Here is a 288,358-nt window from a genome sequence, read left to right as displayed (position 1 = left end):
AGATTAGATTCTAATTATTTCCGTCCTCTTGCTCTCATGTCATACAACAAAAAGTACATTAATTGCAAACGGTCTCTGAGTCAGGCTTCCTGCAACAGGGTTGGAGAATTAATGGAAGTTTCCGCATCATTTAGAAAATGAAGAACTCTAGTACAAATGCTTATTGTTTCTACAGCAGGGATTTTGTGGGTAATTATTATCTGCCTGAATCCAAAGACAGAGAGATAATTACGTTCTGCTCTGGGGAATGGTCTGTTGAGAACAACACTCGGTTTTGTTGCTGGGAAGCAGCGTCAGGGCGGAAAGGAAAGGAGACCGCTTCTCACGTGTTCTGGGAAGGGAGGGACTGGGGGTTTGAGGCAGGAACCATTTGCACTGCAGAGTTTTGAGTAGAGATGTTTCCTTCAGGTTCTGAGCCTTTTCCGTGGGGACTGTACACTCCAACAGGCCAGTTTCTCGGAGTGCTGGGGCCACAGCGTCCCAGCTCTCTATCATAGGGCCCTGGCAGTGCACTGTCCACGACAGGACTCGGGACTTCGTTCCTACACCAGTCACACATGACTACTGAGCACTCAAAATGTGGCTACTTTGAATTGAGATGTGTTGCAAATGTAACAACATTGGATTTGTAAGACACAGTACGAGAAAAGGAAATCATCTTGCTAATTTTTACATTGATTACATGTTGAAATCATAATATTTTGGATATATTGGGTTAAATAAAATACACTATTAAAATTAATGTTACCTATTTCCTTTTACTTTTAAAAATGTGGCTACTAGAAAATTTGAAGTTCAATATATGTCTCTTTGGAAAGCAGTGCTCTAGAAACTCAGAACAACAGAATAATTGTGTGTCAAAGAAAAGGGAAACAGGGGACAAAATTAAGTGTGTTTGACTTTTTTTCCTCCTTTAGGAACTCAAGGATTTAGGGAAGGAAAAAAAAAGATCTTATATGTTATAATTTTAGAGTTAGCAAGGTCATTAGGAATGACTGAATCTGGTATTTCTCAAACCAGAGAACCCAGTGGCCTCTGAAAATAACTCCTGGGTATGGAGGGGTCCTTAGATCCCAACTCGGGAAGCAATGACAGAATCCAACAGACTCATTTTGTAGATTAGGAAACCAAGGCTCAGGGAGTCTAAGTGACTTAAGAGCACCAGCTGGTTTGTGGAGGTCTAGGACTAGGAACCAGGTTCCCCTTGCCCAGTCTAGTCTCTCCTACCCCCTGGAAATGTTGTTTATACCAAGAAAAGGTAAATTTCACTCTTTTGTTTCTAAAAACATTTCAGTACTGGATATATGGAAAAGTGATATTATCCAAATTAATGTCAGGTTCAGTTCACCTCCTTTCCCTCTCCTGCTATGACATTTCCATATTTCCTTCTTTACCTCAAATATCCCTAAGATCCTCCTTTGGGTTTTATACTTTAATTTCTGCCACCCTGATGAACATTTTTTAAAACACTTTTTTTGACATCTGCCTCTGATCCAAACAGAGGGATCAGATTTGAAGGGATGAGGATGCTATTTCCTTCCAAATCCTTCTCTTTTTCAAATTAATGTTTCCTCTTAAAAATACATACCAGCCAGGAGTGGTGGCACGAGCCTATAGTCCCAGCTACTTGGGAGGCTGAGGCAGGAGGATCGCTTGAACCCAGGAGTTTGAGGTTATAGTGAGCTATGATGACACCACTGCACTCTAGCCTAGGAGACAGAATGAGACCCTGTCTCAAGAAAAAAAAAAAAAAAATATATATATATATATATGCATATATACACACACATACACACACACACCCTCTACCTACTTACTCAGTCTTTTCTTTAGGATCATTGTTAATAAAGCATGTCACGTAGCGACAATGTCTATGGCCTCCCCACAGCTAACTCAGCTCATTGAAAGGCTGTCCCCAAATGGTACACTCTGGTAAACTTCTTTAGTTTCCTTCTGTAGTCGTATCATATTTCCTTTAAAAAAAAAAATAGAACATTCCTGGAATGTTCCTATTCCCTGTCCAGGCTTCCTGAAGGGCTGAGTCTTTACTGCACTTTCCTGCTCAGTGTAGACGGTGCAGTGCTGCCTGGCGCCTCTGCCACAGCATTTCCTTGGTCTGAGGCGTCCACTCGAGTTCTTAGTCCCTGGGGCAGTTGTGAAATTGACTTTAATGATTAAACATAAAGATTCACCACTTCTATCTTTGTCTACTCGCAATGCTAGAGGGTCATTAAATGTGAATATTAGGACTCCCAGGTCTTTAAGAAAATCTCCCGAACCCACCAGCACTTTCTTTCTGTGTGTACTATTGAAAGAAAAATGAGATTTTGGAGTCTTTGTGATTACTTTCCAGAGGAAAGATATTATGAAGAAATAGTCTAAAGAACTGACTCATGCCAGGGCAGTCAGTGTTTTTGTTCATTTGGTGATGACTAACCGCACTCATCTGGCTGTTAAACGTAATGACTTAAAATTATTATATTGTGTAACCAAAAGATGGCAGTGCTCTCTCTTCCTGTTTTCTGTTTTAGGACAAAATGGAAAGGTCATCTTGTTCTTATTACATTTTTCCTTTACTCACCAGGAAATGAAAATAGTGAGTAAAAGTTACATAAGCAAATACATGAAATAAATCCCTCACCTCCTTAGTACAATGCTAACAATCTGATATAGATTCATCTATGGCAGAGAGAGGAATGCAAGACATTTTCTTTTCTTTACTTGGTTTACTTTTCTAACGGTAGATGGTTGCTTCTATTTCTGAACATTTAAAACAGTGACACCAAAAACCTCTAGTATACTTCTCAAATGAGAGAGAACATGTAAGTTCCACTGAACGGTATCTTACATCTATACATGTCAAGAGAATACTGGACAAAAATAAAATTCAGAATAGTGATAGTTTATTTCTTGGTCATTACATTTCCCCAAAATTATTACCCCACTCACCCCATCCCATCTTTTCTGAGGCATCTATGTTATTTTATCCTTCATGTCTAAGCTATCTTTTTTCTTTTATAACTTTCCCTTCTTGTAAGATAGGCCACTTAGTGATTAAAGCAAAGATCCAGTTATCTAGAGTATTTTACTTGGACCAAAAAGCCCTTTTAAATAGAAAACCATAGTCTGGCATAAGCCAATAAATAATTTGGCTCCTAGGAGCACTGAACTCCTTCAAAAACATTGATTCTAATTCATCTCTTATAGGTGGCTGTATGAAATCCGGTGGGCCATACACGGCAAACTTGCAGCCATCTGTATGTCACAGTCAGGCCTGAATTCGCATCAGATTGTGATAGGCACTGTGATTTGGAGCAAGTTACTCATCTTTGGGCAAGTTTCTTCCTAAGGAAAAATGGGAATAAAATACTCAATTTGCTGTTTTGCTGGAAGAATAAAGTGAGATGATAGCTACCCTGGGCATAGCAAATAACGGGCACTCAACCAACCTAAGCCTTCTTCCTTCCTATTCAGACGACATACACGTATATCCACTATTATTGCTGGTTGGCCAGTAGAAGAAAATATATGGTAGGATTATATGTCTACAAATATTATTTTTCTTTAGGAGCAAATATTTAACTGGTTTGCATGTTCCACATGGGCTGTTTAATCATTCATTCAGCAACTCATATAGTAGTAACTACCATTCATCAAGTGCCAGGGCCTAAGTGTCTTCACATGGATTCACTGCTTTAATCCTCGCAGTATCACTATGAAAAAATACTAATATCCCCATTTTACAGATGGGGAAATGCAGTCACAGGCTGTTAAGTAATTGTCCAAAGTCACGTGGCTAACAACATAGAAACCCCAGGATTCAAACCAAGCCGTCTGCCTCAGGAGGCCAGGTTCATGGCCATTATGCCACTCTGCAACTGCATTTCCCTGATAAATGAAGGGGGTAAGTGTATTGGAAGGAAGTTTCCCCTCCTGCTCTTTGGAGAGTCTAAGGGAATGGGTTAGGTTAGGGCTTAAAAAGAAAGCATAGAAACTTTCAGGCTCAAAGAGAAAGTCTAGAAAGGTTTCCAAAAAATATATTTAGTCGGTCAGGCTCAGTGGCTCAGGCCTGTAATCCTAGCACTCTGGGAGGCCGAGGCAGGCGGATTGCTCAAGGTCAGGAGTTTGAAACCAGCCTTAGCAAGAGTGAGACCCCATCTCTACTAAAAATAGAAATTAATTGGCCAACTAATATATTATAAAGAAAAATTAAAAATATATATATATTTAGGAACAGCCAGGAGTGACCTTGATTGTTGAGACAATAACTCAGTAGAGAAAAAGGGGGAGTGGGCTAGCAGGAATATGTTTAAAAATGGCAAGGGCAGCAAAGAATTCTTTCAGAAATGCTGGCAATCCTGCCCATCCTGAGGCTGTACCTCTGATACTTCTCTTTGTCCGCAGAGGAAACTGTGGGGGCGTTTAGTATGCTTCAGAAGCCTGACTCCCCATTTCTCTGTGGGCTATTATTAGTTCCATGAAAAGGTGAACCTTCAGGGCAAACATATTCCTCCTCTCTTACAACTTTTGAGGTAGGAGATCGTAAGACATTGTTCAGGATTCTATTTCCTGCCCTGAGTGACAGCTAGTGAAGGTCGCGGACTTCTAGGATCCTTCAGACTTAGAACATTTGTTGGGCCCCCCATTTGTGTGGTCACAGGTCGTCACTCTACCAGTTTCATCACTGAGCTGACGAAATGGAGCCGGCTGTGTTTGAGCAGTCAGCCGCCCACAGCGCCACGCCGCCTGGGCTTTCTCTCCCGCTTCCTCCACTGCTGCCTGTGGTCCTCTCCTTCCCAGCACTTCCCACCGGGTTGGCAGGAGTCCCCATCCCACTGTAAACCCCTCCCACTCTGTCATTTCACTTTTAGCATTTTTTAAAAAAGAAACAAAAAATTCATTTAGTCAAACGTATTGACTCTTCTCAGTTCCCCCTGCCCCATTGTTTTTATGCTTAGGAAGTTGGTAGACCATTTTGAAAATCTCCTTACCCTTGTTCTAGAATGGTTTTTCCCACGGTGGGTACTCTGAGTGGTTTTAAGAGGCAATAGTGACCAGAGCTGTGAAATTCACAATATGTACTTAAAGTTGACTCTTAAGCAATTGTTACTATTTATGTAGTAGGTCTAAATGTTCATATGAGGCGGGGCATGGTGGCTCATGCCTGTAATCCCAGTACTTTGGGAGGCCAAGGCAGGAGGATTGCTTGAGGCCAAGAGTTGGAGACCAGCCTGAGCAACATAGTGAGAACTTGTTTCTACACACACACACACACACACACACACACACACAAATAGAAAAAATTAGCCAAATATAGTACATGCCTATAGTTCCAGCTACTTGGGAGGCTGAGGCAGGAGGATCACTTGAACCCAGGAGTTTGAGGTTATAGTGAGCTATGATGACGCCACTGCCCTCTGGCCCAGGAGACAGAACGAGGCCCTGCCTCAAAATAATAATAATAATAAGTGTTCGTATGGTAAACCAGGCTATATGAAGATATAGACCTACTTTTAAATAGTATCTTTACTGTTTAAACATGCCTTTACATACATCAACCCAATTGACCTTCACTGCGGTCTCTTAGGGTAAATATGGGTGGCTTCATCTCCATTTTAAGGACAAAGAAACTGAAGTTTAGGGAAGTAAAGCAAATAGGCCAAGGTCACTCACAATCTGTGAGTTTAGAACACAAAGCTATGTGTTTTGATTCTTATATGTTATGCTGTATACACTTCTAAAACTAGGCCAACTGTATGCAAGGTTTTAAAAAGCAGTAAAAAAAAAGACTAGTTCTGCATTCTTAAATGCTATTGGTAGGAATGTAGACTACAACATTTTAGAGGGACAACTTGGCATTACCTGATGAAAAATTGAATGAATATATGTCCTATTATCCAATAATGTCACTTCATAAAATCTATCCTTTAGAAATATTAAGGTGAGCTGGGTGCAGTGCTACAAGCCTGTAGTCCCAGCTTCTCAGGAGGCTGAGGAAGCAGGAGGATCGCTTGGGCCAGGTGTTCTGGGGTGTGCTATGCTGAAAGGCTGTCCACACCAATCTAACATCAATATGGTGACCTCTGGGGGGGGGGGCACCACATTGCTATGGAGGGATGAACCAGCCCAGGTCAGGCACGGAGCTGGTCCAGACTCTGATGCTGCTCAGTGGTAAGATCGTGCCTGTGAGTGGCCACTGCACTCCAGCCTGGGCAACATAGTGAGACCCTGTGTCTTTAAAAAAAAGAAAAAGAAAAAAATGCTAAGGTGAATGTATGAGCTATGTGTAATAATCTTAGGAACGGTTGTATTTACATAATCCTTACTATATGCTATACACTATTCAAAACCTTTATGTGCATTAAATCTGCGGTCCCCAACCCCCCGGGCTGCGAACTGGTCCTGGTCCACGGCCTGTTAGGAACTGGGCGGCACAGTAGAGGTGAGCGTCAGGCGACAAGGAAGCTTCATCTGTGTTTACAGCCGCTCCCTGTCGCTCGCATCGTCGCCTGAGTCCTGCCTCCTGTCAGATCAGTCGCTGTCTCCCCCACCCCCAGGTGGGAGTGTCTAGTTGCAGGAACACAAGCTCAGTGCGCCCACTGATTCTGCATTATGGTGAGTTGTATCAATATTTCATTATATATTACAATGTAATAATAATAGAAATAAAATGCACAATAAATGTAATGCACTTGAATCATCCCAAAACCATCCCCACCCCTCAAGTCCGTGGAAAAATGTCTTCCGTGAAACCGTCCTTGGTGCCAAAAAGGCTGGGGACTGCTGCATTAAAGAATCTTTCTTCCCAACTACCCTAAGAGGGAAATATTATTGAATCTCCATTTTTAAGGATAGGGAAATGAAGGCACTGAAAGATTCATTGTAAAAGGTCATCATAGCAGATAGTATTTTCCAGAAATGGTTGCAACAATATTTCCCATCACATGTGTCATACATGCTCTTCTGGAAACTTACCATTTCCTGGTCAAGAGGTGGAATGTATCACTACTGGGAGACAGTTCTCCATGGGTCTCTCACATTCCTGAACATCTTGTGACATAAGTGCCGATGCTTTCCTTCTGACTCTCTTTTCAATGATCTTTGTAGATAGAGCAGGGGCAGATTTGCTTGTTGTCCAGTATAATAAAGACAATGTCTTACTCTGGGGCCAAGGTCAGATATGTTTGCTTGCAGCTCCGGGCTCCTTAGCTGTGAGGTGAACTCACTGTGTATGTAATGTCCACTTGGGTCCCTCCGTGTTTCCCCTGTGGACCTTGGTGAGTGAGACAAACTAATGCAAACCTGAGGCTCCAGCTGCCTGCTGTGCTGTGAGTAAGAGAGTCCTTAGTCACTGGCTCAGGGGTCTTATGTCTCTGTCAGCATCCACTTGTTAGCTTGCAATCAGAGTGAAATCTCACACTCTTCCCAGTTCTTTCTCTTTTTCTAAAATTTTTTTTCTTTCTTTTTTAGAAATGACATCTTGCTATGTTGCCCAGCCTAGACTTGAACTCCTGGTCTCAAGGCGATCCTCCTACCTCAGCCTCCCAAGTAGCTGGGACTACAGGTGCATGCTATTGTGCCTAGCTTCTTCCCAGTTCTTGAGAGTTCTGGCGATGAAGACAGGATTCTAATGGAATCATGACTTTCTGGAAGAGGAATGAGAAAGGTCCATGGGTTAGATTAGATGGTATGAGAATTCTTCTGGGATTTGATAGTCAGTGCTCTTGCCCAAGTGGTAGTGGCTGTGGCATAAGGGTTTCCCATTTCTTAGCTCTTAATGAATGTTTAGAGGCTGAGTGGCAAGACTTGAAACAAGCCTTCCAAGTGGTAATTTGGTTGTTGCTCACTCTCCAGGGAAGAGGAAGGGATGGGTCACACACACCTAAGTATGCTGGGGAACCAGGTGGTGGGCTAGGTGTCGCTATCTCCCCCAACCCCCAGATGGGAATGACTAGTTGCAGGAAAAGCAGTTCAGGGCTCCCACTGATTCTGCATTATGGTGAGTTGTATAATTATTTCATTTTGTATTATAATGTAATAATAATTGAAATAAAATGCACAATAAATGTAATGTGCTTGAATCATGCCCAAACCATTCCCAACCCTCAAGTCCAGGGGTAACTCAGACTTTTATGGCTTTGTTGAATACAGGCACCAAAGCGACAATCATACCTTGTCCTGTAAGGGGAAAGGCACAAGGATTCCACTGATGGGGTTTGGACAGGGTTCCTACTGGAAAAAAAAAACTGGCAGGAACTTGTGGATGGGGCCCTTTGTCGTTGGACCTGGTTTGAGTTGGATTGCTCTCAGTGTCTCTGCAGACTCAGACAAGCCAGTACTGTGTGTGCATCCACCAAGGCGGAAGTACTAGGAAACCTGTGGGACTTTTGGGGTCCTACAGTCCTAATGATCTCTTTGAGCTGCAAGTCTCTGTGACTGACTAATTTTGTCAATTCAAATTTCTGGTAAGGGAAGGTAACCCTGAAGGTCCTAAGAGCTCCATAATTCCCAGTGGGGTCAGCTGAGGCCTCTATTGCAAATGAATTGTCATCAAACTTCTCCCTCTGCCCACCTGCTCCCCCTTGCTCCTTACAGATGGTGTTTCCCTGTAAATTCCTGCATGAAAGTCTCTGCCTCAGAGTCTTTCATCAGCGGGGGAGGGTGGCAGGGAGTGGGAAGTCAGGATGCAGGGTGGAGAGTGAGAGATCAGGGGGAACTTGACCTTTGGCACCAGCGGTATAACTGCAGTGTCTGCACCCCTAACCACTATTCTTTACTATTTCCATTTTCCAAGTGCCAGGCCTTAGTTTCAGTAACTGGGGAGAAATACCTTAAAATCACAAACTTGAAGGAGTCTCTGCCAGGGATTATGTTTTAAAGGGCTGGGCATTGGCAGTCATTGGTTCAGCACATGAGAAGCCACTGTCTTCTGCATGGCAGAATGGGGGTGGAGAGAACTGAGCTAATTTTTCAATTCTGTTAAGTAAGGAGTTGCTTGTGGGATAGAGAGGAACAGAGAGGAGGTCATAACTGAGGTTTCATGAAATTGAAATCAATGTTCTAGAAATATTTGGAAGCAATTGTAACAAGATGAGGGCGATCCAGCCACCATCCCTCATCTGCGGAGAGCTCCCTCTGCAAGCCAGCTAGTGACCTGGTTGCCATGACAGCAGTAGTAGCCCTTTACTGCAGACTCCAAATAAAAATACACTCCTCTGAGTCTCATTCATTTTTTTCCCTTCGTGTTTTGAAATAAGCTTTTGAAGTAAAATATTCAGTCTGGTCGCCTTCCTTTGGTATGTAGTAAAGCAAAGCCCTTTCTTGTATCCTTTTTATTAATACATACATCAAACCAATACTTTAATACTTGCAATTTGTATAAAATTTTTAAAAGAGGGTTTTAGGTAGCTGTGGCAAAATAATTAGGTGAACATTACTATGTCACAAATATTGAAAAGCTCCTTAACTGTCTACTCTAGATAATTGTAAAAGTGGATTTCCTTTGGCATTTCAATCCAAAGACATTTATTTGTTTATTAAAGTGTCATGTGTCTTATTTCTCCTGGCACCATTAACAAATTTTTAATAAATAATTTTTTGTAAACTACTTTGTTTAAGTAAATCATTTGAAGTGAGAAAGTGAAAGGAATTAAAATTATATAAATCAATACAACTTGCTATCTGGCTCTTATTTGGATAGGAGAGCCATAAATAAAGGTGTTTTTAAGAAATTTTCTTATAGAGAAGAATAATAGTGACACAGTAATTACCATTTATTGAGGACTTACTCTGTTCCAGGTACTTTGCTAAACACCTTCATACAACATTTTAATTTAATCCTCAAGTTAAACTTATTAGATAGATGTTAAATCTCCATTTTACAGAGGTGTGTTTGGCAGATATAGTATCTTTGCTAGGGTGGTGTGAAATTTTTTTCTATGAGAAGGCCTATGAGCGTAGGAAATGTCTGTGTAACACAGTGTCTGCCTAGTTTACTATTGGTGCTGTGTGTTTGTTTTCATTTTCTCCATGAGGAAGCAACCTATGGAGATTTAACATTTTTCAGCAACAGATCTTTGAAGAGGGAAGATGTGTTTAGGTCTCATGTTGAGACCTATTTTTCTTTAAATATAGGTATGTTAGATGCTTATTTCTTTGAACTGGAACTTGATGCTAATACAAGTCAGCAGACACTCATTCAGCACCCTCTGTGCCAGGCATGGTCACACGGACCAGGTCATACAACAAAATCTCAAGGTGGTGCTTCGAGTGTCCTGATCTCGTCTCCAAAGGCCTATTTATTCTTTTTTTTTTTTAAACCAGCCTTATTGACATACCATACAATTCATCCATTTAAAGTGTACAATTAAATGAATTTTAGTATATTCACAGATATGTGGAACCATCACCACAATTGATTTTACAACATTTTTATGACCTCAAAAAGAAATCCCGTACCTCTGAGCTATCGCCCTTCTAATGGACGGTCCATCTCTAGCCAGAAGTAACTGCTAATCTACTTTCTATCTCTATATATTTGCCTAATCTGGACTTTCATGTACATGGAATTAAGTAATATGTGGTCTTTTGTGTCAGGCTTTCTTCACTTAACATAATGCAGTTTGCAGTCCCACCAGCAGTGTAGGAGTGTTCCTCTCTCTCCACATCCACGCCAGCATTTGTTGTTTGGGGACTTTTTGATAAAGGACATTATCACTGGAATCAAGTGATATCTCATTGTGGTTCTGATTTGCATTTCCCTGATGATTAGAGATGTTGAACATCTCGGAATTTCACAGGCACATCCTGCCTGATGTTCAGGATGCCTAGTCTGATGCTACAGCTATGTCGATGAGTAGTGGGATTACTGGATCATATGGTAGTTCTATTTGTAATTTTTTAAGGAATCTCCGTACTGTATCCATAGTGGCTGCTCCATTTTGCATTCCCACCAACAGTGTACAAGGGTTCCAATTTCGGACTATAGGCTCATGCCACCATGCCTGGTTAATTTTTTTCTATTTTTTAAGTAGAGACACGATCTTGCACTTGTTCAGGCTGGTCTTGAACTCCTGACCTCAAGTGATCCTCCTTCCTTGGCCTCCCAGAGTGCTAGCACTACAAGAATGAGGTACTGTGCCCAGCCTGTAACTTTATAATGTATTTTGAAATCAAGAAGTGTGTTGCTTCAAGGTTTTTTCAATTTCAAAATTGTTTTGGCTCTTTGTGGGGTTTTTCGTGATTCCATTTGAATATTAGAATCGTTTTTCTATTTCTGTAAAAAAATGCTCTGGGATTTTGATAGAGATTGTATTACATCTGCAGATCGCCTTGGGTAGTATGGACATTTTAACAATATTAAGACTTGTAATCTATGAACACCAGTGCCTTTCTATTTATTTATGTGTTCTTTAATTTCTTGTTAATATTTTATAGTTTTCAGTGTACAAATCTTTCGCTTCCTTAGTTAAGTTTATTCCTAAGCATTTTATCCTTTTTGATGCTTTTGTAAATGGAATGTTTTCTGATTTCCTTTTCAGATAGTTTGTTATTAGTGTATAGAAATGCAACTGATTTTTGAGTGTTGATTTTATATCCTGAAATTTTACTGAATTTGTTTATTAGTGCTAACAGTCTTTTGTGGAGTCTTTAGGGTTTCTATATATAAGATCATATCATCTGCAAACAGGGACAATTTTACCTCTTCCTTTCCAATTCGAATGCCTTTTATTTCTTTTTCTTGCCTAATTGCTCTGGTGAAGTCTTCCAGCACTATGTCAAATAGAGGTAGCAAAAATGGGTTTCCTTGTCTTGTTTCTGATCATAGTGGAAAAGCTTTCAGTTTTTCATCACTGAGTATGATTTTAACTGTGGGCTTTTCATACATGGCCTTTATTATTTTGAGTTATTTTTCCTCTATTCCTAGTTTGTTGAGGGTTTTTACCATGAAAAGGTGTTGAATTTTGTCAAATGCTTTTTCTGCATCAGCTGTTCACCTGTTTTTCTTCTTTATTCTATTGATGTGGTATATGGTATTAATTGTTTTTTGTTTGCTGAACCATCCTTGCATCCCAGGGATATTGGTGATGGTGTATGATCCTTTTAATGCCTATTGAATTTGGTTTGTTAGTATTTGTTGAGGACTTTTGTAGCTATGTTCATCAGGGATAGTGACCTGTGGTTTTCTTTCCTTGTGGTCCTTGTCTCACTTTAATATCAGGATAATGCTGGCCTCATACAGTAAATTTGGAAGTGTTTCCTATTGTCTCTGTCATTTCATCATTAACCTTTCTAATTTGATGTAAACAAGAAGAACAACAATGAAAAAATTGTATTGATGCTGAAAGTTACTAAGTAAAACCTGTCAAAATGGCACTTGGTACTGTTGCCATGGGGACAGGCTGTGAGAAAGGAATGAATGTAGCTTGAAATCCTAGAAAGATAATATGTGACTTGCTCTTCAAGTAAACTTGTGATAAAAATATCTTACATTTATACTTTTGGTTGCTATTTTTTAACAAAACAAACAAACATAGCAGTGGCGATGACAAAGAACATCACCAAATTTCTAAATCAAATAACTTCAGCTCAGTTGACCTTTGATTTGTGTGTGGTCTTTGCTTATGATAATTACTGAGGCTCTTCTGCAAAGCAGTGAGCCTGGGAGCTGGGACATCTGACATGATTGCAAATTAAACCCCCACTCCCACCCCAGCCTCCCCAGCCTCCCCAGCCTCTATTCCTGAAGAAAATATGGGATTTTCCTCATGTTTATTCAAATATTACATATTAAACCAGAAGACAGAAATGAGATTTTGCATGCTAGGCTTCAGCTGCCAAAAGAAACACATTTATTCTATCAGGAAATGTTTCTATACTTTACATGATGCTCTGTTCCCTAGCATTTCTTGCCTGTGGGGCCATGCTATTTGTTGATATCTTTATTGAAACAGTTGCAGGACACTAAGCTGGGTAAATCGGGCAATTTGGGTTATGGTCATGGCTTTGCCACTGCCATTGGCATGGCAATTCATTTGAGCATGAGGGGGCACACATAGATTCATAAATATCTGTAGTTCTCAGCCCCCACCTTCCTAGGAGGAGGGGTCCTTTGCTCTGCAGAACACGCTGGAGTGTGTGTCATGCAGTTGGGCAGGAGGGCTCAGTCCAGGGAATTGGATGGAGCTGAGGACAGTCAAAGCAATCTACATCTTGAATGTATGCCCCCCATGTACTGATTTATGACTTTACCTGTAACCCCTGCCTCCCTGAAATGTATAAAAACCAAACTGTAACCCAGCCACAGCGAGTCCACTTGCCCAAGGCCTCTTGGGAGTGGCTCCGGGCCGTGGTCCTCAAATTTGGCTCAGAATAAATCTCTTTAAAATTAAAAAAAAAAAGCAATCTAAATTTGAAGGGAACAAATTGTAATGGATTGAACAGATGGAAGGAGTAAGAGAAGAAAGCAAAAGGAAGCTGACTTGGAAAAAGGAAAAGTAGGGAAGAGAGAATTTCTTCAAGCCTACTTTACTGTAGTACCCTTCACATACTAGAACACACCCAATATAATTGCACTATCCCAGGAGTTTTGACAATCGTATTGTTAAAGTTTTGGGAGGTCATTGTTTTAGACTGAGCTCCTACTCTAGACCCCAACAGACCAGACCAGACCAGACCAAAAACAATACTGCTACGAACATTTGTGTACAAGTTTTGGTGCCACCATGCCCGGCTAATTTTTTCTATATATATATTAGTTGGCCAATTAATTTCTTTCTATTTATAGTAGAGACGGGGTCTCGCTCTTGCTCAGGCTGGTTTTGAACTCCTGACCTTGAGCAATCCGCCTGCCTCGGCCTCCCAGAGTGTTAGGATTACAAGCGTGAGCCACCACGCCAGCCTGGAATTGTTTTCTTTTTCTTTTTTTTTTTTGAATTGTTTTGTTAATTGCCTTTCAGATTGTTCATTGCTAGTGTATGGAAATACAACTGACTTTTGTATGTTGATCTTGTATCCTGCAATTTTGCTGAATTTATTACTTATAATACTTTTTTTAAATAATTCTTTAGGATTTTCTATATATTAGATCATGTCATTCACAAATAAAGATAATTTACTTCTTCCTTTCCAATCTAAATGCCTTTTATTTCTTTTTCTCACCTAATTGCACTGGCTACGATTTTTAGTATAATGTTGAATAGATGTAGCAAAATTAGAATTCTTGTCTTGTTCCCAATCTTAGGGGGAAACTTTCAGTTTTTCACCATTATTCTTCACATTTTGAGTGAGGACTTTCTAAGTTCTGTGAGCCTTTCTAGGAGATTATTGACCCTGTGGAGGGATTATGGGAACCCCTGGTTTATAGCTGGTGGTAAGAAGTACAGGTGGAACCTACCATTTGCAACTTGTCTCTGAAGTTGGGGCATTCTTGTGGGACTGGGCCTTTTAACTTGCAGATATGAGGCTAACTCTAGGTAGATATTGTCAGAATTTAATTAAATTATGGAACCTCCCATGAGTATGCACAGAGTATTGCAGAATTCCTTAGTGTGGAAAAAATCCCCACACATTTGGTATTAATAGAGAAACAGTTTTTCTTACGAGCCTGTACCTACTCTTGCTTTGCCATATGTTTCAAAGATTGATGACTCTCTCTTGTTATCCTGAAGATAGGTGACAAATAATAGGCCTATTGCTCCAAAAGTTCCCATTTTTTTGAAGTATTTCAATGTACTTATAGCACTTTGGACTTATGCAGTTGAATGATTAATAGACAAGCATTTTAAAATCTAGTGTCGGTAACCAGGTATTATAACGATTTTCATTTATGCAAGACAATTTAATTCTCCAACCATATCTAATATAGCCGTCACAACTTTGTGCCAACACGAGAAATAATTTCATTAAGATTTTAATCACTTCATTGAAAATTAATATGTTTTGAAGAAACAGAGGGTACTAATTTTTACAGAATAGAAAATGGCCATGGTCTAGTACAACTATCCTTTAGCAGAGCTCTAGGTACTCAAGAAACAGTTCTTAATCCCTGAAGAATTAGAAAATATGTATATAAAGTTCACAGAAATTCCCAAGTTTGCCCTATAAAAATAGCAATCCACTGCTGGTTGGGAAGCCATTTCTCTCTTTAGAGCCTCAGTTTTAACCCAAGACATCCAAAGATGGAAATGTACCATCTTTTCCATCCATGATACATTTCCATTTCCATTCCATGATACATTTCCATCATGGAAATGTATCATGTATCACTACCTGATAGACCATGCTGTGTACAAATAAAGAAATATGCTTAAAACATGGTCCCTTTCAAGAAGGGAAAACATTCAAGGAGAGTAAAGTAGTGAGGTCCAGTGCTCCATGTCTGGACCATGCTCAGTAGATATGGGAAGGGGTATCACTGGTGCTCTTTGCAAGCATAGTTTTAGGGCCACGGTGGGAGCACGAGCCACATCATGGAGGGGTGAATACGGGGCTGCTGATAAAGGGTGGAAAATCTAGATGTAAATGTCAAGAGAGATGGGGTGATGATACGGCTCCAGATCAAGGGCTGTGTCTGGAATAGGAGAGCTTGTTTATAGCTGAGGAGATAAGTCATGGTTAGGGAGAGTTGACAATCTGGGAGCAAGGGGAATAACTGATGGGCAGTATCTTGGCGTGGTTGGGATAAATGCATTGGCACCTATGTTTAGGCAATTGCCTTCATTGAGGAAGGGCACCTTATCCTCTGAGACTTGAGGGAACTTCAGGGAGACATATTACAGCTGTGCTATGAACAGGTGACAGGAGAGCTATCAAATAATTGTATCTTTCTTAAGGGACCTCTTCTACTCCTTTTTCTTTGTTCTCTTCTTCCTCTATTCTAGTTTTTATTTTGTCTACTGTTTCATTTAATTTTTTTTTGCACAGTGTACTGGTAACTGAAGATCATCACATGACAAGCCCCCCCCCCCCCCCCCCCGCCTATATATCTAATAATTCAGAATGTCTGTGACAAAGTTGTTTTCTCTATTTTCCTCTGAGAAACGTTCATAGAGGGGAAAGAGGGAGTTGAGCCATTCACTTGCAGATTCACCTTTCTCTTTGAGGGTGGAGGGGACAAGGCTGTGTGCTGGCCGTACAGAGGTCAGGTAGGGGCTTGATGATTGGGGAAAGTTTGGAATAACCACTGAGCAGTGTGGAAAGGAGATGGGCCAAAGCCAGGGAAAAGGACGGAGGAGCAGCTGTAGGGGTCAGAGTCAAATATGGAGTTTCACAAATCTGCATAGTTGTGCAGCTTTCTTTAGCCAGTTGGGTATAGAAGTCTATGTTGTTAGCATTTGAAGGGGCCTAATGTGTAACATCCTCTAAGACAGGAAAAAAAAAGGGAAGGGAATGCCAAAATACTACCTTCATTATAGGTAAAACTGATATTAGAGATGAGGCTTATACAGTCATCGAGTAGACTTCCAAATACTGATCCCAGAATTAGACACACCTATCAGCCACAGGCATTGGGGGAGGACTTCAGCCCTCCCCACTCCCTGCAACAGGGGGGTGTAGGGAGCAGAGGCCACACCATCCAAGAATAGCCCCCAAGTCATGAGGGTCTCTCTCCCCAGGACCATGAGGGTAGAATGGAATAACTAGTGTGCAGTTGCTACTGAAAGCTCGGTACTTGTGCCAGAGGCCAAATCAGAACGAAAAATGAGGACAAGTGGTTTGAGGAAAAGGGAAGAGAAATTTACTGATTTGCCAGCAAATGAGGAGGGCAGCAGACTAGCATCTCAAAAGACCACCATCCTGCCTTTAAGCAGAGAAACAGGGCTTTTAAAAGTGGGGTGGTAGCAGGTGGGCTCAGGTCTATGTGACCAGTGTCTGTCATGGCTTCACATGATTTTGGTCTTGGGTTATCACAACTTTATTTCTGGTGACAATGATCTTGTGACCTTGTCTAGACAATTCTGTTAAGCCACCTCTTGTGGTTTAAGATAATAGGAAACAAACGGCAAAGAACATTTTTATGCCTCTTTGATCACTGGTCTTGGGAAGGAATGCAGGTTTTAATTCTCAAAAAGGGTGGGGGTTTAAAGAGACAGCTTGTAAAGCATTTTATTACCCTTTTTCACACCTTTACCTCTGTTACACAGTCACTCATTCTTTGTTCACGATACCCAAAGAAATGTCTCCTCTCCTGTCTTAGATGTGCCTAGTATTAAGCACTCAGTTCTGTTATAACATGGAAAATTAAAGTGCCTTCTTTTAAACTAATACACATACCCCATGAAGGATGCCTTTGAAATGTAGGTAATGAATATGTTCCAGGTACCTGTTTGACCAAGGCTTAGCTGATCAAAGCTGCCCTTACAGGCTCCAGGGTGAGTCACCACCCAATTCTGCCAGAAACTACTCTTACATACTTTTCTAGCTCCACAATGAATTAAGGTGCCTTATTGTCATCAGAAATATCCAGACACAAGACAAACAACCTACTGTTTCAGATGTTGTAGAGAAGATTCCTATGAACATAAGAGATTTAGCACTATAACCACCAAGGAATTTTAAAATTCAAACACCCTGTGATTTAAGAGAACTGTAGTTTTTCTGAATTGAAGCATAAAGCTCATGTCCTAATCTCTCATCATGATGTATGCTAATGCTGTCATGAACAGTCCATGGAGCAAGATGATGTCTATCCATGAGTTTATTGGTTAATCTAGCACATAAAATCTACTCGCCAGGAGCAGTCAGATGGAGAAAAATAATTATGGTGAAGAGAAGACCCCAGGGAAAGGATTTTTCTGCTTGAATAAATGAAAGTCAGAATTAAATTACTTCCATTGGCGAAAGCATATCAAATTCAGGAAGGAAGGAGCCACACAATAAGACATGGAGACTAGCCCCAGCACAATGATTCTTCAATTTTTTAAGGAATCACAATCCAAAATACATTTTACAGCATAATATAGTGTGCACACCACACATACAAACTTACTTCTAACTATAGCAAAAGCTTCACAAAACAACTTACCCTTATTATGGGCAATGTACTCTGACATCTATTCTGGTCTTTGTTATTTTATTTAAAAATAATTTGTAAAGATGTTTATTCGGAGCCAAATACGTGTGAGGCTCTCCACGTTGTAGCATGTGTCAGAATTTCCTTCCTTTTTAAAGCTGAATAATATTCCATTGTTATGTACACACCACGATTTGTTAATCCATTCATTCATTGATGGACATTAGGTTGCTTCCACCTTTTGGCTATTGTGAATAATGCTGCCTTGAATATAGGTGTCCAAATAACATTAAAAAAATGCTAGTTGCAACACATTAAATTGATTTTCTTGAACTTGAAAACACTGGTGTGCTAGTTTGTAAATTGAAATCAAATATATTCTTTCCTTTGAGCCAGATTCAGCTAACCAGGCCACTTTCAGACTCTCCATTTTCCAGATTTCTTGAACTGTTAATATGTGCCAGGAGGGATAATGAAGGAGTGGAGTTTTCCCCTCTAACCATGGATTTGCCCAGCAGTAAATGTGATGCCTCATGAAGAAGAATCCCTTACCTTGTCACCCTTCCTGTACACACCGAGCCTTCTGCTGTCTCTGGGAAAGTGAGGCAGGCCGGTGAGCCAGCCAGTTTCTTGGCACACTCAGGGTCAAGGTGTGGATCAATAGTTAGGACACCTACCGCAAAACGCAAGACTGGCTGAACTGGACTTGCTTGGAAAACTTCTTCGAGTCCACAAACTACTCTAAAGTCAGTTATTTGCTTGTGATGACTAACATAGTGTACATCCTCTCAAAATAAATCTCGCAGAGAAACTACTCCCTTGAGGTATCAGTTGTCTCTTGTTGCATGATAAATCACCCCAAAGCTTAGCAGCTTTAAACCACAGCAGGTGTGTGGGTTGAAGACCAGGGTTAGCCTGGCGTTCCTGCTCACTCTCCTGGGTCACGCTCGTGGCTGCAGTCGTTGACCAGCTCCACTGGGGCGGGTGGCGCACAATGTCCTTCCTCACCCTGCTGGCTGTTGGCTGTGCCTTTCTCTCCAGTTCTGCGGGTCCTCAAGGAGGCTTGGCCCAGGCTTCTCGTAGGGGGAGCTGCATGGCCTTTGGAGGCTCAGGTCTGCGAGTCCTACAATATCACATTTGCCACATTCTACCAGCCAAAGCCAGTCACGAGCCAGTCCAGATTCCAGGGATGGGGAAGTAAACTTGACCTTTCATTAATGGGCACAAAAATACCTTAGATAGAAGAAACGAGACCTGATGTTTGATAGATCAGTAGGGTGACCGTAGGTAACATTAATCAATGGTACATTTCAAAATAGCTAGAAGAGAATAATTCAAATGTTCTTAACTGTAAAGAAAAGATAAAGTGTTGGACATCCAAATTACCCCGGTTAGATTACATGAATGTATCAAATTATCACATGTAACCCAAAATACATACATCTAATATGTATCAGTAAAAATAAGCAAATAAACTCATCCTCTTGCTAATAGAAGCAGCAAAATTACACTGTAAAAGGGTGTACCCAGAGATGGGAGGAATTATTGTAGCTATCTTTGCCAACAATCTACCACTCCCCACTATAATCTACCAGCAATCTATGATATTATTCTTGTTTCTAAAAAATGAGATTTTGATCCTACATGCCCATTTCCAATAATGTACTTACAGATCTACCTACACACATACGAAATGATATATGTACTAGGTGAATCACTGTAGCACTCTTCATAATTAGAAACAACCCAAGTATCCATTAATAGGGGACTGGTTAAATAAATCATGGTGCACCAATATGAGAGGAGACTGTACAGCAGTGAAAGAGACCAGAAAGCTTTCATGTATTGACACAGAAACTCTAGGATAAATTTTTTTCTAACAAAAATCAAAGTGCTGAACAGTGCACACTGTATTTCCAAAGTCTTAGAGTAATTTTAAACTTTTGCAATGTTAGAAGTACAAATGCTATAAGCATACAAAAAACATGATTCGAAAACTGAATTGTGTACATTTCTTATTCACTTATTTAGTCTTGTGAATTTAGAATAAATTTTAATTTTAATGTTTTTGTTTCATCACTATTTGCTACCTTCAGAGATACTAAAACAAAAATTAAAATGTATTATTTAAACTCACAAAACTAAATAAGTATAAAAGATATTTAAATAATAAAACTTCCAAGTTATGTTGTTTGTAAATTCGTAGCATTTATAATTCCGAAGTTATCAATGCCTAAAACTGCACTAATGCTTTTAGGACACCCCATACAGGGTATGCTAACTTTTGTTTAAGAAAAATGTGAAAATAGTTGTGTTACTTTCCTACTATTTCTGTAACAGATTACTATGAACGTAATAGTTGAAAACAACACAAATTTATTCTCTGCTAGTTCTGGAGGTCTGAAGTCTAAGGAGCTCGTGTTCCTGGAGGCTGTAGGAGGGGCTCCGTCTCCTCGCCTTTCCCTGCTTCTAGAGGCCACCTGTGTTCCTTGGCCCACGGCGCCTCTCTCCGCCTTCAAAGCCGGCAGTGCAGCATCTTCTAGTCTCTCTGTCTTCTCTCTGACTCTGGCCTTCCTGCCTCCCCATTAGAAGGACCCCTGCGTTTCCACTGGGCTCGCCCGGAAAGTCCAGAATAATCTCCCCATCTCATGATCTTCAATTTAATTGTATCTGCTAAGTCCCTGTTGCCATGGACAGTAACAAATTCACAGGTTCTAGGGACTGGACGTGGATGTCTTTGGGGGGCCGTTATTCTGACTCCCACATAAGTGCCTTCATTTTGGTTAGGATTTGCACAATGGTACACTGCAAGGATATGTAAGAAAGTAATATAGTGCTTACTTATGGGGGCAGAGGGGAATGGGGCTGGGGAGGAAGTGAGAATTCTTAACGTATATCATTTTTACGGATCTGATATCTGAACATACGAATGAATTTTCTCTGCAAAAATAAAATTAACAATAATTATTTAAAAGGTAGGGCTTAGTTTCAGGTTTCCCTAGCCAGGGAGACCTAGATTTTTAGAAACTCAGACATCATGGTGATAAGATAATTTTTCTAAAATGGCTGAATGGATCCTGCAGAATGAGAATCACACGTGTTGACTCGCATGCAGTGAGCTGTAAATCGTATACACAGCGAGTTCTGGACTCCGTCTTCCGCTCATTCCGCTAAGGAGACGTGAGACTCCGCGCGACCGACCCACAGCTCCGGCTCCCCGGGCCTCCGAATGCGAGTCGGCCGCGGGCCTGTCCGCGTGGCGCGGTGTCCTGCGGGGCCGAGGGGCGGCGGCGGCGTCTCTGCTCGCGCCCGCGGCGCAGTCTGCGTTCGCAGCCTGTTCCCAGACCGCGCGCCGCGCCCGGGTGCGGGATCGCGCCCCAGCCCGCGGGGACGGGCAGGTGGGGCCTCGTATGCTCACGGCACGAGTGCGGGGCCAGCGCGGTTCGCAGGGAGCCAGCCCGAGTCGCCGACCAGCGGGGGCTGCCACCGCGGACGGGCGAGGCCCGCGCCTCGAGGGCCCGCGGGGATCTGGGCAGGTGCGGGGCCAGCCTGCGCGCGGCGTGCCGGGCGGGCGCCTGCCGCGGGAAGGTCCCGCGCTGTCGCGGCTGCTCCCTGTGGGGCTCGGGCGTGGCAGGTGGCCCGCGGCGACCTCTCAAGTGTCAGTCCTCCCCGCTCCTCCTCCCGGAGTGTCTGTCTTTGGTCGCGTCAGAGGGAAGCTGCCCTTTCTGGAAGAACAACGACCGCTGCTTGTTGAAGGGGAAGGAGGCCCAGACTGCTTTCCGCAGAAAGCAAGCCGGCGTTCGGACTCCGCGCGGCGCCCGCGTCTCGCCAGGACTGCGCCACGCCCGCCACGCGCGCCACGCCCGCCACGCCCGCCACGCCCGCCACGCCCGCCACGCCCGCCATGCCCGCCACTCCCTCCACTCCGGCCACGCCCGCCACTCCGGCCACGCCCGCCATGCCCGCCACTCCCTCCACTCCGGCCACGCCCGCCACGCCCGCCACTCCCTCCACTCCGGCCACGCCCGCCACGCCCGCCACTCCCTCCACTCCGGCCACGCCCGCCACGCCCGCCACTCCGGCCACGCCCGCCACTCCCTCCACTCCGGCCACGCCCGCCACTCCCTCCACTCCGGCCACGCCCGCCACTCCCTCCACTCCGGCCACGCCCGCCACTCCGGCCACGCCCGCCACTCCCTCCACTCCGGCCACGCCCGCCACTCCCTCCACTCCGGCCACGCCCGCCACTCCCTCCACTCCGGCCACGCCCGCCACTCCCTCCACTCCGGCCACTCCCTCCACTCCGGCCACGCCCGCCACTCCGGCCACGCCCGCCACTCCCTCCACTCCGGCCACGCCCGCCACTCCCTCCACTCCGGCCACGCCCGCCACTCCGGCCACGCCCGCCACTCCGGCCACGCCCGCCACTCCCTCCACTCCGGCCACGCCCGCCACTCCGGTCACGCCCGCCACGCCCGCCACGCCCGCCACTCCCGCCATTCCCGCCAGGCCGCCTCTTGGGCGCCCGGCTGCAGCAGCACCGCAGCAGTGTCCCCAGGCCTTGCCTTGCGGCCTCCCCACACCCCGCTGGCCCCAAGGCCAGGTCAGCCAGAGGATGTGGGTGGTGACAGTAGAAGCGCAGACGAAGTAGCCAACGTAAGGAGGTATGTTTGCCCGTTTCTGCCGCCAGAAATGCTTTCACGCAGCCCCGACTGTGTGCGGTCTGAGGGAAGCTCTGCAGACAAAACAGGATAGAGCACACGTCTCTGGCCTGAGTCGCTGTGCCCCTTAACAGACACAGTCCTTGCCTTTCCCTACCCCTGGGCTAACTCCTGCCGGGGCTAGTGACTGCGCCTCTGCCACCTGCTCCCAGAGGTGCCCGCACACCCAGGCCTCGGCAGATGCTGCCGAACGGGACTCCGAGCACGAGTGATGTGACTCTGCAGGCACCTAGCAGCCCGCCGCCCACGTGAGCTGTGGCCGAGGCACCGCGCCGGAGCGGTGCGACGGGGCCTCCCTGAAAGATTCCTCCCCGGCTGGAGGCCTTGGTCTCTGGTCCTCAGTACGACTCTGAGCAAAACTAGCTCGGATTCTCAACGTCTGCATGCCTGAAAGAATCACGTTAAACGGTATTTCTTACCAGCCACAGCTCTCTGTCCCCTCCTAAGGAGGAGTGACCCCTGGCTTGGCTATCCCCCAGTGCTCTCTTGGAGGGGGAGGGAAGGAGGTCATGCACATGAGAAAGGTTATAATAAAGGGAGAGCTGGAGTCGGGCAAGGAGGGTTAAGAGGAGGTTTGCTCTAGTTTAGTGGGAGAAGGCTGAGAAGGAAGGATTTTGAGGGACTGCAGGCACGAGAGGGAAATTCTAGCAGCCACAGCGAGGGATGGGGCTTTGGGGAAGACAGATGTCAAATGGGAGATTTAGGGACGTTTTCCCATATGGTCCCCAGGGCAAATTCCCCTCTCTTTAGTATCCAGTTCTGTGAAGGCCCAATTCCAGTGTGTTGGCACCTGGCTTGTGCTTACACGCGCAGCTGTAACATGCAGGCTGGCCCCGAGGCCTGCAGCCCAGTGGCACGTGTGGGCCCAGGCTCCCACACCGGGCGCTGGCATGCTGGGCGGTGGGAGGTGGGCCATCCCACCTTGTGGAGGGAAGTGGGGAGGGCCCGGAGGTGGGGAAGCAGGGAAAACAGATAACGGGTGGTGTGGAGCAAAGCTGGGGCAGCCTCACAAGGAAGAGAGCAGCCATCACGGGACATTTTGGAGAGGCTGTTGCTCTTGGAATTGCCTGGTGGTGGGGAATGAGTGAGCAATTGCCCTGTGGGCTCCTTCCCATCTCTTAACTCTCACTAGTCTGTGTTCCCTCCTAGGGGCATTATCTCCTCCAAGTTTCTGAGCGTGTTACTTCCCTGGGCCGCCCGCAGGGCAGACAAAGCCTGGGGGTCTGTTTGGGTCACACGTGGGTGCTGGGGCCGGGCTGTCATTTTGAAGCCCAGCCCTCCTCTGCCGGGAGGCTGAGGCAGGTGGCACTGTCGGGCAGTGGTGTGAACAAGCAAATCTCGCAGGTGCACCAACTGGTGTGGCACAGGAATTTCATGCTAATGGGAAAAGGCACATCTTCCTCAAGAAATAGTATTTCTATTTGTGGGGAAATTACCATAATATACTGATTTTTGGTAGTAGAAGATATGTTGCTTCCATCTGCCAGAAAAGTGTCATGATAAATACACACATTATGTCTATGTGAAAAGTGCCTCCTCAGGTGTGATGTCCTTGTGCAGTAGACAGCACGTCTGACGGTTCATGACCTTGAACTGGCCTCGTGGGCACAGAACAAGAATAGGCTGGCACAGGAAGGCTGCCACAAAGTTCATTCACATTCTACTGGAACCGTTGACTTGTTAAAACTGAACACAAGCCTCTTCAGGTGTGACCCAAGTATTATGGAAGATGAATCTCCAAGTGGGGATAAATAAATAAATAATGAGTGAATGAATGAAATAGTCCAGTCGCAGAGATGCCTTCTCTGTCCCACTTCTCCCTGTCACCCGGGAACAAGGTAAAGCATTATTTCCTTAAGTTCCACTGTCACGTTTAACTTGGTGGCAGTTCTGCGAGGTGGTAGGTCTTCTTTTTCCTGATTTACAGATGAGGAAGTTGAGGCCCTGAGAGGATAGTTTGATTTCCTCAGGTCACGCCGCACGTGTGTGAGCACAGCTGCGGTCGGAGGCAGGTCTTCTGGCTAAGTCCAAGCAGCGTGAGTTACGTTAAATCAGCCTTTTTCTTGAAAAAATTGCTCAAAACTCAGTCACTTACCCCGGGTCAGTTATGTTATCTCTTTCTGTAGTGTGGTCTTCCTACTTAAGGTTGTCTTAGCTGGCGGCATGAGTCTGTAGTCCCAGCTACTCGTCAGGGCTGAAGCAGGAAGATCCCTTGAGCTCAGGAGTTCGAGACAGGCCTGGGCATCATAGCAAGACACTGTTTCCCCCAGGCCACCCCCAAAAAGGTTTATCTCAACAATCATGATGTCACATTTGAAGGTATGCCACAGTCCTCTAGTTTCCACCCGTTAATTCCTTCATTCATTTACTTGCTTCACATGTGCTATGGTTTGTTTGGTCCTGCCAGATCTCATATTGAAATTTGGTCCCCAAGGTTAGAGGTGGGGACTGGTAAGAGGTGTTTGGGTCATGGGGAGTGGATTCCTCATGAGTGGCTTGGTGCCATTCTCCTGGAATGAGTGAGATCTCACTCTTCCTTCCTATGATAACTAGTTGCTGAAAAGAGCCTGAGACCTCCTCCTCTCTCTCCCCTGCTTCCTCTCATCATGTGGTCTCTGTGTAAGTGCACTCCCCTTCGCCTTCCCGCCATGAGTTTCAGAAGCAGAAGATGGCGCCATGCTCCCTGTGCGGCTGGCAGGGCCCTGGGCCAAATAAACCTCTTTTCTTTGTAAATTACCTTGCCTCAGGTATTTCTTTATAGCAATGCAAACAGACTAAGACACTAAGTATTTATTAAATTTCTACTACTATGTTCCAGGCTCTGTTCTCTAAATAAGAAAATAAATAGATAAATAAGGGTATCACTGTTTTTATGACAGAAATAATATGGAAATCATCTTCTTATGGAAATCATAAGAAAAATATGGCTATTCTTCTTAGCCAATGAGGGACAGAATAGACTAAAAATATTACAGTGAAAGAACTTCATTGGTATTTCCTATTTTTATTAGTTTTCTGGGTTGAGGAGATGGAAGAAGAATTTCTCATTTCTTTCTTTTCTTTCTTTTTTTTTTTTTTTAGAGACAGGATCTCTGTCTCTAAAAAATGAGAATGCCATCTCCCAGGCCAGAGTACAGTGGTGTGATCATAGCTCACTGTGGCCTGGAACTCCTGGGCTCAAGCAATCTTCCTATCTGAGCTTCCCAAGTAGCTGGGACTACAGGTGCACACTACAGCACCGGACTAATTTTTTAATTTTTGTAGAGACAGGGTCTTGCTATGTTGCCCAGGCTGGTCTCAAACTCCTGGCCTCAAGTGACTCTCCTGCCTTGGCCTCCAAAAGTGCTGGGATTACAGGTGTGAACCACCATGCCCAGCTGAGAAATGAATTTCTTGGAAGTATTATGGAGATGGAGGCAAGAGACAGAGACAGGATGGATGCTTAACGGGGTCTGAAAAAGACCAGGACAGAATAACACAGTGGGTCCAAGAAGGCATGACATGACAACTCCAGATCTGGTCCTCCTTTGGGAAGAATAACTCATCTTTTCATCTCCCCACCTCACCCTCCCCACCCCCACTCCCGAATCCTTTAATCTGTGAACCTGGCCGTGCCCCTCCTCTTGTTTGAGCCCTGATGCCCTATCTAGCCTTCAGGATAGGTTTGGATAAACTCCTTAGAGTTGCACACAAGGTCTTCCCCATCTGACCCCTCCCGGCTTCCCGTCCCCCCTCACTCTCCCCCGCGGGCCCTCTTCCTCCCCTCCCTCCCCCAACATGCAACGTTTCTTGCCCCCGTGTCTTCACGTATGTCATGGCTCAGGGGACCCTGTCTAGAAGCTCCCGCACCCACTGCCCCCATGGCCCTGCCCGCCGGGCTTGTGCTTAGGTGTCCGTGAGTCTGTCCCACTCGGGGAGGAGCACCTCGCAGGGGCTGGCTCACCTGGCCCCCAGCACAGTGGTTTTCAGTCCGCTCCAGCAGCTGAAGGAGCAGCTTCCTCTCCCTCAGTCTTCCTCTCCTCTCTCTGACCGGCTCCCCTTTGCCACTAGTATATTGAAATTCAGTGTAATACTTCATTTTTACAAAAGAGTCCCCTGCTTAGAAAATGTAAATTTAAAAATTACCTTTCTAGCACCAGCAGGCACTCAGTAAACATCCGTCATGCCTTAGATTGGCCGGGGAGGTCTGTGTGGCAGAGCCACGGCCGTGGGCGGTTTGTGGGGAGGATGCATCCACAGGAGGCTTCTCACGGGGGACCATGTTGAGTCTGCAATTAGTGCTGAGGAATTTCACTTCTGGGGACTCTTCTTTTGTAAATGTGCTGTAAATTTCCTTCCTCCTCTAATAAACATTCTTTTGCTCAAACCTAAGTACAGAGATCAAGGAGATGATAATAGAGAAAGAATAGACATAGAAATACTAGGAGGGAGGAATCTCACTGGTGTTCCCAGGATTTTTGAAAGTACACTGTAAAAAAAAAGCCAAATAAGCCCCCTCCCCCGCTCCTCCACCCCTGAGAATGAGGCTGTTTGGGAAATCAATCTGTGAGTGTAGTTCTCAGATTGGGAGTGTCCATTCAATTCTTGGACCTGTAATTGTTCCTGGGTCCAGAAGAAAAAAAGATACAAAGTTGTCAAAATGCAATGGGCTCCTAATGGGTCCATGGCTGGTAATAGCCAGGGTGACTTAGGGATCTTCTGCGGGGAGAGTAATATTTGAGGCAGGCCCGTGAGATCAGCTGCTTCTCTCCATGGAGCCAAGTCCCTAAGATAGGGGTCGCCACAGAGGATAAGGAAATTGACAGGCAACAGAGAGAAATAAAAGAATACACAGAGACTGGCCGGGCGCTGTGGCTCACGCCTGTAATCCTAGCTCTTGGGAGGCCGAGGCGGGCGGATTGCTCAAGGTCAGGAGTTCAAAACCAGCCTGAGCAAGAGCGAGACCCCGTCTCTACTATAAATAGAAAGAAATCAATTGGCCAACTGATATATATATAAAAAATTAGCCGGGCATGGTGGCACATGCCTGTAGTCCCAGCTACCAGGGAGGCTGAGGCAGAAGGATCGCTCGAGCCCAGGAGTTTGAGGTTGCTGTGAGCTAGGCTGACGCCACGGCACTCACTCTAGCCTGGGCAACAAAGCGAGACTCTGTCTCAAAAAAAAAAAAAAAAAAAAAAGAATACACAGAGACTAAGTTATAGTTTATAGTTTTATACATATAAAAAGATCAGATATAACACAGCGGGAAGTTCCTAGGGGACTGGCGTATCTCCATAAACGCCAGCAATATGGTTACATTCATACAGGTTTTTACAATCACAGTCATCAATTAGCAGTTGTCAGGGTAACATATTTGCATATCAGGGAATGCAGTTGCTAGGGGATACAGGTAGTGGGTTAGGGTCAAAAGTCCTCTCAAGGGGCTTCTAATCTATCTAGGTGAACAAACAGGTACAAAGTCTTTCAGGGGCTAATTTCTAAAGAGGTAGTTGTCAATTAACAAAAGTAAAACAAAAGAGGTATAGTTTGACTCAATATTTCTTTCATTAATTATGGTGGACTTAAAGGTAGACAGACGGAAGAGAGCAGGAAGCCCATCTCTAATAAAACAGGTTGTTTATAACCACCAGGGCGCTTCTCTGGGCAAAGTGCACTCATTGTCTCCGGCTCCCATCCTGTGGGCCATGTTTGCCTTGCCTTGTCTTTCAAGACACAGGGAAGCTCACAGATTTTGAGATACTGGGAAACCTTCCTGGAAAACCTCCCTACCGGAGATTTCAGAGCTCTCCCACGATAGCAGCCTCTAATAAGTGAACCATTGAGTCCACACATTCCTTCAGGGCAAAACCATGCAAACTTCTGTTTCTGTCTTTAATATAACAATATTGGGATATACAATAAAATAATGGTCTTATGAACCACATTTCATTAATTCTTCAATTATATTTTCTCAACAATCTTCCATGTCAGGGACGGGTTCTGTCGAGCCTATGGTAAACACAGGAAGATAGACAGTGTTGACTTCCAAAACCTGGGACGCTAAAGTACCTCTGTTTATAAGTTTTAAAAATATTTATTTTTAAATAAATTTTTAATATTTATTAAATATTTAATAAATAAGAGGGAGAGAAATGTTCATTTCTCTCCCTCTTATTCCAAAAAGAATTTAAGATGGCTTACTGAAATGCAAGACTATAGCAAGGAGAAATAAAATTGAAGTGGAAGAGAAAAGGAATAGAAAAACAAGAAGAAGGAAATGCAATGAAGGCTGCTGTTAATACAAAAATGTGCACAGATAGGCAATAAATGTGACACTCAGATTTTCGTATCTGTGAAAAGAGAGACACGCCTGATAAACTGACAAGGGGCAGGTGCTCAGGGAGAAGGGGCAGAGCTCTGCTCTGTGCAGGGAGACGCGGCAGCAGAGAGAAGGCCAATGGGCCTTCTCAGCACCAGGACAGGAAGAGGCAGATGGTGACAGAACGTGGGTGCCAGCAGCATGGAAATTTCCAGAAAGAGGCCACCACCGGGCACCATTGTGCCAATCCTAATTGGCCTGTTGTAGTAGTAGGATGACTTATGGATCTTAGGGATCTAAGAAAAGACACCAAAACGGTCTTGTCTGACCTCAGCGCCACCTTATGTCTTTATTTTACTCTGTGGTTTATAGGATATTTCACATGTCCTCTTATTACAGACTTGATTTTTCACATGAATTAGCCAACATTACAAAATATTCTCAAACCTGTTCTTTGTTTCTTTGGCTGGGTAGACTTAACACAGGCACATATATTTTTAATAAGTCCTTATGAATTATTGAAGGGTGAGGTATGCTGTGTTCTATAGGAAAAGACATTGTTTTAGAATCAGAAGAACCTAGATTTAAAATTTATCTCTTCAACTTAATAGGTGAGTATGAGAGACCTTAATTTATTCAGAAAATGGAGATATATCTCTTGTCCAAGGTCTGCTTACTACCTGGTAGTTATTACTAAAACTAGTTTGTAATGTTGCCATTACTTCTTTTAAGGACCCAAGGTTGGGGATCCTTAGCCTACAGACAGTTGTCCCCCTCAATACCCTCAGGGGATTGGTTATAGGAATGCCCCCCAGAAAGGGGATACCGAAATTCGAGATGCTCAAGTCCCTGACGTTAAATGGCGCAGTGTTTGCCTGTAACCCATGCACACTGCCAGTGCGTTTTCCATCACCTCTAGCTGACTCAATACAGTGTAAATGCTATGTAAATAGTTGTGATACTGCATTGTTTAGGGAATAATGACAAAAAAGTCTGTACACGTTCAGTATAGCCACAACCATTCATTTTTTAAAAAATATTTTTGATCTGTGGTTGTAATGTGTCTTTTTTCTCTGCTTATAAGATTTAAAAATTATTACCAGTTTTAAGCAATTTGATTATGAAATTAAGGTGGCACTTATCCCCCAGTGGATCTATAGATTCAACACAAAATCTTTTTATAATGACATCAATAGAGATATAACAAGGAGCCTTAGGCACTGAGGGTCCGCTGTATTTCCTACAGTAGAAATAAGCAGCTCCCAGCTGGTGAAAAGGAAATTATTCACTCATAGTGAGGGTCTAATTCAGTGTTTCTCAAACGTTTTGACCATGACCCAGAATATGAAATACATTTACATCGCTACCTGTACACACATACCCACCTATATCTAAGAAAAAAAATTCTGAAGCAGCACTTGGATAGTTTCATTTCTTTTCCATTCTATTTAATGAAAAATGGCTGGTCAAGACTCATTAAATTGATTTTGTGACCTACTAATGTGTCTCATTCTACACTTGAAAGCCACTGGTCTGGGCAGGGTGCAGCGGTGCTTACCTGTAGTCCTAGCTACTCCAAAGGCTGAGGCGAGAGTCGCTTTGTCGCAGGAGTTTGAGGCTGCAGTGTGCCATGATCACGCCTATGAATAGCCACTGCACTCCAGCCTGGGCAACATAGCAAGACCCTGTCCCTGAAAAAAGAAAATAATAAATGAAATTTAAAAACAACAAAAAACCCCACTGGTCTAAATATTCTTCTTCTATAAATATGTGTCATGCATATGTATTTAGTTCCACCATAACCTTCACACCAAGACATACAGATTATTTAATTTTTAAAAATCAAAGTAAAGTAACCACCAAGTTCCCACTCTCCAGAGATTATTGAAAATTTAAGCTTGGTCATCATTGTTGTTCTTTTCACCTTCACCCTCTCAGGGTCCTGCAATGGTTACAGGGTCTCATGCAGCCTGGACTTTCAGGGAGGGTCATCTGTTCTTGGATCTGATTTCTTGTGGTCCTTAAAAGATAGAGGACTCTACTCCATGCATAACATGCTGGCCAGGATGGACCTGCTGGCGTGAGACCCTGGCGCCAGGACACAGCGCTATAAGTGCACCATGCAGCCATGCCCTGAGGTTCTGCCCCCCGGAGGGGTTCTGCAATGCGGTAGGTCCCTCCCCTCCTGGAACTCACCCTTTACGCCCTCCCAGAGCTAAGAGAATCTCCTAGCGACAGACACTTTGTTCTCTCGTGTTCCATGCAAGTGTGGGAGCCTCTGCCTCTCAGGGACTGTGACTCGCTGCTTCTTATCTCTGCCCTGCAGTCCTGGAAGCCCCAGGTCTCCTGGGATCAAATCCTCCCATGGCTTGATGCCCACGGATAAAGAGTAGGTGGTTCCTGGGCCCACTGTCCTGCCGGATGTGCCATGGAAAACAGTCAGCACCCCTGGCTGCTCTCCACAGTCAGAGTGGAGGAAAAGGAATAACGGAATCAGGTCACATTTGGCCTCGCTGAATTTTCCTCCATCCATTTGTCGGAATTAATTACATTTAGTTCTGATCTCATGTACTGAAAAAGCAATGCTGCTTTCCCAGGTGTTAGCTTAGGAATAAGTAGATTTAGTGATTTTTTCCCAATCTCTATATTTTTCTTTTTAATGAAGTTTAGAATTAAAGACCTTCTGGCCAGGGGCGGCGGCTCACGCCTGTAATCCTAGCACTCTGGGAGGCCGAGGCGGGCGGATTGCTCAAGGTCAGGGGTTCAAAACCAGTCTGAGCAAGAGCGAGACTCCCGTCTCTACTAAAAATAGAAAGAAATTACTTGGACAACTAAAAATATATACAAAAAAATTTAGCTGGGCATGGTGGCACATGCCTGTAGTCCCAGCTACTTGGGAGGCTGAGGCAGGAGGATCACTTGAGCCCAAGAGTTTGAGGTTGCTGTGAGCTAGGCTGACGCCATGGCACTCTAGCCCTGGCAACAAAGTGAGACTCTGTCTCAGAAAAAAAAAAGAAAAGAAAAAAGGCCTTTCATTCAGCCCTTTCCTCTGCTCCCAGCTCTCTCTTGCCTGCTTCCTACCTGGCTAACAGGCCGTTCTGCAGGGGAGCACAGCAGCGCCGTGGCAGCACCACCTGCGTCAGAATCCACAAAGGGCTATGGAATGCACGGACCAACTTATAAAAAACGTCCTTGTGTGAGGACCAGGAGCTTGCTAATGGCCCCCGGTTTCAAAATCAAGCTAGACTTAGATAGTGAGGATGGTGACAACGCAGTGTGCTCAGCTTTCCATGCTTTCTATACTTTATGCAGGTAAGTTTATAAAGTGGGTATTTCCTGCCTGAAGTCTTCTCTTTTCTCTATATGAATTCTATGATTTCAATCATTTATGCCTCTGTCTAAATTAATATACCTGGAAAATTCTATTAAAGTTGTGTTCCTTATTGTCCTTATGATATCCTGTGTAAATATCTATTGACATAATTATAAAAAGATTATGTTAAATTTATAGATCAGTTATATAGAGACACTAAGTGCCACCTTAATTTCAAGATCAAGTTGCTTAAAACCAATAAGAATTTTAAAAATCTTATAAGCAGAGAAAAAAGACACATTACATACAGAGTAACAAAGGCAAGTAATGACAGCCAACCAAGTTCTCATCAGTAAAAATGTAGGCCAGAAAAAGTTGGAAATAACATCTAGCTGGATTTATAAATGGGGTCTGGGAGTCTCTGTATTTCAATAGACAAATGCAGTCCATTTACATTTATGTTGCTTACTGATACGCTGGATTTTTTCTGTCTTACTCTGTGGTTTCCCATTTACCCTGGTTCCCCTGGCCCCTTCCTAACTTCCACTGACTTGATTGAGTTTTTCATTATTTTCCTTTGCCTACCCACACCGTTAACTTAAAAATTACCTATCTGTTATTCTCAATTTTCAATACCAATATTTACTTAGATTTTAAAGTCAATTAATATTTTTGTTCTTTACCTTAACAATATAAAGACCTTAGAATTCTTCAAAATTAACCTTCTATCTTCTGTGTTGTCATTGTCTGGTACTGTAATTCCATCCTGACCCCCACCTCCTTCCTCAGTATTATTATCTTCTACAGTAAATGCTCGTTTAGATTTAGCAATACATATATATGTAACACATGCTTCTCCAGGACCACTCAAATTCATCCTTCCTGGAGGAGATTTTTAACAGGCTGTTTCAAGGAATTCTGCTAATAGTAAACTTGCTTGCCTGAAAACATCTTTATTTTACTCTCACTGTTGAATAATAGCATAATTGGGTCTAGAATTCTAGGGAGACAGTTATTTTTTTTCTCAGAACTTTGAAATATCATTCCATTGTCATTTCAGTTGTTGAGAAGTCTTCTCCAGTATCATTGACATTCTTTGACAAATAACCTGGTAGATTTTAAGACATTTTTGTTTTTGTTTTTGATGATTTGCTATTTCATTACAGTATGTTTAGATGTAATTTTTTTTCCTACTTAGGAAAAAAATAGACCCCTCTAATCTGAAGATAGTTTCCTTCTTCCATTCAGGAAAGTTTTCAGCCTTTAACTTTCCAAATGCTGCCTTACTTACCTCTTCTGGTGTTTTTTTTTTTTTTTTTTTTTCTGTTGTTTCCTTTTGTAATTGTTCCTACACATATTTCAGGATTTTTTACATTCTATCTTTCATGTGTCTTAGCCTCTCTTTGCTCTTTTCATCTCTATGCTCAGTTTCTGGGTTTTTTTTTTTTTGTTGTTGTAGATTTATATTCACTAATTTTCTGATCAGCTGGGTCTAATAGGTTGTTTTCTTATCCACTGTATTTTTAATTTCAATAACTATATTTTTTATTTCCACAATTTATATATGGTTCCCTTTCAAAAACATGTATTCTTTTCTCATATTTGTACTTGACTTATGTTTCCATGCTTTCTTTCATGTCTTTAAATATTTTGTTTTATTGTTTTAGAGACAGGGTTTCTCTTTGTTGCCAAGACTGGAGTACAGTATAGCTCACTGCAGCCTGAAACTCCTGGGCTCAAGCAATCCTTCTGCCTCAGCCTCCCCAGCAGGTAGTACTAAGGCGTGTACCACCACACCAGCCAATTTTTAAATTTTTTGTAGAGAAGAGCCTTGCTATGTTGCCTAGGTTAGTTTTGAACTTCTGGCCCCAAGCAATCCTCTTGCCTTGGCTTCCCAAAGAGCTGGGCTTACAGGTGTGAGCCACCATGCCCAGACATGCCTTTAAATGTTTTAGACAAATATTTTGTGTTACATTTCACTGTATTCCATTACCTTTAGTTTTGGGAGTGCAAATTCTCCTGTTTGTTTTTCTTGGTGACTCTCCCTTTCTTCATGAAGTCTAGAAATTTTTCTTGTGACTTTATCTTCAATGAGGGTCCCCAGCCTGTGATGTACCCCAGCGTATCTTAGTTTGCTAAGGCTGTCATAATGATATACCATGGAGTGGGTGGCTTAAATAAAAGACATTTATTTTCTCACAGTTTTGGGGTTTGGAAGTGGAAGATCAAGGTGTTGTCAGGGTTGGCTTCTCCTGGGGCCTCTCTCCTTGGCCTGCAGATGGCTGTCTTCTTGCAGTGTCCTCACATGGCCTTTTCCCTGTGTGCACACGGCCCTGGTGCCTCTTCCTCTTCTTATAAAAACACCAGCCACTATGACCTCATTTAACCTGAATTACCTCCATCAAGGCCCTATTTCTAAATAGTCATATTGGGGGCTAGGGTTTCAACATAAGAATTTTGAGGTGATATAAGTCAGTTCTTAACAAGGGGGTAAAGAAATGTCTCTGTAGAACATATACCTCTGCTGTGTTTCTAGTGGTTTCACCCATTCCAGAAAAATTTTTATATTAATTTCTGAGCTTGGAGATTTTCTCCTCATACCACCTTGTAAACTCAGATCTCACACCTCCGTTTTGATTTATTGTTTGTGGCTCTTTTTTCCAGGGACCAGAGTAGACAGCAGTCTTCTTCTTTCTTCTCCACCTAGATAGGAAGAGTTTTTCAACTTACATGTTTTTGAAAGGGATGGAATTTAAGACCCCTGACATTATGCAAGAATCTCCTTTCTGATGGCCCTGAGACCAGCTCTCCTGTCGCAGTTGGTGTGTTACAATCCAACTCCCAGCCAGTAAGACCTTCATGTGGGAATGACACCCCCTAGGGCAGCCCATTTCGTCTCTTAATTGACACTCTGGTTTTTTTTTCTTTTTATTTTGGACCCCTTTCCTAGAATTTGTAAGCTGGGCTATACATTTAAATCCATTCTTAGGGGCTTATATTTGATCTCAAATGTTTATGTGTTTAGAGAAGGATGGTGGGAGGAGGGCAATGAGTCCTGTCCATGTCCACGCAGCCCACTATATTGACAAAAATCGTTCTGGAAAACAATCCTTCAGTGCTAAGTCTCATATTCTCTATTGGACATTCCACTATTTTCCTGTGTCCTAACTGAGAGGCACCTTTAAGTCTTAGTTAGCTTACATGGTAGAGATTATGGATGGATGAATGGCCAACTTCTTCATGACCATAATTCTACATCCCATCCCAGTCTCCTCTTTGGGGAGATTTATCAGGTTCTTCCTCTACTTCCCTTCCTTGGAGAAAATTTTCCCCCCACATCAATTACCTTAAAATAACAAACCCAGTGAAAATAACTGCCATCAAGGGAAGGGATTTTATTCCCTTTAGGGCCATTAAAATGTGGCTGGTCATGTTTGTGAAAAAAAAAATGAAAAAGACACCAAAATGTGGGTGTTATGTCTGAGATTTTTTTTAGGTCAAAAGAGTTGTGAAATCTCTAGGTCTAGCAGAGCTAGAATGGGCTGGCAATAGCACTGCTCATCAAACTCTTCACGCTCATGCCTCCTTTCTTTTCTGAGCAGATTCTCAGTGAGGTCTCCAGGGAGCTCCAACTGACAGCACCAATGAGCCGATCGATGGTGATGGAAAGGCGGCCCTCGATGGGATTCACAAATTACTTAACCTGGAAAATGTTCATTTAGAAGCTAAGGAATATTCTACTGCCTAATTGCTTACCATAACAAACATCCTAGATGGAAAACTACTGGACCATAACAGCCTTAAAGGCATTCTGGTTGTAGCTAAAAGTGATGAAAATGCCATCACAGGTGAACTTCAATATGGACATGGACTGTGCTTTTATGACATTCTGAGCACTTAAGTTTTATTCTTAGGTCAGCTCTTTCCACAAAAGAATCATGCTAGATCTCTGACAATACTGACCCGTGCTGTTCTACTCCCCTGTCACAGGACAACAATAAGTGTAATGACTGCTTTGATGGCTAGGATGGACAGCAAAAGTCATAGCTCTATCTCAGATCTCCTGTGTCACCTTTATTTATGCTCTCTAAGTTTGAAAAATATGAGGCAACTGCATTCTGACCCACAGAGCTAATGTTGGGAAAAAATCCACCCCAAACAAGGTACAAAGAAGCAGAATTCATGAAAGTCTGACAGCACCCAACAGCGACAGATGCAGGGGAGCCATTGCAGCAGATTAGTGGCTATGCGGGTTGGGGCACTGGGCACTAATCTGGGATTGTAGAAACTGGGGCTGCAACTAAAAGATAATACATGTTTCGCCCTGTAGTAGTTAAAATGCTTTTAAGCAGCACAGATGTAGAGGCATCTGCAAAATGAGGGCATTCAGCCATCTGCTACCGTCCCTGGTCACCTGCACACACCCCTTGTCAGCTGTGCAGACCTGCAGCCTGCGGAGGGGAGCCGGGCTGAAGGAAAGGAGGGCAAAGGAGAGGTGGTTTCCAGAGCAGGCGGGACACCTCTGTGCACGTACAATAAATATTGCTGGTGACTTCTGGATGAAACGAGTTAATACTATGCTTCATTTTCCTGAAGACTGAGGCCAAATGTGGCATTGGTCAGGAAATGCTTTATTTACCTTTGGCCAAAAGTCACTTATCCAATCAACTAATATTTATTGAACACCTGTTTTATGTCACGCTGGGGAGGCAGATCTAAAAGATATCCAAGTAAAATGCTATGAAGAAAAATAGAGCAAGAAAAAGGGGTAGCAAGTGGCAAGAGATCTATCCCATGGTAGAGAGATGGATTTTATTTGGAGAAACAGAATGTAGACAGTGAATTTGCATAATAGTGGTTAGGGAAAAACTATGATTTTTAAAAATGGTATTCAACTTTTTGTATCTTTATTCTAATAATCATTCTATAAAAGAATCAGTTTCTCCTATGAAAAAACATAACATACTATTTTCAAGGATAGCGTATTTATGCATAAAGGTATATATGTGCTATATCAATTATTAATTAAGCAATTAAGTTCCAAGATGTCACAGGTTGAGTACTGCAGAAACATGCTGAGTGGGAGCTTGGTGGGCAGGGAATTTATCAGAGATCAACACCTGTGGAAAGGAGATGAAGGAAGCAGGGTTTCCTTCCTTAGGAATCAACATGCAAAAAAATTTAACATTGCAATACACACACACACACACACACACACACACACACACTAAGGAAAGACCTGCTCAAGAAATTCACAAAATAGCCAGGTGTATACAAAAATTTCAATTTCATTGATCTTGAAATTATATATAAATCAAAGTAATAAAACAATAAGATACCGTTTTCTATCATCACATCAGACAAGGATAAAGAAAAATTATAGAACTTAACAAGAGTAAAGATTGGGAAAATGAGCACTCTTATGCAACTACTGGTGGGAGTGTGAATTGGCATAATATTTCAGGAAAGCAATTTTGCAATCTATGTGTAAAGCCTTAAAATATATGTGCCTGACAAGCCAGCTGCATTGCTGTGTAACAAATTACCCAAAACTTAGTTGCTCAAAAATAATAGACATGCATTATTCCATGGTTTCTATGGAATTTGAGAATAGCTTAGCTGAGTTGTTCTAGCTCAGGGTCTCTCGTGGCTTGCAATGGAGATGTCAGCTGAGGATGCCGTCATCTGAAGGCTGGACGGGGGCTGGAGAGCTGCTTCCAAGATGGCACACTCTCACGGCTATTGGCAAGGGGCCTCAGTTTCTCCATGGCTACTGGCAGGAGGCCTCAGTTTTACTATGTGGGCCTCTCCACAGGCTGCTCGAGTGTCACTGACATGGCAGCTAACTTCCCTCGGATGAGTGATCCAACAGCAAGATGGAAATCACAATGTCTTTTATGACCTACAGCCGGAAGTCATGCTCCGTCATTTACACACATTCTATTCATTAGAAATGAGTCACCAGGTTCACCCCACACTCAAGAGGGAGGAAACCAGCTGCACAGAGAGAGGCTAATCAAAGATTCTGTGGACTGTTATAAAAACTACCAGTTTGCCTACTGACCACAAATTATTTACATTCCCTTACATGCAAAATATGTTCACCCTCTGCTAAGATCTCCCAAAATTCTCATGCCTAAATAGCATCCAGTCAAAATCCATCTAAATATCTAATATCTGATATCTAAATCAGCTCCAGGGGACAAGGCTCCTCAGGTATGGTTGAGGAAGCACAGCTTCTCTGGCACAGTGGCTCTTGGTCTGAAGACACATGGAGCAACTTTAAAAGCATCTCTGGTATGCCTCTAAAAACCCAAAACTCTTCTTTACCAGATTTTTTTTTCCTAAATAGGGCAGGTCTGCAAAGATGGAAAGAAGAGGAAATACTAAAAATAACTTTCCCCAATTAGTGAGAACCGAACACATATGGTAAGATGGAAATAGTTTTAGATGGCCCAAAGTAACACTGTGATGCAGAATGAACTCCCCAAGCACAGGGAATAATTAGAAACAGCCACAAAAACTTACTCAAGACGTTGTGGGAACAACTGCTGACTAGGATATTTAGGGCAGGCAGAAGACCCTGAAGAGGTGATTATGGTCTTGCAACTTTTAGAACCTGTAGAAGTTGAGGAACCGGCTCTGAAAGTGTTCCTATCCAATCCTTTTCATGAAGGTACAGGTGCTGGGTTCCTTCTTGGAAAGTCGGGCATTTTGGCTCTCTTACTAGAAATTCTAGGGAGGGTAGAGGATCAGAGTCCCACCTTTCATGAAACCCAGAGGCAAATGGCTCAGCCACTCCTTTTCCACTCCTTTTCCTGGTAGCTTTGTTTTTTCTATGGCATGCAGGGAAGAGCCACCTGCGGGCTGTGGCCTGCTGCAGGGGCACCGGGGCCGCTGAGACCAGGCTGCAAGCCTCATCCCTCTGGGCTCTGGGCCAACTGACCAGCTGGCCGCCCTGCCCTGGACATTTGGGCAGCCATCAGCCAGCTGGACAGGTGCTCGGTGCCAGGGCCGCCTTCCCCTGAAGTTGGGTCAACACTGAAGACCAGAAGGGACACGAGCCCTGCCACGATGGGGGCCTGATGTCACCTGGAGCGCAGCTCCTCAACGCTGCGTCCCTTTTGTTATTGACTGGCTTCCATGTCCTCGTATGATCTCACATATCCGAGTTCCTCTGCCATCTTTCCTATGTCCAGTGCAGCCGTCCAGCCGCCTGTGCCCTGCGGGAGCAGTGCTGGTTGCGACACTGAGCTGCTCTGAACTGGTCAGGAGCCAGTGCCCTGAGCCCCGCGTGCCCACTGCTGCCGGACACCTCCCCAGGGCCCGTCCGGCTGCTGGCCTGCCCGTCCCCCACAGCTGTTCAATATTGTGAACTTATCTTCTGGTATTTCTTTCTTTTCCTTCCATCCACTGATCCTTAATTTCTACCTACTCACCCCAAACTCTGCTTTGGGTCACCCCGCTCATCCCACACTCTCCTTAAACAACCTCAGCGCCGGGACTTCCTTCCCCCTTGGCCTTTCCCACAGTGAAGCTGAGGGCTCTGCCTTCCCCGCACGTCCTGGCAGCGTCCTGTGGCCAGAGGGTGCTCACCTCCCCACTGAGGAGTCCGACGCAGGATGGAGCAGACAGCCCAACGCTCGGGGCCCAGGACAGCCTGTCACTCGGGCCACAGCCAGACTCCCAAAGGTTTTTGAGAATCAGTAAACCAGTGATGTTGTTTTCTGTGGTGCCTCTCCTCAGCCTGCTCCAGGATGGAGGAGAATAACCTCTTGCTCCCTGCTTTGCTAATCAGTTTACCAAAAAACTGGAAACCGAGACTCCCTGTTCCCAGGTGGTCCTGCTCGTGGACTCTGCCCTCCGCCCCTCCCACGTTTGCCTTTGCTCCCCAGTGATATTAACTGGATGATCTTTCCTCCCAGGAGAGCATGTTTGTATGCAAATAAGTTCCCTGGCTTATTCTCTGACACCAGGGATCCTTAGATCCCGCCTGGGCAACCACAAACTCAGAACCAACAGTGGAAATTGAACCACCAATCAAAGCAGCTGCAATTTTACAACTTCAGTGAATGAATGAATGAACACACCTTTGTCCAGTGACCACCACAAGTGAGAATCTGTGTGTGCAAAGACAACACAGTAGAGGACAGTGTCTGTCATGGAGTTGGAGTTTCTGGTTTAGAGAAATAGATAATGTAGTCTAAAGGAGGGAGTAGAAAATAGCATTAGGAGGCAGAAACAAAATGCTGGCAGAGGATGGAGATAATGCTTTGGCTGAGGACACCAGGGACGTGTGATGAGAAGAGGGCTGTGGGCCTGGGGAGGCGGACAACTGGGTTTGAAACCCAGCCTTGCCAAGGACTGGCTGTGTGACAGCACCATGCCTTGGTTCCCTTAAGTATAAAATGGAAATAATCGTGCCTACCTCATGAGATTGTCATGAGAATTACACAAGACCATGCTCCTAACGCTGCTGGTGCGTGGGCCATGTGGAATGACGTTAGCTACTGTTTTTGTAAGTTGCATGGAGGAGACCGCATTTGACCCGGGCCCTGACGCCAGGGTGCAATTTGGGCATGTGCACATGGAGGGTACTTGGCAGAGTCAGGGACTCAGACAGGACAGGGCTTCTAAAGCAGTAACAGATCCCCTTCTTTGGGGCTGAGAAGACTTAATGCTGTCAATCCTTAGTGATAACAATTTTTCAGAATTTCTCTTTAAACGTAATAGGCCTTGCAAACAACTGGTAAAGAAAACTGCTAATGAAAAAAAGACAAAGCACGTAGGCACTTTGCAGGAAAGGTCCAACGTGTCCACGTGTAGGTGGGCAAACAACCTTCAGGGGGACGTCTGGACAGACTTGTTGGAGAGGGCCATTTCTCCCCGAGGTGGCTAGGTGGCGACAGAAGCACGTGAAAGCCCCAGGAATGTGTCTGTCCCATCTTCTCTGCAGCTCACAGGCTGCTCTGGGGCCTGCCCTTCCTCCTCCCCACCCCACACCCCACCCAGCAGCCCACACCCCACCCCACACCCACATCCCACCCCACCCCACACCCCACTCCACACCCCACACCCCACCCCACCCCCAACCCCACCCCACACCCCACTCCACACCCCACACCCCACCCCAACCCCACACCACACCCCACACCACACCCCACACAGCCATCCTTTTGCCCCTCTTTGCTTTTCTTTCTTCTGATTTTTCCTGAAAGACAAATCAGTCTCAGGCCAGTACATGCACTGAGGAGCACAAGTGTATGGAAATACCAGGTCATAGCTAATGTGAATAGGTTGGCACGTTTGAGAAATGTGTATCTGCTAAGAAGTCCATTAGGACTCTAGAAGTTCCCCTTAAAACTTACATATTTAGCCGGGCGTGGTGGCGCGTGCCTGTCGTCCCAGCTGCTGGGGAGGCTGAGGCAGGAGGATGGCTTGAGCCCAGGAGTTCCACGCTGCAGTGAGCTGGGATCCTGCCACTCTACTCCAGCCTGGGTGACAGAGCAAGGTCCTGTCTCTTAAAAAAAAAAACCAAACAACAACAACAACAACAACAAAAACCTTCATATCTAACTAAACACAGTTCAAAGTTTTCAAAGTTTCTGGGACTGTACTTGATTTGAGGGAAAAACATTCGACAGTGTGGCACGGAAAGAGCATGGCTTTGCATCCCTCAGTCCTGGGTCCAACTCCTGCCACAACACTCACGTGGCAGCGTCCGGCCAGGCGCAGCGACACATGCTCCGCGCCCGCCGGGGCAGGGGCCGGGCACCAAGGGTACACGCGGCTGTCGCACAGGGCACCTTGGTCAACTCGGGCACCTTGGGACACGAAGCTTTGGAGGAGGAAACGATAGTCTAAGACCTGCTATGGCCAGCCGAGGAAAGAGTCCCATCCAGCAGACGCTGGCCGAGCATTTCATCCGTGCGAGGCACAGGGCTGGGAGAGGAGGGTGGTCACCACCGAGCGGGAAACGTCCTGGTGGCACAGCTTCCTGCGCAACGGCGCAGCCCCTGGGCGAGGACAGTGGAGCGGGAGGAAGGGGCGGGCAGAGAGACGATGGCGCAGGACGCCTGTTCCCTTGGGTCACATGTCTTGGTAGTTTGTGCGCAGGTTTCTGGGGACTCGGGTTTGGCGGCCCAGGTCCGGGGCGGATTGAGAGGTGCTGAGCCGGGTGCCCGGAGTCTCGATCCGGCCTGAACCGCGGTGAGCTTGCCATGTGGTCAAGTATGTTATGGACCCGTTTGCTCCAGACGATGTCCACAAAGGGTTCGTTGTGAGATTGTGAAGTTTGCTTTTTGAACAGGGTGTCATACGGAAGAAGGAGCTCGGGGCTCCCAGCTTGACTGAAAGTCCAGTGTCACCGTCTGCTCCTCATGGGGCTTTAGACAGGTGCTTGTGACTCCTAAAACAGGGCTGGTGCCAGGCAGAGTGGTAGGCTGTGGTTCCCGCCCCTGGCGTGCCAGCCCTGGGTAACCCTCCCCGCGTGTGGGACCTGTGAGTAGGGCGGGACGTCACACCCAGGATTATCTTGGATTATCTTACGCTGCGAGACAGAGGTGAAAGGGTTCTGCAGAAGTAATCAAGGTACCTGAGCTGTGGTTTGAGTTAATGAGGGCAATTTCCCTGGGTGGGCCTGACCCAATCAGGCGAGTCCTTGAAGAGAGGGTCCAGGGGTGGAGACTGGAGTCAGGGCCGCTCCCCTGGTGGCCTTGCAAGAGTGCACTGCCTTGGTGTGGAGAAGACCACGTGTCAGAGAGCGGCAGGTGGGAGCTGAGGACAGCCCCACTTGACAGCCAGCGGGAAGGCAGGAGCCTCGGCGCCACCACCTCAGGCCGTCTCGTGGCGACGTGAGCTTGGAAGAAGACTTCAGTGCGATGAGACGCGAGGAGACCACGGCCCACCTGACACCTTGCTGTAGCCTTGTCGCACCTGAGCAGAGGACCCAGCTAAGCTGCGCTGGGCTCCTGACCCATGGAAATTACAAGATGATAAGCGGGTGTTATTTTAAGCCCCAAATTTGTAGAATTTGTTACACAGCAACAGAAGACTAGTGTCAGACTGTGTTACCTCCTCTGCAGAGTGGCGAGGATTAGCAGAAAAACATGTGAAGCACCTGGCTCGTGGGGCTATACTAATAAATGGTAGCTTTAAGTCACATAGTCCATAACGATCCCATTTTTTTGTTAGGGAATGTAAATCTCCTCTTTTGTGGATGAATCTTGTGAAATGCTGAGAGTTGTTGAGGGGATTGAATGAAGCCATGGGTGCAACGTGCTCTAGTGCAGACTGTAGCGCACAGTAAACAGTAGGCAATAGCAACGGTGATGGTGATGGTGGTGGTGTTTTTCATCCTGGTGAAAACAGGTATACATTGAAAAAGACATAGATCTGTTTTTTTTTTCCTTAAAACCACTTTTGACTTGCCTTACAAGTAGCTTTTCTTGCAGAAGTACCAGAGACCATTATAGAATTACTCCTGTTCGAATAGAAATGAACCTTAGATATAATCTGGCCCAATTTGTTCAGTTTGCAAATGAAAAAACAGTGAGTCTGAAGTCAGCTTGTTCAATGCCACAAAGCAAATTAATAGCAGAAACAGGAGTAGAATGCAGGCATCTTGATGCCAAGGCCACTTCTGCAGAACCAAATACAGTCATCCCTCGGTGTCCCTGGGGGATTGGTTCCAGGGCCGCCTTGGATACCAAAACCCACAGATGCTCAAGTCCTTGGTGTAAAATGGCATTATATTTGCACATAACCTACACAATCCTCCCATACACTTTACATCACCTGTAGATTGCTTATAATACCGAATTTGTCTTATGGTATTGTTTAGGGAATAATGACAAGAGGGAAAAGTCTGTACATGTTCAGTACAGATGCAACCATCCACTTTTTTCTAGTATTTTTGATGCACAGTTGATTGAATCTATAGATGTCGAACCCATAGATATGGAGGGCTGACAGTATTTATTGCTCTTCTGAAATGTTTTCTCTGTTTAAGACTCAGTGCCATCTCAGCTCACAAGGTATCGTATTCCCTTGTAAAACTCACCCTGCACACAATTTGCCAGTCATAAACATTTTTTCCAGTGCCTCTCCTGAAGAATTTATTATTGATAGTAATTCACTGAATTAATATTTATTGGGGGCCTACTTTTACTACATTTGGAATCAAGCTTGTTCAACTGCAGTGCCGAATCACTATAAAATTATACCCCAAGTTCATTGTCAGCCCACTGGCCACCGTGGCTGTAGCGGAGGGGCTGCTGTGAGCACCATTTCACAGCGGAGGAGACTGAGATGCACCATAAGGGACTGGGCTGGGGTTTGTACACTGAGCCGGCTGACTGCCATTTTTAACTTCTTTCTGTTTTTAACTAGGCTGCTTCCCAGAAGCTAGTTACCCCAAAATTTATAATAATAAGTAGGCCAGGTCAAGAATCCCCTCCCTCAGCCACCTGGATCTGGGCTCAGGCTGCATCCTCAATCCTCAGGAATGCAGAAAGACACATTCTGCGTTAAAGACCCGTGAATGAGGAACCAATTCTTGGGAGACACTTCAGTACCTTCCTCTTTCCCTTCTCCTTGCAGCTCTGCAGACGTCATCTGAAACTCCTCTTAGCTGTTGCTTTGGCTGGAGCTCCTTAGATCACCCAGGATGGGATGGTCTGGCTGTGGTCTCAACTTCTCTCTCAGTTAGGTACAGAAATAGTTCCCTGGAGTTTTTAGCTCTTTCTAATCAGAATTCTCCTTTTTCCTTAGCAGACACCTCAGAAACTTGGTCAGACACTGGCAGTAGCTCGAGTCTCTCCTCTCCATGACAACCCTGTGTCTCCGTGGGTCACCGCCCAGATCTGCCCTCACAGCAAGAGGCCTGCAGTGACCCAGGCCCTGGCTCCAAGCTGGCGTTAAGCTCATAAGCAGGGACTGGTGTGTCTTCAGTGCTCAGATGTTTGTAGTCAGAGCAGGAAACACGCCCCAAGGGACGCGCCTCTGAAGAATGGAGGAAAATCCAGGCAGCATGAAGTCGGCTGCCATGAGGTTTATAAACTACTGCCTCCTGCCATGAGGACCGTCCTCAGAAGGCAGGCTCTGAACAGGGCTCCAGGGCAGGGGCACGCCTGCAAGTCCTGGGTTCATGGCCCCAACCAGTAGGAGCAGGGAGGGAGCAAGTCCGAGAACAATCGAGATGTGGTTGCTCTGTTCAGCCTGTGCTTTGAGAACTGAGCTTTAAGAAATGCAAAGCGACTGAGTGTTCTCTGAGATGAGCACATTGGAATTTATGTCCACTCTTGCCTGTCAATGGGAGGAAGCAGGTGACAGTTCAGGTTGGAGGCAGCTGCAGAGCCCAACAAAGACAGGAGGACCAAGGTCAGCACCAGCCAGAGGGGAGCCGGAACCTAACCGCAGTGGACACCCATTTCCACTTTCCATGTTTATTTGTGCTTAAGGTAGCTGCTGGCAAGCGGCAGTCTGTTCGTTCCAGTACTGGTAGTTCTTTTAAAACACTCCACATGTTGCCCTTAACAAATTCTGTCTGAGGACCCGCGAGGCTCATCACACTGGCGTGCTTGGCGAGCGCTGTCCGGAGGCTGAGCTGCACGTAGCGCCTGCGGATGCCGTTGCCATCTATGCAACCCAACATTCACTTTAAAACGGCTCTGAATTTGTCATACTGTGTTTCCCTGAAAATAAGACCAATCCATAAAAGAAGCCCTAGCAGGATTTCTAAGCATTTGTGCAATATAAGCCCTACCCCGAAAATAAGCCCTAGTGACGGGCGTGGCTCCGCAGTGCATCTGCACAACCCATGCATTTCCTCGCAGAGCGGTAAAGAAGACAGCAGCCCTTCTCATCTGCTCATGAGAGCTCTAGTGCTCGACAGGAGAGATTGGGGCCAATGGTTCTAAAGGAAATAGAGTCGCAAGAAATTCAGGATGGAATTTGGGGTTTGGAGAGTTATGATGATGTTCCAGAAGAAAACGACTTACCTATATTTGCATAGATGTAGATTGTTGTACCGTACTTAAAAAGAAATAACACATCCCCTGAAAATAAGCCCTAGGGTGTCTTCTTGAGGAAAAATAAATATAAGACTCTGTCTTATTTTTGGGGAAACACAGTAGCTTGTTGTCAATGAGGATTTTTAAAATAAGTGACACAAGTACTATTAATGGGACGTAGGCATTTTCTGATTTTACAATGGTGTCTCATACTTGAAAAGGTGGGGAACTACTGCCCACAGGGTCTAGTTGAGGCTCCCAGATCCAGGTGGAGCTGCCACTCAGCCACCATCACCAGAAGCTATTGTTAGGACGAGATAAGCCACCTGTTGGGTTTGCATCTGCATCACATAGCTCCTTGGCACCTGGCACAACATAGGAGAGGTTTGCATGTGGCATCTGATATATCTGATGTCCCCTCCCAGGCTGAGGAGTTACCAAGGCAAACTATAGAAGACAGATAGTTTTAAAGACTGGATTTATAAGATTTATTATACAAACAAATAGAAGTATATATCTATGCCAGTGTTTGACTGATTAGTTCCCTATGGTACTATGAGAAGCAAACAGCCAGCAAAAAGCAACAAAAACCACATTAACATTGAGCCTAAATAGCTATTGGACCCAAAATTAGTGCTAGCCCTAAGCGGGTGGGTTTATAAAGCATACACTGGCCTGGACAAGAGACAGCCAGGGCCACTGATAAATTGTTTTCTACCACCGGGGACCAAGCATAAATGATTAATTCCTTATTGTTAGAATATTTCTGCTCCCAGGCTGTAGCTCCTACCTCCAGTGCAAGCTGTTCCTTCTACTTCATGTACAGTCCGTGAGACTAAGCAGGCCTTCGACCTTAACTGAGGTTCCCTCAGTTCTGTCCTGTCACTTGAAGTCTAAGTTTATTGAGTAGACTTGGCCTGTGGGAGGCATTTTGTTCAAACAAGCTGTTACTGAGCACGTCTGGACAGGGCATTTGGAAATCAAGTCAGGACGCAGCTAAAACTGTGGCCTTTTCTTCCCATCTTTCTGTCCCCTGTTGGGAATTGTTTCCTCCTTTTGCCCTCGGGCCTCCCATGCTCTTTCTCCTTCTTCTCAGCCAAGCCTTACCCTCCTCCACCAACTCCTGCTGCTGCAAGTGAAAGAACTGAGAGTGAAATCTTTGTTTTCTATCTCAAGAGGATTTGCTTTGAAAATCTTTTCTATTACTGTGGATCAAAATGTCCTTTGCTCCTTGTTGAAGTCAGTTTAGGCTTGGTGGCGCTAGTGGAAGAGATAGTTGTAAACTCCATCAACTACACAGTTACTAGCTTTCTCTTTCTGTGTGTGCGGGTGGTCTAGGGGACGCACTCATGTAACTGACAGCGATAGTGATAACTGTGTGGGCGTTAGTCTGGATCAGGCGTGTCCCTGCTCTGAACAGCACTACCTCCTTCCACCATGGCTGTGCCTCTGTGCGGCAGGGATCAGTTCCATTTCATGAAAAAGGAAGTATGGCCTAGTAAAGTTAAGTGACACTCTCAAGATGACCTTAGCATGAAAAATTGCAACTGCCCCACCTTGCACTTCTAATTCCCTTCATTTTCCTTTTTTTAAATTTTTATTTATATTTTTTATATCTTTTTTATTGCAGCATATTTTGGGTGTACAACTGTTAAGGTTACGTATATTGTCCATGCACCCCATCCACCCTTCAGTCAGAGCTTCAAGCGTGTCCATCCCCCAGATGGTGCGCATCACACTCATTGTGTATGTATATAACTATCCCCTCTCACCCCATACCTGCCCGACACCCAATAAATGTATTTTCTGTATGTCCACTTAGGTGTTGATCAATGAAACCAATTTGCTGGTGAGTACATGTGGTGCTTGTTTTTCCATTCTTGGAATACTTCACTTAGTAGAATGGGTTCCAGCTCTAGCCAGGAAAATACAAGAGGTGCTATATCACCATTGTTTCTTAAAGCTGAATAGTACTCCATGGTATACATATATCACATTTTATTAATCCACTCATGTATTGATGGGCACTTTGGTTGTTTCCACATCTTCGCAATTGTGAATTGTGTTGCTATAAACATTCAAGTGCAGGTGTCTTTTTATAGAGTGTCTTTAGTTCTTTTGGGTAGATGCCCAGTAATAGGATTGCTAAATCAAATGGCAGATTCTCTTGTATTGCTTTAAGGTATCTCCATATTGCTTTCCACAGAGGTTGAACTGGTTTGCAGTCCTACCTGCAGTGTAGGAGTGTTCCTATCTCTCCCCGTAGACACCAGCAATTGTTGTTTGGGGACTCTTTGATAAAGGCCATTCTCACTGGAGTTAAGTGATATCTCATTGTGGTTTTGATTTGCATTTCCCTGATGATTAGAGATGTTGAGCATTTTTTCATATGTTTGTTGGCCATTCTTCTGTCTTCTTTAGAAAAGTTTCTGTTCAAGTCCTTTGCCCACTTTTTAATGGGGTTATTTGATTTTTTCTTCCTGATTTTCCTTAGTTCTAAATAGATTCTAGTTATCAGCCCTGTAACAGATGTGTAGCTTGCAAAAATTTTCTCCCATTATGTGAGTTGTCTGTTTGCTCTCTTGACAGTTTCTTTGGCTGTGCAGAAGCTTTTTAATTTCATTAGGTCCCATTTGTTTATTTTTGCTGCTATTGTGATTGCCTTTGGGGTCTTCTTCATAAATTCTTTGCCTAGGCCAATGTCTAGAAGGGTATTTCCAACGTTTCCCTCTAGAATTCTAATAGTTTCACACCTTAAGTTTAAGTCTGTTACCAAATGTGAGTTGATTTTTGTGAGAGGTGAAAGGTGTGGGTCTTGTTTCAGTCTTCTACATGTGGCTATCCAGTTTTCCCAGCACCATTTATATTGCATAAGGATTCTTTTCCCCAGTGTATGTTTTTCTCTGCTTTGTCAAAGATTAATTGGCTATATGAGGATGGTTTTATATCTGGGTTCTCTGTTCTATTCCACTGGTCAATGTCCCTGTTCTTGTGCCAATTACAAGCTGTTTTAATTACTATAGCCTTGTAATATAGTTTGAAGTCTGGTAAATTGATACCTCACATTTTGTTTTTATTGCCTAGGATTGCTTTTGCTATACAGGGTCTTCTCTGGTTCCATATGACATGTAAAATTATTTTTCTATATCTGTGAAAAATGATGATGGTATTTTAATAGGGATTGTATTGACTCTGTAGATCACTTTGGGTAGTATAGACATTTTAACAATGTTGATTTTGCCAACCCATGAGCATGGTATGGTCTTCCACCTGTTTACATCCTCTGCTACTTCCTTCTTCAGTGTTTCATAGTTCCCCATGTAGAGGTCTTTTACCTCCTTAGTTAAATATATTCCTAGGTACTTTATTTTTTTGTTGTTGTTGCTATTTTGAAGGGAACTGAGTCTTTGATTTGGTTCTCACTTTGACTGTTATAGGCGTAAATGAATGCCTTTGATTTGTGTGTATAAATTTTGTATCCAGAGACTTTACTGAATTCATTTATTAATTCAAGGAGTATCATGGTGGGATCCTTGTGGTTTTCTGGATATAGTATCATATCATCAACAAAGAGTGAGAGTTTGATCTCTTCTGCTCCCATTTGGATGCCCTTAATTCCGCTCTCTTGTCTGATTGCTATAGTAAGGACTTCCAGCACTATGATGAATAGAAGTGGAGATATTGGGCAACCTTGCCTTGTTCCAGTTCTAAGTGAGAATGCTTTCAATTTTTCTCTGTTTAGTATGATTATTGGCTGTGGGTTTGTCATATATGGCTTGTATCATTTTTAGGTAAGCCCCATCTATGCCTATTTTGTTAAGTGTTCTTATCATAAAAGGGTGTTGAATTTTGTCAAATGCTTTTTCTGCATCTATTGAGAGGATCATATAGTCTTTATTTTTGCTTCTGTTTATATAGTGAGTTACATTTATAGATTTGCATATGTTGAACCATCTCTGCATCTCTGGGATGAAGCTCACTTGGTTGTGATGGATTATTTTTTTGATAAGCACCTGGATTCGGTTAGCTAGGATTTTTGTTGAGAATTTTTGCATCTATATTCATAAGGGATATTGGTCTGTAGTTTTCTTTTTTTGTTGCATCCTTTCCTGGTTTTGGTATAGTTTTCTTTTTTTGTTGCATCCTTTCCTGGTTTTGGTATGTTGGCTTCATGAAATGTGTTGGGGAGGCTTCCATCCTTCTCAATGTTGTGGAATAATTTCTGCAGGATAGGCACCAGATCTTCTTTGTAGGTGTGGTAAAATTCGAATATGAAACCATATGGTCAAGGACTTTTCTTTTTAGGAAGGTTTTTTTTATTGCTGTTTCAATTTCAGTACTTGATATTGGTCTGTTCAGGAATTCTGTTTCTTCTTGGTTGAGCCTAGGGAGGCTGTGTGTTTCTAAGAAATTGCCCATTTCCTCCACATTTTCCAGTTTGTGTGCATAGAGGTTTTTGTAGTATTTGTAAATTATATCTTGTATCTCCATGGCATCAGTTGTAATTTCTCCTTTATTGTTCCTGATGGAGCTTATTAGAGATTTTTCTTTTCTGCTTTTTGTTAGTCTAGCCAAAGGTGTGTCAATTTTATTTATTTTTTCAAAGAACCAACTTTTTGTTTTGTTAATCTTCCGTATAGCTTCCCTGTTGTCAATTTCATTTAGTTCTGATTTGATTTTAATGATTTCACTTCTTCTGATGGGTTTGGAGTCAGTCTGTTCTTGTTTTTACAGCTCTTTGTGTCGATTCATTAGGTTGTCTATTTTTGATCTTTTTGACTTTTGGATATAGGTATTTATGGAAATAAACTTTCCTCTCGGGACTGCTTTAGCTGTGTCCCACAGATTTTGATAACCTGTGTCGCCTTTGTCATTTAGTTCAAAGAGTCTTTTGATTTCCATCTTGATTTCTTTGTTTATGAAGTGATCATTCAGCAGAAGATTGTTTAGTTTCCATGACTTTGTGTAGAAATGAAAGTTCCTGTAAGGGTTTGATTTCTACGTTTATTCCACTGTGATCTGAAAAGATACATGGTATAATTTCTATTTTAAAAAATTGTTTGAGACATGCTTTGTGTCCTAGGTTATGGTCGATCTTACAGAATGTCCCATGAGCTGATGAGAACTAATTCCCTTTGTCTTTTTCTTTTCTGTATAGCAGTGATCCCTGTCTCATTTCTTTGATAACTTATTGATTAGGTTTATTGCATACAGTCTGTCTCCCTGCCTCTTCCCATCCCTCAGTGACAACCCACCTGCCTTCAGAGGCAGGATGTTCATCAGCTCACTGGGGTATCCCAAGGGCATAGAACAGACACACAGTAGATGCTGAAAAAACAAATGTAGCCAAGTTTAGATTTTAAACTTTAGTACCAACTTGAATATGTCAACCACAAATAATCAAAAGGGTCAGAATTTAGCTTAAAGAGAGTTTATTCACACAAGTGCCACCTGGGGAATCATACTGTTTAGTTTTCAAGACACACTTATGGGAACTTCTCCTTTTTGTAATTGGATTTTCTCATACAGCCACTGGCCTCACGTGCGTCCCTGTCGAATCTGTCAGCAGAGGACACATCTCTCACCTCTTCTCTCGCCCTTCCTGTCAGCTGCCTTCTAAGATGAGCCCAAATCTGTGATTTCAACATGCTTATTTGTGTGCCTGTCTTGTGCCATTTTTCCTTATCCTTCTATGGTGTTCTTCTAGAACTTTTCTAGATCTCTGTATGTGGGAATCCGCGTCTCCTTCAGTGCTGTCTTGTGTAATGGTTCCTTCTATTCATATTATATAGTTCTTTATTCATGTTGTTGGCTTCAAAAATCTCTTCTCTCAGACAACATTTCTCTCAGACAACTCTCCTACTCCCCCCCTGAGATTGGTAGGCCAGGTATATAATTATCGTGATAGTTTACAAATGAGTCGTCTGAGATGTAGGCAGGTCAAGTGCCTTTTCTAAGGTAACAAAGTGAATAAAAGGCAGAACTGGGACCAGAACTCAGTTCTAGGGAGATTGGCCTCCAGGCCTCTCCTGCTGGGCAGCCTGGTCCTCCCTCTAAGGCTGGACTCCCCGAGCTGTGAATCCCACGCAGTGGCGCACACAGCTGGGTGCTTCGTAAATGCTTTGAAGGTGGGTATCTCCTAAAGCTGAAGTAATGGTCCATGAAAATGGGATAAAAATAATTGAACTAAGGGAATAAAAATATAATCCAAGGCAATCAGAGTCTGAAGGTATCGTGTGGCACTCGAGAAAAAAGTAGTAGATCAAGTGGAGAAAAGATAAATTCTGAGCATGAAAGACCAGGGACAGACTGAGCAGGGAAAAGAAAGCCTCGTGCTGGCAAAGTGTGTTTCACTTTCAAATAAATTATCTCCTTTATTCCTCAGACCAAACTTGTGAGGTGGGTGTTAGTGGAGTCTCTGTTTAATTGAAGAAGATTTTGCATGTCAGAGTTTAGTGCTTTTCCCCCTCCGACACTCGACTAGTCATTGGCAGAGCCAGGATGGAAAGCAGCTCTTACTCTAAAGACTGAATTCTCTTAAGGGCAGAATCCAGATCGTTTTTTGCCCCCCAAAATGCTAAGCAAGCTTGGATCCTTGAGATATAGCTATATTGTTCTTCTATAGTAGAAATGGACACCTTCTTGGTTTCTCCTTTTTTAGAGTTGGTTCTAGAAGGACTTATAGTACACTTCATGGACAGGAGTTCAAATCCTGCTCTGCCACTTACCAGCTGTGTGAATTCAAGCAAGTTCCTTCCCCTTTCTGTGCCTCAGTTTTGCCATCTGTAAAATGGAGATAATAATGTATCTAGCACATAGGATTGTTGTGAGGATGAAATGAGATGTATACAAAGTGCTCAGCACAGAGCTTAACACCTAGAACATCCTTAATAAATATCAGTTGTTGTCATTGTGTTGAATAATAAAGAATGTCTGTGGTTTTTGTTCCATGTTCCTGAGACAGAGTTTCTAAACCCTTAGAAATTCCTGAGTAATGGGAGTATCTTTGTTATTTGTGGTGGGTCCTTGGACCACACCTGAGTTCATGCCAGTGAGGTGACTCAGGATGGGGGCCAGCCTGTGGAAAAGCCAACAATGTGATTAGAGGGTTGGGGCTTTGAGTCATGTAATTTTAGCCCAAACTGCTGACCTCTGGGGAGGGACATGGGGGTTGAGTTCAATCACACAGTCAATGATTCAATCAATCATGCCCACCTAATGAGACCCCAATACAAACTCTGGACACCTGACATCCTCGTGCCGGGAGGGTGATGTGTGCTGATCCCACAGGGCGAGGGCGTGGAAGCTCTGCATTTGGGACCCTCCCAGCCTTCCTCCTGTGTATCTCTTCATTTGTCTGGTCCCCACTGTATCCTTTATAATAAAACTGTAAGCCTAATTATAGCACTTTGCTGAGGTCTATGAGTCATTCTAGCGAATTATGGAAACTGAAGGAGTCATGCGAACCCTGAATTTATAGCCCGTTGGTCAGAAGTGCCGGTGTTCAGGGACCTGCAGACTTGCAGCTGGGGTGTGCTGTGAGGGCTGCCTTGATGGGGACAGTGCCTTGGGCCTGTGGCATCTGTGGTTAGTGTCAGATTTGAACTGTAGTGTTACATGTTGTCATTGGATGAGACATTGAATGACTGGCAAGAGAAACTAGACTGTTACAGAGAAAGAAATACCCTTGGAGCGCCAGGTTCTAGATTATGGGGGCAGGAAAAATAGGCCACATTTCAGTCAGAAATTCAAATGCCATGGAATCAAGTCCCCAGCCTTCTTTGGACGAAGAAAGAGGGTCTCTTGTTGGATGTCTCTCTGAGTGGCGGTGTGAGGCTGGGGCACAGAGGGGATAAGGAGCAATAAACTTAGAGCTGTATCCCAGCTTCATCTCCCATTTCGTTTGGATATAACATAACATTCTGTACTATTGTGAAGACACATCAGTTTTCTTCTGGGATTAAAGTAAGAATTATAATGACATTAGTATTACTAACAAAATATTCCAGATCATTCCCAAACTGGCTTATTGAAAATTGACTGTATTTTGAACAATCTTTATTTCACCAGGGTATTGGGGACCCTCTGGGCTCTCTCATCTCAAAAGCGGATTCTGTTACCGAGTGGTGAGCTCCGCTTCCTGGCGCCTTCCGGACGCGCCAGCCGTGCTGTTTCCAGTGGGGCTTCCCTGGTGGGCCGGCGGCTGTGCAGGAGCGCAGACACCCGCCTGCCTTCCAGGCCTGCCCTCACCAGGCCTGCCCTCAGCTCCCTGCCGCCCTCGGACTGGCCCTGTGGAAAGAGCCGCCTGCAGCTCCAGTGCCCAGGTTTCCGCCATTCCTCCAAGTTCTGCCTCGAGGCATAAATCTTTTCTGAAGTCTTTGATGGAGATGTTCTCGCCAGAGTCTTCCCATGATTTGTAGCAACTGAACAGTTGTTTTCTCTCTCAGATCCATGTTGGGGGACAAGCGGCAGCATGCGCCTGTGTAGACAGAGAAGGAAGCGCTGCCAAAGGTGGCATTTATTCCTCCAGTTCTCTCACAACAATGAGGTTTTCCTTGAAGACAATGATATGATTAAAAGTGGACAAAATGTGCATTGTCATTCTCAGGCCAATCCCTGTTCCCTGACTACCTGGCGTCATTCCACCCTGCAGGGCAGACTTGCGGCTGCTGGAAGACAGTTGCCACTGAGCAAAGGAGGTAGGAAAACGGGGTGCCCGGCCTCCAGCCCAGGACACAGACGCCTCCGTTCTGCTGCAGGAGAATGTCCCAGGCCTTGGGTGCACCCACACTTGCTTTCAGTGTGACCCAAGCCTCTTAGCTTTAATTGTGTAACCCATTTGGACCTGGTTGACAACAGCACTTTTGTGGCAAAACCAGAGCAAGGACCAGTTCCAAAGGAGACTTTACAATCCTGTCCTCAAATGACCAAATGACACCCTTCTGAGTCCCACCTTATTGGAGCAAAAACCCTTTTCCTTTTATTCTGAGTCTTGCCTTTCTCTTTTGACTTAGGGAGCCTTGCTAAATACAACCTTGAGTGAGCGAAGCAGCTTTTCCTTGCTCAGGAGGCGACCGACTTGGCTCTGCTTGCCGAGCCCTGGCTGTGCCCGTGCAGTTTAACAGCTGTCTGTGCTGTTGAGCTCTGTGACCTTAAGTGACCTTCCCAAGCCTCAGGCCTCTCAAATGGGGATGATGGTAGATAGTACTTTCCTCAGAGAATTATTTGAGGATTAAATGAGAGAAAGCACTAGACACAGTACCTGGCATGTAGCATTTAAGCGTCAGTGGAAAAAGGGAAATAGCCATTAAATAGACAGGAACCCCTAGAGTGGCTGCGTGCTTGGCTTCCACACCTGTCATCCCTAATAATCCACAAGTGCATGATGCTCAGTTATCTACTGGGGCATTGGATCCTCTTGGCACCTGTCAGGAAATTCAGAGTAGGCATGACCACCGCTGACAATGGGCAGTCGGCACAGGAACCCTTTTGCCTGGTGTTGCCACTTGAGACCTTGGGATTTCACTCTCAGAGTCTGCATCAGCAACTAGAGACTGAAAAATCAAGTGTCTTAGTCCATTTTGTGTTGCTATGAAGAGTACCTGAGGCTGGGTAACTCATAAAGGAAAGAGGCTCATCTGGCCCGCGGTGCTGCAGGCTGTATGAGAAGCGTGGCGCCAGTGTCTGCTTCTGGGGAGGGCGTCTGGCTGCCCCCACACTTGGTGGCAGGCCAAGGGGAGCTGCACGTGCAGAGATCACGTGGTAGGGGGGAGACAGAGAGAGAGAGAGACAGAGAGAGACAGAGAGAGGGAGAGAGAGAGAGAGGTGGGTCCAGTCTCTTTTTAACAACCAGCTCCTGGGACTGCAAACTAGTTCAGCCTCTGTTGAAAGCAATATGGAGATACCTTAAAGTGACACAAGTAGATCTACCATTTGATCCAGCAAGGCCATTACTGGGCATCTACCCAAAAGAACAAAAGTCACTTTATGAAAAAGACACCTGCACTCAAATGTTTATAGCAGCACAATTCACAATTGCAAAGATGTGGAAACAACCAAAGTGCCCATCAATACATGAGTGGATTAATAAAATGTGGTGTATGTATACCATGGAGTACTATGCAGCTTTAAGAAACAATGGTGATATAGCACCTCTTGTATTTTCCTGGCTAGAGCTGGAACCCATTCTATTAAGTGAAGTATCCCAAGAATGGAAAAACAAGCACCACATGTACTCACCAGCAAATTGGTATTAACTGGTCAACACCTAAGCGGACATATAGGAATAACATTTATTGGGTGTCGAGTAATATGGGGGGGGAGGAGGGGATAGGTACATACGTACATAATGAATGCGGTGCACTCCAACTGGGGTATGGACACGCTTGAAGCTCTGACTTGATGGGGGAGGGGAGCATGGGCAATATACTTAACCTTAACATTTGTACCCCCACAATATGGTGGGAAAAATCAATCAATCAATCAATCAATCAATCAATAAGACAACCAGCTCCACAGGAGCCAATACAGCAAGAACTCACTACCACAAGGAGGCACCAAGCCCTTCGTGAGGGATCTACTGCCTCCATGACCCAAACACCTGCCATCAGGCCCCACCTCCAACACTGGAGATCAAATTTCAATACGAGGTTTGGAGGGGACAAACATCCAAACTCTTATCACTGAGGAACAGAAAAGTGTGGGTGATCAGAAAGGAGCTGGCTCAGCCGGCTTGGACTGTTCAACCCCTGCACATTCCAAGGAAAAGTCTGGCCTGTGACTGGTTCCTGGGAGATAACCTCTAAGCCCTTGGAATATCCTGCCTGACAGGAGTGTCTCTGTTAACCTCAGCCTTGGGCCATGCTAGATGGTCTATGCTAACAGCATCATTTATGGCGGGGGCCTTGGGCCACACCATGTCAGTCTGACTTCTGTAGGGTCTGAAGCCCTGGTAGCCAAGGTCAGGAATGAGGGCACACAGGCCCACATGATGGACCCCATGAAATTCCTGGACACCAAGGCTCATGTGAGCTTTCCTGGCTGCCAATACTTTGTACATATTGTCACACTCAGTTCCTGGGAAAATTGAGCACTGTCGGCGCAACTCCCCTGGGAGCTGACAGCAGGAAGCTCACTGCTGAGACTGTCTTGGCCCTGCCCTATGCTCCTGTTTCCTTTGCCGATGTCAGTCAGTAACTTTGTGCCATAACAAACCGTAACCACGAGTGCAATGGCTTTTCTTCTTTCTGGGAGTCCTCCTAGTCAATCACTGAATCTGAGGTGGGTCTTGGGACCCTGACACAGAGGGGGCCCGGGTATCTGCTGCCTCATGCTGGGAGGAAAGACCTGGCACCTGGGCACTGCTTGGCACCACTTTCCTCCTCCTTCAGCAGAGGCCTCCTCCCTTGTCCCCTCCCTGCCATGCCTAAGCCACCACCATTGTCCCAGTGTCAGGCCAGAAGCAGCAAGTCTGAGACACAGCCCTGCCAGGGTGGCTTTCCTAAACGCGGCCACCTGTGAAAGGTGCTGTGCTGGGCTGTGCCTTTCTTCCAGTTTATGTGGTTTCACTCCAGGAAGTGGACCAAATCGGAGCTGGAGGACATGTTGTATTTGATTATTGAGTCAAGCCCCGAGGCAGGCTTGCAAACATGGTGTTCATTAATATTTCCCTGCTCAGGGTGGGCGCCTGGCTCTGACTGCACAGGTGTGGCGCGGGGAGTGGGAGGCTCTCGCCCCATGGCCTGGCGACCCTCATTGCCCAGACGAGGGAAGAGCTCTGCAACCCCCGGCTGTGGGGCTTTATCCCATGACCGACTTTACTCCTGGGTAGGGCCCAAAGAAACAAGCTGAGGAACCCGTGATTAGAATCTCACTTGGCACCTTCCTTGGCCAGAGCAAGGACGGGACTGGGGACTGGGAAGGGGCTGGAAGGGAGGAAGGGAGCAAGGGGAGGACGGCGTGCCATCGGGCAAGTTTGGAGAGTGGCTTCTCAACCAGCTTATTGACTTCAATTCACTTAGATGCTAAATATAACTGTTACATTCTTGGTTTTGAGCAAGTTCATTCTTTAGAGACACATCTTTCCCTTTTTAAATTCCCATTTCCTTTTTAAGACACAAGGCTTTCCCGGGCAGTATCTGTTTTTTAACATGATCCTGACACTCTGGGAAGATCCTCCTGCACCTCATCCCGCTGGCTTCCGCCACCAGCCTGCGGGCCTCAGTTTAAATGTCACTTTCTCCTAGAGACCCCCTCTGACTCCAAGTCCAGGTTAGGTCCCCATCTACAGTGGCTTTAAAGTGCGTGAGTGAGGCTAGGCAAACCTGCATCTTCCCTGTGTTGCCAGTCACGGGGAACCACCAAAGGGATTCTTGTAGGAGAGGTGGTGGGCATGGAGCGGCGCCCCCCTGGGGCTACACCCAAGGCTCTCCCCTGTGGCTGTCCCCACTGGCACGAGGCTGGGCTGGGCCTGCGCCACTCGGCCCTCCCAGGATGCTCCTGCCTCGTCTCGGACTCCGGGGCCAGGTACGTGTGTTTCAATTCACGATGAACGACACTGGCCTGTGCCCGACACCCACACCAAGGACAGAGGCAGTAAGATGGACGTGGGTGTCAGTCCATCCTGGTGGGCTCCAGCTGTGTTGTGGCTTCCAGCCTGTTCTTTCTCCCCACCTGGCACCGTCTTTGCTCCCCGCTGCCTGCCCTGTGCACGTCGGGATGCAGCCTCGGACTGGAGTGACAGCTTAGCCAGCTCCTGCTGCATGAGGCCCATCCCTGAGATTTAGAAATCTATCGAAATCTGTCTGTCTGCCCATCCATCCACCTGTCCACCTGTCTCTCTGTCTACTATTGGTCCTCCTCTGATTGGCGCCTGATACGCCACCCTAATCGCCCTCTCAGTGACCCAACCCCTCGCAGTGACAGCCTCTGCAACGCTGGGCTGCCGCGGCCTGCCGTTCCCATGCCCACTGCGCTCTTCAGCTGCCGCCCGGCGCAGCGTCCTGCTTCCCCGTCTGGGGCAGCGCGCACGCAGGCAGGAACGATACTTGGCTTGCTCTCTGCCGTGGTCCCCTGGGCCAACACATACAGTAGATGCTCAGTCCCTGGCATAGAATAGATGCTCAATAAATATTTGATGCACAAAAAATTGAAGTTTTGTTTCCATTGAATCTTTTTTTCACTTGTTCGGTAGGAATTTGTTTTGACAGTTAGGAGCTGGAAAACAAGCTCATTTCTTGTGCACACATGGTGAAAATGTCGAAGTGTGGCAATTGTGGGAAGAAGTAAGCATTTGGTTCTGGAAGCTTTTGGCAAGCTAAAATGGCTTAAATCATTCTATTGTACTAGAATCTCATGCAGAAATTATTCCCATGCTTCTACCTTTGGGCAAGTGAATGCACACATGTACACACTGCCCCTCTCTGCTCTCCTCTCTGCTGCTTCGCTCTCTGCTCCTGCAGCACATTGTAGAGGATGTAGCTTGGGTGGGAAGCAGAGTTTAGGGGTTACAGGCCGCTTGAGCCTGATTTCCTTTGTCGTGTGGCATCACTCAGGCTACTTGAGCTCTCAGTTTCCCCTTTTGCAAAACTATCAGGTAGAACCAGTAGATTTCCGATATGGCTTAGGACTTCCTGCTTCTGCCACCAGAGAGTCTATGCTTATTTCTTCAGGCCGGACTCTTCTACCCGCCCACTGTGCCCACTCAGCAGAATAACATAGGAGAAAAATAGCATGTGAGAAAAATGCTTGGTGCTCACAAACAAAAGAGGATATTTGAGGGCAAAGTCTAAATTCCTGCCCTTGTGAGTTTTCTCCTTTTTATTATGGTAAAATATTCACAGCATAAAATCTACCACTTTAATCATTGTTAAGTGCACAGTTCAGTGGCATTAAGTCCATCCACAGTTATGCAATCATCGTCACCATTCATCTCCAGAAATTTCTCATCATCCCAAGTGGAATCTCTGTACCCATTGAACACTGACTCCCTATTCCCTCCCCCCACCCCTGGAAACCCCCATTCTGCTTTCTGTCCCTGTGCATTTGACCACTCTAGGTACCTTGTATAAGTGGACTCATACAGCATTTGTCTTTTTGTGATTGGTTTAGTTCACTTAGCACAATGCCTTCAAGGCCACGCTGTAACGTGGGTCAGATTTCCTTCCTTTTCGGGGCTAAATAATGTTCCACTGTGTGTATACACCATATTTTGTTTTTCCATTCATCTATCAACGGTCAGGAGAGCTGCTTCGCCCTTTTGGATCCTGTGAATAACGCAGCTGTGGACATGGCGTGCAAATATGCTTGAGTCTTTGCTTTCAATTCTCTTGGGTATGTACTCAGAAGCAGATTGCTGAATCATATAGCAATTCTAGGTTTATAGTTCATATAGTAATTCTAGGTTTTTTTGTGTGTGGGGGGGACAGAGTCTGGCTCTGTCCCTCTGGCTAGAGTGCAGTGGTGTCATCATAATTCACTGCAGCCTCCAACTCCTGGGTTCAAGTGGGCCTCCTGCCTGGGCCTCCTAGAATGCTGGAATTACAGGCATGAGCCACCATGCTCAGCCTCTGTGTTTAATTTCTTTTTTTTTTTTTTCAGACAGAGTCTCGCTTTGTTGTTCAGGCTAGAGTGAGTGCCATGGTGTCAGCCTAGCTCACAGAAACCTCAACCTCCTGGGCTCAAGCAATCCTGCTGCCTCAGCCTCCTGAGTGGCTGGGACTACAGGCATGCACCACCATGCCCGGCTAATTGTTTTCTATATATATTAGTTGGCCAATTAATTTCTTTCTATTTATAGTAGAAAAACGGGGTCTTGCTCTTGCTCAGGCTGGTTTTGAACTCCTGATCTCGAGCAATCTGCCCACCTGGCCCTCCCAGAGTGCTAGGATTACAGGCGTGAGCCACCGAGCCTGGCCTATGTTTAATTTCTTTAAGGAACTGCCATACTGTTTTCCACAGTGGCTGGACCATTTTGCATTCCCATCAGCAATGTATGGGAGTACCAATTTTTTAGTATTCTCATGAACACTTGTTATTTTCTGGTTTTTGATCATACCTATTGCAGTGGGTGTGAAGTGAGTTTTTTTCTTTTTAAATTCTGTGATACTCTTAAGTTTCCAGAGATACGAGCAAAGCTGAGCAGTCAAGGTCAAGCAAACTCCGGCTCTCCGAAGCCCGACTGACTGCCTGCTAGAGGGGCTCTCGCACACCCCTCTCGGACTGGCCACAGCTTCTGATTTTCATCTTTGCTAGAACCACCTTCTTAGTCACACGCTCATCTTTTCCTGGCTTGTTAGTCATTGTGTGAGCCATGACAACTTGCAGCTGCTCACCCAGCGGATCTCAGATAAAAGATAGTTGCTCTATTCTCAGACATGCATTTGGAAGTCAAATTCATTTATATTTATATTTCAGTAGAGGCAGTAGAATCAGCCGCTCTACTTTAGTGGCTCATTGTTGGTCTTAATCCTCCTGACAAGGGGACATGGTTTGCACAACACTATTTCCTCTACATTTCATTTCAAATTTAAACAAATATGCCGAATGCCTACTTTGGCCAAAATCTGTGCTAGATGCTGTCGTATATATTATCTCAAGGAATTCTCTTATTAAAGAATGGTTAGTCTCATTTCTAAAAGAGAAGAATGAAATTCAAATGTGTTGTTTCTCAAAATACCTACATCAGAATCCCTCGGGAAGTGTGCTGTGCGAATGCGGGGACCAGGAGCCCCCGCGCCCCAGTCTCTCGTGCGCTCGCAAGTGTGAGAACCACGCCTGCGGTGGTGAGTGGGGCCGGACCGAAGCCCGAAGTGAAGGGCGGGTATCAGAGTCAGGCAGTTGTGGGGCAGTGGGGACATGGTAACTGCTGCTGTGGTCACGAGCTTGAGTGGAAGGGCATGGCAGGGTGGAGCTGTGGAGAGTCTTGGGTTGAGAGGTCAAGTACGAAGTCTGGACACGCTGGTCTTGGAGAATGATTGGCAGGGGACAGTGGTGTCTCAGCCCACGCAGGTCCCTGCAGAGGGAGCTTGTCTTCCACAGGTCGTAACTGACCATTCATGGGTGAACGTTTGCATGTTTTTTTCTTTTCTTAATTTAATGCCTCTGTAATGCACAACGCTCAGGGTACCTGCAAGTGTGTGCATGCCCTGCTGTTCAGTCAGGTGTATTTTTCTAGGCTTCTGGTAAGGGTTTGACCCAAATAGGCTAAGGCAACCCTCTGCCGAGTGGCCCCCATGCCTGTGCTAGAGGGAGCCTCTAAGAGCTGCATCTGGTTCCATGATTTTGTCTAAAACTCTGGGCCTGGAATTCCTGATGTCAAGAGGATATGTAACATCAGCCACATTCTTTAACAGAAGGTTGGGATCCTAATCTGAAAATTTTTTTATTGTGGTAAAATATACATAACATAAAATTTACCATTTTAATATATATATCTTTTTCAGAGACAAGGTCTCGCTCTGTTGCCCTGGGTAGAGTGCAGTGGCATCATTCTAGCTCGCTGCAACCTCCAGTTCTGGGATCCTGCCTCAGTTTCCTGAGTAGCTGGGACTATAGGTGCGTGCCACTACACCCGGCTAATTTTTCTCTTTTTAGTAGAGACAGAGTCTCACTCTTGCTCAGTCTGGTCTTGAACTGCTGAGCTCAAGTGATCCTCCCTCCTCGGCCTCCCAGAATGCTAGGATTACAGGCGTGAGCCACTGCACCCAGCCCCCATTCTAATAATTTTTAAGTGCACAGTTCAGCAGCATTAAGTGTGTTCACCTTGTTGGGCAACCATCACCGCCATCCACCTCTAGAACTCTTTTCGTCTTGGGAAACTGAAACTCTGTGCCTGTTAAACACTAAATCCCCAGTCCCTCCCCCTGCCCACTGGCAACCACCATTCTCTTTTCTGTCTCTGTGAATTTGACTACTCTAGGTACCTTATATAAGTGGAATCATCCAATATTTGTCCTTTGGTGTCTGGCTTATTTCATTTAGTATAATGTCCTCAAAGTTAATCTGTACTGTAGCATGTGTCACTCATTTTAAGGCTGAACAATATTCCATTGTATGGACAGACCACATTTTGTTTACCTATTTATCTGCCAGTGGACATTTGGGTGGTTTCTATTTTTTGGTTATTGTAAATAATGCTGCTATGAACACTGGTGTTGAAGTATCTTTCTGAGTCCCTGCTTTGAATTCTTTTAGGTAGATACCTAGAAGTGGAATTGCTAGTTCACGCTGGAATCTCATGTTCAATTTTTTGAGGAAGGGAGAAACTGTTTTTCTGGATCCTAACTTTTTTTTTTTTTTTTTTTGAGACAGAGTCTCGCTTTCTTGCCTAGGCTAGAGTGAGTGCCATAGCGTCAGCCTAGCTCACAGCAACCTCAAACTCCTGGGCTCAAGCAATCCTCCTGCCTCAGCCTCCCGAGTAGCTGGGACTACAGGCACGAGCCACCATGCCCGGCTGATTTTTATATTATATATATTAGTTGGCCAATTAATTTCTTTCTATTTTTATGGTAGAGACGAGGTCTCGCTCAGGCTGGTTTTGAACTCCTGACCTTGAGCAATCCGCCCGCCTCGGCCTCCCAGAGTGCTAGGATTACAGGCGTGAGCCACCGCGCCCGGCCTGGATCCTAACTTTTTAAAGTCTACTGTCTCAGAGTCTGATCATAGGGGTAGTCAGGCTACTGTTGGAATTGACTTACAGACCCAGGCCAGCTTAGAGAGTGGGGCGGTCAGTGTTTTAGAACAGACTTGGGTTCAGACCAGGGCTCCATGACATCTCAGCGGGATGATCCTGGGGAAGCCACTTGGCCACCTGACCAGTGCTCTCCTCACCTGTAAAGTAGCAGAATATTTCATTTCCCAGGTTTCTGAGGGAATTAATGCAGATAAACATACACAGAAGGCATTTCGTGCAGGGCCTGGCATACAAGAAGGGCTCCACAAAGGCCCTCCCCTTAACCTCTTGCATTTCACAGTCACAGAGTCCACCCCTCCCCCACCCGCGGCCCCACCTCCATGCACCTGTCCCCTACTCCTCTCTAGAAAACCCATCTGCCTGGGCCCGTCTCCTTTCTCTCCAGGGCTCCTTCTCAGGAGACGGCCTTTGGGCAGGAGCTCCTCAGTGCACGCCCGTGGGGTTAACGGCGCATATTTCATATGCGGGGCTCCCTGGGGCATTTGGCTGTTCTCTGGACTCCAGCTTGCAGCCTGAGGCTGGATCTGTAATGACAGTGCTTCAGACCCCAGACAGACCCTGGGGGTAGTGATGGAGCAGCTGACCTTCACTGTGCAGTTTCTGCCTGCCCAGCCCACCGCCTACCTTCCCGGGCTGGGGATAGTGCGGGGGAGGGGGGACAAGACAGCAAACCTGAGACACTTAACGCGCCCCTACCACGGGTGGAAACTGAGAGGCAACACACATTTCTGACCGAACTGCTCAGAGGCAAAGTGATATTTCCAGGCCTGAAATGTTCATCTCAAACCCTCAAAATATGCTAATTACTGGTAAGCTGCACCAAAACCTTTCTGCCGAAGAACAATGACACCACTAAGTGACCCGGGGAGATCACATTCTGAAATGGATACTCCAGACTAAGGTGACTCTACACGCTGCCCTTTTGGCCAGAATTTGCTGGGGCAGAAATAAACCGTATCATTGTATAGTTTGTGGGCACGTGAATTCGTTTCAACCAAACGTTGAGGCACAGGTTCTCAAAATGAGTCTTTGTGTTGCTTCCTCATGTGAAAATTTGTCTGATGGGTACAGTTTGTATACTAAAATATTGGAATTTCTGAGGCATTTTGATGTATTCCAGAGGCAAGTAAAATAATAGAAACTAGGACGGTTTCAGAAATGCTAGAACATATGTTATCTGTCCTTGTGAAATTCATTGCCAACACCGCAACAAAAACAGTTGGAATTTTTGGTGAGGTAAATTTGGAGACACTGCCAGAAAATGGACTCTTCCTGTCTCCGCCCCTGCCACCTGCAGTCCCTAGCCAAATGCTGCCATAGATGAAAAACAAGGTCTCCCAGGAGGGTGCTAAGTAGATGGCACCATGCAGCGGGGCGGGTCTGCCTGCTGAGCAGACATGACAAGACACATATGGTGCTCATTCCCACAAATGTCAAATCCTCATGTCAAAACCTAAAAATGAAATAAGTGCATTTTAAACATTTATGCACAGATCAGTCAAGAATATGGCTCCAAGTATGAGTTTGGTGCTGTGAAGCTGTGGTTAGGGTGTGTTTTGCATTTCACCTTGACAATCAGCCTTAGTCTAGCGGGCAGTGCAGCTGGAGAACTGAATCATGGTCCTTGCAGGGCACCATGCCTTTCGGGTCACATCAGTGAGAGGCTGCAGATTGGGTAGTCTTCTTCAAGGGCTTTAAAATTTTAGATCCTGCTTCAGTTATATATTGAAGCCACACACTAACCAAAGTTTGGACAAGAAAATATTCTCAAGAGCATTTATAAACTTTATAAAATATGCAGCCTCATTCAATGATCATTGGCTGTGTTAGTCAGGACACGCTAAGTTATGCTGCAAAACAAAGAGACCCTGGAATCTTTCGACAAAGGTACATTTCTCTTTCATGGTATTTATTGAACACAGTCAGCAGGTTTGGGGGAGTAATCTACTCCATGTAGTCACTCAGGAGCCCAGGCTAGCAGAGGTTTTGCCATCTGTAGTGTGGCAGGTGGCCCAGGCAAGAGAAGAACCTGCATGGACAGCTCACATCTATGGTTCAGATCAAAAGTGCCACATATCATTTATTGCAGTCCATTGGTCAGGATGAGTCACATGGCCCCATTTAATGGCAGGGAGGTTTGACGTGTCATCTTTCATGTGCTTGCAGGAGAGGAGGCCTGGATGTGAATGCTAGGAATGTCTACCAGCTTTTAATATTTCATTCATTCATTCACATCATGAGCCTGTATGAAATGCAATTCTAGACCTATGGTGGATGTAGATGCATATAAAGTACATTCATTGCCCTCAAAATCAGAAGATAGCATATCTCAGGCTGGGAATGGTGAGGTTTTGAGGATTTGACCACTCATATTCAATGACATCATTTGGAATATCTTTCTGCTAAAAGACAGAGAATGGTTGCCTAGAGGAAGGGCAGATGAGACAGTCCCTGACATGCAAATCCAAGAATTACAAATGATCCCCACGTCAAAGGACTTCACCACCCTCTCCCTATATTGGCTAGAGCCCCTCTCCTATGCCCTGGCAACCAAAATATGTGTGGGTGCAGTGTTCAGAGAAGAGTTGGAAGAGAAGAAGAGGAGGATGTGAAAAGCAAAGATACCCGGGTTGATGATTTATCATGCAGCTCTGAGGTAGGCTGGATCTGCCATCACGATGCCTTCTCTGAACAATGCCTTTTGATTCTGTTATCATGCCTGAAATGCAAGTGATTTGAGATCTATCTTGGTTATTGAGCAGCTTCTTTCAGAAACATGCACATTGCCCAGAGGATGCTGAAGATAATAGCCCTTGAGTGTGGACCTTTCAATCAGATATTTTCCCCTCTAACACCTAGCTGAACTTGGGGATAAGGGTCTTATTGAGGGCCAGAGGATGGCAGGACTCGTTCAAGTACTCCAGTGAAGCATGTAGGGCACAAATAGTGGATTGGGGACCTGAGAAAGAACACTATAATCCAGGGATGACCAGGAAGTGGCCATCACCAGGAACTAGGTCTGCCAGCATCTTGATCTTGGAATTCCCAGGCCACTTTCTGATTTGCAGATGGCTCCTCCTTGTTGTATTGTCACATGGCGAAGAACAGGAGAGTGAGCAAGCCCTTGTGTCTCTTCCTATAGGAGCATCAATCTCATTCATGAGGGCTCTACCTTCATGATCTAGTTACCTCCCAAAGGCCCTGCCTTCTAAGACCAGCAGTCACATTGGGGGTTATCTTTTCTGGATGCCACCTTCCTTCCACTCACTGACCTCTTCACCCCTGGCGTCGTGGTCTCCTGGTGTCCAGAGATGACTCAAGGCAGGCATCTAAGACCAGAGTTCTCTGACCTTGTAGTCAAATAGCCCTTGATGGGCCAGCTCAGAAATCTCTCTTCTACAGTTGATACGCTTCCTACGGCAAAAGGCTCACTGAGCTGCAAGTGGCTTGCTCACAAATGCATTTGGGGGAAAATCCACCTACTCATGAAAGCCTGCTCATGTGATTAACTGCTTAAAGATAGCCAAGTAGTCTTTAGGTGTTATCATAATAGACAGTTCTGGGATACGCGACTGTAAAACATGTCACTCTTTATTCTCAACTAACTTCTTGGGGTGAAAAATTTGGAGTCTGACTTAATGAGTATTCAAATCTTCTCCTTTTTTTATGTTTGACAAATACCATGTATTTTTCTACAATAGATTTAGCTGGTTCAAGTCTTATGCATGTTATCTATTGAAATTGGCTGGGAGGGTCATTGTTTCTGAAATAAAATGTCTTCATTCTGTGCTCTGAAGTAGCACAAAGTATTATAATAAGTAGAGATCATTGTTTTGTTACAGTCTGCAGGTAGAACAGCTGGAGTCCTCTGAGTTCCTTCTAAACTGGATCTGCCACCAGTCAGCTTGTAATTGATGGGGGCATCATTTAACCTGTCTGGGCCCCAGAACAGTCTGACTCTTGGTCTGAGAAATGAGTGCAGTGAGCTGCAGGGTTCTGTTTGCTCAGTACTCTGGGATTCTGTGAGCTGGGAACAGTGGGTGTGAGAAGACTGCTCAGGAAGAACATGAGGTTTTGGGTCTTTAAATTAGAAGATGTGGTGTTCTGGCCAACTTTCTGTTGCGGGGTGGACATCTGGCATATTACTTTCCATTTGGCACCCGTTCCGGTGTGTGATCAAATATTCTAGACAGAATAATTTCTCAGAGCAGCAGAAAGGCTGCCCTTGGTTCTCCAGGGCCTTGGAAGGCAACAGACACAGGTGCAGGAAGCTAATAAACCATTTAATGCTGTCCTGGCTTGTTCTTTGGGAGGACCTGATCTCCGTGACGTGGCCTACTGAAGTACCCTTTTGAGGGCAAAGCAATCACAAGAAGGCAACCTGCTAGCAACTGCCTGCGCAAAGAAGAGACTCAACAAAGGGCTCCTTTCATGAGGATCCAAGAGCTTAAGGGTTACAATGAGGATAAAAATTTGATGCTGCTGATGTTTTTACACCTACACTTCAGTGCTTCTGCCTTGTAATCTTGGAAGCCTTCTTGTTCAAAGATAAAACCTCACATGCTACCTGAAATTCCTTTGTTTTTCTATGTCTTTCTCTTTGGTCAGATTCAAGCTGTTTTGAGATACCCAAACTAGTACTTGCTGAAGTTAATTCGACAATTAAGAAAAACAAGTCATACCAATTATTTGGTACCATACAGAAAAAAGACAACCTACTTATAGAGCACTCCTACCACTTCATAGATGAAATGGGCCCAAACTGGACACTTGCCTTCTTCCAACCTTAGGTAAAACTGAGAGTGGGAGTGAACAAACAAGGAGAAATTTGCACATGCATCGTGTGGCTCAGCTCAACAGTGTTCAACACATACCACAGGGAAGTACAAATGTATCCTTCAGGTTGCAAAAATATTTTGCTCTTTTGTTCCTTTTTTTTTTTTTTTTGAGACAGAGTCTCACTTGTTGCCCAGGCTAGAGTGAGTGCCGTGGCGTCAGCCTAGCTCACAGCAACCTCAATCTCCTGGGCTCAAGCAATCCTCCTGCCTCAGCCTCCCGAGTAGCTGGGACTACAGGCATGCGCCACCATTCCCAGCTAATTTTATATATTATATATTAGTTGGCCAATTAATTTCTTTCTATTTATAGTAGAGACGGGGTCTCACTCTTGCTCAGGCTGGTTTCGAACTCCTGACCCCGAGCAATCCGCCCGCCTCAGCCTCCCAGAGTGCTAGGATTACAGGTGTGAGCCACCGCGCCCGGCTCTTTCTTTTTTTTTGAGACAGGGTCTCACTCTGTTGCCCGGGCTATAGTGTAGTAGCCTCATCATAATCACAGCTCACTGCAAGCTCAAACTTCTGGCCTCTAGCCATCCTTCTGCCTCAGCCTCCCAGAGTAGCTGGGACTACAGGGATGTGCTTCCCTGTCTGGCTGATTTTTCTATTTTTTGTAGAGATGGGGTCTTGCTCTTGCTAAAGCTGATCTGTTGCTTTTTTCTTTCTTTCTTTCTTTTTGATTGATTCAATGCTATGTACCATAGGCAAAGCCTTCTACAGGAGATGTGGGGTAGAGATAATCAAAGAACAGATGAGAGTGGAACCCAAATACCTATGGGATATTTGTATGTATGAAGGACCCTATTACCAAAGGAAGCCCACAGGGATCCAGTGGGGACAGGAGCTGGGATTGAGGAGGGGTGATATCAATCAGAGATAGAGCAGGCTGAACCCCCCAGGTGCTGCTGGAGGGAGGAAAGTAAGAGCAGTGTGATCCTCCCTAACCACATATGCAGTGTCTGGAAGGTATGCTCATGGGACCATTGTGAAAATCACTGTGCAAAGATGTTAATTGTGAGGGTAAGAAAGCAGGAGGGTGAGGCGAACAGAGACAAGTCTTTAAGAGAGATGCACTTTTTTGTTTGGTTTTGAGACAGGGTCTCACCCTGTTGCCCAGGTGACAGTGCCATGGCGTTAGCCTAGCTCACAGCAACCTCAAACTCCTGGGCTCCAGAGATCCTCTTGCCTTAGCCTAACAGGCATGCGCCACCATGCTCAGCTAATTTTTCTATATGTTTTTAGTTGTCCAGCTAATTTGTTTCTATTTTTAGTAGAGACGGAGTCTCACTCTTGCTCAGGCTGGTCTCGAACTCCTGAGCTCAAACAATCCACCGGCCTCGGCCTCCCAGAGTGCTAGGATTATAGGCATGAGCCACCGCACCTGGCGGAGAGATACAGTTTCATGTTCATTTTCCCACCCCAGCTGAAGTGCGGACACCCCCTTCCTTGTGCTCACCTCACCTCAGGTTGGTTTTTCTGAAATGTTTCACCCGATGAGCCTCCCAGTGCAGCGAAGATGGTGCTGAAATATGGAAAGAGATAAGCAATGGCTGGGGGCAGAAAAACACCTGCAAAAGGTCAAGTGCAGAGGAGAAGAGTAGAAGATAAGGCTGGAAGGATAAATAGGGATCTGAGTTTAGAAAATTTGAAATTTCGCATAAGGATTTTGGACTTTTCTCAGTAGTCAATGGAAAGTTTTGATCAGGGGAGTAAAAAAAAAAATCAAATTATTGCTTTAAAAAGAGGAACACCTTGAGTATATTTAAGCATTTATTTATAGATTAACTCCTGGGCAGAAAGTCTTGGGTCAGCAGGAAAGAGACAAACAGTCAAAGCTACAGGGTTAGCAGCTATGACAAGGCCCCTTGTTGACAGGCTGCACATTTGACATCGATCGCCTATGCTTTGGGATTATAATTACTTTCCCAAGTGCACTGAGAGCTGGGCCGGACAACCAGGCCATTAACTCTCTGGGGTGGAGTCGGTGGATAATGAATGGTAAATGCTCAGGACCTATTTCTCATTAGAAATGATGACAAGAACAGAAATTATAATGGAAACTAACAGAAAAAAACCCAGATTTGTGAACCCTTGATTTGTACTCAATTTAAGGGAGTGTCTATAGAGGAGGGAGTAGAATTTGTGCATAATTTGCACATATTTGTGCAGAATTTGCATTTGAGACAGAAGCTGTATATATGAAAAGGTGTGCCTGTTTATATTATGAGCATATTTTTAAGCCCATAAAAATACATTTTAAAATCTGATCACAAATAGCAACAACTACATAAATATTTTGGTAGGTTTATCTCCTTCATTTGCCAGAGTAAATATAATGATTCCTAAATGACCAACTTGAACAATGAAGCCTCTTTTTAATGAGGCCAAAGTCTGCATCCATTAGTGGGGACATTCCTATTAAAATCTGATCTTTCCTCTAAGCGTTCGAACAGCCCAGGCATAGCAGATATTGTCCTCATATCTCCAAAGCAGGCATTCCAGATTTGGCAACTATTTTAGAACCTGAAAAGGCCAGCCAGAAGTTAGCCATTAACTAAGCAAGATAAACCTTAGTCAACTGAATAAATACAGGATATATATTAACAACATCTGAAGTAAAATAAGCAAGGTAGAGTGAACCAGGAATTCTTATAGGAATAAAAAATCATTAATATTAATAATAATCATTATTTCCCCTCCCAGGTGAGACAACAACTATTTCCTTAAACCTGAAATGTGAAGAGCATGCATTTCTGTATTTCCTGATTGGGTTTCATTCTCTGATAGTTGTTTCTTAAATGTTGCTTACATTTTGTCTGTTGAGAAAGGGGACAGATTGGAACTGATTCAGGTCAGACACATCGCAGGTGAATACAGTAAAAGAATAGTCAGCGCCACAGTGAGAAATGTCTGATATGTTACATTTATTCTATGTTGCTATTATCCTTGTCTATTTTGTGTTGATTGTTGTCGTTCCAAAGAGACCACTAGAAAACCTGTTGATGAAACAGAGCTGACTATATTAAATCCACAGCAGTAAGAGAGAACGGCACATTGCCAGCGTCTTAGAAATGTCTCGAAACAGAGAGGTCAGGAAAGAGCGTATGGAGGGTGCTATGGCCTGGACTGGGTGATGTTAAGGTATGTGTCTTGCAAGTCAAGAAATGGGATGAGACTGGGCAAAATCAAGACGCGATAGGTGTGAAGTGCTGAGCACAAGGAGGTGAGCATGCTGTTGCTTTTGATACACGACTTTAATTGGTTCACATTCTTATCTGCCAGGAGCAAGAATTTGATGGTGCAGGTGGCTCGGTGTCACCTCAGTACTGTCTAGTACAGAGCCGCTCTCACTTCCAGACTCCATTCCTCCATTTCCTCTTCTAACGCTGAAAGTCTTTGCAGCACACATGCCTGCAGCTAGGAGAGGACAAGGGACAGCTCCTCGGGGAGCACCTGCGCCTTGGGAGGTGGGACACCCGCAGCACCCGCCAGGGTGGCAGAAGTGCTGGGTTGTACCAGGGAGGGGTGGGCCACCTCCACCAGCCCAGGGGGTCTGGGGTGACTGTGGAGCCAATATCCCCAGGGCGAACGTCTGCATGTCCCTGTCCCATATTTAGGATCCCAGGTTACGCCCACAAGGGCCCTGACCTTTGCCTACCACTCCTGCCTTTGCTGAGCATTCACACCTCTGGAGCTCTGTGACTCTAAGACTCAGCTCTGCAGCCTGCGACTCGGGCTGTGTATCTGTTTGTCCTCTGCAGGACGCGAAGCCCCTTTGTCAGCTGTCGCAGAGCCCACGCGAACAGGCCAGCATCTCTCATTCTTCCTCTGCTGCGCATCCAGGCAGTGTAGTGGCTTCTGTAGGCATCTTTCTGCCCGTTCTTAAAATGCCTGCTCATGGCACTGCCACTTCATTCCTCTCCGCTGGAACGTTTTCCGGGTCACTACTGGTAAAGTCTTGAGCAGCTGAGCTGCTGCCTTGTGCCAGGGACTCTCGGTGCTCCAGCTACCAGCTGGACAGCAGCCGCTTCCACTGCTGGGAGGTGGGGGGACCAGCTTCAAGCCCCCACTTAGCGCCTGTTTTCTCAAACCGTTCTTTCCCCTACTGTGTTGTTCTGGGTCCTCCCAGAAGCAGCCGTGGAGGCAGGATTAACAGAGCCAGGAATGTATTAGGGGCGGCCCGTGAGAGACAGTGAGTAGGAAGCTGGGGAGCAAGGAAGAGGCAAGGCCTGGCCCCGCGTGAAGGAGGGAGGAGGAGGGGAGTGGAGGCAGATGCTTCCACCTGATCTGCGGCACTCAGGGAAGCTCCGCGAGGCTGTGCTCCAGTCTTTGCGCCCAAGGTGCCCGTCGGACCGCCGGCAAGGGCTGCCTTGTGCCCTGCGGCGCTGGATCACAGGCCGGCAGCGGGTCTTGACAAGTAGGGTCTGGGCGCAAACACAGGGACGGATTTCAGAGCGCGCAGGGAGTGATTGCTCAGTCACTCTCCCTGCAGCTGGAGAGGGGACAGGCACCTTCCCACAGCTGCCGTGCACACACACACACGTGCACACACATGCGCACACGCACAGATAAATACACACAGACACACACACATACACACCATACGCACAAACACACACAAACACACACCCCCCCACACAGCATAACACACACAGACACCACACACAGACACACACACACACACACATGACACATCCCACAGGCACAGACACACATACCACACCAAGCACTCAGACACACAGACACGCATGCACACACACAGACTCACAATGGTAGATGGATATATAAGAAAGTTTTCTTGTGATTTCTTGCTGTCATTTAAATAACATTTTTACCTGAGTAAAAAGCATCAGATTTAAGCTTTTTGACAATGTACCCTACAGTTGCTAAATTGGTGTTGAAATAGAAGTAAATCCTCCTAGTTTCAAATTCAATTTGGAAACAAAATGTGCAGATTATTAATTTAAAATATTATAATTTCCTTAGCTTAATGTTCAGTGTTCTCCGTAACCTGGTCCCAAACCACCTTGTCAGTTTCCTGACGACACTGGCCTGTGACACCCACACTGTGAAGCCGCACAGTCTGACTGTGGTCCCCCAGCGTGGCATTCACCTCATGGCGTGTACCTCCGCCCTGCTCTTTCCTCTATGTGGAGCCCTCCCCTCACTCTCCCCCATCCACATCTGCTCCAGGTCTGGAGGAAGTGCTGCTCTCTCGCTCCTGTGGCCCCTGCGTCTGAACGAGTCGCTTCCCGCTGGGAATGGCGCGCCCCTGGGGGGCAGACGGAGGCTCTCCCGGGATTGCTCTGGCCGCCGTCTTGGTCTGTTCCTGCTGCTATCACAAAATCCTGACACCAGGTAATTTAAAAAGGACAGAAATTTATTTCTCCCTGCTCTGGAGGCTGGAAGTCCAAGGTCACGGTGCCGGTGGGTTCGGCGTGTGGTGAGGGTGGCTCTCTGCTCGCAGATGGTGCCTTCTTGCTGCTTCCTCTCATGGTGGAAGGGCAAAAAGGACAAAGGGGAGCTCTTTCCATCTCCTTTGTGAGAACACTAATCCACTCGTGAGGGCGGAACCCTCGGGACTGAATCATTTCCCCAAAGGCCCCACCTGGTAACACTGTCACCCTGGGGAGTAGCTTCAGCATCCGCATTTTGGAGGGACACAGACATTCAGACCACAGCAGCCACTTTCACATATCTGGTGTCGTCCTCACATCAACCCAGCGCAGCAAACGCTATTTTCCTTATGTTTACATATTGTATTAGCTTTTTATGCTGCATAACAAATGACCACAGACGTAGTGGCTTAGAACAACACGCATGTATCATCTCCGTTTCTGTGGGGCAGGTGTCTGGGCACAGCCGAGCGGAGTCCTCAGCAGAACTGCAGCCAAGGGCTCGGCGGGGGCTGAGTTCTCATCTGGAGGCTCCAGGGGCAGGGTCCGCTTCCACACTCACTCGGGCCGTGCTGGCTGTGGAGCTCACGGGGGCTGGCTCCGACCTCCCAAGGACAGCAAGACTCCAGATCAGGTCTGCCAGCAAGACTGAGTCTTGTATAACAATGCTAGGAGTGACAGCCCTCACCTTTGTCGTCACTGTCGGTTAGGAGAAAGTCACAGGAACCATGGGCCACCTTGAAGTCTATGCCACACATATGTAGAAACTCACACTCAGCCATTTCTTTCTCTACAGTTAGATGTCATGAAGGGATGGGGACACTAGGAAGCTTCAGTTTTGATGTTCCTCATTTGCATGTCCTCTTCCAAACCTTGGTATGTGGGGCGGGGCATGGGTGGATCCAAGTTTTGTGGGCCCTGAAGCTTGTACCTAAATGCAAAATAAATACAAAAATTTCCAGGCCCCCCTCCCAGGGCCTGCAGGTGAGGCCCTGCAGCTCAGGTTGTATGTCTTTACTGTCACTAGGCTTTCACTGGGCTTGTTTATCTTTGAGTCTATTACAGGGGCCAGGAAATAGCAGTGATTCAAAATCATTGCACGTCCCTAGATCAGCAGAGGCTCTCTATGAGCAGGGCCTAGTCTCTGCCGTTGGCCCGTTCACCTGCCCTGCGTCCCCACCATGAGGGCCCTTGGCCCACCTGGCTCCCAGTAGCCTCTGCTGCTCCCACTCCACCTGCTCTCGCCTTCACTCCTTCCCCTCCTTCCTCTCAACCCAGTGAGGTGTCACACAGCCACCTCCCAGCTCATTTGTGTGTGTGTGTGTGGTGCTCATCTAGCAAAACCCCAATCATAGGTGACACAAGAAATATTATGTATATATGTGCGTGCGCAAACACACACACACGCTTTCTCTCTGCTCTAGAGGAATCAGAGCAGACTGCTGGGGTCCCACCGTGCTCAGGTGATATCGGGCCTGAAGCCCAGCGCTGCCTCTCGCTCCTCTCTGCCTCTCAGGCCGCGGCACCCTCTGCTTTCCAGATGAACGTGCCAACGCTGCCTCTGCCTGGTCCCAGCCGCCCACTGCCCCGCCTCCCTTTCAGCAGATGCCTGAGCATCCCACTTTCCAGAGAAAATAGCAGCCGCCAGATGGCTGTGCCCTGAAGTTCTCCCTGTGCCCGGGAGCCCGCTGCACCCTCGCGGCCCAGCTTCCTCCAGGGCCCTGCCTGCCCCACCCAGGCTGTGCCCTCCGCCTGGCCCTGCGCGCCAGCCCGGACACGGCACGCCGGGGAGCACCCTTTTTTCCTTTGAATGATCTATTTTATCCTTTATATTCAAGCCCTCTGTCTCCAAGAGCTTTCTCATCAGTTTTTAAATATCTGGAAACCAAACCAGTCCAAGTGCAAAGAAAGGAAGGGAAAGGACGCTAAGTCGCCCCTCTACACCTGCCCCGGTCCCTCGCAGCTGCTGCCTCTTTCCTTCTCCCCCAGCCACGTTCTCAAAGTGCTCCCTTACACTGGACTTTGCATTCACCCTCCACCTGCTGCGGTCCTGTGAGTGCGCCGGTGGGCTTTGTTAGGCGCTCTGTGGCCACTGCATTCCAGAAGCGAGTCTCGGCGGTCAGCATCCCTGTTCTCTCAGGGCGCCTGCACTGCTGGCCTAGCCCCTCCCTTGCAGCGTGGCCCTCCGTGCCTTCTGAGGAAGACACCGCGGGCTGGCGCACTCAGCAGTCATTCCACTCCCCTGGCACATGCCTTCCCGGCAGAGGGAGAAAGCTAAAACGACATTTTCCGTATTCTCTTGCCACCGTTTCCAGATGAGATTTCAGTTTCATGCATCAGACGTCTTCTCTAGGACTGTCATTTGAAACTGAGACCAGGGGCAGGGGCAGGGGCAGGGGCAGGGGCAGGGCTGGAGGCATCCTTTTGGCTGGGTGCATTGCAGATGGGGCAGGAAGGATCTGGAGCCAGCACCCGGTGGTAGCTTCCAGACGGCTGACTCCCCGGTGAAGGCAGAGGCAGCAGCTCCTTTGAGAGTTATTCCTGGCACCATCGTGCCCTTGCCTCTCCTAACAATTCTGTAAGTTGTCGATGACTTTTAATCACTGTCTTTTATTTAAATTTGCTAGAGTGGATTCTGCCATCTGAGAAGATCACCGGTCACGCAGGGATTGTCACACAGCACTGTCTTCGGCTTCCTTGAGCCTCCAGCCTCCTACTGTCCTCCTGGTGGCTCCAGCAGGCTGTGCGGTGAGACGGTCCCCACCGCTGGTCCCAGCCTCCTTCCTCTCTGGTGCCCTCCCTCCCTGCACGCTCTTACCCTGTCCATGGCTGCAGTCCGCACCTACGAAAAATAAAGCACAGGTATGTCCAGCCAGACCACGTTTCTGGATGTAACCAATATATTTGTTTCCTATTGCTGCCCTAACAAATTACCACCAATTTAGTAGCTTGAAACCCTGTACATGTGTTATCTCACAGTTCCGTAGGTGGGAAGTGTGGGCACAGTGTGGCCCAGTGGGGCTTCAGCTTGGAGTGTCAGGAAGCAGCATCGAGGTGTCGGGGGCAGCATTCCATCTGGGGGCTCCGGGGAGAGTCCACTTCCAAGCAGTCAGCTTGTCGGCAGCATGCAGCTTCTGTGGTGGCAGGACTGGGGTCCCCGCGCCCTTGCTGGCCGCCAGCTGGAGCCTCGCGGTCCGTAAGGCCACGCCTCACCACCTTGCCCTCCCCTTCCCAGACGGCAGTGTTGCGTCGAGTCTTTCCCACGCCAGGAATCTCTCTTGTTTCTTAAGCTTCATTTGTTTTCTGATTGCAGTTGCAGAAAGTTCTCTGCCTTTTTCTTTGCTTTTAAAAATGCTTTTAATTTGAAAAATTCAGATAAAATTCACATAACATAAAATTCACCATGTTGAAGTATACACTCCAGTGGTTTCTAGCGTTCACAATGCTGCACAGCTGTCACCGCTAATTCCAGAACATTCCCATCACCCTAGCGGGAACCAGGTGCCCATTAGCAGTCACTCCCCTTTCACCCCTCTCTCTCTTTTCCCTGACAACTGCTCATTTATTTTTGGTCTCTATGTATTTGCCTATTGTGGACATGCCATATAAATAGACTCATATAATATGATGTCTTCTGTGCCTGACTTTCACTCAGCCTGGTTTCAGCGTTCACCCGTGTTGTAGCATCTATCAACACGTCTTTCCATTTATGGCTGAATAATATTCCTTTGTGTAGATGTACCACATTTTGTTTATCTACTCATCAGTTGATGGATATCTGGGTTGTTTATGCTTTTGGCTATTGTGAATAATGCTGCCACAGATATTTGTGTACAAATTGTTGTGTAAACTCATGTTTTCAATTCTTTTGAGTACATACTTAGGAATGCACGTGCTATGTTTAACTTTGCAAGGAACTGCCAAACTGTGTTCCCAGCAGTTGCATCATTTTATACTCTTACCAGAAATGTATGAGGATTTCAATTTTTCCACATCTTTGCCAACACTTGTTAATTTCCTTTTAAAAAAAGCTGATAGTCATCCTAGTGGTATATCATTGTGGTTTTAATTTGCATTTCTCTAATGACTAATAATGTAAACATCTTTTGATGCACTTAACTATTTATATATCTTCTTTGGAGAAATGTCTTTTCAAGTCTTTTGCCCCATTTTAAATTGTGTTTTTGTCTTCTTACTACTGAGCTGTAAGAGTTCTTTATATATTCAGGATATTAGACCCTTGTCAAATATGTAATCTGCAAATATTTTTTCCCACTCTGTGGATTGTCTTTACATTTTCATGATAGGGTCTAATGATACACAAAAGCTTCAGTTAGATTAAATCCATTTAATCTGTTTTTTCTTTGGTTGCTTGTGTTTTAGTGTCATATTCAAGAAAAATTCTCTGCTTTTAAGGGCTCATGTGATGACTTTGGGCCCACTCAGATAACCAGAAACATCCCTTAAGGCTCCTAACCTTAATCATGGCTGCAAAGTCCCTTTTGCCATGTAAGGTAACATTCACGGCATCCAGGGATTAGGACCTGGACATCTGTGGGGCTGTTCTGCCTACCACACCCAGCTTACTCTTTGACATCTCCTTTCAGAGTCGCAAGCTCTTCTGATTCAACACATTGACAATATGTCCTCTTTGGGTGTTTATTATCCCACAGAAGAATATCGTATATCCTTTCAAAAGCCAAAATTTTCTTTCTTTCTTTTTTTTTTTTTTTTTGAGAAAGTGTCTCACTTTGTTGCCCAGGCTAGAGTGAGTGCCGTGGCGTCAGCCTAGCTCACAGCAACCTCAAACTCCTGGGCTCAAGCAATCCTGCTGCCTCAGCCTCCTGAGTAGCTGGGACTACAGGCATGTGCCACCATGCCCGGCTAATATTTTCTATATATATTAGTTGGCCAATTAATTTCTTTCTATTTATAGTAGAGACAGGGTCTTGCTCTTGCTCAGGCTGGTTTCGAACTCCTGACCTCAAGCAATCCACCCACCTCGGCCTCCCAGAGTGCTAGGATTACAGGCGTGAGCCACCGCGCCTGGCCCAAAATTTTCAAAGTCATCCTTGAAATCTTCATTCTCACTTTCTATATCCTATTCATTCTGGTCCTCTGATTTTTGCCTCCTAAATTTCACACGTATTTGTCCACTTTCTTCTACTTCCACCACTCTTATCCAGCCTTTACTAGCTTTTCTGACTTAATAATTAACAGATATTACTGAAACTATAACGTATCTCTAAAGCCTTCATTAGCATGCCTGATACACAGTTAGCTTTCAGTAAGAGTTAGTTGTTATGCTGCTGTTGTTAGTTTCTGGACAGAGACAGAATTCCTTATCAGTGCCTGGGAGACACCATGTGGTCTGGCCTCTTGCTCTCTGTGAAACTTCATTTGTCATTGCCCAGGCTCACCCTCCTCCTGACCCTGTATACCCTGTGACCTTGGCCTGAGCCTTCTTCCTCTTTCCTCTTCTCCACCTGGTAAACTCTCAATGCTCTTCACTTCCTCTGAGAAATCCTCCCTGGCCTCCTTGACCAGACCGACTATTTTCATAGCATGGTAGGCAGCTCCTTGTCAGAGCTGTAATCTTATATTTGTTTGTCTAATTATTGATTTATGACCTTCTTCTTCACTAGACTAAAAACTTACCAAATATCTCAAGTATTTAGCACAGCGATTGACATTTAACTAGCTGCTCAGTAAATACTTGTTGAATAAATGTAAATTGTTGTTGAATCTGTCAACCTGAAATAATCAAAAGGGTCAGAATCCAGTTTGGAAGAGTTTATTCAAGCAAAAAGCTGAGAATGACCATTCCAGGACACACAGACTCCAGAGAAATGGGGTCAGTGTTCCAAAGTTAAAGGTCAAGTTCTTGCCTCTATAGAAAAAGAGAAAGAAATTTAACAGGATTAACAACATTTTCTATACAAGGCTGGTTTAAGAGTTACAAATTAATTCCTTTAAGTTTGTTTTCCTTTCTCTATATCTTGTTTTCTTTTCTTTATAGCTGGTTTTCCTTTTCTTTATAATTAAAAAGAGTGTATTTAATATTCCATCTTAAGATGATGCAATAGCCATGTAGTCTTTGTGTGAGAAAGATAAGAAGGAGGTTAATCTATAATGAAAATCAACAGTGGAGTGGGAAGGGTCTTCCCTGGTCCCCTTCAGTCATTTACAACATTTTATGAAACAATGCATGTGAGGGAACAGCCCTAATTCAGACAAACAAAAGCTTAGAGCTGCTTATCAAGTGACTCAGGCCCCATGGTCATATTTCTTTAAGGCTCAAAATGATGTAGAGTTCCAACAGCTTAGATTTTGAATTATCTATTTTTACAAATCCAAAAATCTTAGGATGATAGATCGATCATCTGGTCTATGCGTTTCTCATGTGGAAATAAAGACAGACCCCCAAAAGGGAGTAAGCAAAGGCCACCTAGAACCTGCGAGGGAGTCAGACACCGTCACTCGCCTTTTGGCAGAGACTCAAAGGCAGGCAGAGGGGTGCAAAAACTTTCTAGTAGGAAAGAAGAAGGCTTTGGGTGTGCCCTGCTTGGAGCCTGTTGCCATGGAAGCTGTAGGTGGCTGACTGGGAGGAGGGCAACCCATGTGATTGGTTGCAGGTGCAGATATGGCTTTATCTGACTGGTCCTAAGTTGGAAGCGGGGACAAAAACTAGGGAAGCTGTCAGTTATTGATCAAGTCCTGGACATTTGGGGCCAATTGTTACAGGATTATTGTTTGGCTTCCTAGATTGTCTGCTAGAGGCATTGATCTGACTTCCTTTAAGTCTGACTTACAGGAAGTATCTTGGCTTCCTGGGCTGCTTATTGTAGATAATGGGTTGTTTTCCTGGGCTGCTTGCTGCAGATTGTGGGACAGAGTTCTAGTTTCATATATGGCTTGGCAATTGTCCATTTTTATATTCAGTCTCTCACTTATATGTACAGGAAAAGGGCTTCAGGAATGTTAACAAACTTCTCTGAGTTTATACAGCTTGTTAAGGATCAGCCTGGGATTTCTATCTACTAATGGACAGCTTAGCCTTCCGCCCCTCCCACTCACCTAGAAGGCAGTTTGTGCATGTGACGCAAATGACAAAGTTCCGTCCTGTAATACATGAACCAGGGGCTGAGGTCGTCTGCAGTACTCTTAAGACTGAGAAAGACTATGCAATGAGACTATAAAACTTGTGAGCTGAGGTTGACAATATGGTCCTACTGTTATGAAAAGCTCCACATCGTCCCTGGACAAGTGAGTTAGCTTTCCCCTTCCCCTGGCGTGGCGGGAGGGTGCAGACCAGTTCATTTCAGTGCACTGTTTTCCTTAAAGTAAGTAAGACTTGAGCTGGCTGATGCGCAGGGCACGTTGGCACACGTGCCTCTTTGGAAGGTAACTGTGTTGGATGTGGGAATAGAGAACTATAATTTGTGGACATAAAAAGGATCGTTTTTCAGCTTCAAGAAATTCCTCTGGGATGCTCTTGTCTGGAATCAGGCCAACTGAAAGGTGAGTCCATTGAAAATCTGCGTTCCTGCAATTATCATCAGAGTACGAGTGGCTCCTCAGTAGAGCCCGTGGAGCGAGTCCCCTGTGGGATCCACAGCAGTGACGTGTCCTTGGTCTGTGCCATGGATGGGGCTCTGTGAGGGGCAGGGACGGTGCCAGGGAAGAGGCTCTGCAGGACCTTCAGGGGCCTGCCCAGGCCACAGTCAGGTCCCTGCTGACATACTGGCCTGGCCTGGCTGGCACCAAGGCCCAATGGTGATAAAACACCTCCAGAATTGTCAATAGTCTCATTTTAAATTAAATATCCTTTTAAATTATAACTTAATTTATTATATATGCAAATATAAATGAACATGTAATATATAAATATAAAATTTTAAAATAAGTATTTTAAACACAAAATAGTATCAGTGAATCTGTTAATGTATTTAAATTAATTGTGCTATCTAAAGAAAGTTTTCCAGCATAAAGGAAGAAGTTAGTAACATTGCAAAGGGTTGATCTGTCGTGGTTTTGAGGGGTAAGGAAGAGAACAAAAGGAAAGGGAAACCAAATGTTACTTTGCATAATAATGGGCCGGACACTTAGACAGGTGGGCAGATGGGGGATACACTGGTGTTTTTAAACCATTTATGAAAAAGTTTCAAAACTGTACATTCTTCAGAATATTTTAGAGCAAGTCCCAGAAGTCATGTCTTCTCCTGTATATGTGCATGGGAGTCTTACAAAGATTTCAAAGAAATGGCCAGATAGTTGATGCTTTTATACTCTCTTGAGATTACAAACAGAATAAGGGTTTAGACCACCCCACAGGTTATGGGCGGGAGAGAAGAGGAGGCCGGGCTAGCAAAGGTGGTCTTGTCATGCAGATGGAACCTCACAGGTGGCTACCCTCAGAGAGAATAGATGGTAAATGTTTCTCACAGACCTTTACAGCTGTCAGGCTCTCAGTTAACCTTTCCTGGATCTGACAAGCAAGGCCTCTGAGAAGCCTGGCGGAGTTCTCCACAGATGCAAATCTCCCCCACAAAGAAATGCAATTTTTCAGCTATTCTTGTATTTCTAGCCCCTCAGAATAGCCATCTTGAAATATGTCAAGGAGATATATTTTGGGGTGAAGTATTTGGGTTTCCTTCCCCAGGTAATTGCTCCAAAGCCACACCTGGCTCCGGTGGGACTCCAGAGTCCAGTGCTCCACAGAAAGAGCCAGACCTCCCAGGCTAAGCCTGCAGCCTGCGCCTCTCCCCAGAACACTTCATCTTCCCCTCCCTGCTTTCTGAAGTCCTTTTCTTTTGTAAAATTAAATAATTCAAACTCAAAGCTGTTGGAACTTTGAGTTATTCTGAGCCCTGAGAAGAGTGTGACTGTGTGGCCTGAGTCACGTGGTGTGCAGCTGCAACGTCTGCCTTTTTTCCCTGTAAATAGTGAGGAAAAACAAGCAGTGCCCAAGATAAGACCCCCGCAGATCTTTACCCCTCCTCCCGGAGTAATGCAGTGATGTTCCTGGGACTGCAGCAAGCTGTGACCAGTCACAGGGCTGCGACATCTGCACCGGTCTCCAGTGAGCGTTGAATCCTGCTGTCTCTGTGTAAGTGAAACCTTAACTTCTCCACTTTGGGACGCCGACCCCACTTTTTTGGAGTCAGTGTCTCCTGGGTGGCTGTCCTTAAGCTTTGCGCTCTGTTAAAAGGAAAATTATAGACAAATTAAATTTAAAAGAGTTTAATAGAACAAAGGACAACTTTCAAATTGGGCAGCCCCTCAAAGGAGAAGAGGTTTAGAGCAACTCTGGGGCTGCCACATGGTCAGAGAGGATTTATGGACAGAAAAAGGAACGTGACGTACAGAAAATGGAAGACAGGTACAGAAACACTGGGTTGGTTGACAGCCTGGCCTTTGCCTTATTTTGAGTCGGTTTGAACAGTTGGCTGCCTGAGACTTGCTGGAACTGGTGACTGGAGCAGGAGTAGGTTACAGTCTGTTTCCACACCCAGTTAGGTTACAGTTCACTAAGTACAGAGAAATCTTTTGTGAAGTAAAATAAAATTTTAAGGCTCATGCCCCCACCAGCTGACTGCATGGACCCCCTTGTGGCCAAAGGAATATTCTAAAATTAAATTGTCTGCCAGGAGGAGGGAGGTCAGACAAGCCTTATCATGTCCCCTCTCCCTTCTTGGGGACTTCCTTTGTAACCCATTAACAGGCCTAAGGGTATGCAAAACAAACCTGCAGGTCCTCAATTTACACAACAAATCTATGTCGGTGGTGGTGGTGGTGGTGATGGTGGTGATGGTGGTGGTGGTGGTGGTGGTGGTGGAGGTTTATCTCTGATAACAGCTCCTTATGTTAAAACATTCCTAGCCTTTAGACAAAGCTTCATGTCTTTAACCAATTACAATCCAAAGAATCTTTAAACCCACCTATAACCTGTAAGTCCCCCCTCTTCGACATGTCCCACCTTTTTGGGCCAAACCAACGTATGCCTCTCACTTTTTGGTTGATGGCTTTTCCTGTAACCCCTGTCTCTCTGAAATGTATAAAACCAAACTGTAACCCAGCCACAGCGAGTCCACTTGCCCAAGGCCACTTGGCAGTGGCTCCGGGTCATGGTCTTCAAATTTGGCTCAGAATAAATCTCTTTAAAATTATTTTACAGAATTTGGCTTTTTTTTCCGTTGACACTTTGTTACCTGAAAAGTAGGGGTTTGTTCACCTGGTGAGTAACAGACGACTCTCCACGAGTGTGGGTTTTGATCAGTAGGAGTTTTATAACTTGTAACAAGTGAGGAGAGCACCCCGATATTCTCCAAGGCAATGTCTCCCAGAGGGGAAGCGGCGGTAGAGTTTTTATGGGACAATAGAGAAAGAAGATGTGTCTTCACAGGCAGGGGAGGGGTTCCAGCTGCGCAGGCGCAGTGGGTGGCCGTGCCAGCCCGTGGGCCAGGTTTGGTGGGAGCTATGGCTCCTCCAGGGGTGGAGACTCATGGGAAGAGGCTCATCCATAAGCTGCCAGGGTCTGCCAGCTGGGTGGCCACAGGCCTTACAGGGTTCTGAAAAACAAGAAACTGCAAAACAGGCTGATTGCTCCAGCTGGTTGAATTCCTGTGGTCCCTGTAGACCCTCCCTTTATACTCACACTTACAGACCAAACTTAAAATATGTAAGGAGGCAGCATTCTGCTAAACTTAATTTAACAGCTTGAGTAGACTCTATGCTCTTATCATATTTCCAATACTTTTAAGACTTATCCTCTATCCAACATCCTCTATCCTCACTCCCCTCTTCCCTGGCTATACTATTAGGTTATTAAATATGAAATATCTGATTTCCGTAAGTACTAAGTTTGACAGTTGATATTTCTGACATTTCACTTTGGCATTTCTTTTTTTTTTTATTGTGAGGGTACATCCTCATTCTTTCAAACACATGTTTTGGCTTGTAATTATCTTTCTTTTTTTTTTTTTTTTAGAGCAATTTTTGTGAAACCATGGGTAAGTCAAAAAATTGTGTTGTTTTGGAATATGAGTTCCATCGTGGAACCAAGGCAACACAGACTAAGTGTTTGGGAAGGATGTGGCTAATGAACACACCGTACATGTTTGACAAGTTTCATTCTGGTGATTTTCATCTTGAAAATGAGCCACGTGGCTGACCTGAGACCAAGGTGGATAATGGTGAGCTGAAAGCTGTAGTGGATGGCCGGGCGTGGTGGCTCACGCCTGTAATCCTAGCACTCTGGGAGGCCGAGGCGGGAGGATCGCTTGAGGTCAGGTGTTCGAAACCAGCCTGAGCAGAGCAAGACCCCATCTCTACTAAAAATAGAAAGAAATTAATTGGTCAACTAAAAATATATATAGAAAAAATTAGCCAAGCATGGTGGCACATGCCTGTAGACCCAGCTCCTTGGGAGGCTGAGGCAGGAGGATTGCTTGAGCCCAGGAGTTTGAGGTTTCTGTGAGCTAGGATGATGCCACGGCACTCAAGCCTGGGCAACAGAGTGAGACTCAGTCTCAAAAAAAAAAAAAAGAAAGCTATAGTGGAAGCAAATCCGTCTCAACCTACATGCAAGGTTTGATGTTACTATTCCAACAATATTGGACCATTGGAAACATATCGGTAAGCTAAAGAAGCTGGATAGATGGGTTCTGCATGAATTAAATGAGTGTCAGAAGAGAAATCATCTTGAAACTTGCCTTTCTTTGCTGTCGTGACATAGAGGCCAACTGTTTCTACACCATATTGTTACATGTGATGGAAAATGAATTCTTTTTGACAATCACAAGTGTTCATTTGATACAATGGTTGGATAAAGATCAAGTGGTGAAACAACAGTCCAAAACTGAATATTCATCAAAAAAAGCTATTGGTGTCTATTTGGTGTCTTCCACTACAGCTTCATAAAACATGGTCAATAGATTACAGCAGATGTCCACTGCAACCAGTTGAAAGAAATGATGAGGATGCTTGCAATTAAGAAGCAAGATTAGTCAATAGAGACAGGCCAATTCTCTTGCAAGACCACATGTTGCAAAAAACAATGCTGCTCAAACTACAGAAGCTGGACTTGGAAACTCTCTGTCTCCACCAGACCTTGCACCAACTGACTACCACTTCTTCCAGGCTTTGGACCACTTCTTGCAGGGAAAAATACTCAATTCTCAACGAGCTGTGGAAAAGGCCTTTCGAGATTTCATCACCACTTACTCTCCAGGCTTCTTCACTGCTGACATAAACAAGCTACTGTGAAGATGGCAAAACTGTGTCGATAAATTAGATTCATACTTTAATTATTTGCACTGCTTCTTGTTTGAGATATAATAAACTAAACTTTTGATTCAAAATTGGACATTTCATATTTAATGACCTAATAATATTCCACGCAGAAAGAACGTCCCAGTACCCTGGTCTGCTCCATGTCCTGCAAATTCTGATGCTTCAGGTGTTTGCAGAATTTCAAAGTCTTATTTCTCAACTCAAGAGATGGGTGAGATCTATAACCACACCTATTTGTAGCATTTGTGTCTTTGGTTTCTTCACCTTGTAATAAAGACCTTTCCTCTGTCTAACCCTTGCAACGCGAAGTGTGTCCACACACTAGCAGCACTGTCTGGCCTCCCTGGGAGCTTGTTCAAATGCCATGGCTCAAACTCCTCCCCTACCTACAGAATCAGAATTTGCATTTTAACAGGATCTCAGGAGATCATATGCACCCCAAAGCTTGAGAAAGCCTCCTAACAACCAGATGAGGCACAGAGAAGCAAGGCTGGAAAGAAATTAATACAGAACTCTCCAGCCTGCAGCCTTTAAATAAACTGCCCCAACCCACCCATCCTGAATTGCTCCAGCCCTTGCAAGTGTAGTCTCCGTAGGCTGTAAACTTGAAAGTCTCACACGTCTAGCCCGGCTTTGGGGGTGCGGGCTTGTTGGATGGGACAAGAACAGATTCAATACTCTCATGTTGAAATTTCTCTGCCAGTTAGCCCTTAGTCCCCAAACGCCTCTACACCGACCTCGAGGGAGCAAACCTCTCATTCTGACAAGCATCAGTGTTTCAACTTGACATAGTTCATAGTTCACGCTTCCATGGGATTCTGGCTCCCTGGGGGCTATTTTTTTACAATCTGTGTAGTGCAGGTAACTGACAGAGACGCACATTATGTCCTGACTGCGGGAGGTTCAGTCTACTTCCCTGCCTGGCTACGGGAACCCTGCTCGCCTCAATTTGCATGCTAATTTCGATACACCTGATCTATAACTTTGTTCTTGGGATTCTCTTTTGAACAGGCTATAGTACCTATCTGCTCCCCCACGAGTTATAGAAAATTTTTATCCTGGGTCCATTTTTACTTCTATATGAGAGTTGTGGTTTTATCTGTTTCTGAAAATTATCTTTTAATGATGACAGCCTTTCTTCTCCGAAGTTACAGCAGGGCTGCTGGACCTCGGCACTGTTGCCGTTCAGAGCCGGAACACTTTGCGGCGGGCCCGTCAGGTGCCTTGTAGGGTGCTTAGCAGCCTCCCTGCTCCTACCCACCAGCGGCTCTTGGCACTCCCCTCCCCCAGACGTCTCTTGGACATTGTTAAATGTCCTGCAAGGGGGAGGGCAAAATCACCCGCCCACTCCCCAGATGAGAAACACAAGTTGACAGTTAATAAACAAGAGAACACATGTCTCAGCGCTATTGAACCGGCACAGAAAGCAGTTACAGAAGTAGCACATTATTCTTTTGATATTTTCCTAAAAGTAGAGGGATGAGCGAATCTGCTGGGAATACCATGTTTCAGACGTTATGAAAGGTCATGAGCACATTGGGAAAATCACACATCACTGAAATTCAAAACAGAAGCCCAGACATGTCTTTTTCTGGCAGAAGCCTTTGGCTTAAGGGCGACTTGGGAGGTTTCAGCACCCTGAGGTCCTGAGGTCCAGGCTGTGGAGGCCATCGGCTGCCAAGAGAAGGTGAGTGTTTGTTTTGGGGCTTACTTGGAATTCAAGAGACTGAATGCCTGAGGCTGGCGCTGTGGGTGATTTACCTGAGCCGCTGTGTCCAGGCATTCCCACCCCGGACGGCCTCTGGACAGCAGGCTGGTTTAGCACGCACGCATTCATTCACTCGTTTGCTCACTCATTCGTTCGCTGACCCTCCACCATGGGCCAGGAGTTGGGTGTCCTGGGAGAGGGGACAAAGGGTAGAGAGGCCGGAGATACGTCCCCTTCAGGGAGGATTCGGTCTGCGTCAGTAGAAAGGAGAGGTCATCATAGCCATTGTACACGTCCTTTCATACGATGCTCATAATGCTTCTGTGAGGCAGGAAAGACATTTTTCTGCTTTCTAAACAAGGACACTTGGGAAAGCTAAGTCATTTGCCCAGAGTCTCACAGCTTATGACAGAGAAGGGACAGAACCCAGCTGTCCCTATATTGACGTGCCACCTCCCTGGCACCCTCTGCTAAATGCTGTAACAGACACACAGTCACACACACCACCAGGCACAGAGCAGGCAGGCAAGAGAGGACAGCTTCGTGAAGGAGGGGACATTTGAGCAGGGCCTTGAAGCATGAGTAGTTGCGTGCTTGTGGTCGTTCATCAAACATTTACAGGGCATCTCCATGGGCTCAAGACCCCTGTTCTGTGCATTTAAAACTAGGCTTCAGCTCTTACAGGTTTTTGCCATTTAAAAAAATCGATTTCCTGTCCTTCATTTTATGTTTCAGTTGCGTAACTCAAAGTTTCTGGTGGCAGGTGGGGTCTGTGGTGATGATGCTGCAATAGACGACGTGCAAGTCTCTGTCTGAGTCCCTGCTTTCATGCTTTTGGGTATACGCCCCAAATGGCATTGGTGGACCACATGCTTAGTAACCGCCAAACTGCTTTCCGCAGCTGCTGCACAAATTTATATCCCCACCAGTAGTGAACTTGGGTTCCAATTTCTCTATATCCCAGCCCACATTTATTTTCCATTTTTTTGATAATAGCCGCCTAATGGATGTGAACTGGTTCTAATTGTGGTTTCCATTTGCATTTCCCTAATGACTAGTGCTGTTGAACATTTCATGTGCTTATCAACCATCTGCATAACTTTGGTGAAAAGTCTGTTCAAGTCTTTTGCCTATTTTTTAATTGGGTTGTTTATTTGTTGATGTTGTTGGATCGTAGAAGTACTTTACATAGTCTGAATATTAATCCCTTATCAGATAGATGATTTGCAAATGTTTTCCCTTATTCTATGGGTTGTTTCACTCTTTTGATAGTGTCCTTTGATGCACAGAGGTTTTTAATTTCAATGTAGTCCAATTTATTTATTTATTTTCTGTTGCCTGTGCTTTTGATGTCATATCCATGATGTCGTTGCCAAGTTCAATGTCATGAAGCTTTTCCTGAATATTTTTTTAAGGAGTTTTATAGTTTTAGCTCTTACATGTAGATCTTTAATCTACTTTTAGTTAATTTTTGTTTATGGTGTAAGGTAAGAGTCCAACTTCACTCTTTTGCCTGTGGATATTGTAAGGGGGGAAAAACCTTTTCCTCTACCCATCTGTGTTCTCCAGCTGGAGTCCTGCAAATTAGACTGGCCAATGACTGATTAACAAGAGAAAACCCAACAGAAGTTTATTAACATGTGTTTTGTGCATGTACACATGGGAGCACCCAGAGATGACTGACCCAAAGGCGTGGTTATGACATGGGTTTAGATATCTTCTCAGGCTAAAACAAAAAAAGGATTTGGGGATTCTTGGTGGGGGAGGCAAGTTGTGGAAAGGTGACTTGTAAAACAATGGTTGCTCAGTAAGCTTTATTATGCAGATTTAAGTTGGTGTCTTCTCCATTAATAGGAGTCCTCCTATTCCTGGTATGAGAGAGGATGTCATATCCACAAATGGAAATTTCCTTTATAAAAGGAAAACTTGTACCCTGTTTTTAGAGATTTTCCTTTGTTTACTTGTTTTCAATGGACTTAACTCAAAAGAAGCACATTGAAAGGCATATTTTACACCGGTGCATTCTAGTACCCTTCAGCATCCAGCCTTTCTAGCACCATTTGTTGAAAGACTGTGCTCCCATTTAATGACCTTGACACCCTTGTCAAAAAATCAATCGACCATGTATGCGTGGATTTACGTCTGGGCTCTCTTCTCTTCCACTGGTTTATGTGTCTGTCCTTATCCAATACCATACCGTTTTTTTTTTTTTTTTTTTTTTTTTAAGACAAGGTCTTGCTCTGTCACCCTGAGTAGAGTGCAGTGGCGTTATCCTGGGTCACTGCAACCTCAAACTCCTGGGCTCAAGCAATCCTCCTGCCTCACCCTTCCGAGTAATTGGGACTACAGGCTCATGCCACCATGCCTGGCTAATTTTTTCTATTTTTAGTAGAGACAGGGTCTTGCTCTTGCTCATGCTGGTTTTGAACTCTTGGCCTCAAGTGATCCTCCCACCTTAGCCTTCCAAAGTGCTAGGATTACAGGCATGAGCTGCTGCACCTGGCCCTCCAATATTGCTTGGATTACTATAGCTTTGTAGTAAATTTTGAAATTAGGAAGTGTGAGTCCTCCAACTTTGTTCTGTTTTTTCAAGATGACTTTGGCTATTCTGAGTCTCTTGTATTTCCTCAGGAATCTTAGAATGGGTACCACTACTGGTTTTAATGGCGTAATTCCTAGAGTACTTTCTGGTATTCAAAAGTTTAGCTTCCATTTGATGCTTTGAATTCTCTCTACTAAGTCATTGTCAGGACTCAGAAAATGCTACCCCCAAGTACTTCGAACTGAAGAAGACGGGGAAGGCCTCAGAAGCAGAAGGTCCCTCTGACCGGTCCTGCCTTTCTGCACGAGAGATGGCCATAGAGGAATAAAATGTCACCCTGCAAGATATTTATTTCTCCTAGAAGCGACAGCAAGACAGATGTTCACAAGGAGCACCAACGTCCCTGACGCTGGGACCCGAGGAAAGGCCTCAAGGCAGCCTTCCGGCTGGGGCAGTGTCTGGCCAGCCTGGTCGGGGCTACCGTCCCTCCAAGTGGGCCACCAGACGCTCGCGTGCAGTGGGCTGCCCGCACCTGGAGGGAAGGCGAGCTGCACAGAGGCGAGGAGCGGCTGAGCCCGCAGGCCTGGCCGAGTCCCCCGGTTTATTCCTGTTTGGTCGCACCCTCCTTTGATCCGACCCCATTTCTACGCCACCCTCCATTCCTCACTGAACCTCAGCACGAATACACACAGCTTTCCCCTGGTCTTTGGGTCTTCATTTCTGAAGGCTCCGGTGTCACATAAAACATTGTTAAATAAATCTGTTATGCTTTTCTCTTGTCAATCTGTCTTTGTTATAGGTCTTTGGCTGTGACCCTTGCCAGGAGTGAGAACAGATGTTACCAGTTCTCCCATACGTGGTCTGTTTCACTGCTTTCGCTTCCTGCGCCTTTTGATGAACAGAGAAATTTCACACCCCCAAAGGGGAAGCCGAACCCTTCCGACGGGGAATCGCTGTCGCCTGCCTACCTCCAGAGCCTGGAAGGTTTGGGGTCTATTTTTATTATTCCTATTTTGAAAATATTTTTCTGTTTTTTAAATAGAAAACTATATTATAATAATGAATAGGCTTTTAAAATGACTCCCTTTTGGTTCCGACTCAGTGACACTGTGGTCCTGTCCAGAGACTGCCCCAGCCAGACAGCCTCCCCGAGGCCTTTGCTCGGGTCCCAGCGTCAGGGACGTCTGTGCTCCTTATGAATCTCTATCCTGCTTTCACTTCTAGGAGAAATAAATATCTTGCAGGGTGGCATTTTCTTCCTGTAACAAGCGTGCAGAACTACATGGCACGCATTTCTTTATTTTCACTGTAGTTTTATTCTTTTCTGGCCTATTGTTTTTCTGACATCAATCACCTCAAATATTTATCTTTAAATAATATATATATAATAAACTGCCTCAAACCTTTACGGAACATAGTGTTGGGACTCAGAAAACGATACCCTCAAATATGGTGCTTTGACATGCCGAGCGCTTCAAGCTAGAGGAAATTGAAAGCCTTCAGAAATGAGCCTCAAAACTAAGGTCTCCTTCTGACCTTCCCCTGCTCCCCTGTCCCTCTGATCCTCTTTCCTTCCCAATGCACCGGGAGGGGCTTTCTCTGAAGTTCCCTTACCTGATCGAGGGAGCTTCCTCCAGAAGAATGCAATTACTCCTTCCCTAGAAATCTCATCAGATATCCAGGAAAGGTTAGCCATCAGAGAAGAGAAAGGACCAAAAGTTGTCACCACACCTAGACAGGCTTTTCATCTGTTCTTCTGAGAGCAGCTTTGCAAGATCACCTGGGAGGCTTCATCTGAGTAGCAGAACAACCTTTGTTCACTGTGAAGTTCTGCCCCTCACCACCTCCACTCCATGAGCTCAGGGCCGCTTCTCCCAGGCCAATTGTCTATTCTTTGGGCTCATTCATTTCCCCTAAAAATCATTTACTGCTCTTCTAAATTGCTTGCACATCCTCAAACTCTCCCCCATGGGTGCTGTTTAAGCTCCAGCCGTCCAGCCCTACTTGAGTCTGGGATTTTGTATGGCTCTGTGTTTACCCACGTTGATAAACTTGCATGCTTTTTCTCCTGCTAATCTGTCTACTGTCAGTTCATTTCCGCGTAGAGCCTTCAGAGAGTAGGGGGGAGGATCACCCTCCACCTTACGATGGTTAATAGACATAGATCTTTGAAAATAGTTTGAGCCGTTGTCATCCTCACTGAAACTTGGTCTCACCTCTGCCTCTAGAGCCACAGCAAATCCGTTCAGTTATGTGTGGGTTTGAAAGCGGGCTACACGTCAGTGCTAAGCTTGTCAGGGAGAATCTTGGTGGGTAAAACTTTTAACGTATGAAAAGGGAAAACTGACCTTCCAAAAATAACCTCATATTGATCAACTTCTATCTATTAAGTATTTCTCATCTTTAGTGGCTTTTTTCTCCCTCATACATATAAACACTAAATTAGTTAGTGCTACTGGGTCTGCCTTTTATTTCCCAGAATAGTGTTTGTTTGCATAAAATGTAGAGGCATCTGAGCTCTTACAACAAAATGTAAAAACAAAGTATTCCTAAGCCTGTCAGTGTTTTAAAAAAGAATGAAACAACCAAACACAACTGTGGTCTTTGGCTAACTTTCTAGAGCAAAGAAAACAAGCCATCTGCCGGTGACAGGCTGCTAACAGGGCCGAACACAGCAGTCACAGTAATTAGTGGTCACACCAAAATAGAAACTTAAGCAGTGCCTTTCCCGTCGTTATGGTGACACCGCGCAGCAGCCCACCTCCCCTGCAAAGGGCCCTCTCGGCTCTTTCTGTGGGCTCCGTCTGGTGTGCCCGCCCGGTGGTGCAGGGAACTAAACTGACTGCTCATTTGTTGCCTTGGGGTTGCATGTATGTAGGGGTGCGAGGTGGAGAAGGGCGTCGGTTGGAAAATTCCATGGGGGCTGTGCTCGGCCAGAGGGACAGGAGGGCAGCTGACACATCGGCTCAGGCCACCAGACAGGTGCTGTCAAGGGCTGAAAATGTGCTGATGTTGGGAGGTGGCCCTGGGTGATGACAAATGAGAGCTGGCCTGAGATAAGTAGGCTCTGAGCCTGAAAGAAGGAAAGGTGTGTCCCAGGCCCTCGGTTTACCCGTGTGTCCTCCACATTCACCCTCTTGTTGCTGAGTAATTCCTGTGGGTTCTTTAGAAGTTATTGAGTGTCGAAATCCTTGCTGCTCTGCTAAAAATCTAAGAATTTGGCCGGAAGGTCTGGTTTGTTTCTGTTCAAAGACTGAAGATGTAGAAATTGAGCTGCTTATTTTCCTTAGGTTCTTGTTCATTTGGGGGCTAGAAATTAAAAACACTGATTTGAGCACCAACATCATGCGCTGTTGTCACCGACACCATCTCTCCAGGGGACCTGAAGGCTGCACATTGAGGAAACTGCTTAGGGTGTAGCTTCTCCATCAGGGCACCAGGAATGATGGAGATGGCACCGGGAAGTATGGACATGCTTTGGAAGAAACCTGAGCTGTGTTCGGGAAAAGGATTCGGTTTGCCTGTGGCATAAGGTCTATAGTTTTTGGATGCTTTATTCTCTTATCCCTTAATACATCTTCCCTATCTTTTGCTGCTCATGGACTGTCCTGGATTTTGTGGAACGGATAAAGCTGTTATCATTCGCTGCTTAGTGAGATCTGAGGTTCCTGGAGAGAGGCTGCTAACAGGGACCCACACTTTGAAGCCACACCAGTGCCTGTTTATATGAATCACAGCCTCAGGGGCTGCCAGTTCCACAGCTGACGTCTTCCTTTCTGAGCTTTTGTGACGTCAGTAGCCAACTCTGCGCTTCCTGGCCTTGATATAGCCACGCTCATTTTAATACTTCCATATCTGAGAGCCCGATTCTGCCGTTCGTCACACACACTTACTGCTAAGGACACCGTTCTCGTGTGATATTTTTAAACAGGGCCTAGTTGGGAGTCAGTCGTCTCTCTCTTAGGCTGGATACAGTCCTGTGAAATAGAATCATTGGGGCACAATTCACTGAGTCACAGACTGCTAGAGGTGGGAGCTCGCAGGGGTCGTTGTGTCACTCTTGGTAGAGAAGCACAGTCCTGGTGGCTCAGAGTCCTGGCAGTCTAATTTTATTAGAGATGTTTGCAGATGGACCGGGCATGTATGGGGCTGGGGGCTAAAAAGAGAGTAGATGTGGCAACTTCTGGTCTAGTGGGAAAGTAAGACAACTGTCTCGGCTGAGGCATGCTGAGGCTGCTGAGAAGCCCCTCAGGCACCGTGTGGCCCCTCCCCGGTGAGCCCCTGCATGGCGCAGGAGGGGGACGGTGGTAAGCCCCACAGGTTAAAGGAAAAACCAAGCATGTTAACATACAGGTTTCGTGCGTACACGGGAGACACCCAGAGCATGAGTAGCTCTCAGAGAGTTGGCTTTGAACTCCAGGTTTTCTACATTTTTAACAAAGATCAGTGAACTTCTAGAGAAATGACAAGTCAAAAGAGAAGGACTTTGAGGCTCTCCGGCTGGCAGATAAGGCTCGCTGGCAAAGCTCGTTAACGTAGATCCCTCTGTGCCATCTCCAGGGCCAGAGGGTCCAGCTGTCCTCAGGAGCTAACCGTGCCCTCCCTGGTGGAAGTGGGGTGGGGGGCAGGGTCCTTTTGTCTTTGTAAATCGACGACCTGCTTTAGGCAAGTGGAAGGCAGAGAGCTGCCCTGCTCCTGTCCTGCTGCTTCTCACTTGCCTTCGCTCCACGGCCCTCCCACCTTGGGCGGCCGCTCTGGTCCCTTGGTGCACAGTCAGACGGCCAGGCCCAAGTCCCCTGCTCTCTTGCCAGCTCTGTGTTCCTGGGAAAAGCACTTGAACCCTGCGACTTTCATTTCTCAATCATAAATTGGATTAATAATACTGTATCCTCCTTGGAGGGCTGTTCTGGGGTTCGATGGGATAACACCTAGGAAGCTGGGCGGACTGCCCGGCACAGAGCGAGGGCGCAGTGCCGTTAGTTACTCTCATTAATCAAGCAAATGCCCATCGCTCCTTCCGACGCTTTACTCATCATTTCTTAGACCCGGAGCTTCCCCTTCAGGCTCTTGGTAGATGGATGTCATGCCTCTCCCTGCCAGGCAGCTGTTCAGGTTCCAGTGGCAGATGGCCAGCGTCCTCATGTCATCAGCCTTTGTGAACAGCCTCGGCTCAGGCCAGCGTGACCCACCGCGTTACCGGTTTCTATTGGCAGCTCGTGCACCGGGCCGGGCCCAGGCGAGGGCGAAGGCTCCTGACGGTCCTGAGAATTTTGGTCTCCAGGCGGCAGGGCCCTGAGCCTGTCGTGTCTTTATCTCTCAGGGTAATGCATTCAACAAACATATTTGAGCATCTACCAGGACATGGCCAGCACTGTGCTTCATACCAAAGACAGGAAACTGAGGGAGATAGAGTCCCTGCCCTTGAGTTGCTCGTCGTCTAGGGAGCCGATGTCTAGACGGCAGGACAGGGAAGACAGTGCTGGGAGGGGAGCGATGTGGTCAGAGAAGCAATGGGGACGCCTGCAAGGCTGACTCCGCCTCCAGCTCTGGGCCTGGCAGAGCGCATGCCACTGAGCCCTCTCCACGTGGCCCTGATGGAGTTCCAGCACCTCACTGTGCGGATGGAAGCTGCCATGCGGAGGGGTAACTGTCTGAGGGCAGCGGGAGTTGAGATTTGCACACTACACTCAGATGTGCAGAACCAACACACTTTTTATCTGAGACTGAGCTCATCAGATACTGGATGAGATTCTTGCTGATAGAAGGACAAACTTAAAGGTGTCCCTTGACTATCTCTGCTACTTTCAACCCTTTTGAGTTTAAAATAGTCAATTTGAAGTGCAACTCTCCACCTAGCCTCTTTTCTTCACCCTTGCCCTCCTTCCTAAGATGCCTCTGAGTTCAAGGAAGAGCTCACGTTTCCTCCTGGCTCGCTCCTTACTGTTGGCTCCAGCTGACCCCAGTATTGGGGTGATGGGCAATGTGGTCCCTGCCGGGCACGGGTGGCCTCATTTGATTCTTTTGGTAGCTGCACAAGCCTTGGGTGCTGACATGTCTAAAGCTGATCTAGTTTCAAGTCCACTTTCTCCGGACCAAGTCAGGGACTTCTACAGCTCCCCCTCCCCTGCCTTACTCTAACCCACCTCTGGGAGCTGCAGGGGTTCCAGGCCTTGGCTTGACCTCCATTTACCCTAGGGGTAGGGACTGTACTGTCCTGCTCCCCGGCTCCTGGTCAGCCCACGCTTACGTGTGAGCTCCATCCAGGCCGACAGCTCCAGCTCCCCACCAGACTCCCTGAAAAGTCACTGGGACAATCTGGACCCCACGCTGTCTAGTTCAGGTCAGCCAAGGCTGTCTACTTTTACTTTTTTTTTTTTTTTTTTTGATACAGGATCTCACTCTGTCACCTAGGCAGGAGTGCAATGGGGTGATCATAGCTCACTGCAGCCTCCAACTCCTGGGCCCATTGCGCAATCCTCCTGCCTCAGCCTCCTGAGTAGCTGGGACTGCAGGTGTGTGCCACTACACCCAGCTAATTTTTGTATTTTTTTGTAGAGATGAGGTCTCACATTGTTGTTTAGGCTGGTCTTAAACTCTCAAGCAATCCTCTGGTCTTGGCCGCCAAAGTGCTGAGGTGACAAGCATGAGCCACTGCACCCAGCCCAAGCCTGGCTATGGAGTTTTTGGAATTTAGGAAACTCTTTCTCTCACCACAGGTCTGAATTGTCTGACTGTTATGCCATGACATGCTCCATAAAGTCAGCCTTGAGGCTCAAGGCAGAACAGGGACTTCTCTGTTTTGGGAAGTACCTCCTTGTCCATTTTCCATGGGTGAGAGCACTCCCACTGGGTGCCAGTGGTGGGATGCAAACTAGTGTGGGGATGTGAGAGAGAAACACCAGGAGGTACAACGGAGACAAGCAACCCCATGACATGCAGCAGAGGCCAGTTTGCAGCCTGTGTGTCTGTGCTGTTTGGTTGTGCTGTAGCCCTCTCTGTGTGCATGACTGTTCTGGGAACGCAGAGGAGAAGGTGGGGGCAGGGGAGCAGGGATCACCAGAAAAAGGGGGCTTCTAGCTCTTCTACCTCTTCAAGGTAAAGAGCCAAGCTGATCAATTATGTGTGGGATAGCATTGGGGGTAAAAGAGAAAGCATGGGAGATGGAGATGTGAGAACAAAGAACAATTTGTGGAACCACATCTATTCATTCATTCATTCAACAAGTGGTTTTTGAGCAGGTCCTATCATCAGGCCTGGGCTGAGTGCTGGCCGTAGAATATCCCTATCACCACAGCTTGTAACCTCATGAGTTTCCCCCTTGCCATTCAGGGGGCCCCTGGGCAACATTGCTGTGAGGAGTGCAGGAGCAGGGAGGGCTTGGGGAAAATGATTAGTTCCATTGGAGACAAGCTGAATTTATGATGCTAGTGGGCAATTAGGTGGACATGCCTAGTACCTTTCTGATGGAATTGGTCTAGGTCAGTTTCTTAGTTACCTATTTCTGGGTTACAAACCACCTCACAACTCAGTGGTTTAAAACAACCACCGTTTTGTTATCTCCCATGATTCTGACTGAGCTCAGCTGGGTGGTTCTTCTGCTCCTGAAGTCTGCTCAGGGGGTTTTCCAGGGGCTTTCTTGGGCTAAAGAGGTCCAAGATGGTTCACTCACATGCAGCCTTGGAGGAGACAGCAGGAAGTCTGAGCTCAGCTGGGCCTTTTCTCCCTGTCTCTCTTTCTCTCCCTCCAGTATTAGAGCTTTTCTCTTTACACATGGTATTGCTACAAAGTCACTCCATGTAGTCTCTCTCACATGATAGTTAAAGGCTCCTAAAGGAATGTGATCCAAGAAATTAGAAGCAGATGCTGCCAAGCCTCATAAGGCTAGGGCTGGAATTGACATGGTGTCATTTCTACCACATTCTCCTGGTCATTTTTATGTTTTTGTACATTCACTAATTAATACACAATATTTTGTACATTCACTAAACAGTATGTTATTGTTTAGTGTATTTAAATAGGTTATATAAATGAAGTCATGCTATACATATTTTTTCACCTTTTTTTCACTCAGCATTATGCTTTGAGATTTATTCATGTTGATAAATGTTGATCCAGTTCAGGAGACAGTGAATTTTTTCTGTAAAGGATCAGATGGTAAATATTTTATGCTTTGGTGCCCATTCAATGTATATTGTAACTATTCAGCTCTGTTGTAGCAAGAAGTAGCCATAGACAATACAATAACAAATGGTGTGATCATGTTCCAATAAAACTTTATTTACAAAACCAAACAGGGGGCCAAGCTCTGGCTCATGGGCCATTGTTTGCCTGACCTGTTTTCCAGTTGATTCATATTAACTATTGAATACATTGTATAAATAAACCAGTTGATTATTTTTTCTTACTAAGGAAAGGTTATGTTTTCAGCCTTTTGCTACTTCAAAGAAAGCTGGAATCAACATTCTACTATGTGTCTCTGTGTACATGTGAAGCAATGTCTTTAAGACAGACACTTAGAAATAGAATTGGTTTTCTCTCTCTCTCCCCAAATAGAAATAATTTTTATTTGCTGTAAGTGAGCCACAAGGCAAGGATATGTGCCTCTCTTTCAGAGAGAGTCTTGTATTCATGTAGCTCTCATCTCTATTTAGTGACATAGATAGGTGCAATTGGTGTGAGGGTGAGAAAAGATTCAGCCATTCCAGAATCCTTAATAAATTCCATTAATGTCTACCCTTAATGAATCCCTGTGACTGCTAAACACTGTAAAGAGGTATTAGGTCAGGGGTCCTGAATCCTTCTTGAGTAATACTCTAATAATCCTCTACATTTGTCTAGCACACAGGGAACTGTCATGTGTATTATCCCATTTTGAACTTACACCAACTTTGCAAGGAACACAGGAAAGCTTTCACAGGTGAAGAAACTCAGTCTCAGTGAAATTAGACAAACTGTAGAAGATAATGTAAATGTCAAATGTGTCAAAATATTCTTATTCCTGGTCCACCCCATGGCTTTTTTGGGGGACAGAATCTCACTTTGTCACCCTGAGTAGAGTGCCATGGTGACAGCCTAGCTCACTGCAACCTCAAACTTCTGGGCTCAAGAGATCCTCCTGCCTCAGCCTCCTGAGTATCTGGGTCTATAGGCAGGCACCACCACACCTGGCTAATTTTCTCTATTTTTAGTAGAGATGGGGTCTCTAACTCCTGACCTCAAATGATCCTTTCACCTTAGCCTCCCAGAATGCCAGAACCCTAGGCATGAGCCACAGCACCTGGACCCTATTGCTTCTTTTGTGTTGACCATAGTAACACATACACACACACACACTCATACACATGCTCATGTACAGAAAGGGAGGTGGGATGGGGGAGAGAGAGAGAGAGAGACTACTTAGCAAGAGCTTTATGTACATGATCACATTGAGCACTGTAACAACTCTATTGGAATAGATGACATATCACCATTTCACCAGTGAGGAAACTGAGGCACAGGGAGGTGACATAATTTTCTCAAGATCACACAGGTCAAATGTGGCAAGTCAATCTGACTCCCATGGAGTTCTCCCTATCCTCCTACTATTCTTCTATGTAATGATTTTCTCTGATTGTCAATATTCATCCTCGTTCAGAAGGATGCTAGTGTTCAGGTAGTATCCTAAATACAAGTTGAAGACTTAAATGAATGAATGTTATTAAATCCTTTAGATACTTTCATCGACAAGTAAGTTCATCAATATCATTTCCAAAATAAATTACCATAGTGCTATATTTGTCACTGACAGGCAAAATGTGGCATGGTTTTAGGATCAAAAACGGAACACACACATAATATTTTTAAAACTCCATTTTGCTGGTATTAAGAAAAGTGACATGATGTCTAGGTATTAATCATGACTTTCTAGTGTGGAAAAATAAGAGAATACACATAGATGTGCTCTAGGGTCCCATCTGCTGGCTCTAAGAGACCTGGGGGCTACAGAGATTTGGTTCTTAGAGAAAAGATCCAAACTACCTACTATGTCAGAGCTTGTGTCTGGGCTAAGCCTGGAAGCAGAGTTGCTTTGGTGTGTTTAATTATTTCCTGAGCAGACTCCTCGTCTCGTTCCTGTCCAAGGAAACTCAGGTGAATTTCTGCTGGTACAATCACAGTCAGATCTTCCACCTGGACCCAACGTGAGGGAATGAATATTCTCAGTCTGCAAACCCATTGTGCTGTGCTGGGGGGCTGGACGGGCCCCTGTCATGTCCTCAAACCTTGGAGAGAGGTCGTCCTGACTTCCAACATGCTGCACAGCTGATCACTGAAGAGTTAATTTTGGAGGGAAAAGATCTTTTTCATGTTCAGTTACCATCTGCCATTGGAATTCTCACATACTTTGGTTTCCTGCTTTGCAGGGTTTAGGGTCACGTGTAGATATGTATTGAAGTATTCAGTGGCACAGGCAGAAAGTAACACGGGCTTTATATTATTGAAGACGTTATGTTATTAACACAGTGCTTCTTTGAGAGTTTGAGATAATAAGAATTGTTCTGCATATTTGCCATGGTAAGGATCAATGAGCTGAGGTATGCAATTGCTCTGCATATGGCAATTATCACTAATAATCACTCAATAAATAAGTGGCCATGTACTATGTAGCAGGTCTTGTCTTCTCTTGTATGTTTTTCAACTTTAGTTTTGGTCCCTGGATCACATTTCCTTGGTAAGTGGACAGACCTATCAACTAATCTGAAGATGGTCTGATTTCTGCAAATTGGCAATATTTCTAGATACAAATATGACACAAACAGCTTTTGAATTGTACAAGGACTCAGAATTGAGACTGGCTACACAGCATTTTCCTGCTACACCACCTCTCATTTTTTTCATCTATAAAATATGAGTCAAAATTTATGCTTCAGAGTAGTTGGAATAACTGAGCTATGTGTAAGAGCACTTTGCAAATGCATAACACACAACAATTGCACCACTAGTTATTATTATTGTCCCTGAAAATATCCTGTGGTGTAGTATTTCCAATCCTCTTGTCTATACACATCTTTCAACTCTTCAAGAAGTAGTGTGAAAATCATTCTTAACACATTAAGGCACAACTATTATTTCCCCATCTTGTGGCAATAAAAGGATGTATTATTTCAGCTACAGATAACTTATAAAAATGCTCAATTACATTATCTTAGCCCAGGTGAACATTTGTCATTATGCTACGTTCTTTACTGTTTGTAAAGGTTGTCGGCTGCAAACGCATCATCCTATACATTCAGGGTGGTGATAGGAAAGTGCTGTTGTCACAGAAAATTGGATTCTGAAAACAGATAAATGTCCAAGTGCTTATTTTTAAAACAGGAAACATTCATCTTGTGGTAGCGTTGTCTTCCAGTAGCTTTATTTCCATTACGGAAGTGCCAGGCAGGCGGTTACTGTCCTGGGAGAACGTAAGGACTCGCTACTTCGTCAGCAGATAAGCAGTCTCGCCGTTCCATGCCAGATACGGCCTAGTCTTAGACTCACACTCAACCTCTTGGTTTAGAAAAATTTTTAATTCATATATTTTAAATACATAATATACAAAATGATACAAAAATTCAGAAGATTCAAAAGGGTATATGATGAAATGTCCCTCTCTCCTCCCCATTCTCCAGCCGCCCGGGTCCCCTCCTTGGAGGCTAATGTTGCTAGTGGCTTCCTGTGCACATCCCACAGATATTTTATGCTACACAGGCATGCATCTATATTTATAGCTAGCTTCCTTTTTGCCCCGGTTACGGGCTAAACCTGTGTCCCCCAAATTCGTATGCTGCAGCCCTCACCCCCAGTCCATCAGGATGTGACTGTATTTGGAGACAGGGACTTTAAGGAGGTAACTAAGGTAACACAGGTCATATGGGCAGAGCCCAGTCCAACCGTATAAGGACTAGTGTGCTCACAGCAAGAGGAGGTCAGGACACCGACGCCGCAGAGGGAGGACCACGTGAGGACACCGGGAGAAGACGGCCACCTGCAAGCCAAGGGGAGAGGCCTCAGGGGAAACCAGACCTGCTGATACCATTGGTCTGGGATTTCTAGCCTTCAGAATTGTGAGCACATAAATTTCTGTTAAGCCACCCAGTGTATGGTATCTGCTGTGGCAGCCGTGGCAAGCTAGCCCGCCCCTCTCCTTGTACACACGGAGCTCACAGTGCCCACCTGCTTCACTTCCTGCGTGTCCAAGAAGTCCATAAAAGCTCCTGCTTCATTTTACTGTTTTATAGATATAGATTATTTTTGCTGTATAGCTGTTGCATAATTATTTGACTACTCTCCTATTGATGAACATTTGGATTGTTTCCAATATTTTACTAATAAAAATAACTGTAATAAATAAGTAATTTTGTACATAAATAATTCTACACATGGATAAGTATATCTATAGGATCAATTTCTAAAAGTGGTATCACTAGGTATAAGGACATGTGCAGTAAAATTTTGATTGTCTTTGCAAAATTGTCCCTTCTGGAAGACATACAGATTTACACTTCTGCTGGACAGAATGAGAGTGCTTCATTCCCACTTCTCCCACAGAGAATTAGTTATCAAACCTTTTGATTTTTACCAGTCTGGTGGGTACAACATTGTGCCTTCAGAAATATTATTTTGCATTTCTCTCATTATGAGTGATGTTAAATATCTTTTCATAAATTTAAAAGATATTTGTATTTCATTTTTTTGTTAAGCTTAGTTTTCTACTGGGTTTTTCATCTTTTGCTTATTGTAGATATTCTTTATTTGTTGGGAAAATTAGTCATTTTCAGTGATAACGAGTTCTAAACATTTGTATTGTTCTCTTTACATTGCTTCTGAGGAAGCCACAGAGACAATTTTGTTTAGTGTTATCAAATTTATCAGTCCCTTTTTAAACAGTACAATGACTTTGACACTAGCTACTCAGAGATGGGTCACACTCCACAGGTCAAACTTCAAAGCTGAAGTGAGAGCCACCAGCTGCAAAGTCACTGGTCCCCTGGCCACCCTTACTTCTGACTAACTGGGTACAAGTTGGGGGTTCCCACAACACTCTCAAGTTCAATAATTCAGTAGGATGACTAAGAGGGCTCAGGAAAGACCTACACGGTTTTTTTTTTAAATTTCATTTTTATTATAGCAAAACAGTCACAATCAGAACCAACGAAAAGAAGAGATGCACAGGGTGAGGTCTGGGAGGATCCGAAATGTGAAGTTCTGGTGTCCCCTCCTGCAGGGTCAGGGCCCAGCACGGTCTCAGCACATCCACCTGTAAGGATATGCAGAGTACTGCAATTAGTGATTGGCACATGGCCTTCGATGTCCAGAGTTTTTATTGGGTTTCATTAGTTGGGCATGATTGATGAAAACATTGGTCATGTGTTAAACTCCATCTCCAGGTCCCTGGAGGTCAGGCTGACATCACTTGACCCAAAGCTCCAACCTTCCAATCGCATACTTGGTCTCTCTGTCATGGCCAGCCCTGTCCTGAGCCATCTCCTCAGTATAAACTGCCAGGGCCCGCCATGAATAACAAAGACTCTCCTACCACCCAGGAAACCTGAGTGATTTAGAAGTTACCTCCCAAGAACCAGAAGCAAAGGCCAGCAAATTCCTTATTACACAGGATGCAGACTCTGGATTTTGTGTTTTATGTGGAAAGTTCTTCCTTTTTCTAAGATTATTACAAAAATGAATTTCCCATGATTTCCTAGTACCTGAATGATTCCCTTTTTTTCCAACATAAAAATATGATTATGGATTCAACTTTTTTCCTTGATAATTGTCCCCTAACCAATTATTGAATAAACTATTTTTCTCCTACCAATTGAAATGCCAACCTTATCACATATTGTATTCCTATATGTATATGGATCTATTTCTAAACTTTATAATGTTTACTATTTATCTGCTTTTATGTTTATACTGCATTGTTTTAATTGTTATAATTTATTATTTCAAGTGAGCCATAATAGTAAACTTTTTAAACTTTAAAAAACATTATTTTGGAACTAGATTTAAAATCAAATACCAGTTAGAAGCAAGACACAAATAAAGCTGTCAGATGAGTAGACAGCATCCTACTGATCTGGCTTGTGCGCTGGTTAGCAGCTTGGAGGAGGAATTGCTTCCAGTGAATTCCCTTACTTTATACGCCAGAACTGAAGGGAACACACAGATCTGTGCTCCATTCATTTATCTTTTCTAAGAGTTACTCAGAATCAAATGGAAATTTTTCACTGCACTGGAAATAGCCCAGCCAACTCCTCAAACTCAACAAGAACATTTTAGGTGTTTGTCCTTCTCCGTGGTCAGCTGTTGACTGAGTTGGGCACATGCTCTCCTCAGTGACCACCTCCTGTCCATCCTGACCCACAGGGAAGTCACTCACTTTCTCTCAGCCGAATCAAATGGGCCTCCCTCTGCCCTTGACCAAGAAGAATCTAAGTCTGCCAGTTTAACCCGCGTCCAGTGTCAGCAGAATCTAGTTCTTTGGTTGCCGACTCTGGGAGGAATTATTATCTTCATACTGGACTATTCCTTCAGATTGAGCAAAGAACACTTGTGGAATAGACCACATATTTGTGGCTCTCGCAGCTTAAAATGTAGCCTTGTAAGTTTGTCTGTGAACAGAGTGTGAATTTCAGACCCTGCCTCAGCAGTACTTGGTGGGGGGGAGCTTTAGGAGTTATACATGAGGCCCCATTTCCCCCAATACCAGTGTCAAATGCTTGCTTTATCTTATATTTCCATCTTATTGAATTTTTTATATTCATTAATATTTAAAGGCCATGAAATTTGTTCTTCAACAGAAAAGTATGGTAGTTTTATTTATGTGTGCATGTATTTATTTATATCAGACGAGGGTCAGGTTCATTCACTGCCGAGTGCCTGCTGAAAGTCACGTGCTGGAGACAGAGGAACAGTAAGACAGACGGGACTGCAGGCTTCACAAAGCTTGGGATCGACTGGGGTAGGCTGATGGGGACTCGGCATGCAGAATACAATCTCTATAGTGTTTTACGGGAAGAACTGAGTTGGCAGAACTCAGATTGTAAGTGAACCCATGAGAACATATAAACGTTTGATGTTTTTATTTCTCACTCGGTTCCAGAAAGGATTTGAGGTGGCTTGGAATTTTAATTGACATAAAAAACACCCAGGAAGACAGTATATTCACAGCTAAAAATAGCAAAAAAATGCTGTCTTACATTAAATTAGCAATAGTGGCTATTGTACATTTGAACACCCATTTTACTGTGACAGAATATGTAAATATGGAGGGTTTTTGCTAGCTCAGGGATTGAGAAGCTAGAGAACAAATACGCCAATGTCCTTGGCTTATAAATTCAAAAGGAAAGGCCCAGGTGAGCTGTAGAAAGAGTGGAAAGGAGAAAAGTTGAGTGGCGTGGACATTGTTGTTGCACTTGCTGGTGTGCCCTCCTCTGGGCCGAGGTACCCATCTCCTGGCAGCTGTGAGCAGCAGGTGTTTTCAGCCGGGTCCCTCACTGGAAACTTCCCTTAGCCACGGGGAGCTGCCTCCCTCAAGATTAGCCACCAACTCCTGCCCCCAAGAAGAGGCTTGTGGCCAACGACTGGCTGATATGAGGAGACAAAAGCCCAGCCTTCTTGTCTCAGTTCGGCTAACTCTGAAGGGCCACCCAGCTGCCCTCGGGACAGGCTGGAGCTGCAGTTTCCAACACATGGAGGCTCAGCTTCTCTTTCAGTCCCTAGACTTGTCTTTCTCATTTCTGGGGGTTAGTGCTAGGGTGACAGGGGGAGAGAGAGATATCTGTGCCAAGGCCAAGGACCTGCCCAGGGCTCAAGGCAGGATGAGACCCATCATCAGAAACCATGGCGTGGGCAGTTGAGGACACAGCTGCACCTCACGGAGGGTGTCACAGGCAGAATGCTGAGAATCCCTCTCCCCTCCAATTCCTGGTCCCTGGGGTACATGCACCCCAGAGAAATCCCAGTTACTGGAGAAGTAACTCTAGTCCCAGTAACTGGAGAAGTCCCAGTTACTCAATCAAATACCCATCTCTATTGCTTGATCTTATTTTATACCTATCTGCTGTGATTGCATTCGGCAGATGCAATTAAGTTTCCACATCAGTTGGTACAAAAATAGGGAGATTATCTAGGGATGGGGAGCTAACCTAGTCACGTGAGCCCTTTAAAAGCAGAGTTTTCTCCATCTGGCTACAGATAAGGGAGTTAGAATTTGAAGCCCAGGAGGATTTGACTTGCCTTTGGCTTGAAGATGGATGGGGCCACGTGGGAGGATGCCGGTGCTCTCTAGATGCTGCGAGCAGCTCCCAGCTAACAGCCAGCCAGGACACCAGGACCTCAGCCCCACAACCAAAGGGGATTTAATTCTACCAACAACAAGAATGAGCTTGGAAGTGGATGTTTTCCTAGAGCCTCCAGAGGAGAAATTTGCCTCCTAAGCAGGGAACCCAGCCGTGCCATGCAGGATTTCTGACATATAGTATAGAACTGGGTGCTAATAAATGAGTGTTCTTTCAGGCTGCTAAGTTTATGGTAGTTTGCTACACAATGGAAAATTACCGTGGAGGGGAAAATGAAATAAACAGGGCTCTGATAAGCTCCTCCCCACTGACAGGAACTGCATTTTAGTGGATCCATTTGATCATGTCAGCTTCAGGGAGAAAGGGGGAGATGTGTTCTGAATGTGACTAAAATTAAAGGCTCACTGCATTTGATTAAATTTAACTGAGACTAGATTGAGTTTTCAACAAGAGACAGAATGAGGGACTCAAGGTAAAAATTAATAAAATACAGTTACATTTTTACACTGTGACTCTGTGATGTATGAACTTTATACTTACTGTTATTTTCACTTAGTTGCTGAAAGTGTTTAAAATTATCCTTATTCTACAACTTCCACAGGACAATGACACATTTATTTTGTTTTGTTGCAGATGATTCACATGCATTTTCCCCTGCACCTGGACCTTCACTGGGACATGGATTGAAAGACTCTTAGGGAAACATCTACCAACTGCAACACATAACACTTAGGTGGATCCTAATTCAATCTGTCAAGGAAAAAATTATGAGATAATGGGAAAATTTGAACCTGGTTAAATATTTTATAATGTTAAGGAATTGTTAATTGTCAAAGGTACGATTTTATATATTAATAAAAATATATATGTTTATATTATAATATATAGTATATTTTATATATTTATATTATAATATGTATTTTATTTGTAAACCAAACTCCTGGACTCCAGTGATCCTCCTGCCTCAGCCTCCAGGATAGCTGGGACAGACAGGCACACACTGTCTGCCTGGCTAATTTTTATACTTTTTCTAGAGACCAGGTCTCACTATGTTGCCCAGGCTGGCCTCAAATTCCTGGCCTCAAGAATTCCTCCCACCTCAGCCTCCCAAAGTGCTGGTTGTGAGCCACCGCACCCACATGTACTCTTTTTAAATTTTATATATTTTTAAATTTTCATTAAAAAATAAAAAAGCCCACTTTGGTTCCTTTCTGGTTCTGAGACTGAAGCCTCAGCCAGGCCGTGCTCTGCTGGGCACCAGAGCACCCGCAGGCCCAACTCGCCAGGCAGGTGCCTTCCCAGCTCCTTCACCCCCTCAGGGTTTCTTGGCAAAATCCCCACTGCCCATCTTTTATATCATCCCTCGCTTCTATTTCTGAGCTCCGTTTCATGCTTTTTCTAATTATTCCCAAGAAAGAAGAAACTTGAAATTCACATATGTTGCAACTGAAAAATCTTGTTGCCGAAAGGGCGTACAGAAATAGCCGAGGAGTATAATTCTTCCCGAGGAAAGCAGCTGGGGAAGGACTTCCGCCTTATTTTTCTTTAAAATATGGTTTGCGCTCCATAGGTCTGAGTAAAGCACAGTGAGCCACATTTAGTTTTCCTGTTAATTGCACTTGAGCTGAGAAACAGAAGTAAAAAGCACTTTCTGAAATAAAAAGTACGTGGTGGCTAATGCCTGTAGTCCTAGCACAGTGGGAGGCCAAGGCTGGAGAATCACTTGAGGCCAGGCATTCAAGATGAGCCTTGAGCAAGAGCAAGACCCTGTCTGCACTAAAAGTAGAAAAATTAGCCAGGCATCATGGCACGTGCCTGTGGTCCCAGCTACTCAGGAAGCTGAGGAAGGAGGATCACTTGAGCCCAGGAGTTTGAGGTTGCTGTGAGCTAGGCTGACGCCACTGCACTCTACTCAGGGCAACAGAGTGAGACTCTGTCTGAAAATAAATACATAAATAAATAAAATAAAAAATAAGCCCCTTGAAAGTCTAAATTTAAATTATTAGATCCAATTAGACTGTGACAAAGGAAGACGATCATTATGGGGTTTATTCCAGTTGATTAATTGTGAAAATAGCTAGGATTTACCTAGAGAAGTCTAGATACTGAAATACCTGTGTGAAACAGAGTTCTTAGCAAGGAAGGGCTTCTCAGTGCAGCAAAAGTGCAAGAACTGTCTACTACAACAGCATCAAAAAGAATAAAATACTTGGGTATATATTTAACAAAAAAGTGCAAAATTTATGCTCTGAAAACTATAAAACATTGTTGAAAGAAATTAAATAAGACCTAAATAAATGGAAAGGCATCTCATGCTCAACAATCAGAGCACTTAATATTATTAAGATGGTAAAGTGATCTAGACCCGTGCGGTACAGTCTCCATCAGAATTCCAGCTGAGCTCTTTGCAGACATTGACAAGATTGTCCTAAAATTCATATGGAATACAAGGGACTCAGAATAGCCAAACACATCTTGAAAAAGAAGAACAAAGTTGGAGGACTCAATTTCTTGATAATCAAAACTTACTATAAAGTTACAGTAATCAAGAGAGTGTGTTATTGTCATAAGGATAGACATAAAGACCAATGGATAGAATTGAGAGTCCAGAAATAAACATTCAAATTAAGAGTCAATTGATATTCAACAAGGTGCCTAGACCATTCAAAGGGGAAAAAATAGTCTTTTCAACAAATGGTTCTGGGCCAACATGATATCCACATGTAAAAGAATGAAATTGGGTGCCTTACCTCACACCAATATATAAAAATTAACCCCAAATGGACCAAAGACCCAATTATAAAATGTAGAACTATAACACTGAGAGAAAAAAAATACAAATCTTCAAGACCTTGAATTAGTCAATAGTTTCTTATATACAAAGAACACCTGAGGGGGATTATAAGCAAGATGGCGGATGAAAAACACCACCCGATAGAGTATCTCTGCAGAAAGGACAGATTCTAGCAGAAGTTAGAAGAAAGAAGCAAGAAGACAAGCATACATCGGATGACGGTCAGAAGGAGGGGTACCTGAGACCACGGGAGATTCCACGGGAGGAGGTTGCAGAGGAGAACTGGAAGCAGAGACCTCCAGAGCAGCCTGGACACCAGCGGCAAGGGTAGGTAGGGCAGTTAACTTTCCCCTCCCTTGCATCTCAGGCTCCGGGTGGGCTCCCCAGCAGGTGGAGAGACCTGTGGACACCAGCCAAGAGATGGCCACCACCAGTGAGCGGTAAGCCTCTAGCGCATGTGGCACCAGGCTCCCAACTCCTGCCGGGCATTTCCCTATGCACAGACCTGAGCTGCACAGCAGGCGCCATATTGCCTCACTCTCCGCTCCCCTGACCCTATCCGTGGCTGCTGAAAGAGACAATATAGCCACCAACTGGAGGCACCTCCAGGGAACAGGGCCTTCCCTTTTGGGGCCCTACAGCTGACTGAGGGGAACTCAGATGGTGAGCTCCTACCCGCCAGCCCTCCCAGGTGCTGCTGGCACAGTGATCCCAGTAGAACAGGGCAGACCCTGAGGCTGAGAAACATAGACCCAGCTTGGGCTCCCCATGGGTGAATTGGGACTGGCATTCCTCTCCCTGGTGGGTATAGGAATTGAACCCTGGGGCCCAGAGATCAGACCTGCAGACCAGATCCCGTGCACCCAGGTCTCTCGTTGTCCGGGGCACAGAAGGGATATACGTGAATAGCCTACTGAGGTGTGTGTGCCTTCAGGGGCAGATCAGCATCCTAGAGGGCAACCCTCCTCCCAAAGGGAGGCCGGGCACCCAGCCCAGGTGGTGTTCCTGCACAGGGAACCTCCCAGCTGGAATCACAGCCAGGGGAGACCCAGTGGCATGGGGTCTGGCCTGCTGGCAGAGACCCAGGAGTAGCTGTGGGAGTTGGGGAGGGTGGAAAGAAGCAAGGCCCACTTCAGACTGCAGGTCTCAGATAGCCCCACCCCACACACAAACGTTCTGACTGAGCGGGACCATTCCAGCCCCTCCATGACAGCTTTTACTGGAAGCAGAGAACAGAACATTGACCCATGCTAACGGCATTGGTGGTGCCTGAGGGCAGGCTTACCCAACCCAGCTCCGCCCAGACTCACTCCCAGACCAGCCCTCACTGACAGGGAGAAAAAGACACACCTGGAAGTCCTAGGGCCCTACACACCACCTGAGGCACTAGAGTGCCACTCTAGTGGAACAAGAGCTGGTTACAGGACACAAAAACAACAGTGTAGCCTGTTCCTCCAAACAAGCACCACCTACTGACAGGGACAACATTCTGCACACCCTTTTCATGGCACCTACTGACTCATCATACAGGGAGTGGTTGAATCTCACCCACAGACACCACCTACTGGCTCAGAAACTAAACAAGGCATGTGAATACCCAAACGAAAACCTAAAGGAAAGAAGCAACAACTGATCGACATGGGAAGAAATCAGCGAAGGAACTCTGGAAATATGAAGAACCAAAAGGATGCCATACCCCAAAAGAGGAGCACCAGCCCCTTAGAAATGAACACCAACAAAAGTCAGGCAACCAAAATGACAGAAGAGGAATTTCGAATGTGGATAAGAAAATTCAACGACCTGCAAGAACAACTTGACAACCAACACAAAGAAACCACAAAAGCCTCCAGGACCTGGAACAACAGTTCACTAAAGAAATTGATACAATGAAGAAAAGTTTAACCGAATTCCTGGAAATGGAATCAATTCAGGGAACTACAAAATACAGTGGAAAGCCTCAAGAACAGGGTAGATCAAACAGAAGAGAGAATCTCAGAGATTGAAGATAACACCTTCCAATTAAATAAATCAGTCACAGAGATAGAGCAGAGAAACAAGAGAAAAGAGCAAAGCCTACAAGAGATGTGGGATTATGTGAAGAAACCTAATGTGAGGGTCATAGGGTTACCAGAAGGGGAAGAAGAAAACACTCAAGGGTTCCATAAGCTATTTGAAAATATAATAGAGGAAAATTTCCCAGGCCTTGCTAAAAATCTTGATGTACAAGTTGAAGAAGCTCAGAGGACCCCTGGGAGATTCAATGCAAACAGGAAGACATCACGACATGCCATCATCAGACTGACCAAAATATCAGCTAAAGAGGCCCTTCTAAGAGCTGTAAGACAAAAGAAGCAAGTAACATACAAGGAAAAGCCAATTCAAATAACACCAGACTTCTCCACTGAGACTTTACAAGCAAGGAGAGACTGGGGCCCCATTCTCATTCTTCTGAAAAAGAACAATGCCCAGCCTAGAATCTTATTCCCTGCAAAACTAAGTTTTGTATATGAAGGAGAAATCAAGACATTCTCAGATAAGCAAAGACTGAGGGAATTCACCAAGACAAGACCAGCCCGTCAAGAAGTACTCAAAACAGTGTTACCCACAGATCAGCACAATAAACACTCACGAATGTAAATCTACTCAAAGCTAAAGATCAAAGCCCAGATACCACAATGGCTCAAGAGAGAAAACAAAGTAACAGAGTTCAACCCAACATAATGAACAGAAATCTGCCTCACCTATCAGTTATCTCAATAAATGTGAATGGCTTGAACTCCCCACTCAGGAGACATAGGCTGGCCAAATGGATGAAAAAACACAAGCCAAGTATCTGCTGCCTTCAGGAAACACATCTATCCTGCAAGGATGCAATTAGACTAAAGATAAAGGGGTGCAGAACAATATTTCAAGCAAACGGAAGCCAAAAGAAAGCTGGCATGGCAGTGCTGATTACAGATAACTTAGTTTTTAAATCAATAAAAGTAATAAAAGACAAAGAAAGTCACTATATAATGGTTAAGGGTACAGCTCAACAAGAAGTCATAACAATTCTAAATATATATGCACCCAACCTTGGTGCACCCAGATTCATAAATCAAACTCTACTGGATCTAAATAAATGGATAAACAACAACACCATGATAGTCGGACACTTTAACACCCCATGACAGCACAGGACAGATCCTCCAAACAGAAAATCAACAAAGAAATAGTGGACTTAAACAGAACCCTAGAACAAATGGGCCTCACTGACATTTACAGGACATTCTACAAAACCACTGAATATACATTCTTCTCATCAGCTCATGGGTCTTTCTCTAAGATTGACCATATGCTAGGACACAAAGCACATCTCAAACAATTTAAAAAAATAGAAATTATACCATGTATCTTTTCAGACCACAATGGAATAAATGTAGAAATTGATCCCAACAGGAGTCCTAATTTCCACACAAAGTCATGGAAACTAAACAACCTTCTGCTGAATGATCACTTCATAAACAAAGAAATCAAGTTGGAAATCAAAAGATTCTTTGAACTAAATGACAAAGGAGACACAAGTTATCAAAATCTGTGGGACATAGCTAAAGCAGTCCTGAGAGGAAAGTTTATTTCCATAAATGCCTATATCCAAAAGTCAAAAAGATCACAAATAGACAACCTAACAAATTGCCACAAAGAGCTGTAAAAAGAATAGACTGACTCCAAACCCAGCAGCAGAAGTGAAATCATTAAGATCAAATCAGAACTAAATGAAATTGACAACAGGGAAACTATACGGAAGATTAATAAAAAATATGGAATTAATAAAAAAATATGGAAGATTAATTAAAAAAGATTAATAAAACATAAAAAAAGATTAATAAAAAATTTATTTTTTCTTTGAAAAAATAAATAAAATTGACACACCTTTGTCTAGACTAACAAAAAGCAGAAAAGAAAAATCTCTAATAAACTCCATCCAGGAAAAATAAAGGAGAAATTACAACTGATGCCACAGAGATACAAGGTATAATTCATAAATACTACAAAAACCTTATGCACACAAACTGGAAAATGTGAAGGAAATGGGCAATTTCTTAGAAACACACAGCCTCCCTAGGCTCAACCAGGAAGAAACAGGATTCCTGAACAGACCAATATCAAGTAATGAAATTTAAACAGCAATAAAAAACCTTCCTAAAAAGAAAAGTCCTATACCAGATGGTTTCACACCCAAATTTTATCACATCTACAAAGAAGAACTGGTGCCTATCCTGCAGAAATGGGAGCAGAAGAGATCAAACTCTCATTCTTTGCTGATGACATGATATTATACCTAGAAAACCCCAAAGATTCAACCATGAGATTCCTTGATCTGATAGATGAATTTGGTAAAGTCTCAGGATACAAAATCAATACACAGAAATCAGAGGCATTCATATACGCCAACAACAGTAAAACTGAGAACCAAATCAAAGACTCAATTCCCTTCAAAATAGCAACAAAGAAAATAAAGTACCTTGGAATATATTTAACTAAGGAGGTAAAAGACCTCTACAGGGAGAACTATGAAACACTGAAGAAGGAAATAGCAGAGGAGATAAACAGATGGAAGAATATACCATGCTCATGGGTTGGCAGAATCAACATTGTTAAAATATCTATACTACCCAAAGTGACCTACAGAATCAACACAATCCCTATCAAAATACCATCATCATTTTTCACAGATATAGAAAAAATAATTTTACGCTTCATATGGAACCAGAGAAAACCCCATATAGCAAAATCAATCCTAGGCAATAAAAAGTAAATAGGAGGTATCAGTTTCCCAGACTTCAAAGTATACTACAAGGCTATAGTCATTAAACAGCTTTTTACTGGCACAAGAACAGGGACATTGACCAATGGAACAGAACAGAGAACCCAGATATAAAATCATCCTCCTATAGCCAACTAATCTTCGACAAAGCAGACAAAAACATACACTGGGGAAAAGAATCCTTATTCAATAAATGGTGCTGGGAAAACTGGATAGTCATATGTAGAAGACTGAAACAAGACCCACACCTTTTACCTCTTACAAAAATCAACTCATGCTGGGTAACAGACTTGAACCTAAGGTGTGAAACTATTAGAATTCTAGAGGAAAATGTTGGAAATACCCTTCTAGACATTGGCCTAGGCAAGGAATTTATGAAGACGACCCCAAAGGCAATCGCAACAGCAGCAAAAATAAACAAATGGGACCTAATGAAATTAAAAAGCTTCTGCACAGCCAAAGAAACTGTCAAGAGAGCAAACAGACAACCTACAGAATGGGAGAAAATTTTTGCAAGCTACACATCTGATAAAGGACTGATAACTAGAATCTATTTAGAACTCAGGAAAATCAGCAAGAAAAAAATCAAACAACCCTGTCAAAAAATGGGCAAAGAACATGAACAGAAACTTCTCAAAAGAAGACAGAAGAATGGCCAACAAACATATGAAAAAATGTTCAACATCTCTAATCATCAGGGAAATGCAAATCAAAAGCACAATGAGATATCACTTAACTCCAGTGAGAATGGCCTTTATCAAAAAGTCCCCAAACAACAAATGGTGGCATGGATGCGGAGAGAGAGGAACACTCCTACACTGCTGGTGGGACTGCAAACTAGTTCAACCTCTGTGGAAAGCAATATGGAGATACCTCAAAGCGATACAAGTAGATCTACCATTTGATCCAGCAATTCCACTACTGGGCATCTACCCAAAAGATCAAAAGTCACTTTATGAAAAAGACACCTGCACTCGAATGTTTATAGCAGCACAATTCACAATTGCAAAGCTGTGGAAACAACCCAAGTGCCCATCAATTCATGAGTGGATTAATAAAATGTGGTATATGTATACCATGGAGTACTACTCAGCTTTAAGAAACAATGGTGATATAGTACCTCTTGTATATTCCTGGATACAGCTGGAACCCATTCTACTAAGTGAAGTATCTCAAGAATGGAAAAACCAGCACCACATGTACTCGCCAGCAAATTGGTATTAACGGATCAACACCTAAGTCAATATATAGGAGTAACATTTATCGGGTGTCAGGCAGGTGGGAGGGGGGAGCAGGGGATGGGTATATACAACCACAATGAGTGAGATGTGCAACGTTTGGGGGATGGTCACACTTGAAGCTCTGACTCAAAGGGGGGGGTGGCATGGGCAATATACGCATCCTTAACAGTTGTAACTCCATAATACGCTAAATAAAAGAAAAGAAAAAAGAAAAAACCTCAGAATAGGAGAAAATATTTATCAATCATATATCTGATAAAGGGATTGATATCTAGAATATGTAAGGAACTGTTACAATGCAACAGTAAAAAGACATATTACCCAATTTAAAAAATGAGCAAAGAAAAATTAGCTAGCATCATGACACACACCTGAAGTCCAAGCTACTTGGGAGGCTGAGGCAGGAGGATCACTTGACCCAGGAGTTGGAGGTTGCAGTGAGCTACGATGCTGCTGCTGCACTCTATTTAGGGTGACAGAGCAAGACACTGTCTCAACCAAAGGGAAAAATAGAGCAAAGGATCTGAATAGACATTCTCCAAAGAAAATATGCAATGGTCAATGAGCACACAAAAACATGCTCAACATCATTAGCTATCAGAGAGATGCAGATCAAGACCACAATGAAATGCTACTTCACGCACACGAGGGTAGCTAAAGTCACAAAAACAGATGATAAAATGTATTGGCTAGGATAAAGAGAATTGGAACCCTCATACATTCTTAGTGGGAATGTAAAATGGTGCAGCTGCTGTGGAAAACAGGTTGGTGGTCCCTCAAATGGTTAAACATAGAGTTGCCATATGGTGCAGCAATGTGCCCACTCCTAGAAATATATCCAAGAGAAATGAAAACACATGTCTACACAAAAACTTGTACATGAATGTTCATAGCAGCATTATTCGTCATAGCCTGGGGGCTGGATGACCACTTCTGAGATGGCTCACTTGCAGGGCTGGTGTGTCGGTGCTGGCTGTTGGCTGGGAGATCAGCTGGGGCTGTGGGCCTGAGAACTTGGGTCCCCTCTCCCAGGCCTCTCCATGAGCTATTGAGCTTCCTCACAGCATGGTGACTGGTTCTAAGAAGAAGCATCCTGAGAGACAGGAAGTAGAGGCTGCTAGTTTCTTAAGGTCTGGGTCTGGAAACTAACTTGTACGTTACTTCTGTTGTATTTCATTGGTCAAGCAGTCACAGAGTCCAGATTCAAGGATAGAGAACAACTCTTGATGGGAGGAGCATTAAAATTTTGATGAAATGTTTTATAACTGCCACACCCCATAGTAATTTTCAGAGGTGAGATTGCATCTGGGTATGTCTGACTCTAGAGTTCAAAGTCTTAAGAATCCTGTTTTTCATTTCAAGTAGGAAGGGGTGAGAGCCCTGGAATGAAATAGTGGAAAAGCTATTTCAAATATAATTAGCGGGTATTGTAAGGGGTGGTCGTTGCTGCTATATTACCCTACTCATAATCTGCATCATTTAAAAAAAATATTTGCAGTATTTATGGCACATTTCAATGATGTCCCTTTAATGCTGAGTTTCTAGAGGTGGGAAGGCCACTTACAGCAGACATGAGGCCGTTAAAGAACAAACAGGAGAAGGGCTTGTTCCCCTTTTAGCAGCAGATCTGCAGGTAGGAGCCACCATTAGCAGAAAGGACTCCATCTATGCTTCCGTTTAGGCGGAGAAGAACAGTCTCTTCATCGTGGGCATGCCTTAACACCAAGTTACTCAGCTGGGCTTTCATCCTTGAGCTACCATCAAACCACTCAAAGCCCCATTTTCCTACCTGACACATGTGGCATGGGTCAACATGATTCAAACTTGGCAGCACATCAAAATGGGGAGTAAAGTCTGCATTCAGCTGTTGGTTTTAAGATGCAAACAATCCAGCCTCTTTCTCATTCTATTCTGCCATTGTTCCCAAAAGTTGCTGCCCACAGGATGATGAAATTCTGGCCATCGCCCACATTTGATTGAGGGATCTTGGATTTTGATAGCACTGAAGATGCAGATTTACATAAATCACAGCTGCCAAAAGACGGGCTTAAGGAAATATAACCTGACACATAGGATCTTGCTTCCTGGATAATATGTGACGCTCCCGAGTGACACTGTGCAAGGGGCTGTAGGCTGTCTGTGGAAATGACCAGTAAGTAGGTCCAGCGAGAACACAGTCATCTTTGCTGACTGTAGAGCTATGTTGCGGAACGAGACACTCTGACTGGGATTCCCAAGAGCCATGATCCTGGAACGACACTGGGACAAGCCCAAGCCAGGCAGCGCACCACGGTTTGTATCCACCTACATGCTTCCTCCAGGTCCTGAGTGGTCGGGCTCAAAGTGCTTTGTGAGGAGAATTCACAGAGTAGCCTGCAGTCTTCGAGAGATGATTGTCTACACAAACGGTTCTACAGGAACGGCCAAGAAGGCCGTGCCAAGGGGAGACTGTGTGGGGGGTTGTGCCCTCAGGGCCAGGAAGGACGAGGAATTTGGCATAGGACAGAGCTGGCCTTCAGAGGGCCCAGGGACAAGTTTTTTCTTTCCATTGCGCCCTGTCTTGGGTGCTTAGGGAATGACCAAGCAACATTTCCAAAGCTCTGCCTGGCAGGGCTGATGCACATTGGCTGCGAGCTCGCGCAGGCTGGAACCCTGCCTCCTCTGACGGCCTGGAGCCAGGATGCAGACGGAGCCCCTCCCTGGCTGATTTACGAGAAGGGGCCGAGCAGCAGCAGCACAGACTGGCTTCAGGGCGGGCCCAGGCTGCGGCTGGAACCCTTTCAACAGGAGCCTTTCATCAGGAGCGGAGCCCTCAGAAGTGAAAATGAAAAAAAAGCAGAGAAGTTGAGGCTGGCAATTTGGCACCAGCTGATGGTCCGAGGCAGCACACGAGGAAAAGTGGCCTAGCGGTTTAGGAGAGAGCAAGGCTGGTGGGACGGGGGCTGGCACAGGGGCAAACGTTTAGTCGAGCAGCTCGTGTCTGGGTAAGTCAGGGCCGGGGTACAAGCTTAAAGGCTCCTGGTGGCCTCTGCCTGCCCCTCCTTCCAGACGAGGGCTCGCCGCCAGCCAGAGCTAGCCCCCGCAGCTCCTACGCCGGTCCTCACGGAACAGACCCATTTCAGCAGCCATCTCAGCCCCCAGCAGGGGGTTTAGAGTCAAGTCACTGACCAGAGATGCAGAGGCCTTGTCACACGGGGGGCCCGGGGGCCCTGGCCTGCCCTCTCCTCTTCCTGGCTGTGGCTCCCTCTGCTGTGGTCCCAGTAGAAGTGTGGTCTGTGCTGCTGAGCTGGCCTGACCCGGACGCTGCGGCTGCCTTCTGATCTTCTGCCTCACTGTGCCGCCCAAGGCCTCCGCGTCCCCCCTGCTGGGGGCTTGTGCCTGCTCCCTCCCGCCAGCCTTCCTTCCCCAGGTGGCATTCCCACCCTGTGGACCCTGGGCGGGCAGACGTGGGGCGGTGGCGGTGTGTGCAGCCTGCATGGCTGGCAGCCCGCGACGCCCCGAGCTGGGAACCCAGCTGAGTCCCCAGAATCCTGACCCATGGAAGCTGTGAGATAATAAACGGAGGTTATTTTCAGCTGCTAAATTTGTGATGATTTGTTATCCAGCAGTGGAAAACTAACCACCGCCTTTGAACTTTCCGCTGCTTGCCCCTGGCCAGGCTGCGCTGTTCCCGCGTCACATTCCGTCTTCCAGGGTGGAAGCCCCTCCAGCGGCTGCTGGGCTGGCCCACAGCACTTGCACAGCTCCGCGGGCGACAGCTGCAGGCTGAGAGCTCTGCTTCCCTCCCGAGCTGCCGCTCCCTCCCTCTGTGGAGGCTGAGAGTCCCAGAGCGCGGCAGTTTCCGCGGGGAGCGGAGCAAGGCGCTTTCAGGAGCGCAGCGGCTGCTCTGGGACGGATCTCTGGGCATCCCGCGGGTGGCATCCCCTCGGGTAACCCAAGCTCTAAACTGATTGAGAACGTCAAAGGAGTTGGCAGGCAGCGCCCAGCCTGGTCCCCTCGTGACTGTCGAGGATGGTGCTAGAGGAAGAGGGGTAGAAGTGCAGGCACCCTACAGCCCAGCCCCTCGCACGCCCGCCCGCCCGGGCAGCCCTTCCCGCGGGAGCAGAGCGCGGGAGCAGAGCGGCCGCCAGAGCCAGCGGCTGTGTGCACGAGGGGCCCCCATGGCAGAGGCCACCCCATCCCCACCCAGCAGAAGCGAGGGGAAGAGCAGAGACCGGAACAGTCTGCTGGTAAAGCTTGTTCTGCTTGGGAAGCGCCAGGAGCAAAGAGGCGCCTCCCCTGGCACCGTTTCCATTGATTCGGTGGAAACCCTGCCATCCCCGGCCAGCCTCGGACGCGAGGTCCCCCCCAGCTGCCCCCAGAGGGGCCACAAGCCATCCCACCGCAGCTCCGCGGAGGCCGGCCGCAGTGGAGGGAGAGCCAAACCGGGAGCCCACGCTCACAAGTGGACAAACTTACCGAGGCGCGTTGCTCTTGCGCTAAGTTTGGTCAGGGATTTCCCGCCGGGGGAGCCTATTGGTTACACAGGGCCAATTCGTTTTTTTTTAAGTATATATTGAGGTAAAAAACACATATCACATAAAGTTTATCGTTTTAGCCACTTTTAAGTGTATAGTTAGTTCAGTGGCAATAAATACATTCACATTCTTGTGCAACCATCACCACCATCCTTCTCCAGACCTTTTTCATCTTCACAAACTAAAACCCTGCCCCCATTAAACCCCATCTCCCCATCCCCCACCCCAGCTACTGCTAACCACCATTCCACTTTCAGTCTCTATGAATTTGACTGCTCATATATCTCAGTCAGTTTGGGCTGGTATAACAAAAATACTACAGACTGGGTAGCAGAACACATGAACTGCCGTGTGAGGTGTATTTAACTCACGTCAGTTTTGAGCCTGCAGCACCATGAAGCACATGTAACTCACACATCTCTTCACCTTGGGAGCCACGAGAGCTATTTTTCAAGTTGTGTATAACTCATGCACAGAAAACAATAAAAAATAACATATTTTTCATTAAATTAGAAAGGATTATTTTGTTTTCAAAGTTGTTATTGTATTTCCATAATAAAACATTGTGGTTCCAAGGAAAAAATTTTTTTTTCTTGTGTGGCAGTCAATGTGTTAAACAATAAACATTTTTTTCTCACAGTTCTGGGGGCTGGAAACTCCAAGATCAAGTTGCTGGCAGATTTGGTGCCTGGGGAGAGCCCTTCCATGGTTTGCAAGCATCCTGTTGTATCCTCATACGGCAGGGAGAGGGAGAGTACTAGCCTCCTTCCTTTCTTTTAAGAACATTAATCCCATCATGGGGGCTCCACCCTCAGGCCCTCGTCTAACCCTAATAACCTCCCAAAGACCCCACCTCCAAATACCATCACATTGTGGTTTAGGATTTCAACATATATATTTTGGGGGGTACAAATGTGCAGGCCATAGCATCACATAACCGTAATCATACAATATTTGTGCTTTTGTGTCCGGCTCATTTCACTTAGCATAATGTCCTCAAGGTTCATTCTTGTTGTAGCAGGCGTCAGAATTTCATTCGTTTGTAAAGCTTGATGATACCCCCTTGTGTGTATATATCACATTTTGTTTATCCCCTCATTCACTGATGAACATTTAGGTTGTTTCCACCGTTTGGCTATTATAAATAATGCTGCTGTGAACATGAGTGTACAAATATCTCCCTGAGACCCTGCTTTCAATTCTTTTGGCTATATACTCAGGAGTGGGGTTGCTGGATTGTATGACAATTTTTTGTTTAACTTTTGAGGACCTGCAATTCTGTTTTCTCCAGTACTTATACCATTTTACATTCTCACCAAGAGTGCACAAGGGTTTCAATTTCTCCACATACTTGCCAGCACTTTTATTTTTCTTTCTTTTACTTTTTCTTTTCTTAACAAAAGCCATCCAAATGGGTACAAAGTGGTATCTCATTGTGGTTTGAGTTGCATTTCCCTAATGATGTACAATGTTGTGCACCTTTTGATGTGCCATCTGTATATCTTTAGAGAAAATGTGTATTTAAATCTTTTGTTCATTTTTTAACAAGTTATTTTGTTGTTGAATTGTAGGGGTTCTTTACATATTCTGGATATTAATCTATTAGCAGATTGACAATTTGCAAATATTTTTCCCATCCTGTGAGTTGCTTTTTCACTCTGGTGATAGTGTCCTTTGATATACAAAAGTTTTTAATTTTGATGAAGTCTAATTTATCTATTTTTTCTTATGTCACTTGTGGTTTTGGTGTCACATGCAAGAAAGCATTGCCAAATCTAATATAACAAAGCTTTTCACTATGTTTTCTTCTAAAGGTTTTACAGTTTTAGCTCTTGTGATTAGGTCTTTGATCCATTTTGAGCTAATTCTCATATGTGATGCATGGTAAGAGTTTAAGTTCATTCTTTTGCATGTGGATATCCAGTTTTCCTAACACTATTTGTTGAAAAGACTATCCTTTCCTCAATGAATGGTAGTATTCATTTTGTTTTGACTTTGGGAGATTTTACTCCCCCAAACCCTCAAATCCCATGTAACTCATGGTAGATTTAAATGTTCCCTGCCACCGATCTGACTGTACTTTTAACCTTTGGGATCTTCTCCAACCCCATATTCATAGCAACCAAATATAGAGTGTACTCATATAGGATTTAGATTGTCTGATCAGAACATATGGTAAAAATTGCATACAGTCAAAATACCCTTGGCTGGGTACGGTGGCTCACGTCTGTCATCCTAGCACTCTGGGAGGCCGAGGCAGGCGGATTGCTCAAGGTCAAGAGTTCGAAACCAGCCTGAGCAAGACTCCGTCTCTACTATATATTTATAGTAGAGAAATTAATTGGCCAATTAATATATATAAAAATATTAGCCGGGCATGGTGCCGCATGCCTGTAGTCCCAGCTACTCGGGAGGCTGAGGCAGCAGGATTGCTTGAGCCCAGGAGTATGAGGTTGCTGTGAGTTAGGCTGACGCCACGGCACTCACTCTAACCTGGGCAACAAAGCGAGACTCTGTCTCAAGAAAAAAAAAACAAAAAAAAACATACCCTTAAAAATCCTTAAATCACCCTAAAATTACATTGAGTGATACCTCTCAGTGAGTCAATCACCACCAGTTTCCCCACCTATGTTGCAACTCACTGGTTTATGTTTTTTTCCCCTGAGTTGAGCATCAGATACAGTGGTTGGCTTGCATTAAAGGGCTATTTTATATAAAAAATATGAGCCTGTATTAACAGGTGATGAGCATCTTATCACCTTCAGGGTGGTAAGATGCTCACCAGGCGAGCCATCCCAGATGCTGAGATTGTCCTTGGGAGCAGCAGCGCCACAGCCCCACCCCTGCTTGCTCCAGGACACCAGCCCTTGGGTGCGGGAGGTGGGCAGCTGGCCCTATGACGTGGTGTTTTCTTACTCTCTGTAGATGGGACTGGGTTTAATTAGCATGTTGACTGTTAAGGGGCGTATACTGCAGCTCCACTGTAAGCCACAGGCTGCCGGGCAGCTGGTTTTCTTGCTGGTTCCAGGATCACTTCTGGTCTACCTCTGCCTAATTCCTCTTTGGACCCTGCTGGCTGGGAGTGCCTTGGCTTTCTGACCTCAGTGTGACTTTGTCCTTAGCTTCACTCCTGGATCAACTACTCCCAGTGATTTGGCTTCTGAATTGTTGAAAGTCCTTAGTTTTACATTGTTGTCTTCTGAGGCTTGGTCTGCTTTTGGATTAACTTCTTAGTTTGGATTGCTGGACTTTGGGGCTCACATTCAGAATTGCAGTGCCTGCCCTGGCCCCCGTGCCTGTGTGTGCCAGGCCACCTCCCAGCAGGGGCCTTTATTACCCACCCCACCCTTGACGTTGGGCTCTCGTTCTTCTGGAATCTGCTTCCTGGTTTTGCCCTGAATATTGCTTGGAATCTCGGGTCTGGAGCTGGGCTGCTCTTTTTCTGGAATACCTGGTCCCTCCTAAGCAAGGAAGGAAATTTTCCATATCACTTCTGAAACATTTGGGACCTGTTAATAGATTGTCACTCGTGGACCCTGAAGCTACCCCCTTCACCCTTCTCTGGATGCTCTATCACTCTGAGTATCTGAAAAATGTATTCTCAGTTCTAATTTCCCTTTGTTCTTCATCTATCTCAAATGTGCTTACTAGCTAAAGGCTGCTGTTGGCTCCTCAGGGAAGACTCTTTGGTCCTGTGTCCCATCAGTGACTTGCCGTTGCCAGTGGTGCCATTGCCTTGAGGTTCTCTAGGGTGGCTGGTGCCTTGCTCGGATAACTCCTGGGAAGAGATTTTCCATGGTTCTATCGCCACCAGTTTGCAGCAGGAAACTAAACCAAACCAAACCACACCAGACAGCAACAAAAATAAACCATAACAATGTTTTCCACACTGAGAGGTCAGAATTATTTCTCCCAATACCGCGACTGGACCTTCTATTACACATACCGTCTGCCTCCAGAGCTGGTGGGGCAGCTACAACAAGACACGGCTGACAGGAACAGAGACCCACTGGGCTTCGGAGAGAGTTGGGACATCTGTTGTCCCACCCCATCTGCAGTGTCCACAAACCTCCTGCCGGAGCTTTTGAACAGCACACAAGGCACTGTTCTGGGAACATCTCTGCGTGCCATCGCCGTCCTTGGTACTTCACCGACACGATGGAAGTCAGCTCATCTGCACAGCCGCTGGAGGAGAGCATTAAATATTCACTGCAGTCGGGTCAGTGGAAACAGACCCAGAGAGCTTGAGCAGCTTAGCCAGGGGCTCCCAGCTGGCGACCCGCAAACTCTGTTCTGCTTGATTCCAAAATTCACATTCTTAACACTCCGAAACAGGAGTGCCCAGCAAAATTCTGAAGCAGGTAAACTTCATCTTTGTTGCTTTCAGTGTCTCTCCTCCCTCTCTCCACCCCACCCGAGAAGCCACAGTTCAGTACAATGCTGCGTTTCGTCCTGGGCTTTCGGGCAGAATCCTACGTTATGGTTTATTCTGTCACTTTCCTCCTCATTCTCAAGTAATTTGCGCTGGGGCCATCCCAGCAGGCTTAGCACTGGGCTGGGTAATTCTTAAGATAAAACAACTGCAATGTTAATAAGAGACAATGACTCCATATGTATTTCCTTTTATTAAAATATTTGTACTTTAACAAAACTCTAGCTCAGAGGACCAATGGTAGGAATGTGAAACATGTAGCAACCTTGGAATGGAAAATATTTTTGGTTAGGTGTTATGGGCTATATCGTGTCCCCCCAAATTCATATGTTGAGTTCCTAATCCCCAATAACTCAGAATGTGGCAATATTTGTATTTATGGAGGTAATTAATTTAAAATGAGAGTCATTAGGGTGGGCCCTGGTCCAATATGACTGGGGTCCTCATGAAGAGAGGACAGGACACAGATGGCACAGGGGGAAGGCAATACGAAGACGCAGGGGACAGACGGGCCATCTGCAAGGCAGAGAGGCCGCAGGAGAAACCAACCCACTGACACCTTCGTCTTGGACTTTCCAGCCTCCAGAACTGTGGGAAAACAAACTCCTGTTGTTTAAGCCACCCGGTCCGTGGCACTCTGTTATGACAGCCCCTGGCAAACTAATGCAACAGGCCCGTCAACATGCCGCAAACCTCACCTCGCTCAGCAGAGGCCAGTGTATCTGGGTGGGGACGGGGGGGGGGGGTGCCCAGCCCCCGTGGGACAGGGAAAGGCACCCACCCTTCCCGGCCCCCCGTCAGTAAGCGCTTTGCGGTCAGCACTCTAAGCACTTTGACGGGATACATGAGCCCAGAGACATTGAAATCACCTTCAGGAGCCAGACAGAACGGCAGAGTGACGGAGCGGCAGGAACAGCATGAAGCCAAACGTGTGCGAAGCCCAAGGTCTGCCACTGTGCAGGGCAATGTCGCCGTCTCCGGGCTGTGGTTTCCCGAGGCAGGAACGCCGCTGCCTGCCTCGCACGGCCGCGAGGACGAGGGAGCACTCCACACCTCGGTAATAGTAACGTGCGGCCTTGAGAAGCAATCAGAAAATGACACCCCAAAAGAGCAAAATGACAGGACACTGACCCTCTGGCCATCTTTCCTTGCCCGTCTCAGATTTGGGTCATTCGCCGGGGGTGGCCCAGCGCCCTCCCTCACGTCTTAGCCCATGACCCGCGCAGGCCAGGGCAGTGATTTAGGGCTGTCCAGTCTAGGGCTTGTTCTCCCCCATCACGTCAAGGCCCAGAGAGCTGACTCTGACCCAGAGGATGGCAGAGTTAGTAACAGGCATGAGAACAAGCCCTCTGCGGCTACTGTGACGGGGCTCGGGGAGGGGCAGCTGCTCCCGTCAACCCAGTGCGCGCAGAGAGCCAGGGCGGATCTGTTAGCGGAGTGGGCTGCCGCCGTCACAGCCACTGCTGGGCCATGTGGCCTGGCAGGGGGAGCAGGCTGGCTTCTGGTGAGAGTTTCCAGGATGCAGCCAGCAGGCGGGCACTCCCAGCCTGCAGCCCTCCCTGATGGTGGCTTCTTGGGCATGGAGGCCCCTGGACAGGTCACTCTGGTTGACCTTCAAAGGATGACCCACCGCCATCCTCAAGGCAGAAAAGCTGAGTTGCAAAGAAAGAGAGGAGATCCTGTCTTCCCCGACAGAGACCCTCCCTGGGATCACGGAGCCTGGCGCCCAGCCACAGGGCCTGAGGGAGGCGGTGGGGAAGGCAGTCAGGAGACAGCTCCTTGTGACGGCGGCCCGAAGGTACAGGGGCTCCGTGGAGAAGGCAGAAAAGCCAGCAGAGAAAGAGCGACGGGGCTTCAAGTGACTTCACTCATTTTGTGAACAACTGGACAGCAGGCAGGAAGGCAGCATGAAAGCCCCAAATGCCCTTAAATGCAGGAAAGCCCCCAGGCTGGTCTGATCTCAGCAGAGTAGACCGTCAGTGAGCTATTTCAGAAGCGGTCTCCAGCATGTGGCAACATGGACGTGACAATGAGAGAAGGAAGCCAGACAGAGTACATTCTGCATAATTCCACTCACATAAAGTTCAAGAAGAGACACACCAGGCTGTGGTAGAAAGCAGAACGGTTATTTTCTAGCTAGGGACGGGAGCTGCTGCGGGGCTGGGGGGGATAGAGGTGATGGCAATGTTTCTATCTTGACTGTGTGCAAAACTCAACAAACAGTATGCTTGAAATTTATACATTTTACTGATTTAAATTATACCTCAGTAGAATTAACTGGTACACAACTTCCAAGCATCTGCTATGTACAAAGCATTGTGATAGGTGTCTATAAGCTACAAGCATAAATCAAACCAGAATCTGCCCTAAGGAAGTATAGAAAGGATAATAGTATAGACAAGATAAAAGACGTGGTCCCCAAGTCATAGGTCAATATAGATAGCAATCATGTCCCCAGGAGAGGTAGGGATAAAGGATATCAGAGGTCAGAGGAAGGAAGATGACTTTTGGCTAGAAGAACTAGTTAGGCTTCATAGAGTGGGTAGTGCTTGAGCTGAGCTTTGAAAGAGTTCGGCAAGAACATTCCAGGTAGGAGAAACAACAAAAATAAAGGTAGAGTGGCAGAATGGATGGAAAGCAGCAAATAGTTCAATTTGGTTGAGATGCAGTTCATGAGAAGAGAGCTGTGAAAAAAAAAAAAAGATTAGAAAGTAGGTAGGATCAGTTTGTATAGAGCCTTGAATATCAGGTGAAAGAGTCTGGATTTTATTAGAAGGCGACCGAGGGGATTTGAGCAGGGATTTGCTGCTGGTATGACGTACAGGTTAGACTCAGAAAGGGAGGGTCTGGAGGTGGAGGCTGGTTTTTATAGCCATGTAGTGTCTTGTTATCCAAACAGTGATCCATGGGCCAAGAACATCGACATCACCTGGGAACTTCTTAGAAAGGCAGAATATCTAATGAGCCAGACTTATCTGCATTTTGACAAGATCCCTGGGTAATTTTTGTGCACATCAAAGTTTAAAAAGAACTGATCTAGAAGTTAGAAAATGGATAGTGGCCTTATGTATGGGCAGGGGATTCTGAATTTGTCCTTCACTACCTGAAACACCCTGAGCACACCAGGGAACATGTGTAGGCAACGGATCTTCATGTTGCCATTGGACCTCACTGGAAGAACAACTCCTTCCTGGAGGACTGCTGAGGAGAAAATGAAATCTTGGGTAGGAAGGGGTAAAAAATCCAAAGCAGAAATGCCCTCAGACCTCCATTTCACATTGGCGTCTATCATGAAGGCCTCTGTGGGTTAGTAAGGGTAGGATCAATACTCCTGTGAGACAGTAAGTGGAAGCTAAGACTGTATTGTTTGAATAATTTATCAGCCCCCAGCATTAGCGATTGAAGACGTGGCCAGCTATTATTGAATTCTTGCAACGGTTATGGGCCTTTCGTATCCTGTCTGGGCTGCCACTTTAGACTAGGTGTCCACATGCCATACTTTGTCAAGATAATTCCAGGTTAGAAAAAAAGACAAAAGCTACATTTGTCTGAAGTGTCTGTGAATTCTCCTGCTTTGGCTCTCCACTTCACCAGCACCATACTCCTGACTCGTCAGTGCTGAACAGCAAGAGGCAAGGAAATCACGGGCCTGCCCCACCCAAAGCCTGACTCCCTTCCACCCCTTCCCACTTCATTGGTGACCTTGTATCACCTTCCCAAAGAGTGATGGAGGAATGGTTGAAAGAATGTAAGCACGCGGGCCCTTCCAAATGCTCTAAGAACTTAGTGAAGACGCAGGGATCTATCACTTCTGTCCTACTCAGACTCACAGGGAAGTGCAGGAGATAGGTCATGGTTCTCCTTAACCACAAATCTGGCATGAGATCTCAGGGAATGACTGATAGTTCCAAAGTAAGTCATGAATCTAAATCGCAACAACCTAAAATGCTGAGTTCAGACTCCCAGGCTACCTAGGATGAAACAGAAACTCAAGTTCTGTTGTCGAAAGACCAACTTGACAATCTGGACACTACACCTGGGCATAAGGATGAGTCCTGCCTCCTCCTGTAAGTGAGGCACTCTTTTCCATGACCTGGCCTTCCACACTGCACTGTCTTTAGAGCACTAAGAAAATCACACTGCACTGGGTACTCCAGAGGCTAAGGTGGGAGGATTGCTTGAGGTCAGTAGTTCAAGACCCACTTGGGCCCCATCTCTAAAAAAAGTAAAAACAAAAACCAAACAAACAAAAAATGTAGAGTTGGCTCAGGCAGACCTGTCTTCACTAAAATGCCCAGAAACTGGACCCTCCGCTCCTGCCCCCTGGCTTCTCATAAAGCTCCCCTTAGCAGCTCTTGCCCCACGAATCTTTCAAGAGCAGGTTTTTGTGGCCCTCATTTGTGTGACAGCTGACAGGTTAGAATCTTTGCTCTTTCTCCAGCAGAGAAACAGAAATGTGATGACATGACTTTTTTTTTCCTATCCTATATATGGTAAGTTGATAGCCTGAACAACCTCTAAAGATCTTCCAAAAGTCAAAAAGTCAAGATTCTGAGAGTGTTTCAGAACTCTTACAGATTTCCTGGCATACATTAGAACGTGCAAAGAATACTCCAGGGTCAGCAAAAAAACCTGAAAATCTTTCTAAGAATAAGTCACTCAAAACAAGTTAAATTATTTTGGGATACTCATCTAGACATTGGCCCAGGCAAAGAACAAGACCCCAAAGGCAATCACAACAGCAACAAAAATAAACAAATGGGACCTAATCAAATTAAAAAGCTTCTGCACAGCCAAAGAAACTGTTAAGAGAGCAAACAGACAACCCACAGAATGGGAGAAAATTTTTGCAAGCTACACATCTGATAAAGGGCTGATAACTAGAATCTATTTAGAACTCAGGAAAATCAGCAAGAAAAAATCAAACAACCCTATCAAAAAATGGGCAAAGAACATGAACAGAAACTTCTCAAAAGAAGACAGAATATGGCCAACAAACATATGAAAAAATGTTCAACATCTCTAATCATCAGGGAAATGCAAATCAAAAGCACAATGAGATATCACTTAACTCCAGTGAGAATAGCCTTTATCAAAAAGTCCCCAAACAACAAATGCTGGCGTGGATGCAGAGAGAGAGGAACACTCCTACACTGCTGGTGGGACTGCAAACTAGTTCACCCTCTGTGGAAAGCAATATGGAGATACCTCAAAGCGATACAAGTAGATCTACCATTTGATCCAGCAATTCCACTACTGGGCATCTACCCAAAAGATCAAAAGACACTTTATAAAAAAGACACCTGCACTTGAATGTTTATAGCAGCACAATTCACAATTGCAAAGCTGTGGAAACAACCCAAGTGCCCATCAATTCATGAGTGGATTAATAAAATGTGGTATATGTATACCATGGAGTACTACTCAGCTTTAAGAAATAATCGTGATATAGCACCTCTTGTATTTTCCTGGATAGAGCTGGAACCCATTCTACTAAGTGAAGTATCTCAATAATGGAAAAAGCAGCACCACATGTACTCACCAGCAAATTGGTTTTAACGGATCAATACCTCAGTGGACATATAGGAGTAACATTTATCGGGTGTGGGATGGTGGGAGGGGGGAGGAGGGGATGGGTGTATACAACCACGAGTAAGATGTGCAATGTTTGGGGGATGGACATGCTTAAAGCTCTTACTCGAGGGGGGAGGGGGGCATGAGCAATATAAGTAACCTTAACACTTGTTATAATACGCTAAAATAAAAAATAAAATAAAATAAAATAAATTCTTTTGGGGAATCTCAGAGGTACACTTTGAGGGAAATAAAATCGATCCAAATGTGAGAGGAATGTGGTCTCTGCCTCATAGAGCTTCTCCTTCAGATCCTGGGCTCTAACAGCCCTCTCCCAAACTCTAGCATCCATCCATTCTCTGCCCAGTCAAAAGGAATTTAAAATATCAATGCTTTGGTCAATGACAGACCACATATACATGACAGCGTTCCCACAAGATTACAACGGAGCTGAAAAATTCCTATCACCTAGAGACATCGTAAGCATAATAAAGTCATAGAGCACTTACTTTATTTAAAAAATATATTCAGTGTAGTCTAAGCGTACAGTGTTTATAAAGTCTACAGTAGTGTACAGTTACGTCCTAGGCCTTCACACCCACTCACTACTCACTCACTTACTCAACCAGAGCAACTTCCAGTCCTGCAAGCTCTATTTACATTAAGTAGCCTACACAGGTGTACCATTTTTATCTTTTACATGGTATTTTTACTGTACCTTTTCTATGTTTAGATAGTTACCATTGTGATACAATTGCCTACAGTATTCACTACGGTAACATGCTGCACAGCCTTTGTAGCCGAGGAGCAATAGGCCATATCAAATAGCCTAGGTGTGTAGTAGACCATTCCATCTAGGTATGTGTAAATATCCTCCTTGATGCTTGTATAATGACAAAATCATCTAACGATGCAATTCTCAGAACGAATTCCCTTCATTAGGCAACACCTGACACTACTCTAATATATCGATGACTCACCAAATCAACCTTGCTCTAATCTTGAATGCCGGTTTGAGCAAGCAGGCTCCAGTGTTTCCTTTGGAGTGCAGCAAAGGGGGAGCAGCACGATGGATAAGTCCCCTGCGATCTGACAGGCCAGGGCCTGAACCTTGGCTCACCACCTTACAAACTGTGGAGTAGGCTTAGGATGAGTTATTAATATACGAGTTCTCTTAAGCTTTAGTGTCTTATCTGTAAAATGGGTTTGTTGGAGGCTTAAGCAAGCTGAATTTGGGAAGTGTCCCATTCAGGCCTAGCACAGTGAGTATCCAATAAATAATGGCCATTATTGCTATGATTCCCCTGTGTTTGTTTAACTGGTCTTGTCCTATAACCCAGGTGCTTGAGGCTCTGCCCTAGTACCCTGGTTTATCTGAGACTAGCATCTTGCCCTATGCAGTTATCAAAAATTTTCTCATCAGTTTATATTATGAAATTTTCAGACATATAGAAAGAAATATTGAAGAAATTTTATGCTCCCATACCAAACACCTAGATTTTGCTATTAATATTTTACTATCTTTGTTTTATCACATATTTATCCATCCATCAATCCATTTACATTTTTTAATGTCTTTCTTTTTCTTTTCTTTTGAGGGAAATTTTATAGTCAATGCAATGCTCAAGGATTTCTTTATTCATCCTAGATATTGGTCTTTAGTTTTGTGAATGTTTTATCTCAGTCGGTGGCTCCTCTATTTGTTTTCTTTCTTTCTTTGTCTTTTTTTAAAGACAGGGTCTCATTCTGTTGCCCAGGCTGGAGTGCAGCAGTACTATCATAGCTCGCTACAACCTTGGACTCTTGAACTTCTGGTCTCAAGTCATCCTCCCTTCTCATCCTTCTGAGTAGCTGGGACTACAGGCATGGGCCACTGTACCTAGCCTCTACCTGTTTTCTTAATAGTCACTTGAAGAGCAAAAGTTTTTAATTTTGATGGAATCTAATTTATCCATTTTTCATTTAATGGTTACTATTTTCTGTTTCCTGTCTAAGAATTGTTTTCCTACTCTCAAGTCATAAAGATATATGTTTTCCTTTAAAAGCTTTCTTATGTTTATGTTAACTGTTTTGTTTAGGTTTATGCCTCTTCTCAAGTAACATTTTCTGTTGGATGGGAGGTAAATATTGAGGTTTATTTTTTCCATGTGAGAATCCAGTTGTTTCTACATCATTTGTTGAAACAGCTTTCATTTCTTTATTACACTGCTTTGGCACCTTTGTTGAAAATCAAATGAACTTTTGCTTCTGGCCAAGATGGTATAACAAGTTTCAGATTCACCACTGAGCCTTAGAAAACTAAAAACCTGGACAAAAACGTATGAAACAATGGCTTCGCCACTGGACAGCGCGCAATGACGGGATGACAGGAAAGTCGTCCTGTGAGAGAAGGGACAAGTGAAGAGGGCTGTGAGGGCTCCAGCCGACCGCCTGGAGAGTCGCCCAGCGGCAGCACAGGGAGGGAGACCCAGCGGAGCCCGGGGGACCCCCAAGTGGAGGAGCACAGACGCAGGGGCAGTCCGGCCCGCCACGGCGGGATGCCAAGTGAAGAGCCGCGGAGGTATCCGGAAGTGACCCAGAGTGACCCGGTAGTCACTTCCGTCAGGCTGGGACTGGGGAACCGAGTCCCTGTGGGCAGGGTCTGGTGCTTGGTGTGGACCTCCGCCGTCCAGGGCTCTCTCGGTGTCCCTTCCCCGCGCCGGCCGTCATGCGGCCTCTCCATCCGCTCTGCGTCTCCGTCCGTCGCACAGGCGGGCAGGATCCTGCCCGGCCCAGGCTTCTCGCACCCCGGATGGGGGCCTCGGGACAGAGCTGGCACGTGAGTTCACATGCCGCTGCGTTTGTGTCTGGGGCTTCCAAGTTGTCGTGCTTAGGCACACTTAAGCATTTGTTAAATTTTTAGCTGTTTCCTCTTCCCACCAGCTTTTTTGTGCAGCCACGTCTTCCTCCACTTCTGACCAAGGCAAAACAACCGTGGTCCCGCCTTTCCTTGGAGGGGCTTGTCACTCTTTGGAATTATTTTGACTTCATTGTTTTGTGGCCTCACTGATGGGCTCAAGAAAATCTAATGATCTTTTTTATTTGAAGCGTCAGGCTTTTTCTTGTTAGGGTGGAAGCCACGTTCTCTTGCTAAGCGAAGCGGAAGTCTGCCTCATTCATTTTAACAGACATTTGCTGAGTGCCTTGCTTGTCAGGCTCTGTACGAGCAGACAAGATGACATACGGTCTTTGCTGTCTGCTAGCGGAGTGTCTACGGAATCAGACCAGGAGCAATCACTGTAGGATGTGATCATTGCTGTTGTGTGTGACAGTCGGGCACCCCGGTCTGTCTGGGGCGGCCAAAGGAGACTTCACCTGGATTCGAAGCTCATGCTGATGTCTCTCAGAGGAGAAATATTTCTCGTGGACAAAGAAGGTGAGACCATCCAAGGCAGAGAAAACCCCACGTCTGTACTCACTGTGGGGTGAAAGGGCAAAGCTGTCCTCATGAGGTACAGGCCCTGAACCTCAAGTTTACGGCAGGCCGGTGGAGCTCCTTGACAGTCCAGATTTTTCTGCCAGCTGACTCTCCACCACAAACACAAGCCTACACGAGTGGGCCTCCCAGGCTTCCATTGTCCTTGCCGTAGTCTATTACACACTTCCATAAGGCGTGACCCTCGAGCCTTTCTCATCAACCACACCAGCCCATGAGCTCCTCAAGGGTGGTGGTGGTTTTACACATATCTGCATTCCCTGCACCCAGCCCAGTGCGTGGCTCAATATGTGTTGGATGAACTGAAATCAGATAATGTTCCTTTATGCCCCATCTGGGTGGTTGGACCAGTGTCTGGCTACTGTCCCTTAGATGTGAATGTACTCCTGCAAAGTAAGTGGGGTGTCTGGGAGGACAACATATAGATTCTGTGGTTGGTTGGTTGGTTTGTAATTGAAGAAGGGAGACCATCTTATTCTAGGCTGTCACTGCTTCCTGGAATTTGCAAGTCTGGTCTTTTCTAAATGTTAACTTTTAGTGAGCTAAATTATTCATTCATTCCTCTACCCCAGTGACATTTTGATTGCTGCATTCACTGTTTAAATTTTGAATGATCTCAGATTCTATTTGAGCCTGCCTCAGACACAGTAATAACTGGAATAGGAGGATAAAGAATCGCTTGCTCTGCAACAATGGTTTCAACTGTAATTTTACAAAGCAAGTAGCTTCCGCTTAAACTGAGGAAACAACGGAGGAATCTGTTTTCAAATGTGACATTTTTTTTTTCCCATGGGAAGTGCTTTCAAATGTGTTTTGGTTCTGCCTTTTGTTTTTGCCTGCTCCTTGCCTCTCACCAGCAGAACAATGTCATATTTTATTCCAGAACATAGCTCAATCTTGGATACATGGGATAAAAGGATGCTTGAAATATAGAAGACTAAAATCTTCTCTCTAGTAGTTAATTTGGGGAAAGTTATGGTTATCAGATGGAAATATGAAGAATAGTTTACATAAGCATAGTTCAGTAATTACTCAGATGTTTAAAATAAGCAAAACAACACACACTTGTAGTTGTATTTATGGTTTTGGTTGCAGAGCTGAGGGTGACATGAAATCTGGAACATCTGGGGAGGGCGGGTCAGGAATGGCTTCAGAGAATTCACAGGGAAGCTGGTTCTTGAAGGATGAGTGAGAGCTGTCAGGAGAAAGCTTCCAGCAGGAAAAACAGCAAGTGCTAGGATGCAGGATTAGCTGGCATCTCAAATTTAATCCACCCAATTATAACTAAATACCTATTTTCTTTATAACTCTTTTCTACGTACCCTGAATTTTCTCCTTTCTTTTCTTTTTTTTTTTTTTTATTGCTGATATTTCTGTGGATCTCCTTTCTTTTTAAATGAAACTATCCCACTGCCTAAAGCATGAACTCTTTCCAGGTTATAGGTCCAGGTTATTGTCTTCTTTCTTATTTAAATACTCAGCCTTGTTTCTATTTTATTCCTATTCCTTTTGTGATTTTGCTTCACATCCCTTCCCACAACCCTCCTGAGATCCTCTTTACCCTCTGGCTGGCGTCTGCTCCGTCTTCCCACTCCCTGCCTGCTGGCGTGCAGTGAGCAGCGGTTGGAAGGCTCATTCTGAAGACAGAAGGTGGCAGGGCCTAAAAATGGTGGAACAGTTAGCAAATTCAGGCACAAACCTCTGTTTACATTTCGTCACTAATACACATTTAACAAGTGTTTGTTGAATATCTAATATTGAGACAGACATGTGAACAGAAAGTCTCTAATATCTTGTCACATCACATGTGAGCTGATTAAGTCATACCACCGCATGTAAAGTATCAAACATAAGAACAAAGTGCTCTGGGACCTCAGGGGGCTTCCTTTCCAGGAGGTCATGGAAAGCTACAAAGAGAGGTGATCAGGGCAGAGTCAGGTTTAGAGAGGTTGTGGGAGTTGTCACAATCAAAATGGAGTCACTTGTGTTAAAACCCTGACAAATGGAGCCGGGGAAGGGAGGGTTCTCACACACACGCACATGTGCTTGATGACAAGAACAATCACAGAATACTGCAAAACTCACAACCCTGCACAAAGTCCACTGTAACCTTACATAGAAAATACTTCTGCAAGGATATTTGTCCACAACTTGTTATTGATTCTTATAGCTAAGGGTAATTGATTCAAAATCATTGATGTGTGCCTCCTCATTTTGCCCTTAAAAACTTAAAAACTTCCTCTTGCCCCCAAACTCCTCGAATACACACATAATTTACCATAGCATGCATATTCCCACTGTAGTGCTACTCCAGAATCAATATTATGTGTTTTAGAGAGTCTTTCTTTCTCTGTTATTTAGTTTGACAAGATTATATAATTTGAATGGCCCTTTAACAAAAATGATCTTAATCCTACAATTTTACAAAAACAAATGTCCATGTGATTGCTAACCCTCCCATGCTCGTAGTAGAGGCCTGTGCACGTGGAAGTCCTGATGCTTAAGCTTCATTGGCTTCAAAGTAAATCTGCCTCTGGAAATGACTTGAATTGGGTTTTGTTTTTCTTTCTTTTTTTTTTTTTTTTTTGGAGATATGATCTCGCTCTGTCACCCAGGCTAGAGTGCAGTGGCATCATAGCTCACTACAACCTCGAAGGCCTGGGCTTAAGTGATCCTCCTGCCTCAGCCTCTGAGTAGCTGGGACTACAGGCATGTGCTGTCATGTCTGGCTAATTTTTCTGCTTGTAGAGACAGGGTCTCACCATGTTGCTCAGGCTGGTCTTCACCTCCTGGCCTCAAGCAATCCTCCCTTCTCGGCCTCCCGAAGTGCTAGGATTACAGGTGTGAACCACCATGCCCAGCCTTGAGTTGGGTTTTGAAGGTTGTCTGGGAGTTTTCCAGACACAGAAGGGAATAATCCACTTGGCAAAGCTCATAATATTTGCAATGGCCAAAGACATGATAAGTATATCATAGCATTCATTGCATGGGTTGAACAATGGGAGATGATGTCAGAGAAATGGTCCTGGGGTCAGATAGAATGAAGATGACATTGGTGTGCTGAGGGGCTCTGATTATATTCTATATTATATTCCATTTAACAAATGAATACCAGGACAGATTTGTTTAAGACAGCTATTCTGACGTAGGATGAAGAATAGCTTTTCATTGGAAGTGCCTGAAATCCTTGATGACTGATATCTGATTGTTGAGTCTGGAATTACTAAAGTTATAATGAATGAAATAGATCTTTATGTTTCAATATAAATCTTGAAAACATACAATTAAGTGGTTGAAGCAAGGTGCAGAACATTGGAACAGTATGATATTGTTTATGTAAAACATTTATATTCTCAAAAAAAAAAAAAAAAAAAATTTGTAAACCCTACAGAACTGGACCACACCGTGTATGGACACACACCAGAGGCTCCAGGAAGCTAACCCTGTGTTTCCCCTAGGAGCAATGATTTGGTACTTGCTAATTCAGTGTTTGCGGCAACTCGATAAAACATAAATATCACAAGTAATGAGAATCAGTTGTGATTTATATAACATAAGTGTTAACAGATCTTAACTATTCATTTTGAATGGTGACTACATGGGTGGTGTTATAATATTCTTTGTTACTATCTATATTTGGTTGTTGAAACGAAAAGAAAGTTTGTTTTGGAATGTAAGCTTAAGATAACTTAATAATTTTTTCTGTCCTGCTATCACTATTAACTTGATATATACATTTATAATTCTCACCAAAAAGGGGGGCAGGCAGGGGCTTCCTAATCACGGGTTTCAAGGGAGAAGATTGCTAAGGGGGTTATCTTCAGCACCATGTGAACATTGAAAGGCCCTTTTTCAATCGCTGTGTTAGGTTCAGTAGGCCTGGACCTCACTTGCTTACAATCTGTGTTTATATTCGCACGAGGCCCTTCCAGGCCTCTGGCTCTGCCTTAGCCGGGCCAGACTTCACTGGCTTGATCTTTCACCCTAACACCGAGCAGGGAAAGCTGCTTGGAAGCAGCGTCTGGAGGGAGGAAGAGATCTCAGTCAGAATGAGCCCCTACTTAATGTGCCCCCAAGATGCAGGACTCTCAGTCCCTCTGAGCTGCTTAGGTGGTTGCCTTTTAAGTGCGGGGTTCATATGGAACTAACAGGCTTGCGTTTCATCTTCGCAGGAAGGAGAAAGAAGTTGCCCTGTCCCTCTCTCCCCAGTCAGTGATCCTCTCTAGTTTTCAGTAGTGAATATTGGAGAGCGTCCGTGTGGCTGTTTTGGAAACATGCTGCACTCTAACTCTTGGGCTTACTCTCAGTCTCCTGTGGTAACACAGTGCACATAAAACTTCCTTAGCTTTTCTTGTTTTATGTATTTATTTTCCCTAGACTATTTTCAATCTTCAAAGAACAGGCAGTGAATTTCAAACAGACTGTCTGTAAAGCAGGGCAATTTACCAAAATGCTGCAGGACAACAGAAAGAATATTTGTTATTTTCCTAATGCTGAGTCAGCAAGAGCTTTTGGGGACGAGAACATATTTGGTTATCTCCTGGGGTGTAGGGAGTGTTTGACTCATTCACTCGCTGTGTATTTAGTAAGTGTGTTCACTGTCTCTGTACTGTGGGAAATCAAAGGGGTGAGAGCAGAGGAGGTTCCTGGTTCCTTACGTTTAGATAATTGTAGAATAAAGTTAAGTCAGTTGTGCATGTGGCTGCAAGGTCTACCACGTAGATACGATTTCGTCAGTGGCCTCAGAATCCTCCTCTCCACCCTAACTCCTCAGTTAAGCTGTGTGGCTTCATCTTCTGTGTTTTTAGTGGTTCATCTGATAAATAAGCTTCACTAAATAAGCCAAGTCCCTTGGCTTCAATATGTCAATGAACTTCACTTTGACTGCCTTTCAACTACCTATTCCAGGGATCATATTATTCATTGTGTCATCACTTGGAAGTGCTCCATTTCTGAGATTTTAAATGTCAGTGTTTTACTCAGGCCATTTTCAGAGACTGCTAGAAAGCCATCAATTGCCATTGAAGGTCACAAGTTTGTTCAGAAGAAAGCCTGTATTTTCCAGCCTCCCTATCAGGTGTATTTGGTGATGCCACTAAGTTCTAGCTCAATGGGATGCGAGCAGAAGTGGTATATGCAACTTTGAGAACTATCTCCATAGGAAGGAGACCAATTTATTTTTTATTCCTTCCTTCTTGCTAGGTGGAATAAGGATGTGATGACTGTGAGTGGATTAATAAAATGTGGTATATGTATACCATGGAGGACTATTCAGCTTTAAGAAACAATGGTGATATAGCACCTCTTGTATTTTCCTGGAACCCATTCTACTAAGTGAAGTATCTTAAGAATGGAAAAACCAGCACCACATGTACTCACCAGCAAATTGGTATTAACGGATCAATACCTCAGTGGACATATAGGAGTAACATTTATTGGATGTCGGGTAGGAGGGAGGGGGGAGGAGGGGATGGGTATATACAAACACAACGAGTGAGATGTGCAACATTTGTGGGATGGTCACGTGTGAGGCTCTGATTCGAAGGGGGGAGGGTGGGCATGGGCAATGTACGTAACCTTAACACTTGTACCCCCATAATAAAAAAATGCTAAAATAAAAAAAGAAGACACAACTGCAGAGGGAGGCCCTTCTCCTCTTGCTTCAGGCTGTTAAGAGAGGAAAAGCAAGGAAAAGCTACCACTGTCCCTGTAGCTTTTCACCCATCAAGAACCATAAGGACCTTTACTGCATAAAATGCCAAGTGTGGTGGTAACTGACATCAAACGATCCATGTCTACCAACAAATAAAAGGCTAAAGTAATAATAATAATAAAAAAGAATGTGATGACTGGAGCTTGAGCAGCTATTTTGGACCACGAGTTAGAAGCTATCATGTTGATGGTGATAGAGCTATAATATTGAAGGAACCTGAGTTCCTTTATGATCATGGCCTTCCATAACAGCCCTGTTTTTCTAACAGCCTGTGTTTCTATGAGAGAGAAGTAAGCCTCAATCTTGTTTAAGTCACTGTTCTTTTTAGTTTTCTGTCTTGTATAGCTATTCTCAATCCTAATGTTTATAGCTACAACCTCCTCTCAAACTCTTTTTCTCACTTTGTTTGCATTTCAGTCTCATCGAGCCCTCAGTCCTGTTTCTTTCAGATTCTCTCTTGGTATTATTTCCTTCTTTATGCATACTTCTTTCCAGCCTCTGTAGCCCATGCAATATGCCTCATAAAGTGATTCAGAGTTACATGGTGGCCCGTTATTCCACAGAGGACACAGAAATTTTTCCTGTCTTTGTGTCTGTGCAATAGGGGAGCTATTTGCATATCAGATTTCAAACATATCAAATTTCCTTCTCTCACCACTGCAGCTGCAGCCCACCAGACACCAGTTTTACTAAGACCATGGACTCTGCAGAAGGAACAGTGACACCAAGCTGAGCACTTGGGTTTGAGAGGTGGGGACTGCCTGCAGCTCAGCTTTCTAGACAGTGCCATAGAGCTCACTGAAGGGACTCATGCCCATTCAAAGAGGCCAGTGGGTGAAGACGGTTCTTTTAGCAGTTGTGCCAGCAGAAGGCTCTGATGAGTCAGCCCTGGCAGCCCAGGCAGGCAGCTCTGCAGAGAATGAGCTGGGCCTCCCTGCTGCCCCCGGCCCTGCTGGTCAGGAGGCGTCACCGCCTCCTCCGGAGCAGGAAGCTTCCGCCCCGACCAGAGTTTGTGATTCACTCGGTGACTCTAATACGGATGCTACATTATAACACTTCTTCAGTCATTTTGTCACCCTCATAAAGTTCTGAATTAAATAACCTAGGTAGGTATCTTTCATATATAAAAAATGAATGAGAAGGGTGGGCCCTATCTGAGTCCAGAGTCTCATCCCCGAAGGAGACCAAACTAGTTAACACCCCTGAGAATATGATGTCTTCATGGGGCTCCCTTTTGTTTGCATTTGCTACCCCCAAGGTAGAATTAGGCCTACACTCTCCATGCACCCCGGTACCCTGTGCTACAGTGAGCGGATTTATGCTTTTTCTCCCACAGACTCTGAGCAGTCCCTTGGCCCCTTGAGACAGTGCTCTGCTTAACTTGTTTCTGTATCCCTGGAACCACGACTGAGACTTGGTGGATAGCTAACAAATCTTCGTTGATTGAGTGAAAGAATCCTGGCTACCGGGTGGATCTGTAATGAGACTTTCAGCTGAAGACACAGTCACATAATGGTAGAGTGCACCGGACTGACTGAAAAGGGAGGCCGAGCACGTACGAGGTGGGGGCACGATGCAACATCCGCTTCCGAGAGCAGTTTAGCAGCAGCGTGTGCAAAGACGTGGGAAGGAATGTAGGAACACTGTGAGATTTGGGTTCCACGTAGGATTATATCATGACAAATAGGGTGGCACGATAGGCCCGTGTGGGCTGTGCTCATGGCTCTCGCTCCTGTACTTTATGCATGTGAGAAATAGCAAGTGGCACAAAATAGCAGCACTCCTTGTTCTGGAAATCTTGGTGTACAGCCCAGGAGCAAGAGCTGCCTTAGAGACAGGAGGAAGGTTTCCCCTAGCCTCTTAGTGTAGGGTAGCCACCTGGGCCAGAGCTGTGACTCCTTCAGAGATGGGGCTGGCTCGGTCAGGAAGGAAGTATGGCTTTAGGGGGGACAGGATCCCTGGGGAACATCTTAAGTGGGGGATAATTGTTAACACCCAAGTGGAGGCTTACCAAGCCGCTCTTCCCTTGTGGGAGCCATAGATCTATTATCAGACAGGGCTTTCCAGAAAACATCTTCTTATATAAGCCACATCACCATTCTTTGATCACTTATACAAGCTTCCTCACCACAACCTTCTTTCTTTCCCTGTAAGATCATCTCTTATTCTGAGCTGGGAGGATATATTGGGGATCTCTTAATAACCAGTGCCTGGTATGAAGAATAGAGTGAAATGAATGGAGGATAGACAGATGGATGGATATAGGAGTCAGGAGTGAACAGAGAGATGACTGGGCAAACAGGAAGAAATGAACAGTAATGATAATAATAATAATGAAAGTTAAACTAGGAATTGAGGCAGAAACATTGAACATCTTTTATCATCTGGCTTGGTTGGCAGGACACACCCTAGTCCAGGCACTGTTCATTACCCACTCATTGTAAGCTCTTCATGATGGCTTAACCTGCACAGTTAATCGAGGTGCGATATTGGAGGGCAGTGATGAGGACAGCAATGAAAATGAAATATGTATATATTATAAGATTTTGAGAAATGAGCTTATTCACATGGTCACCTATTTTTAACAAAATATCATTTCACTGAAGCGCACCACTTGGCAGATGTCAGCACATTAATGCCCCAAGCAGACTCTGGCCGTGTCTCTGTCCTCACACCGCCCGCGGTGTCTGGTGCGAGGGCTCTGACTTAAACCAGCTTTGTTGGCAACTGTGCACATACCAGCATTTCAAACTGCACCACAAAAAATCCCAATGAGAGACAAAGCAAAGGTCTGGGCAGTTGTCTGTGACAGGTCTGGTGACAAAGCTGTCGGCTCCATGAGAGCAAGAACCTGGTTTCTTCTGGTTTCTGCAGTATGTCCAGGCCTAGCAGAGCACCAAACACAGGGTGGGGCTGTGTTTGTGTCATCTGATCGAATGAAAAGCGCCACTGTGTGAAGACTAGGCTAGGATTTGTTTCTCCAGGACTAAGAGAGGTGTCTATTTATAAGACCTCTGGGTATAAAGCCCTGAGCTACCACCTGTGGGGCTTAATCAGTCTTACTTAAAGATGATGACAGGGTTTGAATGTCTCATCTCCTCTGTGATATCATTGCTTAGCCACCAGTAGAGTGGCCACACCTCTGCCTGAGCCCCATGGCTCTCGGATTTATCCCTGTCTTAACTAGCACGCTATTCCGAAGGTATTTGCCTGTGTATGTGTCTCCTTCTCCCGAGGACAGGAGCCAGGTTTCGTTTGACTCCCTGCCCACGGTGTGTGAGAGTGGCCAGTAGGGGTGTGTGCTCATGATGTGTTTGCTGAATGAATGCACAAATGGGCACAAAACCTCACTGCTACCTTTCTCAGATGGCCCTGAGTTGGGGCCTGGGTAGGGAACAGTAGTGGTAATGGTGTATTTTTGGAGCTACTCAGAACTGCTACTGGGAAATTTCTGCATGGAGTTAAGGCAGAGAGGCTGAGCCATGCAGGAGTGTGTGTTGGCTGCTGGCTGTGACCATGGGCTTTGGGTCTCATGATCCAGGATCTGAACCACCGGTTCCTCTCTTACTGCCTACAAATGACCTCACTTCCCCGAGCACCATTTCCTCATCTATGACATGCCTAGGACTGTTGTATTAAATAACACCTGGCATGTGATCAGGGGCTTAATAAATGATTGTTATGTTTATAATCAATTAAAATACTTGGACATAATAGTGTCAACCTAAAATAATCAAAAGGGTCAGAATCTATAGCTTATTCAAGGGGAAAATTTAAGGATGATCACCCAAGAAGCACAGATTCCAAAGAATGGAAGTCAGCATTCCAAAGTATAGAAGTTTGGGATTGTGTACATAGACAAAGTTTAGGGAAGCGTAACAGAACTTCAACATCTTTCTGCATAAGGATTAATGCAGTTAGAATGATCTTATTAGTCAAGGTGGTCTTTTTCTTTCAGGAAAGGTATATTTAACATTCTACACTGAAGATGTAACAATCATGAGGTCTTTTGTAGCATCTGGTCTGCATTAGGAACAGGACAATAGAAGAGGGTCCTGAAATTTTATTTACTCTTACATTGGGCCCACCAGTAATCCTCGCACTTGGTGGAGACAGCTCACTGGAGTCAGAGAGGAGAGGTGTGTTTCTCACCTCCCTCTGACTGTGAGCCCTCTTTCCCTCAGTCTGAAGCAGCTCAGGACATGCTTCAGTGTCTCTTAGGAGCCTCCCAAGGGGAATTTCCCAGGGAGGGCAGTTAATGGCCTGGGGGGTCTCCAAGTGACCAGAAGACCTGAGCGAGGCAGACTTGTGGACAGGGTTGAGAAAGTGGCTAACGGGGAAAAGCCACTTCATTCGAGTCCCTAAGTCCTAAATATAGTAAAGGAATGATGTGTGTAAAAGCGCTTTTTCAAACTATCAATTAGTATACAAACTGTAGATATTAGCATTACAATGTGCATATTATGTGTGTTTTTATGCTAGGTGAGGAGTCTTTCAGGTTGCATGACTTAGGCTATACTCCTTTCATTTTATTTACTTTTTATTTTTTAAACTGACAAAAATTATATATATTTATGTTGTGCAACATGTTTTGATTTATGTATTATTGTGGGATGATTAAATGAAGCTAATTAACATATCCATTACCTCACATACTTATCTTCTGTGCATGTGCGTGTGCGTGTGTGTAGAGAACATTTAAAATCTATACGCTTAGCAATTTTTAATTATACAATACACTTTTATTAACTATAATCACCATGTTGTACAGTAGATCTCCTGAACTCATCCCTCCTGTCTAACTGAAATTATCCTTTGACCAACATCTCCCCAGGGCCCCGTCTGCTCCCACCCCAGCCCCTGGGAACTGCCATTCTGCTCTCTGCTTCTGTGAGTTTAACTTTTTTAGATTCCACATAGAGTGAGACCATGTGGTATTTGTCTTTCTATGTCTGGCTTATTTCGCTTAACATAATGTCCACCAGGTTCATCCATGCTGTCTCAGCAATAGGAGTTCCTTCTTTTTTACATGTTCCTTACATTTTACTGTATGTCCCCACCCCCATCAAAATTAGAAATGAAAGTGTTAGATCCAACAAGCATTTATTGAGGGCCTACTAAATTTGTGCAGAGCACTGGAGCATTGGTCCCCAACTTTTTTGGCACCAGGGACTGGTTTCATGGAAGACAATTTTTCCGCAGACCGGGGATGGGGAGGGGAGGATGGTTTGGGGATAATTCAAGCACACTACATTTATTGTTCAGTCAAACCTCTCTGCCAATGACAGTGTGTACTTGCGTCTGCTCCCCGGCTAGTGTCACCGCCTCTGCTCCACCTCAGATCATCAGGCATTCGATTCTCGTAGGGAGCGTGTTGCCTAGATCCCTCGCGTGCCCAGCTTGCAGCAGGGTTGAGGGCCTATGAGAGTCTAATGCCACCGCTGACCTGACAGGAGGCGGAGCTTATGTGGCCATGTGAGTGATGGAGAGCGGCTACAAATGCAGATGAAGCTTCACTCGCTCACCCGCCACTCACCTCCTGCTGTGTGGCCCAGTTCCTAACAGGCCCTGGGCCGTACTGGTCTGCAGCCTGGGGGTTGGAGATCGCATCACTATAGGGTTACAAGGAAGAGACCCACTGCTTCCATGGGCCTACAATCCCATGCGCCTGTGAAGCCATAAAAAGCCTTTAGTTCATGGTTCTAAGGCTGTACATCGTCTTAGCGTTCCTCGTGCTGCACGTGGCAGGGCAGAGTTAGGCTGGTGGAAGCTGGAAATAGAAACCAGTCTTCTCCTGCTGGGCTGCACCACCTGCCCACACACACCCAAGACGCGCTTCTGCCTGGGGAAAGGAGATTGTGTCATTTTAAACGCAGAGGCAGAGGTAGGGGTTCTGTCCTCTGACACGCAGGCCTGTCCACTGCTTTTTCTCTCCCTCCTGGAGCAGTGATTAGAAACCAGTTTTACACTTTGTTGAAATGCCGAGTAATATGCTAACCAGTTGTGGCTGCTGATGCCCCTAACAGTGGCATCTGCATGGTGTCTCTAGGCAACAAGGTGGCCTCACTGCGCTGCTCTTCGTGCCACCACCATGCTCACAGCCCCCTGGCGCTGGTGCTGCACTAAGGTGCCATCAGCAGCCCTTGCCTTGACCGCCACGCATGTGCTCTGCTGCCTGTCTGATCTCCCAGACGGCCAGCTAACAATTGGATTTAACCTGGAAACTTCCAGTTTCCAGCCTGCTTTGTGGGGCATCTGTGCCTTGGGTATGGTGTCCCAAATTTCGTTTTTTAAAAATTGGCTTGGTTCTGGCTCCTCCCCTAAGTGGGTCAGAGTAAACTTCGATAAGATCTTTAGTGGCTCTGAGGAGTCAATTCAATTTGGACTTGACTGTTAGGGTCACAGTGTTCTCACGGGGAAGATGCTCCTCCTTGTTATTTTGAGCTTTTGCTTTAACCACTATGGTCTGGGAATGACCTTGTTCAAGTTTGAGGTAGAACCAACAAGGCAAAAATCTCTTCTATAGCTAGAAGACTGGTGGCTTTTCACATGCAGAAATTCCTTCTGCACTCTCGTGACATTGAAATTGCCAGCACAGGTGGCAGATCCTGCAACCCTGCCGCCCATCACTTCTGCAGGAGGAATTTAGCTTTAGCACGGTTGTAGCTGATCCAAAATTCCTATATAGGAGCAGCTTTGGGGCTTCATTCTATTTTTTTTTTTTTTTTTTTTTACTTAAACCTAAGGTATAAAATGGGGCTTCATTCTAATTGGTGACTTGGAAACATCCAGAAATGGTCATGTCACTTTTATAAAGCAGTGAAAAGTCAATTGTTCATATCTAAGTACAGGAGTGAGAGGATGATGCCGATGAGAGAGGTGGGCAAAATCCTGTCTCCTCTCTCCAGCCCACTCCAGCCGGCCCTGGTGCTGCTGCCTTCGCCAGTGTGGAGGTTTTGTCCTCACCCAGGGTGGGGCCGGGGCACCTGGGGCAGTGCACTGATGAGCCCTCCCTAGTGATGAACACATTTTTTAAGTAAACAAAATAAACCTATGGTCCTATACTAGGGTGCTGGGTGGCCTGCCTAGGCCTATGGTTCTTTTTTTTTTTTTTTTTCACATATTGGGTCAAAGTATTACAATTAAAGGTGTAGAAGTGCCTTAGGTGAATTGCTGCCTTCTCCATAATCCATTCAGCAAATATAAATAATGTGTCACCAGTTCTCGAGTTCATCCTTCTGTGTCATAAGTTATGTGAAGATTTAACAGGCCATGGTCCCTTTAGAAATGATACCACATTAATGAAAGGAACAGTTGTCAGTAGCTATTGCTTTTCTAGAACACTTTGAGAGAAGGATTCTGGTCAAATAGGTCATTTGAGGCTATTTTACAATTTCAAAAAGAGATGAAATAGAATCAGTGAAATTCAAAGCATGATTTAGTCTAGTGAGCTCCAGGGCAGAAGCAGGTAAGCAGAGATGGGCCAGGGCCCCCCATGGCAGCATAAACGTGGGGCCACGTCAACAATGTGGGGCTTGGCTCAATACGTTCCCCCAGGCTGGGGTGGTTCATGGAGTGGGTCTGGGACAGCTGCAAGTGCCTGGCCAGGCTAGCCTTGGCGTGAAGCTGCTTTGCTAGTTATCACTGTGTAATCTTGAGACGCCCAACAACCTTTCTGATCTCCAGTTCCTACAGCTGTGAAATTAGGACAGTTGCCTTGATTGGCAGAACGATCGGGAGAATTCAATGAGCCGACCATAAGTGGGGCTTGCGAGCAGTTCTCCTGTGACAGGCCCTGCGTGATTCATGGCCTCATTGGGCCCTCACAGCCGCCCTGGAAAGTAGGTGCTGTCATTCCCCCACTTGACATAATGAGAACACGGAACCCCAGAGAGGGCAAGGAACATTCCCAAGACCACACAGTGTGGTGGGCAGGATTTGTAGCCTCCAGCTCTTCAATCCACCGTGGCTCCCAAACACGGCTGCAAAACAGAAGCACCTGTGAACTTTAAAAAATTCTGATGCCCAGGGCTCACCCCAGACAAGGACATGAGGAAGCCAGGCATCAAGTTATTTGAAGCTCCCCGGGTGATTGCAGTGTGCACTACAGTTTGGGAACTGCTAACTTAAAAAGTTCTGCTCTGTTGGTGGTTCTCAATCCTGGTGCCCATTAGCATCACCAGGGCAAGTGTTTAAAAGAGACCAGTGGCCAAACCCAAGGGATTCTGATTTATTCAATTCAGGCTGGGGCAGGGCCTTGCGTCACTCTGGCTGAGTCTGAGATGCAGTCAGGTGCGACGGCTGTGCTGTCGTGGAAGCACCTCACACTAGCACGCACTCAGTGGGTGCGGTGTTGGAATCGTGTATAACGTGAAGGCTTGGCGAGGTTATTCTTGAGGTCCCTTCCAACTCGCATTTGTAATTCCATAGGAAAGCTACCACCTTTGTCTCGGTTCACTGGCTCAAGGGAGGACCTCAATCCTCCCACAAGCGTGCCGAGGAGGGAACCAGGGTAGGAACAGCATCCTTGGGATATTTGCCTGCTCACTTGTGCTTCATATATGTGGTACTTAGTTCACTACTTCTACTTTCAGCTACTCTTAGCTAAAGGAAATGGAAGTTTTATTATGAAGTCAAAGGACTGAATAAGGAAAAAAAGAACAGTTTGCATAGATTTAAATTCTATTACCTCTTTGTTAACACGAAGCAGCATTTTTTTTTATTTTAGCGTATTATGGGGGTACAAGTGTTAAGGTTACTTATATTGCCCATGCCCCCCTCCCCCCTCGAGTAAGAGCTTCAAGAGTGTCCATCCCCCAAACATTGTACATCTTACTCGTTGTGGTTGTATACACCCATCCCCTCCTCCCCCCCCTCCCGACACCCGATAAATGTTACTCCTATATGTCTACTTAGGTGTTGATCTGTTAATATCAATTTGATGGTGAGTACATGTGGTGCTGGTTTTTCCGTTCTTGAGATACTTCACTTAGTAGAATGGTTTTCAGCTTTTTCCAGGAATATACAAGAGGTGCTATATCACCATTGTTTCTTTCTTTTTTTTTTTTTTTATTTCGGCATATTATGGGGGTACAGATTTTAAGGTTTCAATAAATGCCCATTTCCCCCCCTCCCCCCACAAGTCTGAGTCTCCATCATGACCATCCCCCAGATGGTGCACATCTCACTCATTATGTATGTATATACCTGCCCCCCTCCCCCCTCCCCCCTGCCCAGTACCCTATTACTGTAGTACCTATGTGTCCACTTAGGTGCTACTCAGTTAATACCAGTTTGCTGGAGAATATATCTGGTGCTTGTTTCTCCATTCTTGGGATACTTCACTTAGTAGTACGGGTTCCAGCTCTAACCAGGAAAATATAAGATGTGCTATATCACCATTGTTTCTTAGAGCTGAATAGTACTCCATGGTATACATATACCACATTTTATTAATCCACTCATGAATTAATGGGCACTTGGGTTGTTTCCATAGCTTTGCAATTGTGAATTGTGCAATGCAGCATTTTTATATGTGGTGAAAATTCTATCTTCTGTTTTGAGTCCTTTCCTTGATATTATTTATGTATGCATTTCCATTTTGTAGACAGTTATTCCAGTCGGAATTGGCCAAGCTAAGCTGCACTAATGAACAATTCCCACATCTCAGTGGCTTAACACAAGGGCTCATTTTGCACTCATGCCACATATCCAAAGTGGATCTGTGTATCCCTGTCACTCAAGGCCCACTGATGTGAGGCTTCCAGAGTTGCCGAGGCAGAAAAGGTAAGTGGGCACTGGCTCTTAAAACTTCCTGCAGGAGCCGGGCGTGGTGGCTCACGCCTGTAATCCTAGCACTTTGGGAGGCCGAGGCGGGCGGATTGCTCAAGGTCAGGAGTTCGAAACTAGCCTGAGCGAGACCCCGCCTCTACCAAAAATAGAAATAAATTAATTGACCAACTAAAAATATATATACAAAAAATTAGCCGGGCATGGTGGCGCATGCCTGTAGTCCCAGCTACTCAGGAGGCTGAGGCAGGAGGATCGCTTAGCCCCGGAGACTGAGGTTGCTGTGAGCCAGGCTGACGCCACGGCACTCACTCTAGCCTGGGCAACAAAGTGAGACTCTGTCTCAAAAAAAAAAAAAAACTTCCTGCAGGAAGTGACATACCTGGCTGTGGTTCACATTTTATTGGCCAAAGAGCTGCACTCGACTTCAAAGGGAGGCAGAGAAGTGTGATTCTACTAAGTGCTCCGAGGGAGTAAATAGAAGATTCATGAACAGCTTTAATGGCCAACACAACAAAATTCATATATATTTGTTTCATTAGCACTACCCTGGGAACTTGGCACCTGTCTAGACTGTAATTCACAAGTAACCAGGCACAAACTCACAATAGGACAGTGTAGAAGTGGCTGCCGGTGTCACTAGGATACACTGGGGGAAGTGAGCGTGTATTGATGGGGTGGGGGAGCGTTTTTGTAGGAACAAGATAAAAAGCGACTGTTCTTACAAAGTGCCACTGAAGATGGTATGCCCAGGAAAGAATAACCAGTGTCCCATAGGACGTCCACTGCACACCATCACTTACACTTACATTGTGTTATAATTTGCCATTTATATAATCATTTTATTTAACAAACTTAGATAATAGTAGGCACTATTCTTAGTGCTTAGCCAGTATTATTTTGTTGAATCGTCATAAACTATTACGTGATTACTGCTACTATATCTACGTTGCCTAAGAGAAACTCGGACCGAGGGCGTAGGTGCTCGCCCCAGGGTTGCCCAGCAGGGAAGCACTAGCAGCAGCAGGGGAGCCGGGTCGGACTCCCGACTTGGTCAGGAGCCTCTGGGGAGCAGGCGAGTTTAGCTTTGCGTCCCACGGGTCCAGCTCAATGTCCAGGCACTGGAATGTCTATTAGGTGAAGGAGCCCAGTAGTCAAACCTGGTGAGGGACCATAATTCAATTAGCCTGTTTTCAAATTTCACTGTATGATCTGTGCAGCTACAAATTACTTTGATTTCACTGGGGTTATTTTGGGTGAATTCCCCTAAATGAAATGATTCACAAAACATAAACAGTTTTATAGATAATTACTTATTGTTTAATCACTCTCCAGAAATTTGGAATTTAGAATTTATAATTCCAAAATCTACTTTTAGGTGCACTTATTTCATCATTGTATCCTTAGAGCTTTATTTTTCTTTTATTTTTTTATTTTTTTTTTTTTACAATGCTATGACTGTGCTATATTTTTCTTTTAATCAATTTAAAATGGTATTTATAGGGAACCAGTGTGGGTCACGGTTGGCCTGCAGACCTAGGGCCATGGATGAAGGATGAAGTAATTCCAGGATTACCATGGGAATTATGAGCTTTTATTTGGATTCCTGGAGCCCTGCTGAAGTTTATTAGCTCACTGGGAAGTTATAGAAGCCTCTATCTTTGAAATGGGGTGCGTTCTTTCAAGCTAATAGACAGACCTGGGCCTAGGAAAAATAAGCAGGGAGCACCGTCTGTGTTTGTTTCATGCTCTCAGAATAGGTTGTGCAGCATCGAGAACTGGGCCTCCCTACCCCCAGCCCGACACCCAGAGATCTCGGTTCTCCCTGATAAAAAAAAAAATTTAAAGAGCAGGAATTCACTTTTACTAAATTACCAATGACTGATAATAGCTTAGAAGTACCAACTTCTTTTGGCAACGGATTGAACCTTAAAAAAACAAACCAAAAACCTGAGAGCCTTGCTGTGTAATCTTGCGCCCTGAAGGGAACGGGTTACAAGGGAGCCGGTTCTTCCTGGCCCAAAGCCGTGGGCAGGAAAGCTGCCTGCTGAGAGGCGGCAGAAGAATAAAGAGGGCTTCCTTCATTTTCTTGCTGAACAACTAGGGTAGATTCTAGAGCTCGGCAGCGGGGCCTGAGAGTCCTAAAGCATAGTTCCTATGAGCAGCGTGTGGCCGGGCTCGTGGTGGTGAGGCTGGTGACAACAGCAGAAAACCTGTTCAAGATGCCACCAATGCTTCCCTAGGTCTGCACAACAGTCTTTGATCTGGAAATCTTCCTGCCTTGCCCCCTTCTAATCCTTAACGCAGGAGTCTTCTAAAAATGCAAATCACATTATGTAACTCCCTTGCTATCTCTCCCCACCCTCCACTTAGAATAAAATCCAAACCCTTTGCTCTGAACCACTCGGCCTCTTTTAAGCCCCCGATCTCCCCTCCTGCCCCCCCTCTGGAGCCCTTGCCCAGCTTCTCTGGTCACAATGGCCTTCGTCCACTTCCTGGAGCACACCAAGTGCCTGCCACCTCCCGCCTCGGCTTTGCACCGGCTCCCCTCTGCCTCGGCTCCCCTCTGCCTCGGGGCCAGCGTGTCTTGTTCAGGCCTCACAGGGAATGGTGTCTCCCCAGGGAAGCCTCCTGGTTGCTCTCTGTCCGATCAGCCTGATTGCTGTGAGTTTCCCAGCACTGAGCCCGCGAATCAGGAAGTTTGTCTTTTCCGTTCATTCCAGTGTTTGTAATTCTTAGCACGGTATCTTGCACACAATAGGTACACAACGAACCTTAATCCTTGCAATAACCCTGAGGAGTATTACTGCTGCTATTTTTCAAATGAGTCTTAAAGAGATGGCCTGACTTAGTGTCTGAACCAGGATTCCAATCTGTATTTTTCACTCTCAGTGCCACACACTGATTCTTGTGACCCAGAATGTGTTGAAGACTCAGTGTCATCAAATTCATTTATATGGCCACTTCTTTATGATTCACAGCCTGATTTCTTGCCATACCGGATTCTGATGCACACGGCACTCAAAGAATGATGCTGAAAGGATGAAATGCAATCAAAGAAAAGCATGACAAGTATAAAATATCTACTGGTGGTTTGCAAATTGCCTCCTTAGGGGAGGCTCAAGTCTGATTAAAGTAAGGTAACCAAAGGCTTTCTTTTGTTTTAAGAATAGACACATACCGTCAACAGATAAATGGATAAACAAAACGTGCTGTTAGCTACACAGTGGCATGTTATTCAGCCACAGGAAGAAAGCTACAACATGGGAGAAACTAACAAACTTCATGCTAAGTAAAAGAAGCCAGATGCAAAAGGCCACGTAGTCCATGACTCCAATTATGGAATATCCTGAATAGGCAAACCCATAAAGGCAGAAAGGTGAGTGGGTGCGGGGCAGGCAGGTGACTAATGGATATGGAGTTTCCTCTACGGGGATGACCACATTCTGGAAGTAGACAGTGGTAGTGGTTGCACAACATTGTGAATGTACTAAATGCCACTGAATTATACACATTAAAATTGCAAATTTTGTGTTGTATGCATTTTACCACAATTTTAAAAATCAACATATTAGAAAATAGAAAATGGTAGTTGTACTTCAGTTGCATTTTGAATGAATGAATATGCATAATTCTGTCAAGCTTCATAAAATCCAGAAATCTCATATACAACATAAGGGCTATAGTTAATAATATTGTATTATATTTGGGATTTTTGCTAGAAGAGTAGATTTTAGGTGCTTTTACCACAAAATAATGAGGAGGTTACTATGTGAGATGTTGGATTTGTTCATCGGCTTGACTGTAGTAACCATTTCACTATATATGTATATCAAAACATCAAGTACACCTTAAACATATATAATAAAAAATAAATTTAAAAAAGTCAGGAATTTGTAAACCTCACATTCATTCTACAGGGAAAAAATGGTGAAACAAATGTGTTAAATAAGAATTAGAATTATGATATGTACAGATATTAAAAAGTAGATGCACGATATTGAAAACCTTAATATGTCACCTGCTGGTAAGAGAAGAAAGGAGGGGAAACGTGGCCACTGTACGTGGCTGCAGTGGGACGTGAAGTCCGCTGGCTGCTGGTGTTGGCCGTTACCCAGGGGCCAGGGTGCGCCCAGAGTGTGAGGCTGGGGCTGTGTTGGAGGAATCTACTGCTTCTTTCTTTAGGACGTGAGAGCAACTGGCACATTCATGGTGGCTTGTGGAGCTATTGCCTCCGGGCAGCTGCTCCCTCTGCAGCTGAGTGGGGCCGTGCAGGCCTTGGCATTCATCGGGACAGCAGTGTCTCGGATGACTTCATGCTGCTCTCCCGCCTTGCTTTGAACAGTTGGCGTGCTTCCACAGTACGGACTCAAGAGTACATATGCCCAGCTATTAGAAAATGGGATGATGGGAGAAGTTCCAGACCGGCTTTCAAGGCACTGACCACTGCCCGATGTGGCTTTGCTCACAGAAGGTTCTGCCTGGTTCCCGCATCGCGGCCCAGGGTGACCTGTGCCTAGTACCGTCTCCCCACCCCTCTGCTCTCCCGTCCTTCCACCCACTTTCCTCCTTCACGTTGAAACGCCGCTCAGCGCTTGGCTGGAGGGGGGACAACTCAAGCCACACTGTGCTTAGAATTTCTACCACACCATTTTTGCCTTTAATTGTTTTCGTGCCTGGGTATTTTCTCTCTTCCAACCAGATGGCAAGTTCTATGATGGCCAGTGCTGCTCCTTGCAGCTGGGTGTCCCACAGTGCACACAGCTTCCACTGCCTTCCAGCGCCCTCTCCCCATTATTCTAACCACAGCCCCGTTTTCCTTTGCTGGGCCTACCTGTCACTGTGATTGGCTCAGGGCCAAGCATGTGACTTAATAGTGACCATTGAGAATCACTGGCTTGGGCTTTTGCTAGAGCTCATGGTAAGAGGCCGTTTTTCTCTAGGAGTGCCAGACTCTTGGAAGCTGCTGGGGACCATTGCTGCCAACTCTTCAGATGCTCATCTGAGAATACAGCCACACAAAGGAGAGAATCTTGATGGCGTGGTTTGAGGGTCTCAGTTTTATGAGCCACAATTTCCCTTGCTTGGCTGGTTGCTTCCAAATGAAAGGATGCCACTGTACCTCCCAGCATGTGTCATGGGCATGGACATGGGGTGAGCACAAGATATTTATCGACTTGCTGATAGTTTGTTTGCAGCTACATCTAGGGTGGTTAAGTGAAAATATTTATGTTTGGCATTAAAAAGATTTTACTGTGGCAAAATATGTATAGCACTTACCATTTCAACCATTTTTAAGTATACAACTCAGTGGCATCAAATACATTCACATTGTGGAGCCATCACCACTACCCATTTCCAGGACTTTTTCATCATCCCAAACCAAAACTCTGTACCCATCACACACCATTTCCCCATTCCCTCTTCCCCTCCACTTTTGGGGACCACTGTTTCACTTTCTGTCTTTATGAATTTGACTACTCTAGGGATCTCATGTAAATGGAATCATACAATAACTCATTTGGTGACTGGCTTACTTATTTAACATAATGTCCTCAAGGTTCATCCATGTTGTAGCACGTGTCAGAATTTCCCTGTTTTGGTCGTCAACCCAACTCTGCAGTTCTGCAGCGGGGAAGAGGTGGTCGGGGAGTAGGACCGTCCTGCCGGGCTCCCGGCCGCTCCGCTGCGGGAGGCGCCTTTCCCACGGGACACGAGTGCAAGCCTGAGTAAGAATGCCAGTTTCTTCCTCCTAAAGCCATGGTGCATCGGTTACACAGAAACACCACACTTGGAAACAAATCTTCAGGAGAGCCGAGATGAGCTCATGAGGTCTCAACAGATCAGCCCCCAGCTGGCTCTGCAAGTTCTGCTTTCAGCCAATATATATTGGCTGTAAATCCAGCACTGGCTCAGAGGGGCAGGAACCGAGCCAGTTTCAGGGGCTCTCTAAATACATACAGATTCTGCCATCATGTGTGGACTGTTGTATCGAATGATGTTGAATTCAGAGAAGTGACAGAACTTATTAAAGTGGACAAAGCGAAAATTGTAGCCAGTGATGGTAAAAATACTGGCTCCAATACTACAGAATGAATAGAAAACATGGCTTTTTTTTAATGGCATCTTCTGTTATTATTCATCACTTTTTGAAGAGAATAGACTTTAAAAAAATTTATTCTAGCACTGCAGAAATGACTACAATGTGTTATATGAAAATTCCAGTAGAAAGCAGCTTATAACTCTGTAGCCTCTTATCTTTATTATACAGCATGAAAAAACATAACTTTTTAAAATGACAAACCAAAAGTTGTTGCCTTCCTAAGAACATTCTTTAATAAACTCATTTTAAAACTAAAAAAAAAAAAGCATTTCCCTTTTTTAAGGCTGAATATTCATCTCTGGTTTGTACAGACCAAATATTATTGATCCATTCATCTGTTGATGGGCATTTGGGTTGTTCCCACCTTTTGGCTATTGTGAATCATGCTGCTATGAACATGGGTGTGCACATACGTGTGAGTCCCTGCTTTCAGTCTTTGGGTTTCTATCTAGAAGTGGAATCCTTGGGTCATGTGGTAGCTCTGTTTACTTCTGAGCAAGCCATACTGTCTTCCCCAGTGGCTGCGCCGGTTTGCCTTCCCGCCAGCATTCCAGTTTCTCTACATCCTCACTAACACTTGCTGGTTTTTATTCTTTTGAAAATATTTAAGTGTAAAGATGGAACTGTGGTAATGCTAGAGTAAGAAGAAAAGTGCTGGGTTAATGAAACGTTAGAGCCAGAAGCTTCGGGCTGGAATTGTCCTCTTCCTGCTCCTCAGCAGCACGCCCTGCAGGGGGGATGCCGGCTCCCCCAGGCGCCCACAGGCCGGCCTGCCTCAGTGTCAGAGGCCGGAACGCCGCTTCTGCAGACACTGGCCGCTCCCTCCTTCCTCGTGAGCACAGCGGGCAGAGGACAGGCACACCCTGACTTGTCCTCACACTCTGCCCCACCTCAGTTTGGGCTTTTGAATAAGAATAAGGCATCTCTCCATCCCAGGACCGTCTTACAGAGTGCAGGAAACCACAACACGATCACGTTCCCAAAAGCACCCAAGAGTGCGTTCCCAGCGTGCCGTGTGAGCAGCTGTTGTCTTTTTACACGCTCTCCCCTCTACCTCCCTCCCTAGCCAGGGAATCTGTCCGTCTGAGCCTCAGGAAAAGGCGGAGGGCACGGGCGATGAGAGATTCACGAACATGCTGCCATCTCGGAAAGGCTTTATTTCTACTTTCTCGTGGTCTCATACAGACTCAGAGGCACCAGCATCTGTTTCCATTTGGTATCCTCATGACTTTTTGTAGTGTTTTTCCTTAAACAACAAAATTTTGAGTAAACTCTGTACATTGCCAATCTTTTAACAATAATTTAAAAATATTGTTGCTGTTGTATTATCAATGCAAGAAGACCAACAGTAAAAGTACAGTACAAGGAAATTCACAATGATTACAGTGGAACGGACGAGTCACACCTGGGTGACGGTGAGGACACGGCAGCAGTATGTACATGCACCCGAAGACGTGCGAGTCAAGTAGAATAATACGTGGATCATATGCGGCGCCTTTCCACGCCCACCTGAGGACTCTACCTTTTCAAAGACGTTGTCCTGTATCCTCTCCAGTGTACGGAATATCTGTCTTATCTACTCGCTTCATGGCTTTTTCACGACAAAAAGTTCACCGAATCAGACTGTCTGAAGCATTAAAAATTTTTTTTAAAAAAATAGTAACACTGACAAAATGAAATTAACTTAAAACACTCTAATGCAACATGGAAATAAACCAACCCGAAATGTAACAGTGCAAATTTAACAGAGAGGCAGTCAGGTATTGAGAGCGAGGGTGTTCGGAATCTCTTAAAATGTACATTTTTAAAACTTTTATTTTTAAATCTATTTATACCTTATTTACCTTTTTGTTTAATATACTGTGTGTAAAAAAGATGGAGACAAAAATAGTTTTCTGAGCTATGAAAAAAATTAAGTTATTACAGGCACATTTACTGTTTCATTCTAGAAACATCTCAGTTTCACAGGTCGAACATTCAGCAGCTGTGTGTTTTTTAAAAACATTCTTTGACCTTGAGAAAACTGGATCTCTCCTTTGGGGCAGAGTTTGGTTTGTGGCGATGGCGTGGTTATGCGGTTACGGCGAGCTGCTCTGTGACAGTCCCTGCAGGCCTGCGTTGCGGCATGGCTTCTCCTCTGGTGGCTCCTCGTCACCATGCTCCTCCAAGGACGCCGGGTCTCGGGCTGAGTGAAGCTGTGAGGCGTTGGGGGAATGTGGGGCCCAACGTGACGGCGGGCGGCGGTTTGCTGGTCTCTCGGGCCTGGAGAAGCAGGGCTCTAGGGACGGAGCTAGTGCAGAACAAGGTAGTTCCTTGGGGCAGAGAAAGGGAAGGCAGGGTTACTCAGACCTGCAGTTTCGCCAGGGATGGCTCCCCACACACTTCTCAACAGACTCCAGTGAATGGATGGACCATGGGCAACTTCTGAGTATTAATGAATATTTTGCTCATGGAGAATAACTTAAAATGATCAGTAAAGTGTTCAACACAAAAGATCAGGGACATGAATGGGAAGGAATCAAATTATGATCAGAATATGGCAATACTGTGAGATGGGTCTGTTTCCAGAGCTCCTTCAGAATTGGGCTGGGACATACAGAAGACAGCAGAGAGTGACAGTGGTCTCCACAGGCCCCTTCATCATATTTCAACCCAGGTGACCCACCACTTGACTCTCTTGTGATCTATTTAGCTATCGTGAACCCAGTGAACTGGTCCCTGTGATTTCATCCAGTTGTATTAGTAATGAGATTCATCTTAAAACAAACTCTGCTACTGTTTATTCCAAAGTAACTGGCAGGAGGCTAAACAAACTCCCACAACATGGGAAAAAATGCTGCAGGCAGAAATTTTAATTTAGGTCTTAGTTTTTTTTAAATGACTTTATTGTAGCAGCATTTAAAAAAAAATAGAATCAAAGCCTGGGCACAGTGGCTCATGCCTATAACCCTAGCACTCTGGGAGGCCAAGGAAGGAGGATTGCTTGAGCTCAGGAGTTCGAGACTAGCCTGAGCAAGAATGAGATCCCATCTCTACTGAAAATAGAAAAAAAAAAATTAGCTGAGCAACTAAAAATAGGAAAGATTAGTCAGGCACGATGGTGCACGTCTATAAGTCCCAGTTACTCAGGAGGCTGAGGCCGCACCATCTCCTGAGCACAGGAGTTTGAGGTTGCTGTGAGCTGAGTTGGCACAACAGCACTCACTCTAGCCCGGGCAACAGAGTGAGACTCTGTCTCAAAAAAAAAAAAAAAAAAAAAAATTAGAATCAGAGTGCACTTGTGGTTTTGTGTTACAGGTATCCTAACGTTCTGAGAACAGGTGATGAAGTCATCTACAATCCTTATTCTCAAGGTACTTTATTTTTTTGTCTTTAAAGAATGTTAAACAACTTGTCCTTAGTCTGCATGTTAGGAAACCGGGACACCCAGACTTGGAATTTGCTGAGACACAGAAATGTAAACAGCTGTGGCATGAGCAAACCGAGTTACACAGAGTGGCCCGGATGACACTCAGACACCGAAAACCGAGATGGTGAACCACTATGATGGAAAGAGCAGAAGAACATAACAGAGAACAAGGACCCTCGAAAAATGTCAGGAAGTGACTTGGAGAATTTAAGAGATGTGACAAGCAACTGAAAAGACCAGAATGAAGAGAGATTAGCCAGTGGGACAGGGGAGTGGGGGGAGGGCTGCAGGGGGAGTGAAGGGACAGACGACTATGTTAATGGGCAACATCACTCGGGAGATGATGGAACATGATGGAGGCAAAACAGCCTCCAGGCAGCGTGGGGCCCATGGGCTTCCAGATGAGCGATGGGGATGAGTGGTTTCCTTGCCTCCCTGTGGGGTCAGCAGAAAAGGAGCATTCACTCTGCAGACTATGTCTTAATGTTCCCTGCCTTTGTCGTGGCTGGCACTTTGTATGACCACGGGAGAAGCCTCCATTAGCAAAGCATGCTAGTGGGTATCATGACAACCAGAAATATCCTCCACCATTAGCACCACCGAGGTATGAACTAGCCCAGGTGCCACTGTGTCCTCACCTCACCTCACCTCAGCCCACGGTACTTGGGGGCACACAGGGTTTGGGAAATCTGCGACAGTTTGTGTCTCTGCTCTGCTTTTTGTAAGAGCAGTGTGTGTTGTGTAGTGCATCTGATGCGTGTGCGTGCTGGTGTGTGCTGCATGTCAGAGCGGCTGTTGCTGTAGGTTTATTTCACAACACTACAGCCTGTGTTTCCGCCTGGCCGTTGCTGAACAAGTACTTTCAGCAAGCTTTTTATGAGACCAGTTTGTAACCTCTTCACCAGCACCTCCTTATGAAGGAGGAAATGTCGTGTGACCCTGAGTCCAAGGAAATGAGCCTTTTCCTTAGTAACACACCAGCACATCACCAGCAAACCATGCGCTGTTTTCCCAAGAAGCCACCAGAGTGGGCTACGTGGGCATCTCATCCTGCCCCTGTAGCACCTGTCTTAGAAATGGCCTTCCCCATATGTTGTCATTTTTAAATGGGGACACATCTGTTGTCTTTTGCAGCCGACTCATACTTTCAGTTAAGGCCAGTGGATGAGGTGGGTGGGTGACTCAAAAACAAAGTATATATTTTCTTATGTACTTTGATGCAGGCTCTGAAAGTAGTTCTCCAAATATCTGGAGTGGGGATGGCATTGTCGTTTACTGATTCAACAAATATTTATTGAACACTTAGTCTGTCACCTGCGGTGCTCACTTGGAAGGACAGATATGTTTTGGTTTATTCTTTGGGGTGTGGTTGTTGAAAAAATGAGAAAAACCTAATCGCATTATGGTCATACCTTGTTTCAGCATGTGGCACTGCACATATGTCACCTAAATGCCGGTGAGCAGGTGTACTGGGTTCAAAGTCCCCCTCAGGTGAGACTCCTGTGCCTGAGATGTCCTCTCCTGGCCAATATCTCACTTCTCTGAAAGCACATTAGCAAACTGCACAAGAGAGGAAATCTCAGCAGAATCTCTACAGCCTAAAAACCTTTCTCTGCACCGAGTGACCCTTGAGTGGGCAGATGGAGTGGCCAGCCTTGCTGGTCTGTTCCTGGGGATGAGCCAGCCCCCTAGAACCTGGGGTGACCAAGGCAGCGCCTCCTCCTGCACAGCTTCCTCAGGTGATGAGTGTCAGGTGCCACCCATGAGTCACACAACCTCTCCCGACAGTTGGGAAACAAGGAACAAAGCACTTACAGCATGAGGCAGGCAGGGCTAGAGTCCCCAGGGGGCAGTTAGTAAGACAGTTTGGTTCTGGACAGAACAGACAGAGAAAGAAAAGAAAAGCAAGTAGGTTGGAAAGTATTTTTCAAACAGGAGAACAGTAAAGATTTTAAAGTCAACAAGCCCAGTGGCAGAGATCCATCCCTCCCGGTTGGGGACAGCCACCAGGAGAGACTGCAGGGCTCTCAGGTCTAGCACATCACCCCTCGGTGGGCATGGGGAAGTGGCTGGCGCTCGGCACCGGTCTGTCCTCTGTCATCTGCCACAGAGCAAGGAAGGAATCACCATGGAAGAGCCACTTCTGGTTTCTGTGCTTCTCCGAGTTGCCCTTTAGCATTTAACATTTCAAACGGCATTTTGGCAAAAAAAAAAAGAGAGAGATGGAAATCACATGATTGCCGTTTCTGAAATAGGCCACTATATGGCCAGTTTTGTTTTGGTCACAATAATCAAATGGTTGCTGCTTATACTAAAAATTTCCCCTCACATTTTCTACTTAGACATGGGAGGAAAGAATAGCATTCCACTTAATTCCAGATAATTCTCTTCCTCTGTGCACCAGAACTCCTTCTCACAGCTTCGCTCTGCACTGCTGAACTGGTGCCACAGCACTGAGAGCAAAAGAGGCCCAAGATGCTTGTGGGGTGAGAGTGACATGAGACAGGGAGATTTCCTGTTGCCTAAGTCACCCCTGTGTCTAGAACATTCAGGGAAAGATTCCACAAGAGGGTGCTCAGAATAGGCTGGGAAACCAGAAGCAGTCCTGGTGATTTTGGAACAAAATCCTATAACTACTACATAATTTATGGAGAGATGGGAAGGGGTCATCAATGGGCCTAATATATTACATCAATTCAAACAGACAATTCCACTGGAATCTAGAACAAGCAGAACACCAACAGAAAGGGAAAAAAGAGCCTGTGGCAACAGGGACGTTGCCGCTGAGTGCTCCACGCAGGTTCTGACTCCCTGAAATGAGTGAGGAGAAAATCTAAATACTTACTTTACAGAGGACAAAGGGGGTGAGGGAGCAGAGCTTTGTACTAATGAAACCATTTTCATGCCACAGTGCTGGAATTCTGTCATTAAACCATTTTCTTTATATTCTCACAGGTTGCTTGCAGCATTCACTGTTAGTAACTCAAAGCAATTTTTTGTTCCTAAAAATTAATTTCTATTTAGTCTCTAATGTAAATGAACACCACAGACATGGCCAGTTAATGCTTGGGACTAAGCCCTAATTTCAACTGCCTAAGCAGGCAGAGCACTCACATATGAACAGACCTTCCCACTGCAGGAGTACTTACCTGCGGGCCCAGGGCTGGGGGTAACACAAGCTCAAAGAAGATACCATTTGTCACCTGAGAACACTCAACCAGCAGTGGGGGTCCTTTTCAGAGCATGTCAACAATGTCAGCACAAAGACTCCGATCTTTGGAATGTGTAGGTCATACACTATCAATATTGTTTTAGGTCGAACCATGGGGAATGGCCATTTCTGTAAGTTCCTGGTCATTCCACAAGTTTTGATCTATTCAGATGTAAACTCTCTATTTCGAGTTAAGTATTCCTTGGTGGGTTCGACCGGGAATCTAACCATCATCTACCCTCCTGTAGGAAATTCGGGCCACATGACACAGGAACACACTCTCCTTCCCTGTGACCAAATCCACAGTTGATTGGTTTATGAATAATATCAAGGGGGGTAATGATAATCGCCATCCTGTTTTAAGGCAGGATTTTGATTTTATCCATGTGTTTCACTGGTTTTATTGCTAGGGGATTCATGGGCACTGAGAGGGTGGGTGAGCCGTGAGACGCCAGATCTGGTGCCGAGGCCAGCCTGGGAGTGCAGATGTTCTCGCGGTTCCTGACGAGAGGCGTGCTCGTGTCCACGCAGTCCAGGCCTCTGCAGCTCACCCCTCACACTGTTACATACAAAGTCTGGAGCATGCAGGCCCTGACACAACTCTTACGGAGTCTGCACACATGCACAAATCCATACAGAAGAGGGCAAATTATGACCCCAATGAAAAGCCCAGATAACCAAATAAGGATCAATCGATCAATCACTCAGACCAGAGGATAGAACCTGAATCGAATCTTGTCCTCAGTGAGGACAAGAAAATGAAATTTTCTTTAAGAAGTCATCGAGGGCTTGTGTTTCTGCCTATTCCATCCTCCCATAAACCCAACACTGCCCCAGCGCTGGTGGGGAGGGTGTGGGGCACCCGGTGTTCATTACCTCCATGGACCCCGGCTCAGCCGTGTCCCCCAGCGAGTGGCTGTCACTGTGAAGACCCGGGGGGCCGTGGGCAGCCTGCCTCCTCTCCTCCTTTAAGGCGTGCTCCAGCAGCTTCTTGTTGAGGATCCGGGCCACGCTCTCCGCGAGCGTGTAGCCGGGCGGCGCGGATAAGTCCTGCCTCACGGGCGTGCCCTCTCCCCCGTCCTCCCTGCACGTCTCTGAGCCCACCCCGCTGGGGCTGGGCGACCTTCCTGGGGAACCGATGCCTGTTTCCTGGCCCGGGCCCAGCTCTGGTCGGGGTTCTGAGGAGCGAGACCGACTGCCGGCCCGCATCCCCTTCTGGAAGGGGTCTTGCACCACGGGGCTGTGGTCGATGATGTTGAAGAGGCTGGAGAGCCCGTCGTTGATGGTGGTGTGCACGGGGCTCTCCCTCGTGGTGGTGGAGCGGGCCCAGGCCGACTCGCTGTACCCTTTCTGGGCCATCCCCGGTGAGGTCCTGCTATTTGGCTGGTCAGCTTTGGGGATGGGCTTCCTCTGCAGCTTGGGGGAACCATACTTGGGGGAGCAGCATGTGCGTTCAAACTTGGCTTGTACCTTTTCGATGGCAGGGGCCACCTGCCTGCTCCTAAGGCTGCGGGAGGGAGACGACACCGGTGTGGTACCGCCCCCTGCCTTTGGTGTGAGACACTTATGGGGGCTGCTGGTGACACCACTGCCACGCAGGGCTTCAGTCTGCAGGCCCACGCTGATGGTCTGGGTGGTCTGTGTCCCCGTCGTCCGGGACTCGTTGGTCTGGCAGCCCATGTCCTTGACTTGCGGCTTGGTGGAGCCAGAGCAGATGGCATTCCTGACAGAGAAGGCCACCTCCTTCATGTCATCACTCATGTTCTTGGATATCTCCAGGCTGTGCAGAGGGGAGGAAAAGCCCAGGGAGGCACAGAGGGGGCTGTCGAGGGGGCGCCACGCCCCCTCCATGTAGTCTCGGGGGTGTCTGGGGGCAGTGCAAGGCCACCTGCTGAGCATGGGCTCCAGAGGGCCCCCCTTGGCGTCTCCCAGGCCCCCTCTGGCTCTGCTTGTGGGAAAGGGACCCTCGCTGCCCGCCGTGGCAATGCTGTCCACCCTGCGCACGGCAGGCGGGCTGTGCAGCACGCGCACCCCGGACTGCTCAGTGAGGACGTGGCTCCTCAGCGGCTGCTTCTGGCAGTGCTCCGGGCTGGTCATGGTGTCCGTCGTCATGGTGACGCTTGTGGTCAGATACCAGGAGGAGTCGGGGAAAGGCTCTATGGTGGCCTCGGGCCCTGTGCGCCCAACCTCGGTCCTGTCTGCCCAGAGGTCTGGGGGCCTGTCGGTCCCAGCTCCGCCATGGCCCCTGGGGGGCGTGTAGTCCCAGCTCTTGCCGTGGAACTCCTCGATGTACTTGAGGTCGTCAGGAGACAGGGGCGGGGTGACGTCCTCCTTGCCACTGGTGGATGGCAGCCCCTTCTCAGGCAGGAAGGGGGAGACGTCCATCAGGCGCTGAAACTCGGACATGGAGGACACAGACACTGCCCTGGGAAAGCGGAAGAAAACAGGTGTCAGCGTCCAGCAGGGCGCCCCGCACATGCAGCACCTGCGTCCTGGCCTGTGTGAGGGCCTGTGCAGCCGCCTGCCCCACCTGCCCTGTCCTGACTGTCCCAACACCTGCCAGCTGCCCGCGGTGCTCTACTCATGAGCTCCCCCCACGGGTGCTCACTGGACTTTCTACAGCTCTGGACTGTTCTGGAAGCCTTCTTTGTGTTCGTCAGAGCTGAATCCAGCCCAACCCGCCAGCCCTCACATCCTGTGGGAACGAGTGGAGGAGGGGCTACACGGCGGTCACGGCTGAACGTCAGACCTGGCTCGACACCTCCACTGAGATGAGCACCTCCGGTGACAGCCCTGCTGGCAGTGAGGCGCGTGGGCACCACCAGTGCCCGTTCCATGCAGACGGACACCACCGTCCCCACCTGCACTGGGCCAAGGACAAGGGGAGAGACACGGCAACAGAACAACTGTCACCTCAGTTCTCTTCACCCAGCTAACCTCTGCAGGCCTGAAGTACTAACCACCACAGAGGCTGCTTGCAAGTTGCAGAAGAAAGGAGGAAGTGGAAACCCTCATCAGACTGGAAATTACGTGACAAACAAAAGCTCATCTGGCCCTGCCCAAATTCACTGATGGGCTCAGCTCCTCATCACCAATGTTTTGTTTGTTTGTGCTCCTCCTTTATTCCTGGTTAAGAGAAAAACTCCCTCAGACACATGAACACACAGAAGGGGGAAGACCGGTGGGCCAGACCCATGGCGGGCACTGAGGGGCGCTGGGCATGCTCCTAAGCTAAGACAGGAGGTGGCTGGAGGGCTCGGGCAGCTGCCAGCCACCCGGGGCGATGGAGCGGTGGTCAGGAAGGAGGCCGGGGCTGGCTGTGCCTGCCAGCTCAGGCAGGAGAAGTTCTGTGGCCCGGAATCCTCCGGTGTGGAGGGGAGAGGTGAGGCGTCTGTAGACTCACTGTCTCGCAACTAGGCTAGCTTCTCACAGGACATGTTAATTTTCCCCTTGCCCTGCAAAACACAGGTTTAACAACTAGAGTGCTAGACTGGCGCTGGCCCTGCTGACGGGGTCTCAGCTTGAGTGCATGGACCACTCCCACGTAGGACCCATTAATGGCGACGAGGCCAGAGTTGGGGCCCTGCTCTGAGCAAGTCTGTGCACTGTGTGGACCAGTGCACAGAACCAGCAAAGCTCAGAGTGGCTTTGCTGACAACTGCCTTCACCCTGGGGCAAGGCACGCGCTCTTGTGGTCGCCACCATGGGGTGAAAGAGCAGACTAAAAGGGACACTGTCAGGCGGTCCATCTAAAAACAATCTGCCAACTGTCTAACAGTGCTTTGAGGAACGGCACACTGGCTATGACCAGTGCTGGAAATGAAAGGAAACAGAAGGGATGGACTGATCTTTTACAAGGTCTTGAGCTTTCCAGCAAACACGAATTTCCTCTTTTTGCTTCTGGTCAATTCAAGTAAATTAATAATGAGTTTTAGGATGCTTTGCACTGGGAGCTATACGTGCTCGACAGACGCCAAGGCCCTCCTCCTTTCCACTGTTTTCTGTGGATGTAGCTCACCTCACTCCCACTTCTGCCCACAGAGGAACTGCTCTCGGGTTCATCAGTGGCACCTACATGGTGGGGACTCTGTGCCTCTGGGGCTTGGACAGACAGAGTGGAACAGATATGATGAGGACAGAGGAAGGAGAGGCATCGGCCTTAGCAGTGGCCAGAGCAAACAGAACAGCGACGACAGGAACAGGAGGCATGTGGAGCGCGCGGGCAGAGGAGAGCGTGTTGGGAAGACACACCGAGCAGTTAGAAGCCAGCGGGAAAAGGGGACAGTGGGAAGGGCACGTTCAGTTTTCACTTTGGATATTTTGACATTATTTATTTTACGACAAGCATGGATTACTTCTGAAATTAACAGAAGCAAGTAAGATTTTTAAAAACAGCAGAGAGGAAAGGAAAAGGCTGACGGATTGGGTGGTGAAGGAAAGTGGCCATAGACCCTGACTCAGACACTGCTGTGAGCAGAGGGAAAGTGGGAGCTAGCCTCTGGTTCCTGTTTGCCCTGTGCCAGGTGCTAACTTGATTATTTAATGTGTATTAACACATGTAAGCTACCTCCTGATTACAGATGGGGAAACTGAGGCGCCAAGCAGTTAAGTAACTACCCAAGGTCACGTGGCGAGAGGCAGAAGCAATGGGAACCCAGGCAGCTTGGCCGCAGGGCCTGAGCTCTCAAGTCCTGCCTGCACCACCCAATGAGGACAGAAACATGCCATGGGCCTCTAGGAGCTACGGGGATGTGACAGAGGGCAAGTGCGAGGGGGACAGTCATTCACAGACGCAACGTTCACAGGAAGATCAAGGCTGAGGGGACCTGAAAATGGCAGATTGCCTGAGAAGCAACTTCCTGTAGTGAAAACAGTTTTATTCATCTGGAGAATAAAGAAGAAGTAAAACTAGAGGAAATTGGACTGGGAAGGAAAAAGTTGGTGTATAACTAACATCAACATCAATCACTAAATATTCTCTTAAGGACTATTATCAAAATCTTTTAATAAAATCATCCTAGTGGAGCTTTTAAATATAACATATAAAATGTCTCATAGCATATCAAGAGGGAGCTTTTCCAGACTTCTAATGAGGAAAGGACTTTTCCAAAACCACTAAACACAAGCATGCCTTTGTATACATGACCACACTGCGACCGAATGTCCTTATCACAGAACTAATACACACGTGGATACAGCATGGCTAGCTTCTTTGTTACTACTCATCAAAAATACCATATTTATGAAATGAAGAATAATAAAGCAACCACTTATTCAGAAGTCTTAATTTTAAGTTATTTTGAAGAGAGAGTTAAAATAGACAACATTGATAAGATGGAATTTTAAGACCAAGAGATTTTTATTTCAGCAATCTGTTATTTTCATCAATCTTACTTACCTTTGAAGATTTCCCTTGTGATTTTCTTCTTCCTATAAAGAAGAAACAACACAGTCTGAATCAGTAATTTAGGTTCCCAGGAGCCCTGAACGTGCGTGAGTGGCTTGCTTGCTGGGCTCCCCGAGGAAAGCGCCTTCGGAAAGGTGCGCAGGGGCCAGCGCTGGTCGGGAGAGCCCCGCCCGCGTCCTCTGAGGCACAGTCATCAAAGCAGCGCCCAAGCACGACGAGGGGGCTGGAGCCTCGCGGCCAGGCGGGAGCCCACGTGAGTGAGAAAAGTGGCTATAAACTTTGTCAGGGAGGAAGTGGCTCTTCTGTGCTTCTTCAAAGGACCTCACTAAGTACGTGAATTTCAAAACCTGAATAAGTCTGAGAGAGAGAGAGAGAGTGTGTGTGTGTGTGTGTGAGAGAGAGAGAGAGAGAGACAGAGAGAGATAGAGAGAGACAGAGAGACAGAAAGAGAGGGAGAGACAGAAAGAGAGGGAGAGGCAGAAGGAGGAAGACAGACTAACTAAGGAGACTGATGTCCCTTGCTCCAAATCTTGCTATAGAAGTCGGTGTGACATCCTTAGGCTTGGGTACTTGAGAGGCAAAGTTACAGCGCTCTCCCTTTAAGAAGGAGAAAGACAGCCGTGCGGCAGAGGACAACATAAACACAAGGGTATTTATTGAGAAAAGCCCTTGTGCTGATACAGTTTAAGATGCAAGCCTTTGGTAGTAATGGAAACACACTCCTCGGGGCACTTCCCTTGGTGAGTGTGCCCCTTGTCTCTGCCACGCAGATGAGTATGGCAGTCCCAGCCACTGCAGAGCTGGAACTTAGGCAGTTTCCCAAACCCAGTCCTATGTTTTCTCTCCTATGGAAATGGCCGTACAAGACTGCCAATTGGTCAACCAGGGTGGAATCGTGGCAACGCCCTATCAACCTGATACACACTGCTGAGAATGAGGCACGTGTCCTCACTGACATGTAACTGAAGTACACTTTCCCCATATTTCAACAATACTATTTGACATGAACTCTTCTAAGTATTAATTGTTTGGGAGACGAAATGACAAGTGCAGCAGTTGTTAAATATGATTAATAGGTAATGATTCCTAAAATCAATTTTTAAAACGAGGTTTTAAAAATGTTAAGACAAGAAAAACATAACTAACACCATACCATGCAAATTTCAGTACATAGCTTTAGCTCACTCATTTGGTAATCCAATGAATGTAAGATTTCTGTGTTGGCTTTTTCCCCTTTCCCCAGAATAAGATGTTTATAGTATATCATTGTTTAGTGATATTTGCTATTTCCAAATGTTAGGAAATTTCTCTAAAACAGAATTGTTTTGGTTATTAGTTTTCTAGAATTAGAAGACTGTACTATGATTTCAAGAGAAGTTGAACATACAACTTGGCAGAATTATTTACTTCCTCTTGTGTGTTTTTTCGGACACACTTATTCATAAGACTTTCTTTTCACAAAGGACACTAGTCTAGTATTTCTAAACCCAAAACAAGGTGGTAAAACTAAGCGTACCACAGAGCACACTAGGAGTTTAGGGTCAGGGCCACCAAGCAAAACCCTTAGTATTGTGAAGATTTCATTTTTACTTATAATAATTCAGAGGTTGCCATATGCAAAAGCCACTGGGGCTGCAAGGTGGAGACTATGACAGACCGGCTGGGTTAAGACCCCTCACTGCGAAGTAGCTGACCAGGATGGACGAGACCCAGGCTGACCTCGGCGAGGCGGTTCCTGAATTCCCTCTCGGGCCGGCGGGGTGGCGGCTCCTCCAGCTCGTCCGGCTCGTCATCCAGGGACAAGGCGTCCAGGTAGAGGTTCTCACTGGCCGAGCACCTGTCTGACTCCTTTAGCTTCGACAGCGGCCGGTCTTCAAACGGGATGGAGTCGACGTCTGTGCGTGGCCACAGTGCCACGGGAGGGGGCACGCGGAGGCTCCCCTGGTGGGGGAGGGGGCGACTGCTGCTCTCGGTTTGATCGCAGAGGAAACTGCCACCTCTCTGGGGACTGTTCTCTTTCTGCAACTTGAGAGTTTTAAAAATGAAAATAATTAGCCTCACTTTTCTAATGGTCTCCTAAGATCATCTTTTCTGCACAATTGGGAATTACATATAGGTCAATTTGAAAGACTCTGTGAGAAGCAAACGTTCTTCAAGTTCTGACCTTAATTTTATAATATAACACAACATTACAAATGGTTTTAAAAAACCCCACAGTTTTATACGGATTAGAAAATCTGCATTAACCACACACAAGTATGGCCAACGTTTTCTGACGCCAATATATAAGTTATTGTACCTAATTTTGAGTGCTATGCTCATGGGAAATTCTATACTTACTTTTTAAAAATCTAATATTATTAAACTATATGTTCAAAACTCTTTTGTAAAATTACCTTCAGAACTTAAAGCATACTACATGGAATACCATCAGTGGCAGCAAACTTTTGAGCGTGAATTTGATTTTCCTGACTGGCCCCAGACCATTTGGAACAGGCCCTGTAAATATCCCCAGTGACCACACTGAGCTATAACCATATGGTGTTAAAAACAACTTATACTTGGCTTGAGAGGATTAAAACTTAGCTATAGATCCAATAAAGAACTGATAACTAGAATTTATAAAGAACTCAAGCAAATCTGCAGGAAAAAAATCAAACAACTCCATTAAAAAGCAAGCAAAAGATATGAACAGAAACTTTTCATAAGAAGACAGACTAATGGCCAAGAAACATAAAAAAATGCTCAACATCTCTTTGTGTGTGTGTGTGTGTGTGTGTGTGACAGAGTCTCTCTCTGTTGCCCAGGCTAGAGTGCTGTTGCGTTAGCCTAGCTCACAGCAACCTCAAACTCCTGGGCTCAAGCAATCCTTCTACCTCAGCCTCCCTAGTAGCTGGGACTACAGGTATGCACCACCATGCCCAGCTAATTTTTTATATATATTTTTAGTTGGCCAATGAATTTCTTTCTGTTTTTAGTGGAGACGGGGTCTCGCTCTTGCTCAGGCTGGTCTTGAACTCCTGACTTCGAGCGATCCTCCCGCCTCGGCCTCCCAGAGTGCTAGGATTATAGGCGTGAGCCATCATGCCCAGCCTCAACATCTCCAATCATCAAGGAAATGCAAATCAAAAAAGTGGGCAAAGAACATGAACAGAAATTTTTCAAAAGAAGAAAGAATAATGGCCAACAAACGTATGAAAAAATGCTCAACATTTCTAATCATCAGGGAAATGCAAATCAAAACTGCAATGAGATATCACTTATCTCCAGTAAGAATGGCCTTTATCAAAAAGTCCCCAAACAATAAATGTTGGCATGGATGTGGAGAGATAGGAACACTCCTACACTGCTGGTGGGACTGCAAACTAGTTAAACCTCTGTGGAAAGCAATATGGAGATACCTCAAAGCGATACAAGTAGATCTACCATTTGATCCAGCAATTCCATTACTGGGCATCTACCCAAAAGATCAAAAGTCACTTTATGAAAAAGACACCTGCACTGGAATGTTTATAGCAGCACAATTCACAATTGCAAAGTTGTGGAAACAACCCAAGTGCCCATCAATACATGAGTGGATTAATAAAATGTGGTATATGTATACCATGGAGTACTATTCAGCTTTAAGAAACAATGGTGATATAGCACCTCTTGTATTTTCCTGGATAGAGCTGGAACCCATTCTACTAAGTGAAGTATCTCAAGAATGGAAAAACCAGCACCACATGTACTCACCAGCAAATTGGTATTAACGGATCAACACCTCAGTGGACATATAGGAGTAACATTTATCAGGTGTCAGGCAGGTGGGAGGGGAGGGGGGGAAATACAAACACAATGAGTGATATATGCAACGTTTGGGGGATGGTTACGCTTGAAGCTCTGACTCAAGGGGAAGGGGAAGCATGGGCAATATACGTAACCTTAACACTTGTACCCCTATAGTATGCTGAAATTTAAAAAAATATTCTGTCTTGAGCTCTACTGGGTCTTTAGCACCGAGCACACCTCTTTATACATAGTAAATGCTCAATAAATACTTATTGAATGAAAAATAAATAAATAAAAATGGGCAAAGGACTTGAATAGAAATTTCTCTAAAACAGATATACGAATGGCCAATAAGCACATGAAAAGATGCTCAATATAACTAATCATGAGAGAAATGCAAATCAAAATCACTTCACATTCATTAGGATGGTTATTATAACAAAAAGAAAAAACAAGTGTTGACAAGAATGTGGAGAAACTGATATCCTTGTGCACTGTTGTTAAAAATGTAAAATAGTGTAGCCACTATGGAAAACCATATGGCAGTTCCTAAAAAAATTGAAAACAAAATTACCATATGATCTAGCAATTCTACTTCTGGGTACATACCCAGAAGATTGAAAGAAGGGACTTGAACAGATATTTGTACACCCATGTCCAAAACAACATTACTCACAATAGCCAAAAGAGGCCAAGTGTTTATTGATGGATGAATGGATAAGCAAAATGTGGTACATACATACAATGGAATATTATTCAGCCTCAAAAAGGGAAGAAATTCTAACACATGCTACAACATGAATGAACCTTGGAGATATGCTGTGTGAAATAGCCAGTCATAAAAAGACAAATACTACATGATTATACTTAAATAAGATGCCTGGAGTAGTCAAATTCATAGAGACAGAAAGTAGAATAGTGGTTGCTAAGAGTAGGGGGAGTGGGGAATTATTTAACAGATACGGAGTTTCAGTTTGAGAAGATGGAAAAAAGTTCTGAAAATAGATGGTGGTGATGGTTGCACGACAAGGTGAATGTATTCAATGCCACTGAACTGTACACTTAAAGATGGTCAAATGGTAAATTTTATATTATATATATTTTACTATAATAAAAAAGAGTCAAAGGGGGGAAAAAAACCCACAAAGAGATATCACCTAACTCCCATGAGAATGGCTTTTATCAAAAAATCCCAAAACAACAGATGTTGACATGGATGCAGAGAGACGGGAACACTCACACACTGCTGGTGGGGCTGCAAACTAGCGCCTGTATGGATAGTAGTATGGAGATACTCAAAGAACTAAAAATAGAACTACCACTTGATCCAGCAATCCTACTACTGGGTATTTATCCAAAGGAAAAAAAAGACATTCTATAAAAAAGACACCTGTACTCGAATGTTTATAGCAGCACAATTCACAATTGCAAAGATGTGGAAACAACCCAAGTGCCCATCAATCCATGAGTGGATTAATAAAAAGTGGTATATGTACACCATGGAGTACTACTACTCAGCCATAAAAAACGGTGAACTAATACCCTTGTATTATCCTGGGTGGAACTGGAGACCATTCTTCTAAGTGAAGTATCATAATAATGGAAAAACAAACACCACATGCACTCACCATCAAACAGGAACTAATTGATCAACACTTATTTTCACATATGGAAATAACCTTAATCAGAAATCAAGCAGGTGAGAGGGAGGAGGAGGGATGGATAAATTCACACCTAATGGGTACAATGCACACTATCAGGGGCATGGGTGTAGTTATAACTTTGACTCAAATGGCACAAAAGCAATTTATGTAACCAAAACATTTGTACCCTCATAATCTGAAATTTTAAAAAAACTTAGCTCTAAAGGCAAGTAAAGATCTGGTATGACGGAGGCAAAAAAAGCCACATACTTTATAGTCATACTGTTTTTGTCTACTTTGGTAAACTCCAGCAGTGGTGGTGGGAAAACACAGGACCTCTTGGAGTTAGAAGACATGCATTGGAGCCATTACTTTGTGCCTTGCTGGTTCGCTGGCAGTTGTAAGTTCCCAACTCTCCTCAGCTCCGTGTCTGTAAAATGGGAGTGCACACAGCGGCCAGCAGGCAGCCACGCTGCAGCGCCCTCCCCACTCGCCCCTGCTGCAGCACTGGCAGCTCCATGGAGGTGGTCCAGGGAGGGGCCCTTCCAAAGCCACGGGGAACTGCTGAGGCCGCAGGCAAATGGCCGGCAGGGAACACGCTGCTCAGAGAAGCCCTCACGGGCTTCCCACCATTCCCCAAGCCCTCCTCGTCACCTCCCTTTGTAAACACGCATGGAAAGCACAGCTCTGCACAGCCCGCAGCTCTGTGCACCTACGAAGCTGTAATGGGGTTTTTCCTGGATGACAAGCTCACACTCCTGGACGGGATGCTCTTTTGAATAAGTGAATTATCTGAATGCTGAAAGTGACATTTGGATTTGACCTGAAAGGGTGGCCAAAAAAAGATTTAAAGTCCTCAAGTGCTGAGACGGTGCCAGGAAATTCTAAAAGTCCCTTGAATGCAGACCAATTGGTTTTTAGAAAAACATCCTTACAAACTGCATCTTTGTGTCCTAATTTGAGCCTCCATCCACAAGTTGGATGTCAGCGTGGCTGCGTATAGGAAGAAAGCTGTGTGAGATAACAAGGAAAACAGGACTGCCACTCATTCTCAGTAATTTCTGAGGTAGTGGAACAGAAATCTCACAGTATTATCTTTATTTTATGAGAAAGATGGAGATTCCAGCAGCCAGAGCTTAAATATGAGGAGTTCGAGGCAGTTCCCAGTCAAATGAGGGAACAAGCAGACCACTCCAGGTTTGAGCCCAGCGCCTCTGCTCTCTCCTCCCCTCCCCAGAACACAATTCTCTGCAGTTCTCTTAAAGATGCTAAATGCTTTCTTTAAAAAAATTAAAAGGAAAGCTTTTTATATGTTCGTTTAATACATGTCGGCACAATTTAGTTTCAACACGTGATCATCTCCAAGCTATTTTGGGCAAGGAATTAAAATGCAAGAATCCCATTTGAAGCTGTAAACGTGCACTGAGGGTGTGAGTGACGAGGGAAAAAGAATGACTAAAGCAGAGAGCTACGAACCAGCACTCTAACTCAGTAAAGTGGAATTTCAAAAATAAACCCAGGCAGCCAGGAGCAACTTGCACGCAAGCTGCTAAGTGTCAGGTTCCCTAAAAATGCACTGGAGTGGCTGTGGCTGGGGTATCAGCTGCGAGGACGCCTCCGGGGTGCCGGGATAGAATGGGGCCGTAGGCAGATAGGGCTTCCGAGGGGACTCATTTCAAACCAGCCTCAGCACCTACTGTACTTGCAGTCCCACAGAACAACTTTTAATGCAAATAGAAAATTTTAAAAGATTTGCATTTCAAATAATACAGGAAACGATAAACCCTCAAGACTGTCACCTTACCCAGACTGGTGGAAAGAAATAAAGGTCACTTTGTAAACAGGCTTTAAGAGAATGGCCTTTCATGTGGTAAAGGCAGCTGATTTAAGAAAGTTGCTGGAAGGAGCACGGCTGACACTATTTGCTGTGTAGATCGGCAAGCCTGGCAGCAAGTCCTACAATATCTGCATGTTAACTGGGAACGTAACAGTTCTAGGAGAACTGTAGTGTAACTCCATAAAAGTTTCCTACCCCCCCAATCAAAGTTGGATTGAGACGAGAGACGCTGATAAGACAGATGAAACATGCTATATGACCTTCGCCACATTCCCACAGTCACACATCACATAAAACGCCTCATGTGGTGTAGAAACTATGTAGGAATTTAATGACACCGGACAAGTATGAAGCATGTGTTCTGAAAGTGGAAAATGGATTTAGTGTTACTTCTTTCACTGTGTGTATTAGGTTATCATCGTCAAGGGTACATGGCTTGCCAAACAGTCAAATGTCGAGAGTATACATTGGGAAGAATGTTCAGTTACATCTCATTTATCCATAGAATGTGTAGCTAATAGTTAAACGAATGGACAACCCAATAACTGATAAACAAACAATATCTATATACCCATACACACTTGAGCCAATTACCTCTTTTTGGACATTCTAGAGAATGCCTGTAACTGCTTTATTTAATTTTCAGGATTGGGCACCAAGATTTATAGTCTTCGTTAAAAATGTTGAATATTTTGGGGGAAAGGCCAGATTTATTTTTGAAAGCCACAATTGCACATCTGAAGTATCAGTTCACTGGTAACCAGTCCTCATCTAAAAACAGCAATGAAATCACCCACCACACAGATTAGAAATGAAGTTCAGCTCCTGACCACTGTTACCTTTCCAAAATACAGTCTTAAAATGAGGTGACAGCTCATCTTTAAGTCTCTGACTCTCCAAAAGTTGAGTGTCATCAGATGTGTCTTACTAATTTTTCCTTTGCTAGAAATTCCTCATTCCCAAAAGTGAAACAAGAACCTAACATACTTGCTTAACTTATATCCAAGGTGTGACTTTCAAAATGAATGAAGCTTGTGACAAGATCAACAGGAGGGCTGATAGGCAAAGGGGACCCTAGAAGGGCCATGGCAGGGATCGTGATGAGATCATGATGGCCTCATGGGGTACTACGGGAGGGACATACAAAGTGAGTGAGTGATCCTAAAGTAAAGGCTAAGAAAGAAGCTCCTTGGTGATAAGTTTTCTAGGGTTTCTGTGACACTGGTCAACTAAAGTTGGATATGATAAATTCCTGACCATTTTCATAAGAATTCGTGCTACTTCTACCCCTAAAATTTCCACCTAACAACTGACCCATTCAATAGAGCACAGACACACAGGGGATTTAACATGGGAGACTCTTCACAAGTGCTGCATTTCCAAGCCAAACAGGAAATGGCCAACTTTCTTCTTGATAGGATTTGGGGAATTTTGAAATGGAGCCATATCAAAGAACAGCAACGTGACTCATCTCTGTGAGTGATCAAACCCAGGAGAAACTTCAGCTCCTTTCCATCTGCAGGGAACTTTCCTCTCAGCAGTTTCCAAGCCAAAGGCTCTTGATCTCTTTTACCATTGAGTTTGTTCTCCCTCCCTCCCGATCCCACATTATGCTTAAACTCAACCTTTGTCATTGTACCTGCATAACACGGGTACCATGTATGTGGATACATACATACATTTATACATACATACATTTATACATACATACATTTATACATACATACATTTTTACATACATACATACATTTTTCAAAAGGCAGTATGGGTATTTAAAGTAGAGTAATGAGGTTATTTTTCCTGAACTCAGTTTCTTACTCATTAATACATTTCCTTGAGGCCTCATGAATTTATAAAGTGTGACAGGCTGAAATAAACAAAATGTATGCTATATAAAAATCTAGCCAGGGAAGAATTCAAAAAATTGGCCAATTTAATTTGTGCATCACTCAGGAACTACTGCACCTATGCAAACTGTTCCATGTGTGATGCAATACAGAGTATGGTTATCTGGGCAGTAGAAAAACAATTCCCCTCAAAAACTCATCTGAGTTTCTGAATCACGTGTTTAGCTGAAGATGATGAGCTACGTCCCTTGACTGTGGCCCTATCTAATCACAGCTTAGCAACATCCACAGCAGGTACAATCACCAGCAAACAACCTGACTTCAACTTAATCCAGCAATTTCTTTACTAATGATGACAATTCCATGCAAGCTAGAGCAGTCACTGTGACGTCTTTAGTGGAAAACTTAAAAGGTAGTTTGCTTTTTGGCAGAAAGCACTGAACAAGACCTGAAATTACCTCCTCTTTCAAGGTTAGTTTTTAAATTCCTTTAAAAAGCTATCCCCTTCCCACAACTCCCCCTTTCCCACATGAATGCTCCCAGGAAAGTTACCTGCAAACTTTGCAATGCAAACCTCTGTGTAATGGAGGGGCACGAGCCTACGTCTCTGACACTAGCGGTTCTAGTGCTTCTCTTCTCACTCTTCCTCCGGAGGCTGATGCAGCAAAGGCCATACAGCAGCCTAATTTTTCCTCTAAGGGACGGGACGGTCCATTTAGTAGCCGCACCTGCCTGTGCTGCAGCGCCTGGGGCGCGTCCTTACCTGCTCTATCTTCCACAGGAGTTCCTTCTTCTGCCGCTCCCACTCCTGCCGATCTCTGTCTAGGCGGTCGAGAAGTTCCACCTTCTCCCGGTTCCAGTTCTTCTCGCTGTGATGGATCTGCCAGCGCAGGTCCATGACCAGGCTGTGGCTGTCGGCCAGGAGCTTCTGGTGCACCTCCCTCTCCTTCTTCAAGGCTCCTTTGCTCTCCGAAGAGCCTAGTTCTCCCAGGTTGTTCTCCGTCTTCTCTTCCAGCTGTCAAAGAGAAAAGACTTAAGACCTCCCTCCCTGACAAGCCTTGCATTTGAAGATGAAGAAAATCCCAGATGTTTATGTATGGTCTCTGGAAACATGTTTATACTAATATTTGGCCAATCCCACAGAAGAAACAAATTTCATTTTTTTTTTTTTTTTTTTTTTGAGACAGAGTCTCACTTTGTTGCCCGGGCTAGAGTGAGTGCTGTGGCGTCAGCCTAGCTCACAGCAACCTCAAACTCCTGGGCTCCAGTGATCCTTCTGCCTCAGCCTCCCGGGTAGCTGGGACTACAGGCATGCGCCACCATGCCCAGCTAATTTTTTTATATATATATCAGTTGGCCAATTAATTTCTTTCTATTTTATAGTAGAGACGGGGTCTCGCTCAGGCTGGTTTTGAACTCCTGACCTTGAGCAATCCGCCCGCCTCGGCCTCCCAAGAGCTAGGATTACAGGCGTGAGCCACAGCGCCCGGCCTCATTTTTAAAGTCCTAATTAAGAACTTTTGACACAGTCACACACAGTGTTAGGGAATGAATCCACTTAGCTTCCCATGGCAGCTTCCCAGCCCCTACCTTCCTAGTCTAAGTCACCACTTTCTCTTGCCTGTACTTCCATGTAGCTCCTTGGGGACAGGTACCACATCTGTTCCTATATCCTCAGCCCCTATGTGGAACCGAGGGATGGGACAGTGATAGAACCTAATAGTTTTCAATACATACTTATCAAACACCCAGGAGGTTAAATATCAAGAACAAACAAAATCTTACACTTTATGTATTTAATGTGGTAAAAACCAGAGAGAAAATCTTGAAGGCAGACGAGAAAAATGTCACATTACATAGAGGTGCAAAGATGAGAACGACAGAGGACTTCGCATCGGAAACTATGCAAGTCAGAACATGATGGAGGGACAACTAAAGAGCTCAAAGAAAGATGTCAACCTAGATGGAATTCTACACTCAGCAACAATATCTTTCAAAAATGAAAGAAAAATACTTTTTAACAAACAAAAATTGAAAAAAAATTGTTTCCAGCAGAACTGCAGTTTAAGAAATGACAGAGGAAATTCTGCAGGCAGAAGGAATATGATACCGATAGATACTTGTGATCTGCACAAAAAATGAACAATAGAATAATATACTAATTTTTTTTCCTATTTTTAAGTTGCTTTTAAATATAATTGACTATTTAAAGCAAAAATAGTTGCAATGTATTGTGTGTTCACAGAATATATAGAAGTAAAGTGTGGCAACAATAGCACATGGGATAGGAAGAAGGAATTAGGAATATAAGCCTGTGAAGTCTAATATGATTTCAGGGTAGACTTTGATTAAATATGCATTATAAACCCTAGGGCAACCATTAAAATTATTTTTTAAAAAATTCCAATTTCAAATGGCTCCTGGCAAACCCTGTAAGCCAGAGTTAAAGATGGGGTGCAAGAGGGGGTGCTGAGCCTCCACCTGTAGATGCTTTCCCAGCACCTTCTCTCTTTAGAATCTCCTTCCCAGGCAGCTTGCCCCTGCCCTGGCAGCAGATGGCCTCTGTACCCTGCTTTGTTAAGATGTAAGGCAAATTCCTTCTCCTACCCAGACGCCCATGCATCCACACTCCTCAGGTCTCTCATGGTCAGGGTCACCCCCTCCCCATGCTTGGAGCCCAGGCCCTCTGCCCACTGAGAGATCCTGTGTTGTCAATGACCCTACACAGTTCAGGTCTCACTTGACATCTAAAAATAAGACGGAAGCCTCCCATGACCCTGTGGCCCCTGGTCCTTTAGCCCCTGCCCCCCTCCTTCTTTCCCCTTCACCATCAAACTCGCTTCTCTCACTCTTGGCATAGCAGTTTGCTTCACCCGCACCCCAGTGAAAACTGTTGCTGTCAAGTTTTCCAGTGACTTCCTAATTGCTAAGTTCAACAAAACTTTTCATCCCGTATCCGTCCTTAGCCTCTCAAAGCTCCTGATGATGCTGAGCTCCACTTGGGACACCATGCTATAGCGCTGCCTTTGGCTTCTGAGACATTTGCTTCTGGATTTTCAGTAATTTCTTTGGCTGCTCCTTTCCAACCTCCTCTTCCTCTACTAATTTCTTGAAAATGAATATTTCAGGTTCCTTCTTTGAGCTCCTCTTATTCTACGCAGTCCTGGAGACTCCACCCACAGCCTTGTCTTCCACCCCCTCGTTCACATCTTCAGCCCAGTGCCCGTGATGACAGACACCTCAGCTCGGCCTGCTCCATCCCACTGGCCTCTCCGTGTTCCTGTCTCAGTGAAGACACCCCTCGCTGAGGCACCCAGACTAGAAACCCAGAGCCAAGCAGGTACCTGTCGCTCCACAGCACCTCACCGTTGGCCACCGGGTCCTGCCACTCTCTACTTGTCATGGCTTTCAGCTGTGTCCCTTCCATGTCCACTGCTGCTGCTTTCCCTCAGCATCGCCTTTCTTGTCCGCACTGCTGCAGTGGCCTTTCCACCCCCAACTTCTCCCAGCAGCCCTGGGCTCCTACACCTTCTTACCGTGGACGCCTGGGGAAGTCTGGGGAAGCCAAAGGTCTCCTCGTTCATTTGGGGACATCCACAGCGAATGAAATGAAAAAGTCTGTGATTTCTTTTGGGCTTGTTGCCCACTTTATAACTGGAGGAGAGGATCTGCTAAATTTTAGTAAAAGCTTAGCAAACATAAAGGCGCACTTCTTCCTATTCTATTTCTTAAGTCTCCTGATTTCAATGTACAGACTCCAAGATGATCCATTTAATTCTAATGGTTCCTTATCCCTTTCTACCTTGAAGCTGGAATAATCTTTTCAAAAAGGGAATCTAAACTTGCATGATAAAATCAGGATCAAAGTATCAATTCTTTAAACCAGGGGTCCTCAAACTTTTTAAACAGGGGACCAGTTCACCGTCCCTCAGACCGTTGGAGAGTGCGCACTGTGGGCCCGGGATGAGTCAGCTGCTAAGCAGGACAGGCAGCAGCGGCAAAAACACCCAGAGGGCCAGATAAATGTGCTAGGCGGCCTGCTTGTGGCCCGCGGGCTATAGTTTGAGGACACCTGCTTTAAACCCTCTGCTTTCCCCTCCCACCTGGGCTCCTAAATGAGCCGTGCTCCTCTCCTCATGGCGTTCCTTTTTTGCCTGAAACTTCCTTTCCTTTTCCATGTACTAACTCCCACCCATCCTCTGAGATCCGTTCTCAGCAGGACTTCCACAGAAGCCCTTCCTGACCCCTCAAGCTGCGGCGTGTGCCCTACACACTCCCACTCCCGGCAGTCCCAGGCACGAGCCTGGTGGCACCCTCCACCCTGTTACACGTGCCAGCCTTTGTCTGGGTGCCCGCAGTGCTGAGAGCGCCTTCAAGGAACACTGTATCTGCTCAGTATTTAGAATAAAGTCTCACTTTGCAGTTTGCTGAAAGAATCACAGATTTGGGGAGTGACACAAGGGCTCCACCGAAGGAAGATGTTTAACTGTCAGCAGAATTAAACCGTTCTGCATCTAAGTTGAGGAAGGCAAATATGGAACTATTACAGATGGACTAGCATCCGCTCACATGCATTGCTTCCTGGGCTGTAAATATTTAAGAAACTTCTGGGCAGAAGATGAACTCTTTACCTATTACTACCTGGCTTCTAGGTTTGAAATCTTAGCTTTGTTTGTTGGTGGTTAGTGACTCTCCTTGAGGCTTTATTTGTAGCAAACGTGGGTGGATACTATGTTCCCCTAAAACAAACACGAAATGTTTTAAGACTGGTTTGTATCAAAGATTATGTCTCCCTTCTGTAGCTAGTTACGTCTCTGAAAATATTTAGCTCCCTCCACCCCACAACCTATTTTTAAATAGGTTTAAAGGCAGCTCATCAGAGTGTCCTTACTCCTTCCCCTCCACCGCTGCCTCTGCCGCTGAGGACTGCGCAGAGCCTCTAGGGCGAGGCCCCCGCCAGGCAGCCGGCAGCACCCGAGACTGGGCCGGCCGCTCTGTCACTTGATGGGCTGGCTCGGAAGGCTGCGTCCCCACTGCCTTCCCAGGGCTGCTGGCCTGACACCACTGCTTGCTGGGGCCAGGTGGCAGTGCAGGGGGACTTGTGGGTACCGGGAGAGCTGGTTTCTTTTGACGTGGAGAGCCTTTCGAAAGGCCATTTCAAAGAGATCTCCTTTTTGGGCAACATTTTCCTTTCATATCCAGGCCAATTCCTATAAAATTTTAATTACCTTATGGTTTGCCTCGAGACAGAGACTAGAAAGCAGGACGATGGAAGATACACAGACCTTCCCTCCGCCTTTGTGTCGAGGGGCTGGAAGAACCTTGGGAGACGACCTGGGCACAGGCGCTGTGCAAGCGCTGTCACGTGACTTTTAAGGATTTACAAGGAAGACAGAAGTAGGAAAGGATGTTTCTTGCCATGTCTGATTTCAACTCCTGTGGGAAGGAGGCAGGGGGCTGGGTGCTCCTCTCACCCTGACACTAAATGGCGCTGTGCCCTGACCAGCTGCTTCCGGGGGCCTCGGTTTCCTCCGGTGTTAATAAGGAGACTGAAATTGATCAGGCTTCTTGGGCGTGCAATGGAAGGTCTACAGGTTCTTTTCACTATTTTGAAAAATCTAAAGGAAAGCATGTGTTTGCCTTTTTCAGATATAACTAAACCACAGTGTGCTTTTGCTCGCTCCCGTCTAGAATGTGTCATCTCACTCTGATGACGGCTTCATGCTGGCCAACCTTTGCTGGGGCGAAATACAACCTTGTTTAACGCAGAACAGGAAAATGAATGCTACTTTTAAAATGCTGCTTGGTGAAGGCTGCGTTTCATATTTGGGAGAGGGAGTACCAAGGACAAGGGGCCCGGGAAGGCAGGGCACTTTAGGGAGAGGCGCGCAGCCGCTGCCCTCCTTCCTCCTGGACGTGGCCCGTGCGCCTCCCTGCCTGTCCAGCACAGGAAGGGCGCAGCGGTCAGGAGCGGGGATACCAGCAGGGTAGTACCTGTTCCAGGCGGCACTTGAGCATGGCCCACTCCACATCCCAGGCCGCCCTGTCGCTGGCGTATTGCTGCTGCAGCCGCAGCCGGGCACGCTCGTCCTCCTGCAGCTCCGAGCGGAAGTCCTCCACCAAGGCCTTGAGGGCGCCGAACAGCTGCTGGTTTTCCACCACCTGTGGGAACACTGAGTCAGGCCCTGCCACCTGATTTGAGTATCTAGGTCGGAAGAAAGGATCTGGCAATCAAGGCAGAGCTGGGGCTGTTTCCAGGTGCCACCGCGCAGGGCAGGTGGGGAGTCTGCAGCTGGCGGGAGAGAGCAAGAGGGTCCCCGTTACTGGCCATCAGCCTCCTGCGGCTGAGACTAAGGGCTGTTCCATCGGGAGCAAGGCTGCCCCTGGCCACTGGCAGCTGCATTCAGAGCTGGGCACTCGGGCTGGCGCTGCGGGTACCTGCCGCAGGGGTGTGCTGGGCCCCAGGAGCAGAGGTGAGGAACCTGCAGGAGGCCACAGGGAGCCCCGAAGCCAGGGTTGCCAGGATATTCTGTGACTTCAGGCGTCCAGAGCTCTGAGTTGGGCTGGCTGGACTGTCGGAGTACACATATGACAACATAGACACTCACCCACACATGTGCTGTCACACTAGTGCCAGCTGCTGAGCTAGAAAGAATTCAGAAAGGCCTGGGGACCTTTATAAACATGGGGCAGTCATACTGACTCACAATGACAAAGAGGCCACACATATGACAAGCATGGCCACTAGGGGTGGGGGTGGGGTTGATGTTTAATGATTAAAGCCAAAAGTGAAGTGCTGAATATGTATGTTCGTGAAGGCTTCATTGTGGTCATCCGAGATAGAATTACCAGCCCTCACCTTCCTGCCTCTCAGGGCCCCCCATGTGATTTGCTAATCGTGCAAGTGACAACTGCCCCACTTGCTTCTCTTGTGCCTGCCCCAGCCTGCCGCCACTCTGAGTGTCTGGGGAGAGATCAGCCTGACCACCCGCACATTTCCAGTGGCTGGCACAGCCCGGCTCGTGTTAAGCACACACATGTACAGTAAGTGAAGAATGGACTTTTATTACTAATCTGCTTATACCTAACTTAAAAGAGTTTATGTTGTCGAAAAACTGCCAGGTCTTTGAAGGCAAATTTCAAAGCCATGATTTCTATGTTCCTACATTTCAGCGAGGGCATTATGTTAGAAATGTTTGTCCAAATGCATGAGGCATACTGAATAGGTACCAAGGTCTTGGTACCTTGATAATAAAAGCCATGTGAGGCCATCTCTTCTAATTAGACAGCACTAAGAGCACATCACATCTCTTAGGGCAGGCTCAGGGCACTCTTGCTCGGTACATCTATGAAGCAGGTGGAATAAAAGCTCTCCTCTGGGAAGAGAGAGCCCCCGCACGCTCACACGGCATTCCCTGCCCCGCCCCCGCACTTGGTAAACCTCTCCTGCCTGGTTCAGCAAGTGCACTGGGGACCCCTCACTGGGGTCCTGTCCACACGTCAGCCCTCACTCTTTAGCCATGCTGCCAAAACCATCTAGTGGCTGGGTGTGGTGGCTCAAGCCTGTAATGCCAGCACTTTAGGAGGCCAAGGTGAGAGGCTAGCTCGAGGTCAGGAGTTCAAGACAAGTTTTGAGCAACATAGCGAGCCCCTGTCTCTATGAAAAAATTTTTAAAAATTAGCCTGGCATGGTGGTTCATACCTATGGTCCTAGCTGCTCAGGAGCCTAAGGTGGGAGGATTGCTTGAGCCCAGGAGCATGAGGTTACAATGAGTTGTGATGATGCCACTGCACTCTAGACGGGGTGACAGAATGAGACCCTGTCTCTAAAAATAAAAAATAAAAATCAAAAAACCCCAACCGTCTAGTTAATCCACCAAACCTACACAAAAATGACTAAACATATATGGGAAGAATTTAAGATACTTTGGATATATGTTTAGATTTAAATAAAGTTGGATTAGAAAAGAGAAATTCTTTATCATGAGTAGGCTCATTACTGAAAACCCCACAGCTGTCCTCATAATTAAGAAGTTATAATATTAGATACAGTAGACTTCTGATGGAACAGAAAGGCCTATTTGTTAGCATTTATTGCTCTTTGACTTTTCTCACCTTAAACTCCAAATTTTACTTTAGAGAATCTGGGACAAAAGGCCTTATGAGTACAATTCAGTTAACACTGGGAAAACTCAGCAGACGGTTGGAGGGCCGGGCCGCTGCCGGAGTCGCCAGGCTGTCGTGTGGCCTGGCACAGCCGGAGCCTTAAGGCCAAACCCTGAGCTGCCGCGCCAGTCACCCATTCGCCGGGAGCATGGAGAGGGAAGGCCCGGGACGCCCCAAACCCCTTCTGGCCGTCACAAGTGCCACTACAGCATGGGCCTCACCATCTCTGCTCTCTTCTCCCCCTCTGTGGCAAGAAGCAGACGCGCATTTTGATGGTTGGATTGGATGCTGCTGGCAGGACAGCAATTCTGTGTAAACTGAAGTTGGGGGGGATAGCTACCACTATTCCTACCACTGGTTTGAATGCGGAAACAGGAATATAAGAACATTTGTTTCACAGTAAGGGACGTTGGTGGTCAAGCTAAAATTAGGCCTCTCTGGAGGCATTACTTCCAGAATACCCAGGGTCTTATTTTTGTGGTAGATGGCTATGATCATGAAAGAATTCAGGAAGGAGCAGAAGAGCTGCAGAAAATGCTTCAGGAAGATGAATTGAAGGATGCAGTGCTGCTGCTTTTTGCAAACAAATGGGATTTGCCAAATGCCATGGCCATAAGTGAAATGACAGATAAATTAGGTCTTCAGTCTCTTCGTAACGGAACATGGTATGTTCAAGCCACTTGTGCTACACAAGGAACTGGTCTGTATGAGGGACGTGACTGACTGTCAAATGAGCTTTCAAAACGTTAAATGAGGCTGGGCGTGGTGGCTCACGCCTGTAATCCTAGCACTCTGGGAGCCCGAGGTGGGCGGATTGTTCGAGGTCAGGAGTTCAAAACCAGCCTGGGCAAGAGCGAGATCCCGTTTCTACTATAAAATAGAAATAAATTAATTGACCAACTAATATATATAGAAAAAATTAGCCGGGCATGGAGGTGCATGCCTGTAGTCCCAGCTACTTGGGAGGCTGAAGCAGTAGGATTGCTTGAGCCCAGAAGTTTGAGGTTGCTGTGAGCTAGGCTGACGCCACGGCACTCGCTCTAGCCTGGGCAACAAAGCGAGACTCTGTCTCAAAAAACAAACAAACAAACAAAAAACTTTAAATGAAACTGGATATCTAACCAAGGACATGTTTGATAGAATTGGTGTAGGCTTGTTACAACAAAATTAGTTTGCATTTTGGTTATTTTTTGTTTGTTTGTTTGTTTTTTGAGACAGAGTCTCGCTTTGTTGCCCAGGCTAGAGTGAGTGCCATGGCGTTAGCCTAGCTCACAGCAACCTCAAACTCCTGGGCTCAAGCAATCCTCCTGCCTCAGCCTCCCGAGTGGCTGGGACTACAGGCATGTGCCACCATGCCCAGCTAATTTTTTTTCTGTATATATCAGTTGGCCAATTAATTTCTTTCTATTTTTAGTAGAAAATAGGTCTCACTAAGGCTGGTTTCGAACTCCTGACCTTGAGCAATCCTCCCGCCTCAGCCTCCCAGAGTGCTAGGATTACAGGCATGAGCCACCACGCCCGGCCAGCATCTTGGTTATTAAACAGTATCTGGGACTGGTTTGGGTAGAATATTACAGCATTTAAACTTATTTTATTGCCAATTATTGTTTACCAAGTATAATGCTGCTATTTAGCAATATGCTTGGTTTTAAAGAAATTCTCCTTGGGGAAAAAAGCGTTCTCTTTTCATTTTACCTCCCTTTAGCCTAAATGCCTGGACATAACTATTGTAAAACCTCTAAAGAAATCAGTTTTGAATGTTTTTTGAGCCCACAACAAACAAACAATGTTTTAAAGTTATCCCCTTGCTACTTTACTGATATCTTTATCATTCCTGGGACAGTCTGCTGATTTAAAAATGTAGCATCCCAATTGTATTTATTTCTCTCCCTTGCCAAAAAGATTTTCTAATACTGCTTGTACCAGCCAGGGAAATGCTCCAAAACACTATTTAGCTCTCTTGCACTGAGGAACTTACTTTTTCTCCCATATATATTGACTCCTGGCCTCCATCAGCCAAACCTACCTTTGTATAGTTTGGAATTGATAGCTCATTAGTTCTGTGCTGGTTGCAAAGAGTTCATATTGAGATGGTTTTTAATACTCAGCAGATGGTCTTCCTTTGTATTGTATCATTTTTATGTTGCATGTTGCTTTTGGTATCACCCTGACTCTTTGCCCAGTATACGATAGTTCTGCTGATGTTTTATTGTTTACTGGTGAACATACCTTCATTAAGAGTTTTTGGAAGACTCATCAAATTCATTTAATACATTTTCTTCATAACCCATTTGGAATTATTCCTAATAAAATGATAAACATTAAAAAAAAGAAAAACTCAGCAGATAAGGAACCATCTACAAATCTTATACATTCTTTCCAACCACCTGAATAATAAATTACCACTATACTCAAACAGATGCTCATAAAATGTGTGAAGTTGCAACAAATGCAGAAGTTTTTAAAAATTCCACATCAAGAGTATCTAAAAATTATATAAGTGCAGTTGAGTGAGAAGAGGTATACATCTTCATATAGAATTTGTTTGCCAAAAAATTACATATATTTTATGGTAGAAATCTAAAATAAAATTTGGTATTTTAATCTTTGGATTTTAAATTAAAAATCACTACTTTTTTAGTCAAAAGCATTTCAAGCATAAATAATTGTAATAATTTTGGTCCAATCTTTGGCATAGTCATCTAATTTTCACTGAAAAGAAAGGAGAAAGCCATTGAATGCATTTTTACATGTAATCAATAGCTTTCTGTGAATCCCAAGCTGCATATGGTATCAGCCTGTGCTGTTCTTAGCCTATACACCACATGACTGCTAATAACATCAGAATCAGAACTTGACAGTCCTTTTGCAAATTGGAAATTTGGTTTTTCTAGAAGCAAGTACTTTTTGGCATTAGCAGATAGCAGACTGAATAAAATTAAGCCTTAATATTTTCATGCACATTTTGGGCAGAGTAGTCAATGTAGGGTTCTACTAGACCAGGATAATAATATCATGGAATGAGCTCCAGAATTGCTCTGGGGTGGAGGCGGCCAAAGGGAGTAAGAGGTCCCAGAGCCAATGCTGTTGGTGCTTGTCATCATAGTCACCCAGTCGCAGCAAGTAGCATGGCAGGAAGCCAGGCCAGTTTCTGCTAGGAGAGTACAGCAGGGAGACTACAGGTCAATGTCAACATTTCTGAAGACCCAGAATGAGCTATAGAGGGCATGAGTCTCCTAAATGTGAAAAAACAGAACCGATAATCACTAATGTAAGTTGATTCCTATGGGCAGGGGGTGTACTCAATTATTTTCCTATATGACCTTATTTATATTTCACATCAATCTCGGCTACTATTATGCTCCCCGTTTACAGAGGAGGAACTACAGCATGGAGCAGCTGAGGGCCTGCCAGGTCCCGCTGTTACGGAAGTGCGAGCCCAGCCTGCAGTCCAGGTCTGCCCCTCAAAGACACAGCCAGCCAGGAATATTCCAATTCTGTCATTATGCCCTGCTGGGGCTTTTTTTTTTTTTTAACTTTGCCTTAGAGAAACCATGTAAGCCCTCTGAAACTAATTTCATCTCCTGTGTCAAGGGAAATAATTATAGTGAACCATACTGAAAGAAAACCTAAAAGTTAACTTCCCTCTCTTTTTCTCCTGGTGGGCACCCCTTGCTGGGCTATATTTTTGGTAAAAAACAAACAACAAATAACAAGAACAAAAAACCAAAAGATCCAAATCAAGTCAAAGAATCAAATTAAGAATCTGATCCATTTAGAGCTTTCTGGATCTTTTGTGCCAGGGACCCAGTTATGAAACATTTTAACATGCACATATGTTAAGTATCGGTCAGTTTTAGCAAAAAAACCCAACTTTTCAATCTCTTCAGAGATCAGTTGGTTTGATTCTCACAAAGCAACAGGATAAAATGGCACCACATTTCCTCAGTCTGGGGCACTGCAGCCTTCCCTAGCTCATGTCTCTCGAGCGAGGCTTTAAACAGGGCTTGGGAGCCTGACTGTGCTATAAAGCGTCGAGCTTTATAACAGGCTCCGAGTTGGCCTTCAACACGCCAGCCTGCTGTCCAAGTCGACAGCTAATATTATTAATAGAAAGTGAAAAGGAAGTTTATGGATAAGGTGATGTTGTACTAAGATATTTATGATGCAATGCTGGCTGTCTTTCAAAATTGTTCTTGCCTGCAGAGATGTCTAAGACGAGGTGAAACAGCTCCATGACAGAGCTGAACCACCACCAGCTACTTTGCCTGCATCAGAGCCACTGCCTTTGAAGACAGGTTTAATGTAAAGTTGGGACGTATATTGACCTGCCACTATGGGCGACCCACAAAAACCTAGTCCCGAAACAGAGGTGATGGCCTCCACCTCCTATTTATTTAGGAGGCAGGGAATTCCAGCCACAGCAGCGACCCTGGGCCCCGACACGCGCAGGCGCAGCTCCTCCCTGAGACACGCTGGGGAGACGCCGTGCAGCGTCCACACGAGTAGCACCTCCACCAGCAGGAGCCCCAGGACAGATCCCTTACTGTGACACTAGCGAGATGTTTATAAATGAGCCATTTGTCATTCTTACCTTCATTGTTACATTCAGATAAGTTTTAAGATTCTTTTCTAAAACCATTATCCGCCCTACAGATAAAAGAGAATGGGCCATTGAAGGTGGCCCTGAAAATATAATACATGACAGAAGTTAGATTCGTTCGCACACGGAAGTCCTTTGCCCTCTGGCCAAGACGACGCCAAGTGGTCTTGTCCAGGAGAGCTCTGTGCTTCGTCTCCATAACTGTCACTGAGAGCTTCCCAAGAACGAATATGGGTGTGTGAAAGAATTAATGAGGCACATATTTAATAAACTATAAACACACAGGCCGGGCGAGGTGGCTCACACCTGTGATCCTAGCACTCTGGGAGGCCGAGGCGGGCGGATTGCTTGAGGTCAAGAGTTCGAAACCAGCCTGAGCAAGAGTGAGACTGTCTCTACTATAAATAGAAAGAAATTAACTGGCCAACTAATATACATAGAAAAAAAAATTAGCCGGGCATGGTGGTGCATGCCTGTAGTCCCCGCACTTAGGAGGCTGAGGTAGGAGGATTGCTTGAGTCCAGGAGTTTGAGGTTGCTGTGAGCTAGGCTGACGCCACGGCACTCACTCTAGCCTGGGCAACAAAGTGAGACTCTGTCTCAAAACAAAAACAAAAAATCCCCACAATTATCAGCCCAAAGGCTTATGAAACCAGGGCAAGCCTGGTGAAGATCAAGTGGCCATCTGTGAAGAAATCGCCTCACTAGAGAGGTCTTGGCTTTGCCACGCACGCTGGAGGTACGCGGTGGGCTGCTGACCCGGGGTTCCCTCTGATGGGTGGGACAGGGCGGAGACAGTCCTTGCGCTAAGTATGCCTTTGTACATTTTTACCTTCTCCTGCATGTGTTATCTTCAGGGTAATAGAAACAGCCACCACAATAGACACGTAGCCAAGATAAATGCCTCGCAGTCCTAAGCTCTGGTCTGGTTCCTCTTATATTAAGAGTAGCACAGCTCACAGGGGAAGCTGCACAGCTGCAGGGTCTAAATTATCAGCCATGGCACCACATACAAAACTGAAATGTAAACGCTCTGTAGACTCAAGAGAAAAACTGTCTTATGAAAAAAAAGTCAGGCGGTTCACAGTTCTGATGTACAGGCCTCCTCTGGCAAAGGTGCTCTTTCTGGAAATTTCTATACCTTGGGCAAAGCAGAAGTGGGCAGCCTGGACAGCCAGAGAGCAAGGCTGCTGCACCTGCGAGCGTCGCAGCCCAGGAAGTGCAGGGAGCCAAGGCTCTGACTGCGGAAGAAAGGCCGGCCTTGAGGGCAGTCCCTGCAGGCCCCAGCGCTACTGCTACACTTAAGCCCTGGACAGGGAACTAAGGTCCAGGGAGCCAAGTCTACTCGGCCCTGAGGCTGGGCAGAGTGAGGCCTGTCAGTGACCAGCAGCAGGTGAAGACTTAAAGACAAATATGAAATATAATCCCTTTAGCTCTTGCTGTGAATTTTATATTAGGTTCTTCACATTTGTACTTAGTTGTTTTAATAATGAGAATTATCTCAAGCAGCATGCTCAGTGAGAAAATAAAAAAATAAATAAAAAAAAAAAAAAAAAGAATTATGTCACATCCCTGAATGAAAAAGTAACTTCTCTTTTAATTAATCCAGTGCTGGCAAGACTAGCTGTTGGCACCACAGGGTCGTAATTCCTGCATCATTAATCACCTTGTGTTAAAAGAAAAAAAACTTGATTTCAGGAATTACTAATCAGTATAAAATGCATAAACAGCCGAGGAATGCTGGCCTCAAATGCTTAACATACTGGCAAGTGTCTTGGGGCTCAAGGAGCACTAAACAACCTGCTCTCGCGTGAGCGTGGCCTCTGCTCTTGCAGAGGCTGGGTGAACAGCAAGCTCACTGTGCCTGAGAGCACCCAGGCTGCTGCCATGAGATCGTGCAACTAATGGCTGGAAAGCAGGGGAGGTCTGCAGCACCAAACTCCTGCCAACCTGACTTTTTATGAACCATTCCCATGCAATTTTTTTTAAAACCTCGCTGGACATGATAAATGTTGCCATCCACTGCGTTCAACTGTGAGAATGTTCAACATGACACAAAGCAAAGACCAAGGCCTGAGAAATTTTGTTACTTGCGAATTTGTCCTTGGGAAAGTGGTGTGGCCACGTTTCCCAGGCTGCTAATCGCCTTGTGCGGGGCTCAGCAGTTCTGAGACAGCCCAGCTCTGGCCGGCAGCTCTGTGGGACATGTGCCCAGGCTCTTGCGTCCCAGCTGCCTGGCTAATACTCATGCCCCTGATGGAGAGGCGACTCCTCTAAAGGGGAATGTCCCCTCTCAGAGAACCAGCTGTCGCTTACAGTAGAGCTCATCCATCCTTGGGCCTCAGACAGCACTGTGCACACCGCGCGCTGCGTCCCCACTGGGGACACACCAGCCCACGAGGGGCGGGCTCGGTCCCGACTGTCTGGGCCCGCCCTGGCAGCCCATCCAGGTGCGTCCACCGCACACGGCACGGAGTGGAAACTCACAGGTCCGCCTCCACTTTTACGGGTAATCACTAAAAATTAGTGTTGGAAGGAGCGGGAGGCAAAGGGAAATGACATTAAAATATGCTGAATGTGAGGTTCCAGCTGAGCAGCTTTACATTATTTTCCACCCCATGGGTAACATTTTCCATGACTGTTGTTTAGAAAACCAGATGTGTTTCATTTTCCCTTGTCCAAAGCACTTGGATGCATGTGTGGGAAACACCCAGCACGCTTTCTTAGGTGGGCAGGTCTGTGGCGAAGTGGCCATCAGGACAGTATCTGAGTTAAGCACAGACATTTTACAGGACTGACTGACAACATCACTTTTTGAAATAATAAAATTAGTAGATCTGAAAGCACTATTTGCAAAGTGACATTTTAGTTTCTATCTAGATCACTGCTGGAAACCTATTCCATGACCTAAAGTCTCCCCACGGACACGCATGACCACACACTTCCTAATGACTGAGTAAACGTTCCTTTGGAAGTATAATCTCCTTCCTGGGTCACATTCGGGGGACGTGAAGGTGGGCGAGTGCACGCAGAAACAGCTGTTTAGGTACGAAAATCCGATCTGTATACAGAGAGAGCAGGAGCCGGGCGTGGGGCGAATGACCCCGCAGCCTCCACTCAGAGCCTCGCAGCCGCCGCCCATCTGGATCTGAGCCAGCGCGCTGGGGACAACCCTCTCCCGCAGGACGTGCAGCTCCGCGCCGGCCGGCGCAGAAGGAGGGCCCCCCCAAGGGCTGTGGTTGAAGCGGAGGCTGCGCCCAGAGCACTGCGCCAGGTCCACGAGGCCCTGCGCCCTCAGCCTGCACACAGGCCTCCTGGGGCGGGTGGCCGCAGGCCTCAGAGGACCTCTGAGAGCAAAGCAGGGCCGGAAGGGGCTCCCAAGTCTGGGAGCGAGAAAGCTTTAATACAGGGCCCCTCTCAGGAGTTCTGACACCACAGCGCCATTTTGTATAAAAATGCAAAAAATCTGGATGTTATCAACAGTATCTTTCAATTTATTAAGCAGGGTCTATTTCTGTGGTGTTTGGCAACACTAATAATTACTTAATAACGTTGAAATCCAACCTCTCTTTATACATGCTTTCTTTTTTCAAAGTGTCATCAAATACTTTTATTTGGGGGATTATGTTTCAAGGGGGCCAGAGAGAACCAGAAATACTTTGTATGTTTAAGGATTTAAAAAAAATACTTGTTCTTTTCTCCATATATGTTATGTTGCCAAATTAACGATGTTGCTAATGGCATTCCTTCTGAGATAAATTCGCTGGCCCCAAGAGGGACGCATTCTATTGATCTGATCTTACTGTGGTCCTTACTTATAGGGGTAAATGAAACAAAAGGCTTAATGACATGATTTCTAGCAAAAATCCAGCAACACAAATGGCAACAGGCGGCCACAGCCATGCGGAGGAGTTTCCTGCCACCTGGAACACCAGCACTTGAAATTAGACGACACAAACTCGGACTGGGACTGGGACTGTCTTCTCCCAGGTGTGGGTAGAACGACGGCGGATCAGGCACCCACCTGCCTGTGGAGCTGTGCCCTGTCCACAGTCTGCAGCCGCGCGCCACGCTCTCCAGCCTGCACCGCGGAGTGGGGGGCATGCTCCCCCACCGGGAAGCCACAGCCGCGGTCGCCGTCATCCCGGTCTGGGCCGCCTGCCTGGTGACCCCCCTGGACTCCAAGCTCACCGAGCCCGGGCAGGGTCTCTGGATGCTCGCCCTGAAACCAGCAGGAGATGGTGGTCACAGCTTCACCCAAATCCTTTTGCTGTGCAGCCTGATTTCTATGTTTGAGGATAATTACCCACTTATGGATTATCAAGTCCTGTACTTCTCAGTCCTTTCCCTTAAAATGCTCATTTTGGGCATTTCCCTCATTGGCAATTGCTCTATTTAAATAGCACAGGGTAGGTCCTCAATTTATTAGAAGAGATTAATAAAAACTTTACTATTTACAAACTAGTATTGCTTATAGCTAAGGTTTTATAAATTACAGGAGGAAAAAGTCCAGAATATTGATCAGCAAAACATTCTGCAACTACTTCTAGGCTTTGCTTAACAGTTTCTGTATCATAGACATTTGGAAGCTGGTTCAATTAATTTTTGAACACTTTCTTCACCCTGAGGAAAGAGAATCGCTGTATCTTCCCATTCTTACGATGGGAACTTAAAATTACATACACCGTTCACTAGAGTGAAAAGCAGACAGAAGGTCTCTCAGGGCTAGAGAGAAACCCGGTGTTCACAGTGCCTGTAAGCAGTGGCCCAGCAGCGGGCGTGGGTGCCCTGAGCACGCCCAGCACAGCAGCTCCCGCCCGGGCTCGCCGGCAAGCAAGGCCGGGGCCTGCAGAGCGAGAGGCCTCACCGAATCAGTACCAATCACTCAGAAAGCAAGTAACTCTGTTCTGTTGGTTGCAAATCTGGGAGTCATGACATAAAAAGAAGGACAAATACAAATTTCAGAGGTGCCAAAGTGACACATCTGAAGCTTAGAAGAGCCCTCTCTAAACCCGTGAGGGCAGAATGGGCTCTCACATCTGGGAACGAAAACAGAATGGAAAGAAGAGCAGAAGTTTCAGAACCAGCTCCTTCAATCCAGCAAGGCGGGGTGCGGTGGTGAGGGCCTTGGGGTGCTGATGTCAGTGGGTAAACCTGCAGCGAAGGCAGTGGGGGCAGAACTGCCGCGGGACGCAGGTGCAGACCAGGCTGCTCCTGAAACTAGGCGGGTACAGCATGGATTCGTGGTTTGCTGCAACCGGACAGGTCATTGCATTTCTGTTGCTGGGACTGAAACTGACACAAAATAATTTAAAATAATAGGACATGACTGCGTGTAGGGTGGGTGGGGGAACAGCAGTGCCTGGGGTCAAGAACAAAACAGCTACAAGTACGACGAGCCCAGCAGGCAGAGTTACCTCGGCCAGATCTTCGCCTTCCTCCTCCATCTGCGTGCCTTGCCGCCAGTGTTTCAGCAGCCACCTGAGTTTGACGTAGAAGAGGAAAATGTTCTGCTTCAGTGACCGGAGCTCCTGCTGCATCAGATTCTTCTCATCACTCCAGGTTCGCTCGTGCAGGGTGCTCTGCAAGGCCAGGCTGTGCATTTCCAGTTCTTTCCACCTCAAGGCGTAGAGGTGCTCCTCCTCCATCTTGAACGGAAGGAAGGAGAAATTGTGACAAGCAGCTATTCTAATTGGCCACCCAAACCAAGCCAAGGGTCTCCGCGAACTGCCATTCAACCTACAGCACACTGCATATGGGATGTGACGCCCCCGTATTTTAGTTTGATTAATGACTTGAGATGTTTACTGTTTATAAAACCTCATAAGTTTTGTGCTTCAGAAGCAAGTGCCATTTCGAAGTAAGGTGTTGTAATCATTCTTCATTGTCATGTCTCTCACAGTGTTTTTAGATGTCTCTAAGACTCCTTCAGGAAACTGTTTCTGGGATGCATGGCTTACAGCTGGGTTCCATTCAAGTGGATTCCGTTTCCTCTCTGTACATGGCCTGGCACTCAAAGGCGCATGACAATTGTAAAGAATAAAGGAAGTGGAAATCCTTCCCCTTTACCTCCTGAGCCCTGACAGAAGAGCACAGCAGCTGACGGGAGCACTCAGGCCGGGCCAGAGGGAATTCTTCCCGACTATGTGAGACTTGACTACACACAGCGGGGAGCAAACAGGAAAGTAAGTTTGATAACCTACTTCCGCAATTAAAGACTTAACATTCCTATTGGATATGGGTATCCCTTAGGGAAATAAAAGCATTGCTGAAAAAGAAACGTCTAACATCTCCACGTTAAGCTCCCGTGTTTTAAACACCACGGGTATAGGCATTCTTCCAAGTAACAAGCCACTGACCACGCCAAAAGGTGAAGAAAATCTTATTTTGCAGATAAGGGCAAAAGACTAATACCTATAGTAGCTAAAGTGATGCACGGATCAAAGCTTTGTGTTCCACAGATCAAAATAAAAAGTTCGAATGCCAGCCTTACAGTGGCTAGCAGCTGTCCTCTCCCAATTTAACACTCTCTTTTATGCCAAAAACCAAGGCAGGGATTTTTTTTCCCCCTTAAAGTACTAGATTAATTCTCAGAAACCATGGGAACAGGACTGTGGCTGCCTGGGGCCAGTGACGAGTCAGAGGCAGCTCTGGAAAGGTCCATGAGTCTGGGCAATCACTTGCAGAGCTGCTCGTAATACCTGATCTTTATTGTACTTCAGACTGAAACAACGGAAAACAGGGGCGATTTTATTTGCCATCTCTGCAGCCCTTGGGTGGCCACCACTGATTTTCCCCTGTGGACTCAAGGGAGCACCAGCAGGGATGGCAGCCGGGCACCCCAGACACTCAGTGTCTGCAATTTCTTATTGCTTAGTCCATGTGGTCCTTTTGGGGGAGAAAGGGACATGTACTATTTCACACTCAAGATGTAACCGTCATGGGTCTTTTGCACCATCTGGTCTGAGTTAGGTACAGGACAATAAAGGAGGCAGTTATTCTGCCACAAAGATCAGTAATTGAAAGGGAGGGGGTCAGGTCTCTGGTCTCTCCTTTACAGAACAAGAATCACGAGGAAGGACTTAATCTATAATCCAAGAAACAAAACTGCAAACATGTTCCATGACTTAGTGGTTAGGACTTAACTTCTCCTTTGATATAACACACTTAGAGTTCCAGCACTTTATTTTCTTTTGCACGATTTAGCCAACGGACTCTCGCTAGGAAAGGTCAGCCTTCTCTGGGCAGCATGAAGATCACTCCTGTCCTTTGCCCATGCCGCTGTGGACAGGCAGAGACACTGGGCCTTCCCGCTGGAGCACCGTCCAGGCCCTCCGGGAAGGCTCCTTCCTCTCTCTGGTTTCTCCTCCACTGCCCTTTCTGCTGCTCCTGTTCCACTGCTCCAGTTGCTTCCCAAGACTCAGAGCTCAGTCCTCTGCCCTCTTCTGTTAAGGGAGACCTTCTCTTCCCTTCTGAATGAGCCTGGAGGACATATCTCCACCTCCAAAGCCTCTTCAACACACACTTTTGCTATGAATCCAAGTGCTAGAAACACCTGGGGCCCTGCCATTTTGTTATCAGCATATCCAGTGATAAATTCACTTTTCAAACTACTTTTGGTGCAATGCAAAAAAATTTTTTTTCTTATAAATTTATCATTTAAGTAATATAAAATTATTTTTCTTTGGTAATGGTATGTGAAATTTGACCTATAAACCAAACACTTAAAAAAGGGTACGCATCTACTGGTAGAAGCTGGCAGAAAATATTTAGATCTTGACATTCAACTCTGCCTTCCCTTAGCTGCAAGGTGCAGAAGATGCTCCCTTATTCAGTTTGTGGCCCATTTAGATCACATGGCCATGGTCAATGCGGGGGCTTACGTGTAGCACACATTCCTTGCCAAAACAAATCTTGGATACACTCAGTGTCCTATTTGCACAGGATATGCCTTTTAAAATACTGAGGTGGTATCCTAGTCAAGATCAACTGCTTTGTTTTGTTTTAAAGACATCACTGTTTTTCAAGAACAAATACAAGGGGGAAAGTGCAGCCACAGCCAATTCTGAACCCAGATATCTGTTTATAACTTAATTAGATCTGGGGTGGCAGGGACTGGACCTCCTCAGGGAGGCCTAGGGCGATGAGTGCCTGCATCTGTGAATCCTTCTACTCGGCACTCTGGGAAAGGATTTGGTGGATAAAGGGTAATTAGCCAGTCACAGGCTATTCTAGAATAATATAAGTTAATCAGGCTACAGCTGAAGTAGTGGCAGTTTTTTGAATACAATTGTTTAAGGTGAGTTGTTGAGGTTCCTATCAGAAAATTCACCCAACACTGACAAAGGTGACAGGCACATTTTCCTGTCCGGTTGCATTTAGGCCCTTATTCATGTTGGTACGCTGCAGGAAAGCTCGGATTAGATGGGAGGAAGACCCTCCTGAGACCACAGTGCAAGTACTGAAAAGCATGTTACCGAGCAGAAAGGTAGACAGTTATCTTTACGGGCACCGAGAGGGGGCAGCTGGACTGGTTTCCACGATTGTGCCCATGAGTCTAGGAGCCTGTCTGCGACAGACAGCAGCCTTGGAAAATGCATCTTGGCATTTCTCCTGAGGGGCTGTGCCGTCCAAGCCGCAGCCGTGCTGAAATCTGCGTTAAATATTTACCTTACGGATCTTGTTTGTAAATGTCTCTGTCTCCTCTTGATGCAGTCTGGCCGCCTGCACGAGCTGACCCTGTAGCTCCTCTATCGATACACTCTGCTCGGGTAAAACAGGGGGGCCCCTGAGCTGATTGGTGGGATAAAGGAAGGGGTTTAGTGGAAACGAGACCTCTGCCTGAGGTGACAACGCAGGACAGACATCTGCACAAGCTGGGGACACACACGGAGCGACACAGCACGTGCGGGAGCTGCAGCAGTGGAGTGACTGCGGCACACTCAGCACCTGAGCCCGGCGCCGGGCTCCCAGCCGCACCTGCCCTGCGTCTGCTGCCCGGGAGGCAAGGTGGGCAATGGGGCGCTGGCCCTGAACTTCAGCCACCACGATGACTGCCAGCCAGGCTGAGAGAAGGACGCTGGGGGACACGGGAGGTGTCCTTGTTCCCACAGCAGCTTCTAGGTTTTGAAGCATGCCGGGAGCGGTCAGGGCTCAGCAATCAGGCAAGCATGGCCACCACCACACATCGCCAGCTGTTAGGGTCTCTGAGCCATACGGGGTCTACGTCGAATAATTAATTTTGTCATATGCTTTCTTATTAGAGTTTTTTCTTGCTCAATCAACGGTGACTTTCTTTCTTTTATCCGGAAATCTGACCCTGGATGCTCAGGGCAGTGGGGTGCGGCTCTTTCAATTAGCAGAGACCGGTGGCTTCAGCAAGTGTTGCCGGAGGGGAATTGAAGAAAGATCCACTCACTACACTTTAGGGTAAAAATAGGTCACTTTTTTTTTTTTTTTTTTTTTTTTAGTAAAGTCTACCTTTTATGTCCAAATGGCAATGATATGAGAAGGCAGAGTCGCTACTCTTGAAATAAAATGTATTATTTAGCGATGGAAACTCTGCTATACTAAAAATCCCAGGCATCATTAAAATTTAAGTGTGTCATTTTGCCCATTGATTTATGCTCCTTGAAGATATGTGATTTATAAAACTGGGAATTCAAGTGGATTGTTGCAATAAAAATGTGTGTCACTTCACTGGTTCATTCCAATTTCCTTTGCAATGCACCTATTGCTTCTCAGAGGACATTGATTGCTGCCCCTAATGTGATGGTACCTGTGTTGTCATGAGTAAAGATCATACCCTGAGAACAAGAGATGCAGAAAATTAAAGAGCAAAGTACTTCCCTTAGCACAGGGGATGAGAGGGAGAGGGAGGATGAGTGGGAGGAAAGCGAGGGAAGATGGGGAAAGAGGAGGAGGAGGAAGAAGGAGAGGGAGGAGGGGGAGGGGACAGTAGCTTAGCTTAGAAGAACAGAGACAGAAAATCAGAGCCAACTTTGGGATAAAATTTGAAAGCCAGAGATTTAAACTTAGTCTGCTTTCCGGGAATTTAAGAATTTCTAAGAGCATTAAATGCTTCTTTGCTTTGGTAGCTATTAGAGATTGTTACCATAGTCTTTTATATGTATTAGTGTATTACATGCAGTGTTTAGGGTTTTCTTTGAAAAGAGGCACCTCTCTCTCTACATGTCAAATTTACTGCAATGACTAATTTTTCATTTCTGAAAGTTTTATTATTTTTTAAATACGTGTGGTTTTTATGATAGTGATTTACTCTTTTCTCATGTCTGCTTGCCTCTAATGATTTCAAACATGTGTCTTTTAGGGTGTCTGACAATTCTGTCACCGGAAGGTCGCAGAGTTGAGTCCCGCTATCTGCCATGTCTGCCGACTCTTGCTCCTGGTGGATGTTTCTGGCCTGTGTGTCTGAAGTTTTGCACTGTGAATTCATCTTCCAGGGGCACTTAGCTGTGGATCTCGTATGAGATCTGGGTTGAGAAGGTGCCTCCAGGTTGGTTTTGTGTTTGCTGAAGCCAGCAATTTAACACAAATCCCTTTCCTGTGGATTCCTGGACTCAACAGGTAACACCAATTCGAAGTCTGGTCTCGGGCAAAGGCTGGTTGTAGTCCTTCTCCTGAGCTGGAGCCCAGCTGGCCAACAAGTGTCCTGCTGCCTCCCCTCCCCATCCCGGGACCAGCAGGCAGATGAACCTCCTGTTTGTTAGTTCCATTCCCTGACGCGTTGGGTTCCCTGCCTCACTGAGCCCTGCCTTCGGTTCCCTTGCAGGTACTGAAACCCAGGGCTCCGGGTTACTAATATAGGCGATTATCCCCTACTCCACCCACCCAAAGGCCTCAGATACTGCTCTGGCTTTCAATTCTGAAACCAGTTCCAACCCTTGAGGAATTCCCTAACTTTCTTGAGAATTCAGCTAAAAACTTTAAAGGATGCTTTGTGTTTTATGTAGCATTTTATTCAATAAATATTTACTGAGCACCTACAGTGCTGATCACTGTCCAAAGACTGTGTTCTCGAGAAGGCAGCCATGCAGCTGCCAGCCCCGCCCAGCTCCTGGCCCTCGGGGCTTGTGCAGGAGCATTCACAGGTCACCTGGGCCGCTCTGCTGCCTGCTTTGCTTTCCAGTTATACACTGCTTTATACATTTAGAATGTGAAAATCCTCCTATTTTAATGCATTATGTACTAGCCAAAAGCTTTATATTGTTAGATTCTAAAACAGATGTCCTAACCAAGCTTACCGTTTAAGAAAAGCAAAGATCTATGAATTTAGTTTCTATACACATTAAAGTGTTTAGTTTGGTTTTAGCCTTAATAAATAATATATAAACCATTTAATTTTAAATAAATATGTGGGACTCATACTTCAGTATCATTTGATTAGAAACGTGCTCCTCTGTCTGAGCCACACCTTTGAAGGGTCACAGAAAAGGGCCTGAGGTCCCGTGAGGGGTTCAGGCCAGCATCTGATTTGCCACAGTGCCCCCAGCACGTCTGTGTACACTGTCGCCACCTGGTCAGCAGCAGAAACTTAGGTACTCCTGACCTATTAGAAGTTTCCTTTTTCATCCATTTTTCCTAACGGAATATGAAAATCCCCACAGACAACTGCTCCTAGCTGGGATGCCACTGTCACTCCAGTGTTACAAAGAACAAAATACAAACATGCTATGACAAAAGTTTCGGTCCAGAATTACTCTACTGCCACACAACTACATACAATCACATACATTTGGAGAAAGTTTTCACATGACATATAGAATTTCCTCTAGAAAAATAAAGACTTCCCTTTATCACCCAATTCCCAAAGGTTTGATTCTAAAAACCATCCTTTGCTCACTTACCTAAGATTCTGACTATACACCAAACAAATGCATCGTATTTAAACAAATACCACCCACACGTTTCCGAGGCTGCTGAGACAGTAGTCCTGACATCACAACCACCCCCCCAGGTCAGTGTTCTGAGGCCGTGCCTCACACCGATTACACTGCTGGTTTTCTGAACATCTCCAGGAAAAGGGGGTCATAAATTACCTTCCACACTTCAGAAGATTATCTCACTATCGCGATAAACAAACAAAAGAATGCTTTTCACTGCAGTCATATAACGTCTAGCAATGACCTCCATTCCCATGACTTCATTTTCTGGTGAGTTCCATTTTTGTCCTGACAAGTTTTGCTACCACTCCTTTCAAAAGTGGTATATGAGGGCAACACGTGTGTAAATACTTGGCATAAGACCCCACATAATTTTACTGTGGCTGGTATTTCATGGCTGCAGCGTGAGGGATGGCAAATGCTTTTGTGCTGCTTTGATGAAAGGGTAAAAGGAAGAGCTAAGGAGAAGAGCCTGAGATTTCTGACCCAGAAACGCAATTCTCTGTGCAACGCATGGTGCGTGTGAAATCTGACCAGTGTCCATGCTCAGCTCCTTCTCATTCAGAACTATTTTTAAGGTGCCTTGCACATTCCAAACTATATCCTATACACTGCTCTCTCCTGATGAAGCAAATCTCTCAGCAGATTTCATGGGAACCCTACAGAGCAGAGTCAGGAAGAGTCCAGAACCTAGACTGAGAATCTGGCCAATACCTACTAAGAGTAGGCAAAAGGAATATTTATCCTTCTGGAGCCTGGATCTTTTCTTAGCAGTTAATTTTTGTGGTGCATTAATGAGTTAGTGGGTGTTAGTAGGTTGAGACTATACTTTGCCCTGGCCATGGCCGTTTGGTAGAATGCAGGGCTAGGAGATGCCACTCCTGTCACAGGTTTAGTGAATGGTGGCATCTAAGTGGCAAGCCTCCTGCACCGCAAGGTTTGTCATCTGCTGGAAATGTGTGATGTGTAAGAATGTGCTGCAGACCGGCGCGGTGGCTCACGCCTGTAATCCCAAAACTCTGGGAGGCCAAGGCAGGAGGATTGCTTGAGCTCAGGAGTTCGAGACCAGCCTGAACAAGAGCGAGACTCCACCTCTGCTAAAAATCAGCCAGGCGTGGTGGCATGCACCTGTAGTCCCAGCTACTCGGGAGGGTGAGGCAGAAGGATCACTTGAACTGAGGAGTTTGAGGTTGCTGTGAGCTAGGCTGACACCACTGTACTCTAGACTGGGTAACAGAGTGAGACTCTGTCACCAAAAAAAAAATATATATATATATATATATATACTTCTTTTTCTCATTATTACTGCTGCTATTGGTACTGCCAGTGGTAGTCATAGTTTTAGCCTGGCCAAAATATCCCAGTCTTCCAGAATAGCAACTTATCTTCTTTCCCTTTTCTCCAAATAGAAAAATCCATAAGGCAAAAAACCACAGAGGCATTTTATAAATGCAACTTGAGAAATCGATCCTTTTTTAAAACTTCCACCAAATTTCAGAAAGCTGTTTATTCTTTTATGCCTCTGTACTAGGTGTCTCTCACCCCCGGGGCGCTGAAGGCAAACTGCCGAAGGAGGTCCACACACGGAGCAGCAGCTGGCTCGAGGACAAAGTCAGCGCTTATTTAAAGTGCGATGTGAGGGGGCAGGGACGACCGACCGCAGTACAGCCCGCCTCACCCTTGGCAGCGTCCCTGTCGCTCCTGGTGACTTGGCGGGGCCTGTTGAGTCTCAGCGGGAGCAGCCACTGTGGCCAGCTAACTCACGGGGCTTCTGTGCCCTGCTCCCAGCCCAGCCTCACGGGAGAGCAGCTGCCGGCAGGGAGTTCGGGGATGTTTTCATGAAAGGAGTTCTGCTCGCCAGAACTGTGCACTGTACAATTCCTTAACACAATGTGCAAAGACCAAACTAAGAGGCTGCCGGAGTGACGTCCACACCAGGGCGGGCAGCCTCTCCAGGCCGAGGCTCTGAGAGTGACCTGTACACAGCTCCTCGAATACAAGGAAACACTCTGAAGGTATCAGAGTGGTTCCAGAATATATTCGTTTTTGTAAAAAAAATTTTAAATGGAATGTTTGCAGCATAATTGAGTTTTCTCTTCTGTGTGACATGCTTTATGAATAAAAACATCAGAACAAAGGGTGTTTAACTCCTAATTAACGCCATTTCCCCTTTTATGAAAAGATGCTCCCTGGATCTGGCTTTTCACTATTGAGTTTTGTTTTTTTTAACTTTCTCGTTAAAACACAAAATTAAAGAAAACTGGACAAATGCCTAAAAGAACCGTCCCATGGCAAGATAGCCGCCATGATTAGTCACTTGAGAGACCGTGATCAGAAACACACTGGGATAGTGCTGGGTGTCCCTGCTGCCGGGCCACAGCCCTCTGGGGACACTGGCGGGGACAGAGGACTGAAGCGGCTCCAGGAGTCTGGTCTACACCCAGGTGCCACCAAGCAGCTGGGGGCTTCCTGGCAAGCCACACCGCTTCTCAGGCCTCCTTTGTTCTCATCTACAGAACGAGAAAATGGGTCTGAGGATCTGGTGTTCCCCGCTGAGCTGTACTTGTTCCCTGATCCTATGTTGCCACCTGGCACCGACTAACTCTGAAAGTGTCCCTTCCTACGAGAGGTTTATCGTCCCTCAACACTCACTTTGACTTGACTAAATATTTTTCTCTCTCTAAAAGCACTGGCCATTTCGAAGGCATGCAATGCATTCGTGTGTGTGGTGACTCATGGCTCCACTAAACAGTAAGGACCTAGGAGGACCCAGAAGGGCTCTGCATGTGGGACAGGCCTTGCATGATGGAGCACTTGGGAGGGAGACATAGTTCTTGTGAAACAGGCCATCAAAGGGAAGAGGCTGCCTGTGCAGCCAGAGTTGTGGTTCTGGAAATAGCCAGTGGCAAATAAGAAAGGGCACGTGGGCAGAGAACACCGGCACCGTGTTGGGGGAGCTGGGAGCCTTTCTCTCCCGCTGTCCTCAACGGCAGGACGTGCTGCCCTCTATTATTACTCAGGCCTCACGTGGACACAGCCTTCGGCACTTTTTAGGGTATTTCCTCACTCAACAGCTCCTATACTCTGAGAATCAACCACATACAGCCCCCTGAGGCAGGTAGGGCAGTACTGTTACTCCTGTTTTACATGTGAGAAAACAGGGGCCCAGAGACATGTGAAATACGGAGTTACTAATGGACACAGCTGGTCTAGAGCCCAGGGCCCTTGTGCCCACTCCGAGTTGACTCCAGAGCAGTACGACATCCTGCCAGAACTAGCTTAGTGGTGCAGTGCTAACTGAAGGATGGGCAAAGTGTGTTCTGGAGGGTTCCATCCTGGAGACGGATCACTCGAGCCATGTGAATGTAGAGCGTGGTGAGCGTGCTGACACCCCACAACCAGCACTCTCAGAGAAGCCCTGTGTGTGGCCCAGGCCAACGAAGGTGCTTCCTGTAGACGTTCTAGAGCAGGCGTCCTCAAACTGCGGCCCGCGGGCCACATGCGGGTGTTTCGCCTGTTTTTTTACTTCAAAATAAGATATGTACAGTGTGCACAGGAACTTGTTCATAGTTTTTTTTAAACTATAGTCTGGCCCTCCAGCCGTCTGAGGGACAGTGAACTGGCCCCGTGTAAAAAGTCTGAGGACCCCTGCTCTACAGTGCCCTAAGGCACTGAATCACTGCGTCCGTGGGGACAATGGGAGCTCTCCAAATGTCTGCCTGTTCTGTTCTACTCTCAGCATAAAACCTAGGGACGGCTTACTCGCGATTTTGGAACAAGAACACACTGAAGTTGATATGCTGTGATACATGGCTAACTTCATCCCCAAAGACTGCGTTTGTTTCACTCAGGCTTTGTCGAGGTGGTGGTCGTGTTGGTGTGTGCCCAGTCACAAGGGCAGAGATGTGGCACGCGCTCCTGCAGGGCCAGGGGAAAGGCCTCACACTGGAGATACCGGAACTCCCCTGGGTGAGGCTGCAGCCCTACCGTCCCTGTCTCTGACAACGGGCCAGGTGCCCCGGGGGCCTGGGGAAACAGGAAGGGGGACAGTGAGTGCCGTGACTGTCACTCCCATCTGACAAGTGTGGCAGTTCGCCCACATGCACCTGTGCACACCCTCCGGCTCCGTGCAATAGGTTGTGACGCCAGGTAAGTGCCACCTAGCTCCACATCCTCTGGCCTATCCAAGCCAGAGCGGCCCCAGCTCTGCCCCGCCCTGCACCTCTGCTCACTTCCTTTCCTCAAGGAAGGGCTGGGCTTTCTACTGCGTGCACTCTGTCTGTCTCAGCTGGTGCGTCCTCTCCCCTCCTCTCCCATGCCTCGCAGCTAAGTGGTAACCTCCCCACAGGGGCAGAGACATTAGGGGTCTTCATCAGTGTCTTACAGAAGTCACTGTCCTTCTCTAACGAGGAATATGTTGCTCTAGCCCTTGTTCCTTGAGGACACCCGTCTTCCTGCCCTGCATGGATGGCTTGCACCTAAGAGCTTTCACCCCTGCAGGACTGCTGACAACCGTTTCAACCATGCAGGTCCCTGTGGTGGCCACAGCTCTGTGTACATGGGGTTACCATGGCAACAGAGACTGCTGAGGATGCCACTGGCCGGGAGTGATCCCTGATTCTGCCAACAGGCCAGGACAGTGTCACCAGAGACCGTGGATGCTCACACAGGACACAGGCAATGAAGAACTGAAAAAGGAAACCCTAAAGAGAGCTTCCTCCGAACTAGGAAAGCTCGTGCTTGGTTTCCATTCCTACTTTATCTGCTTTTGGACAAGAAGCCACTGCACGATCCCCAGTCAGTCCCACCTCCAGGTGCCCCGGGGGCCTGGGGAAACAGGAAGGGGGACAGTGAGTGCTGTGACTGTCACTCCCATCTGACAAGTTTGGCAGTTCGCCCACATGCACCTGTGCACACCCTCCGGCTCAGTGCAATAGGTTGTGACGCCAGGTAAGTGCCACCTAGCTCCACATCCTCCTGCCGTGTTCCCTCAGGGCCTCGTCCCAGCGGGGAACCCCCACACAGCCAGCCACACAGCAGGAGGGGCGGGAGGGTGGGATGGGATCTGGGGCCACCAGCTTGCTGACCTCCAGGCTGAAGCAGCTCTGGCCTCCTGGCCCGTGGCTCCCGGCGTCCCCATCAGCGCGGCGGTGCAGCTCCCTTGTGGCTCGAAGGTGCAAGCTGTCCCGCTCGTGCCCCCGGGCCGGACCGAACTGCCACTCTAGCTGCTCTCTCAGTCTGGACTGTGAGGTGCATGGGAGGGATTTTGTTTTGTTTTGCTTTAATTTTAAATGAGAAACAAAGGACAAAGGGGTGGGGAGGGAGGATAAAGAAACCAAAAATGGGTAAGGGAGACGACTGAGGACTACTAGATGAAGAAAAGCATGACTAGAAACACCAGCTTGAAGACATGGCGTAGGGGAGAGGAGAACAGACCCGGAGCGAGCACGAGCGGAAGGGTGCGTGGACACGTCTGGAAAGCAGACAGAGGGCGGGGTGCGAGACGCTGGTCATGAGGCACATGCAAGAGGGTGCGTGAGTCCAGAACTCAACTGCAAGCACACTACCCGAGAAGGAACAGAAAACAAGGCTCCTCTTTCCTTACTTGTTGGTCGAGCAGCAAAAGCCACAATCCAGCAGCAGCTGGGCCATGCACCCCAGCGAGGCACAGGGGGGCAGTCCTCGGGAGGCCCCCGCTCCGCCGCTCCCTCGGCTCGGGAGGGCGGCGAGAGCGAGCGGTGGCGAGATTCTCCGGGGAAACGTCCTCTGGGAACCGCGCTCTCGCCCCTGCTGGCCTGTCTTCCAGCAGGACGCGCCTGGGCTGCCTAGGGCCGCAGGCCGCACTGTGTCCCTCGGGTACAAACCCAGGTAGGGATGCGCACGCTCTTAGCAAGTCTGCTAATTATCCTGACCGAGGCGCAAGAGTTTGTACTTGGTCTTAAACTCCACATTGCTTCTTCATCGGGCAGCTGGCTGTCTGGGACACCCAGAAAGGGCAAGGCCGGCCGCGTCGGTCCCCACCGCCTCCGTGGCCAGCCTTGGCTGAGAGGGCCCGTGCGCCACAGGCAGCAGCGCAGGGAAAGTAAGAGAGGAAAAAGGAAAAAGAAATAAGGAAATAAAAGACAGCTTGAAAAAAAAAGAAACCCAACCAACAGAAAGGATTTGGTTGGCCCTCGAGGCTTTAGTACAACGCAGGCTGGAAATCATGACCAAGCAGCAGTGAGCAGCACGAGCCCGAGTGCAGCAATGCCAGCCAGGAGCAGGAAGAGCAAGACGGAGCAGGGAGGCGAAGCCAGGAGCCCCCTTACCTGCACGTCTGGGCCCAGCTCCTTCCCCAGGTTCCCGATGGGGGAGTCCCGGGACACGGAGGTCACAGTGGACAGGAAGCTGGAGGACTCCGTGAGGTGGAGCAAGGGGGACAGGCCGTCCCCCAGCTGGTTCACCTGCTCCAGGAAGGCCTGCAGCTCCTTTCTGAAAGCCTTCATCTTCGTGTTGATGGTCCCCAGCAAGTGGGGCTCGGCCTGAGCGCCCTCGCCCTGCACGCCAGGCTCCAGGGTGGCCCCTGTGTCGCAGAGGAAGCTGTCGGTGTCTGTGATGAGCCGCTCCATGGTCCGCTCAAGCCGCTGGGCCTCGTGCCTTATGGTCACCAGGCACTCAGAGTCCTCCCGGGCCTTCAGGAGCTCTGCGGGGCACGGCTCGCTGGCCTCCGACGGCTTCCCACTCCCGAAGCCTGACGTCTTCTCGAAGGTCTCCTCTGAGTCGCTCTCTCCACCTACAGGACCCTCCCGCTTGGGCTGGGGCAGGCGGCCCTCCTCCCCGTCACTCTCCTTCTTGCCCGCATCACTCTCTGCATCGCTGTCCCGGGGGCTCGGGGCGCGCGGCCCCAGGTGCGTGGCCAGGTCGCAGCGCTGGATGTTGGACTGCAGCACCCGGTTCTCGTGCTGCAGCTTCAGCACCTTCCCGCTCAGCTCGCTGATCTGCAGCCTGGCCGACTTCAGCTCCTCCTGCAGGGGCGTGCCGGCCCCGGCCCCGGCCCCGTTACCCTCCCCGAGCCACCCCGGCTCCTGGCGAGGCTCAAACTTGAACTTGCTCAGCTCGTGTGTCAGCTGCCGGTTGTGGTCCTCGATCTCCGACATGGACCTGCGGAGCAGCTCCGCTTCCTCCTCCACAAACTGCAAGTGGCGGCGCAGCTCTGCGGAGGACTCCACAGAGTCGCCGAGGGGTGAGGCAGGGAGGCCGGGCGCGGGGTCCCGGCCCAGCCCCTCCCGCTCGTGCTGGCCTCGCACGTCCTCCATCTCCGCTTTGAGGCCGCGGTTCTCCACCTCCAGCTCCACGATCTTCCGGCCCAAGATGTTGGCCTCCTCCTCCACCAGCTTCAGCCGCAGCTTCAGCTCGGCCTCCCGGGTGCTGGGGGGCCCGCCCGCTTCCCCTGTGGGGAGGGGGCTGTCCACGTCGCCGTAGAGGGACTTGTACTTCTGCAGCTCCTGTTCCAGCTCGTCCTTCTCCCGTCCCAGCTTGGCCATTTTCTTGCGCATCAGGGAGGCTTCCTCTTTGGCAAACTGAAGCTGGCACTTCAGATCGGCACTGTCATCCTGCCAGAGAGAACAGCCCGAGAGAGGGGTTATTTGGAAATACCAAATGTTCGTGTTTTTGACGATTCCCCTCGCACCTCGCCCCCAGTACACACGCAAACACAACACCGATCCTCCCGTCAGTGCCGTTCGGTTACCCGGAGAAAGAGCCGACACAAGCAGAGGTGCAGGAGGGCCTGGGAAAGGCCCGCAGCCCGCTGCTTTGTCACGGAGACAGACGAAACCAAGACACTGGTTGGCAAAAAAAACGTACGCATGAAAACCGCCATACAAGCCGCAAGTGAAGAAGGAGAAAATGCAGTGAACCCTAACACCCGCCGGGAACACAGGAGCCTGGCGGGGCAAGTGGACTCGGGCCACGTCCACCTGGCTGCACTCACTCTCTCCCCCTCCCAAGTGGCCAGCGATCCACAGGTATCACCAGGACGGGGGCCAGGCGACCCCAAGTCAGAGCCCAGCTTTCCCTGACCCGAGAGGGAAATCTGCCGCTCTCCCTCCTGGTCTCCCGGGCCCAAAGTCCCACAAGAATGACATGATGACAAGAAAATGAGGTGAGGAGTGACAAGCAGGAGGGCACTTTGGAAGTCCAGGTGCCTGCTGAGTCGGTCCCCAGCTCTGACAACTGCTGCGAACCCAGACGCCTGTCTACTCGCGCCTTCACCATGCAAGCGCAACCTCGGAGCCTTTGCCTGTGTCCCCTGTCCCTTTGGTTGCGATGGTTATTTTAGTTACTGGGACGCAGCAGCAAATTACACTCAGAGGCCAAGGCCAGGAGTTATGTGTTGGATGGAATCAAGTGTTTCAAAGCCTGAGAAGGGGTCCTCATCGGGACACCAGGGGAATACCAGCGGGTTCTCGGGGGTCCCCCGACACTGACTCGGCTGCTCACAGCCGCACTGCATGGCTGAAGCAAGAAGGCGCTTTTTGGATCAACTGGAAAGTCAAGTCTGCTGTGCCAGTGCTGGTCTCCGTGCTTTGAAGCTATGTGAACTCTCCGCCCGACCTGGCCTCACAGAAGCGTTCTGCCAGCCACGCTCAGGGAATGGGAAAAATGACTACTTCGCTAGTCGCTGCTCTTCGAGGGGCTATCAGAAGTTCCAAAGGCGTCGGCAGAGGTGCCCCATCACGCAGAGGAGCTGCGGGAGGCGGGCCCCGTCGGCCCCAGCTGGCGTGGAGGGACGTCCGTCGAACTGCCCTCCAGGCCTGTCACCGTGCTCTGGAGCAGGTCAACCCTCTGGAAGACAATTAACGCTTTCACGTCAGCGTTTGTGCTCACGATGAGGCTTTTACGCTCAGAGAAGGTGGCTCCTTCTCTGCCATACTCTTGTCGCACACTCACCTTGCAGGAAGACACAGAAATCCCTCCCTTGGTGCCTCCCAACTTTTCACCTCCCACCCTGCCCTGATCCCCTTCCCTCACCACAAAACCCACGGAAGGGGATAAAATGATGTGACAAGAAGACTAATAGGAAGTCCCACAGCCAAGTGTGTAGCAGTGCCACGTGGGAAGCATGTTCTGGCACTATCTATGTGCCCTCAGAGGGACAACATGCCCATTGGCATCTACTTGGCCAAGGTTAAAATGAGTCCTGCTGGACTTGGGGCCAAGCCTGCTGCCTGGAGTCCTGGCTTTGCCCTGACTTTGTCCGGGGACTTGGGCTAATCATAGGTTCACATCCTGGTGAACCTGACTCTTTATGTCTAAAGTAGGATGCTTGCCTACAACAAGGTCATTGTGACGGTCAAATGAAATAATGTACAGCAAAGTGGGTTTTTTTTAAATTATCATAGTCTAGCTTGCTGAAATTAACTTTGTTCTTTTTTTTAATAAACATACTTATTTTATTTTTTTAATTTCAGCATATTATGGGGGTACAAATGTTAAGGTTACGTATATTGCCCACGCCCCACCCTTTGAGTCAGAGCTTCAAGTGTGACCATCCCCCAAACGTTGCACCTATCACTCATCTCCCCCCTCCCACCCTCCCGACACCCGATAAATGTTACTCCTATATGTCCACTGAGGTGTTGATCTGTTAATACCAATTTGCTGGTGAGTACATGTGGTGCTGGTTTTTCCATTCTTGAGATACTTCACTTAGTAGAATGGGTTCCTGCTCTATCCAGGAATATACAAGAGGTGCTATATCACCATTGTTTCTTAAAGCTGCATAGTACTCCATGGTATACATACACCACATTTTATTAATCCACTCATGAATTGATGGGCACTTGGGTTGTTTCCATAGCATTGCAATTGTGAATTGTGCTGCTATAAACATTCCAGTGCAGGTGTTTTTCATAAAGTGACTTTTGATCTTTTAGGTAGATGCCCAGTAGTGGAATTGCTGGATCAAATGGTAGATCTACTTGTATCGCTTTGAGGTATCTCCATATTGCTTTCCACAGAGGTTGAACTAGTTTGCAGTCCCACCAGCAGTGTAGGAGTGTTCCTCTCTCTCCGCATCCACGCCAACATTTATTGTTTGGGGACTTTTTGATAAAGGCCATTCTTACTGGAGATAAGTGATATCTCATTGCAGTTTTGATTTGCATTTCCTTGATGATTAGAGATGTTGAACATTTTTTCATACATTTGTTGGCCATTATTCTGTCTTCTTTTGAAAAATTTCTGTTCATGTCCTTTGCCTACTTTTTGATAGGGTTGTTTGATTTTTCCTTGCTGATTTTCCTGAGTTCTAAATAAATTCTACTTATCAGCCCTTTATCAGATGTGTAGCTTGTGAAAATTTTCTCCCATTCTGTGGGTTGTCTGTTTGCTCTCTTGACAGTTTCTTTGGCTGTACAAAAGCTTTTTAATTTGATCAAGTCCCATTTGTTTATTTTTGTTGCTGCTGTGATTGCCTTTGGGGTCTTCTTCATAAATTCTTTGCCTAGGTCAATGTCTAGAAGAGTATTTCCAATGTTTTCCTCTAGAATTCTAATAGTTTCACACCTAAGGTTCAAGTCTGTTATCCAGTGTGAGTTGATTTTTGTGAGAGGTGAAAGGTGTGGGTCTAACTTTGTTCTTTGTCTGAAACACAATTAATATTGGGAAAAGAGGCTAGTAACTCTGTCTTTATTTTTCCCCTCCTTGTACATTAGGAGAATAATATATGTGTCTTGGTCTTCGAGTTCTAAAAACTTATCACATTAAGGATTTGGTTTGGTTTGGGTTATGCAGACATAAAAAGCACTTCTGTGATAACTCGGAGCAAGGTTATCTGCCCTATTCAACTACTGAGCAAACGCATTATCATTGCTGCTGGGGAAATTTTTTTAAAAGGGCCTATGTAGACTACAAGGGTTATAAAAGATACATCCTGTGTTTAATCCTAATACTAAATGAAAAGCATGCATGTTTATTTTTCCATTCATTCTTTTACATATTTATTGAGTACCTACTATGTACCAGAAATTAGCATGCTACTTTAAACAACCCCAGCTTCTTAGGACTTTGAAAAGTAGAAGAATCAAAAGCACCTCTTCCATTTTTCATTAAATATAAATTTGCAAGAAATCCAAAAACACAAGACAGGTCTTTCTTGTTCCCATGAAGGAATGGAGTTAAAATTAAGCCAAAATACGTATCAGTGGAGACAAAAACGTAAATACTTTGCCAATAAATTCGGTTGGAAGTTAAAAGGTGGAAGACAGGCGATGTCATTAACCCCATCATGATCTTGGGAGCCAGTGTGTACCCACTGTCCCAAATCACCTAAATCACCCCACCTCCGCCTGTGCAGCAGGGAAATCCACGGCAGCAGACATCACGGGAGGGAACATCCTTTGGCTACAGGAAAAACTCGGCCCCACCCTCTATCTACCTCCAGCCTGGACTGGGCCAGACCACAGGGTGGGCAGGGCCACCTGCTGTGACCAGTGTCCTGACCCTACTTCCACGCAGACTTGTGGCCGGTGAGGCCTTCAAGTGGCGGAGGCCAAGCCGGGAGGGGTGCACCAGGTACAGCTACCTGCACAGTTCAGGAAGTCCCATCTCAAACAAGAGTCAGGATCAGGGACTCTTGGGCTGTCTCCCTGAGGGTCTCCCCAAAAGGCTGAACTGAGAAGTTGGGAGAGGTAGGTAGGATCTCTGAGAAGGGTTTTAAAGTGCATCCTCTTATGCCAGTAGGGGATCCCACGGAGCCTGCAAATCACCTTGATTTTAGGAAACCTTCAACTTCACACCGTTCCCCTCCATCCCCTGCACGTCTCACTATAATCCGAACAATTCTCTTCAGTTGCCTCGAACCTAAACCCAGGTCAGCGAAAGCAGCAAGGTTCTATGACATACCCTAACGAGTGTCTGGTTTGTATATTACCTGCGCGTTGATAAAATGTCCAAAAAAGTCTTTTTCCTTAAAGAAAGAAGCTACACCAACACCAAGGATTCTAACACGTGATCAGAGCATGCTGCCGTTTTGCCGTGACACCCACACATGCGCGACAAGGCCCGCCACCACCACGAAAGCAGTTTTGAAACAAAGACAATCCTGAAGCCAGGGCTGTGTGTTCCATGAAGGGGTCAAACTTGCTGGCGAGGAGGCTGGAGCAGGGCCCGCCGCGCCTGCTAGGCCGTGTGTGGGCCAGGCAGCCCCAGGGAAGCTGAGCTTGGCCTGTTCTTGGGGCGCAGGGGCTCGTGGGCTCCTTCCAGTACGATGGGGAATCACAGCCGCAGTGCAGGAGGCTGGACGCTCATCGTATCTCGCAACAGAGACTTTCTAAAACTCTGCCAAGACTCTAGGGGAGAGGTCCAGGCCGAATCCTAAACTCAAGGATGTCAAGCTCGGGTTTGGTGAGCTCACCGGCCCGCGCCAGGAATGCAGCAGGAAAGCAGATCGAGTCACAAGTTCCAGGACGCGATTCCCGGTGCGGACAGAGAGGGCAAGCGTGGCATGGGGGGAGACACGCACGGGGCCCACCACCATCACCAGCAGCAGAAAGGCCTTGTCAAGCGTCAGAAATATATTCTGTCTGTATATATTCTCTGGCTTGCAAGTCTGCCATCTAGCCAGCGGCCCGAACGGCTGTCTGCCCGCGTGCCTACCTTGCGCCAGGGTGCCAGTTTCCTTTGAGTTTTGGTCGCAGACCTGCAGTTCCCAAGGCACTCCAGTCCACCATTCTGCTGAACAGAAACTCCTTTCTCAATAACCCCGCAGGCCAAGGGGGGCGGCCCGACACACCCCAGGTACCGGGACTCACATCCCAGGTACCAGGACTCTGATGCGTGCCCAGGAGCTACGGCTCCTGTCCTTGGCCTGTTTCATCCGCAGGCGAATGCAACTCCAGCTGTTCATTTCACAATGGGGCCGAAATTCCCCTTTTAAGGAAAAGATCTCCCTTGGTCAGGAGCCAGTTAATGAGAAAGGCCCAGCAGGGTGTAAGCGCCCAGCAGTGGTGGCAGACTTTCATTTCCCCGTGATTAGTGGATTCCAAAGTGAGATGTGGGGGGCAGAGGGGATGGAAGAGAAAAGTTAATCTTTGGCATTTCTGCTGCTCACAGGGGCCTGGCCCTCCTGGAATGACATTCTGGGCACCAGTGAGTTTGGAGAATGGAGAAGCCAGATGGGATCCTTAAGAAGAGAGTTCCCAGGCACAGGCTTTGAACTCTTCTGGTTACCCTGACTTCCTGCGTCTCTCTAATTACTACTTGCTCTCAGAGTTCAGTGAGCTGATATCCCAATGACACCTTTGTTCTCCCCAACACCTAATACTAACAGCGATTTTTGTAAAAGGAAGAAAGGAATCCAGTAAAACAACTTTTCAGAAAAGCTAAGAACGTTTTGAAGAACACATACCGTGTACATAGAAAGAGCTAAGCTTTTTGTGACATTTCTCAGCTAGAATATTTTACTTGCAATTAGGACAATTTAAGATATTTTCAGCTTGCACATTAACAAAAAAAAAAAAAAAAGAAAACAACACTCAAAACAATGGCTTATGAACAACTCAACACTTCAGAAGCTATATTATTTTATTTTACTGTGTGCGTGACTTTGAAGGCCATGACATTTTTTACGAGTTAGGATGACTGCCAGGCCCCTGAACGACATCTAATTCTGTTTCACACGTACCGGTTTGTTCTTCTCTTTCCTGAAGAAATCACCAGCTTATCAGTGCAAGAGAGAAACAAAGGAAGGAGCTGTGGGTTTGGAAAGAAATGTTCACCCATGGAGGTTTTGAATGAGTCCAAATGTTTTGGCAGGTAATGTTTCTTTGAATGTTTTAAAGGCAAAGCTAATACGTTTTGAGAAAATTCAAAATGAGATGATTTCCTCTTTAGGAGATATCACATTGGAATGAAAACCTCTGCTTACCTGGTTAAAGGTTTTCTTCTCTTTGTACATTTCCCGACTGCCTCTTCTTTTCAGGGAACTCTGAAATAGATCCAAGTGATATTCTGTTACCAAGGGGGTCACACGTGACAGCCACCACAGGTGGACATCGTCCCCACTAGCGGGAACACATGCAAGTGACAAAGGATGCTTTCCGCTAGAATCAGGGAACAACTTAGAGTCAACATTTACATGCAGTTGAGTAAGTCTGTTGAGACGTTTGAATCCTAATTATTGCATTTGGGGTATTCCTCACTCATTCAGTTTAATGACAAAGCAGGTGGCTGAATAATTTGTACCAGTGCTGAGAAGGCAAGAAGAGGAGAAAGGTAGCAAGTTTTGGAAACAGATATGTAATATTTCTGGAGCTGGTTTATCTTCCAAATTATGTTTTGTTGGAGCTAATATCAAAATTAATTATTCCTTCCTTCGTGGCCAGATAAAAAGTGATAAGGAGAGAAGAACAGCCCTTGTTTATGGGGAAAACTGAATCTAGGTTGCAGAATTCTGGAAAAATCCACGGCCATTCATGATTAAAACTCCATCTTAAAGATCTCACAGAGTTTATAATCTATTCTCACGTGAAGTGGCCTATAGCAGGGGGGTCCCCGCCTAGTTTTACATTACAGGTGCACCGTTGGCTGGTCTGGGCAAGACATTGCAAATGTGTCTGAAATACAAGCATGAGCACCAATAAAAGGGCCAGGATGTCTGCAACAGACTAGCCGGGAGCCAGGACAGTGCCTGCTAAGGCGAAGTGTGAAGACAGAAAGAAATGACCAGAAGATGAGTGAGAAGCATCCTAGAGGAATATGAAGGGATTTGGAGCCTCTTAGTCTGAAAAGATTAAGTTAATCCTGAGGCAAGCTGGAGGTAAGCGGGGAGGAACGGGAAGCTCTGTTGGCCCCACTCAGACCTTGGCGGGGCAGGAGGTTCTGCAGAAGTTGCGGCCCCACCCTGTCCTCCGGACCTCCCCGTGGGGTGGGCTCGCAGCCCTGACTCTCGGCTGGATTCCCGTGCTGCCACCGTATAGGAGCAGTGTGGAAAAGAGGCTCTGGTGCAAGTCACTTATATCACAGTTAGAATTTAAGTGCAGTGACTCAGTACCGTTCACATCTTAAGAGTCTCACTCTTGGAATGCCAGGCCTCGGAATTTACCGGAGGAATTCTAGGTTAAGAAACAATTAAAATTGTAGCTGCCCCTCAGCCTCTAGGAGGCTGGAGACCTGCTAGCAAAGGGTGCGGGAGCCCCAGCCGCAGAAGCGGCCTGATTTCCTTTAGTCTCTTTGGCAAAGGGAGTCAAACGCAGACAGACCCGGTCTGCTCGGGCAGGTAAAGCGAAGCCTGGCGCGAGGGCGGCTCGAGCTCTGCACCAGCACCTAGCCCGTGTTCACCTCACGCTCCAGTTAGGGAGTGCCTTTTACTTGAATGAGCTGAGCGAGGTGAACACTGCTAGTGATTCGCCATGGAGAAGAGTCACAAAAAGCAGCTGGGACGGGCCGCTCCCAGCGTCACCGAGCACAGAGGCTGCGCGTGCGGAGAGAGAGCTACGCATGCAGACCTGAAGGAAAGCCACAAGTGGAGACAAGCTCTTAAAGTCTATGCGGGACCACGGGCTGCTGCGCGTGACGCTGGAGGCGGAGCACAATCTGGGTGGGGAGCGGGTGCAGACAGAGGCCTCAGCCTGCCTCCTGCGCCTTCTCCCCGTGCTGATGGGCTGTCACTGCAGCCCCCGCCCGTGACCCTCCAGCAAATCACGCCCAGGCAGGGAGCCGTGGAACCCGGCACAGACCCCATTCACGATGGCAACTAGAACGCAAGATGCTGCGAGGATTAAAGTTAACGGGAAATTTGCAGGACCTGCACGGGGAAAACCACGACTGTGGGGAGCGACAGCAAGTCATGCCTGACGCTGCTGATGGGCAGCTTGGTTTATGCAGACGTCCCTCACGTTTCTCCCAAACCATCTTGCAAGCATGGTGCCATTTTAACCCAATTCCCCTCTCTCACATATATACGTACATACTATATAACACATATAAAAATATACACACACTTTTAGTGTTTGTAAGGGTGATAAGAGGATGGAAGAATTTGACAAAGTGAAAAATTTGCCAGGCCAAGTGGCGTGTGCCTATAGTCCCAGTTACTGGGGAGGCTGAGGTGGGGGGATCACGTAAGCCCAGGAATTCGAGTCCAGCCTGGCAACGTAGCAAGGCCTCTTCTCAAAAACCATATATATGTAGTCATCAAGAACAGGAGTTGGCAAACTATGGCCCTCAGGACAAATCAACCCATGGTCTGTTTTGCAAACAAGGCTTAATTAGAACACAGCCCCATTTACTATTGTCCCTGGCTGCTTTGCACTGCAGGGGCAGCGCTGAACACCAGTGACAGCCAAACAAACATAAGAGTAATATCTTGAAAGCAATAGAAAAATCATCTTAATAAGAAAATAAATAAATGGCCAATAAATACAATTACTAATATTTATTAAAACAAGACATCATTTTTGTTTCACTTAGAGATTTACAGACTCAAACAAAAGCAGGGCACACAGTGTTGGCAAGAGCTGGGGAGGCAGGCACTTCCAGGCTGACGAACGGGTGTGGCACGCCACATGGCATTTGGGGGTGACTCTGCCGCACACAGGCCTGGTCCTGAGGCAGTAATACCACCTCTGGAACGCACCCTAAGGACAAACGCAGACATGTGTGCCAAGACTTATGGTCATGCTCATCACAGCACTTTTTATAATAGTACTTGAGTACTATTACAACAGTTTTTCCCTTTTTTTATAGTGTATGTTTAAGGTGTACAACATGATGTTTTGATGTACTTATCTTGATATGCATATACACAATGGAGTGATTACTATAGCTAAGCAAATTAACATACTCACATAGTTATCTTTTTTTGTGTGTGGTTAAGAGTCCCTAAAATCCACTCCCTTGACAAATTACCACTATACTATATTATTAATTATAGTCCTCACATTGTACACTAGATCTCAAGATACAACAATGGTTTTGAACAATATTTAAAGATACAGGAAATGCTCACAATACATTAAAAGGAAAATGCATGTTACAAACAGCACATATTTTGTGATCTCAAGATGGTTAAAATATAAATGTATTATATGTATTATATATGTATTATATGTGTATTATATATGTATTATACCTATTATAATGTATTATATGATATACATATATAGTTACAGTGATATCATTTGAATGTCTGTCCCCTCCAAATCTCATGTTGAAATCTGGTCCCCAATGTTGGAGGTGGGGACAGGTGGGAGGTGTTTAGGTCATGGGGCAGATCCCTCATGAATGGCTTGGTGCCTTCCCATGGTAATGACTTAGTCCTCAATTCATTAGTTCACCAAGAGCTGGTTGTTGAAAGGAGCCTGGCACCACCTCCTTCTCTCTCTGTTCCTCTCTCCCCATGGGATACTCCTGCTCCCCCTTCTCCTTCTGCCTTGACTGGAAGCTCCCTGGAGGCCTCACCAGAAGCAGATGCTGGTGCCATGCTTCTTGTACAGCCTGCAGAACCGCGAGCTAAATAAACCTCTTTTGTTTAAAATTACCAAGCCTCAGGTATTTCTTCAGAGCAACACAAAACAGACTAACACAGTTAGGAAAGTGGACTAGAGGGGCAGACACCAAAATGTTAAATAGTTATCATCTTCAGGTGATAGAATAATATGTGATTTTAGTGTTCTTTTTTTGTGGCTTTTCAGTCCCTAAATTATCTACAGTGAGTACTATTTCATTTAAAATGAAAAAAATAAAATAAAAGCCAGGAAATTAAAACTTGTATTTTAAAGATGTTGGAGAAAAGAGATCACCAATCTCCCATATAGGATTGCAATGGCAATTCACTGAAAGTTATTCACTAATTTCTTGGTCCTTCAAATATAACCCGTATGTATAAAGTGGGTTAAAAAGGCCAGGAAGCCCCCTGAGGGTTGGGGAAACTGGCCAGGTACCCCACTGCACTAAAGGTCTCCAGGCATATGGTCCCCTGGCCAAGCACCAAGCAATCTTGAGAACAGCCACCGCCCTTGAGCACAGGCTACGTAGTCTCCTCCCTGGCCTCCTGCCAGAGCCCTGTCCAGTGCAGAGTGCTGGGTGCCAAGAGATCCTGGGTGAAGGGACCTGGGGGAGACAACTTGTGTGAGCATTATTCATGCCCTGCTTATTCCTCTGGATGACTCCGAGATCCAGCGGAGAGTCTCTTCCAAGGAACAATGAAGGGTCAACGCAGGTGATCAAATAAGCTGAACCCAGAATGCAGCTTTGCCTGGTGATTAATTCTAGTCTGATCAACTGCCAGCAAATCAACCCCACATTCCTACTGAAAGAAAAAAATTAAGTTTGTGAATCCAAATAGAGTCCATCTAAGGCTGATGCATTTGCTGAGTACTGAATATAATGAAATAAAATATGAAGATAGACAACTTATACTTCCATGTCAATTCTTAATGCTTCCTATTTTAAGTTAGCCAATTCCTTCCAAGTAATTTCAGAAAAACTGACAAGCTCTCAATTGCTTAAGTGTCTCAGAGACAGACTTTGGAAGTCTAGTTTTTTTTTTAATCTAATTTAGATTGGTAATAAAAGAAGGCAAATAAAAATTAGGACACTGTAAATCATAGTCAGTATGGGAAAGAGAACATAGATATAAGCTGGTAATTTGCAGAATTCTTTTATTTTTATTGCCTCATATTATAGGGGTACAAATATTGTTGGGTTACGTATCTTGCCCCTGCCCCCCTGCCCCACCCTGCTATGCCAGAGCTTCAAGCGTGCCCAGCCTCCAGCTGGTGCGCACCGCACCCACGGTGTAAGTGCATACCCTTCCCTCCTCCCCCCTTCCACCTGCCCACCTCCTGGTAAGAGATTTTTTTTTAAGACACTTTGGTTACAATGTATATCTTTGCCTCTCCCTAAAAAGGGATAGAGGTAATCCCTTTCCCCCCACAATGCTTGCCACTTCCTTAAGATGTTGGTTTCCCCCTCAAATCCTGTTGAACACTACCATTTTTTGAGCGCCATAGTTTTAGTCTGTCAGTACCAATTTGATGGCGAGTAGATGTCTAACCCATTTTCCAGGTCTTGTGTCGTCTCGCTTTGTATTATGGGCTTAAGCTTAATCCAGGATAGCATAAACGGTGCTAGCTCACTGTCGTTTCTTAGGATTGAGTAACATTCCATTGTGAGCATATACCACATTTTAGTTATCCACTCATGAATTGATGGGCACTTGGGGAGTTTCCATGACCGTGCGATAGTGAATTGTGCTGCCATAAACATTCGGGTGCAGATGTCTTTATAATAGGGTGATTTACATTCTTTTGGGTAGATGCCCAACAATGCTATTGCTGTGTCGAATGGTATTTCTATTTCTAGCTGTTTGAGGTATCTCCAAATTCTTTTCCACAGAGGTGGCACTAATTTGCAGTCCCACCAACAGTATAAGAGTGTTCCTGTCTCTCCGCATCCTCGCCAGCATTTGTTGTTTTGGGATTTCTTGATACAGGCCATTCTCACTGGGGTTAGGTGGTATCTCATTGTGATTTTGATTTGCATTTCTCTAACGATTAGAGATGTTGAACATTTTTTTATATGTTTGCAGGCCATTATTCTGTCTTCTTTGGAGAAGTTTCTGTTCATTTCCGTTGCCCATTTCTTGATTGGATTGATTTTTTCTTGTTTATTCTTTTAAGTTCTAGATAGATTCTTGTTATTAGACCTTTATCTGATGTGTAGAGAGCAAATATTTTCTCCCACTCTGTGGGTTGTCTATTTGCTCTAATGATCGTTTCCTTGGCAGTGCAGAAAATTTTTAATTTGATCAGATCCCATTTGTTTATTTTTAATGCTGCAGTGATTGCCTTGGGGGGGTCCTCCTCATAAATTCTTTGCCTAGACCAATATCTGATAGGGTTTTCCCAACACACTCTTCTAGGATTCTAAAAGTTTCATGCCTTAGGTTTAGGTCTGTTATCCATCTTGAGTGAATTTTTGTGAGACATGAGAAGTTGGGATCCTGATTCACTCTTCTGCATGTTGCTAGCCAGTTTTCCCAGCACCATTTATTGAAGAGAGAATCTTTTCCCCATAGCATATTTTTGTCTGCTTTATCGAAGATTAGGTTACTGTATACATAAGGTTTGATCTCTGGAATCTCAGATCTATTCCAGATATCGATGTTTCTGTTCTTGTGCCAGTCCCAGGCTGATTTAACTGTTATTGCTTTATAGTACAACTTGAAGTCAGGAAAACTGATGCCTCCCAGTTTGTTCTTTTTACTTAAGATTGCTTTGGCTGTTCGAGGTTTTCTCTGGTTCCAAACAAAGCGAAGAATTATTTTTTCTAGATCTGTAAAGAATGCTGGTGGTATTTTGATGGGGATTGCATTGATTCTGTAGATCACCTTAGGTAATATTGACATTTTAACAATATTGATCCTACCAAGCCATGAACATGGTAGATTTTTTCATCTGTTTAAATCACCTGCGATTTCTTTTTATAGTGTTTTGTAGTTCTCCTTGTATACATCTTTTGTATCTCTCATTAAGTATACTCCTAGGTATTTAATTTTCTTTAGGGCTATAGTAAAGGGTATTGCATTTTTGATTTCAGTTTCTGCTTGATGGTTCTTGGCATATACCAATGCTTCTGATTTGTGTATATTGATTTTATACCCTGAAACTTTACCAAATTCATTTATCAAATCTAGGAGTCTCTTAGATGAGTCCATGAGGTTTTCTAGATATAATATCATGTCATCGGCAAAGAGTAAGAGTTTGATCTCATCTGCTCCGACTTGGATACCCTTAATGCCCCTCTCAAGCCTGATTGCTATAGCTAGGACTTCAAGCACTATGTTGAATAGGAGGGGAGAAAGTGGGCATCCTTGTCTAGGTCCGGTTCGAAGAGGGAATGATTTCAATTTTTCTCCATTTAGAATGATGTAAGCCATTGGTTTGTCATAAATGGATTTGACAAATTTAAGGTATGGGCCATCTATGCCTATTTTGTTAAAAGTTTTTATCATAAAGGTATGTTGGACTTTGTCAAATGCTTTATCTGCATTTATTGACAGAATCATATGGTCTTTGTTCTTGACTTATTTATAAAGTGAATTGTATTTATAGCCTTGCATATGTTGAACCAGCCTTGCATGCTAGGGATAAATCACACTTGGTCATGGTAAATTATTTTTTTGATGTGCTGCTGAATCCTATTTGCTAAAATTTTGTTTAGGATTTCTGCATCTATATTCATGAGGGATATTGGTCTGTAATTTTCTAATTTTCTTTTTTTGTTGCATCCTTTCCTGGCTTTGGTATCAAGGTGATATTGGCTTCATAGAATGAGCTAGGAAGAATACCATCCTCAATGGTGTGGAATAGTTTCTGTAGTATAGGTATGAGTTCATCTTTGAATGTTTGGTAGAACTCTGAAGTGTAGCGATCTGGCCCGGGACTTTTCCACTTGGGGAGGTTTTTAATTACTGCTTCAATTTCTGAGCTTGAGATTGGTTTGTTCAGGAATTCTGATACCTTCTGGGTGAACTTAGGGAGGTTGTATGAATCCAAGAATTTGTCCATTTCATCGTCTTCATTCTGTAGTTTTTGGCCATATAGTTTTTTGTAATAGTCAAATATAATGTTTTGTATTTCTGTGGTATCTGTTGTGATCTCTCCTTTTTCATTTCTTATTGAGTTTATTAGAGTCCTTTCCCTTTGAATCCTTGTCAATCTAGCAAGAGGGCCATCAGTTTTGTTTATCTTTTCAAAAAACCAGCTTCTGTTTTTGTTGATCTTCCATATAGTTCTCTTGTTCTCCATTTCATTTAGTTGAGTTTTGATCTTAGATATTTTTTTTTTTCTGCTAGGATTGGAATTGGTTTGCTCTTCTTTTTCCAATTCCTTGAATCTATTCATTAGGTTGTCAGTGTCTAATCTTTCTGGTTTGGGGATGTGAGTGTTTATTGCTATTAGTTTTCCTCTCAGATATGCTTTTGCTGTATCACATAGGTTTTGATAAGATGTGGCTCCATTGTCATTTTGTTCGAAGAAGTTCTTGATTTCCCTCTGAATTTCTTCCTTAACCCAATAGTTATTCAACAGTAGATTATTTAGTTTCCATGACTTAGTGATGTGGTGTGTGTTTCTGTTAGAATTGAACTCTAATTTTATACCACTATGGTCAGAGAAGACACAGGGTATTATTTTTATTTTCTTGAATTTTTTGAGATCTGCTTTGCAGCCTAGTATGTGATCAATTTTGGAGAAGGATCCATAGGCTGCTGAGAAGAATGTAAATTCAACTTTATTTGGGTGAAATGTTCTGTATAGATCTATTGGACATTTTTGCTCAATAGCTTTGTTTAGGATCCTTATTTCTTTACTTAATTTCTGTTTGGAGGATCTATCCAGTTCATTTAGTGGTGTATTGAAGTCCCCTGCTACTATGGCAGTATTGTTTAAAGTGGTTTTTAGCTCAAAGTTTGCTTTATGTATTTGGGTACTCCTGCATTGGGAGCATAAATATTAAGAATCATTAGACCTTCTTGTTGGATCTTCCCTTTTACCATTATAAAGTGGCTGTCTTTATCTTTTTTTATTTTTGCTAATTTAAATCTAATGTTGTCTGTGAATAATATAGCAACCTCTGCTTTCTTTTGACTTCTGTTTGCCTGGATGATAGTTTTCCATCCCTTGATCTTCAGTCGGGAGGCATCTTTATGGTTTAGGTGTGTTTCCTGTAGATAGCAAATACTAGGCTTGTGAAATTTTATCCACTCTGCCAGCCTATGTCTCTTCAGAGGACAGTCTAAATCATTTATGTTTACTGAGAGGATTGAAATTGGAGGAAGATTTCCATTCATATTGGTGGGTGAAGTCCTATTGCTTTGTCTTAGACCTTGAGCCATCATGGAGTTTGAGATCTAGACTTTAATTCTTTGAGGATTTTATTTTGAGGAGTGTCTATTGCCCTGTTCACTGTGGAAGGCAGGTCTGAGAATTTCCTGTAGTGCTGGTCTGGTCTTTGCATATTCCTTCAGCAATTGTTTGTCTGAGAAGGATTTTATTTCACCCTCATAGATGCAACTTAATTTTGCCAGATAAAGAATTCTAGGTTGGACTTTGTTCTGTTTTAGAAGATTAAGGATAGGCACCCACTCCCTCCTGGCTTGTAAGGTTTCAGATGAAGTCTGTGGTTAGTCTGATAGGCTTTCCTTTATAGGTTATTTGTTGTTTATGCCTTGCTGTACAGAGTATTGCTTCTTTCACATTTACTTTGGTCAGCTTAAGAACCACATGACGAGGTGATCGCCTATTCACGTTGTGTCTCCCAGGAGTTCTGTGCGCTTCTTGAATTTGTATATCCAGATTTCTAGCTAGGCCTGGCATATTTTCCTCCAGGATGCCATAAAATAAGTTTTCTAACCCTTGTGAATGTTCCTCTTCCCCCCTTTTGGAATATCAATCAATCTGAGATTCGACTTTTTTACATAATCTCTTACTTCCTGTAAGCTTTGATCTTGTCTCTTGTTTCTGTACACCCTTTCTTTCTCTGATTTGTTTAGCGTGTAGGTATAATCTTCAAGCTCTGAGATTCTTTCCTCAGCATGATCTATCCTGTTTTTAAGGCTTTCCGCTGTATTACGGAGTTCCTTGAATGTTTCCTTCATTGCCAGTATTTCTGCTTGATTTCTCTGAATTACTTCTATATCTTTGGAGAATTTTTCATCCATTTCCTGGATTGTTCTTGTGGTTTCTCTATGTTGGGATTCTATTTTCTCTTCAATTCCGTTGAGCTTTCTAACAATCCATATTCAGAATTCTTCCTCTGTTAGTTTAATCATATCATGTAAGTTGGTGTCAGTTGGTGGAGAATGAATATTTTCTTTTGGAAGTGACTTTTCTCTCTGATTTTTCATGATTCTTGATGTTTTTCGCTGGTTCTTCCTCATCTGGATACTTTGTTGAGGACCAGAGGTGCTGGAACTCGATTATGAGCTGTGTTCTTGGGTTCCAAAGAAATGATCCTTGGAAGAGCTGGGGAGGATGTGTTCTGGTCCTGTGAGGAGTATGGGCCTGTTGGTTTATCTCTGACCTGATGTCTTTACCTTCTGTCCACAGTTTAGTGGGTTTGGGTCCCTTGCTTAGACACCCAAGGGATTGTTCACTCTAGTCATATGGAGACCAGTTTCTACCACTATGTTGACACTGTGGGGGACACTGTGTTAAGCACTGAGTTTACTCTTTCTTTTGTTCTCTGTGGTTTGTGGGAAGGAATCAGTTGTCAATATATCCCAAGATCTTTGTATTGCACTCTAAGCCTCCAAATAGGATATACTGGCATCTCAGTGTTAAGTGAATGTCTTGCCACTCCCAGGGGTTCCTCGAGTCCTCAGGAAGAGCAGCCTCCTTCGCTACTCCGCCTTGCTAAGACAGGTTCTGCTCTCTGGGCACAGAGCGCCAACAGCTGAATGCAGCTAGAAACCACCCAGGTTCAAACTTGTGAGACAGCCACCAAACAAAGCACTGCTCTCAACCTTCCACCCTTAAAAATTCAGCTTCCAGGGCCACCTGCCAGGTTAGGGCAGAGAGGAAGACTGAGTTCACTACCAGTGCAGCCCTCCGCAGTGCTTCCACACTAAGGAGCTGTGCGGCGGAGCTGGGAAGCTGATGCTGGGTTCTGACCCTCTCCCACTCGCTACTGCTTCAGCGGAGCGCTGGGAGCTCAACAAGTTGCCTTCTCCAGAAGCCCAAACAGTTCAGCCAGTTTAGGGTAGAGGGGGTGCCAGAGAAACGCTTCCAGCATGGCCCCCCACAGCGTCTCCTAGCTCCGGGGCAGTGTGCAGCAGCGCTAGTTAGTGGCTGCAGGGTTTGGACCCTTTCCCCTCCCGCTACTGCTTCAGTGGAGCTCTGGGGGTTCAAAAAATGCCTTCTCCAGCAGCTCGAACAGTTTGTCTGGTTTGGAGTAGTGGGGATGTCCAGAGAACGCCTCCCATGTGGCTCTGTGCGGCATCTCCAAGCCGCGGGGGGGGGGGGGGATGCTGGGAAGGCTTGGACTTCTCCCCACCCACTACCGCTTCAGCAGCGCTGGGAGCTCGAGAGGCTGCCCTCTCCAGAAGCGCAAACAGTTCAGCTAGTTTGGGGTAGGGGGGATGCCCGGAAAACACCTCCCGCAGGCTCTGAATGGCGTCTCCAAGCCCCGAGGCAGGGTGGCGGGGCTGGGAAGCAGCTGCAGGGCTCGGACTTTCTCCCCACCCACTACCACTTCAGCGGCTCTCGGAGCTCGAGAGGCTGCCCTCTCCAGAAGTGGGAACATTCAGCTGGTTTGGGGTAGTGGGGATGCCCAGATAACACCTCCCGCGCGGCTCTGTGCGGCGTCTCCCATCCACGGGGCAATCTGCAGAATTCTTACAGATTCTTATTATGTAGAAAGGTTGTAGGTTTTTTGGCTGGTTTATAACACATACAGGTACAAAATCAGATCAAGGCAATGATGATGCAGAGGTCTTCTTTTTTTCTTTTGGGAGGAAGTTATCAGGATTCTTCCACTCATATCGAAGTTCTCATCTAAGTTCCATGAGATGTGAAGGATGAGAATTATTAATACCTTCTTGTTCACACGAAAGCACTATGTCCTGGCTGGAGGAGGAGGAGGCCTCCCCTTTTCTCCTCTTCACTCATCCCTTCAGCGGCTCCCAGGGAGACTGGGTCCCTTCGCACCCAGCAGCCGCTGCACCTTGCACTGAAGCTCCACTGCAGGACCCAATAAACATAACCCCTCTCAGATTCAGCAGAAAACCCTCCATGGCCACAATGCAAAGGGAACCTTTCTTCCTTGGCCCCGTAAAGAGAACAGTGGTGATATTAACAGCCACCATGTGTTGGGCACTTATCCGTGCCAGGCATGATGCTAAACTCTTCTTTACATAAACATCTGTTATGGCCTAATTGTTTGTGTCTCCCCAGAATCCGTATGTTGAAGCCCTGATATGATGGTATTAGGAGGTGAGGACTTGGGGAGCTAACTAGATTTAGATGAGGCCCCGAGGGTGGAGCCCCATGACGGGATCAGTGTCCTCACAAGAACAGGAAGAGACCCCAGAGCCCCCTTTGTCCACCTCGGCAGGATTCAGCAGGAAGGTCGCTTTCTGCAAGCCAGGAAGAGGGTCCTCACCAGAACCCAATGGTGCGGACACCTTGATCTTGGACTCTGCAGCTTCCAGAGCTGTGAGAAATAAGTGTGTGTTGTTTAACTCCCCAGCCTGTGGTATTTTGTTATAGCAGCCTGAGCAGACTGAGCAATATCTAATCTAGAGCAATTCTTACAAGAGCCCAGAAAGGCATATATTATTAATAGTGATTAACAGACAAGAAAAACAAAACACAGCAAAAAGTTAGGTAATGTCTTGTTCACGTAGCTCCAGGGCAAAAATGTTAGGTAATGTTTCAAGGTCCTTCAAATTTGGAGATGGGCCACCACCCTCAGCCCGATCCCAAGCCTGTGCTCTCTGGTGGCCAGGCCCTCGGACACTCAGAGCTATCTTCCGGGGCCTGCGCGCTCCAATCTCCCAAAGTTTGGCTGTTTTCTTTTTTGTTTTCTTCAGGTTTTTGAGCCCCAAACTGCTGAGTTTTCTCATCCAAAAAATCTCTGCCTTTCTTTAGCAAAAGAGCACAAAGAACTATTATAGGAAAGGTTGCAAATTGCTGCGTTCATGAGGTACCTCATGCCTATGAAATCGCACGTGCTGGCGCTGATGATTTCTGAGAGGACCTGAGGTTACAGACAGCAGAAGTCCTTATTTGGAAAAGTAAGACAGAAAACTATTATTGGAGAACAAAATACCACAAAGTAAATGGGGAAAAGAGAAGAAAAGTAGCATCGAGATGCTCTGGCTGAAGAAAGGCACAGTCAGAAGTCAGAGTGTGCCTGGGGATTCCCCGCAGCCAAGACCACGAGGGAGGGCCGAGGGCAACAGCACAGCCAGCAAGTGCGAGGTGCAGGGCCAGCAGGCCCACCCAGGACGGACAGAGACACCAGCACACCCAATCCATCAAACGCCACTTTCTCCAGGGAAAAGAACACAATGATAAAAATGACAGGTCATGCACATGCAAATTTGGGGAACATGACATACATCTGCTTGCAGTAGGGCTGGTCCATTCATTTTAAGCCTTGGGGTCATATATCTTGAAGCCCAGTCATTGGAAAATCGCTGGCTAAAACTACCACACAGTAGTCTAAACTGACCAGCACAAAATAAACTAAACTGAAGATGATAAAGTAAAATTGTAAATTATAATAAATACACAAAGAAAAATTGAAACTGACAACCATCATAGAATCCTAATAATGACTGCACCTTTCAAAATCAAAGTATACTTCCCTCAAATTCTAAGAATCTCAACTCTGAATGTGCACAGACATGTAGGCACTCAGCAACACCACCAAGCATTGTACGAAATATCGAACTTTTTAACAGAATGTACATTTCAGAAGCTCCTACTGCTCACTTAGTAGGTAACCAGTACATGGCCGTGGGGGCATTCATCACAGTTGAAAAGCTGTAGAAATGTATGCCATATGCTTGTCAGAACTGAAGATAACATTGTATCTTTTTAAAGATAATCTGTTTCTGGCCCTCTCACTGATCTGTAAGGAAATCTATCAGCCCATGAGGACAGATAAATTATTTCCTAATCTAATGAAATAATGAAAACAAAACCAAAAAAATCATACAAATAGATAATATATTAAAATGTTGCCCTCTTTTCAGAGAAAATGCATCTTATTTTTTCTAGATGCATTTAATATGAAAAATTGTAGTTTAACTTTCAAACAAAGAGCACATGAAAAAGTTCTGAGTTAAGCCTGGTGCTATTTTATAATACACCCTACAGACCTTCTAATTTGACTTTGAGTGTCCCCCTAAATGACAGAGTGCACCACTACACTAGTAAACTTTATCCACAGTTGTCAAAACTCAGAGAATGTAAACTTAAGATCTATGATTTTCAGTAGACATAAATTAACTCAAAAAAAGCATAAATGAAAATCGAGCTCTAGTTAACAATGTGTATTTTGGGGAAAGTAAATGGGTGTCAACAATCTATTTTCAAATGCACCAAAAATAAGATGAGCGAATAGGTAAACAGATGGTTAGATAAGCAGACACGTGATAACACAAATATAGTAAAATATTAAAATGAAGTATAAGTGGCGGGTATCCGATATGTTCATTGTAAAATTCTTTAAAGTTTGTGATATGGTTGAAATTTTTAATAATAAAATGTTGGGAAGAAAAACATGGAAGTAAGTTTTAATTTTCACTAAAAATAGTTAATATATAGCCATTAAAACTACGATTACTAAACATTTTTAATGATGGGAAATTTTTCATAAAACATCAATTTTAAATGTAGGATAAAAAACATATACTTAATATAATCTCGACAAGATTACATATTTTTGGTCTTGGAAATGTTTGGAGGCAAATACAATAAGATGCTAACAGTCTTATCACTGGGGAATAGAATTATGGGTGACTTTATGTTTTTGTTTATAGATTTTTTTGTATTCCCCCAATAGATAAAAGATAAAATAATATATAAAATTAATATATATTAATTTTTCAAATCAGAAAGGATGTCATTTTTTAAGGGCAATAGGACAGACCGGCACAACGCAAACAGCTGCACTACCCCATTAAACCTGTGCTGCGCCTCACCTGAAGCCGCGCCCAGGCCAGACGGGCCAGACAGAATCGAGCCGGAGATTAAACTGGAGGATTAACCCCCAGGCAGGATTAGCTCTGTCTCCAGGGACCATCAGATACAGCTCTGAACAGAGGACAAGGTACGGCCTAATGGGCGTCTAGGACAGCAAACGGAACTCTGAAATTCTAATTGCCTTCCCAGGCCGAAGCTTCCTATCGGGAGGCTCTCCCACCAGGTGAGGCCTAATAATGCCCTGTCCAGCTTGCTGACCCGTGTGTGTCTAGGATCCTTGCTGTCTGCAGCCACTGCAAACTGCTCTGATACATCAAAAGTGTCCCTGGCTAGCATTCTACATAGAAGCCACTCATGTCCCTTGGGTAAAGCTTCAGCAATTCTCATCTCCAAGCATTGGTGGCTTGGATTCCTATCTCTAAGAACCTACTAGGGCACAATCATTAGTGGTTTAAGGGGAAGGGGCAGATTTTTTGCCCCACGGCTTCATGATTCTTACGTGGCAAAAGTACGCGCTCTCCCACCTCCATTAGCCTCCTCCACTGCCCAGGGAATTGCAGATGATTCAATTAGGCAAGAGCAGGCATTGAGCTGCAGGGGGAGGCGCAGGATGCTATCTGCTCCTGCAGCGTGAGAAAGCCCTGGAGGCCAGAGAGCTGTTCTGAGCTAGGTCAGTATAAATACACTTCTCATAAATAAGAGGGAACCTGGGAGCAGAACAATCCCCGGTCCTAGGACTAAGGACAGGCCCACAGTGCAGAGGGAGGGTAGCCTGGCTGCACCTGTTCACCCACAGCTCTGTCCTGCCCAGCCCTGGCCTGGGAGGCAGCTGGGGCAGGGCTGCAGCTGGAGCAGCCCCTTCTGCAGGAAAGGGAAAACAGCCCTAGTTTCATGTGATGGAAATCAAATAAGCCAAATACCTATGATTATCCCTGGTGCTGTCTTGAGTGAATAAATGTGCTAAGAAGCTTGACACCCCAAACGGTGAATACTTCTGCTAGCATATATGATTTGTATGTATGAGACAGAACATTGCAGACAGTGTTTAAAGGCACAATCAGTTGTCAGACCCAGTATTTCCCCTGCAGCCCCTCAATAGTTAAAGCCATCGTCTGCAAGTCCTTACAGGGGTGCCCCAATCCCTGGCCTCTGATGCAGAGTAACCAGAGCACAGAGCCCACTGAGTGTCCCTCCAGCACCCAGAGAGAGAGCTGTTCCTCTCCCAAAGAGCTCTGACAGCTCACGCCTCCCTGAGGACAAAGCATGGTGGATCAGCTCAAAGGACAGGCGCTGCTACAGGGAGAATGATGGAGGAGGCTTCATTAGGCATCATCTTTCAGCTTAAAGGTGGCCTGAGTGCTTAGTAACTGTGCTTTTCTCATATGCACAATCTGCTTCATGCTTTTATAGCCACATCAGTCTAGCTTTTTGTATATTAAATGACACCAAATCTATGACCAACTTCTTACGTGAAATTCTGGTCTGAGAAAATCCAGGTGTTGTTGGATCTTTATCTGCAAACTATAAAAATTTGAAAGACCTCAAGTAGGTATAGAAGGGCAAGAATGTGCATTACTCAGACTCCAGGCTGCACGTCATTAGGATGGCTCTTCCTGGGGCAATCTGTAAATCCATTTGCGCAATCTGGCTGGACTCTAATGGCTCCTGAGCTGACAGGAGAGAAGAAGCTTAATCAGGAAGTGCTGTCTGGCTGCAAGCTCCTCCAGCTTCCTTCTCTGATGTGGCCCACGTGGCTGCTCCCTGCTAGGACAGACCTCAAGTCTCTGGGGAGCTGCATGCCTACTTCCGAGCTATCACCTGTCCAAGGATGACAATACATGTCCCAGGCTCTTTTAGCCCTTAGACCCTCTTATTTTATTATTCAACAGAATAACTCTCACCCCAAACAAAGAGTGGCATTTGCCCTGGAGGAAGCGTGGGAGCAGGAGGGGTGCCAGCTGCCCGCAGCACCTCACCATGGGCACGTTCCACCCCAGGCGGCTCATTCCACTTACCCCAAGAATGGGCAGCAGGAGTCACTAACCCACGAGAAATCTGAGGTTTGTAAAGGCCAGGGACCCGCTGGGGGAAGTGGGGCCTCACTCTGCGCTGTTCTGCTTGACCACGTCACACTGCCTCTACAGCTCACTTGACCTGGCCACCAGGTCACAGCATAGCACAGCGACTGAGCAGCAAGGTGTCACTGCTTTGCTAATCAGTTATCTGTCCAGTCATTTCTCGTAGGCTCACCAAAGCAGGGCAAATTGTGCACATGGCGCAGTCACCCTGGGTTTCCATGACACAATGTGCTCAATGAGCCAACAGGCCTATGGGCCCGCTCAGCCTCACCGGGAGTACACACTTGGCCTCTGCAACAGCCACCTGCGATGCAAAGGGCATCAGAAAAATAACCGGAGTTCCGGAAGGAGCCCCTTGTAGACTAAGTAGCGAATGGCCTGCAGATAGGCACAGGCCAGGGGAGCTCTCTTCATCCCACCAGGTGTCAATCACTTGTTCTTGCCACACATCAAGCTTCGAGGCTGCCCCATAGCACTTTGGTCACACACCTCCAAAGGCCACTATTTTGCTTTGACTCTTCTCTTGGGCATTTTATTTCTTTTTTCTTTTTAAATCACTGGGAGAAATGGCACCTGTGATCCATCTAACAGAGGTAAAAGTGTATAATTTAACTGGGTTTTAAAAGCCACCACAGTGTGCCTTTAGAAAAAACTCTGAAAATTCAAATTATAGCTTGTTTTGTATTGGATAATAAATTTTATTCCAAACTGGCCCAACATCTTCACCAAGTTCTCGGTTTCCCAGCAAGCATGAAAGCGCGCAGGCCCCGAGGGCGAAGGGAAAATGAACTAAGAACATGGACACGCACGTCCAAACCAAGGCACATGCTCAGCTGTGGCTGCCGGATAGTTCCCTGAGTGCCTGGTACCTCAATTTCCTTATTTGCAAGTAGAAATAACAGTAATACCACCTTACAAAAAGGGCTCTTGTGAGGACTAAATGAGGCAATATGCTAATAAGTGATAACCATAAAATACAAACATCATCCTGCCACGCAATTATGATTCTTTTCTTGGATAATCTTTTCAAGTGCTAATCATCTTTTTTTTTTCTTTCTGCCAAGTAGAGAAAAAAGGCCATTATTAATCATTCTAGCTTTCTTCTCTCTCTGAGAGAAAACCAATGTTTAGGAAAAAAGTCTTTTTTACTCTGCATGGGAAATGTGTGTTTGAAGTATGAACTTTTTACAACTGTGTGATTTCCATATATTCTTTTCTGTATATGGAACAGAATTTAGATAATTTAGAACCCTAACTTCACATCACAGGCCACACAGGGTCTGTCAGGAAAATTTCTTACTACTGTGTTAGTAATTCATGGAAGAAATTTTAACTTAATAACAACAAAATTCTCTCCCCCAGTAAGAAGGCATTATTTCTACCATGTCAGGGAGATGGGTGGGTCAGATTTTCCACAGTGTCATTAAGGACGCCAGGAGCCAATGGCAAAAATGGCTTCAGGCCGGGCACTGTGGCTCACGCCTGTAATCCTAGCTCTTGGGAGGCCGAGGCGGGTGGATTGCTCAAGGTCAGGAGTTCAAAACCAGCCTGAGCAAGAGCGAGACCCCATCTCTACTATAAATAGAAAGAAATTAATTGGCCAACTGATATATATATAAAAAATTAGCCGGGCATGGTGGCACATGCCTGTAGTCCCAGCTACTCGGGAGGCTGAGGCAGGAGGATCGCTTGAGCCCAGGAGTTTGAGTTTGCTGTGAGCTAGGCTGACGCCACGGCACTCACTCTAGCCTGGACAACAAAGTGAGACTCTGTCTCAAAAAAAAAAAAAAAAAAAAAAAAATGGCTTCGCACACAAATTTATAGGATGAGTCAAACCAGGAGAAAAACGATGATGCGCACCCTCCCCCCACTGTTGGACCCCAGCTATCCAGGGGGAGACACTCCTCTTTGTGACTGACTCTTCACAAGGCTCTTCTCCAACATATTAACATAAAATGAGCGATAAGGCCGAGACAGATTGGCTGAACCAAAGGTTAAGTAAAAGCATGAAGAAGAGGCAAGGGAAACAGAAAGGAGATTGGGAAGCCTCTTCCATACCCCAGCTTCTACCTTCGGTTCAAGAAGAGAGTGAGAAGCACACAGAAGCAACGTGGACTGGGCTGGACACTCTCCTCTCGGGTCACAGCGTGAGCCTGCGACATGAATATGTGCAATATCGATGTGGACCAACACCCAGCTGGAATAAATGAGGAAAGACTTGGATTCCATCCCATGTGGAGCTTTGTGCCAAGTTGGACCTGGTGTCCTGGGCTAGCCCCCGGGAGCACCCTCTGCCAGCCCGCCTCCACCTGTCCCGGGATGACCCCTCCCGGGGCTGTTCTTCTCTCAGACGTTTTTCCCTCTTCCTTTATTTCTAACACCATGATCACTTCTGGGTTTCGGTTCTGTTTTCTTCCACACAAGTGAAACCAGACAGAACAACTCAGCACCTCTTGTGACAAGGCCTCCTTCACGCTGGACAAACACTGAACTTTTGTTACAAATGAGGTCACTTTGAATGGGTTCAGTTGTGAATTAGCCCCTGAGGGTGCAGAATGTGCAGTTGGCAGGTTATTTTGGGCTATATAAAGATATATACCATGTTTCCACGAAAATAAGACAGGGTCTTACATTTATTTTTCCTCAAGAAGACACCCTAGGGCTTATTTTCAGGGGATGTTATTTTTTTTTAAGTACGGTACAACAAGCTATATTTATTCAAATATAGTTAAGTCGTCTTCTTCTAGAACATTATCAGAACTCTCCAAACCCCGAATTCCATCCTGAATTTCTTGAGACTCTATTTCCTTTAGAACCATTAGCCAATCTCTCCTGTCGAGCACCAGAGCTCTCCTGGGGCAGATGAGAAGGGCTGCTGTCTTCTTTACCGCTCCGCGATGACATGCACGGGTTGTGCAGATGCGCTGCCGAGCCACGGCCATCACTAGGGCTTATTTTGGGGGGTGGGACTTATATTGTGCAAATGCTTAGAAATGCTGCTACGGCTTATTTTATGGGTAGGTCTTATTTTCAGGGAAACATGGTAGCAGATTTTCCAGCTACTAAAACACAATGAAGACTGAAGTTGAGCAGAGAGAATACGCAGGGACTGAAACAAGCCCAGCACCGAAGTGGCCATCGTGATGACAGGTGGGCACAGGCGCACCCTCCTGAGCCTGGGGGCACCCCGCCCGCCCTCCTCTGCCCTCCGAGTCCTCATGCTCGTCTCCCCCAGAGCCCCATATCGCCCCTCTCCTCACTGCACCCAGAGAAGTCCCCACTTGCTGCCATCTCACCAGGCCCCGCACTCCATCTCCATCCGACTCCGCTGCTGTCGCCACCCCCTGCCTCCACCCCTCTTCCCACCCATAGCCCAGGAACACCTACCACCTGAGGGATCACTTGAGAGCCTCCTTACGGGGGCATGCCCCAGGGGCTCCCCTCAATCAATCCTGAGCCATTTAATAATATTTGGGGAGGGGGAAGCCATCACGGGAGCTCCGTCTCCTGTAGATGTCCCTCGGCACCCGCAGGGCGATGTGCGCATTCCGTGGCCCGCAGGCACAGGCCGGCGTTAGCCACGGACACGGCGCGACACGAGGCCAGGAGCTTGTCCTCGTGACAGCAAACGGATGCCGCTCACCAGGGGTCCTTGCGCCTTCTCTGAAAACGCGACCTACAGAAAGGCACCTTTTTATTTTTATTTATTTATTTATTTTGAGACAGAGTCTCACTCTGTTGCCCGAACTAGAGTGAGTGCCGTGGCATCAGCCTAGCTCACAGCAACCTCACACTCCTGGGCTTAAGCGATCCTCCTGCCTCAGCCTCCCGAGTAGCTGGGACTACAGGCATGCGCCACCATGCCCGGCTAATTTTTTTCCTATATATTTTTAGTTGTCCATTAATATCTTTCTATTTTTTAGCAGAGACTGGGTCTCGCTCTTGCTCAGGCTCAAGATGGTCTCACACTCCGACCTCAAGCGATCCGCCCGCCTTGGCCTCCCAGAATGCTAGGATTTCAGGCATGAGCCACCACGCCTGGCCTGAAAGATACCTTTTTAAACAACAATTGTCAGAGACTCAAACAGATATCTGTTCACCAAAGCTCACGGCAGCCCTATTCACAACAGCCACAGGTGGAAAGGAAACCACCTAAGTGCTCATGGACCGATGAATGGATAAACACAAAGGTGTATACACACAGTGGAATAGTATTCAGCCTTAAAAAGTAAATTCCAACACATGCTACGACGTGGATGAACTTTGAGGACATTACGTGAAGTGAAATAAGCCACTCACAAAAGGACAAACATGTATGATTCCACTTATACAAGATACCCAGAACAGACAAATTCAAAGAGACGGAAAGTAGAATAGAGGCCACCAGGATTGAGAGGTTGGCAAAGGGCAAGCGATGTCACTGTTTAATGAGTACAGAGCTTCTGCTGGGATGACAGTGATGGCTGCCCCAACATTGTCGATGTATTTAACGCCACTGAAATGTATGCTTAAAAGGGGTTAAAATGGCAACTTTACTGCTATGTATATTTGCCACAATTTTTAAATGTTAATTGCATCCAAAACAGTCTATTTTATGAGTCATAAAAAGCACCCCAAACAAAACTCTACATACGGCTTTCTACAGCTTATATTCTGGGTGTCACTGTGCAACCCCATGATTTACTGCACTCTGCACGTGTACAGTCCTATACATTCTCCTTTTATGGCCAAGAAGCTAAGATTAGTTTGTACTGTTTTTAATCTGTAAAATACACATTCAGGCGGACTCATACTTTTCATAAATGTTTTGAAGGTAGCTTTTAAACAGGGACCAAAACTTTGGCAAGTTTTTTCTCCAAAGACCTTACTTTTTTTTTTTTTTTTTAATGACAGCACACATTTTTAAATTTTATTTTATTATATCTCTAAAGGTAGTTTCTCCTCTGTTGACATTTCAAGTCAGTATACGTTAATCAACTATTATATACACAGTTTCCTCATAAGAAGAAAATAATTTCTCATTCCTTAATTCATTTGTAGAAAAACATTTCTAAAATTTACCAGAAAATACTAGTGGGAGAAATTTTGATTTTCCATACAGTTGTAAAATCTTAAAACTTATTGGAAATAATGTAGAAGTGCCTTCTACAATATCCTACGTTTGCTTTATGTACATACGCACACACACAAATAAACTGAAAGGAATAAAGGAAGTTGGAAAGAATGGAAGAAAAGAAGGAAGGGAAAAGGGGAACATTCCAAGCATTAGGTTTTGTTCCTAGATACGGCTCTAGCTGACCATTACCTGAGCCGTTGTGTGGACGGAGAAGTCCAATTCCAACATGTGCTTTCTAGAGGGCGAGTGCCCCAGCCCTGAGGAGACATGGCCCCAAGGGATTGCTTGCATCTTGCATCTAATAACTGGTTTCATTATCGCTAAACACTTCCTACCCAAGATCTCTAAACCCCAACAGCACCTCTGTGAGGGGCCTTCCTGTTCTACTGTTCGCATTCCAGGTGTGAGGGAGCAGGCTCAGGGAGAGGAACTTGCACAGCACCCTGGCTGGGATTTGAACCTGGTCTCTTCCGCACAGCCTGAGACTCCCGCCTGTGTTGTGCTGCCTATCTGAGGAGGGGGCGTGACAAAAAACCGGGTCAGAAACACCACCCGTCTCCATGCCGACTGCTCTCCATTCCGGAAGGATGTGTGAGGTTGGCCCACACTCCAGAAGCCTGAGCAGCGGCCTTGCCATCTGGTGGCCCCAAGGGGAGCGAATAGGGACCCGAGCACTCCTTGCACAGCGGGAGTCGCTCCTGGGCCTACTTTCCAGCACCGGCACCAACGTGCTGGGTGGAGCAGAGCCGACCCTCCAGGACACGAGGCCCTGTGAGCACAAGCCCTTTGGTAGCCCTGGAAAACCTGGAATCCCCACCCACGACCCCTCCTCTCGGTCACCCACCCACCACTCCCTGATGTGCACCAGGCTCACGATCTTCCAGCCCTGGGATCCCTGGTAAACCTGGGTCTAGGTTACTATAGACCCAGAAGCCCTATTATAACGCCAGTTTGTCATTTGTGACCACTGCACTCTTCTCTAGAAATGCATGCCAATCACACGCTTCTCTAAAGATCCGGGCCCTTCGCTGCCTTCTGCTCTTTGAAACATGTTTTCTCCCCACAAGATTGTTTTTATGTTGTTTGGGGCAAATGAGACTTCCTCAACTCCCCTGCTAGAAGGATCTGAGTGCTGGTAGGGGAAAGCAGTCCCAAAATGAATTAAGGACTGAGAGAAAGGCTTAAGCTTGCACATTCCTAGCTGTATGGAAGAAACTGTAGGCAACTCTTCAACCTCAGAGTCCATATTCCAACCCAGTCTTTGCAATCAACAGCATTCTGTCTGAGTTCCTCCCAAACTCAGCTCCGGCCCACAGCTGGACACCAGCCAGGGTCCAAAAACGAATAAAAGTGTACAGCTGCAGGAAGAACGTGAGAATACTTGGCAATTTTCTTCTGCTTTCAGAAGACCAAGCACGTCCCTTTTAGACACTAGGCCACACACATGCACTTTGCAGGGGTGTGCCTGGAGGCCTGTTAACACGTTACCCACGAGCTTAAAAGCATTCGGCATCATTTGTGCGTGTGATCTGCTACAGAAGTCTTCCTATTCAAAGGCAATTTTCCTCAAAAAGTGACCAAAAATGCAGAATTAAAAAACAGCAACAGCCTCCCTCTCATCCCCCACAACTCTCTCTGCGTCCCTGCTGTCCTTTTATTCTTCCACTGTTAGTGTCCTGAAATGTTGGAGGAGGTATTTCAACTGTATTTTACTAGACGTAGCAAGTGGAGGGGAAAAGGGAGGAATTTCTGAGAGAAATCCACAGCATTGGTATATTCAGTCCTCTTCATCTCTGTTTTGGAAACCTTGTCCTCGGTTTGGGGGTATGAGCACAATTTGCAAACAATACAGTTTTGTGCCCTTGTGCCACCATCGTTGTCTATCTACTGTCTGATCACAAACAAGTTCACTGAGGTCCTGACCTTGAGAGATGAGAGAGCATCTGGATGTGTGATAAGCATTAACAATCCTCGGGAACTTCAGGAGCAACGAGGAACATGGTGACGGCGTGCGCAAGACCAGACTTCCACAGATTTGCCAAAGCTGAGCCGACCCGGAAACCCAGGGCAGCAGCAGCAGCACGCTTCCAGCAGATGAGACTGATCGACCTGGAAAATTATCCGCTGCCTTAAGTCCCCCAAATCCTATCGATGAAGGAAACCCCAGGTGAAGGGGCTTGCTGAAACCTACAGAAGGAAACGGCTCTGCCCAGGGAAGGCGAGGCGCGCCCAGGTTAGACAAGTGGAAGGTGGCAGGGTGGCATGTCTGGCACAATTCCTGCAGGATTAGGAGAGGGGGCGCTACCCATCGACTTCATGAGTCATTACTGAAAACGCTCAACAAAGGAGCGGCTTGTGCTATTTCCTTTTATCTTTCTTGGATAAAAAAGCTGGCAAGCCAGTCTTTAAAACCTTTTATAGCCAAACCCATAGTTCTAAAACTGAAGGAAGAAAAAATTACTTATGTCAAAAGAACATGCACATTTTATTAACGACACCAACAATGAAAGACAAGATAGTGTTTAACACAGTAAAAACCTATTGCTTTTAAAGAACTATGAAACTTTATCAGACCACCTTCATTATTAATAGAAGACACTGCTCCTCGAAAAATTTCAAACATACAAATGACCTCCTTTTTCTATATGTCTCCAAACACGCCCGTGCATTTGCCGCGTGTGCACCCGCACGGTGCACGGGTGAGGCACCAAGGCACACACGCCTCCTTCCTGTTCTAAATCCCCACCGGACCCCAAGTCCTTTCTCGTAGCATCTGACTTATCCTCTACGGGCAGCAAACACTCGCTCTTTACCTTTCCACAGGCTTCCCTGCGCCCTGGCTTTCTCTATTTCTGCTTCTGACCCTTATTTTCCATAAAATGCATTGTGGGAACTTTCCTAAAAGGGTCCCTTTGTGGGCGAATGGCCTGGCACAAAGTCTGCTGGGAGTCCTCCCGCTCCCCGGACACACAGCTTTTGGTTCCCACGGTGACTGTCCGCTGCCTCAGCATCCTCACAGAGATTCCGTGTTGAATTTCCAGGGAAATAAAACTTTTCCCTGTAGAAGCTAGAACGTAAAACAATAATTAAATAAATAGAACCAATCATTATAGATGGCTATGAAGTTCTAGACCCCTGGAAGTTTTAAACCTCAGGTGAAAACACTGTGGTGGCCGATGGCACTCAGCAGTGCGACAGCTAGTATTTCTAATTCCCAGTTACGCTCTTAGAAAAGTCATTGAGCTGTTCCTGCCATCTTGAATGGAATTGACACAATATAGGTCGTCTTTTCCTCACGTCTGGGGCTCACCTTTGGGGACCCTACCGCGTGGCTCTCTGGCTATTCCATAGTGCTAATGCTGATTCACTCACCGTTAGGGTGTCGGCGGCACCTCCCTTTGTGCTGCTAGTGGCAAATCTACGAAGGGCTGGGATGCCCAGCACGAGAAGTAGCTAAAAATCCAGCTAACTTCACATTAGGGCTCTCAGGGGAGAAGGGCTCCAAGAGGAGAAGTCACCCACTGAATACATCACTGGGGATTCACTACAGCTCTTTGGGGGATTTTTAAGGACTCTGTGGTGCACGGCCACATTCCAGATGCTCGGAGCTGACAATGCCTGGACTCTGCATGAGTGGGCTGTCCCCGTATAGACACAAAGACACACTCTCATCTTTCATGCTTCCCCTTCTACCTTCCTTGCAAAGGCTTTAAATTTTTCTTTTCTCAAAAAGTTTGCCTCTCTCCCTTAATATTCTGGAAACTCCATCTAAGGGGGAATTTGAACCTCTTGCCTTTGATACATACACTTCTCTTTTTATTGGCTACTAAGACTGAAATCTGGCACTGCTGTGTGACAGAAACGTGACGAGGCTCAGAAGTTGCCACACTGCCTGGCCACCTCCAGAAAGGCCCAACCACACCAAAGAGCCCCAGCACACGTGTGCCAAAGCTCATGCAGGGCAAATTCTTATTTTGAATATAAACCTAACAAAAGAGATGAAAAGAATCATGTTCAAGTCATGTTTTATAACTTACCGTATAACCCACATAACAAGCCCTGCTCCAGGCCGACTCCCTGAGAATAGGCTTTCTGTTCACTTTACGAGACTGCATTCTCTCAAAGAGGATGATGGTTTGTTTTTGTTCTTGGAGACAGGGTCCTGCTCTGTTGCCCAGGATAGAGTGCAGTGGCATCATCATTGCTCACTGAAACCTCCAACTCCTGGGCTCAGGCGATCCTCCTGCCTCACCCTCCTGAGTAGCTGGGACTACAGGCACACACCAGCACATTAGGCTAATTTTTCTATTTTTTGTAGAGACAGTGCCTCACTACATTGCCCAGGCTGGTCTCAAACTCCTGGACTCAAACGATCCTGCCTCAGCCTCCCAAGATGCTGGGATTATAGGCGTGAGCCACTGTGCCAGCCATAGTTTGTCTTTTAAAGATGGCTTAGATATTAAAAATAATCATGATCTCCACAAAATGGGTCAAGTTCTCATAAGGGCCCCCCGAGAGATGTCCTGGAACTCTCAGAAACTGCACTGGCATCGAGGAGGTTTCTGGGACACAGCTGGTCCCAAGGAAAGCGATGAGAAGAGGGTGAGATGTTCTTGAAGTGTTCCTGGCAGAAATGACGCTGACTTGGTTCATCACTTTTTCTAAAAGATGGCACATGTACAAGGTCAGGGCTAAAGAATGACCTCACCACTGCTTCCATCACTTATTAAACTCCAGCATGTTCAGGGGACAGAATCAAGAACTAAACACTGGCATTTTGTGCTGATATGGTCATTTTCATCTCCAATAAATCCTGTTGTTTTTGTTAAACAACAAAACACAAAACCCAAAAGGGCACTTGTGACCTTGGCATCAGAGGGTCTGAGTCCTGACCCTTGTCCTGTTGCTTGTGTGACCTTGGGCAAGTCCTCTGGTGACCCTGAGCCATAGTCGTCCCGTGCACAGAGAGAAGTTACCATTTAACTCACAGAGTGGCAATGAGGACCATGGCACGGAAGCATTTGGTATGATGTCCGGCTCTACTCAAATATGCTGTGCCATTAATGCAGCCATCTGCACAGAAAAGTTACCCAGGGACTCCAAAGTAATGTTTCCAGTGACTCAAGATAAGTGTCCCCCGCCAACTTTGCAGGAGCAAATATGCACTGGTTAAGCACCACGCTGCTCACAGCCAGGGGGTCTCTTTGATACTGCATTGCAGAAAGGATCAAAGGGTCGGCTCAGAGTTGGGGAGACTTGTTCAGGTGTACTCCACCTGCAAGCTATTCTCTTCCCATCAAAAAGCCTGAAGAGCTAAACCCTCTTTCCGCTAATACTCCTCCTACGCATCACACACCAGAGAGACAGAGACAGAAATGGGGAGCAAGAGAGAATACAAGACACAGAGACTTCAAGACAAAAAAAGCAATTTCAGGTAGCAGGCATTTTGCAAAACTGCATGCATCTGTACTATAGCTAGTAAGAACCAGGGTGGCTGGCAAGTTTAAAACTATGCCACCACTTCTGATAGAAATCTTTTGAAATGATTCAGTTCTCTCTGATATCACTGGTTATTTCATTATCAAGCATTTGATGGATTCATTTTGGTTGTTTCATGTAAAGCTATCTCATTTTAATGTTATAAAGCCAAGGTCAAAGACTAAATCATTTACTTCTTCTATATTCCCAGTAGAACCTGGTAGAGTATTATGCACACAGGGGTTATTTTATATTTAATAGATGCTTGTTTAATATATGGGAGAGAAGGAAGTAGGGGAAAAAAAACTTTCAAGCAGTTACTTATCACACAAGTGTGTGGGAAAAGCAATAAAATTTTTAAACAGTTTGAAATAAGAATTAACATATATATTAAATCTGAAGTATATAAAATTATACACTATGAAATGGCCCTGTATTAAACAGTCACAAATTATAAAACTCATCTTAGATTTCTACCTATGATATCATGATTTTTATGTCATTAGGAGACAGTCTCCGTGGTCTCTCGCACTCCCACACATCTTGCTGGGTGTGCCACAGGTGCATGGCTCGGACCAGTCGTCACCTGGACCACTTCAGGGTGGTGTTTCCAGTGAGCGACCCGGGGATGAGCTCACATCTCCTCCGCAGCGAAGGGCAGTATGCTCACCGCTAAATGGCTATCAAATGACGGCTCCTCCAAGTTCGCTGCTCTTCAGCTGTGACACTAGCTCACCGTGTGCACAGCATCCAAGTTCACTGGGTCATGCTCACTGGACCTGGGGACAAGGGGACCCGACTGTGCTGATGCTGCCTGCTGTACCCTGAGTAATGAAGACCTTTGTCCCTGGCCCAGGAGTCTCCTGTCTTCTGCCACCATCCATGAAGAGTAGCAGGCTAGCTTAATAGCCAGTGAGTAGGGTAATATCAAATCCCAGATCTGTCAATACCTTCATTTAAATAAGTGTCTCCGATGTTTTTAAAAATTGGCTTTATAGTTGAATAAAAGGAAAACCACTGGATTAGAAGGCCATGCCTCTAATAAGAGAATTGGACATTTAATATTTTTAAAAATGACTTTAACATTTTGTGAAAACTTTCTCATCATGTTGGGCTCCTCTATGTCCAGCTGCAAGGCTGCACGGAGACTTCTGTCTTGTGACGTGCACAGACACAGCCAGGCCACCCCAGTGCCTGACCAGGAGTCTGGCTCAGGTGTTCTACTCTCATCCCCTTCTGAGGGCTCCTGTGGCTCTGCTGAAGGCAGCTGGTCTCACAGCCCAAGATCAACTTGACGCCAGCCCGGTGCCACCGTTCTCTTTACAGTACCAGGTCAGAAAGGCCATGCTAGCTCCGGCAACATGTCCACGCGTCTGGCTGTTTGTCCCTATATTCTCTGCGGTTTCCCATGTCCAGCTCTCCATGGCACTGTACTGACACCTCGCTACAGTCTACTGTGCACTGCGCAAAGCCCAGAGCCACCTCACGGGATGCCTCCTGGGGCAGGGCCACGCTGTTTGCAGAATAGGCTATGTGCCTGGCAACGGGGCACCTGCACCCCAGGAGCAACTCCTTAATACCTGATAAGTGATTGAATTAATTCATCACCATTTCTAGACCTTATCTGTGACAATATTTTTCAATACCATTCTATTGAGTTTAACAGTTGAGACAGTTAACGAGTTAAGATTTCTCAGTGGCTACTCCCTAGGACCTTGGAAGTACTCTGCGTGTTTGTGGCACAAAAACTCAGCACATCTAAGACTGGAAACATTTTCACTCTATTCCCTCTGCTTTCCTCTGAGACAAAGAGGCAGACCAAGCCTTTCTTAAGCTTTCCTCCCAATCAAACATGAAAAAACAAGCCACAGTTGCTAAAGCCATAACATTTTTAAAAAATAATCTATTTAAAAGTTATGCTGATAACTATCAGTTATTATGCAGCTAGTATCTGGAAGTTTAAATATTGAAAAAAAAACTTTTAACAAATTTTACAGAGTTAGTGACTGTTCAGTACTTCTAATATGTAGATAACTTTTATAAAGAATCACGATAGGCTGGGTGTGGTGGCTCACGTCTATAATCCTAGCACTCTGGGAGGCCAAGGAGGGAGGATCGCTCGAGGTCAGGAGTTCAAGACCAGCCTGAGCAAGAGGAAGACCCCTGTCTCTACTAAAAATAGAAATAAATTATCTGAACAATTAAAAATATATAGAAAAAGTACCCGGGCATGGTGGCGCATGCCTGTAGTCCCAGCTACTCAGGGGGCTGAGGCAGGAGGATTGCTTGAGCCCAGGAGTTTGAGGTTGCTGTGAGCTAGGCTGACGCCACAGCACTCTAGCCTGGGCAACAGATGGAGACTCTGTCTCCAAAAAAAAAAATAAATATTCTCACTTAAAACTTAATGTTCTCACTTAAAATATTAGGTAATGCTTAACTTCATCTCATCCTCGGTAAGCCAACCCTGACCCGTCCTCTGCTACCCAAAACAGCCCTTTGCGTTTCTGTCACTAGGATGTCCCAGAGTCAAGTTCTGAAGTTCTCTTGATCCCTCCCCTGCCCTTCCTCTCAGCCTGATAGATTCATCCACAACCTCCTCTCAATGTTTATCTTCACTCCTCAAATGTCTCCTAACCCAGGTCTTCAACACCTCATCATGGGTCATGAAACAACTTGCAAAAGACAGTCACAATGACTCCATCTGTCCCAACTCAGGGCATTTCTCACCTGCCCTAGTCTTCACAACAACAAAAAAGAATTATTTCTTTTTACTGCAACGCCCTCTCTTCCAGAATAGCAGCCGACCTCACTTCAACTGCGCCCCCGGATGTGCCCGACATCTCCCCTGCTCTTGGCCCGTGTGACTTGGAGCATGGAGAGAGTTCGCCTCGGGTCTCCTTGACTGATGAAAGGCATGGAGTGAAACCCTCAAGAACAAAAAGCAAGTGTCGGTGCATGGGACATGAGTGTTAAAAATAGCATCCCAGGGAGAAATCATAGCACAAAATTTAAGTTATCTTGTTCCAAAAACACCACAATCTATTCTGGAAGGATGTAGGTGGCCCACTTTTGCACACAGCCCAGAACAGGAGCGGCAGCCTGATCCGTACCCGCAGAAGCATAGATCAAATATCCCTTTGCACTCCTGGGTGGTCGCTGAAAGAGGCATGTGTAATGTCTACGCATAACAAAACTTAGAGAACCAAGGGCCTCACACAATATCCTTCTGGAGCCTTCTTTTGACAGAATACACATAAGCTATGTCCAAACATGTTGAAGATTCCGAATAAACATTCAAGTGAAAGTGCGGAGTCAGCAGCAGCCTAAGTCTAACAATATTTTTTGCACAAATATCTTCTCAACAGAATCCAGACACATACAGTCCGTGTGCCAAGAAAAGACATGCACGTGGATTGTGCACGCAGATGGCCACACCCACCTGCCCTGCTGGGGGCCGGCTGCCCAGAGCACCTGCCTGCCCCTGCCTCTTCCTCGCAGCACAGGAGGGCCTGGCCTCCATGCCCCACACACCGCCTGCCCAGCCCCAGCACTCAGGCCAGCTCACCAGTAACTTTGTCAATGTATAAATAGAAGGTAACTCCACAGGCCTCACTCCCAGCCAAGCAAAGGGGACTATCTTGTGACTTCCTGAAATAAATTCGGTTGTACCAACATGTCACTTCACTGTAATGGAGATACAGCATTCTCACGAGCCAAGATTCCTTTAAATCAGATGAAAAATCTGATTATAATTGCAATGCATTCAAAAAAGCAAATTAACAATCTTGTTACAACTCCTCCCATGCCTAGAAAAATGTCCTCAAGCCCTTTGTAGGACAGTGTCCTCTGTATGCATGTGGGGGCCAGGTTTGTGACCTCAAGGAAGAGTTGGTAGCATTTCGTACTTCTCCCCGTCCTCCTCTGATCAGGGATGAAGCCTCCTTCCTCCCGTCCCAGGTCCAGCCAGGCAACAAGCACTCGCTGCGCTGGCACTAGACGCCCAGGCCTCTGAGGGTCCCAGGCCACAAGGAGTGGCAGGTGGGGCCCTGCCCTCAAGGAGGGCGCCCTCCAGGCCTGTTTGGCTTTGGCATTCACACCGGGGAGACGTAAAATGACACAGCTAGTAACAACTTTAATAGTTCCTATGTGTAAACAGGAAAAAGTTCAAAATCCAGTTTTACGTTGGTAGCAGAGTTCTGTCACTGTTAGACCAACACTTTATCTCATGAGACATCGTAACAAGCTTATGAGGTGGGTATTCACATCTCGATTTTACAGGTGCAGACATTGAGCTCAAGTTATTGAGCAACCTGCCCCTAGTCACACAGTACCCAAGCCACAGAGTGGATCCCACATCTAACCCTCTCACGGAGGCCCAGCGCCACGACAAGCGGACGGCACCGTGCACACGGGCGCAGACAGCGTGAGCATGCTGCCTTCACTCTCTTGGGCCCACTGCCCTGCACCCGCCTCAGCTCAATCACTGCCACAGCCTCCCAACCGGCCTCTGTCCCCTCGCTGCCCTCTGCCTCTCCTTATCCTCCAAAGATACAATTCTGACCATGCTGTTCCCCTTTTAAGACGCTCCTGTGGCACCACACTGGCTCCAGAAAGCATCCCACACCCTGAGCCACACCCTGGGTCCATGTGGTCTGTCTGCAGCCGCTCGGCCCCTCCCTCTATCGCCTACGTCCCCTGCTGTGGGGTCACGGCATGGCTGCAGCCCCCGGCTGGCTGGCTCCGAACCTGTCACCACAGTCCTCCAGACCCCAGTTAACGGGTGCCTGGCCAGGCCCACGGCGCAGGCAGCTGCACCCAGGGATGCTGCGGTGCCTACTACTCCCCAACTGCTCTGCTGCGACACGCGTCTGGAGATGCTGCACAAGGAAGGACGTCCCAGGGACTGACGGCGCTGCTGGCTGATCGAAAGTGCCACCTTTCACTGCTGCCAAACCAAGAAGTGGCCAAACAGCTCATCAGGTCATCTGAGGCAAGTGCAGGGTCTCCATTTATAACAGAACTAAAAGTAGAGATGTTGTGTGCAGTTTCGAGGGCGGCATCACGTGCCAGCAGCGCTAACAGAGGACACCCGTTTGTCCTTGTGCACGAGAAACTGCTTTGAAAGGATGAAACTGCTTGGGTGGCTCTGATATCCCTGAGAAGGGGCTGAGACCACCCCGCTGTGAGACTCGAAGACCCCCTGTCGTTGCCACTTCGCAGCCATGTGGCTTCCATCACTGAAGTCTTGCTTCAATACTGCAAGGCTGAAGTGGATGACTCCAACTACGAAAAAACAATCCTGAAGATTCTACTAACAGGTTAATACATTTCCCTAGCTCTAACAGAAATATATACACACATGTCATCCCTTAGCTTCTGAAAATGGGAACCAGTGTCATTTTTCTGTAGCTCTGAATTTTCATGCCTCTTCAGTCATAAAATACCTTTCCATCAACTATTTTTTTCTTTGTTATAAATGTTTGGTTTCATTAAGTTTGTTGGTGTTTTTGTTTAATATTTGCTCCAAATAGGCGTTTACCTTGCTCATTATACACATTGTATCACAGTCATAAAATAATTCACTGTCAATAAAAAGCAACCAGAAATCATGGGGAATTTTAAGAAATTTGAAGTAGAAATGTTTTAATTCCAAAAGATTACTCTTGATCAACGCTGTGTGTTTGAGCCAACAGCTCATCTCCTGGCAATGCCGGAAGGTCCTGCCTCTCTGCCGAGGATGAGGGCCTGGCCCTGCCTGCCCGGAGCCGTGTGTGCCGCAGGCCCTCGCTTCCACGGCTCGTCTCCGCTGGCTAGTTCCAGTTTGCATGCGGCTACTCACGGGTCGTTTGTCCCTGCATGCAACACATACTCAGAGTTTCCCTACATGTAAACACTGCTCCACTGTGCTGGGGGGCGAAGCGAGCGGAGCGCTGCTGCCTCGCGGAGCTGGGGCTCTAGCAGAGATGTGGAGACTGTTACCCAAATAAAACCAGGGGCCTGTGACGGGAGCTGGGGGCACGCTGCACGTGGCGCCCTGAGGTCGGGCAGCGGGAGCGTTTGGCAAGTGGCCAGGGGTTCCTGGGAACGGGATGGAAGACGGGTGGGAGGAGAGCTCGGCCAAGGAGGTGGGAGCCTAACACTCACTAGAAAGTGAGTCCCCGGAGATTTCTGAGCCTGGGAGTAACTGCTGTGGGGCCTCTCAAGAAGCCCCTGGCAACTCTGTGCACAACTGACGGCAGGGGAGGAACAGGCACAGGGGTCGGTCCTGAGCGCACTGCCACAGCCCAGTGTGCCGTCTGCGCGCCCCACTCAGTGCAGGTGGAGGGAACAGAAAGGAAAGGACAGCACCAGGAACGTTCTCACAGAGGGAGCCAACAGGGCTGCAGGGCCCCGGGAGAGGTGGCCAAGGTAGCTCTGAGGGGTCTGCTCTGGGACAGAAGAGGGACACAGGACACAGGACCTGGGGGGAGGAGGGGGAGCTGGTGCACGCTGCAGGCGACGTCCAGCCAGCTCTCCTCACGCCTGCCAGCCGGAAAGACGCAGTGAGGACAGGAGCGCTCCTCAAGCTAGCCATCCGGGAGCATTTAGGGAAAATACGATACAAATGAATTACGAAGAAAAATAACAATAAAAAATGAAAACATAGAAAGCACAAGCCCACTGATCCTGTGCTTAAATGTCAGGGCAGCGTGTCACATTCTTGCAAGAATTTCTCAGGGCTGACTCTCGATCTCCGTGCTCACCTCAGTGCTGTGGGCTGAACTGCATCCCCAGAAAGATATGCTCAAGCCCCAACCCCCTGTATTGGTAAACATGCTCTTATTTGGGAATAGAGTCTTTACAGATGTGATCAAGTTAAGAGGAGGTCACCCTGGAGTAGGGTGGACGTAATCCAATATGACAAGCGCCCTGACAAGAGGAAAAGACACACCATCACCACCTGAAGGCTCAGACACACAGCGACGGCGGCCATGTGATGACAGCGGCAGAAATTTCAGTGAGGCAGCTACATGCCAGGGAATGCCAAGGATTGCTGGCAACACCTGAAGCGAAGAAAAAGGCCTGGAATAGATTCTCCCTGGAGCTTTCAGAGGGAGCGTGGCCCAGCAGACACCTTGACCTTGGACTTTTAGCCTCCGGCACCAAGAGAGTAAGTTTCTGGTTTTGAAGCTGCCCAGCCGGTGGCCTCTGTACAGCAGCCCCAAGAGAGAGACGGGGCCAGGACCGAGTGGACCGGCCACGCCCAGACCACGCGAGGAAGGTGTGGGCCCTGAACCTGCCGCTCTGAAAGGCTGACCATCCTCTCAGATTTCCATCGGGAAGGGCCAGGCCAGCACAGGACGCTTGGGAAGAATGAGCCCTGTGATTACAAATGGGCCCCAGGCGACAGTGCCCAGAGTGAGTGGAGAGAAGGGAACCGGCTGAGGCTCAGACTGGCTCCCTGCTCCATTCAGCCTTTGTCTCCTTTCTCTAAGAATAGAAACCCCCTTTTTTGCATTTACACTGAACTCTGCATCTTAAGTCACTTAAGGACAGAGTTTTCCCATGGGAAGGCAGGAGAGGTCAGCCCAATTTTAAAAAAGATCCCATTGAAGGTACACCCGGTCCTCAGGTATTATCCCTTCCTAGACAGATGTAATGAGATAATTATCTGCTTAATAATCCCATGTCAATACCCCACACCCACCACTCCTCGGGCTCTGGGCTCTGGCCACTGTGAAGATCCCCACGCTCGTGCATCAGGCGACGGCAGCAGCTGCGGGCCCTCCCGAGGCACGTGCAGACACGCAAACGCTGTAGAGCAAAGCCCTCACGGGAAGGAAGACCACTGTTTATCTCCAACCTTACTGTCACTCCTCACAGGACAAGGGGGTGCCCACTTTAACACAGGCAGGGTTTTCTGGATTAAAATTGCAAGTTAGTCCCCTCAACACCCCAAAGAATGACAACTCTGATAACAGCAGTGACGGCCCCGGTTGAGGTACCCTCAACACTGTGCTTTCACCTCCAGTCCTCACAGCAACTCAGAAAGTAAGTAGTGTTGAAGGATGTCGGCAAACTGAATCCCTTGTGCATTGCAGGTGGGAATGTAAATGGTGCAGCCACTACGGGAAACAGTATGGTGGTTCCTCAGAAAATTAGAAGTAGAGTTATCATATGATCCAGCAATCCTGCTTCTAAGTATATACCCAAAAGAACTTCAAGTGGGGCTGAACAGACATTTGTATAGCCATGTTCATAGCAACATTATTTACAATGGCCAAAAGATGAAAGCAACCCAAGTGTTTATCAATGGATAAATAAATGAAATGTTTATTTTGCATATACATACAATGAACCGTATGTATGTATTTTTTTTAACTTTCTTAAGAGACAGGGTCCCACTCTGTCACCCAGGCTGGAGTGTAGTGGCACAGTTATAGCTCACTGCAGCCTTGAACTCCTGAGCTCAAGCGATCCTACTGTCTCAGCCTCCCAAGTAGCTGGGACTACAGATGCACTCCACCTAATTGTTTTCCACCCAGCTAATTATTTTCTTTATTTTTGTAGACATGGGATTTCACTATGTTGCCCAGGCTGATCTTGAACTCCAGGCCTCAAGGGATCCTCCCACCTCAGCCTCCCAAAGGGCTGGGATTACAGGTGTGAGCCACTGTGCCTGTAATATATATTAATAATATGTAATATGCCACAATGGAAAAGTATTCAGCCTTAAAAAAGGATGGAAATTCTGATTCATGCTACAACATAGATTGAGCATGGACTTGAGGACATTCTGCTAATTGAAATAAGCCAAAAACAAAGGGACAAATATTATATGACTCTAATCATAAGAGGTACTTAGAATAGTCAAATTCGTGATGGGCCAGGCATGGTGGCTCACGCCTGTAATCCTAGCACTCTGGGAGGCCGAGGGGGGCGGATTGCTCGAGGTCAGGAGTTCAAAACCAGCCTGAGCAAGAGCAAGACCCCGTCTCTACTATAAATAGAAAGAAATTAATTGGCCAACTAATATATATAGAAAAAATTAGTCGGGCATGGTGGCACATGTGTGTAGTCCCAGCTACTCCGGAGGCCGAGGCAGTAGGATTGCTTGAGCCCAGGAGTTTGAGGTTGCTGTGAGCTAGGCTGACGCCACGGCACTCACTCTAGCCTGAGCAACAAAGCGAGACTCTGATTCAAAAAAAAAAAAAAATTCGTAAGTGATGGAAAGCAGAAAGGTGGTTTCCAGGGGCGGGAGGAGAAGGGAATGGAGAATTGTTGTTTAATGGGTACAGAGTTTCAGTTTTGCAAGATGAAAAGAGTTCTGGAGATGGATGGTGGTGACGGTAGCACAACAGTGTGAACATACTTAATGCCAATGAACTGTACACTTATAAATGGTTAAAATTTTAGTTATAAAACCTAAGGTATGAAACTATTAGAATTCTAGAGGAAAAACTTGGAAACACTCTCCTAGACATCGGCCTAGGCAAAGAGTTTATGAAGAAGTCCCCAAAGGCAATCACAGCAGCAACAAAAATAAATAAATGGGACATGATCAAACTACAAAGCTTCTGCACAGCCAAAGAAATAGTCATGAAAGTAAACAGACAACCTACAGAATGGGAGAAAAATTTTGCATCCTATGCATCCGATAAGGGACTGATAACTAGAATATACTTAGAACTCACGAAAATCAGGAAGAAAAAATCAAATAACCCCATTAAAAAGTGGGCAAAGGACTTGAACAGAAACTTTTCTAAAGAAGACAGAAGAATGGCCAACAAACATATGAAAAAATGCTCAACATCTCTAATCATCAGGGAAATGCAAATCAAAACCACAATGAGATATCACTTAACTCCAGTGAGAATGGCCTTTATCAAAAAGTCTCCAAACAATAAATGCTGGCATGGTTGCGGAGAGAGAGGAACACTCCTACACTGCTGGTGGGACTGCAAACTAGTTCAACCTCTGTGGAAAGCAATATGGAGATATCTTAAAGCGATACAAGTGAATCTACCATTTGATCCAGCAATCCCATTGCTGGGCATCTACCCAAATGATCCAATGACACTCTACAAAAAAGACACCTGCACTCGAATGTTTATAGCAGCACAATTCATAATTGCAAGGCTGTGGAAACAGCCCAAGTGCCCATCAATCCAAGAATGGATTAATAAAATGTGGTATATGTATACCATGGAGTACTATTCAGCTCTAAGAAACAATGGTGACATAGCACATCTTATATTTTCCTGGTTAGAGCTGGAACCCATACTATTAAGTGAAGTTTCCCAAGAATGGAAAAACAAGCACCACATATACTCACCAGCAAATTGGTATTAACTGAACAGCACCTAAGTGGTCACATAGGTACTACAGTAATAGGGTATTGGGCAGGTGGGAGGGGGGAGGGGGGCGGGTACATACATATATAATTAGTGAAATGTGCACCATCTGGGGGATGGTCATGATGGAGACTCAGACTTGTGGGGGGTGGGGAGGAACTGGGCATTTATTGAAACCTTAAAATCTGTACCCCCATAATATTGCCGAAATTAAAAAAAAAATAAAAAAAAATTTTTAGTTATATACGTTTTACCACAGTTAAAAAATAAAAAGATAAAAGTTGAACATGGTCATACCCTATGGCCTAACACTGCGGTCCCCAACCCCCAGAGCCAAGGACCTGTTAGGAACCTTCATCTGTATTTACAGCCGCTTTCCACTGCTCACATCACCACCTGTGCTACCCGCCCCCCGCCCTGGTCCATGGAAAAATTGTATTCCATGAAACCAGTCCCTGGGGCCAAAAAGGTCGAGGACTACTGGCCTAGCACACTACTCCAGGAACACATATTAGAGAACATAATGTACATGAGCACCAAAGACAGCAAACGTTCACAGAAACATGTTATAATAACAAAAACCTTGAAGCAACCAAACAACCCAAAAGACAAGAGAGGAGACAAATAATTTGTAGTGTGTCCAGACAACAGAATAATAAAAAGCAGGAAAAACGAATGAACTATAGCCACACACATGAGCACGGAAGAGAATTTCAAAAACATACTGTTAAGTGATTAAAGTATGCCATAGAAGAATATTCACAGTCTAACTCCATTTCTTTGCTTATTCAAAAATAAGCAGAACTAAACAACATACATCTCAGGATACATACATAGTAAACTATAAAGGAAAGCAAGAAAAAAACTGACACCATTCAAGATAATGATGGCTTGGGGGGGGGCAGATATACAGGGATCTTCCAACCAACCAATAATGTTCTACTTGCTAAGATAGGTATTCTTTTCATTATACTTCTTTAAATTACATATGTAGCTACAAAATATATATTCTTTTTACATACAATATAGCTCAGATTTTTTTTTTTTTTTTTTTTTTTTGAGACAGAGTCTCACTCTGTTGCCCGGGCTAGAGTGCCATGGTGTCAGCTTAGCTCATAGCAACCTGAAACTCTTAGACCCAAGCAGTGCAAAGAGGATGGATGAGTGTGGGCGCTGGGCCATCCTGGGCACAAGACTCTCAGTTCTCTGTCATTTACTATCTACACGACCTAGGGCAGGTTTATTAGCCACTCCAAACTTCAGTGTTCTTATCTTTAAAGTAGTAATATAAAAATGCCCACTTCAAAGGGCTGTTGTGAAGATCAGATGAAGATTTGGAATCATGTAGAACTCAGTGTTGCACAATAAATGTTACATCCTAGACCTCGGTGTCCCAACTATGCAGATGTAAGAAGGAACAAACGAGCCCCAACCTCACCAGCTCTAAACTTTTGTTTCCCTACTGAGGTAGGCAGAATGCCCCGCACCCCAAATGTCCACATCCTTGATCCGCAGAACATGTGACTGTATTATGCCACATGGCAAAGGGAATTAAGGTTGCTAATCAGCTGACCTGAAAGTAGGGAGATTATCCTGGATTATCCAGGTGGGTACAATGTAATTACAGTGTTCTTACAAAGGAAAGAGGGAGTCAGGAGAGAGCACCAGAGGAATGGCAGGGAGAGAAGACCTGAGCCACCGTTGCTGCTTCCAAGATGGCTCCGGAAGCCAGAAAGAGCAAGGAAGTGGGTTCTTCCTTAGAGCTTCCGGAAGAAACAAAGTCCTGCAGAAACCGTTATTTTAGCCCAGTGAGACCCATTTCAGATTTCTGAACTACAGTGCTATAAGACAATAAATCTGTGTTGTTTAAAGCCACTAAGTTTGTAGTAATTGGTTATAGCATCCACAGCCACAGAAAACGAATTCACCTATCAGTAGTACTAGGAACTTCCATGCTTAGGACAGGATGTATACAGTGCTGGGGAGGACAGAATCATGCAAAAAGGACAAGAAAGTAAAAACTAAAACATAACACACCAATAATGTCTTGTGATTAGTGATTACATTTATCAATTCATTTATGCATTGATATTAGATATTTGCATGTGATTATACAATTTTTAAAATGTTTAGGCCTTGCTAAACTGCTAGAATAATGTTCTATACTGAAGAACACGAAAATATCCATGAAGCAAGGTCAAAGTACCTTCTCCAGCTTGGGCTCCACCCAAAGAGGTTTAAAATAACTTACTCAATTTTCCAAAGGGTTAAAACAACTCATTCAAATTTTCCAAGTGGTTTTAGCTTAATAAGGCAGTACAGTTTTGTGATAAGTAGAAAAATAATACTAATAACTTATATTGCCTATCTCAAAGTAGAAGTTGGTGGCATGCAGGTCAATGTGTGTGCATTCTGAAATCCATGGTATTGCTGCTGTTGTCATACTTCCTGGGAAGTCGAGGTTTTGTGAGCTCTACTAAGGGAAAACATATAAATTAGGGGCCTCTTGGTTTGTTTATTATATGCTCTACATGTTCTGTTTGGAAAATAATGAATTCAGAGGTACCAAATGTCATATGTATAGATATTTCAAATTTGTCTTAGAAGAGTCAATACAAAGGAAGCAGGGGGAGGGAGAGGGCATAGATACAGAAGCCTGGCAAAGGCTGATCCCAGCTGAAGCTCAGTGATGGGCCTTTGGAGGTTCATTATACTATTATCTCAAATGCTGTTTATGTTGGAAACTCTCCATAAAAACAAACAAACAAAAAAAAATTAAATCAGATATGCTTCCACCTGCCTAAATACTCCCAACAAACTGAGATTATTCATCCTGTTTAGAAAGGGCTTCTGCCTCCCTGAAGGTCAGTCACCCGGCTTGGTTCAGTAGCACACAGTGGTTTGTTTTCCGCACTAGAGCTCCTGAGAAAACAAGGGCAGCTCTGCATAGGATCAAGGAAAGCAGAAAACAGGGGCAGCTCTGCATAGGATCAAGGAAAGCAGGCGCTTCCTTGAAGACGTAGGTAACCGCTTTTCAGCAGCCTCCCCTTAGCCACACTCCTCTGGGCAAAAAACAGGCTCTCCTGCCAGAGAATGCCCACCCCGCAGCCCAGCCAAGCCAAGCCAAGCGAACACAGGCCCTGGCTTCCAGCTGCCTCCAGCCAGCTTGTTGCAAGAGCCATTTAACTCTCCATTAACTTGATTTGATGAGTTCCTGGATGGCCACCAAGTGGACTGAGACGTAAACTCCCCAACAGCAAGCACATCACCATTCACCGTTCCCACGAACTGGCAAGCAAGTCTGTGCCGCTTGGCACCAAAGCAAATCATTTTTGTTTTCTGATTTTCCCTTCTGTCCTTCCTGGTTTGTGTGTGCACACGTGGGCCCTTGGTTGCAGTTTTCTATTTTGCTGTTATTCCTTGTGTGCTTCCCACCCTATAATCTTTTACTCAGTTGCACAGTTTGTTATTGCCGTTCACATACTGCTTGCCAGGTCCTTCTATTAATGAATCCAATTGAAACCCAGCCTTTAAAAATCCCCAGGTGTTAACAGTGGAATAAAAGGTACTTGCTATTATTATAAACAACTTACTTGCAGTTAGGAAAGCAGAAGCCAAAACAAAGAACACTGACAAATGACTGAAGCAAGGGTGTTCTCAACACATGGCAGGCAGGGAAAGGACAGGCAGGCGCAATTATTCCTGAGTAATTAACACCACTGTGACTAACCACAGTCCCGTGCCCCAGACCTCTGACTTCACGCAGACAACTCTAACTCCTTCCACTCACCCCGCCTCAAAATGCTCCCTGTAACCAAGTAACTACACACATGAAGCTGTGCTAAGAACACTCGACCGGGACTCATGAAGACCCTGGCTAGTCCCTTACCCATCCAGGGCTCTGGCATCTCCTATGTAAAAGGAGGTGATTTGGGCTCTTTTGTGAGAACCCTGAATCTGTGGTGAGAAGAACTAGGGGCAAAAGATCTGGTTTGATGTTTACTTTTCAACCCAACTCAACAAATTTAAGAGTAACCATACATCCCAGGCACTGCCTCGGGCACTACAGATACAGCAATGAAGACCACACAGCCCGTGCCCTAAGAAGCCTATATAGTCCAGCAGCTACACTGCTTTCTAAATGAATCTAAAATTAAGTTCCTTAATCTCCTTGGACCTCAGGGTATCTGTCCCAGGCAGATGATAAAACAATCAATGAGCCTGCCTCATGCGGCTAGAAAGAACAAATGAAACCAATGCTTGGCCATTACCTTGTTTCCAATGCTTAATCAGGTTCTTGCTTCCCTAAATGCACACAAGTAAGAGAGCTCCAAAGCCCTGATTTGGGATGGTGGCAAAACAACCCAGATAAAGGTAAATGAGTAAAAAAGCACAATATTTGGCTATTTCCTTACTAACCAATTACTAAGACATTTGCCTCCAAACTCACTCAGCAGAATGGGCAGGAAGAGACATTAACATGTTTTACAAGCAGAAAGCAGTTGTTTTAATTACCTCCAGAAAATAAACATTATTCTCATTTCCTCTTTACAATCTCCTTAACATAGCTATTGGGGGCAACCCTCTTGGTGCTAACACTCACACTTGCACCCAGACCTCCCTTTGGAGCAGAGGGTTGTGGTGCTCCGACAGCGCTGCTTCACCAAGTTGATGTTCTCCCTGAATTTGTCAGCCCTTGAATTGCTCTGACCTCTCTGAATATGAGGGATGTTGATGTTTAAAAAATGCATTCTTATTAACATGGAAAAAATCCTGGGCAGTATAGGATCTCTCATAAACACCACAGATATGCATAGGAAATTTTAGGGGAAGGCATATTCCTATTTCCAGCAGAACCCCTTTCTGGACTGCCTCCCCCCCACCGTGCACACACATGCACCCCAGTCCCGCTTGGAGCGCATGCTGCCTGGGGGAGCAGCCCCCTACCTGCTCCTAATGCTGTCCTCTCCCCTGAGCTCCCTGCATTTCAGAGTATGTTTTTTAGGTGAACAAGTGACATGCACCAAAATACACTGGGTCCAACTAATGTGATGCCACTTTTGAGTTAAGTGGACTCTCACTTCCATATAGTATCTGCTGTTTGAGGTTTTAATTTGTGGTTTTTCACTCTGGTGAGCCCAGTTTGTGGATGTGCTGCAGGGTGGAAGTTAACCAAGAAGGACTCTGAGCCTCCTTTCCAACTCTCAAAGCAGAGTAGCCTTAGAAATGCACCCGGTGGGTCTAACCTAACATTAAAAGGCAGTGCTTGGGCAAAACTGTGTATTGTGAGGAAGAAAAAAGAGGGGCAACTCAAAAGAAGTGGCTCTATTTTCTATTCTGAAAGCGAAAGAAATGCTACGCCTTTGTTCTCTGCTAATCACATGAGGTCGACTTGACTTCCAAATCTTCCCCCCCAAGGTAGTTTTTTAATTGTTTATGTTTATTGGCCAACACGCCTGAAAATATCAAAGAACACCATCTCAGAAATCAAGCTGTAAATCCACCGGGCTTCGTGTTAAAAGTACCTATAGGCCGGGTGCGGTGGCTCACGCCTGTAATGCTAGCACTCTGGGAGGCCGAGGCAGGCGGATTGCTTAAGGTCAGGAGTTTGAACCAGCCTGAGCAAGAGTGAGACCCCCATCTCTACTATAAATAGAAATAAATTAATTAGCCAACTAATATATATATAGAAAAAATTAGCCGGGCATGGTGGTGCATGCCTGTAGTCCCAGCCTCTCGGGAGGCTCAGGCAGTAGGATCGCTTGAGCCCAGGAGTTTGAGGTTGCTGTGAGCTAGGCTGACGCCATGGCACTCACTCTAGCCTGGGCAACAAAGTGAGACTCTGTCTCAAAAAAAAAAGTACCTATAAAGAAATAACTTTGCAGTCTGGGCACGGTGGCTCACGCCTGTCATCCTAGCACTCAGGGAGGCCGAGGCAGGTGGATTGCTCAAGGTTAGCAGTTCGAAACCAGCCTGAGCAAGAGCAAGACCCCGTCTCTACTATAAAAATAAAAAAAAAAGAAATTAATTGGACAACTAATATACTTATAGAAAAAATAAGCTGGGCATGGTGGTGCATGCCTGTAGTCCCAGCTACTTTGGAGGCTGAGGCAGCAGGATTGCTTGAGCCCAGGAGTTTGAGGTTGCTGTGAGCTAGGCTGATGCCAGGGCACTCACTATAGCCTAGGCAACAAAGCGAGACTCTGTCTCAAAAAAAAAAAGACAGCCAGCACTCGGGTCAGATGGAGTCACGGGTGAGATGGGCCGTGGCCTTGATTCCGTCGCAGATTCTGTCCAGCAGTTGGGTGCGGAGCCCTGTGTGGTCCCAAGTCTTCAGCAGTTCTGAAAGCAGCCAAGGCCTATGCTCCTCCCTGCATGTGGCATGGGACTCAAAGCCCACGCCTACCGCATTTCTAAAGTATGCCTTCAGCCATCCTCTCAGCTCTGAGGAAACTGAGGGAGACAGTAGTCACATGTTTGGCGTCTTCAATGGAACTGCTCACTTGACCTGCTGTCGATTAGGCTCTGAGAAGAGATCCAAGAACACCCACCCTGACGGCCAGCCCAGGCCCCCATGACCACGATGCGACCCTCACACTGCTGGGCATGGTGTTAGCAAACATTCTGGAAGACTCTCAAACTGGCTGAAAACTCTAAATACAGGCACTCTAAATACGGGTGACATTACCATAGGGAAGTTCTCACTGCTTTCTCTAAAGCCATCCTTAAACCTCTTTAAACTTGAAACATGCCTGTTTAAGCTTTTTAATAAATGTCAAACTAGAGCCTAGTGTAAGAACTCAACAAAACTTTATAATTACTATCAGCCACTCTGTAAGTTTGGTTTAGTGGGTTTGTTGTTTGTTTGTTTTTAGACAGAGTCTTGCTCTGTCACCCTGGCTGGAGTGCAGTGGTGTCATCACAGCTCACTGCAGCCTCATCCTGGGCTCAAGCGCTCCTCCTGTCTCTGCCTCCAAAGTAGCTGGGACTACAGGTGCACCACTACACCTGGCTGTTTTTTGTAGAGACAGGGTCTCACTTTTGCTCAGGCTGGTCTCAAACTCCTGAGCTCAAGCGATCCTCCCACCTCGGCCTCCCAGAGTGCTAGGGCTACAGGTCTGGCCTGGTCATGTCTGGCCTGTTCGTTGTTCTTAAGATGAAAGTAAAGGACAGCCCCAACAGCCTGTGTGTGAATGTCCTGCCTTCCTGGACTTTGCTCCCTTGTGAAAGGGAAGATGAAGTCATAACACAAGCGCTATTCAGTGTAGGCTACTAACTCCATGGTGCCTCAGAGTCTCCCTCAGTCAGATGCGGCAGCAAATAGTCCCAGGCATGTTTTCAAGTCCCCTCACGCTTCCTGAGGCTGCTCACTCAGGTAGGAAGTATTCTGGAAACAGGATATAACAGGGCTTCCAAGGGAACTTTTAAAATACATTTAAAACTGACAGTCACCAACTTAGAATGGCTTGACTTTCGACTTTTCAACTTCACTGGTGTGAAAGTGATCCAAATTCAGTAGAAACCGTATTCTGAAGAATACCCATATAACCATTCTGTTTCTCACTTTCAGTACAGTGTTCAATAAATTCAACACTTTATTATAAAATGACCTTTGTGTTAGAGGATTTTGCCCAACTACAGCCTAATGTAAGTGTTCTGAGCACGTTTATGGCAGGCCAGGCTAAGTAAGCTACGATGTTCGGTAGATTAGGTGTATTAAATGCATTTTCCACGTAAGGTAGTTTCAATTTACGATGGATTTATCAGGATGCAACTCCATCATAAGTCGAGGAGGATTGGTGCGTACTATATTTCATTGATTTTAATATGTACATTGTCATACTTTAATACCTCTAAAATCAGGCTGCACGTTATGACCAATGACATGTCATAATTTAATTGGCAGCATGTTTTACTTTCTCTTAACGGTGTGTCTTTTAATTGATGGCACAGTTGGTAAAACATGGTTTGTCCATAGAAGTAGTTGTAAACTAAAAATAAAACCCTAAGACCCCTCACTGACTGAATGAACCCCCTCTTGGCCAAGGGGACCCCAGAAAAACCCTAAAACTGAGTTCCCAGCTGTGACAAGAAGAGGCTGGACACACCTTGTTTTACCCCCACCCTTTTGGAGTTTAGACATAACAAGTGACCAACATTAATGCTAAAACAGAGATGACAGAACAGACTTTATGGCATTAAGATATCAAATTACACACAAGACCTAAGGCCATGCCAGGCAAGGTTTAAGTCATGTCTTATAAACCTAAAATCTAGTTAAATAGGTCTTTTTTGGCTGGCCTGGTATCATATGACAGATAACAGAACCCCTTATCTTAACTTGGGCATTCCTTCCTGCTGACTCCAAATTTTTAGACAAAGCTTAACTCTCTCAACCAATTGCCAATTAAAGAATCTCTAAGTCCCTCTGTGACTTCAAGATATCCTGCCGTTCAGGCTGAACCGATGTATACCTTCCACGCACTGATTTATGATCCTACCTGCAACTCTGTCTCCCTGAAATGTGTGACCCCAAACCGTAACCCGGCCACCTCAGGAGCGCACTTTCTCAGGAACTCCTGCGAGTGCGTGTCCCTGGGTCACGGTCACTCACATTCACTCAAAATAAACCTCTTTAAATTATTTTACAGACTTTGTTTTTTTTCTGTTAATACAGTTATAGCCAGGCTGCTTATGTGACACAGGGGTACAAAATCAGGGGGTTCAATTCTTTATCTTCTTTGTGTCTCTATTTTGCACACACACAGCCTTACTGTATAACAGTAGGGCACATTTATACATTTCACACAAATACCCCTGGATTTCTCCATTTCTCATCAGGAAAAGGAAAGGCATTTTAGTTTAAAAAAATCAAAGTATTTGCTCTGCCCCTACAACGTTACACCCTGGAGCAAGGGCCTGCCTGCCACTTACGAGCCGTGTGGCCTGGCCAGCAGCCTGGGCGGACGAGCCACACAGACCCAGCCCACCTTCCACAGCAGCTACAAGATGTGCTCGTGAGGTGAGCACAAGAGGAAAAGGACGGGAGGAAACAAACCTAAGGCGGCAGAGAGGAATGGAGTCGAACCGACCAGTGGCAAGTTAGTCTAGACAAAGGCCACCTGCATGCCTATACTAGAATCTGGCTTCAGCTTTGTTTTAGGAAAACCATAATTAATGGACAGGAAGCCATATAGTTATTTTCCTCTGCAACTTCTGTAGTCACAGCAATATAAAACTCGTGACTGTGAATTTACTAACTCACTAGGGTAAAGATATATTTAGCTTTGATGGAAAGAGGTCACTTGTCTAAACAAGTCACTCCAAAGCCTCATCTTCACAAAACACCACTTTGAAAAACTCTTATTTTTATGCTTCATTAATCTGACCAACTCCCCTCACTTCTCCTGGGTGAGAATATTTAGCTACAATTAGGGAAATGCCGCAGACACACCGCTGCTGACCTGAAGTCACCAGGGAAGGTAGAAAAGCCACAGATACCAGGACGCCCCACCCCAGCCGGGACCTGATGTAATCGCCGGGGTGTGGCTTGGGCAGCGGGACTGAGCCAGGGGGCTGGTCCCCGGCAGGCACCGGGTACTCCCTTTCACTGCCTCAACAGAAGCAGAGGTACAGAAGGCAACTTGTCAAAACCTGCTCCCAGTACCTCTGCTCTCTAATCCTCTGGCAGAGAAGGATCTAAACGGCTACATAATCATTTTAAAGGCTGCCTTTAAGGGTGTTTTGCAAGAGGTCGAAAGCAGAGGTGAACACGCAGTACCACCTTCGACCCATCTCTTCGCTGAGTTAGAAAACGCAGGGCAGCCCACCCTTCAGAGCGGGGTGACTCGGGGGTGGCATGTGCACCCAGACAGAGCAAGCACGGAGACGAGAGTTCCCAAGGTGCTACAACAACCCCTGCACAGCCACCTCACAATCAGGTCACACGAATCTTTCAAGAGCGCAGAACCTGACACTGTGCCAACGGCCAGGGCGTATCGACTACACCGCGTGCTCACGTGGGCCGAACTACAGCTCTTCCCTTCAAAGCGCCAGGGGAGCTGGAGGGAGCCGTCTCCTGCTCAGCTTCTGTACGTGCTGGTCTCTCAGCCAGCAGCTCTCAAGGGGCAGGGACTCCCCCGCCCCCTGGACAATGGGCAATGTCTAGAGACATTTTTGATTGTCACAAATTGGGGGGTGAGGTTGCTGCTGGCATCTGGTGTGCGGAGGCTAAGCGTGCTGTTAAACACCCTGTGATGACAGGGCAGCCCCATAACTAAGAATCATCCAGCCCAAAACGCCGACAGAGAAAGGCTGCTCTGCACAGATCACTCACACGTGATGCCTCCAGCAACCACCACAGGTGATGTTCCCACACGGCCAGGTGACATACGGGCCTATGTACTGAGGTGACCCACGAGTTACCTTGTTTATAAATAAATCCAGAATAATGCTATGGCACTTTCCCAAGGGAAAATAAAGACAATAAATCCAAATCCAACCCAAAATTCCTACACACAAGAACCCTTAGAAACAAACAGGAAACCCGCAATGTTACTCCAAAGTTGCGAAGTAAAAGACTGGCTGGGCCACGCCCTCCATCCTCGCAGCCAGCTAGTTCACTCTCGGGAACATTCCTCCACCCTCCTCTACTGGGAATGTTTGAGACCCTCGGTCACTAGGAGGATGCTAAACACACACGTTAGACCAAAACAGATGGCACTTGTTGCATAAAATTATCTCATCTTTAAATTTTAATGTTTCCTATGATTTGCAAAACTAACATACAGAGAATTTTTCAGCAATGATTTTACATCTCACATTTGAGGAGATAACAATTGTTGCTAATCCCTGTGAATAAACACAGGTGACCAAACACCGTGAGCCTCCTCGCATCCCCCCCCAGGTCCTCTGCCAGTCCCACGGGTGACACCCTGTGCCCCCACCCCACACCCTGCGCCCCGCCCCGAGGGCCCCCAAACTGTGCTGTCACTTTCTCACTCCTTCCGCCAGAAGAGATGAAGCCAAGCATGATAGGAAAACAGCGCCCAGGGTCAGCCCCAAGTGTGGAGCAGTAAATAATAAACACGATGTGTGCTCAATAAATAACCCCCGCCATGCCCGGGCAGCCGAGCGAGCACCCACGGGGGAAGAGCGCGTGCCCAGCGCCAGCCGCTGCGGGTCACACGCGTCCGCACCTCCTGCGTGCCCTCGCCTCAAATCGCTGCGCTCACGAGCAAGCGCTGCGGCGATGAGGGAACAAGTGAGAACCCAACCTTCCCACACTGACATCCTTTCAGTAGAAGAATTAACCACCAGTGCAAATAAACCAGGAGCCAACGGCCGGGAGGGCGAGGGTCTCTCCTCCCTCTGAGGCTCCTCCTCGGGCCAGAGACCCAAGCGCTGCTGGGTGGACTGCCCAACAGTGGGACATTCTGTTTCCTTACGTAAATACGGATGTAACACGGTCTCTTTCAGTGCTCAATAACTTTTGATTGCCGGGGGAAAAAGCCAACAAAACTGCTTATTCAGCTCATAATCACGCCACTCGATGAATGTGACACTCACTGGAGTCAGGGAAGTACCGAGACAGCGCACCCGGAAACAGATAATCCCATGGAGTATTTTCTAAGCATGTCTGCTTTTCTGACTCTAGATTCTGTACCCGAGGATGCAAGTGACCTAAATCGTATTACATCAATAGCATGATTTACAGCACAAAAATTCAAAAGACCCCCAGGAATCAAAGGTAAATCGTGAGAAGTATTTATTTCCATAGACTAACAATGCTACAAACTTGATGCAGCTAACAGCCTAGTGAAGCCTAAATTATTCAGAAATAGGTGCTGTCTGTATTTTAATTATTCTGAAGATAAGCAACCAGAACACAGTGTCTGTTTCATTAAAAATCAGAAGTTCCATCTCAGTGCTCACGTGCCGGCAGGCAACATGGTGAGGTGCTGCCCTCCATGTTATCAGACAGTCCCGGCACCCTTTCTTGGGTGTTGGAGAAGGGGAGAAATAGCTGGCTCTGAGGGGAGTTTGCAAACCAAGTGGTGGCTCACACGGCACCGTTGCTTCTGATGTGTGTCCCAAAGGGTGCCACAGCCTGCCGTGAGAAGCACCTGGCACCACAGCACCACGGGTGGGTCCCACGGGAGACAAGGAGAGAGGAGGGGCTGCTGGCTCACAGGGGACACGCCGGCACCGCATGACCCTGTGATGAGCCTGGCTAATTGATGTGCAGGAAGTTGATTAACAGAAGCAGCTTTGCTTATCACTAACCAAACACTGAGATTTTATGACTCATAGCCATTGTCAAAAAACTTGGCCTAGAGTGGAATTACTGGTTTAGATTAACTGCCCTAAGGCAATCATTTACAGAATCAGAAATTCCTCAGCAAAAGATTTTTTAAATAATGTTTTGGCTCTTTCTCAAATGAAAATAAAGATGATAAAGCCTTCACCCGTGCAACAAATACGTACTGCGTTCGTGATAAGGGCAGGGATGTGTAGATGCGTATACACATACTATTAGGCAAAGTCCAAAATGCCACAGACACCATACCAAGAAAGCACTTTCAAGACTTACACAGCTAAGTAATCAAGGCTGGGTAGTATCGGCAGAGATCAGTGGAAACAGGCTCACACACATGTCCAGCTCATTTTTGACAAAGGTGCACAAGTAATTCTCTGGAAGAAAGGTAGCAACAAATGGTGCTGGAGCAACTGGACATCCATAGGCAAAAATATGCACCTTGACTTAAGTTTCACACCTTGTACAAAAATTAACTCAAAATGGATCCTGGATTTAAATGTAAAATGTAAAATAATAAAACTTTTAGGAAAAACAAAGGAGAATATATTCAGAATCAAGAGTTAGGCAAAGAGCTCTTAAAATTGATACTGTAAAAGGAAATATTCATAAATTGGACTTCATCAAAACTAAAAACTTTTGCCCTGAGAAAATCCTGTTAAAAGGATGAAAAGATAAGCTACAGAGTAGGAGAAAACATTTGCAAACCATGTATCTGACAAAGGACTAGTATCTAAAATATACAAAGACTTCTCAAAACTCACAGTTAAAGAAATAACAATACAATAAACAAGCAATCCAATTAGAAAATGGGCAAAAGATATGGGAAAGAGCTATTTTACCAAAAAGGAATTTACAGATGACAATTACCACATGAAAGAAGTCCAACATCATTAGCCACTAGGAAATGCAAATTAAAGCTACAATAAGATATGGCTAAAATTTAAAAATGACAACACCAAATGCTGGTGAGGATGCAGAAACACTGGAGCACTCATGTATCACTGGTGGCGATGTTAAACGGTACAGCCACTCTGGAAGACAGTTTGTCATTTTCTTAAAAAAAACAAATATGCAACTACTATACGACCCAGGAACTGTATTCTTGGGCATTTATCCCAGATAAATGAGACCTTATATCCCATAAAAACTTGCACACAAACGTTCACAGTAACTTTATTTTCAATAGCCTGTGAGATAAGAAAAACAAATTGTTTTTCTCTCTTTCTCTACTCGTGTTCAACACAGAGCACTTCCGCGACCAAATGTGTGGGGTATTCTCATACTGAGCAATTCTCCAACGCCAGCTGGGTGTCCTATAATCAATGCAGTTCTGACACTATCTGCTCAGAGACAGCATCAGATCCCAGGGGCCACGAACGCAGTCCCACATGGCTGCCCCCCTTCAGATGCTCACTGCAAGAGGTGGGCCCCAGGTTACCCACGACTTCTGTCCAACTTGGTACAAATCAGAGGTTCCCACAACCACGCCGACCCCCCTGCCCCTGGTTTGGTCATTTGCTGGGATGGCTCAGAGAACTCAAGGAAGCACTTTACTTATATTCACCCATTTATCATGAAAGGACACAACTCCGCAACAACCAGACAGAGAGACGTGTGGGGCAAAGACTGTGGGAAGGGGCTCGGAGCTTCCACGCCTCCGAGGGGCAGGCCACCCTCCCAGCACCTCCGGCCTTCAGCAACCTGGAACCCTGTCCTCAGGTGGGTTTGGTTTTTTCGGAGGCTTCACTACACAGGCACGATTACACATCACAGGCCACTGGTGGTCAACGCAACCCTCCTGCCGCCTCTGCTCCGCAGTCCCCAGCAAGGGGGTGTGGCTGAAGTTCCCACCTCTAGTCACAGGTTGGCTCCTCTGGCAAACAGCCCCATCCTGAGAGCACGCAAGACCATCCCCCACCAGGTCTCACTAACAGACAAAAAGACGCTTGGCACTTCCGAGACTCCAAGGGTATTAGGAAGGTGTGCAGGAGAGGGGGTGGGGAGAGAGACCAAACATGAATTCATTATGTCACACAGCCCCAAAATGGAAACAGCACAGATGTCCTTCAGCAAGTGCACGGTTAAATAAACTATGGTACACCGTAGCACGGAACACTACTCAGCAATAAAAGGAACAACTAAGGATACAGACAGCAGCCTGGGTGAATCTCCAGTGTCAAAGGACAAAATGACAACAAATTTAAAGGTCTCAATTGGCTTTATTTGTAATTCTAGAATCGGGCAACATTTCCTTCCCTAAAACATAATAGGTGCTGCTAGGAGCTGAGCAGAAGAGGTTGGTTTTACAGACAGAGAAGGAATGAAAAAGGCAAAAAAAACCATGAACAAAAAGCAGATTGGTCATTTCAAAGGCACTTTCTCTTGAAAGGCAGGAACAGGGAGACAGAACAGAGAACTAACCGATTAGTTAGCACCACGATACTTGGGTTGTTGTTATTTCTTGCAAGGATTAAAGCAGAGAGCCTCATTATCATGCCCACTGAAACTGGCTCCTTCGGGAAGTCGGGCCGTTCTCCCTCCCTCAGTTTTGGTCTGGGGCATGGAGCTTCAGTGCAAATGACCCCATTTGACTTCCCGCCGCCTGCTGCGCCCAGGGCAGGAGCACTGTCCAAACCATGGCCTCCTACAACTTTTATTTAGCACCAGAAAATGATGCTAAGTGAAAAAAGCCAATGCCCAAAGGTCACATACTACATCAATCCAAGTATGGAACATTCTTGAAACTGACAAATCGTGGAAGGAAAGAACAGGGTAACAGTTGCCAGGGGCAAGGGATGGGGCTGGTAGGAGGGAGCCGGCCATGGCCATGGGAGGGTAACAAGAGGGGTCGGGTGGTGACAAAAACGCTCTGTATCTGGACCAAGTCCAAGTCAGCACCCTGCTCATGATACTGCGCTAGTGTTTTCAAGGTGTTAACACTGGGAGAAATTGGGCACAGGGCACAGGGATTTCTGCATTACTTCTTACAATGGCACGTGAACCTCAAACATCCAGAAACAAAAAGTTTAATTGAAGATGTAAGGCCGGGCGTGGTGGCTCACGCCTGTAATCCTAGCACTCTGAGAGGCCGAGGCGGGCAGATTACTCAAGGTCAGGAGTTTGAAACCAGCCAGAACAAGAGCGAGACCCCATCTCTACCATAAATAGAAAGAAATTAATTGACCAACTAATATATATAGAAAATTAGCCGGGCATGGTGGCGCATGCATGTAGTCCCACCTACTCGGGAGGCTGAGGCAGGAGGATTGCTTGAGCCCAGGAGTTTGAGGTTGCTGTGAGCTAGGCTGACGCCAAGGCACTCACTCTAGCCTGGACAACAAAGCGAGACTCTGTCTCAAAAAAAAAAAAGAAAGAAAGAAAATGTAAAACATCATATTAACAAATATGTATGTTTCAGAGCTTTGCAATGATTCCAAACACTCAGGTAGCTTGCTACATTAGTGACATACCTTTTGCTGTGACAAGAACTTGCAGTGAATGCCCCTCCCTCCTCAGACCCCACACGTGAGCCTCTGACCTCAACCACCCGACTTCAAAACACACGTGAGCCTCTGAGTTTGAAAGATACTTGGAGAACCTGGGCTGCACTGTGGGCCCAGAACCTGTGCTGTGACAAGGCCACACCTTGTCAGCCTCAGAGCTCAGCTCCCAAGCCTCGCTGGCCCCCAGCACCGCCCTCTGGCATCAGGGACCTGCCTGCCAGGTCTCTCTCGAGACTTCACCTTGCACAAGCCCGGCTCCTGCCCTAATGGAGCAGCTTGGCGTGCACAGTCTCGGGCTCGCTCACCAAGTGGCTGATGGCCTCGTCCCTTGCTGTTCTCCCTTCCCTGGTGTGAACCAAAAGGGAAAAACAATCTCTCATGTGGCAACAAACCATGTGATCTGCGAAATCACATTTGGCTCCTCTCCGTATTTCCCCCGCACAAAGGAATATGGTGTGTTTCCAATTTCATGTGAAAAATCAGACGCATCTCTGGATTGTTAGAATTATGGGAAATTTCTCCCTCTACAATTTTATCTTTTAAGTTTCTCACGATAACCATGTCCTGGTTTAAGCATATGAAAACGTTTGTTTGGAAGGCTTCAGTGAGGAGGTGGCACTTCAGGAGAATCTTAAAGAATGGGCAGGATATGAACAGGTAGACATGGGACTCGGGGAAGAGCCCTGGGGAAAGAAGGACCCCCCTGGGGGCCGGACAGGCAGGGGCAGGGCCTGGGCAGGTGGCAGGGCAGGCTGGAAGCCCCACCTACCCTTCAAGGTATTAATAAAGCCTACCCCCTCCTCCTTCCTGTAATATTCTCAGTAGAGATCAAAGAAGCAGCTTAATAAATACTTTAAAAAGTAGAAATTAATTTTGTAGAGAAGCAGTACTGGGCCAAGAAAAGATACAGGTGCTCTTCCTGGCCCGCCCACCCACCCAAGCCGGGCACCAGGGGCTGCCAGTGGCTCTCGGGTCCCCATGCATCAGACACCTGCAGCTCCCTGGAGGGACACTGCGCTCAAGCTGGCTCCAGAGCGCTTACCTGGAGTTCTGACTCCAGTCACCAGCTGCTTCCTTCCAGGTCTACAAACAAAGAAGGTGGCCGCTAGTGCCAAGGTCTGGAGGAAAGGACAGAGGAAGGGTGGGGGACTGGGGAGAGCCCCGCTGCACCCCTCACCTTCCCAGCTGCAGGCGGCACACAGCCCACCCACACCTTGGCCTCCACCTCGGTGGCTTGAGGAGGCCGCAGCACCTCCCGGACCCTGCTGGTGCACCGAGGTCCCGATGCCGGTCTGGCCTTGCAGCAGAAGCCGCTGGTGACTCGCACACTCAGGGACTGTGCTCACTCCTTCGCCCTCTCCTCCTCACCTCCGTTTTCTTTTTTTCCGACATAATAGTCACATAAAGCGGCAGTGACATATTCCTTTGACAAGAGAACTGAAATAGCATACCCTGAGAAACTGAAGCGTTTCAGGCGTTGAACCTGGGCAAGCCCGACCTCCCTCGGCATTGACCCAGGTGAGGAAGCAAATTAACCCACCTGCACCCTGCACGGCCAGGCAAGGCCAGGACAGCCAGCCCCAGGCTGCAGAGAGCCCGGGCATGCTGGGGAGAGGGCTGTGGGACTCTTACTAGCCTCTTGAAAGTACTTACTGCGATTCTGTCTTGATTTTGATGAGAACCAGCTCCAAGGGAACAGGTCCCGCGTGGCCAGAGCAGCCCGCGATGCGCTCTTGCCCCTCCTCGGCGGCACTGTGAAGCAGCTACTAGTGCTATTTATGGGGGTTTAACTGCGCACACACCTCCCTTCTTCCCAGCCACCAAAACTGTTCCGTTTACAGTGGAAGCATCAACAATGTTTATGCCAAATCTGTCTGCGTCTGCTGCCCTGTGCCCGACCCTCCACAGCCTCTGAACTCAGCATTTCACACCTGGTTCAGGTTCCCTGGCTCGACCCAGCTCTTGTCCAGCCGCACACCTGCCCTCCCGGCCTGGACAAAGGACACACAAGGGCCCAGAGGAGCAGCAGCAAAGAAGGTGGTTTCCTGCCAGGCCCCAGACGCTGTATATGTGTGTGCGCATGCACGCACGCACACACGCCGACTCCTCTCGAGTCTCCATGCTTGTGGAAGGGCTCAACCTGGCAGCCCGATTCTTCCCCCTGCTCCATCCCATTTACCTCATTATTAGCCTAGCAGGCCATATAGCTGGGGTATCGTTCAGGGCACTAGATTTCTTTCCTCGTCCCACTCTTCCCACCCCACCCCTCAAAATCATGGCTAGGAAATGAAACCAGGGGCTGCTCTATTCCTTGGAAGGCGTGCTAAGTTAGCACACGGAATGCTGCCTGCACACCACGTGGCCTGCTGGCCCTGCAGTTCACTGTTGGCCGGGCCAGGGGTGAGGCCCTAACCCCAAGGTAGCCACCTACTGCCTGGTTAGTGTCCCAGGAGGTCCCCTGACATGAGAACTCTGCCCAAAGACGCTTACAAGGGGGACCATATCGTCTGGAAACAGATAATGTTATTTTATCGCACTGTAGCATAATAGCAGGAGACCATCGATCACGTTTGTGCACCTGTGTTTCCAGACTCTGGCCATCTGACAGTTTGAACGTAATGACACAGAGAATGTCCTCACTCAGTAGGTTGAGAGAAAAGCAGAAAGGTGCCGAGAGAAGACAGTGCGCAGACAGCAGCGGCACAGCAGCAACCATGGGGCCGTGGGCGACGGGCAGCAGCAGGCAGAGAGAGGCAGGACAGAGGGCGGCCACGTGGACTGGGCGACAACTGCGCCTGCCAATGGGGCTCCAGTGCTGCCACCAGGGAGCCTCCACCGAACCCCAAAGGGTCACGTCCAGTCCTGGCAGCACGGCACACTGAGCACCAGGGGCCCCCTTCCCAAATAGCTAGAAATGCTACATAAATGATAACAAACAGAAAGTCACATACAGCTGAACCTGCCAATAAAAAAACAAAAAAGGAAAATTTCCCAGTGTCGGAAATGAACAAGGGATTGCCGAGCGTTAACACAAGGATACGTGTTAGGGGCTGAGGGTGGGGAACGGTGAAGTCACCAGACCCAGAAACAGGTCCTCACAGCCAGGACCACAAGAAGGCTCCGATTCACACCCTCCTCGTGTAAAACGTAGGCCTGTGCACGTGCAGGCTGCTGGCCGGACAGCCACAAACCAGTGGACAGTGGGCCTGAGGCCTCGGGGAAGGCGAGGTAAACATCTCGCCGGCAGGGCCTCGCAGCACCTCAGGGACGCCCACTAAGATGGGCCACGACTAAGCCCCCCGGGGCAAGCGAGCGGCGGCATATCAAACGGAAGGACTGGTCGCGCCAACAACTCGACACAACACAACAGCCTGAAAGAGACCGTAACTTCACAATGTTTAAAGACCGTAAAAAAAGAAATAGACATGATAAAGAAAGAAGAAAATTCCAGGAAAAAGAACAAGCAAATTTTTTAAAATTCTAGAAATGAAAGATAAATTCATTGAAATGAAAACCTTAATGGATGAATAAAACAGTAATTGTCTTTACAAAAGAAACGAGAAGGAGTAATACACGAGAAGCAATGGTGAGTAAACAAACTGGCCAACCTGTAAATTACTCTAAATAAGCACTAACTGTTAAATTAGTCAACTGGGGGGAAATGATTTTTAAAGGATGATACCAAAATGATACTAAATAATATGAAAGATAGGAGTTGACTGGCGTTGAAGCTTTCTAAGATGCTTGTATTCGGTGTGGGTGCAGAGGGGGGTGCAGAGTGATCCCTAACACATCTCTGTCCCACGCAGGTGCTGGCTAACTTGTCTGGTTATTATTTGTGTCTGGCATGTAATAGATACTCAGAAAAATTAGGGTAGAATGAAATATTCTTCAGTGAAAGTATTTGGACAATCTTTAAGAAGTGGGAACTAAGCTAAGGTTAACCATTCTCAACCTTTGAGAGATTCCACTATAGACAGAGTTGAGGACTAGAAGAAATATACCAAAAAAAAAAAAAATGCAAAAATTGATTGAGCTTTGCACACGTGTAGGGGTGTGTGGTACTGGGGGCAGTGACTATAGAGTGAACAGGCACAGGAAGCTAAGCAAGTAAGCGGGCTAGCCTGAGGGACAATTCTAGACAGGTCAGCCCTCTTTATCAAGGGAGAAAGTGACTTTTCCAAGACACACCTCTAGCAGTTCACAGAGGACCAGGGAACATGGTCCCTGGTCATCCTCCCAACTGCTCCACCATTTCACTCCAGAGCTTATAAACACAGGGTGGAAAACCCAGCAGGAAGGTGGGGATGGGTCACATGGGAACAGTTCTGTGTCCCCTGAAGAGTTAAACAAACAGGGGCCAAGGCAAGCCTGTTTGTTTAAGCAGAGAGTGACACACTCTGAATTAGAGGAGAGAACAGAAAAGGGAGGAATGGAAATAGCACAAACCTTCGATGCACACGGTCAGCCCACATTGCCGGCCCTCTTCTGCCAGAGAGCAGAACCTACGGCGTGTAGCAAGCAATGGCAGATGGGGAGCAAGAGAGTTAAAGACAACTGCCATCACTAGCCACAGCGACGACAGGACAGTGGTACCTTTACATACACAGGAAAGACAGAAGAAGCTGCAAGCTGGGGTAAGGGGTGATGAGTTTGCTCTGGACACAGAGTCTGAAGTGGCAGGAAAAACTCACGTTGGAGACTCCACCAAGCAGCTGAAAACAGGAGCGTAAAAGAGAAGGCAGCTGCAGAGCCACAGAGACACTGTGTTCCCTGTCCTCCTAGGCCGAGGGGGAACGTGCACATCTGGAGCGACTCCTGTTATCCGGACTCACACAACGCATGAGCCGCCTTGCCTCTTTCAGGATGCACGCGCCCATTTACACAGCGTCAGTGCTGAACAACAAAGAGCATGGCAAGATAGACAAATCACCATCCTCACACTACAGCAAAACTCACACGTATCTGTTCTGGCTTTTGTAAAAAGAACAACATTTCCAGTAAATATCCCCTGTACCACCTTTGAACTGTGCAGTCTCCATCCCTTGTTGCTTCCAGTATAGCCTGCCAGCATGCGACCCTCCTGACTCCCGTCAGTTTCACCATTCATTTTAGAATTTCAGTGTAAACATGCAGCCCCACAGTCTGGGACTCTGGAAGTACAACACCTATTTCATTCCAACCGAGCAGTTCCTCTGAGGAATTCTAGCCCACAAAGGGAGGCGCTGATCCCTCCGCCTTCTGTCCTCTCACCCGCCCTGACCGGGAAGACCCTGGCCTCAGGGTAAGGCAATGTCAATGTCCAGAGCAGGGGTCCTCAAACTACGGCCCGCCGAGGACATTTATCCGGCCTGCCGGGTGTCTTTGCTGCTGCTGCCTGTCCTGCTTAGCAACCAACTAGCCCCGGGCCCACAGTGCACATGTGTGGAATGTGCTGCACTCTCCAACGGCCTCCAACGGTCTGAGGGACAGTGAACTGGCCCCCTGTTTAAAAAGTTTGAGGACCCCTGGTCCAGAGCAACGGCAGCCACCGCTTCCTCCAAACAGATGCCACGTCCTATACAAATCCATTTAGATGTATGCAAAAGAATCTTCGCTTGCACAAAAAATATGTGTGTATACATTTTATATGTATATTTATATATTTACACACAAACATATACACATATAAAACTTTGTAAGATACACGTCTACGGTTGACCCTTGAACAATGTGGATTTGAACTGCATTTTCTTCTACCTCTGCCACCCCTGAGACAGCAAGTCCAACCCTCCTCTCCCTCCTCCTCAGCCTGCTCAACACGAACACGACCAGGATGAAGACCTTTACGATGATCCACTTCCACTTAATGAATATAAATATATTTTCTCTTCCTTATGATTTTCTTAATGACATTTTATTTATTATAAGAATATAGTATATAATATTAAATACATAAAACATGCAACATATGTGTTAATCCACTATTACGTTATCAGTAAGGCTTCCAGTCAGCAGCAGGCTATTGGTAGTTGAGTTTTAGGAGAGTCAAAACTTACATGTGGATGTTCTTTCCTCTCTTTTTCTATTTTTTAAGAGGTGGGGTCTTGCTGTATTGCCCAGGCTGGTCATGAACTCCTGGCCTCAAGTGATCCTTCCGCCTCAGCCCCCCAAGTAGCTGGAACTACAGGCAAGCGCCACAGCACCCGGCTATACTCGGGTTTTCTACCGACAGGGGTGAGTGCCCCTAAGCCCTGTGTTATTCAAGGGTCAACTGTAAATTGTCTTCTATACCCACAAGGTCAGGCTCAACTGGAAACCCTGAGAAAGGAAACCACTACACCTTCCAGCAGACTTAGACCACAGGAAAAGGGGGAGTATAGCACTAGCAACTGTAAGAACAGACAAGAGATCCTCAATCAGAGGACAAATTCTTCCATCATGGGCCAAATGCAAATGGAGGTTAAGGACAAGGGTCACTCAATGAAAAAGCAAGCCCTCAGAAGCTGACCTCTTCCTCTGCAGAGCCCGTGCACCCCCACAGCTCCATGCCCTGAGCTTGGGGGTGAGCCCTTCACTCACCCCTCACCTGGCGTGTGCCAGCCCTGTTCCAGGCACAGAGGCCCTAAAGTGGACGGGATAGACAAAACCCCATCCCCAAACCCGTCTCCCTGTCCCATGGACTCACATTCCAGAGGGGGTGGATGAATGACAGAGAAAGAAAACACGTAACATTGTCAGATAAGTGGTGACGATATATCAGTAATTTCCCAAAATACACAATATGTCAGGTGGGAAGGAGGACAGACATGCCAGGGTGGAGACAGGGACAACTTCCATCGAGTGCCAAAGGGAGGAGGGCCGAGTCAATCTCAGCAAAGACCTGAAAAGGATGGCGGGAGCGAGCCGCAGGTGTGAGCACCTGGGAGGCCAGCGGAGCTGTGAGCAGGTGAGGGGAGGCCCAGAGAGGACAGCACCTGCTACTTTGCTGCAGTGAGTCTGTTTTGCTGTCCCTGGGCCAGAATGAACTACAGGCACCTGGAGAGCAGGGTGTGTGCTACACGTGCACAGATCCACCCCAGGCCTGGCGCAGGGCCTGAGCCAAGCGTCAGCCAGCATCAACCACATCTCAAAGCCTTCGCCAGTGGTTTGTAATTTCATCACTATGCAAGATATTTTCCAAGAAAATACTTAGCTTTAATCTCATAATGGAAGTCAACAATGAAACAGGATTTGCACTGCAGTGTACTAATGAACAAAGTACAAATTCATTTTCTAGACCACTTTGCTAGAACAATCGCTCCCTAAAATTAAAAAAATGCCTATAGTTAAATCATATTGGCTACATAATATATACAAATAGCATACATACATAATGTGTTCACACAGCTTTGATAGATAACCACAACACACTTCCTAGCTCACTAGAGAAGACCTTGAGAAAAAAGCTCCTGCTTAACTCTGTATTCTAGTAATTACAGGCCCCACTTGGAAACATCAAAGGAATTAATCATCAGCTCATCTAAGCAGAAATTGCAAAAAATAGCTTTAGACAAGGGCTCAACCAGCCTTCTCTGTACAGGGCCAGAGAGTAAATATTGTAGGGTTTGCAAGCAACACACAATATTCATTTCATAGTCTTCTTTGCTTTTGGGGGGTTTTGTGTGTTTACATGTTTGTTTACCATGCTTGAAAAACCACCCCTAGCTCCTGAGACAAACGAACAGGCCATGGTTTGCCAACCCTGCTTTTCCCCACGGTAAGAATGAGACACCCGGAGCCCCCAGTGTCTAACAGTGAAACCAGAGGGAGATGCCGGATCGCTGGGTTACCTCCTTCAGTCTCTCCAGCTCGTTCTGGAGCGCCTGCTTGGATATTTCCACTTCGATCATCTGCTGTCGCAGAGTTTCATTCTCATCCTCAGCTTTAGTGCGCTTCTCCTCCACCGTCTCGAGTTCATGGTGCAACCTGACAGACACGTCTTTGGCCACCTGCAGTGACCCACAGAGATAACTGTCAGGATGTGAGCTTTTTATGTGCTACAGGTGCACTCGGACAGCATCAGAGCCAAAGTCATTAAGTAATATGATGTTATACCGAATAGCAAAGACCCTGGTAATATTTAACAGACCTATTTTTAAAGGAGGAGGGTATTAGTTTAAAACATGGAATCAACAGTATGAGGGAGAAAATAACTTGCATTTGGATTAAAAGGCCACTCTGGCTGGTCCAACAGTAGTGGATTATCATAACTTACTAACGTCAGTGTCACTAAAGTTGGTATACAACGTCCCACTGCTACATTTGACTAGCTTAATAAATAATTTTTTTGTAAAGAAAAGACCACTCTGGATAGTACTATGCCTTCATGAAATGGCATCAGGAATGCCAATTCTGCCCAGTTCATATGCTTTAAGTGAGGAATTAAAAATAACAATAACAGACAAATAAACATTTCTATTCCCTAAGGTAATTCTGAACCTGCCTGCTGAAAAAATAAATAAAATAATTCTGTGCGCAGCAGATGTTCAATGTACTCAAGTTTTAAATTGTCTGCTGTGGCTCTGAATGTTCTAAGCAGTTAAACATTTCTACTTTCTTAAAAGCAAATGAGGAAAAAGACTTTGTAAGAGAAATATCAATCACCCTGTATCACACTGGATGACATTTTTCTTAGTGGTTTATATCTTTGGTGGAATTACAAAGTTTATTTTCCTGTTACCATGCCAAAGGGCTAGATAAGCTCTGACAAGTATACTCATAATAAAGAGGACATTATGCATAATTCTAGGTAAATGATTTGATAATCGGGTCATATGAGAAGCTTTGCTGCCCATGGAGGGAGCAAATGTTGTATAAAGTCTAGGATTTCTTTATTCATTCCCATTCTGCCAGTCATTCTCAAAGACACTTCAGACAAATAGTTATGATCCTATTTATCCTTCAGTTAAATCACCCCTACACAAGCCTCACTTGGGTTATGGGAATTTTAGGTTTTCAGGTTTTCTGCAACCTAAGTAACAATAAAAATGTTAAGTGATATGGTCAACTTTTAAGAGTGGCTTTTAACTAAATTGATAGTCAATAGATTTTTTTTTTAAAAAAGTTCAGATCTTTTGGAGTTCCTGCACAATCTATGTAATTGTCAGATTAATTGGCAAATATTAATTCTTGTTTACCACAGATCCATTACTATGATTCTTTATGTTCATATTATGACAGATTTAAAACTTTGGCCAAAGTCATACAACAATGCATACTCTATAAGCCATAAAGTAAACCAGACTGTTTATGCTGAACTCTGTTGGCACAGACGCAAGCAGGGAAAGAACCCCAGGACAACGTGCAGGTGGGGTCTCAGGTCACACGTTCAGATGGGCGACCCAGTGCACGGCAGCCACGAGCACACCGCCAGCCCTGCTCGCTCACCTTCAAGTCCTGCTCCAGGCTCCGGATGAGCTCGCCGTCCACCTGCCCTGTCTCGGCCACTTTCAGGCTTTTCTGCTCTGCTTTCCGGAGACGGTACTGCAGGATTCGGCAGTTTTTGTTAGAACGGTCCAGTTCTCGCCGAAGTTCCTGCAGCTGGTAAACATCTTCCTCTAAGTAACTGTCTCTCATTTCTTCCATTTCAGCGCGGAGTTCGTCTAACTCATCCTATGCAAACCAAACAGAGCAGGTGTGTGAGCCAAGTACGTCAAAAAAGGACGGTGTCTCTCCCCTCCACCCCTGCTCCTCAATACTCAACACTAAATACCCACACGCTCACCATCAGCTCATGGCCACACCCGTGGGACACGGCAGAGGGCCTCTAGGCATTCGCACGTGAGATAGTATCACTGAATGCTGTTCAAATCTTAGGGACCCAGAAACTAAAAACCAGCCCGGATTATTCACCGCGGCCTCTAGGAACTTTTTCCACTCCCAATATTTCCTTACATAATCAAAATGAAATCAGTCTGCAGAGAACTAAACTTTAGATTCAGACCAAAAATTGACCTAACCCTGTATCTCTAAGCCACATTCCAGACAGACTCGGCCTTTGAGGAACATAAACTTTAGTGGAACAATAACTGTTAATTGCCCTGGAATTAGAACATACCTGCAAACATCCCTAAAATTCTGCTCCACAACGCAAATCTCAGCACTGACTAAGTGACTCTGTCTAAAAATGTAACATTTTCCATTTTTCAAATACACATTCGGTCTGTTTTTTCCCATTCCTCTGTCCATTACTTCCCACACCTCCATTCTCCTCTGCGTCCACATGACGGCACCGGGCACAGGGAGCCCAAGGAGCCACCCCTGGGCGCCCTGCCCCTCCTGATCCACGGCCACTCATCAGCCAGCGCTGTGCTCACCTGGGTGCGCCCACTCTCTTCTCTCGGGCCCCAGCACCCTACTCCCTGCCTCCGTCCCTCGGTGTGGGGGGCAGCTGCGTAGGACCTAAGTACAGACACGTGGGGCTCCCTGCTTCTCCATCCCATAATCCCCCCACGTTTCTATACTGATGATGAAAGCATCATTAAAAATACAAAATGTCCTATAGGATAAATCTTAACATTGAAAATGTTGTGAAATATATCCAAATTTCATTTCTTTTTCCCTTCATGGAGATCACTCCCCGTAAACCTTACTCCTGGCAGGAAAATCTGCTGGGACTGCTGGGAGTTACTGGAGTGAGCACCGAAGCCGGTCGGTGGAACACACGTGAACGGAATGCGCAGTTTGGGCTCTTCCGGGGACAGAGAACACAGCTCTTTTCGGAAGGCGCCTGCTAACCTTCCCAAAGAGGGGGTGGTACTGACGCCGATCCCCCACCGGGCTGTGACAGCGCTGTGCAGGAGCTGTGCCCCCCCAACTCATGCTAGAGGAGGCCAACCGCAGATGACAAACTGTAAAACTCTTTTCATCATGAATAGAAAGCTAGTCCTGAATCTTCAAAAACCAAAGTCAAGTTTCACTCACATCCCATCTATGAATCTAATGGATCAGACTTTGAGCAAGAGCCTCATCTCAATGCTTATTTCTGAGCACAGTTAAAAGGTAATTTTTCACTGGGTAATTAACAAATCATAGTTCAGTACAAGAAATAATCATAATAAATCTGCTAAATCAATACATATATATGTACACTTGCACATAAAAATATACAGTGACTTTGGCCATTCTGTTCAGAAAAAGAATTGTTTGTGATTGCTTCTCCTTCTAGAAAGCTTGTCTATAAAAGCAAAAGTCATTAATGCCTGGAATTATCTGTAAGTCAAACAAAAGTTTTAAAACTATGATACAGCTGCTCAGGAGGCTGAGGCAGGAAAATCACTTGAGCCCAGGAGTAGAGGAGGTTGCAGTGAGCTATGATGATGCCATTGTGCTCTATCTGGGGTGACAGAGCAAGACTCTGTCTCAAAAAAAAAAATGTAAGATACAGCTTCCAGGTATAAAAATGTTCTCTAGTTTTCAGACTTTGCAACAGGAAGGCCCTCACCCACCCTAATATTAAATGCTACATGGTTATGTAGATATGTAAACAACCATTACAGGCCACAAAAACTGTTTAAGGGCTAGACGCACCCACACCTCCACGTCACTGAGCAGGCCAGATGTAAACAGCTAATACTTCTGGCATAAATAATAACCAACATTAGTAGCACTGAAAAGAAAATTAGGGAGAGACCAGAATTGCATGTATTTAAATCAATGTTTTTATAACTCATATTTTAGTAAATTTATAGAACAGAAAACAACCTTCATTAAGCACTCTACCCTCATTACTAACCCTACAATAACCCTGTCAGGAACGTATTACCCCCATTTTATAGACCAGGAAACCAAACAGAAGCCGATCACACGTGTGCAAAACCTCGTATCTAGTAAACTGAAGCCAGACTGTAAACCCTGGACTGTCTGCTTCCAAGCACATACTCTTTCCAGTAAATACTACAAATTCTTTGCTACAACCTAGGCAAATGAAATAATAACAGAACTTCAACTGTACTTTTAAAAGCCCCCATTCACGTAAACCAATAAAAGCAGCCTAACATTTAGAGCTTGACAGCTGTCAACGTACAGGCATATCCAGGGCAATTGGTCTCAGGAAAATACTGCACTGTGAGGTGTCAGTACCCTCATCTTTTAAATGAGGAAACTGAGATTCTAGAAGTTTAAATGGCTTCCCACAACTAGTCTATTGTGGAGACAGGACCAAGACCAGTGTTTCAACTCTTTCCATAGTGCCTGGAAAAAAGGCAATTTTCAGTTCAGTAAAAAGAAGTTACAAGAGAAGCAAAGTATAGACCATGTACGCTGGCAGGAACCATTCAAAAGGCCAAAACTGATCGTCCGAATTAGGGTGGTGATGGATAGTGATTTTCAAACTGACATTACATTAATTTTCTGACAGCATGCTCCAATTTAGAAAACAGTATACTGCTGAACCTTAAAGAAGGGTGCTACTTAAATGCTTAAGAAAACCAAATCGCGCAGAACATACAATGTTTCTGGCAGGTATCATTTAAAGATTGTAATTACAAGTGGAAAATTGCTGTCGTCTGTTTATATACAGAAATAAATAACAAAAAAACTGTCCTTAATCAATAGTATTGTACTGAATTAACATCAGATCTGTAGAACACTTAAATGTTAGATCATTACCTCACTGAAAAGTTTATCTAGTTTTAATTAGATATCCTTTTCAAATTAATTTTTTATATAAAATGAAATCTTGAAGTAGTGTGAAGCTGTCCAAATAGTCCCCTTTCTTACAGATGGCAAATAAAGCCTTATTATATGTATATGTTATATATAAATTTTATATAAGTTTTATATATATATAATTAGAGGAATAATGAGGTACCATGTATACACTAGAGTAAACCAAGATTAAATGTTTCAATGAAAACCTCTAAAGAATAGTTTTATCCACAAATTTATGATAAAACTCGAATCCACGGTTTCTTAGTATAAGTAATGAAAACTCTTGATCATACTAATCACTGTATTCAAATCTAAATCTCTTTTTAAACAACCTGAAATCAATAACTATTTCTATTTTACTAACTCCTCTACAAATAGACCCAATTTGGACCATAGCAGCAGTCATCTGGCTACTGCTACAGTAATTCCATCTTCTGGCAGTTGCCGACAGAAACGATTGTCTTTGGTAATACAGGAATAATCCACCTCATTTCCCTCCGGACAATGGCAGTGTTCTAGAGTCCCAGCTGGAGCTAAGGAGGCGCAGGAGCTGCTCCCATTGTTTACCAAGGGACAGTTCGGCCAGCAGCTGATGGGCTGGTAGCCTTCCTCTGCATCAGCTTGCCACCCAAGACTATTATAGCTGTTATTCACTGGCAGAATAAAGAATGGCTGTGGAAAGCAAAGTCAGGGAAGAATAGGGACTACTATCCAAAACCCTTCCAAAAGAAAAAGATGGAGGTGGCGGCAGAGGAGCTGAAACACTTCAGCTGCTGAGAACTGCTGACACGCACCTTGCCATGTCCCCCTCCAGGGCAGCAAACATAACAAACCAGGTCAGAGCTTGAAACTCAAAATCTACCTCCAGTGAGAGAGGATGGTAAGGTTGGATCAGCCAGTAGTCACTGCAGCCTATAAAACCAAACCCCAATATCTCCCTTAGCAAATCATTCCTCTCCAGGAAGCCAATTTTATCTGCCCGTGTAGCTAGCAATGACTTGTTTTCTTTTCTTTTTTTTTTTTTGAGACAGAGTCTCACTTTGTTGCCTAGGCTAGAGTGAGTGCCATGGCATCAGTCTAGCTCACAGCAACCTCAATATCCTGGGCTCAAGTGATCCTGCTGCCTCAGCCTCCCGAGTAGCTGGGACTACAGGCATGTGCCACCATGCCCGGCTAATTTTTGTATATATATTAGTTGGCCAATTAATTTTATTTCTATTTATAGTAGAGACAGGGTCTTGCTCAGGCTGGTTTCGAACTCCTGACCTTGAGCCATCCGCCTGCCTTGGCCTCCCAGAGTGCTAGGATTACAGGCATGAGCCACCATGCCTGGCCTGACTTGTTTTCTTTTAACCAAAAATAATTTTTATGAAATAAATGAAAAAGTAGAACAAAAAGAAACTACCCTTCCTACCCCAATGTTCATCCGCCCTGCAAGAGATCAGCATAGAACAGGACAGTATTTGGGGGCAAGGGAAAAGTGGGGTGTGAATGCAAAAAGCATTTTTCAAAATAGGCCAATAAACTCAAAATGATTAAATCCTTCTGAAAAGCCTACGGAAACAGAAGACATAATTAATATGTTGACGATGAGCACTCCAGCTTGTCTGATTGTCTCAGAGCACTCGAACAAAACACAGCCCCGGACACCGGGCAGGAAAGAGACACACCAGCATGCTGAAGTCCTCAGCATTAAGAAACGTGCCTGGGTTTCATTTGGGAAAGAAGTGAAGGCCTTTGGATAACTAAACTCAACCATTCACCTTAACTCCTCAATACTTCCAAATATCTTTGCATTCATCAGAGGTCAAAGGACAAACGAGTGCTTTTCTATCTGTGTTTTCATGCAAAAGCCAATGACAGGGATGGAGTCATTTTACATTTTTCACCTAGTCATGCTGGTGCCCCCTGCTGAAGGTGGAGAAGGAACAGAAGGCAGACTCAGGGATGGCCGAATTCGCTCCACATGGCACGAAGGAATGCTTGCACTTCTCTGTTGACATTTGCAATTTCAAAAAATATAGTAGTCTGGCTAAAAACTAAGAGAAGCCCACTAAAATTCCTGATCGATAAGACATCCTCCTATGGTTTTGCTGGTCTTATTTTTCTGTTCAATCAGGCTTTGGTCATTCTAGCTCAGAAACTGTGACAGTCTTATAATAGCAATGTTGACAGCACTTACTTGGGAAAGAACGTGGTCATACTTTATGTGGTCATAATCTTCCAGAATACATCCAAGTAAAATTTCTGGGCTGAGTCTCTTCTTGTTAGAAGAGAGAATATTGGAATAGAGAGATGCTGTATCTAATTGTGAGAGTTCTGTGTGGCATCCCTTAAGAAAGTAGCAGGTCAAGGATGTACTTTTATCTACCATCTTAGAAAAGTACCCCTGAACAACAGCAATGACAAGTTTTGATTTATAATGTGCATACTCTAAACAGCAAGTGCAAAAGCCTGACTACTGCCTCTGCCCCATGGGGTCACTGACGCTCCAAGCCCAATTTGCACAATTGAGCAAGCTCGAAGAGTCCACTAGGATGCCTGTGTTTCTGTCCCATATTGAACTGCTGTAATTTAAGCTTTCAAGTGACCAAGCATGGACCTCTCACACACACATGCAATTGTCTGGTTTGCTAGCCTCCTTCAGACCTCCTCCAGGCCCTGCTCTCTCCTGCTGTCAGAGGAAGGGCTGGGGGGTGAACTCAGGCATAGTAAACAGATAGAGGGGTCACTTTCCCCGCAGGAAATGGCAACTGAACATTTCCCACAAATTAAACATTGCCAGTGGGACTCATATGACCATTCGCACACAGGCTAGTGGAGAGGTGTTCATTATGGCCCTTTCACCTAAAAAGAAAACAGAGGTCCCCTAGGAAAACTGAACACTGGGAATGTTTTGAGCTAATAAAACAAGTCTGAAGCAGTGTGCTCTGAGCAAGCAGCCTGGCTGGAAACGGGCACTGCCTGGCGCAGGGAAAGGGGCAGAGGCTCTGAGGGCAGGGAAAATAGAAGGGCAGGGAAAATAAAATTAGCTGTGCAACCTCGGGCAAGTCATGTATGTTTTTGGTTCTCAGCATGTGTCTGGGAAACTATCACAACAATAACATCCTATGCTGTGAAGAATCACTGAAATGTCAAATACACTAGATCGGACTCCAGGGTCAGACACCTATTTCACTCCCTGAGAATCTAACAATGTGAAAAGATAAAGCAGATGACCAGTCAGCCAAGAATGAACTCTGAAATGGTGAGGGACTGCCTCGCTTAGATCTAAGATGTAATGAGAAACATCTTTTCTTTAAAGAAACTCAATTTTCTGTTGCACAGCAGTCATTTGGATAAACACCACTCAATCAGAAACACCTTAGGTCAGAGATTATGCTAAACACTGAGGCCACAAAAATCAAATAAGATGATCTGTCTCCCCCACAGGGAGCGACACATTCCTCCAGGACTTTCAGAAGTGCTGCTGTCGTGATGGAGCCTCATACAGCACAGCTACCCTTTCTCTTCTACACCTTTGAATTCCTTCTGCTGTCTGTTACATAAGAGTAGGAGACAAAAGCACACGTACTATGTCAAACATCTCACTCCAGCCCCAATCGGCTCTTTTATCACTTCTCTTTCTGTGCCTCACTGCTACCTCTTTGCGCAAGTTAAAATAACTCCTGGGCTCAGTTGGTTGGAGCAGCTCCTGGTAAGAGGTTTAGGTTTTAGGACTACCTGGCAGCTGATGTGCTGTGGTTCCAGTTTGAACTGCACGCTTCACCGCCATTCACCTTAAAAAGCAAATCCCTGGTCCCACTGGACTTTTCATGGCTTCAATTGGGTAGGTTCATCATTTGCTGAGAAAACAGCTCAAATCACAAAACCCACTGATAAAGCAGGGCCGGCCCACTGGTCTGGGAGGATATAGATTAAGATCTTAACAGCTATAAGAATGGACTGATATCACTGGAGTTACTAACCTGAGGATTATGATAAATAAAACAGTTGCCCTCAATACGATCCCCCTTTCTTTTTCTTCTCAAGTCTCCGGACTGTCTTGGCCCCTCCCCCAGCATTGTCTAGCCCCCCTGTACTGCAGGGCCAGCTCCCTCCTCGGAGAAAGACCGAGTCGGATTAAGCACCCCAGTGCCGACCAGACTAAGAGGCCACTGCTGGCAGGCCGCGCCCGGGAAGACCGGGACACAGTGCGGCAGAGGCTGCGACTCCTCAGACACGCCGGCGGGCCTCTGGGACACTGGAGCAGCGCTCCCGACGCTCACAAAAGACCGGCCCGCGCGGGTCACTGCTGTTCCTCAACCCAGGCCACACTCAGGACCCCTGAACTTAAGGCTTATCGCCGCCAACGGCGCCCCGCCCGCCGTGCCGTCGAAGCCCTGAGGACACGGAGAGCCCCTAGCTCTCGGGTAACTGCAGGTGCCGCCCGCACACCGGCCGCCCGCGGCGTTTCCTGGACAGACACCGCGCACGTGGCGGGGCCAGAGCTCCCCGGCGAGGGACCGCGCGCTCGCACAGGCGAGGCTGGGCCTGTCCTGAGCGGGGGACAGAAGAGTCGACTGACGTCTCCAAAACGACACAAGAGCACCTCTCCCCCAACAGGTTAGCGAGAGTAAAAGGCTGCGGCCAGGAGAGCACTTTCTGTACAGAGACGCCACGCGGGCCAGAACGGGCCGGACCACAGGTCTCGCTGCCCTCCCAGAAGTTCTGGCTTAAGTTCCAATGCCCGGGAGTGCGGGCAGGCAGCGGGGCAGAGGGGGAGGGCACGCCAGGCCCCAGAGGCGGCGCTGGCGGCCGGGCCACAGCAGACCCTCCCGGCGCCTTCCGGACAGCAGCTGCCTGCGCGGCTCACCTTGAGATAGTCGTTCTCCGAGCGCAGCTCCTCCATCTCCCGCAGCAGCTCCTCTTCCTCCACCGCCGGCACGAGCCGCGGCTGCTCGCCCGGGCTGGGCTCCTTGGGCGTCCCGGGAGCCGGTCGCTCGGGCGGCCCGCGGCCCCGGGCATCCTCCGCTGCGCCCGGCCCTGGGGACCCCGCGGAAACCCCGCCCGGGCTGCTCCGGCCGCCGAGACAGGCGCCGGCGGCTGGGGGCACGGCGAGGAGCGCTGGCGGCTCGGGGCTGCCGGGCGGCGCCCCCCGGGCTGCGGGGCTCGGCGTGGGCGCGCCTCGCGGGGGTTCTCTGTCGCTGGAGCCCGTGCCGGACTCGGCGTCGCTGCTGGCGGCTGGAAGCAGACGCTGCTCGTCGGACAGAGGCTCAGAGGGGCAGTCGGAGAGGTCGGAGCTGCTGTCCGTGTGGTTGATGCGCGAGCCTCGGGCCGGGGAGCCGGCCGCCGAGGTCACAGCGAGGGTCACGGCGGGGATCCGGGCGGCTGGCGTCGCGGCGCCGATGGTGCGGGCGGGGGTCGCCCCGGAACCGCGCTTGGCTTTGCGGCCCTTGGCAGCGGCGGGCGGCGGCTCGGCCCCGGGAGACTTCCCCGCCCGGGGCAGCGGCTCGGCGGGCGCCGCGCGCGCCACCCTTCTGGTTCCCAAGGCAGCCTTGGCGCCGCCCGCCGCCCTGGCCCCGGCACCCGGCGGTGGCTTGTCCTTCGCGCCGGGGACGCCGCCACTACGCCGGGAGAGGCGGCCGGACGCCGCCAGGGGCCCCGGCGAGGGCGGCGCCTTGCCCGCGAGGTTGGGCGAACGCGGTGCGGCGGGCGCCGGGGCTCGGCCGGAGGAGGGGCCGGCAGGGGCCGGACCGGGCGCGGCGGGCCGCCCGTGCAGGTCCTTGAGGAAGGGTCTGGCGGGCGAGGGTGCGCGGTGCAGCCGCCGCCTCTCAGCCTGCGGGTGGAGGTGGTGGTGGCGGTGGTGCTGGCCCGGCGGCTGCGGCTTAGCGTCCGGGGCGCCGCCGCCCGCGGGACCGTTCAGTGTCTCCATGGCCGGGGCCGGGGCCGCCAGCAGCAGCTCGGGCGGCAGATGCTCCGGGCGGCGGCGGCGTGCAGCCTCTCCGCGCGCTCGCTCATCACTGTCCCCCAGCCCCGCCCGGTCTTCGCCCCGCGCTCTCGCAGTCCCCCCTCCCCGCACCCCGGCCTTGAGGATTCCCGTGGGGCTCGCCGCCGCCGCCACGCTCTCCCTGGCTGAGATCACCCCAGCCTGAGCTCTCCGGGCACAACAGCGCGGCGGCTGCCGGCCGCTCGCATCCCCTGGACGCGGCGCTCCAGATTCCCGGTCACTCGTCCCGCGGCAGCGCTAGCGGCGCGCGCCCGGCTCCCGCGCCCTGCTCCCAGCTCCCCGCCCACCGCTCGCCCGCTCCGGCCGGCGCCCGCCCCCGCCGCTCCCGGCGGAGAGAAACGGCTCGCGCGCTCCCCCGCCGCCCCGCGCCCGGAGCCCGCCGCCCCGTGCGCATGCCCCGCCTCCCGCCAGCCGGCGCCGGGCGGGGACCGCGCAGGGAGGGGGGCGGGAGCGCGGGGAGGGCCAGGAGGGCGTGGCCTGAGCGCCCGGGGGCACGGGCTCTGGCTGCGTCCGCGCGGCCCGGCAGCCCTGGGCCCTTCGTTGGCGATGGAAGCTCTGGAGACACTGCCAAGGAGGGAGGGAGGGAAGACGCGCAGGGGGAGTGGGGAGAAGGGGCAGGCACCGGCCACTTGGGGGAGACTGAGGCCCGGGAGGTGTGGGTGGCGCTCTGCGGCGTGCTCCGTGGGGTGCCAGCTCTCCTTTGGCTGACCGACGCCCCCACAGGCCCCTCGCTTCCCTCCCCAAGGACTGGGGCTGTCGCCGCAGCCCCGGCTGGTCCCCGGCGC

General features: G+C 46.1%; 1 protein-coding gene, 2 long non-coding RNA genes and 2 pseudogenes across 10 annotated transcripts; 4 read left to right on the top strand and 1 right to left on the bottom strand.

The window, feature by feature from the left end:
* Positions 1-72,718: 72,718 nt before the first annotated feature.
* Positions 72,719-91,594, top strand: LOC105860912 (uncharacterized). Its single transcript, XR_012912812.1, has 4 exons — positions 72,719-72,834; positions 74,078-74,242; positions 76,908-77,142; positions 91,023-91,594. It is a non-coding gene; the product is annotated as an uncharacterized LOC105860912 (long non-coding RNA).
* On the top strand, positions 80,078-83,121 carry LOC142861580 (uncharacterized). The gene is made up of 2 exons (XR_012912813.1): positions 80,078-81,546; positions 82,943-83,121. It is a non-coding gene; the product is annotated as an uncharacterized LOC142861580 (long non-coding RNA).
* A 63,651-nt stretch (positions 91,595-155,245) lies between the features above and the next one.
* LOC142861579 (transcription initiation factor IIA subunit 2 pseudogene) lies at positions 155,246-155,632 on the top strand (annotated as a pseudogene).
* On the bottom strand, positions 155,584-287,878 carry MTCL1 (microtubule crosslinking factor 1). 8 transcript variants are annotated; one of them, XM_012746143.3, is made up of 16 exons: positions 286,440-287,878; positions 278,321-278,545; positions 276,724-276,882; positions 215,294-215,353; positions 207,693-208,976; positions 206,472-206,627; positions 198,152-198,274; positions 194,899-195,129; positions 193,506-193,703; positions 182,708-182,875; positions 177,477-177,728; positions 169,335-169,640; positions 167,607-167,638; positions 163,085-164,633; positions 160,813-160,869; positions 155,584-157,900 (listed from the first exon to the last, which is right to left on the bottom strand). In XM_012746143.3, the coding sequence occupies exons 1-15, from the start codon at positions 287,496-287,498 to the stop codon at positions 160,831-160,833; spliced, it is 5,841 nt and encodes a 1,946-aa protein (XP_012601597.2). In that variant the 5' UTR covers positions 287,499-287,878; the 3' UTR covers positions 155,584-157,900; positions 160,813-160,830. The 8 variants fall into 8 exon arrangements, with proteins under 8 accessions (XP_012601597.2, XP_075849789.1, XP_075849790.1 ...); XM_075993679.1 differs by having other exon boundaries at positions 157,812-157,900; positions 206,472-206,663; XM_075993674.1 differs by lacking the exon at positions 160,813-160,869 and having other exon boundaries at positions 206,472-206,663.
* Positions 185,090-185,629, top strand: LOC105860957 (ADP-ribosylation factor 4 pseudogene; annotated as a pseudogene).
* Positions 287,879-288,358: the final 480 nt, after the last annotated feature.

This window comes from Microcebus murinus, chromosome 17, assembly GCF_040939455.1.
Source record: "Microcebus murinus isolate Inina chromosome 17, M.murinus_Inina_mat1.0, whole genome shotgun sequence".
NCBI lineage: Eukaryota > Metazoa > Chordata > Mammalia > Primates > Cheirogaleidae > Microcebus > Microcebus murinus.
Note: the sequence above shows the minus strand (reverse complement) of the source record. Positions and strands in the feature narration are given on the sequence as shown.

Coding starts and splice junctions, on each gene's coding strand:
- MTCL1 (XM_075993674.1), bottom strand. CDS start 287,498: ATGGAGACACTGAACGGTCCCGCGGGCGGCGGCGCCCCGGACGCTAAG. Junction 198,275..206,471: donor AGAGCTGCTTCAGCCTGGAG/GTCAGCAAGCTG, acceptor CCCACCAATCAG/CTCAGGGGCCCCCCTGTTTT. Junction 157,901..163,084: donor CTGAGCCGGGGTCCATGGAG/GTAATGAACACC, acceptor CTCTGCCCCAAG/GAACTACCTTGTTCTGCACT.